The sequence below is a fragment of the Cetorhinus maximus genome, chromosome 18, assembly GCF_964194155.1.
Source record: "Cetorhinus maximus chromosome 18, sCetMax3.hap1.1, whole genome shotgun sequence".
NCBI lineage: Eukaryota > Metazoa > Chordata > Chondrichthyes > Lamniformes > Cetorhinidae > Cetorhinus > Cetorhinus maximus.
The window spans coordinates 79,995,383-80,209,570 of record NC_135896.1 but is presented as its reverse complement, the minus strand read 5'-3'; the positions used below and the strand labels follow the sequence as shown (position 1 = coordinate 80,209,570).

The following is a 214,188-nucleotide window of genomic DNA, read 5'->3' as shown; positions in this document are numbered from 1 at the left end:
GGGACAGCAATAATCATGGGTGATTTTATTCTACACATGAACTGGAAAAATCAGATTGGCAGTAGTAGCCTGGATAAGGAGTTCATAGAATGCTTTTAAGATAGTTTCTTAGAGCAGCATGTTCTAGAACCAACCAGAGAGCAGGTTATATTAGACTTGATATTGTGTAACGTGACAGGATTAATTAATGACCTTAGAGTAAAGGCATTGCTAGGTAGCAGCGACCACAATATGATTGAATTTTACATCCAATTTGAAAGGGAGAAGTAGGTCTAAGACTAGTATCTTAAACTAAAATAAGGGCAACTATGTGGGGATGAAAGCTGAGCTAGCTGAAGTGAACTGGGAAATTAGGCTAGAGGATAGATCAATAGAGAAGCAGTGGCAGATATTTAAGGGGATATTTCAGAGTATTCAGAATAAGTACATTCCTACTATCAAGAAAAATTCTAAGGGGAGGACCCATCCACCATCAGTGGTTAACTAAAGAAGTTAAGGAAAGCATCAAACTTAAGGGAAAAGCATAAAACTCCCCAAAGATGAGTGGCAGGACAGATGATTGGACAGAATATAAAGAACGGCAGAGAATGGCTGAAAGGTTAATCAGGAGAAAGAAATTAGAGTATGAGAGGAAGCTAGCTAGGAATGTAAAAACGGATAGCAAGAGTTTCTACAGGTATTCAAAAAGGAAAAGAGTAAGTAAAGTGAGTGTTGGTCCTCTAGAGAGTGACAATGGGGAGTTAATAGTAGATAATAAGGAAATGGTGAAAGAAATGAACAAATATGTTGCTTCTGTGTTCACTATAGAGGATACAAAAAACATTCCACTAATAGCTGCAAATCAGGAGGTGAACAAGAGAAAGGAACTTGGTGAAATTGAAATCACTAGGAAAATGTTACTGAGCAAATTGATGGAGCTGCAGGCTGGCAAGTCTCCAGGTCCCGATGGACTACATCCTAGGGTCTTAAAAGAGGTGGCTAATGAGGTAGTCGATGCACTGGTGTTAATTTTCCAAAATTCACTAGATTCTGAAAAGGTTCCATCAGATTGGACAGTAACAAATATAACCCCTCTATCCAAGAAGGGAGGGAGGCAGAAAACAGGAAGCTATAGGCCAGTTAGCTTGTCATGGGGAAATTATTAGAATCGATCATTAAGGAGGTTATAGCTGGGCACTTAGAAGAGCTCAAGGCAATCAGGAAGAGGCAGCATGATTTTATGAAAGGAAAATCATGTTTAACCAATTTATTGGAGTTTTTTGAAGGAGTAACATGCGCAGTGGATAAAGGGGAGCCTGTAGACGTACTGTACTTGGATTTCCAGAAGACATTTGATAAGGTGCCACATCAAACATTATTACGGAAAGTAAAAGTGCATGGTGTAGGCGGCAACATATTAGCATGGATAGAAGATTGGCTGGCTGGCCGGCAGAAAGCAGAGAGTATGCATGAATGGGTCTTTTCCTGATCGGCAGGATGTGACCAGTGGAGTCCCACAGGGGTCTGTACTGGGGCCTCAATTTTTTACGATTTACATCAGTGACTTAGATGAGGGGAGTGAAGACACAGTAGCTAAATTTGCAGGTGTCAAAGAGATAGGTAGGAAAGTATGTTGTGAAGAGGATATGAGGTTGCAGATGAATATAGACAGGTTGAGTGAGTGGGCAAAGATCTAGCAAATGGAGTTTAACGTGGGAAAAATGTGAAGTTGTTCACTTTGGCAGGAAGAACATAAAAGCAGAGTACTACTTAAATGGAGAACAGCTGCATAATTCGGAGGTGTAGAGGGATCTAGGTGTTCTAGTACATGAGTCACAAAAAGTTAGTATGCAGGTACAGAAAGTAATTAAGAAGGCAAAAGGAATTCTATCCTTTATTACAACAGGGATTGAACATAAAAGTAAGGATGTTATGCTTCAGGTATACAGGGCATTGGTGAACCCACACCTCGAATACTGTGTGCAGTTTTGGTCTCCTTATTTAAGGAAGGATGTAAGTACATTGGAAGCGGTTCAGAGGAGGTTTACTAGATTGATACCTGGAAAGAGCGGGTTGTCTAAGGAGGAAAGGTTGAACAGGCTGGGCTTGTTTCCACTGGAGTTTAGAAGACTGAGAGGTGATTTGATTGAAGTATACAAGATCCTGAAAGGCTTTGACAAGGCAGACATTGAAAGGATGTTTCCTTCTGTGGGTGAGTCTAGAACTAGGAAGCACTGTTTTAAAATTAGGGGTCGCCCTTTTAGGACAGAAATGAGGAGAATTTTTTTCTCTCAGAGGGTTGTGCAACTTTGGAACTCTCTGCCTCAGAAGGTGGTGGAGGTGGGGATCATTGAATATTTTTAAGGCAGAGGTAGAAAGATTCTTGTCCCACCTGCTTTTAGTTGCTTTAGTCAAGGACCTGAATGATAAATATTATTATTTTGTCCAAGGCCCAACCAACTTCAGCTGCTTCATCAATGACCTTCCTTCCATCATAAGGTCAGAAGTGGGGATGTTCGCTGATGATTACATAATGTTCAGCACCATTCACAACTACTCAGATACTGAAGCAGTCCATGTCCAAATGCAGCAAGACCTGGACAATATCCAGGCTTGGGTTGACAAGTGGCAAGTAACCTTTACGCCACACAAATGCCAGGCAATGACCATCTCCAACAAGAGAGAATCGAACCATCACCCCTTGACATTCAATGGCATTACCATCGCTGAATCCCCCACTATCAAGATCCTGGGAGTTACCATTGACCAGAAACTGAACTGGACTAGCCATATAAATACAATGGCTACAAGAGCAGGTCAGAGGCTAGGGATCCTGCGGTGAGTGACTAACCTCCTGACTCCCCAAAGCCTGTCCACCATCTACAAGGCACAAGTCAGGAATGTGCTGGGATACTCTCCACTTGCCTGGATGTGTGCAGCTCCAACAACACTCAAGAAGCTTGAACCATCCAGGATAAAGCAGCCCACTTGATTGGCACCCCATCCACAAACATTCACTCCCTCCACCACCGACACACAGTGGCAGCAGTGTGTACCACCTACAAGATGCACTCTCGGAACTCACCAAGACTCCTTAGACAGCACCTTCTAAATCTACGACTGCTACCATTTAGAATGCGGCAGACACATGGGAACACCACCACCTGCAAGTTCCCCTCTAAGCCATTCACCACCCTGACTTGGAAATATATCGCCGTTCCTTCACTGTAGCTGGGTCAAAATCCTGGAACTCCCTCCCTTACAGATTCCCTCAATAATAGCACTCTGGGTATACCCACTGCACATGGACTGCAGGGGTTCAAGAAGGCATCTCACCACCACCTGCTCAAGGGCAATTAGGGATGGGCAATAAATGTTGGCCTAGCCAGTGACACCCACATCCCATGAATGATTTTTTTAAAAATTTTGATTTTCAAGATTTTAACCCCTTGCCTGACCATCTCCTGGCCTTTGGGCAGGGTTGGGGGTTGGCTGGGAAGGCATGAGGACCAGTGCTTAAAACTTAGGCCTGTGTTTACCTCCTTGAACATGTTGTAGGCTTCCTGACTGTTATGGTGACCAGCAGTTGGATGTGAGTGTGCACAGATGATGGTAAAGACAAAGGTTTCCCCACCATCCCCAACCCAAACGCCTGGTAACACTCAGCAGGAACGATTTTGCCATCCCACGGAAATCAAAAAGGAGAGGAATATATGTAGGACTCAGTAGGGAACCTGATCAATCTTCGTTTGATGGCTTCATCATATAATGTGATCAGGAGGTGCCTGCGCAAAACACACAAGTAGGCAATTCACCCATCTGAAGTCAGAAATCAGGCAATGTTGCTGAATGTGAAAAGCTTAAAGCCTTGTTTTAAAGGGGAGAGGTAGAAGCATCAAGAGTGAGTACAAGCAGCACTTAGTGCCAAAGGCAACATTTCTGCAGAATCTGGAGGAACAAGTTGAATGAATCTGGAATCCTTAAGGCTGCCATAGAAACGTGTTCCACACATCCGACCAGCTTTTCCTGACTGCAGCTGAGGATCTCTTTAATTTGTGCTGACATGGAAAAGAAAGAACTTAGAGCCTGTTTTGTAACCTCAGGATATCCCAAAGTGCTTTACATCCAATGAAGGGTTTTCACTGTTGTAATGTAGGAAACAGTTTGTGCACAGCAAGATCCCACAAGTAGGAATGCGATAATGACTTGATAATCTGTTGTAATGATGTTGGGAACTTAACAGTAAGCCTGCGCTTGCTGTTTTAGTTCCGTTTTTACACATAAGCACGGCAGTAGAGACAGAAATAGCCTCTCATTGTCAAGACTCATCGCATGGTCAGACTTTCATCTGTGAAAGATGATGGGCCGCAAGAAAAAGATCAATTTCAGGTTGGGTGTCTTCATATGGTGCACCTTCGCTGGCGGTTGAAAATACTAATCCTTGAGAGGCAGGCTCTGCCTCAAATGTTGTGGATTATTGTTTTCGGCATTGGCATCTTTTGCCAAGCCCCTGTAGCCAATAGTCATCACAGGGGTGCACGCCAGCCCACAGGAGGTGTTGCCATTTTCATCTTGTTCAGTTGATTCCCATGTGCGATAATTGATGTCTAGGGCCTTCATGTCACGCTTGCATGCATCCTTGAAATGGAGATATAGGCGCCCTACTGGTTGTTTGGCTCTGGCTACCTCACCATACAGAAAGTCCTTGGTTATGCAACCAACTTCCATCCTGTAGATGTGCCTGAGCCACCGAAGCCGCCTCTGTTTGTTGAGTGCACCCTGTGTTACTAACTGTATCTCTACCAATGATAATCCAGCTTCCTCACACTGTCACTCTGTAACTCCTCCCCTCAGCACCCTGTGTTACTGAATGTATCTCTATTGATGTTAATCCAGCTCCCCTCGAGGGCTTGTGGTTCAGTTGACAGCACTCCTGCCTCTAAAGCAAAAGGTCCTGAGTTCGAGTCTCAATCCAGGATTTGATGGCTGTGGAAGGGATGTTTACATTGTGGTTTAACAGGTTGTTATTCAGCCTGCAAGTCCTTCCAATGGTCCACACCATTCTCCAAGGGAGAAAAGAGTATATGGGAGAAAACAATACTGTATGCAAATCAAATCAAATACTAACCCCCCCCCGCCCCCCCAACCCCCCCCCGCCCCCCCAAACAAACCACCACCGCTCAACACCTTGTGTTACTGACTGTATCTCCACTGATGTTAATGCAGCTCCCTCAGACTGTCACTCAGTAACCCCTCCCTGCAGCACTCTTGTGTTACTGACTGTATCGTGCCTGGTGTTAATCCAGCTTCCTCACACTGTTGAGTTAACTAACTCAGCTCAGACAGTATCAAATTGAAGCCACAACAATCCAATGAAATAAAAAAAACACTTCAAATTAAAATGAATGAATAACAATTAAGCAAAAAAAAAACCTGCTTATCCACAGCTTACACTGAAGTTACCCAAAGGAGCGGCATTTTGACTGGCAGACCATTGCATTTAGTTCAGAGCAGATTCTCCTGTCGGTTTCCAGGCATGCATAGTCAAAAATTACAGTCAAATTTTCAGGTGGTGATTGCATCATGTGCTACTTTGTGCTTTTTTTGTTCAGCGTGGCAGTCAGTTTTTAAAATTAAAACCTGGCAAACAAAAAAAGTTGGAGAAGAGCAACTGAAATAGCAAGTCTGTGACCACAGGGGAGCTCCACAACAGAAGACTGGGGATCTTAGTCAATTCTCCTTCAACGAGGCAATCTCAAGGAGATGTTACAACAACTTGTATTTATATAGCACCTTCATTATAATAAAGACATCCCATGGCACTTCACATGAATGTAATCAAATGAAATTTGCATTAGGAAATGTTAGCAGAGATGACAAAAAGCTTGTTTAATGAGCGTTTTAAAGGAGGAGAGAGGTAGCAAGGTGGAGAGGTGTAGGGAGGGAATTCCGGAGCTTAGCGCCTAGAAAGTGGAAGGCACGGCCACCAAAGGTGGAGTGGTTAAAAATGTGGATGTCCAAGAGCCCAGAAATGAAGGAATCCAGAGGTCTCTGGCAATTGTAGGACTGGTGGAAATTACAGAGATAGGAACGTTTCTCAGAACTTCTCACACGACAATTAATGACACAAAACCACAAGCTAAGACACTCAACTACAGGGCGTACAAACATTGCAATCACATTTGCAAACCAGATGTCACATGAACAGACAAGTATATGTCCAACGAGCAAATGGAGTGCAGATTGCAAGCAGAGTGAGCTGATACGAGTTTGGTGAATAGGGAGTTTTAAGTATCAAATTTTTTCTAAAAATCTGGTCTGCAGTCAGCATTTAACTGGTATTTCCTTAAAATAAGGTTAGAACTAAAGTAAGCTAATAAACTAAAGTAAGTTTCTTCCAGCCTTAGGCAGGGATAAACAAGCTCTACTGAAGAGAGCTGATTAGTTAATTGGCTTGACAGGTTTGAAGGACTTGCAACCTGTGTGGCGAAAGCAAGGTCTGCAGGGTGGATGAGCAGACTGGCCATGGCACCATGGTACAGGAAGCCTTTCAAGCAGGGGGAGCAAAAAGGAATGTAGTGGGAGTAGGGGACTGTACAGTCAGGGGGATAGACACTGTTCTCTGTAGCCGAGAGCAAGAATCTAGAAGGCTGTGTTGCCTGCCCAGTGCCAGGGTTCGGGATATCTGCTCAGGGTGAGAGAGGAACTTGCAGTGGTGGGGGGAGGATCCAGTCATCATAGTTCATGTAGCAACATGGTCCAGGTACCAACGACATAGCTAGAACTAAGAAAGAAGTTCTGCGTAGAGAGCATGAGGAGCTAGGCACTAAATTAAAAAGCAGAACCACAAAAATAATAATCTCTGATTATTACCTCAGTCATGTGCAAATTGGCACAGGGTAAATAAAATTAGAGAGATGAATGCGTGGCTCAAAGACTGGTGTGGGAGACGTGGGTTCTGGTTTACTAGGCACAGGCATCAGTACTGGGGAAAATGGGAGATGTACCGTTGGAACAATCTGCACCTGAACTGTGCTGGGACCAGTGATCTAGCGAGCTGCGTAGCGAGGGATGTAGAGAGGGTTTTAAACTAAATAGTGGGGGTAAGGGATCAAATTTGGGAAGATGTGGTAAATCAAAGAGTAGAGACAAGGCAAGAGAGAAAGATATTAATATGGCAAAGGGTAAACAGACCATGATAGAAAGGGACAGAGAGTACAAATCTATGAGTAAATCAGCAGATCAGGCTAGAGATTACAAAAATAATAAAAGGACAAAGCTAAAGGCTCTGTATCTGAATGCACATAGCATTCAAAACAAAACAGATGAACTAATGACGCAAATAGAAATAAATAAGTATGATCTGATAACCATTACAGAGACATGGCTGCAGGATGACATAGATTGGGACCTGGATATTGATGGGTACATGATATTTAGAAAGGATAGAAAACTTGGAAAAGGTGGAGGGGTGTCTTTATTAATTAACGATGGAACTAGCACAAAAGCAAAGGATGACCTAAGTTCAGGAAATCAGGATGTAGAAGCAGTTTGGATAGAGATAAGAAATGATAAAGGCAGGAAGTCACTTGTGGGAGTGCCCCCTAATAGTAACCACACAGTAGGATAGGGTATAAAGGAAGAAAAGGAGCTTGTCAGAAAGATACAGCAATAATCATTGGAGATTTTAATCTATATATAGACCAGAAAAGTCAGATGGGCAAAAGTAGCCTTGATGAAGCTACTATTCATTGAATGTTTTCAGAATAGTTTCTTAGAATAGCACATTCTGGTGCTAACCAGAGCGCAGGCTATACTAGACCTGGTATTATGCAATGAGATAGGATTAATTAATGACCTTCGAGTGAAGGCATCCCTAGGTAGCAGCGATCATAATATGATTGAATTTTACATTCAGTTTGAGGGAGAGAAGAGTGAGACTGGTATTTTAAACTTAAATAAGGGCAATTATGAGGGCATGAAAGCAGAGCTAGCTGAAATGGACTGACAAATTAGGTTAAGGGATAGGTCAATAGAGATGCAGTGACAGACATTTAAGGGTATATTTCAGAACACACACAATAGGTATATTCCTATGAGAAAGAAAAATTCCAAGGGGAGGACCCACTATCCGTGGTTAACTAAAGAAGTTAAAGAGAGTATCAAACTCAAAGAAAAAGCATATAATTGCACAAAGATGGTTGGCAGGTCAGAGGATTGGACAAAATATAAAGAACAGTAAAGAATAACTAAAAGATTGTAAGGAACATTTTTTTTTATTTCTGTTGGACTGTTGTAAAGAACATATCTTTTTATTTTCTGTTGGACTGTGGATTAGAATTACAATGGCTGCAGGTTGAAAGATATGTCCACTGGAACAGGATGAGAGATATATACAATGTTGCAGTCCTGGAACAGAGTATGCCATGAAAGACAAGATGGTGCCAGAAAGGAGTCCTGGACCAAGGGAGCTGCTTGACAACAGGATTTTATTTGGTTCCTGACCAGGTGACCAGGGTTTTATGTGGTAACAGTGCAGTAGAAAGTTCCTAGCCAGAAAGGAACAATCCCTAAAATGTCTTTCTCCTGTGTGTCAAAGATTCCAGTAATTCCACAGCAGAAAGCTCCTGGCCTGCAAAGAGGAAACATCTAAAAATCTCTCTTCCTCATATCTCTATAACCTTCTCTCTATCTGAGGAAATCCTTGTAAAAAGGAAAAGGGGAAAGCCACTTTTAGAGACATTGAAAAGTAAGTTCTCAACCAATGAGCTAATTACTGAAAGTGCTGGAAGACCACCTTGTGACATCAACAAGAACTGAAAGGAATTTGGAAGGCATCGATCAAAATCAACCTATCAAATCCTGTACTCTGGATTGGTGCTACTGAACTGTTTTATCTCACCCTTAAAATCCATGTTTTATGTATCTTATGTGTCTTGCATGTGTGTGTGTAGAGGGATTTACAAAGGGGGTAGAGTTTAGATTATAGAGTTAGAAGTTAGCAGTTCACATTTCTTTCTTTTGCCACTAGTTAAAGACATTTTGTTCAATAAACAGTTATTTACTTATCAAGTTCACAAACCTGGTGCTTGTATTCTGTTAACCTAAATTAAACAGTTAGGTAGAATTGGGGCAATCTGGTGGTTTGGTCAAACTTTTCACATTTGTCGCAGCTCAGGGAACAGTGGGGCTGATATTACAGAACACTATCCCCACTGAGTCATGACAAGACTAATAAGGAGGGAAAATTCGACTCCAAGAGAAAGCTAGCTAGAAATATAAATACAGATAGTAAGAGGTTCTATAGATATTTAAAAAAGAGAAGAGTTAACAAAATGAGCATTGGTCCTATAGAAAGTGAGTCCGGGGAATTAATAATGGAAAATAAGAAGATGGCAGATGAATTGAACAGGTATTTTGCATCGGTCTTCACTATAGAGGATACAAGTAACATCCCACAAATAGCTGTAAGTCAGGAACTGGAAGGGAGGGAGGAACTCAAGAAAATTATAATCACCAGGGAAGTGGTACTGAGCAAACTGCTGGAAGTGTGGGCTGACAAGACCCCAGGTTTTGATGGACTTCATCCTAGGGTCTTAAAAGAAGTGGCTAGTGAGGTAGTTGATGCATTGGTTTTAATTTTCCAAAATTCCGTGGCTTCGGGGAAGGTTCCATTAGATTGGAAAATAGTAAAACTCCTTTATTCAAAAAAGGAGGGAGACTGAAAGCAGAAAACTACAGGCCTGTTAGCTTAACATCTGCCATAGGGAAAATGTTAGAAGCTATTATTAAAGATGTTATAGCAGGGCAATTAGATAAATTCAAGGTAAGCAGGCAGAGCCAGCATGGTTTTGTGAGAAGGAAATCATGTTTCACCAATTTATTGGAGTTCTTTGAAAAAGTAACATGAGCTGTGGATAAAGGGGAATTGGTGGATGTACTGTACTTAGATTTCCAGAAAGCAGTTGATAAGATACCACATCAAAGGTTATTGCAGAAAATAAAAGTTCATGTTGTAGGGGGTAACATATTGGCATTGATAGAAGATTGGCTAGCTAACAGGAAACAAAGAGTAGGCATAAATGGGTCATTTTCTGGTTGGCGGGATGTAACAAGTGCTGTGCCACAGGGATCAGTACTGGGGCCTCAACTTTTTACAATTTATACAAATGACTTGGTTGGCGGGACCAAAGGTATGATTGCTAAATTTGCTGATGACTCAAAGATGGGTAGGAAAGTAAGTTGTGAAAAGGATGTAAGGAGGATTCAAAGAGATATAGATAGGCTAAGTGAATAGGCAAAGATCTGGCAAATGGAGTATAATCTGGGAAAATGTGAAATTGTCCATTTGGCAGGAAGAATGAAAAAGAAGCATATTATCAAAATCGTGAGAGATTGCAGAGTTCTAAGATGCAGGGGGATCTGGGTGTCCTAGTGAATGAATCGCAAAAGGTTAGTATGCAGGTACAGCAAATAGGGTGGTGCTATTCTCCAGTCCCATGTTAACCCTTGCTCTGCCAAGCACCTTTACATTACAATGGCATGCAGGCACATGCAACATCATACAACACTGTGTACAGTGTTGGTCTCCTTATTTAAGAAAGGATGTAAATGCGTTGGAAGCAGTTCAGAGAAGGTTTACTAGACTAATACCAGGAATGGGTGAGTTGCCTTATAGGAAAGGTTGGACAGGCAAGGCTTGTATCTGCTGGAGTTTTGAAGAATAAGAGGCAACTTGATTGAAACATATAAGATCCTGAGGGCTTGGCAGGGCAGATGTAGAAGTGATGTTTCCTCTTGTGGGAGAATCTAGAACTAGAGGTCACTGTTTAAAAATAAGGGGTTGCCCATTTAAGACAGTGAGGAGAATTTTTTTGCTCAGAACGTTGTGAGTCTTTGGAACTCTCTTCCTCAAAAGGTGGTGGAAGCAGGGCCTTTGAATATTTTTAAGGCAGAGGTAGAAAGATTCTTGATAAGCCGGGGGTGAAAGGTTATCTGGGGGGGAGACAGGAATGTGGAGTTGAGGTTACAATCAGCTCAGCCATGATCTTACTGAATGGCAGAGCAGGATTGAGGGGTCAAATGGCCTACTCCTGCTCCTAATTCTTATGTTTGTATGTAGGAGCTGAGGAGAAAGAGGGGGTGGGGTAGGACAGAAGAGGATTTGTGGATAGGGGTTCATTTTAAGCGAGAGCAGATGGGGAGGTCTGGAAGAAAGTGAGGGATCATAGTGGGGTAGGGAGACTGGAGAATGGGGTGGGCATGGGACCCTGTATTTCTTGCAGAGTTGGGAGCAGTAGTAGCAATGTATTGGGTGGGAGCGGAGCTTAGTGACGAGCAGCCAATAAGGTGAATGAACAAAAGCAAAATACTGTGGATGCTGAAAGTCTGAAGTAAAATCAAAACCTGTTGGGAATACTCCACAGGTCAGGCAGCATCTTTGGGGAGATAGAAACAGAGTTAATGTTTCAGGTTGATGACCTTTCATCAGAACGGATGAGTGAAACCTGGGGTACGATAATACGATGGTGGAAGGGGGTGGATGGCTTGCGCTCAGCACCCTGAGAAACAAAGTCGGTGTGTACCAGGGTTCACCTCTCAACCATAAAATGCCGCATATGGACTAAACAGGGGCAAGGTGGGATTTTCACCCCTCAGTCCCGGCAGCGCCAAAAGCACATTACTGAGCACTGCTAGAACTGCAACAAGGAAGCAGAAAAGGGCCCAATGGATCCCTGGAAACAGTTAAGTCTGGGACTTGGGCAGGATGGATCTGGGCCAGTTAGGGAGGGGGCTGAGGGGTGGGGGTGGTGGTTTTAAGGCAGCAGGCAGGTAGGAAGAAAGTGGGGGGGGGGGGTCTATCTTATGGGGGCCACCCCCAATCCACAAAGGGCAGCCCCCAAAGATAGAACTCCCTCTTCCTTCCTGCCCTTTGAAGAATTTTGTTTAAAAATCTGACTACCCACTCTCGTCTGACTCCCCACGCCAACCATTTTATGGTGTGGACAGCATATTACAGGGATCAATTAGTTTGGTGACAAGTCTAATTGACCCTTGATTATCTATTTAAATATGGTGCCAGGCTGCCAATATTGGTGCCACCCACCCTCCGTATTATGGGGTTGAGCTTGGGGGTGGGCAAGAAGGTGGTGAGGTGGGCACCCACCCTATTTTACGTGCCCAACCCACCCAAAACATGCCCGGCGGTGCCACTTAAAACACACTCCCTGGAGTCCTTACTGTGGGTAAATAGTGAAAGATTATTTTCACTGCTAGGCAAATGGGGAGCTAGGGGAGGAGACTGAAGATTCACACTGGAAAAACCAAAGAGCAAGGGAGAAGGAATGTTCCTGAACTGTTACACCATGGGGTGCATCACCGCAAGTAACTAATGAAGTAGAGATGAGATTATAATTTAAAGGTTAGAGTACAAATACGTGAAAAGGAGCTATACAAATAGATCTGAGGGGTGGGGGTGGGGGTGGTGGAAAACAAGGATACAAGAGAGAATGGCCTCCTCCTGTGCTGTAATTTCTATCATTCTATGAAAACTCTTGTTGGTGCTGTGCTGAGTTTAGGACAATGTGCCCTTTGAGACGTTCCCCAAATAGCAAGCCCACTGCCCTATTTATGATCCCTTGGTTTGACTCAGGTCAGTCTGTGCCAGCTGGTATTGACATGCAAAGTCCAAATGCAGATCAGTTAAAACTGATGTTCTCAGTTCAGAGCTGGCATCTTCACACAGAATCAGAGTCTAACCAGAATCCAGAGAGATAGAGCGATGAGGCTTATTAGAGGTAACATTGACTTGGTAGCCTGACCTCACCTCGTGCAGTGCAGAGGACCTCTGGTTGTAATTACAGGGTGAATACTGTTGTAATGGTGTTGGTTACAAAACATGTCTGTTAAGGAAGTCTTCTTATAGTCCTCTGTGTGTTAATAGCAAGTCTTTATTAACTACCAGCAACTATATACACATGTATAGTAAACGGTACAGGCATGGAGCTATCTCCATCTCTAGGTCTTAACACATCTCTGGCCACCACCACATTGACTCTAGGTCTGGGTCATGTGCCTTCTTACATCACTGTATGAGTGGTACGGTACTCAGTCCCAGATTAACTCTGTATACACCAGACCCTCATACGACATATCAGCAGGTTGCAGGCAGGATATAAGGGCATTACATCTAGCACTACCAGCTATTTACAGACTATCAGTGAGTTATTGTAATACTGTTGGTTGAGAGGAATCTGAGTGTTACCTGCATTACTATTAGTTACCGGTGCAATTTCAGTGAATTATTAGTTATTGTTATAAAAGTTCCTCTCACCTTTCGAAAAGCAGAATATTGCAGATGCTGGAAATCTGAAATAAAAACAGAAAATACTAGAAACAGTCAGCAGTCATGCAGGCAGCATCTGTGGAGATAGAAACAGAGTTAATGCTTTCATCTGATGAAAGGTCCTTGACCTGAAAGGTATATCAGTGGGAAAGCATTTTAGTGCTGGTAGTTATCATAATTTAGTTTAATTTAGAGTAGTTATGGAAAAGGATAAAGAATAAATGTTTTAAGTAGGGGAAAGGCTAATTAAGTAAGATGGATTGGGAGGTAGAAAATCAGAATAGTGAAAGGGAGAGGGGAAATTACATGCATATATTTTTAAAAGGGTTATTTTTGAATAAGTTTGAAATGATAATTACTCATTTCAATTTACGGGGTTTGGGGTGGTACCTCTCCACCTCTGTCATCTCACTTTGCCAATCATCTGAAAACCAGGATTCTTCCAAGTGGTAATGGGCGTCTCTCAAAGTTAATAGGCTGTGAGGCCTGCTGTAGGCCAGAGCAAGAAGCCACTGAACAAGCAGTGTCTCTCATCCAGAAAGCTTCCACAGACAATTTAAAATATATTAGTTCAAATGGAGACACAAATTCCACTTTTCCTTTTTCCTGGCTGCTCTCCCACATTCTACAATATGTAAATTTGAAGTCATCCAAAACTCTGCTGTGTGTGTCTGAACTCACATCAAATCCCTTTCCCCTATCACCGCTGTACTCACTGATCTACATTGGCTCCTGGTCATGATTTTAAAATTCTCATCCTCATTTTCAAATCCATCCATGGCCTCGCCCCTCCCTATCTTTTTAATCTCTTGCAGCCACACAACCCTCCGAGATACCTGTGCTCCTCCAGTTCTGGCCTCTTGTGCGTCCCCTATCATACTCGCTCCACCATTGGTGGACATGCCTTCAGCTGCCCCTGATCCCAAGCTTTGGAATACCCTCCCTACGCCTTTCCGTCTTGCTACCTCGCTTTCAACACACTCCTTAAAACCTACCTCTTTGGCCAAGCTGCCTGACCTAATATCTCCTTAACGTGGCTCTGTGTCATATTTTGTTTTATATTGGTCCTGTGAAGTGTCTTGGGATGTTTTATTACATTAAAGGTGCCGTATAAATATAAGTTGTAGTTATTGTTGTAAGCTCTGGCTGGCTTTCCTTAGAGCTGGTTCAGTTCCAGAGGAGGAAAAGACTACAATTCCCAGAGTGTTGCTCTGTTGCTAGGGCTGTTGCTAGGGACTGGTTGCTAAGCTCTGGTTGCCAGTTAAACAGAGCTTTCCAGTCAATTCCACAGGCCCTGAGCAGCGAAGAAAGAACTTGCAGCTTCAAGGGAAGGTCTTGGAAACCAACAATTTATACTGTCTAAGAAACCACAAAGGTAAAGGATTATTGTTAAAATGATTTAAGTTTATCGCATATTAATTTTATGTACTTTCTCACTCAAGGAGCCAATTGTTAGCCTGTAATTTGGTGTGTGAACCAGTTATTTAAATAATATAACCTAGGAAGGTAGCTCAGTCCTAAAGTGCTTAAAGTCTATAAGCTGCACAGAGTTACATTAATTTGTTTGAAAAAAAAAGCACAAGATTCCACAAGCAGGGAGGAAATGATGATCAGATCATTTGTTTTTTTGCTGTGGAATAAATATTGACCAGGACACTTCCAGCTCTTCTTCAAATAATGCCAGGGCATCTTTTACACCCACCTGAGAGGGAAAACAAAGCCTTGTTTTAACATCTCATCTGTAAGACAGCACCTCTCCCTCAGTACTGTACTTGTCAGCCTAAATTTATGTGTTCAAATCACTGGAATGGGACTTGAACCCACAATCTTCTGTTGCAGAGTCAAGAATGCTACGTACAGAACAGCAGTTGACATCTCCCTCTAAAGGCTGTTGATAGGCACTGATGGAGTTGAATCTGATTGCATGGGCACCAGCTGTGTTCTGCTTCATCACCCTCGAGGCTATTCTTTTCAGTATGAGTCCAAACAGTGAGCTTTAACTTGCTGTTCAACCATGGAAGGAATCATGGTTGAGTCCTCACCTGTTCTTTCCTCATGTTTGCACACGTGTAGGGGGAAACATCAGCAAGAACTATTGAGCCTTGTTTATTTAATTCAGACTTTGGATTTGGATGGCATTTATTGCCCATCCCTAATATGCCTGAGAAGGTGGTGGTGAACTGCTGCAGTCCTTGTAGTGAAGGTACTGCATGATGGTGTTGCAGGGAAGGAATTCCACGCACAAAGTAAGTAGCATGAAGTCAAGCTCGACGGAGTACTGCTAGACAGAGTACTTATTTTACTTAAGGAATTTGATGAATGAGGAAAATCAACCCAGTGAGGAAAGGGGTGTTGTTCTGGTCTTTTACAGAACAAGGAGTTGTTCTAGAGAGGGAATGAGAGACAGCGAGACCTGAGGTCCAGAGGCATTAATTAGGTAAGTGATTGGTTGGTGATTTTTAAGGTTGCTTCTTTTGTCTAAACTGGACCAGTCGTGTAAACTAGTACCAGGGAGAAATAAGTACTGAATTTTTGGCCTTAACTAGTTAAACTTCTTGTATAACTACAAATAATCATTGAGTGGTATTTCTAAATTTTAAACTCGAATTAGTTAAATGAAATACAATAAAGATGATAGGGTAGGTGATGTGTTGCAACTGTGGGCTATGGTGGGCACCAATCTGATCAGGCAATGCATTCCAGATCCTAACCACTTGATGCATAAAGTTTTTCCCCATGATGCCATTACTTTTTTGCCAATTACCTTAAATCCGTGCCCTCTGGTTCCCAATTCTTCCACCAATGTGAACGGTTTCGCTCTATCTACCCTGTCCCCTTCATGATTTTGGACACCTCTATCAAATCTATGCCCGACCTTCTCTTCTCCAAAAAGAACAGTCCCAGATTTTCCAATCTATCGACATCCCTGGAATAATTCTTATGAATCTTTTCTGCATCCTCTCTAATGCCTTCACATCCTTCCTAAAGTGTGGCACCCAGAACTGGACACAATACTCCAGTTGAAGCTGAACCAGTGTTTTATACAGGTTTCTCATCAGTCCCTTGTTTTTGTACTTCATGCCCGTATTTATGAAGCCCAGGGTCCTGTGTGCATTAGTAATCGCTCTCTCAACCTGTCCTCCCACCTTCAATGAGTTAGGCACATATACATCCAGGTTACTCTGCTCCTGCACTCCCTTTAGAATTGTACCCTTTATTTTATATTGTCTCTCTGTGTTTTTCCTACCCAAATGAATCATCTCACACTTCTCCATATTAAATATAATCTGTCACTTGTCCGCCCATTCCACCAGCTGTCTATGTTCTTTTGAAGCTATAAACTATCCTCACAGTTCACAGTACACCCAAGTTTCATATCGCCTGCAAATTTTGAAATCCTGCCCTATACACCAAGGTCTAGGTCGTTAATTTATATCAGGAAGAGAAGTGGTCCTAACACTGACCGCAGGGGAATTCCACTGTAAACCTTCCTCCAGCCCAAAAATAACCATTCATATGGACTCGAAATGTCAACTCTGTTTCTCTCTCCACAGGTGCTGCCAGACCTGCTGAATTTTTCCAGCATTTTTTGTTTTTACATTCACCACTACTCTGTTTCCTGTCATTCAGGCAATTTCTTATCCATGTTACCTACTGTTCCTTATTCTATGAGGTTTATCATTGGTCACATGTCTGTTTTTGCAGCACTTCATCAAATGCCTTTTGGAAATTCATGGAGACCACATTCACAGCATTGCCCTCATCAACCTTCTCTGTCACTTCATCAAAAAACTCCAGCAAGTTAATTAAACTCAATTTGCCCTTAACAAACCTGTGCTGGCATTCCCTGTATTTGGCCATGTGACTATTAATTTTGTCCCAAATTATTGCTTCTAAAAGTTTTCTCACTACTGAGGTTAAACTGACTGGCCTGTGGTTGCTGGGCTTATCCTTACACCCTTTGTTTGAACAAAGGTGTAACATTTGCAATTCTCCAGTCCTCTGGCACAATGCTGAGTCTAAGGAAGATTGGAAAATTACATGCCTCTGCAATTTCCACTCTCACTTCCCTCAGTATCCTTGAATGCATCTCATCTGGTCTTGGTGCCTTATCAACTTCAAGTACAGACAGCCTAGCCAATAGCTCCTCCTTACCAATTTTAAACCCTTCAGGAGTTTGACCGACCTTCTCTTTCACCATGACCTGGGCAGCATTTTCTTTCTTTGTAAAGACAGGTACGAAGTATTCATTTGGTGCAAAAGCAAAATACTGCTGGAACTCTGAAACAAAGACAGAAAATGCTGGAAATACTCAGCAGGTTAGGCAGCATCTGTGAAGAGAAACAGAGTTACCAGATGGAATCTTATGGAGGTGACGGGTGTGTTGGCTGCCTGTCGGAGAGCTGGCGAGACTCCTGTGTTGCCTCTTTTTGAGAAGGCCCACCACATCTTGTGCCACAGGCAATTACCAGGCCAGTGGCACTTAACAGGCCAATCTGAGGCCAGCAGCTCTTCTATACTCAGCAGCCCCACAAGGGAGGCAGTGGCTGCTGCCTCTACCTCACCCACCAGAGGCCTCGGATCCAGGCACAGGTGATTGATGGCAGGAAGGTGTTCGCAGGGAAGGAGAGGGAGGGTGGGGAATCAGTAGCAAGGCCAGGGGATTGGCCCTCAATAGCACACCCCCCCCCCCACCGCGCCCCCCCCCCCCCCCCCCCCCCCCCCGCCCACCGCCCCCTACTTAACAATCCAGTAATCTCAGTCAGGCAGCGAGTGCCTTTGAACAAGCGATCCCCTACCCCCACTGGGCGCCCACTAGCAAACGTGCCAGGTTTTGCTTGTTGTGTTCCCCACGTGGTGAGTCCTTCATCTTCCGCTGGGTTAATACCTGCAGCTGCAGGATGAGGCTCTTAAGGGGGCTTTATTTGCCCATTTAGGGCCCTCAATTAGCCTCATGGTGGGAAAGCTTCCTGTACTGGACTTAATCGACTTGGAGGCAGGTAGATGGTGGGGTCCCCACCCGCCATCGCTCCACCCGATTAAATGCCCCAACCACCAAACTCACCACAGGGGAGGGCACAGATTCCACCCAATGTTTCAGATTGATAACCTTTCATCAGATCTCAGTCATCGACCTGAAACGTTTACTCTGTTTACCTCCACAGATGTTGCCTGACCTACTGAGCAGTTCCAGAATTTTCTGTTTTTAATTCATTTACTAGCTCAGACATGCCCCCTGCCTCCATGCATAAATCCACTTTTTGATCCCTAATCAGCCCCACTCCTCCTCATACCACCTTTTTACTATTTATATGCATATAAAAGACTTTTGGATTTCCTTTTATGTTAGCTGCCGGTCTCTTCTCATACTCTCTCTCTGCTTCTCTTAATTGCTTTATCAATTCCCCTTTGAACCTTCTACATTCAGCCTGGTTCTCAATTGTATTATCCATCTTACATCTTGCATAAGCACACTTCCTAGCTTCATCGTAATCTATTTCTTTCCTCATCCAGGGACCTCTGGATTTGTTTGCTCTACCTATCCTCTTCATGGGAATATACTTCAAGTGCACCTGAACTATCTCTATTTTAAAGACAGCCCATTGTTCAGTTGCAGTTTTGTTGCCAATCTTTGATTCCAGTTTATCTGGGCCAGATCCATTCTTGCCCCATTGAAATTGGTTTTCCCCTAGTTAATTATTCTTGCTCTGGGTTGTTCCTTGTCCTTTTCCAAAGCCAATCTAAACTTTATGATACAATGATCACTGTCCCCTAAATGTTCTCCGACTGACACTTGATCCACTTGACCCACCTCATTTCCAAGAACCAAGTCCAGCAATGCCTCCTTTCTCATTGGACTGGAAACATACTTCTGTCGAAAATCCTCCAGAACACACTCTAGAAACTTTAGTCCCTTTCTGCCCTTCATTCTTTAAAGTCCCCCATTATAAATATAATTCTAGCACTTCTCAATAGTTTCCTTGCAAATTTGTTCCTCAATCTACATCTTTCCTACTAGTTGGTGGCCTATGGCATATACCGAGAAATGTAATGGCACCTTTTATATTCCTTAGCTCTAGCCAGGTAGACTCTGTCCTTGACTCCTCTGCAATGTTCTCCTTAATCAATACTGCCACCCCTCCCACTTTCCTTCCTTCCCTATATTTTCTGAACACTTATCCAGGAATATTTAATACCCAGTCCCGCCCTTCTTTGAACCAGATCTCCATTAGGCTAACACTCCCTAATTTTGGAGAAAGGGAAACAAAGCTAGAATACTCATCGGTCAACCAACTCATGGCCGTCCTGTGATGTCACAGATTGATCTTTTTTAAAATTTTCCTCGCACTTCAGTGATCTTAATCTGCTTCACTCTGCTCCTGATCATAGCATGGTAGAGTTTCACATTCAGTTTGAGAATGAGAAACTTGGGGTCGGAAACTAGTGTCTTAAACTTCAAGGCAATTACAAAGATGTGAAGACAGAATTGGACAGTGGACTGGGAAATAGGTTAATAGGTAAGACAGTAGAGAAGCAGTGACATTTAAGGATATATTTCATAACTCTCGAAAAAGATATATTCCGCATATGTATGGACTGCCCAAGACACACAAAAGTGATGTCCCTTTACGCCCTATCTAATCTATGACTGGTTCTGCATAACATGAATTGGCCAAATGGTTGGGTGGATTATTACAACAAATTTTGAGCAAGCTTTCCACATACACAATGAAAGATTCCTTCACATTTGCAGAGGCCATATAGGACTTGCATATCAATAACAATTCTGTGTCCATGTGCTCATTTGATATTGCTAGCCTATTCACCAATGTCCCACTTAAGGAAGCCATAGACATTTGTGCTGCAGCACTATATCATGGTGATCTAGACCCTCCACCATTGTGTGAATCAGTGTTCATTGAACTTATGAACTCGGCAGTTGAGTTCAGTTTTAATGACACCGTGTATGCCCAAATAGATCGTGTTGCTATGGGATCCCCTCTAAGCTCAGCTCTCACAAACATTTTTGTTGGGTTCCATGAGAAACGTGTCTTCGATGGAATGACACCTAACCTCCTACTCCTTGCATATTTCCGATATGTGGATGAAATGTTCATTTTATTTAGATCCGCAGCTGCACGTAACAATTTCCTTTCATGTCCTGTGCTCAATTTCACCTTTGAAATTTAGCTGTCAAGTGAACTCCCCTTCCTTGACATACTAGTTGAGAAATCTGCCAGGGGGTTCTCTACCACGGTCTACCACAAGCCTACCTTCACTGGTCAATGTATGCGTTGGGAATGTTAGCGTTCCACACACTATAAGACTGGTCTTATCAGCAACCTTGTAAATAGGGCCTGACCTATTTGCTCACTATGCAGGCTTGATGCTGAAATTGGGCGGGATAATGGCTACCCTGATCAGATCATTCCGTGCTGTATATCACACAAACTCATGAACGGGTCTAAGGCTGTTACTTTCAGCCCTGAAAGGTGCCCGGTCTACCTCAGATTACCCTGGAAGGGCAAGGTATCTCTAAAATCTGAGCAATCTGTGTCATGTTGCTACTATGCAATAACAACACGAGTGGTACATGCCGCTAACAGGTTGCTGCCTTCAAGCCAAAAAGATGTTCTGCCTATCACACAGATGAGTAATGTGGTATATGAATTTCAGTGCCAGTATGATGCTAGGTATGTAGGCCGTATGCCCCGAAGACTGGCAAATCATATCAAACAGCATGTCCCAGCCTCAGTTCGCAATGGACAAGGTACAGACCGTACCCAACCAGCCCCTACGTACAAAACTTAAAATACAGTGTCCAACATTACTGTGATTCCATGCAGTGTGCTGAGAATTATGCTGACAACTAATTTAAGATTGTCAGTCAGGCTCACAGTGTGGTGCATTTACATGTACTGGAAGCTACATATAATAGAACACAGGGCCCTGTGCTTTGCAGACAGAAAGAACATGTATATACATTGCGCCTGTTTCAGCTAAACAAACTAAGTGACAGCAATTCGCTGACTCATTCCTCAGCGCAATGCCTTGACCAATCAGGGTCAAGATGCCTGGTTTAAATTTCAACAATGCTTGTCAGTTGCCATCACTGGTGCATTCTCCATGGCAACACCTGTACCAATCAGAGTCCACTTGGCAACCAGTCAGCACTCTTTTCTCGTACAGTATAAGTTGTTGTTCTCCCCTTAGATCGGGATTCTTGTGAAGTGTCCTGATGAGTGCAAGATGAAAAGCTTTGACATGTCTCTTTTTTCAGCAATTCACAAGTTCTGTACTACCAAATGACTATTTATATATTCCATTGAGAAAGAAATTATCTACAAGTAGGATGTGGCTAACTAAGGAAGTTAAGAATGCTATCAAATTGAAAGAAACAAAGTACAGTACTACGAAGATTAGTGTTAGGCCAGAAGATTGGTAAAATTTTAGAAACAGCAACGGATGACTTAAAAAAATTAAGAGTGAAAATTTAAAATAGTAAACTGGCAAGAAATATAAGAACAGACAGTAAGAGTTTCTACAAGTATATTACAAACAACCAAAGGAACATGCTGTTTGAATGGACAAATTACAGACCATACTCAACTAGCCATCACTTACAAAACCCAAACAAAATGTCTACTTTTAGATGTGATTCCATGATTGGACAGCACTTGCTGAACAGTCCTGAGTGCATTAGTAACTACACTAACAACCAATTTAAGATAATCAACTGAGTTCATAACAGGGCTCATTTATGCTTGCTAGAATGGCATACATACATTCATACGCAGGGACCTATTCCCTGCAAATGAAAGGAATATGTTCAAGGCTTGTGCGTTTTTTGGTTTACCCAGGATCTTGGGGAGCCTATAGTTCACTGTTGCTTTCTTCATGGCAAAGCCTTGGCCAATCAGAGTCGACTTGCCAACCAACCAGCGCCCTTTTCTTCTGTCATATAAATTGATGTGATCATTTAAACTTTGGCATTCTTACATTTGTCCTGATGACTGCAGGAAAAAAAGTTTCAACAAAATGTCCCTCTTTTCAGCAAAATAGTTTATTTGGGGAACTTATGGGCACTTGGATGCAATTCAACTCTTTAGTGTGTTTATAAATAATTGATTGTTTACACAGCTGCTCTGAAGAGTCAAATAGTTTATTTGGGGGATTTATGGACTCTTCGATATAGTTCAGCTTTTATAAAAGGACATGTGAGTTCATATGTTTCTAAAATGGATAAGGGATTGGAGTGGGGCTGGGTGGAGGGCGGAGATGGAGGTGGGGCGTGGTGTTTTGTTGAGTGAGATGAATAGGGAATGGGTACAGGGTGGGTGGTGAGGGGGTAGGGTGAAGGGTTGGTGGGTGGGGGGGAAATGGGTGGATGAGAGGTGGGGGAAACATTTAGATTTTAAAATGCATTTAAATATGTTTTAAAGTCTTTCCAGTACATCTCAATGTTCACTTCATTCCATCAGAAGATCTGGGCCAATGTATTTGGGAATGGATGTGGGCTTTTAAACCTGCTTACACTGGAATTTGCCAACTTCATTTGCTGCCTCAGGTCTGCCTAATTGTATGGCAGATACCTATCTCCATGCCTCTGGAAAATTCCGCTTTCCAACAGTCTGGCTACGGAACAATTCCCAACCCAGAATTGAATCCATTTTCCCATTCCCACTTCCGAGGGGAAAATCCAGACCAAAGAGTCTTCATGGGAAATAGATAGGTTAAGTGAGTGGGCAAACATTTGGCAGGTAGAGTATAATGTGGAAAAATGTGAGTTGTCCACTTTGATGGGAAGAATAGAAAAGCTGAATATTTTTTAAATGGAGACTGCAGAATGTTGTGGCACAGAGGGATCTGGGTGTCCTTGTACATGAATCACAAAAAATTAGCATGCAGGTACAGCAAGTAATTAGGAAAGCAAATTGAATTTTTAAGGGCAATGGAGTATAAAAGTCTTGCTACAACTGTACACAGCATTGGTGAGACCACACTTAGAGTACCACATATAGTTTTGGTCTCCTTACTTAAGCAGGGACATACTTGCGTTGGAAGCAGTTCAGAGAAGGTTTGCTGGGTTAATTTCTGGGATGAAGAGGTTGTCTTATGAGGAAAGGTTGGGCAGGTTAGGCCTATACTTATTGAGGTTTAGAATAATAAGAGTTGATCTTATTGGAGCATATAAAATTCTATGGGGCTTGCAGGGCCGAGGATGTTCCTTCTCATAAGGGGCTCTCGAACTAGAGGGCACAGTTTCAAAATAAGGAGTCTCTCATTTAAGTTGGGGATGCAGTGGAATTTCTTCTCTCAGAGGGTTGTTAATCTTCAGAAATCTCTACCCAGATGCATGGTCATTGAATATGTACAAGGCTGATTTAGACAGATTTTTGATCTACAAGGGAGTTAACGAGTTATGGGGGCAGGCAGGAAAGTGGAGGAAAGTAAGGCCACAAATCAGATTAGCCATGATCTTACTGAATTGTAGCTCAATGGGTTGAATGGCATTTTTTTAATTCATTCACGGGATGTGGGCTTTGTTGGCTGGGCCAGCATTTATTGTCCATCCCTAGTTGCCCTTGAGAAGGTGGTGGTGAGCTGCCTTCTTGAACCGCTGTAGTCCATATGGTGTAGGTACACCCACAGTGCTGTTAGGAAGGGAGTTCCAGGATTTTGACCCAGTCACAGTGTAGGAACGGCGATATATTTCCAAGTCAGGGTGGTGAGTTACTTGGAGGGGACCTTCCAGGTGGTGGTGTTCCCATCTATCTGCTGCCCTTGTCCTAGGTGGTAGTGGTCGTGGGCTTGAAGGTGCTGTCTAAGGAGCCTTGATGAAATTCTGCAGTGCATCTTGTAGATAATATACACTGCTGCTACTGTGCATCGGTGATAGAGGGATTGAATGTTTGTGGATATGGTGCCAATCAAGCAGGCTGCTTTGTCCTGGATGGTGTGAAGCTTTTTGAGTGTTGTGGGAGCTGCACTCATCCAGGCAAGTGGGGAGTATTCCATCACACCCCTGACTTGTACCTTGTAGATGATGGACAGGCTTTTGGGGAGTCAGGAGGTGAATTACTCGTTGCACGATTCCTAGGCTCTGACCTGCTCTTGTAGCCACAGTATTTATATGGCTAGTCCAGTTCAGTTTCCGGTCAATGGTAACCCGCAGGATGATCATAGCAGGGGATTCAGTGATGGTAATGCTATTGAACATCAAGGGGTGATAGTTGGATTCTCTCTTGTTGGAGATGATCATTGCCTGACACTTCTGTAGCGCGAATGTTACTTGACACTTGTCAGCTGAAGCTTGGATATTGTCCAGGTCTTTCTGCATTTGGACATGGACTGCTTCAATATCTGAGGAGTCTCGAATGGTGCTGAACATTGTGCAATCATCAGCGAACATCCCCATTTCTGACCTTATGATGGAAGGTAGGTCATTGATGAAGCAGCTGAAGATGTTTGGGCCAAGGACACTACCCTGAGGAACTCCTGCAGTGATGTCCTGGAGCTGAGATGACTGACCTCCAACAACCACAACCATCTTCCTTTGTGCTAGGTATGACTCCAACCAGCGGAGAGTTTTCCCCCTGATTTCCATTGACTCCAGTTTTGCTAGGGCTCCTTGATGCCACACTCAGTCAAATGCTGCCTTGATGTCAAGGGCAGTCACTCTCACCTCACCTCTGGAGTTCAGCTCTTTTGTCCATGTTTGAACCAAGGCTGTAATGAGGTCAGGAGCTGAGTGACCTTGGCGGAACCCAAACTGGGCATCAGTGAGCATGCTATTGCTAAGCAAGTACCGCTTGATAGCACTGTTGATGACCTCTTCCATTACTTTACTGATGATCGAGAGTAGACTGATGAGGCAGTAATTGGCCAGGTTGGATTTGGTCCTGCTTTTTGTGTACAGGACGTACCTGGGTAATTTTCCACATAGCTGGGTAGATGCCAGTGTTGTAGCTGTATTGGAACAGCTTGGCTTTGGACGCAGCAGGAGGAGCACAAGTCTCCAGTACTATTGCTAGAATATTGTCGGGGGCCATAGCCTTTGCAGTATCCAGTATTCAGCCGTTTCTTGATATCACGTGGAGTGAATTGAATTGGATGAAGACTGGCATCTGTGATGCTGGAGACCTCCGGAGCAGGCCGAGTTGAACCATCCACTCGGCACTTCTGGCTGAAAATTGTTGAGAATGATCCAGCCTTGTCTTTTGCACTGCTGTGCTGGGCTCCTCCATCATTGAGGATGGGGATATTTGTGGAGCCTCGTCCTCCAGTGAGTTGTTTAATTGTCCACCACCATTCATGACTGGATGTGGCAGGACTGCAGAGCTTAGATTGATCCATTGGTTGTGGGATTGCTTAGCTCTATCTATAACTTGCTGCTTATGTTGTTTGGCACACAAGTAGTCCTGTGTTATAGCTTCACCAGGTTGACACCTCATCTTTAGGTATGCCTGGTGCTGCTCCTGGCATGCCCTCCTGCACTCTTCATTGATCCAGGGTTGATCCCCTGGCTTGATAGTAATGGTCAAGTGGGGAATATGCCAGGTCATGAGGTTACAGATTGTGTTTGAGTACAATTCTTCTGCTGCTGCCCCACAGCACCTCATGGAGGCCCAGTCTTGAGTTGCTAGATCTGTTCGAAATCTATCCCATTTAACATGATGGTGGTGCCTCACAACACAATGGAGGGTATCCTCAATGTGAAGATTTCATCTCCAAAATGACTGTGCGGTGGTCACTCCTACCGATACTGTCATGGACAGATGCATCTGCAGCAGGCAGGTTGATGAGGACAAGTATGTTTTTCCCTCACCACCTGCCACAGACCCAGTCTAGCAGCTATGTCAATTAGGACTCGGCCAGTAGTGGTGCTACCGAGCCACTCTTGGTGATGAATATTGTAGTCCTCCACCCAGAGTACACTCTGCACCCTCAGATGGAGGGAAAGCTGATTCATCAGCTGAGGGAGGGTGGTGCATGGTAATCAGCAGGAAGTTTGACCTGATGTCATGAGACTTCATGGGATCTGGACTCCCAGGGCAACTCCCTCCCAACTGTATACCACTGTGCCACCACCTCTGTTCTGCCAGTGGCACAGGACATACCCATGGATGGTGATGACAGAGTCTGCAACATTATCTGTCAGGTATGATTCCATGAGGATGACTATGTCAGGCTGTGAGACAGCTCCCAACTAGCCCCCCAGATGTTAGTAAGGAGGACTTTGCAGGGCTGTTGTTGTTTCCAGTGCCTATATTGATGCTGGTTGGTCCATCTGGTTTCATTCCTTTTTTTTGTAACAACTGAGCTTGCTAGGCCATTTAAGAGTCAGCCACAGGGCCTGGAGTCACATGTAGGTAAGGACCTCCATTAGTGGGCCAGATGGGTTTTTACAACAATCTTAGACTTTTAATTCTAGATTTTTTTTATTGGATTCAAATTCCACCATCTGCCATGGCAGGATTTGAACCCAGAGTGTTACCTTGGGTTTCTGGATTACTAGTCCAGCAACAATACCACTATACCATCGCCTCCCTGCTCCTTTGCTAATGTTCTTATGAGTTTGACCTAAGTAGCTGGAGGCACTGGTGGAATGATGAAAATCAGTAATGTACAAGAGGTCAGAAGTGGAGGAGCAGTGAGCTCTCTGAGGGCTATAGAGCTGGAGGAGGTTATGGAGGTAGGGAGGGGCTGAACACGAACCTGAGAGCAAGGATGGATTTCCTCCGTGCATTCAGTGTAATGAGTTCATAATCACATTTAGAAAGAATGATTTTACTAAACTGGCACACTGAGGTAATCTTTAGCTGTGATCATAAAATTATAAAAATTACATAGTATAAAATTGAACCTCATTGCCTCTGTAGAGTGTAATGGATCGGCTGGGGGAATCTGATGAGGAGGCTGAGCCCAGAGGAAATGTGGAAGAAGAAGAAACCGAACACAAGAAGATGCAAGTCATTGTAACGACCCCAAAAGTAGACCAACTGTAAGTAAGTTTTATATCTGTTTTCGTAGCTTGTCATGCACATTTTGGAATACTTTATACCTGGAATATAAATCTAAAGGCGACACAAGAACTTTGTAATAGAAAACATGAGACATAGAATATGGAACCATAGGACGTTTATGGCACAGAAAGAGGCCTCTTGCCCATCGTGTCTGTGTCAGTTGAAGAATGAGCCACCCAGCCTAATCCCACTTTCCAGTATTTGGTCCTTGGCCTGCAGGTTGCGGCACTTGAGGTGCATATCCAGACACCTTTTGAATGAGTTGTGGGTTTCTGCCTCTACTTCCTTTTCAGGTAGTGAGTTCCTGATCCCCACAACCCTCTGGATGAAAACATTTTCCTCATCTCCCCTCAAATCTTTCTACCATTCACTTTAAATCAATGCCCCCTAGTCACTGACCTCTCTGCTAAAGTAAATAGGCCCTTCCCATCCTCTCTATCCAGGCCCCTCACAGTTTTGTACATCTCAATCAAATTTTCCCTCAGCCTTCTCTGTTCTAAGGAGGACAATCCCAGCCTATCCAATCTTTCCTCATAGCTGCAATTTTCCCGTCCTGACAATGTCCTTGTAAATCTCCTCTGTAGCCTCTGTGATGCAATTACATCCTCTCTGTAATGAGGTGACCAAAACTGCACACAGTACTCAAGATGGGGCCGAACTACCCGGAATGAAAAAGCAGTAAAAACTGGGAAATAAGGATACTGGTCCGAACTGGTCTTATAAACCTTAAAATGGAACACAGGTAAAAACTGGGAACTAAGAGTACTGCTCCGAACTGTTTTTTCCTATTGGGAAATGTTTTATATAGTTCCAGCAAAACCTCCCTGCTCTTATATTCTATGCCTTGGCTAATAAATGAAAGGATTCCATATGCCTTCCTAACCACCTTATCAACCTGTCCTGCAAAATATAACAGATGTAACGATGAACCTATATAAAATCTTAATAAGACCTCAGTTAGAGTACTGTGGCTGCACAGTATTGGGCCGCACACTGTAGGAAAGACATATGGCTTCAGAGAAAGTATAACGCAGACTCATTAAGATGCTGCCTCACTGAACTGATCTGCACCATTTCACCTCAGTTCCCATTGCTGAGAAATAAGAGAGACACTCAAACATTGGAACACAAAACTTAGTTCCCCATGATAGGTGCCTGAGTTAGGTGGAAAGACTAGAGAAACTTGGGCTACTCAGTCGGGAAGGTGGGGTCTGAGAGGCCGTCCCAAGTATATCCTATATAATCTTATATTAAGGGTATAGAAAAAGAAAACCCAGAGTATTAAATTAAACTATGTGAGTAGAATTAGGGGGCATTCATTCAAATGTGTAAACAATCATTTTAGGATCATTTCAATAAAATGGCATACGTTTGGGAATGGTAAAGTTGGATAACTCTATGAGATGGTGTTGAGCCCAAGGTAGAATGCAAATGGAAACTACTTAAGAACAAGATAAAAATTGTGGAAGAGACATAAAACAAGATAAAAATTGTGGAAGAGACATATGTAACCAATGTCAAAAGAAGGGAGTGTGGTAAGAAAAGCCAAGGTGGCTGACTATTCATGTAAAAAGACAAAATAAAACATAAACATAAATGTTTCTATAAATTAAAGACATCTAAACAGAGTTGAGTACAAGGATGTTCCAGGACATAAAGTACTCATTGCGTGTTGCAGAAATATTAAATTAGTATTTTTAATCGGTCTTCACTCTTAAAGTTGATGCTCGACTATTATAATTGAATGATTTTTATGATAAAACTAGTAGTATTAAATTGGATGAACATATTATTTTAGAAAGAATTAAGAACTTGATCTAAATAGAAGAGCTGAGAAAGTTGATATCCACTTGAGAGTCCTCAGTGAGACAGAACACATGCTGTTCAAGCCCTTAATTCTGTCGAAAGGTCATCAACCTGAAACATTAACTGTTTTTCTCTCTATAGATGCTACCTAACTTGCTGAGTATTTCCAGCATTTTTGTTTTTATTTCAAATTTGCAGCATTTACAATGTTCTTATTTTGTATAAAACCAAGCATGCTGGTTTGTTCAATGAGAGGGGGTAGTGGGATGTGGTAGGGTGGCAGGTCCAGGGCCATGGTCTCATGGGGAAGCTTCATGGAAACAGACAAAACAGGTGACATGGTTAATGGAAGGGGTCAGGGACAAGGTGGGCATGAGGATGGTAACGAGTGTAGACTTAGAGAGGAGACAAGGTATGTGGTGGGTGATGGTTATAGGCTCAAAGCTAACAAGGGGGTGGTTCAAAGGTAATAGAGGGGAGAGGAATGGTATTATTGGGTGGGTCAAGGGTAATGGAGGAAGGTGGTAGAGCATGTCTACAAAGTTACGTGCACCATTTTCTTAAGGCTCTTTTTCACAGCACAGTTGCTCTGTACATTTTTTTTTATTCATTCATGGCTTGTGGGCTTTGCTGGATGGGCCAGCATTTATTGCCCATCCTTAGTTGCCCTTGAGAAGATGGTGGTGAGTTGCCTTCTTGAACTGCTGCAGTCCATGCGGTGTAGGTACACTGACAGTGCTGTTAGGAAGTGAGTTCCAGAATTTTGACCCAGCGACAGTGAAGGAACGCCCATATATTTCCAAGTCAGGATGGTAAGTTACTTGGAGGGGAACGTCCAGGTGGTGGTATTCCCATGTGCCTGCTGCCCTTGTCCTTCTAGATGGTAGCAGTCATGGGATTTGAAGGTGCTGTCGAAAGAGCCTTGGTGAATCCTTGCAGTGCATCTTGTAGATGGTGCACACTGCTGCTACTGTGCATTGGTGGTGGAGGGAGTGAATGTTTGTGGATGTGGTGCCAATCAAGCGGGCTGCTTTGTCCTGGATGGTGTCTAGCTTCTTGAGTGTTGTGGGAGCTACACTCATCCAGGCAAGTGGAGAGTATTTCATCACACACCTGACTTGTGCCTTGTAGATGGTGGACAGGCTTTGGGGAGTCAGGATCTGCTCTTGTAGCCACAGTATTTATATGGCTAGTCCAGTTCAGTTTCTGGTCAATGGTAACCCCCAGGATGTTGATAGTGGGGGATTCAGTGATGGTAATGCCATTGAACATCAAGGGGTGATAGTTGGATTCTCTCTTGTTGGAGATGATCATTGCCTGACACTTCTGTGGCACGAATGTTACTTGCCACTTGTCAGCCCAAGCCTGGATATTGTCCAGGTCTTGCTGCATTTGGACATGAACGGCTTCATGTAAATCTTCAAAATGGGAGGAGGGTATTTTTGGTGGGTGGAGTTTACGGTGAGCACAATTGGCCAACTAAAGGGATACCCTAATAATCATGAGCCAACTGTATAACAACCATGCTCACGTATGTTCTCCTCTCTATGGTGGAACCCACACAGCAGTAGGTTTGCTCCTTTACTCACAGGTCTCATAACATTGAAATTCCAGCAAGGTCAGAAACTGCAGTAAAGTCTACGCTGAAGGGCAACTCAGGTTGACCAAGGTGGGGTGGTGGGAGGGAACGGAGAGAAGGATGGAGGAAGGCAGGAGTTAGCTGCCCTGGGCCTGGGGGGCAGACAGTGACCACAATGTGCTGGTTTAGAACCTCAAGGGTCCCAGGTGGATGGTCATGGCTGATAATGGGGTGGATGGTATGTCTACGATGGCAAGACAAGGACCTCTCGATTGTGTCTTGAAGGTGATGGAGGGAAGTCCAATAGTATTTGAGGGAGGGTGTGCTGGCACCCCGGTCGATACTACAGTCTCCATGCAGATGATTGTATGAACGAGAGGAGAGCTAGGGACAGCGTTAAAGAATATGCTGACTAGATGGATCACAGCAATTTGTTCACAGATCATAGATGATGCTGACTCCAGCAACCCTGCACTTCTACTAGGTCTGGTGCAGTTGAGGAGGAAGTGGCAGGGGCATCGACATCCTGCCCACCCCCACTGCAAGATTTGCCGTGCTCCTTGTGCATGCATTGCTAATGAGCTGACCACTGCATAATCACGTGAGAAAAGCCATCCTGCCCCTGAATAGGAATGTCACTCACTTCCACACCCGCCACCAAATTCCTAATCCAGGGCAGAAGATTCTACCCATCAACTCTGTTTCTCTCTCCATAGATTCTGCCTGACCAACGTTTTCCATTTTCAAATTTCTAGCACCTGCTGTATTTTGCTTTCTTTTGCTCTACTCTGTTACTGAGAGTACTGCTGCAAGGCCTGAATTTTTCAAATGGCAGGGTCTCCCTTCCTGCCATCCGAAAGTTGGCGGGGAATACATCCCTGCCGACTCCGAGTGCCCGGCAGCCATTTCACACTCGAATGAGCATCCATTGGCTGCAGGCGGGACTTCTGCCACTCACATGGGAGGAAGTCCAACCTTAGACTGGCCAGCAGCTCTCCTGTCCCTGCAGCGACAAGAACCGCAGTGGACTGAAGAGGAACTTCAGGAAGATGCCTGAGCCTAAGTGCCCGGGCTGGAGGACAAGGTAAGTTTAAGGGGTCCCAGAGTGGGGAGGGTAGGGAAGGCCTAGAGGGGCGTAAAGGTGGCAATCGGGGTGTCGGGGGAGAGGCTGGACGTGTCAGGGAGGTCCAGCAGCTACTGGACCTTAAGGGGTGGGTGCCTGCAGTAATAAGGGGGCTTCTGATTGAAGCCCCCCCTCCCTCCCCGGTCCCCCGCCCTTCCCGCCCGAGATCTAAGCCCATTATTTTTTGAGCTTCCCCTACACCAGTAAGTTCTCCCACCAGCCTAAAAATAGAGGTGGATTGGGAAACGGCCCTTAAGTGGCTAATAATTGGCCTCTTAAGAGCTTCAACTGGGACAAGGGCGGGTGTCCCGTCTGAAACCTTGCCCACCCCAGCATAAAATCGCTGTGAGGTTGGGGGAGGCAGGAACCCAGTGGGAATCCTATTTCTTCAATTTCACGCACCCCACTGCCTAAAAACCCACCAGTAGGAGAACGTGAAATTCAGGCCTATATTTCCTGTTTTCTGCTTTATTCCATTTCCTTTTGCCTGATGACTGTCACCTCTGTTTTCTTATATTTTGCAGAAGTGTCAATTTGTTGGCAAAATGCCACTGACGTGAACTTCCTCTTTAATAGTGCATTGAGTGAGCTCACTGAGGGCTCTGTTCCAACAGGCAGTGTATAGGACAGCTGTACAGTCACTAGCTGTGGCTCAGTGGACACACACTTGTCTCTGAGAGTCAGAGTGTTGTGGGTTTAAGTCCCACTCCAGAGCCCTGAACATGTAATTCAAGCTGACAATCCCAGTGCAGTACTGGGGGAGTGATGGATAAGTTCTGAAACTAAGGCCTTATCTACCCTAACAGGTTGACATAAGAGATCCCAAGGAACTATTCTGAAGTACAGCAGAGCAGTTGTCCCCAGTGACCTAGCCAACATTTATGCTTCAACCAACATCACTGAAACAGATCATCTGGTCTTTATCATATTGCTGTTTGTGCAATCCGTCTGTACATAACTGGCTGCCAAGAGTGAAAACACAATAAAAGTGTTTCTTTGGCTGTAAAACACTTTGGGGTGCCCTGAACAATCTAAGGCCTGAATTTTGCGCACGATGGGCGCATGCGATCGGGTGGCCCTGAAGCGGCCGCAATTGCTGCTTCAGCCCACAATCGTCAGAAGAACACAATTTCACGCTGGCTGGCCAGTTAAGGGCCAATTCCCACACACTGGGGAAGGGCTGCTGGCAGGGGTGGGAGGATGGTGGGTGCCGGGTCCAATGGGAACCCAGCGGATTGTTTTTAAAACGGCTGAGGCAGCACCCTGAAGGCTGCCAGGAGTTCTGGAGGAGGCACACGGGGCTGTCCACATATAAACTACAGTTATGACAACAGCACCCACTCGACATGCCAGGTGGGAAGGCAGTGCAGGTGGGCACTCTGCCCCCTGCTTCTTGGACGAGTGCCTGCACACTCTTGTGGAGGCAGTGAGTGCCAGGAGGGACATCCTGATGCTGCGGGATGGCAAGAGGAGGCCACCACACCAAACAAAAAACACCTGGGCAAAGGTGGCAGCCCACATTAGTGGGCAGGATGTGATGCACTGCAGCTGGATTCAGTGCCAAAAACGGTTTAATAATCTTCTGCACTTGGGAAGGGTGAGTACCAATTTGGCATGGTACTGTTTGGAGAAGTCCTGAAGGGTGGCCATCCTTCCTGGCACTCAGGGGTGTAGGACTCAGAGTAAGAGAAAGCACATACACCTGTGCCTGGTTGTGCATTGGGGGAAGGTCACGTCATACTCGCATGAGGTGCTGGCAGACTGCTGGAGACCAGGACGATGCTGAGTCAATGGGCAGATGATGAGCCTCTGGAGTCGTCCATCAGGCGGCAGATGCTGAATGTCCAGCGGGATGCATGGGAAGATCTGGCAAAGATCCCTAAAGGTTTGCATGTCATGGATACCGTGGCATGCCAAATCAGGGATCACCAACAGACCTTCCAGTGCATCCCACTGGACATCCAGCACCTACTGCCTGATGGATGACTCTAGAGGCTCGTCATCTGCCTCGAACTCAGCATGGTCCTGGTCTCCAGCAGTCCATGAGGAGTTTGAGCACTGCGTTGACCCTGAGCACTGAGCACACAGCCTCCTCCATTGAGAGTGTGATGACTCTCATGGAGAGGCAGCTCCAGGAACAGAATCAGGCAGCTCGGACCTGCACTCCCACACACCGGCAGTGACCTCAGGAGGTCACTACCAGTGTGAGAGCTGGATGAGGCACCTAGTCTCTCTGCTAGGTATCTATCTGTCCATCAGTGGTGAACAGAGAGTACAGACTTGCCTCACGCTGGCGAGCGAATTGCTTGTTGTCTCTGTGGGCTCCTCTCACAGCACTCCGGACAAGGGTGGCAGCTCCTTCACCCCTCTGCCAGTGACCGTGGCATCTTTTAAGGCCATGATGACTGATGGTGCCTAACCATGTCATTGGTCATACCCTCCCAGTCAGAGCCTGCTCAGGCCCCACCGGCCAGAGGATGACCGCCAAGGTCACGGGGGCCGACATGACAGCAGAGTCAGCAATCTGCCTCCAATGCTGCTGCCAGCGAGAGGGGGCACCAAGACACAGCACTCACAAGCATAAGTTTAAGGCACTGTGAGCACAGGATGGGTGACATTCTTTAATATCATCAGTGTTATGTATGTTTTTGTGTGAGAGTAGCAACAAAATTATGTTATATGGCTTTTTTACAACTTTGGAAAAGATATAAATCTAGATTTTGTTTCAATGCCCTGAGTGTCCTTCATGTTTTCCATAGGTGCAGGCCTCATCAGTGCCTTATGACAGATGGCAGGGGCAGCAAACTTTATTACAGAGGTTGTGAAGTGACATTGGGGTCATGGGATTTCATCCTCAGAAATATGTGTGAAAGAGGAAGAAATCCCATGAGAGTGAAGCCAAGCCTTGGTAGCCTAGCTGAAGGTGCATTGAATCAAGGTGTCCCTGCCTCCCTGAAGGCTCCTTAAGTCTGCTTCCATGCCCTCACCCTGTGCCTGCCTGGGCCCCTCATCAGATTCATTATAGAGTCTTCCTCTGTGGCCTGCGAAGCTGCGTCACTATCCTCATCCTCTGGTGGGTCCCCCTTACCAGTGCCAGATTGTGCAGAGCACAGCAGACAATGACGATAAGCGACATGTGCTCCAGAGGATATTGCAGTGCACCCCCTGATCAGTCCAGGCAGTGGAACCTCATCTTCAGCAGACCAATGGTCCTCTCAACCTTGTGCCCTTGTGGAGGTATAATTCCTATTGTACCTCTCTTCCACCCCTGTCCTTGGGTGCCGGAGTGGCGTCATGAACCATCTGTTCAAGGGTGTCCTTTTCCCAGCAGCCAACCATCCAGCTGAGCTGGAGCCATGGACAGCCTTGGCACCTGGGAGTGTCGCAGGATATATGCATCATGGGAGCTGCCAGATTAGCAGAATCTGAGTCTTGTCATCGCATGCTATCTACATGTTCATGGAATGGTAACCCTTTCTATCCACGAAGGTGCCCAGTTGATCCACTGGCACCTTCATGGCCACATGAGTGCAGTCTATTGGACCTTGGATGCGGGAGAACCCAGCAATAGCTGCAAAACCTCTGGCTCCCTCAGCCTGGCTGGCTTGGTCCGTCTGGTAATGAATAAATGTGAGGACCCACCTGAACAGAGCGTCAATGACGAGCTTGACACGGCAGTGGAGAGCTGATCGGGACACTACACACAGGTCCCCCAGTGACCTGTGGAAAGATCCAGAAGCAAAAAAACTGAGGGCTACTGTGACCTTCAGAGTCACTGGCATCGGGCGCCCACCCATGCAGTGGGAGGTGATCTCCGGACCAATTGTCTGGCATATTGATGTCACGGTGTCCCTAGAGAGGTGGAGCCTCCTGTGGCACTGGACCCCAGACATGTTGAGGTAGCTGGGTCGCTGCCTGTACACTCTGGCAGCAGGATAGTGGTGTCTTCTGCGGTCCCTTCTGCTTTGCTGTCCCTGCTGGCCTTGCACCCGCTGTGTCAGCCCCTCTCCTCCCACAGGCCTGTCCCTGCGACGCTGCCTGCGGACGTCTGTCCTCCTCTCCCTCCTGCCCCTCTCTTCCACCTCAGAGGACATCCCCCCAGCGGAGTACACAATCCCCATCTGCTGAAATGCAGATGACACTGTCCCATGCACTGAGGCTGCACTTGGCAGAAATGCTGCAACAGAGCTGACAAAACAAAAGAGTCCTCAAAACAAAGTTTAACAAAACAAAAACTTCAGAAGAGACCACAGGAAAAGGTCTGAAATCTTAGCAAACAAGCAGCATCAAACTTTCACCTGAACACCTAACAACACACATAGGCAATGCTCAGCTCCCCTTTTATCCTGCCCTTGGATGAGAAAAGTGAAAAAGCGAGTTGACAGCTTGCCCAAGTTGCACGTCGATGAGCGCAAAATCGGACGGGCAACACAAAAGTTACTTCAATTGAACCTCCAATTGCCTTCAGTGGCTGATTAATTGTTGGCGGGTGTGCTCCCGAGTCCTGCGCTCGCCAGCCAGCCAAAATATCGTGCAAGTGCATGATGACGTCGGGACGCGTGTCCAACATCTTGCAATATTTTACGCTCTTCCGGATCAGGCGCATGCCTGCTACTAGTGTGTAAAATTCTGGCCCAAGGTTTTGTCCCTGGCCTGCATTTAGTCAGTTAATCTCTGCTGGGTAGTGGCAGGAGTGCTGCAAATAGCATTGGAACAAAAAAATCAGTCAGCATTCCTGCTCCTGAACAATTTTCCTTGTCCAGTGACCACACTTTATGTTTGAGATTCAAACTTACAGGAGGCTACAACATGGCTGTAATCCTATTCACAAAGGCTCAGTGGATAGCAGTCAGGGTCAGGAACCCTGTCCAAAGTTTCTCCTCTTTAGACAATGATGCTGAAACAAATTGAAGTATCCCTTCCGTTACCTCAGCTGAGATCAGCTAACTCGGCACAGGTCATCTCTGGTATTTTTTTTATTCATTCGTGGGATGTGGGCATTGCTGGCTAGGCCAGCATTTATTCCCCATCGCCAATTGCGCTTGAGAAAATGGTGGTGAGCTGCCTTCTTGAACTTCTGAAGTCTTATGTGGTGTAGGTAAACCCAGAGTGCTGTTAGGGAAGAAATTCCAGGATTTTGACCCAGCAACAGTGAAGGAAGGTCGATACATCTCCAAGTCAGGATGGTGAGTGGCTTGGAGGGGAACTTCCAGGTGGTGGTGTTCTCATGTGCCTGCTGCCATTGTCCTTCGAGATGATAGTGGTTGTGCGTTTAGAAGGTGCTGTAAAAGGAGGCTTGGTGAGTTCCTGAAGTGCATCTTGTAGAAGGTGCACACAGCTGACACTGTGAATGAATGTTTGTGGGTGGGGTGCTAATCAAGCGGGCTGCTTTGTCCTGGATGGTATCAAGCTTCTTGAGTGTTTTGGAGCTGCACTCATCCAGGCAAGTGAAGAGTATTCGATCACATTCTGACTTGTGCCTTGTAGATGGTGGACAGCTTTGGAGAGTCAGGAGGTGAGTTACTTGCTGCAGGATTCTTAGCCTCTGACCTGCTCTTGTAGCCATAGTATTTATATGGCTAGTCCAGTTCAATTTCTGGTCAATGGTACCCCAGGATGTTGATAGTGGAGGATTCAGCAATGGTAATGCCATTGAATGTCAAGGGGCGATGGTTAGATTCTGTCTTGTTGGAGATGGTCATTGCCTAGCACTTGTGTGGTGTGAATGTTACTTGCCACTTGTCAGCCCAAGCCTGGATATTGCCACAGTCTGCTGCATTTGGGACATGGACTGCTTCAGTATCTAAGGAGTCAATGAATGGTGCTGGACATTGTGCAATCATTAGCGAACACCCCACTGCTGACCTTAAGATGGAAGGAAGGTCATTGATGAAGCAGCTGAAGATGGTTGGGTCTAGGACGTTATCCTGAGGAACTCCTGCAGTGATGTCCTGGAACTGAGATGATTGACTTCCAACAACCACAACCATTTTCCTTTGTGCTAGGTATGACTCCAACCTGCAGAGAGTTTTCCACCTGATTCCCATTGACTCCAGTTTTGCTAGGGCTCCTTGATGCCACACTCGGTCAAATGCATCCTTGATGTCAAGGGCAGTCACTCTCACCTCACCTCTGGAGTTCAGCTCTTTTGTCCATGTTTGAACCAAGGCATGTAATGAGGTCAGGAGCTGAGTGACCCTGGCAGAACCCAAACTGGGCGTCAGTGAGCAGGTTATTGCTAAGCAAGTACCGCTTGTTAGCACTGTTGATGACCCCTTCCATTACTTTACTGATGATCGAGAGTAGACTGATGGGGCAGTAGTCGGCTGGGTTGGATTTGTCCTGCTTTTTGTTACGCGACATACCTGGGCAATTTTCCACATTGCCGAGCAGACGCAGGTTTTGTAGCTGTACTGGAACAGCTTGGCCAGGAGCATGGCAAGTTCTGGAGCACAAGTTTTCAGTACTATTGCCGGAATATTGTCAGGGCCCATAGACTTAGCAATATCCAGTGTCTTCAGCCGTTTCTTGATATTATGTGGAGTGGATCGAATTGGCTGAAGACTGGCATCTGTGCTGCTGGGGACCTCCAGAGGAGGCTGAACTGGATCATTCACAGGGCATTGCCTGTGGACTCCTCAACATCGATGATTCAAACTTACAGGATGATGTACCGGCGGTACAGGATATACCCAGAAATAGTGATGGCGGTGTCTGGAATATTATCTATAAGGTATGATTCCATGAAGATGACTATGTCAGGCTGTTGCTTGATTAGCCTGTGAGACAGTTCCCCCCATTTTGGCACAAGCCCCCAGATGTCAGTAAGGAGGACTTTGTAGGGTCGACAGGGCTGAGTTTGCCATTGTCATTTCCGGTGCCTCGTCGAGGCCAGGTGATCCGTCTAGTTTCATTCCTTATAGACTTTGTAGCAGTTTGATATAACTGATTGGCTTGCTAGACCACTTCAGAGTCAACCACATCGCTGTGAGTCTGGAGTCACATGTAGGCCAGACCAGGTAACAACTGCTGATTTCCTTCCCTAAAGGACGTTAGTGAACCAGATGGGCTTTGACAACAATTGGTTTCATGGTCATCATTAGACTTTTAATTCCCAATTTTTATTGATTGATTTCAAATTCCACCATCTAATGGGGTGGGATTTGAACCTGGTTTTCTAAAGCATTACCCTAGGTCTCTGGATTACTAGTCCAGTGACAGTACCACTACATCACCACCTCACACATCTTCTGGACTGTAGGCCGCAGCCTACTTTATTACGTCTCTTTTCACCATCATTATCCCTCTTGAGCACATCTACCCCTAGAATGCTACTGGCACTAGCAGAACATTACTCCAGTATGAATCACTGCTTTAAGGAGATTAGGGGAGCAGACTGGTAGGAAAAGAACCTTAAATATAGGCCATCTAATGTTATAACCTTTTGATCATCACCAGGTACCGATTGTTGTCTCCCCTTTTACTCTTCTGAAGGCACTGACCTGTGTTGAAATATAATTCCATTGGTGCCATTCAATATCTGATGCTATGCCCAAATTTCCATTCTTCAGGTAAAAGCCTATACAGCAGGTGTTGGCACATTATCCTCCAGTGGAAGCATCAAAACCAAGTTGGCGTCAACCTTGGCCCAGTGGTAGCACAGTGGTATTAGAAGGTTGTGCGTTCAAGCCTCACTGCCAAGTCTTGGGCACATATTCCAGGTTGACATTTCAGCGCAAGCACTGAGGGAATGTTGCAATGTTGGAGGTGCTGTCTTTACCGAGACTCTGTATGCCCTCTTGGGTGGATGTGAAAGATTCCAAGGCATTATTCAAAGAACAGTTTTTCTGGTGTGCAGATCAATATTTATCCCTCAACCAACATTACTAAAACAGGTCAACATGGATGCGAATTTGGCTGAGTGACAGGAAATGGAGAGTAGTGGCGAACGATTGTTTTTCTGACCGAAGCAAGCTATGGATGTGGCAGGCAGTCGTGCTGTCTGTTGACTTCATCCCGATGATGTTGTGGCTGTAGGCCAGGTCCGGTGTGCTTCCACCGAATGGTGGCAGTGGAGGGTCTGAGGTTGTTGCATTTTTCCACACCCAGGGTCATTTGGAATTGGAACAGTTTCAGAGGCTCATGCTAGAAGCAGAGCTTACGCCTTGGGACACAGGGCAGATGTTTGGCTGGCACATGGTTGCTTGTTTTTGGGAGTTGAGCCCTTGGCTATTTTGAATTGTCTCTTTCAGGTAACTTTTTTTTAAGCTTGTGTGCTTAAAAGGCTTGATGTCTGTGGAATGGAGAGTCACTGAGCTGGAATCTTCAAGTATTCAGTGTGCTTTTTCCTGTGTTACATGAAGTGGGGTCCCCAAGGGGTTGGGGCTAGGGCCACTGCTTTTCATGATCTATATTAATGACCTAGACCTGAACGTATAGAACATAATTTCAAAATTTGCTGATGACACAGAGCTTGGAAATATTGTGAAGAATATGGAGGATAGTGATAGACCTCAAGAGGATATAGACAGACTGCTGGAATGGGCAGGCAGATGGCTGATGAAATCTAATGCAGAGAAGTATAAAGTGATACATTTTGGTCAGAAGAATGAGGAGAGGCAATGTATGATGAAAGACACATTTCTAAAAGGGATGCAGGAGCAGGGGGACCTGGGGGTGTATGTGCACTTATCATTGAAGGTGGCAGGGAAGGATGAGAAAGTGGTTAATAAGGTATATGGGAATCCTGAGCGTTATAAATAGAGGCATTGAGTACATAAGCAAGGAAATTATGGTGAACCTTTATAAGACACTGGTTCAGCCTCAACTGCAGTATTGTGTCCAATTCTGGGCATCACACTTGCAGAAGGCTGTGAAGGTTTTAGAGAGGGTGGAAATGAGATTTACAAGAATAGTTCCAAGGATGAGGACTTCAGTTACGTGGATAGAAGCTGGGGCTGTTCTTTAAGAGAAGGTTCAGCAGAGTTTTAATAGAGGTGTTCAAAATCACAAGGGGTCTGGACAGGGTGGCTAGGAAGAAACTGTTCCCATTGGTGGAAGGGTCGAGAACCAGAGGGTACTGATTTAAGGTGAATGGCAAATGAACAAAAGGTAACATGAGAATTTTTTTTAATGCAGCAAATGGTTAAGATCTGGAATACACTGCCTGAGAGTGTGCAGGAGGCAGGTTCAATCATGGCTTGGAAGGAAAACAGATAATTATTTGAAGAGCAAACATTTTTGGAGCTACTGGGAAAGGGTGGGGGACTGGGACTAGCTGAGATGCTCTTGCAGACAGCTAGCACAGACACGAAGGGCTGAACTGCCTTCTTCTGTGCTGTAACTATTCAATGTTCTATGATTCTATAAACTGCTCATTATCTCACTGCTGTTTGCGGGAGCTTGCAGCTGCGTTCATTGTCTAGAAAACTCTTTGTGACATTCTGAGGATGGAAAGGTACTATATGAATGTAAGCTTTTTCTTTCTTATTTTTCCTGATATAGGGAAGTACTCAAGCTAGAAATAGGCATCTTGGATTACCCAACATCTTATCAAGAAAACACTGTCAAAGAACAGATCATGCTGCAATATGCTGAAAATTTCAGACGACAGTACGTTTATCTGTACCCGGACAGAAAGCCTCTGTTTCTTAACCCCCTCAATGAATGTCGAGTTGAGGTATTTATTTTCCTAGTTCTGATGGCAAGAAATAAAGGTTGGAGAGAGTGTGATAGATAATTTTTAAAGAACTTAAAATAAGTTTTGATTTTTTTCTTAACTAGAGAAATGCCAAACCTTTGTATTGTACCAATTTTGTTCCCTCTTCTCCTGAAAGCACTGACTTCTCATTGCACATAGTTCCCTAGGTCCTCACCCAAGTGTCCATGCTTCACATGTGAGTCAATACGGTGAGTGTTATCAGAACATTTGGCTGTGGGGAGCATCACCACAGAGCTGCATCTTGTCCTCAAAATTCATCCGCACGCACACCTTATTCATCAGGTGTCTCTCAATAGAGCTCAAGAATGGAAACTCTAGTTGAGCTTTGTTTCTTTTGCTGGTAGGAGATACTGAGGATTGTAGTGCACCTTCAGAAATTAGGCTGCGATCAAGTAACTCAACACAAAACTTGGATTGAATCAGGGAACATCTATATCACTGAATAACCCAGCCAAAATGTGGGTACTGCATTTACCCATGGTATTATCCTGGGTCAGCCAGCTTACTGTTGCCATCTCTGGGTTTCTCAAAAGGGGAGCAATACAGTCATTCCACGCTTCACTGAAGGCTTGCTGTTGGAGGTGCAAACTTCAGCAGGGTCAATCGAGAATTTGCATGGTGGGTCCACTCCAGGGGAAAGAAAACTTTAGGAAGATAGGAACAGAAGATAAGAACAGCCCTTTGAACCTGTTCTACCATTCAGTTAGATCATGGCTGATCTGCATATCAACTTCATTTACATGTCTTTGATGCGTGTTCCCTGCTACCTTTATCCAAAAAAAAACTATTAAGCTCAGTTTTGAAAATTTTAATTGGCCCAGAATCCACAGACCTTTGGAGTAGAGAGTTCCAGATTTGCACTACTCACTGTGTGAACAAGTGCTTCCTAATTTCACATCTGAATGACCTCGCATTAATTTTAAGATTGTGCCTGCTTTTTCTGGATTCCCCCACCAGAGGAAATAATTTCTCTGTATCCACTCTAACAATTTCTTTAACAATTTTAAACACGTCAGTTAGATCAATCCTCTGTACACCTGATGATACCCAGCTCTACCTTACCACAATCTCTCTCAACTCCTCTACTGCCTTGATATTGTTTAACTGTTTGCCCAAATGGATGAGTAGCAATTTTGTCCAAATAAATAGAGAAAATCAAAGCCATTGCCTTTGGCCCCTTATAACTCTGCTCCCTAGCCACTGACCCCATCCCTCTCCCTGGCAAATCTGAGGCTGAACCAAACTCTTTCGCAACCTTGGTCTCATATTGATCCTGAGCTAAGCTTCTGACCACACATCCATTCTGTCGCTAAGACTGCATATTTTCATCTCTGTAACATTGCCTACCTCCACACCTGCCAATGGTGGAGTGATTAACATTGTGGATGTGCAAGAAGCCAGAGTCGGAGGAGTTCAGATATCTCAAAGGGTTATAGGGCTGGAGGAGGTTGCCAACCTAGGGAGGGGTGAGGCCATGGAGGGTTTTGAAAACAAGGACGAGAATTTTAAAGTCAAGGTGTTGCTTATCCAGTGTCAATATAAGTTAGCAAGTACAGGGGTAAAGCTTGATGGGACTTGGTGTGAGTTAGAAAATGGGCAGCAGAGTTTTGAATGAGCTCAAGTTTATGGCAGGTATTAGTTCAAAGACTGGCCTGGAGTGCTTTGGAATAATCTAGTCTCAAGGTAATAAAGGCATGAATTAAGGTTTTAGCAGCAGAAGAGCTGAGGCCAGGGTGGAGTTGGGCGATGTTATGGAGGTGGAAATAGTCTGCCTTAGTGACTGTGTGGTTTGAAGCTTATCTCAGAGTCAGTTATGACACCAAGGCTGCAAACAATCTGATTCAACCTCAGTTGCCAAGGAGAGAGATGGACTGGTTGGTTAGGGAACGGAGGGAGGGAGAAGCCAAGGAATGATAGGCTTTTCAGTTTAAAAGCAGTTGTAGGGAAGTTATTAGAACCTGGGTATTTGAATAAGTGTGAGTTGGTTGAAGAGTGAGTGTGGATTTGTGAATAGTAGGTCATATCTGAATAATCAAATTAAAATGTTTTGAGGAGGTCACTAACATGTTGGGTATCTATAGATGTTGCCTACATGGATTTGATCACTCCCTATATCCTGCTCAGTTCCCTATTTCCATCCATTTGCCCTCCTATCATCCTGCCCAACCTTGTTATCACCCTTGCCTTTCTTCCATTTCCCCCTCTTTGCATGATTCCCCTATCAGCATGCTCCGTTTAACATACTATCCTGCTCTTTCCAATGGAGCTCAATGCAAACTTGAGGAACAGCAGCTCGTCTTTTCAATTGCCACTTTTATAGCCTTCTGATCTCAACACTGTGTTCAAGAGCTTTTGATAATAACCACCTCTTCCACTTCTTGGACGACAGATGCTGAAAATGATTCTGCTCTTGCCATTTATAGCTTCTCTGGACCCATCTTTTGTTCCTTTATTGTTTCATTACCATCTTCTTTTGCTTTGCACTAACATTCCTCTATCATTAAATCACTCCTATCCTCCACCTTATCACAAACATTCCCTTTTGTTCTTTCCTCACCCCTCCCTCACCACCCTCCCTCCCCCAACGACCCACCTCAATTTTCCTTGGCCCTGTACTTATTTTAAAAATGTAACATCTTTAACCTCTTCTAGTTCAGATGAAAGGTTCTCGATCTGAAAGGTTAACTTGGTTTCTATCTCTGCAGATGCTGCCTGATCTGCTGAGTATTTCCAGTACATTTTATTTCAATTATTTTGTCAGAGAGCTAACAGATATGCAGCACGGAGGGGTAATGCCTTAAGTGGAAGAAAGGTAAATTTTAAGTTATTAGGCATCAGAATGTTTCAAAATAGCAAAGTTCTGAAGTATTTGAATTCACACAGTAGAGAAATTGTGAAATAGTGTTAAACAAGTTGCAGTCAGTGGTAAGACAAAACCGGAAAGTTCTTGCAGCCAAGCAACAGCAAGTGACGTCCAAATATTGTCCTGGACTGAGCTGAGTCAAAAGATAATTAGTTATGCTGTTCTTGAGCATGGTCCCCACTTGGTTACGGAGGCAATCACTTTTCAAAACGTAAATTTGTGGTAAAGAGGAAGTCATTCATGAAAATATTTTATTTGAAGCGAAATTAATTGTTGGTTGGATTTTAAAATTATAATCTTTCTTTCCAATCTCTGGCTTGCTCATCTCTCTCAACGTTCAGCCTCTCATGCTGCACTTGCAGTGCCTGGCCAGCAATAGGGTTTCCAACCATTCAGGATTGTCCTGGGGTTGCTGGAATTGAACATTAAACTCCAGGACATTGCTGCAAACAGCCCAGGAGAATAGGCTTGAGGGCATTGAACAAAATGTTGAGCATCAGTTTGATCAATGATGCTGCGGCAGTTGCACCTGTGGTGCAGGTGTGAGCAAAGTGGCAGTGCTATTGTTGAGCTGTGTGGACGTTCCCCATACACTGGGGAAGGAAAAAGTCCTCGGTTGGAGTTGCACTTCAGCTTCCCGCTACTAAGAATGGCGCTAGCTGTAACCCATATTGCAAAACCTCATTTCAGGAAGCTTTTCTGATCACATGACCAAAGTGTGCCAGCCACAACTTTAACAAGCTGTGCTGAAACTAGTTGTGAGTTGAAATGAAACTTTCACACCACAGCCAAGTGTCAATAAAAGAAACAGGAAATAAAGGTTGTAGAGATATATATCTTTATACGTACCAGTATTTTGTGATGTCAATGTACAATGTAGGAATTGTAAGGCATCTTGAGACTGTGCAACTTTTTTTTAAGCTGGCAAGTTATGCACTTGAATATGACCAAGTATTTATTGTGTTGAAGGGGCAAGTGGGGTGAAGTCTTGCTGTGTGACATTAGCATGTGACATGTATGTACCAAAATCCTTTTTAAACTCTATTTTAACAAAGGCCTTTTAATTTTAAATGAATATGTGAAAATAATTCACAGCGGAATTCCATATCATTGCACAACATTGATTTTACCCCTAAAATGAAACTCCTGCAAAAGACTCCTCCCACTGGATGGGGAGGAGAGGGATCCAATCAAGCTGCAGACCCCGGGAAAGAATAGGGGAGGACAGGGGATGAGATAGTTGTTCGTCTTCTGATGCTTGCTTTACTGCTGAAGAAAATTTACTGAAACCTTAATAATATCTACCTGTCTGCACGTGAAAGTCTTCCATGTGTTGTGTAATTTAGGTAGACATTCATCCTGTCTTATCTATCATGATTTTCAGTATTCCTGCATATCCTTTATTCTTGTCAACCATAAATGTCACACTTTGGTAGTCTAACCATGAAAGATAGCAAGGAATTATACTTATCATTATAGTTATCTTCCAGTCTTCAGTCATCGCAACAATCTCAATTCAGTTATTGCAAAATTCCCCATCTCCCAGATCCGCTTCGCTAAGTGACTCATGTAATTAAACTGAATGTTAAAATGTTGGCTGATCTAGGACATGCTTCACCATTTTAGAAGCTTTGTTCTCTCCTCCAAACATCAAAAATGCCAGCATGTTGGAAAGCCGACATGAACCTACTCACTTCCACATTTGAATAGTGCACGTTTGGGAGTGCATGGGAAACTCCCAAGAGGATGGTGGGTTTATATTTGATATTTTAATATTTAAAAAGGAAATTGAATGGGCGTGTCACCTTATATTCTGCATGTCCAACAACATTCAGGAAGCCTTACACCATCGAGGACTATGCAGCCCGCTAGATTGACACCCCTTCCATAAACATTCACTCCCTCCACCACTGATGAACAGTGGTAGCAGCGTGTACTACCTATAAAGATGCACTGCAGAAACTCACCAAGGCTCCTTGGGCAGCTCCTTCCAAACCCACGATCACTACTATCTAGAAGGATCAGGGCAGCAGATACATGGGAACACCACCACCCGGAAGTTCCCCTCCAAGCCACTCACCATCCTGACTTGAAAATACATCACTGTTCCTTCACCGTCTGGTCAAAATCCTGGAACTCCGCCCTTAACAGCACTGTGGGTATACCTACAAAACAGGGACTGCAGCGGTTCAAGAAGGCAGCTCACCACCACATTCTCAAGGGCAATTAAGGATGGGCAATAAATGCTGGCCTAGCCAGTGACACTCACATCCCGTAAATGAATATAAAAAAACACACAGTCCCACCCCGCCACACTCCCACACACTGAGAAGCCCTCCACCATGTGTGGCACTACCACCGTGTTAAGCGGGATAGATTCAAAACAGATCTAGTAGATCAAGAATTGGGCATCCATGAGGTGCTGTGGGCCAACAGCAACAGTAGAATTGTATTCCACCACAATCTGTAACCTCATGGATCACATCTCATGAATAAACGAAAAAGACTGTTCTCTGAGTCCACAGACAGACTGAACTCACTGACTGGTGACAGATTGCGCTTTCTGGTCAAATGTGGGCTAAATTGTCTGCCTAAATGGCCATGTGTGGACTGAAATCTCTGTGGACACATGTAGGCTGTATTCTCCGTCTAAGGTGACCTCAATTCTCTGGCTGTGAGAAGGCATACTCATTGTCCTTTGCTTTGCTGGCCCAAGACCCAATGTGACTTCAACATACAGTAGCTATTCTTCAGTGTGTACAGTACATGATGTACCCAGTAGAATGGAAGGAACGCAAATCATAAGCCAGCCAGTGTATGTGATAATGAATGAGCACAAGTCTAATTTATTTGTAATAAGAAATGATGCAAATAAGCTGAAAAGTTAATTTTCTTTTTTTGTCAACAGAAATTTGTAAGCACCACTCTCCGTCCAACATTGCTGAAACATGAGGAACTGTACAACTGGGAAGGGTGTGCCCAGTTTGTGGCTGACTTTCTAATAGTGGATTCTTTAGACCCTATCCACGATGTGGTAAGAAATCCCATATTGCAGGAGCAACTTGCTTTCCAGTTGAAAGAGTCATCAGTACAAAACAGCAGATTCCTCAGGGAGCCATAATTTCCAATAATAACATGAAGAATTTACCTTTCCTGTAGTGCTTCTAACAGTTAGAGAGACATTTCTGAATACTTTGAACAGAGAGTGCCTGGCAAACATGAGTTGACTAAGGAAAATAGGGGCACCATAAAATTGTTAAATACAAGTGCCATAAAGGAGAATTTTGATGGTACAAAGGCAGGTGACAAGGCAGATGTGTCAGGGAGTTTTCAAGAGGATACGGGTACAAGGATTAAAAGAGCAGTCGCTGGTGAGAGCTGTCGTGACAGTGAACATGGAATTAGATGAGCAAAGAACGCATACAGAATAGTTCATTACCTTCTGTTTGCTTGCTTTCCTCTCCCAAAGACCTTGAATGTGTTGTTGCCTCTCAGATTTGTGCCCATCTCTCCCCCAACTTCGTAGTTTAACCCCTCAAATCAGATTTCTGCCCTTTCTGTAGCACTGGAACAGCTCTTATTAAAGTCACAAATGACATCTTATGTGAGTGTGACCATGGTAAGTTATCATTCTTCTTTGTTCTCGACATCCAACAAAATACTGAGTAGAGTGAAGCTATTGACTTCACCCCCCTCAACATAATCCATTCCTTAGCCACCAACTCCATCCGTCTCCCTAGCAACTGTTAAGGCTTAACCAAATCATTTGCAACCATGATATTCTATTCAACCGTAAGGTAAACTGCGAATCCAGTGTCGGCTCCATCACTAAGACTGCATACTTTCACCTCCGTAGCATCACCCAACTCCACCTCTGCCTCAACTTATCTGCTTCTGAAAACCTCATCCATGCTTTTGTTACCTTGAGAATCAACTATGTCTATGCTGTCCTGGCTGGCCACCCGCTTCAAAACCTCTGCAAATGTGAGCTTGTCCACAACTCAGCTGCTTGTATCCTAACTCTCACTAAGTCCCATTCACCCATCATCCCAAGTTAGCTGACTTAAGTTGGCTCCTAGTTCGGCAGTGCCTTGATTTTGTCCTTGTTTTCAAATCCTTTCATGGTCTCTCCCTATCTGTAATCTCCTCCAGCCCTACAACTCTCCATGATCTCTGCACTCCTTCAATTATGATCTCTAGTGCATCCTCAATTTTCATGACTTCAGCTATCTAGACCCTAAGCTCTTCTATTCCTCCCTAAACCTCTGCAGTCAGTTTTCCCCTTTAAAATGCTCCCTTGTTGTCAAAGCTTTTAATCCCCTGTTCTAATACCTCCTCAGATGGCAAGGTGTCAAATTTTATTGGGTAACGCTTCTACTTAATGCCTCAGGACATTTTAGTATGTTAAAAGCACTATACAAATACAGGTTGCTGTTTATTTCAATTGCATATTTATTTAATGATTAATTCACAGTTTTCAAAGCATTTACATGCATAATCTTCATCCGCCCATAACATTTTCCTTCATTTTGAATGATAGCTATCCTGAGGATTGTTAGTTTATCAGCCAGTTGGACCAATCACAGCAGTATTTTGAAACCTAGGCTCTAAGATTCTCCAGGGATTCTCTCAGGCCACTGTTGTAACCTACCCGCAGGGTGACAGCAGAGACCTGGTTCTGGTTCTATGAACATAGAGCAGACGTAATGACTCTACGAGCTGAATTTTGAACCCCTGTCTGGGGGTTCTGTCTGGGAGATGGGCAGGAGTTACAAGTAGCCCCGGTGTACCAGTTCTTCAGTTCCTTCCTGCCTCCAGGCCATTTTTGCGGAAACGGAATGGGGAAGCATGGCTACTTGCTCACATGTGGCAGTGAGCCTACACGACTCAATAGGAGCCTATTAAGGCCAATTAAAGGAAGCCAACTGGGATATTCCTGCCTGGGTGCAGGTACAGCCAAAGGCCGTCCTGTAGATGGGCTTCCCCACACTCACAGAGATGGTCTGAGTGCAAGATCCATTTTTAATTTAAGATTTAAAACATGCTGGAGAGAGCGCGCCTCCATTTTGAAGGACTCTTTCCCTTACTTACCCTCCATTTGAGGCTGCTGCTCCTTTAAAGCTGGAAATGCTCTAATGGCTCTCCAGCTTTGGAAACCTTCCCACCATCTTTATTAGACAGTGAGCCTAACTCCAGGCTAATTAAGGTACTTTCCCTGTGAAAATCAAAATCCGTGATAGATCCTCCCAGGGACGGGTTCAGGACTTGGATTCAGTCCTGACGTCTCTTCCCATCCCAGAGGGAAAATCCTGCCAATGATGTTGATCCGAAAAAGATCATAGTTCATCTATTTCACCTTCTACCATCCTGGCAACCTATGTCTAATAAAGATACAATGTTAATGGAGTGGTTATAACAATTATTATAACAATCAATCTCTGTTAATTAATCTATGCCACACCCAGACATGACATGAGGAAAACAACTTTGGCGGCGAGGAGTAGGCTATTTAGCCCCTCAAGCCTGCTCTGTCATTCAATGAGATGATGGCTGATCTTTAAACCTAAATCCATATAAATTCTATCCATAGACATTTCCATCCATTACTTTAGTCACCTCTTTAAAAAAATTCACAAAATTACTTCAGGTTCATCAGACACGGCCTACTCTTTACACGTCCATGCTGGCTCTCACTCCCCTCCAAGCACAGTCCCTGTCCTCTGATGCTACTGTTCTGGACAAAGTGAAACAGTTGGTAATGGTCTACATTATCTTTTGCCTTTAGAATTGTGAAATCAGCAATCACATTACCCCTTAACTTTCTCCTCCAGTGAAAACATGTCCAATTTACATAATTGTTTCTCATAATCCATGCTGGGTCTTGGCTGATTCCCTGGGAGTTCTGCCAGTCCCTGGGGGTGAAGGTGAGAGACTAGGAGAATCACGGCTGAATTTCAGGGCCCTAATCCTTTGTATTTTGAAGGAGCTGTATATTAGCATGTTGCTGTCCCTGTGAATTATGCATTAAGGGTTATTGAAAAGAAATATATCACCCGAAATTTGGGAGCACAGTGAATTTGATGTGCTGGCCTTGGCCATCAACACTCTTGACATACAAACCTAGCTTCTATGTGTCTGAGATATATAAGACCAAAAGAAAAAAGACCATGGATGGAATTTTCCGTGCTCGCTGGTGTCGGGCATATTCGGCAGTGTGAGTGGACAATATGGCGAGAATGCCAAAACTTGGCTTCACGACATTGTGAAACCAGTTTGCAATCGTTCACTCTGCCCATCAATGGTGGGCCGCGTTTTCCACTGTCGGACGTCAGGAACCTCATTGTAATATGTCTGCGTTTCATTATAAGGCCAGCCTGCTGGAACCTTCCCCCAACGCTGGATCGTCCATCCACGTTGGCAGGAAAACATGCTGGTGCAGAACAAGTGTGACGTGCAGAAGCTGAGACTTACCACCAGGGCCTTGCTCACATCGCGGACATCCGAGGAGCAGAAAATACTGGAGCCTGACACCAAGGGAACCTGTTAGGAAATAGAGATAGTTTAACTGAGTTATATTTGTATTTGTGAGTGTTAGGAATGAGTTTAGCTTTAATGTTTACGTTTGATTTGTATTTCCGAATTTGTGTTAAGAAAGGTCAAATTGAGTTTTAGTTTTCCTTTAAATTTCTAATGAGAGTTTTATGACTGATAAGCTAAGTTAAGCAAACAAGAGTAGAAAAAACAGTGCTGTTGCATAGCAAGAGGGGTCCAGAGAGGCAGTCCCCTCCCACAGACACACACAGAAGGAAAACAGCAGTTTGATTTTGTTTGAGTTCAGTTGGTTTTGAAAGTAGCTGCCAGGCATGACTGGAGGAAAGGGGACAGATAGCAAGTCCCAAGCTAAAGAAAAACCCTGAAATCCAGGGGAGTGGAACTGGAAAAAGTCCCAAGAAGACCTTCCAGTCAAAGCAAGGCCAGGATCCTGGAAAAGGTCCTGTTAACAAAATTAAGAGTGAGGGGCAGAGAGAAAGGCTCCAAGCATAAGATTTAAAGAGACAAAAGCTGCAGAAAGTAGATTTAAAGCAAGAACAGTCTGTAAGAGGCAAGAAGGTCCAAAGAGACAACTGAAGATCTGTAACTCTTAGCTACGGGCATGTGAAGCAGTGGTACTGTTGACAGCTGAGTCGGTGAGAGAGAGTGCATGGAAGAAAGCTGGAATGCATGTGGTGACCCAGGGGAGAGGAACATCGGAGGGAGAGTTCGAAACCCTGGAGGTGAACCCTTGCGGATGGAGTCTGAGAGACTAGAGCAAGAAGTAAGGGTGCCTGAAGGAGTCAGGAAGGGGGAAGGAGTAAGGGCAGAGAAAGGGGGAAGGACTAATCGGGGCGGGAAGTCTGGGGTGGGGGGCGGTTCCCCTGGGGGAAGGAGTTCAAGGGGGGAAGGAGTTGGAGGGGGGAGAAGATTCCTAAGTGAGTTCTTGGAGAGTGGAGATTGGAAACCCTCGTGTGAAAGATGGAGTGCAGCGAGACCAGTTGGCTCACAGTGTGACAAGCATCTGGGGGGAGTTGAGGAGAGATCCATAGCATCTGGTTGAGATGGCACTTGTCACTTGGTTTCAGAGTGTGGTGTATCTGATCATAGGTTGCCTACTGGTTTACATGGACTATGTACTTACTGTGAACATTAAAGTATAAAATAGCTTTTGTAACTTGTGTTATCCTTACAAATCTGTATATATCTATAAAGGTATAGTTGAGGGTGAAGGACTATTGTAATATAGTTCATCTTGTTTAATAAATGTTTTAAGCTTTTGTTAAGAGTTTATTAGCTGACTCCGGTGACTTTATTCAATAGCCCCTCTCCACGTTTCTAAACAAACAAGTAAAAGTTAGGATCTATCAAGCTGGATTCCACCCTGGGATCAGGTTTGTCCAGTGGTAACCTCATCTGGGGATCATAACAGATCCTGGGGAATGTCCATGGCATGCTGGGTGGATTCTCATGGACATGGCTCCACTGCAAAGCAGCGCACACAAGTTGGAAAGTCACCGTTGAGGGTCTGCTCACAACGGATGATGGTCGAGGGGGTGGAGAGGAAGGTCCAGCTGTGTTTGGGAGAGGAAGATGTACTGGGTGGGTGGGAGAGGAAGGTTTAGGACCGACTGGGAGAGGAAGAGGTGTTTGGGGGGTGAGGTAGGAGGTGGGGAACAAAGGTATCGGGAGGGATAAGGTAGGCCCGGGGAACGAAGGTGTCAGGTGGTGAGGTTGGGAGAGGGGGAACGAAGATGTCAGGGTGTGAGGTTTGGTGGGGGGAGCAAAGGTGTCCGGGGGGGGTGGTGAGTTGTGATGGGGGGTGCGAATGTGTCAGCGGGAGGTTAGGAAGGGGGAGAGACTACAAGGAGGAGGGGGAAACTGGGGAGGTAGGTGTAAGGGGGTGGAAGGTGTAAGGGAAGGATTTTGGAAGGGGGAAGGAGTGTGGAGAGGGGAAGGATCCAGTGGGAGAAAGGAGTCCAGAGGTGGTGAGGAAGGAGTCAGGGGGGTGAGTAGGAGTCCAGAGGGAGAAAGGAGTCCAGTGGGGAGGAAGGAGTGCAGAGAAGGGAACGAGTAAGGGTAGAGGAAGAAGTAAGCGTGGAGGAAGGAGTCGAGAAGGGGGAAGGAGTAAGGCTGGATGAAGAAGTAAGGCTAGAGCAAGAAGTAAGGGTGCCTGAAGGAGTTAGGAAGGGGAAAGGAGTAAGGGTGGAGGAAGGGGGAAGGACTAATGGGGGGTGCGGAAGTCTGGGGGGAAGCGGATCCCGTGGGGGAAGGGGTTTCAAGTGGGGAAGGAGTTCAAGGGGGAAGGAGTCAGAGCGGGGGATGTCCAGGTGAACGTGCAAGAGAGGGCTCTGATGATTCCATGACTGCCTCCTGGGGATCAAACTGAGCGTGGGAATGGTATAAGAGAATGGTGAGAATGACTGAGGGCAGAGAGAGGTGGTAGGGTGGGAGGGTGAGGGCTTGATGGTATCAGTAGAAGGGATGGTGAGGGTGGTTTGTGGGGACTCGGAGGCAGACATGGACCCTGGGGGTGGAGAGGAGGAGGTCAGCGAGGTTAGTGTGGATGGGGATGGAATTTTCGGGAAGGAAGGTAATGTGCACGTTCACCTGGACATCCACAAAAGAGAAGAGTTGTGGCTGGTAGGTCATGGAGGGGAGGTGGAAGGTGATGCCAGGGGGTCAACAGTGATGGGGGAAAGGAAATAGGTGACTGGGGGAGGAGAGAGGATGGGGGAATGAAAGAAAAACTGTAGCACTACCATGTTGGCTAAATCGATAGTGAAACAAGAGTCCTTGTGGGCGAGATCTGGTGCCGCATGGGAGTGTTATCAGTGGGTGCGGAGATGCAGGTCAGCTCAGATGGTCAACTGAAAGCAAACCCCAGCAGGCAGCATTGAAAATGCTCAAGACATTGAGGTGAGTGTGATCCTGGAAGGATCCACATGTGTGGGAGAGTGTTTGCATGAGGCTCCGAAAAGCCCTGCCACACATACACACTTCTCCCTCCAGAATCACTCATGGGCCAGCTGTGTGCTGCTGAACTGCTAGTGGGGGGGACTCACAAAGCCTGTCAATGAAGCTAAAAATTCATTATTCAGTGAACGTGAAAATTTTTCCAGATTGTAAAGTGACAAAATGTGTTCACCCATGCAACCAACTGTGATCAGCATTTCTTAACTTCTGAACACCTAAGACTTCTAGGTGCTGCCCTGACATCCACAGCAGGGGTGGTGACAGCCTGTGCAATAGTTGGCACTGTTGCCTCTGATGCTTTCAGCATGGGTCCTCTGGAGAGCAGAGGCCTTGCTTTGGCTGTCCTCCTGTGGGCCAGCTGCTCCCTCTGTGGCGACAGAGGACAAGGTTGAAGGGGTCACAGGCAAAGTGGACTTGGAGGGAGTGGACAGCCTCTGAAATTCCTGAGTGGATGACCCAGGGGTGTCCAGCTGCCACTTCTCCTCCCTTCGGATGCCTGAGGGTTCCGGCCTGACTACTTGAGGGAAAGGAGCACCTGGGAGGATGTCGAGGTGCCCTGTTTCTCTCTCACATTGCCACTTCAAGAAATCACCCATGGCTACCGCAATGGAGTGCAGGTCAGCACACATCTCCGCGTTCTGCTGGACCAGGGTCTCCATGACGGCCACCATCCTCCCCATGGAGACTTCCATGTGCACACATGAGGGCACCACTTCACGAGAGGGCAGGCAGACGCACTCCTCCGACTCACGGGCCACTCTGTTAAGGGCTTCCAACAGCTCTGCGTGATTTCCCCCGCCTTCTGCTGACTCTCCAGGATGAGTTGGAAGGCCAAATCCAGAGGTTTGTCATCTGACTTGGATCTGACAGGTGCCTTTTCCCCAGAAGTCCTCCGAGTGCCGGGGAGCTCGCTGAACCTGCCTCATCCTGTTGCGGACACGTGTCCATGTGGTGACCACCAGATTGTGAACCCAAGCTTGCTCTAGATCTAGGTCCCACCAAGGTGTGTGTCTCTGTACTGGTGGAGGGTGTGGGTAAGCAGTGTGATGGGTCTTCCAGGCTATTTATTTCCAGCTCTTCAATGGAGGAGGTGTCTTCTTGGCGAGGTGAGGACCTGGATGCAGCTGAGGGACTGGCTGGCTGAGGGTGTCAGTCGCTTGACCGAGCTCCCTGTGAACCAAAGTAGGGATAATTAGTGTATGGCAGCAGAGTCAAAAGCAGGAGAGAGAGCACTCACATTTACATTGAGAGAGGGATGATGTGTAACAAAAACAGAATTACCTGGAAAAACTCAGCAGGCCTGGCAGCATCGGCGGAGAAGAAAAGAGTTGACGTTTCGAGTCCTCATGACCCTTCAGCAGAACTGAGTATAGTTAGGAGAGGGGTGAAACATAAGCTGGTTTAAGGTGGTGGTGGTGGTGGTGGGGGGGGGGGGGGGTGGAGGTGGGGGTCGGTGGGGGGAGAGAAGTTGGGGGTGGGTGTGGTTGTAAGGACAAGCAAGCAGTGATAGGAACAGATGATCAAAAGATGTCACAGACAAAAGGAACAAAGGGGTGTTGAAGGCGGTGATATTATCTAAGAAAATGTGCTAATTAAGAATGGATGGCAGGACACCCAAGGTACAGGTCTAGTGGGGGTGGGGTGGAAACGCTGACAAGGTATTACAGTTGTACATTTAAAAATAATGGAAATAGGTGGGAAAGAAAAATCTATATAAATTATTGAAAAAAACAAAAGGGAGGGGGAAGAAACGGGGTGGGGATGGAGGGAGGGAGTTTAAGATCTAAAGTTGTTGAATTCAATATTCAGCCCGGAAGGCTGTAAAGTGCCTAGTCGGAAGATGAGGTGCTGTTCCTCCAGTTTGCGTTGGGCTTCACTGGAACAATGCAGCAAGCCAAGGACAGACATGTGGGCAAGAGAGCAGGGTGGAGTGTTAAAATGGCAAGCGACAGGGAGGTTTGGGTCTTTCTTGCGGACAGACCGCAGGTGTTCTGCAAAGCGGTCGCCCAGTTTGCGTTTAGTCTCTCCAATGTTGAGGAGACCGCATTGGGAGCAACGAATACAGTAGACTAAGTTAGGGGAAATGCAAGTGAAATGCTGCTTCACTTGAAAGGAGTGTTTGGGCCCTTGGACAGTGAGGAGAGAGGAAGTGAAGGGGCAGGTGTTGCATCTTCTGCGTGGGCATGGGGAGGTGCCATAGGTGGGGGTTGAGGAGTAGGGGGTGATGGAGGAGTGGACCAGGGTGTCCCAGAGGGAGTGATCCCTACGGAATACCGCCGGGGGGGGTGAAGGGAAGATGTGTTTGGTGGTGGCATCATGCTGGAGTTGGCGGAAATGGCGGAGGATGATCCTTTGAATGCGGAGGCTGGTGGGGTGATAAGTGAGGACAAGGGGGACCCTATCACGTTTCTGGGAGGGAGGAGAAGGCATGAGCAGGCTTCTCCTGCATGAAAACAGATGGAGACAGTGTGAGCAGGACACATGGCACTGCATGGAATGTTTGTGTAGTGAGCGGAGCCATGGATGGGATGAGGACATGAGCTCCAGAGGATATGAGCCTGAAGAAGATGTGACGGTGTGTGTGAGAGTTAGTGGTGTTGTCCCTTGAGGTGTGAGATCCCATGTGTGACGGGTTTGTGAATATGTGAGTTAAGAGTGATGAGAAGAGTGACTTACCCTGGAAGAATAGATGAGAGCATTCATCCTGTTGTGGCACTGGGTGGCTGTCTTCTTTTGCAGGGCATTGACGCTGACCACCACTGCCACTGTCTCCCAAGCCAGATTGGTGATATTGCTGCCCATCCTGTGGCCAGAGCGGTGGCAGAGGACATCACAGTGGGCCTCCACTGCATCCAAAAGACGCTCGAGGGACGCGTAATTAAACCGGGGGGATGCTGCAGTCCTCTTGCCTTTCGGGGCCATGTCTTCTTTGCAGCAGTCATGGGCTGGAAGCACTGAGAGTTGTGCATATGGCTGCACTTCAAATATGGCGCCTGGCGTGATGAAGGAGCGAGGTGATGGCGTGACGGGCGAATGTCAGCCTGCCCGCCATCGAAATGGTGTGTTTCCCAGGAATGCATAATTATCGCAGTGGGATCGGGACGATATGGCATGAGAAGGCGTCACTGCGGCCATCAGATAAAATGTTTTTCCCGCCTGCTACCACATTTCATGCAAATCTAGGACGCTTCCGCCCCATCTCTCAGAACTATCTCAAGCGATGCATGTACAATGAATGAAAATGCCCTCCAAATTTGCAGGCAGCACAAAAATGAATGACTAGTTCATCAGTGCTGATCAGGACACAAGGAGGACGGCCTGCTCTTCTTCAAACATGGGTGTGAGATTGCATCCACCTCAGAGCATCTCCTCAGTACAGCATACTGTGTCCACCTGGATCATATGCTCAGATCTTGGCATATGGCTTGATCTCACAATCTTCTGACTAAGGTAAGTGTGCTGCCAACTGCGTCAAATTGACACAGCTCACCATATCTACAATAACTAAATAAGGTCAGAAATAGCCTGACATTTTCCACTTCCTCCCATTCTTTCTCTTTGCACAGGAAATGGATTTAGGAGACAAATTACAGTCCAATGCTAAAGCCAAGTAACAACTATTCAAAATGAACCTTAGTAGTGAGTTATGGCAAACTATTTGATTGTGCAGGGCAACATAGCCAAGCACAGTCTTCAGCCAACTTTCATTTTTTCTAGCCAAAGCCATTGGATAGCAATCAGAAGATTGATTTCTTCCCTTTCTTGAGTACTGAAACCAATTGCAGCACCCTTGTTTCCAGATCAGGCAACTCAAGACTGACTGAAGATTGGACCTGGTACATTCCTGGCTCTGTTTTACGTTGGGTGGCAAATATACCACTTGAGTTCCTGGGGGAAATTCATCCAGTCATTTTTCCAAATCCAAAAAAGCATTTTCTGCCGAACTATTGCAGAATTTCATTCCGATTGTACAGGTATATTGCCATCACTCTCTCTCTGTATATTGACTGCCAGATACTTGTGAAGTTATCTAAACGTGGATGATGAGAGGCAACAAATAGGTCAGATCAGTGGCCTTTAACCTCTGGGCCAGTTGTCAGACCAGACTGATGGACTGGGTGCCTACTCTGACTGTCGGCAGTTGATTGGGGCAGCCATTATCCCTTTTCCTCATGTCCATAAGTACAGAGCACAAGACAGTCCATTGTTCAAGGCTAATTTGTCTTTTTAATTTAGTTTGTCTTTTGGGTGATAGATTAAACCAAGGCAGTCTCAGATGGATGTACACTATCCAAAGAAAAGCAGGGGAGTTCTCTTGGTGTCCCAGTCAGCAGGTCTTTCAAACAACATCTAAAACAGATGATCTGATCATTAATTTCCTTGCTGTTTGTGGGAGCTTGCAACAGTGACTACATTTCAAAAATACTTCATTGATTACAAAGCACTTTGGCCATCCTGAAGTCTTGAAAGGCGCTATGTAAAGTTTGTTCTTTCTAATTTAGAGATATCACAAGCATGGCCAATGTGGCCAATGGTTATGCTAAAGTATTGCAGTAATAGCCCATAAGTTTGGCAACGCTCACTTAGAATCAAAAGGGAAAAAGGCGCAGTGTGCCAAGCCTGTTCTGAGTTTGGTATTTATTTTGCTGAATGCCTTTAAGTCAGTTCTTGTGTATTGCATATGGCTCAACTTAGAGCTTGCATGTTTTTAATTTTGACTTTTACGCTGAATATTTATTTTCTTGTCTTCTCTGACAGCCAGATTATTTGTTTTCCCCAACCACTGTCCTGAAATGTCAGAAAGGAAACTGCTTTGATTTCAGCAACCTGCTCTGCTCGTTACTGATCGGCACGGGGTATGATGCATATTGTGTCAGTGGATATGCCATCAAAGAAATTTGTCTGGTGGATGAAACAAGGGAGATCTGTCCTCTAGTAAAAGAAAGTGACCAAGTAAGGAGCAAATTTTTGCACAACTAAATAACCCGACCACTGGCCATGTTGTTAGTATGGAAACAGTAAAATGTTACAGTGGGCCAGCAAGCAGGTGGTACTGTGCTCTTCTGAGGTTGGGGCATGTTTTTGCAACAGTGTGGACACAGCTTTCCCCTGTACCTAACCCTTGTTGGGTACCTCACCAGGGAGTGTTTAATGGGACAGTGTAAATAGCTTATGTAGTGCCCAAACTCTGGGGTGAGGAGGAGGGGGGATACTACATGCGTTGCAAAAGTGTAACTATAGCTTTACATTGTGCTAACCCACATTATAGCCACCTTTGGAGTATTTGATGGGACAATGTACAGAGAGCTGTACTGTATTACTAACCTACAATGGGCTTCATTCTACCTAATCTGTGCTGAATCTACACTGGGAGTTTTAGAATATAAGAACATAAGAACTAGGGGCAGGAGTAGGCAATTCAGCCCCTCGAGCCTGCCCCGCCATTCATTACGATCATGGTTGATCTCATTTCAGCCTTAACTCCAATTTCCCACCCTCTCCCCGTAACCTTTCAACCCATTACTAATTAAAAATCTGCCTATCTCCTCCTCAAATTTATTCAGTGTCCCAGCATCCACTGCACTCTGAGGTAATGAATTCCACAGATTCACGACCCCTTGAGAAAAGTAATTCCTCCTCATCTCTGATTTAAATCTACCACCCCTTAGCCTAAAACTATGGCCTCTCGTAAAGAATGCCCCAGAAGGGGAAACACCCGCTCCACGTCTACTTTGTCTATCCCCTTTAGCATCTTATATAGCTCAATTAGATCTCCTCTCATCCTTCTAAACTCTAGCGAGCATAGACCTAAACTGCTCAATCTCTCCTCATAAGACAAGCCCCGCATCTCTGGAATCAATCTAGTGAACCTCCTCTGAATTGCCTCCAGTGCAACTACATCCTTCCTCAAGTAAGGGGACCAAAACTGTGCACAGTACTCCAAGTGCGGTCTCACCAATGCCTTGTACAGTTGCAACAACACTTCCCTATTTTTATACTCTATTCCTTTAGCAATAAATGCCAAAATTCCATCTACCTTCCTTATTACCTGCTGTACCTGCATTCTAGCTTTCAGCGATTCATGCACAAGGATACCCAGATCCCTCTGCACTGAAGCATTCTGAAGTTTCTCTCCATTTAAATAATAAGTTGCCTTTTTATTCTTCCGACCAAAATGGATAACCTCACACTTATCCACATTAAACTCCATCTGCCAAATTTTGGCCCATTCACCTAACCTGCCCATATCCATTTGTAAATTTCTTATTTCATAGTTGCAACTTACTTTCCCACCTATTTTGGTGTCATCTGCAAATTTAGCTATAGTACCTTCTATCCCTGAATCCAAGTCATTAATATAGATTGTAAATAGTTGGGGCCCAAGGTCTGAACCCTGTGGCACCCCACTAGTTACAGCTTGCCATCCAGAAAAAGACCCATTTATCCCGACTCTCTGCTTTCTGTTGGTTAGCCAATCCTCTATCCAAGCTAATATATTACCCGTAACTCCGCGTGATCTTATCTTGTGTATTAATCTTTCGTGAGGCACCTTATCAAAGGCCTTCTGGAAATCCAGATATACTACATCTACAGAATCCCCACTATCCACTTTGCTTGTCACATCCTCAAAGAACTCTAGCAAATTCGTCAAATACAATTTACTCTTCATAAAACCATGCTGACTCTGATGGATTGCATTTTGACTTTCCAAATGCCCCATTACTACTTCCTTAATAATGGATTCCAACAATTTCCCAATGACAAACGTTAAACTAACTGGTCTATAGTTTCCTACTTTCTGTCTCCCCCTCCCCTTTTTGAATAAGGGCGTTATATTAGCATTTTTCCAATCCACTGGAGCCTTTCAAGAATCCAAGGAATTTTGGAATATTATAGCCAATGCATCCACTTTCTCCACTGCCACTTCCTTTAAGACCCTGGAGTGTAGGCCATCAGGTCCTGGGGACTTGTCACCTTTTAATCCTAATAGTTTGCTCAGTACTTTTTCTCTAGTGATGGTGATTGTTCTAAGTTCCTCCTTTTCTATATCCTCTGCAATACCTGTTACTATTGGGGTGATACTAGTGTCCTCCACTGTGAAAACTGAGGCAAAATATTGATTAAGTGTCTCTGCCATTTCTGCGTTCCCCACTATTAACTCCCCAGTCTCATCCTCCAAGGGACCAACATTCACTTTAACTACTCTCTTTCCTTTTATACACTTGTAGAAGCTTTTGCTATCAGTTTTTACATTTTACGCTAGTTTTCTTTCATAATTTACCTTTGTTGTTTTTCTTATTTTTTTAGTAACCCTTTGTTGATCTTTAAAAGTTTCCCAATCTTCCAGCCTGCCACTGACCTTTGCAATTTGGTATGCCTTAGTTTTTGCCTTTATGTTATCTTTAACTTCCTTGCTTAACCATGGATGCTTTTCCCCCCTCTTACCATCTTTCTTCCTCTTTGGAATATATTTTACTTGGGAGGAATTGAATATCTCCTTAAATATCTGCCACTGTTCATCAACTGTCCTACCTTGTAGTCCTCCTGCCCAGTCGACTAGGGCCATATCTGCCCTCATACCTATGTAGTTACCTTTGTTTAACTCCAGAACACTAGTGTGGGACTCAAGTTTCTCGCTCTCAAACTGAACTTGAAATTCTAGCATGCTATGATCACTCTTCCCTAGTGGATCCTTTACTATGAGATCATTAATTAATCCCATCTCATTACACAAAACCAAACCCAGAATAGCCTGCTCCCTGGTTGGTTCCACAACATATTTCTCCAAGAAATAATCTCTAATACACTCTATGAACTCTCCCTCGAGGCAACCCTTGCCAATTTGATTAGCCCAGTCTGTATGCATATTAAAATCACCCATGATTATTGCCATGCCTTCCTTACATGCTCCCAGTAATTCCTGGTTTATACTATTTTTGATGGTATGTTGTAGATGGAGGTTTATATATAATCTGTGCTGAACCTGCCTGGATGTGATTGATGGAACAGTATAGAGGGAACTTTGCTCTGTAACTAACCTATGCTGTATCTCTCCTGGGAGTATTTGATAGGGCAGTGCGGAGAGAACTTTATTACATATATATGTCCAGTATCCGGCCAGGAAGTGTTTGATGGTTCAGTATAGTGGGTTCTTTATTCAATATATAACCCTGCTGTTTGATGTTTAATGGTAGAGTTCAGAGGGGACTTTATTCTGTATCTAACCTATGTGCTACATGTACTAGGAGCATTTTCTCTTGACCCCACTTTGATGTTTCTGTATGAAGGCAAGCTTTTTGCTGGTTGTCACTTGCATTGTTGTTACATTGCCCACTTTGTTGCTAGAGCACAAATATATTTTTAATGCCACATAATTGCCTTGCAAGTGAGGACCAGCTGGCATCCTGGGGCCTTAAGGGTTCTGCAGCTCTTTAAACATTCCAAAAGGTCCTTTTTTAAACTATGCCTGGTGATTTGGTACATTCACCATACCTGGGAATATTGCGCAGGAAGTATGTTCAAATTATTCATTTGAAATGGGCTCACAACACTACCAAAGGTTAGCTAAGAAATTGCAGGTAAGATGTATGCTGCAATCTGACACTGTGTGTCAGAGCGTCATCATCTATGTGCCACGCCGAGTGGTGTAGGCAATCATGGTCTTCCAAACTTTCTGATCATAGCAACGGTGGATGATCTCACCATTGGAGTTCTGGCTCCACCTGGAGTTCATGGACATCAAGCCAGATGTTGACATGAGCGGTGCCAACCCCATTCATGCTGTTGTCTTGAAAAGAACTGTTTGCACTGACCATATTTGATGACTGAAAAGGGAATCATGAGGTGGTTTCCAGTTGTCTTACTTACATATGTTTGAAGGGAACACTGACCCCCTTCCCAGAGGATCCTCCGCCTGGAACCAGCCAGCTGTTATCTCCCAAGACCATAGCTCCCCTGCCTTCAGCGCCTTAGCATCAGCCGGATCCACTGTTGGCCATCACTCATATCCCTGAGCATGGCACCCTTCCTGGTACTACCAGCCAGGTGAGCAGAGTGGTTAAAAGCATATATTTGGATATCTGTCTTCACACATCTCCTGGTACATTATCAAAGATCAGCATTGAGATGTAAACAATTTTTTTTTCAAAGAAAACATTTTCAAACTATTTTCTTTCTTCACTCGTGTGTTTCGACAAACAATTATTTTATTTAATAATTAATTAAAATGATTAATTAATCATTCCTTTAGCGGCTCAAATTCCACACAGCAATCTTAAGTATAAAGTATTATTTGGAGACAGGCATTTCTGTCATCTACCACAGTTTACAATGATAAGGACACAGAGTTTACCTCTTGAAATATTTGCCTATACATTAAAAGCCAAAAATTCTACAGAAGATCCACTCAAACAATTTCACGTGATTTGACTGAAAGGAAATGTTCCTATGGTCTTTCGTCCCTCTTTTCCTGATAACATTGATTCCCTTTTTGGGGTCTGGGCCATAAGACATTGTACCCCTATAGTACCTTGCCCAAGTAGCCATGTGAGCTTGGCTGGGAAATGCCATCAGGCAATTCAACCATGGGGGCTGCTAGCCAAGCATGATGCTGTTCTCAACATTGTCCATGCACTTATGGCTCCAGCAGGCTTGCTGTGTAGTGATCAGGGGTGGGAACCTGTGCTCCCTTTCTGTTCCACAGCCAATTATAGCATAACATCAGAAAATGCTGGAAAACACTCAGCAGATCAGGCAGCATTTGTGGAGAGAGAGAAACAGACAATGGGCTGCATTTTATGGCACACCATGGATGGGTTTTCACTTGGGGGAATGGAGGCTTGTAAACTATGTCAGGTGGTTAGACCACCGCCGTCCTGCTCACCCCTGACCCAATCCCCATAATGGGGGAGTGTTTAAGGTGCCAACTAAGTTGCCTGCTCTTAGGCCCATTGAGGCCCTTAAGTGACCCATTATTGTCCACTTAAGGCCCTCAAACTGCCTCCATTGCCATAAAATGCTGGACAGTGGCAGGCGGATGAGAGTGAGAACTCCATTTATTTAACACAGCTGGTTAAAAGGTAGAAGGAAAAAGGGGTACGTCCTTTGGGGTGTGCCCTGTACGCATCAGGGGCACTCCCTCCAAGGTGTTACCCATCTTTATGCCTCCCCACCCAGTCACCAAAACCCACCGCCCCACTCCACTTGCCCCCTTCCCTAGGGTGCCCAATCACTTTCTGCCTTAAAAGCTTGGGACTTACCTCACTCTGGTCACCATCGTGGAGATGCTTGCAGTCCCTGCAGTGCCCACAAGTGTGCTCTGGCGCTGCTGGGAATGCTGGAGCTGCCAGCCTATCAGATTGTCTGGCAGCTCTTGAGGGCTGGACTTCCTCCCACTGAGGGCTGGAAATCTGACCCTCACCTCTTTGAGGCTGTCCGGAGCACGTTATGGCTGTGGGGTGGCCTCATTTAAAGTGAGTCAGTTCGGCCCTGACTAAATTTAGCCCAATGTTTCAGCACTTTACAATCTTCCAGACTCAAACATTTTATTCAACAATTTCCGATCATAACCACTTTTTCAGATGGTAGGTACTAATACTGATCATTTGCATCGCCTCCCAATCCAAGTTTTGTTTCTTTACTTGTCCCATTACAACCCACTTTTGCCTTGTGCCATCATCCATTTTGTCATTTAAGCTCTCCCGCCTTCCGCCCTATCACAGACCTTTCCCTTTTTCTTTCCCCCTCTCCCTTTCCCTGCCTCTATACTTGCTTAAAACCTGTTACCATCTCTAACTTTTTCCAGCTCTGATGATAGGTCACCAACCTGAAACATTAATTGTTTCTCTCCCTATTGTTGCTACCTGACCTGCTGAGTGTTTCCATCATTTTCTGTTTTTATTTCAAATTTCTAGTGTCTACCATAGCTTGCAACCACTGCAGCATTTAACTGCTGTTCTAGTTGTGATCAGCTAACTTAAGATGTCAGAATTGAGACATTACTGGTTGGTATGATTTAGGGATGGAACTTTTCAACACTGAACCATCGGAGGAATCACTTTTCTCTCCTTCATCATCCTGTGTTCCTGAGGGCTTTGACTCCTTGGCTGATACTCTTTCATGAGCACTGGGCCCCTCTGCACTGTCAGTGAATGTCAGCAGTCTAATCTCTTCATTGGGAACATCACCACTGACCCTATCCCTTTTGTTAGCTGCACTGGAAATAAAGTGCTGACATCATTAAAAGTGATCATGAATCTGTCAGATTGTCTCAGAAACCCAGCTGGTTCACCAATGGCCTTCTGGGAAGGAAACCTGCCACCCTTACTTGGTTTGGCCTATATGTGACTCCATATCCACAGCAATGTGGTTGCCTCTTAACTGCCCACTGAAGTGACCCAACAAATCATTGAGTTGTATCTAACAACCTAAACATTCATTTCCTCCACCGCCAGCACGCTGTGGCTCCAGTACACATTATCTATCAGATGCCCTGCAGCAACTCACCAAGGCTCTTTGACAGGGCACCTGAAACCTGCAACCTCCACCATCTAGAAGGCCAAAGACAGAAGGTGAACCATCTCCTCCAACTTTCTCTCCAAGTCACTCAAAATCCTGACTTGGACCATATTGCCATTACTTCATCATAGCTTGGTCAAAATCCTGAAACTCCCTCACTAACAGCGCCGTGGGAGCATCTTCACCAGATGGGCCACAAAGGCTCAAGAAGAAGGTCAACCACCACCTTCTAAAAGGCAACTAGAGATGGGCACTAAATGCCAACATTGTCAGTAACACTTAGATTCTGTGAATGAGTAAAAATAGAAGTCTTATAGTTGTGTGGATCAATGCACTCACTAGTGTGATAATGAGTCCTATAGATCAGGGAAATGTTAGACTCACTCCCTAGCTCTATGATAATGTCAGCTGCAGGAAAGGTTGGTGTGCTACAATTTGCTTCAACATCTCTTCACTCAAGAGGGGCCAAACAAGCACAGACACTGTTCCCTATCTGAAAATCTTTCCTGCAAATTGTGCATGGTAGACATGGGCAAGAACAGGACTGGGTTCACCTGTGATGCCTCATGTGGCATATAACTTGCCAACATTATTGGTTCAGTTGGATGAGAGACTGGAGCATTGTGTACATCCATGAGCCATCAGCCAACATGAACCAGGAGAGGTAATCACTAACAAAATCATTAAATACATTTTACAGTCAGCACGTTATAATTGGCACTTTAGTTTGAACACACTTTTAACATTTTTTCTTAAGGATAAAAAAGAACAAGAAAAACCACCTGTGAAGAGATACGCAGTGAAACCGGTCCGAGAGTTAAGGAGCAAATTTGAATTGACCCTAGAAGCTCGCAAGCTGGCAAAGGAGAAAGCAGCAGAGGAAAGGGAGCAGAAAGAACATGAGCATTTGGCAGATGTGAGTCCCATCAGCTAATTTTCATGTGCGTGCGTGTGTGGTCCTTTATAAAGACATCCCAGACCAGGGATAGCACTGTTAGAACATAAGAACGTAAGTCATAGGAGCAGGAGTGGATTATACAGTCCATCGAGTCTACTCCCCCATTCAATACGATCATGGCTGAATCTTTGGCTTCAATTTCACTTTCCCACTCTCTCCCCTAATCCACTGATTCCCTGAGAGTCCAAAAATCTGTTTATCTTAGCCTTAATTATATTCAACAGTGGAGCATCCACAGACCTATGGAATACAGGATTCCAAAGATTCATGACCTTTAAAGTGAAAATAATTCTCATCTCAGTACTAAATGATCAGCCCCTTATCCTGAAATTGTGCCCTTATGTTCTAGATTCCCCAGCCGGGGGAAACAACCTCCCAGTATCTACCCTGTCACACTCCTTCAGAATCTTGTGTATTTCAATAAGATCACCTCTCATTTTCCTAAACTCCAGAGAGTATAGGCCCAATACTCAGCCTCTCATCATAGGACAACTCTCTCATTCCAGGAACCAATTTAGTAACCGTTTGCTGTGCCGCTTCCAATTGCAAGTATATCCTTATTAGATAGGAGTAAACCAAAGCTTCCTCAATCATGTACCTCAGCTGCAACCCCAGAAGAGTATCCCCTATTGCACCACTGTGACACTTTCTATTTCTCAGTCATCTCTGAAATGTCTTATTTAATGGCAACTAGAAACTAGAAACTGTACTGGGATTTCCCAGCTGATTTCAAATAGTGCCTTTACAGCCAACACAGGGAAAAATTTCACTGCTTCATTCAGGACTGGATTTGAATCATGGATCACAGAGTTAAAAGCCAGTCGAGACTCAGTACCTTATGCAATACTTCTGTTTAGGCACAAAGAAGTTGCATTTGCACTCTTGATTTCCCACTATTCCTGTTAAGGGAGATTGATTTTTGTGTGTTGCTCCTGTATTTTGTATGTTTCAATGAGATCACCTACCATTCTTCCAAATTCCAGAGAGATAGGCCGAATTTATTCAGCCTCTCATCATAGGATAACTCTCTCACCCCAGGAGCCAATTTGGTGAACATTTGCTGTACAGCCTCCAAGGCACGTATATCCTTTCTCAGATATGGAGCCCAAAATTGCACACGGTGCTCCAGATGTGGTCTCACCAAAGCCTGATACAATTGCAGCAAGCCTTCCTGTACTCCAATCCCCTTGCAGTAAAGGCCAACATGCCAGTTGTCTTACAAAAGCAAAATACTGCAGTTGTTGGAAATACTCAAAATGCTGGAAATGCTCAGCAAATCCTCTCCAAGTACCCTTGGGAGACATCTGGGGCTCTCATGAAAGTTTTGGCAGCTGGCTAGATTTCCATATTGTCTGCCAAAGGAACCCTAGGTGGAATTCTAAGAGTAGTGTAGTTTTCATCACCCTCCATGCCCCACCCCCCACTCAACCTGACAGGCCCTCTTTATATGGGGAAAGGGCAGGTGGAAGATTAAGTTGCAACTCTATGTGACGTGGGGTCAGGTAAATCACTTCACTACCACTGTCGCTGTGCTGGTTGATGAGCTGAAACCTTTTGCAGCTTGACACTGACCTTTTGACATTGTTAACATTGAAGCCTTTTAAGAGAAAAAAAATCAATAGGAAGTAAGGGTTATAAAAGGCAAATCTGAATTCATCATCTTCTCCTCTTATAGCTCAACATAAAGGGAACACATGATTTCATGCATGGTCTGCGGGTGCACTGTTGGGTTCTGGTGCTTGCAGGCAAAAGGGAAGTCCCAGAGAACTTCTTCATCGACCCTTTCACAGGAAACAGCTATAACACTACTAATGAAAAGTTCTTGGGAATCGAGAGCATCTGGAACCATCGTAACTACTGGGTGAACATGCAGGATTGCAAATTTGGTTGCAAGGTATTCTTTTCCTACCCTAGAATCGAGAAACATCAAATTGCTGCTAACCTCCACGGGTTTTCTTCCCCCCGCACCCCAGACATCCGCATAGTGACAGCTGCCTGTTTCTCTTTTATATCCAGTGGCAGTGTCAAGTGGTCCCATGAAAGATATCCTAATTATGCACAGCCACCCCTATTGTGTGCCATCCTTTACTCCCAACCTCCAAACTCCAGAAGAGCACCACCTACTGCAGCCCTGTGGAATTTCCACCTGCTCCACAATCCACAACCTTGTGCATTGTCACCGTAGCAAAGTATAATCAATCAATACTGCACTTGGGTACTCTTGTGTTTATTTGGCACATGAGGGATTGCTTGGATTAATCTTAACTGAATCCATCAGCAGATCTTAGACCACTTGACTTTAATTTTCCCTGAAGGTACTGTGGCTTGTTGTGGTACCACTTCCTCCAGGACCTTGTGCTTCGGCTGGAGGGGGGTTGAGGCACTGTTTTGATAATGGACACACGGTTGGGGTGGGGTTCATTTCCTCTAAATGTTGTCTTTAGCTTTGGTCAATTGTTCATGTTAAATTCATGTTAAATTTAATACACTTTGTTTTAAGTGGGTTAAATTGCTTAAAGATAGCGTACTCGTAAATTTAACATGAATACATTTAGCCAGCATAGTCAAGAGCCCAGATGCCCTGGCACAAGGACTGGCTCATGGTCAAATCCTCCAGGTGCTCTTGAGAGCTCCTCTTAGCCCTAACTCTACCAGGTGTTTGGAGGTGATTCAGGCTCCCGTCCGACCTTACCCCCTGCACTTGGGTAGAATCTCTCATTGACACAAGGTTCTGAAAGTAGTCAGGTGTCATGAGGAAGAGGAGAGAAGTTGTTGCTGAGATTTGTGGAGGAAAGATAGTGAACGGAGCAAGTTAAATTTTTCACTCCCAACAAAAGAGGGAGTGTCAGTGGACATCACAATAGCTAGTTACAAACTGCACAGTAGCAGAAGACTCGCCCTGAGATGTCTCAGGTTGAGAGGAAAGGTAGTTGTGCCCACCAGTGCTCTCCAACATTGACCCCTACTGAAGATTAGGGGTTAGTGAGGGACTACCTAATTTGCATAGATTAAAGAGGCGCACCAATAACAGCTAGTTGCTCCATGCCAGTAGACATCTTCTGACTGACCAGTTGTTTCCCTCCCGTCATTTCACCCCACTCTGTTCCTATCGACCTGTAAGCAAAGTTGCCAATCCAGAATAGAATTTTGGACAAGGCCACTCACCAGGCTGGTGGGACCCACACACGCCCTACTGGAGGTCAGGATGCCTCATCTCTCACTCAATGTTTTGGCTGCCACTGTCATTCCTGGCCTTCAGTGTGCCTCAGGAGTGGAAATTCTGGATTAGGATGTCCCTGCCCCTGTCTTCACTCCCAACCAACCCAAGCTTGACATTTTAGGTTTCTGTCAGTATCCCACCAACATTGCAGTGTTTAACCTCTAAAGCCCCTGACTTGTTTGAGACAAGCAGGATACCGTTTAAGAGTGATAGAAAAGAGAGACCATGAATGCCAATTTTGGGTGAACTGTTCTGCCTGCGAAATTCCTCAGGGCCTCTCCACTTTCATAATTTTGATGGGAACCTGATGTGTAAACAGGGTTTTTGCTGAACTTGTGCCACAGTTACAGCAGTGCAGCCTGAGAGGCCCTGAGGAATGTTCCGGCCAGTGTTGCTTTTTAATGTAATCAATAAGTGATGGTGTTATTCCTTTTTTTCTAGGCTATGGTCTTTGATCTTGGTGACCCTGTGAGATGGGAGTACATGCTGCCTGACACTGAGAATTCCAAAATTGTCATCCCAGATTCGTATGATTACTTTGTAGATGAGGGTGATGATGATGTGAGATCTAATTGATAATCGCGTAATAGATAGCATCAGTTAATTAGATTTCAAAACTTCTTTAACCTAGAGCAAGAGTAAGATCTTCCCTTTCCTGGTTTCCTGAAGGCACTAACTCACATGATTCAGTTCCATGTGGCAACCACATACCAAATAATCATTCTTCCATATGAGCATAGACCTGGAGTCAGCAGGCTGTATGATTCTGGAGTCAAATTCTCTCCTCATTGAACATTTGCAGGTTGGTTGCATTCAGGCAAAGGCAGTCCTCTCATTGAGCTGGACAGCAGAGCAAAGCCACTGGAGGAGGATAGTGAACCATGTAATAAACTGCAGAGGTTGAGGAGGACAAGGATGGAGAATAGATCATAGTCACAGAGGACTTCATTTATAACCTTGGCCATGGCAGTCATGGTTCATAAACAGGCCAGAAAGTCTAACCAGAGGGATTAGAACAGGGAGATTTTAGGGAGAGTTGGATTTGGATTTGAGTGCTGATAACACATTTGAAGATGTTACAGAGGGCAGGGAGGTCAGATATAGCCCATGGTTGGAGAGAATGGAGTGGTCTATGGTGGGTCTTTGAGGAGGGGTTTATGGCAGCAATTTTGAAAGGGAGGGGGATGGTATGTAAACAAAAATGGGAGCCATTCACAATGTCAGTTAGCATAGAGGTCAGAAGAGATAGTTGAGTGGTCAGAGGTTGAGTGGGATAGGGATCAAGGGAGAAGTAATTAGTTCTCTTAGAGATTTACATTGGATATATTGTACAGAAATGGGCCATTCAGTGCAACTAATCTATGTGAGCGTTTTACTCCTCACAAGCCTCCACTCATTCTAATTATCTCTTCACACGCTATACCCCATGTCCTCCCATTCCCTCCTTCCTCATGTAAGCATCAGTCCTCCCCATAAATGCTTAATGTTTCAACTTCAAATACTTCAACCACTCCATGTGGCAGCAAGTGCCACATTCTCACCACTCTCTGTAAAAAAAAACTCCTAGATTCTTTATCTGATCTGTTAATGATTTGTTTATATTTATGCCCATGTTCTAGATTCACCCACATGTGAAAACAGTTTCTCCATGCTCAGCCTCTTGGGGCTGGAGTTTTATGCAGTTGGGTAAACTCCAACAGACCCCATTTTTTCTGGCGGGGAAATAGGGTGGGGTATGAAACACACTTGCGGGAAACCCAAACTCATCAGAGCTATTTGAAGTTCATACTTAGTTCAAACAGACCCAATTTTTGCTGATTGAAGAACCTTAACCCACAGTGGGCCGTAATCTCTGAGCTCCAGGGGCTGTATCGGGGGAGTACTCCAAAGATGCGCTGGGGGAATTACCTTCGGAAGTTCACACATGAAGGTTTGCATGGCAATTGCTCAGAAGTGCAAACTTCTCCTGGACAATTACCCTGCACTGGGAACCATCTGAAAAATGTGCTTTAAATCGCAAACTTCGGAAGGTTCCAACTGGGTTACTTCAGTAGTTACTCAGAAATTAAATTACCATTTATCCACCCACTCTGTAAGTCTTCCTGTATTTTGTGCAATCCTCCACATTTTAGCTATAACCCCCAATTTGGTATTGTCAATGATAATGTTTACATTATACCTCCGAGTTTGACTCCAAATCATTTTGTATCAACATCCTAGAGGTTATCATTGACCAGAACCTGAAATGGACTAGCCAAATATATACTGTGGCTACAAGAGCAGCTCAAAGGCTAAGATTCCTGCGGCGAGTAACTCACCTCCTGATTCCCCAAAGCCTGTCCACCATCTATAAGGCGCTGGTCAGGAGTGTGATAGAATACTCTCCACTTGCCTGGATGAGTGCAGCTACAACACTCAAGAAGTTTGACACCAACCAGGACAAAGTAGCCCACTTGCTTGGCACCCCATCCACAACATTCACTCCCTCCCCCACCAACACAGAGTGGCAGCTGTGTGTACCATCTACAAGATGCACTGCAGGAACTCACCAAGGCTCCTTAGACAACACCTTCCAAACCCACGACCACTGCCATCTAGAAGGACAAGGGCAGCAGACACATGGTAACACCTCCAAGCCACTCACTGTTCTGACTTGGAAATATATCACCATTCCTTCACTGTTACTGGGTCAAAATCCTGGAACCCCCTCCCTAATAGCACTGTGGGTGAAACTACACCACATGGACTGCAGTATTCAAGAAGGCAGCTCACCACCACCTTCTCAAGAGCAATTAGGGATGGGCAATAAATGCTGGCCTCGCCAGTGATGCCCACATCCCATGAGTGAATAAGAAACATTGTTTATGGTGCACTAGAGCGGGTAGGAGATGACAATGTTAGAAATGCAGGTCACTTTAAGAGTAAACCAGGACAAGCTTCAGGGTGAATTGAGAGCAGGCGATGCTCATTGAAGCCCATACTTAAGAGCTGGGTTTTTCCCCAGTAGGGGGCTTTTGCTGCTGGACAGGGAAAGGATCTAGAAGGGAAGAGTGGAAGCTAGTATTTGTACTGAATTATAGTTTAACAATAAAACAGTTGTGATTCACAAAATATCTTTTGCTGCCCGTTTCGGTAAATGGATATCCACCTATTAAACAGATGATGGGGACGGTGGGAGCAGGAGGGAAGGAATTGGCATAGACAGCTGAACATATGATTGTCCCAATGTTAGAGATGTAGTAATGGGCATGAGCTCTTCACATTTGGTGAGGATGAGGTGAGGGTGGACAAAAGATGTGGTGGAGAGGGAAGGGGTTTGAGGAAAAAAAAGAACCTTTTCTCCAATAGACCCCTCTCAACTAGCTGCAGATAGACGTTGGCAGAGAATTGGGAATGCAGTTACCTGCCTCCATTGCAAACGATGTATGATGGAAGACTTAAAAAAAGTGAAGATAAACTTTAGATTTGTGAGAAAGCAATTACAAATTAAAACAAAGGCCCTAGTGGATACAAGTATACTGTGAACAGTGTGCATTGTTATTGTCTCTTCAATAAGTATGTTCTCTTCTGTACCTAGTGGCACATGAACCAACCTATTTCTTCCATAGATCCAGCAGATCATGCTCAGAGACATTTCCATATGTAAACAGTAAACACAACTTCCTGCAGGAGAACTGGCTAGATGTAATGGGGGAGGGTCACTCCACTTCCATCAGACACGAGCATCCCATGAAATGTCAACCCACTATTCAGAGATCAGAACAGAGCAAGTCTCTGCTTACTGGGATGTCAGGAGTGCCATTCAATCCCAAAATTTTGCCAGTAGAAGTGGGAATGCTACTAGTCAGTCAATGCTCACTCCTGACCTAAATACTTTGGATTGACAATATTCACACAGATTAGTTGAATTGACCTAAGGTCTCAGCATTACAACAGTAAGTCTGTTCAAATATTTTCTCTAAATTGGTACAAGTTACTGGTAGAACTTGAAATAAGTTGGCTGATGTTTTCTGACAGTTTGTGTTCTGTTTGTGTTCATACTTTGGTTTTATTTATTAAAGGTATTTTCCATTTCCCCCTGCTCTCCTGAAGCCACTCACTCTTGATGGGGCACAGTTCCCAGTGCTCTCCAGTAGCATATTCATGTGGCTTTTCTCTATTCTTGAGGGTATGTTACTGCTACAGGATTAGTAATCCAGAGAACGTGAGTTTAATTCCACCATGGAAGTTTGAGAATTTGAATTCAGTTTGTCAGAATCTGGAAATAAAAAACTTGCATCAGTAAAAACTAAAGGTGACTACAAAACTATTGGATTGACTTGAAAATTCAGTTGGATCACCAATGTCCTTATCTGGTCTGGCCCATATATGCCTCCAGGCGCATACCAACCTAGTTGACTCTTAACTACCCTCAGTGTGGCCTAGAAAGCCACTTAGTTGTATGAATACACTATTAGGAATGGATTGCAATAATTTAAGCACAGGGCCCACCACCAGCTTCTCAGGGTTATTAGGGATGGGCACTAAATGTAGTATTGCCAGCACTACCAATATTCTGGGAATGAAAAAAAGGACACAGAGTGTTGGTGGAGTATTCAATTATATAAACGCCTAAACTGACATCCACATACTTGCTTTCACAGAAGCATAGGATAAGGTGTAGGCTATTCAGGCCCTTGAGTCTGTTCCACCATTCAATTAGATCATGGCTGATCTGCATCTTAATTCCATCTACCTGCCTTGGTGCCATAATCCTTAATATCCTTATCTAACAAAAACCTATCAGTCAGTTTTGAAATTTTCAATTAGCCTCAGGACTCAGCAGCTTTTTGGGGGAGATAGTTCCAGATTTGCATGACCTTTTGTATAAGGAAGTGTTTCCTGATGTCACCTCTGAACAGCTTAGCTCTAATTTTAAGGTTATGTCACCTTGTTCTGGACTTCCTACCAGAGGAAATAATTTCTATCCATCTTGTCAAATCCTTTAATCATCTTCAATACCTCAGTTACTGTAGTTCAGTATAAATCACTCTAATTGGAGTCACTGGGTTCTGATTAGAAATAGGAGCTCCAGTTGCTTCTTCCCACTCCCAAAGCCAGGGGCACTTAGATTATTTGCAGTATTCCTACTGGCATCAACTATAATTCAACCTTTGGACTTTCTGTTCTTTGTGGATTGGATACACACTTGCTTATTATCTGAACTGCTGGAAGAACTCAATGTAGAGTATTGACACCAGCTAAACTGAGAATTGGAAAATTCAGGCAAAAATATTAAAGTGATTGTGCTTTTACAACACTAACTTTCTGTTTCAGGATGAGAAGGAAATGGAAAAGGTTTTTGACATGCCTCCATCATGGGTACAGCAAATTATTATTCCTTCTAAAGGTAAAAGGGGCTGCCTTAGTATCTACTGTTATGCTCTTATGTGATGTCCCCTCAAAGTAAAGATTAGGGATAAGGAAAGATTAATTAATTATTTAGAAAGTACTCAGCCTAATCTAATTATGGAAACCAGTTTTATAATTATTATTTACTTATTGAATCACAATACACCTGAAATGTGCTGCTCTTGACTTTCTAAGCCTTAAGATGTTGGCAGTACACTTGCATTTACATAGCAACTATGTAAGAAAGAACATGAATTCCAGGAAACAATCTAATGAACTTTCATAGTATCATAGAATGGTTACAGCATAGAAGGAGGCCGTCCGGCCCATTGTTTTCATGCCAGCCCTCTGCAAGAGGAACTCTAGTCACACACTCCTATGAATTTTGACCCCCATTAGGGGGGTTGTGCGGGGGCAGACGGGAGTGAGCGCGAACCCGATCGGTGCCCCCGACCGGGTGCGCGCCACCATTTTATGTGGGTGGACCAATTAAGGCCCACCCAGCGTGACGCTCACCCGGAAGCTCTGAGCTCTCCCTGTGTGGACGGGGGAGGACTCCCTGAGCTGGGAGTCCGCTCTTTCGCACGTATGTGCGCAAAAGAGCGCAGAAATCTCCCTGAGACACAGAGGTGCCTCAGGGAGATTTTTTTAAGTTTAAAATTTCTAAATAAAGTATTTGAAAACTTATAAAACATGTCCTCTCATGTGACAGTGACACTGCCAATGGCAGAGCAGCAGGGAGGCATGGACAGTGTCACATGAGCTGGGATATATAAATGATTTTTAAAAAAAATTTTTTATTGAATTTTTAAACACTTCATGAAACCTCATCCCGCCCATGGATGAGGTTCCATGAAAAATGTGAAGGCTGCTTGGGCTCTTCGCCTGCCCACCAACCTTAAGGTTGGACAGGCAGCTCATTTAATTGTTTAAATTAGTTTTTAACAGGCCGTAATAGGCCTTTGACAGTTCAGCAGGCGTGCAACCGACTCGGCTAAACACCCGCCGAACTGAAAATCTAAATGGCGCGCGGTGACATCGAGACGCCCGCCGAACGTCACCACGCGTCACTTTACATGTCGGCGAGCGGGCCCCGCCCCCACTCGCCAACCAGAGAATTCAGCCCCTAACTTTCCCTGTAGCAGGCAAACCTTTCCTCTTTAGGTAATTATCCAACTCCCTTTTGAAACCTGCATTTGAATCAGCTTCCACCACACTCCCAGGCAGTGCATTCCAGATCCTAACCACTTGCTGCATAAAAAAATTATTTCTCATATTGTTGTTGGTTTTTTTGCCAATTACCTTAAATCGGTGTCCTATGATTCTCGACCCTCCTGCTAACGGGAACAATTTCTCTCTACATCTAGACCCTTCATGATTTTGAACACTTATATCAAACCTTCTCTTAACCTTCTCCTCGAAGGAGAACACTCCCAGATTCTCCAATCTATCCATGTAACTGACCCTTTTTCCTGGAACCATTCTCATAAATCTTCTCTGCATCCTCTCAAATGCCTTTGCATCCTTCCTAAAGTGTGGCGCCCAGAATTGGACACAATACTCCAGTTGAGACTGAACCAAAGTTTTATAAATGTTCATCATATCTGCTTGCTTCTTTACTCTATGCCTCTGATTATAAAACCCAGGATCCCATATTCCTTTTTACCAACTTTCTCAACTTTCCCTGCCACCTTCAACAATTTGTGTACTTTTTACCCCAGGGCTTTCTGTTCCTGCACCCCCTTTAGAATTGCCCCATGTACTTCATATTTCCTTGTTCCTCCTACAAAAATGTATTACTTCATACTTCTCTAATTAAATTTCATCTGCCAGGCGTCCGCCCATTACACCAGCCTGTCTATGTCCCCTTGAATTCTGCACTATCCTCCTTACAGTTCACAATACTTGCAAAGTTTGCGTCATTTGCAAATTTTAAAATTGTACCCTCTACACCTAAATCTGTGTAATTAATATTTATCAGGAAAGGCAGTGATCCCAGTATCAAGCCATGGGGAACCCCACTTTATACCTTCCTCCAGTCCAAGATTCATCCGACCATCGCTACTTTCTGGTCCAGATTTTCGCTATAATGTCGTGGTAAAAATTGTGGAAAGTGTCAAACGGACTAAGTCCCGCCCCTGAACACGGCATGTTCCATTTTCGTGGGGGCAGGTTTGGCGGCCGGCTAAGTTTCGTGCATATATAATTCGGGGCAGAGTGTGGAGCAGCTGGCTATTTAAGTTGTCAGCTGCATCCACTGTTTCCAATTTTTGCATCCCTGCTGTGTGGATCATGAAGTGCAGAGAGCAGATCAGGTCAACGGAGGTCTGTTTTTTGTGCATTTGTTTTGGATAGCCAGGGTACCGCCTTAGAGACGTGGGCTACTCCTGTAGGGTTATATTTCAGTTTGTATTTAGTGACACAGAAGTGTCAAGAATGCTCACTGCCTTCTCGTGACCCAAGGGAGTAGCAGGGTGGGGCTGCTGGTCTGCCAGGGCAATTTTTTGTTGCCCCTCACTGATTGTTGCACCCAGGAGCAAAGAAGAAATTAGTCCTTCAGAAGGGCGCATTGCACTTGGCCCAAGCGAGCATGGATGATGAGCATGGCACCCTCCCACATAGAGCCGGTAGAAGCCAGTCCAAGTGAGCAGCCGGAGTCCAGAGGGAGGGCCAAAGTTCAGGAAGGAGAGGCTGCGGCACAAGCAGCAAGAAGGTGGAAGAGGAGAGTGAGACCAAACAGGTTCTACCCTGTGGGGAAGGTATACAGACCTTGGACATCATACCTCAACATGATGGAAAACCAATGCTGGAGAAGACTCAGGTTGAGCTGTGGTGCTGTGACCGATATTTGTCGCATGGTGCAGCAGCAACTGAAGCCACAGTCCATTGACCCCCATGCCCTGCCAGTGGCTGTGAAAGTACCATCCCACTGAACTTCTATGCCTCAAACTCTTTCCAGGGCTCAACAGGGGACCTGGCTGGTATTTCCCAGTCAGCAGCACACAGATGCCCTGTGACTAATGCCCTGTTTGCTCATGTCGGGGAGTACATTAGTTTCCCCATGGATTTTGAGTCTCAGACTCAGAGGGCCATGGCCTTTGCCCAGATTGCAGGCTTCCCTCAAGTGCAGGCAATCATTGACTGCACTCATGCTACAGTAGAGGCCCCAACTCAGCAAATGGATACCTTTGTGAATCGCAAGTCATTTCATTCAATTAATGTTCAGGTGGTTTGTGACCATAAGGTCTTTCTTCAAGTTTGTGCAAGATTCCTGGACAGCTGCCACAACTCCTTCGTACTAAGAAATTGACAACTCCCCAATCTATTTCAGCCACTATGCAGATCTAGGATAGCCGCTTGGGGACAAGGGCTACTCCTTAAGAACTTAGCTAATGACCCCCTTTAGGAACCCACAATCCGAGGCAGAGCGAAACTGCAATAGCAGCCATGTTGTCATCAGGAACACCATTGAGCAGGTCACTGGCATTTTAAAGATGCAATTCAGATGCCTCGATTGCTCAGGTGGAGTTCTCCAAAATGCCCCTGCAAGGGTTTCAAGAATAGTTGTTGAATGCTGCATGCTGCACAACATTGCTCAACAGAGGGGCATCCAACCAGATGGTGGTGAGGCCAAGGGCAGAGCTGCAACCTCTGAGGATGAAGATGAAGAAGAGGAGGAGGAGGAAACCCATATATATTCAAGCCATTCCAAAACAGATGAGGATGATGAGCCCGCTAATGGCAGAGCAGCAGGGAGGCATGGACATGCATCCAGGGCTGATACTGTGCAGGAGGCGTTCATTGCCAGATGGATCCTTGTTCAGAATAGATTTTCATAAGGACCTCCAAAATAACAACTGTCATCAGACAGTCCCTGGTGACATACCTCCACATAAAGATCCTTGTGCCTGATGCCACAGTCTCTCAAGGGATTAACCATCCCCCACAAGGAAGTGAATTAACATCAATGAGTTTGATTCAGTCACATTCAAACCGCTGCTACCCTCTCCATGATAAACATGGTTGTTAGCATCTTTCAAACACATGTGGCAATAAGTTTCTTTCAACCTGGCTCCCTCACCTTAATGACATTTACAGTGAATGAGGCACCCATGCTGCCAACTCAACCATAATCAAGCCATGCCCACATTGCAAATAATGACACTAATGAAGACGTAAAACCCTGTACACAATGAAATAAGTGTATTTTACATCATGCATGCAGATGTGGCATCTTGCACATGATGATTAGACAACTGTGCTGTAATGGCTCATTGAAATTACTTTTGCAACATCCATTCCAGTCAATGGTCCTGGTTATGAACTGGGCGGCACATGCCCCAGTCCTAGCTTCCATATACCTCTACAAACCGCACAAACCACATCCTGTGACACCAGAAATGGCAATACAGCCACTGTATTGGTGACAGCAAATGACCTATATTAACTAGGCAATACATGGCCTACTGAGCTGCACTGTCCACACCAAGGTCAAAGTGCAACACCACTATGTGGTGAATGTCTAGCACCCAGCACTCATGCTTGAGATGCACTTGCTGACTAGCATATGGTCTTGGTGTCGGATCATTAATCCTCCCTTAAAGGCATGTTTAGATGGAAACTGAAAGATACAAGGAGCATCTTAGTGCTTGAGCCTTTGACCTCTGGAGTCTTATGTGATACAAAAGAGAAGGAAGAAGCTCTCATATGCCTCATCAATCAGGCCACATCATTGCTCCTGGCGAAGACACATCAAGATACAACTCAGCAATTTGGCCTCAATATTACTGGTAAGAAGCATTCTCACATTTTTATCATTCCTTTTGAGCTGTCTTTTGTACACGTACGCACTGAGTCATGTAGGTGAAAAGAAATATATTCAACGTGCTCAAATGTGACGTATACAATGTGTACACAGTAACCGCAGTGAACCCATTAATGCTGTAGGCAAGACAGCATCCTGCGCTCACGCACACTCCTGCGAAGTGCCCCCGCGTTGCCTCGGAGGAAGTGGAGGTAGGCTGCTCACTTATCTGTCTAAAGGGCAAGGAGCATTGGGGCCAGCCTCGTTGTACAGGCACCCATTGGGGACCTCCTTTAGACTGCAGCCTCTGCATTTCTCTATGGGCAACCGTGGTCACTGGCGCATGTGGAGCAAACAAGGACTCTGGCAGAGGGGCCAGGGAAATGGCAGAGGATGCGAGTACTGAGGAGCTCTTGGCATCTTCACCCTTGAAGGAGACCTCTGTAGCCCCAGGTTGGCCTTCAGGTGGGGTTGATGGGGCAGGCTGCAGTTGCGCAGCAGTTGTCCATTCCAGCATCTGCTGGGCCCCAGGATCAGAGGCTTAATACTTCAGCTTCAACTCAGGAGAGAGAGCGAGTTCCAATTGATTTTAAAAAGTGTATTTTGAATCTCTATTCTAACTTGCTTTCAGATTAAAGGTAAATAGGAAAAATATTTTACAGATTGATAAACTAAATACCAGTTGGAAATTTAAAAACAAATTGAAAAACTAATTAAATAAAATAGAGGTGCAGGGCCAGGCGATATATTGTAGCTGCATGATGTGGGAGCTGGTGGACCCCATTATGGTTCCTAGTGACCACATCTGTAGCAAATGTTGGTTGCTCGAGGAACTCCGGCTCAGAGTTGATGAGTCTGAGCTTCGGACACTGTGACACATCAGGGAGGGGGAGAGTTACCTGGACGCTATGTTTCAGGAGACATTCACACCCCTTAGATTAACTACCTTAAATTTGGCTAGTGGTCAGGGACAGGAGGGTGTGACTATGAGTGAGGCAGGTAGAGGGATCCAGGAAGTAACACTGCAGGAGCCTCAGCCCTTACCCTTATCCAAAAGGTTCGAGATTCTTGCTCCCTGTGTGGACTAGAGCGGGGAGTGTAGGGAGGATGAGCAAACTGACCATAGCACCATGGTACAGAGAGCCATTCAAGTGGGGGGGAGAAAAGAGAAATGTAGTTGTTATCGGGGATAGTATAGTTAGGGGAATAGACACTGTTCTCTGTAGCCAGGTTCGAGAGTCCCGAAGGCTGTGTTGCCTACCTGGTGCCAGGGTTAAGGATATCTCATCTGTGCTGCAGAGGAACTTGGAGCGGGAGGGGAAAGATCCAGTTGTCATAGTCCACGTAGGTACCAACAATATAGGCGGAACGAGGAAAGAGGTTCTGCTGAGGGAATACGAGCAGCTAGGGGCTAAATTAAAAAGCAGAACCAAAAAGGTAATAATCTCCAGATCACTACCTGAGCCACGAGCTAATTGGTGCAGGGTCACTAAGATTAAAGAGGTAAATGCATGGCTCAAAGATTGGTGTGGGAGAAATGGGTTCGAATTCATAGGACATTGGCACTAGTACTGGGGAAAGAGGGAGCTATTCCGTTCGGATGGGCTCCACTTGAATCATGCTGGGACCAGTGACCTGGCGAATCGCATAACTAGGGTTGTAGATAGGGCTTTAAACTAAATAGTGGGGGGAGGGGCTCAGATGCATGGAAATATTAAAAAATCAAAGTTTAAGGAGAGGGTAAGAGTGCAGGTTAGTGTCGAGGCTGATTGTTAGCAAAAAGTGAAAGGAAGGGACAGAATGTGTGAACGCCATATTGCACTAAAGAATCATATAAGAGTAGGGAAAATCGACAATAGGGAAAACTTAAAGGCTTTGTATCTGAATGTGCGTAGCATTCAGAATAAAACTAATGAGTTAACAGCGCAAATAGAGATAAATAGGTTTGATTTGGTGGCGATTACTGAGATGTGGTTACAGGGAGAACTGGTTTGGGAGTTGAATATCCAAGGGTACTCAGTGTTTCGAAGGATAGGCAGGAAAGAAAAGGAGGTGGTGTAGCTTTGTTAGTAAAGGAAGAGATTAGTGTTATAGTGAGGAATGATCTAGGCACTGGAGAGCAAGATGTAGAGTCAGTCTGGGTAGAAATAAGAAATAGCAAGGGAAAGAAGTCCCTGGGGGGAGTAATCTATAGGTCCCCAAACAGTAGTTCAGCAGCAGGGCACAGTATAAACCAGGAAATACTGGGAGCATGTAAGAAAGGCACAGCAATAATCATGGGTGATTTTGATATGCAAATAGACTGAACTAATCAAATTGGTAAGGGTAACCTCGAGGGAGAGTTCATAGAGTGTATTAGAGATTGTTTCTTGGAGCAATATGTTGTGGAGCCAACCAGGGAGCAGGCTATTCTGGATTTGGTTTTGTGTAATGAGATGGGATTAATTAATGATCTCATTGTAAAGGATCCACTAGGGAAGAGTGATCATAGCATGCTAGAATTTCAAGTTCAGTTTGAGAGCGAGAAACTTGAGTCCCACACTAGTGTTCTGGAGTTAAACAAAGGTAACTACATAGGTATGAGGGCAGATATGGCCCTAGTCGACTGGGCAGGAAGACTACAAGGTAGGACAGTTGATGAAGAGTGGCAGATATTTAAGGAGATATTCAATTCCTCCCAAGTAAAATATATCCCAATGAGGAAGAAAGATGGTAAGAGGGGGAAAAAGCATCCATGGCTAAGCAAGGAAGTTAAAGATAACATAAAGGCAAAAACTAAGGCATACCAAATTGCAAAGGTCAGTGGCAGGCTGGAAGATTGGGAAACTTTTAAGGATCAACAAAGGGTTACTAAAAAAATAATAAAAAGAACAAAGGTAAATTATGAAAGAAAACTAGCGCAAAATGTAAAAACTGAATGCAAAAGCTTCTACAAGTATATAAAAGGAAAGAGAGTAGCTAAAGTGAATGTTGGTCCCTTGGAGGATAAGACTGGGGAGTTAATAGTGGGGAACGCAGAAATGGCAGAGACACTTAATCAATATTTTGCCTCAGTTTTCACAGTGGAGGACACTAGTACCACCCTAATAGTAACAGGTAGTGCAAAGGGTATAGAGAAGGAGGAACTTAAAACAATCACCATCACTAGAGAAAAAGTACTGAGCAAACTTTTGGGATTAAAAGGTGACAAGTCCCCAGGACCTGATGGCCTACATCCCAGGGTCTTAAAGGAAGTGGCAGTGGAGAAAGTGGATGCATTGGCTATAATATTCCAAAATTCCCTGGATTCTGGAAAGGTTCAGTGGATTGGAAAAATGCTAATATAACTTATTCAAAAAGGGGGGAGGCAGATAGTAGGAAACTATAGACCAGTTAGTTTAACGTCTGTCGAAATTGGGAAATTTCTGGGAAATTGTTGGAATCCATTATTAAGGAAGTAGTAATGGGGCATTTGGAAAGTCAAAATGCAATCCATCAGAATCAGCGTGGTTTTATGAAGCGTAAATTGTATTTGACTAATTTGCTAGAGTTCTTTGAAGATGTGACAAGCAAAGTGGATAGTGAGGATCCTGTAGATGTAGTATATCTGGACTTCCAGATAAGGTGCGGCACAAAAGATTAATACACAAGATAAGATCACGCAGAGTTAGGGGTAATATGTTAGCTTGGATAGAGGATAGAGGATTGGCTAACCAACAGAAAGCAGTGAGTTGGGATAATTGGGTCTTTTTCTGGATGGCAAACTGTAACTAGTGGGGTGCCACAGGGTTCAGTCCTTGGGCCCCAACTATTTACAATCTATATTAATGACTTGGATTCAGGGATAGAAGGTACTATAGCTAAATTTGCAGATGACACCAAAATAGGTGGGAAAGTAAGTTGCAAGGAAGAAATAAGAAATTTACAAATGGATATGGGCAGGTAGGTGAATGGGCCAAAATTTGGCAGATGGAGTTTAACGTGGAAAAGTGTGAGGTTATCCATTTTGGTCAGAAGAATAAAAAGGCGACTTATTATTTAAATGGAGAGAAATTTCAGAATGCTTCAGTGCAGAAGGATCTGGGTGTCCTTGTGCATAAATCGCTGAAAGCTAGTATGCAGGTACAGCAGGTAATAAGGAAAGCAATTGGAATTTTGGCATTTATTGCAAAAGGAATAGAGTATAAAAATAGGGAAGTGTTGTTGATGAGACTGCACCTGGAGTACTGTGCACAGTTTTGGTCCCCTTGAGGAAGGATGTAGTTGTGTTGGAGGCGGTTCAGAGGAGGTTCACTAGATTGATTCCAGAGATGCGGGGCTTGTCTTATGAGGAGAGATTGAGCAGTTTAAGCCTATACTCGCTAGAGTTTAGAAGGATGAGAGGAGATCTAGTTGAGGTATATAAGATGCTAAAGGGCTTAGACAAAGTAGACGTGGAGCGGATGTTTCCCCTTGTGGGGCATTCTAGAATGAGAGGCCATAGTTTTAGGCTAAGGGGTGGTAGAGTTAAATCAGAGATGAGGAGGAATTACTTTTCTCAAAGGGTTGCGAATCTGTGTAATTCATCACCTCAGAGTGCAGTGGAAGCCGGGACATTGAATAAATTTAAGGAGGAGATAGACAGATTTTTAATTAGTAATGGGTTGAAAGGTTATGGGGAGAGGGCGGGAAATTGGAGTTGAGGCTGAAATGAGATCAGCCATGATCGTATTGAATGGCGGGGCAGGATCGAGGGGCTGAATTGCCTACTCCTGCTCCTAGTTCTTATGTTCTTATGACACGTACTCCTGCACCCTAGTGCGGTGACTTTCACCCTGTGCCAACGACTCTAAACACACGCTACATCCCCCCGATGTGCCTGTCTCTGTGTTGGCAGTGTATGTGAGTTAGTATGATGTGATGCTGTGTCCTCAGACATCTCTTCCATCTCTTGATACCCGGGGAATGATATGGACCTGGGGAGAAGAGCGGACAGAGCTGGGACCTGTGTAAGACACAAAATGACGTATTTAAGTGTAGCCCTTCTCATAGTGAATGCACTGCCTGATGCACGCCATTGCCTTAGCCATTCTCGCGCTGCTGGCATAGAATTCTCCCTTCCCTACATACCCGACCAGGGGGCAAAAATCTGGGCCTCTATTTCCTGTCACACAGCCAACTTTGTATCCATGCTGCCACTTTTCCTTTTATTCCATGGGCTTCAACGTTGCTAGCAAGTATATTATGTGGCACTTTATCAAACGTCTTTTGAAAGTCCATATACACCACATCAACTGCATTACCCTCATCAATCATCTCTGGCCTACATCAATAAATTCAATTAAATTAGTTAAGTACGGTTTGTCTTTGACAAATCTATGTTTGCTTTCCCAAATTAATTTACACTTGTCCAGGTGACTGTTAACTTTTTATGCGATTATCATTTCTATAAGCTTTCTCCCCACCGAGTTTAAACTGATTGGCCTGTAATTGCTGGGCTTATCTTTACACTCTTTTTTGAGCAAGGGTGTAACATTTGAAATTTTCCAGTCCTCCGGCAACACGCCTGTCACTAAGGAGGATTGGAAAATTAAGACCAGTGCCTCCACAATTTCCTGCTTTACTTTCCTCAGTATCCTTGGATGCATCTGATGATTTACTAACTTTATGTACAGACAATCTTTCCAATAACCCCTCCTTACCAATTTTAAACCCTTCAAGTGTCAATTGCCTCCTCTTTCACCACCTGGGCAGCATCTTCTTCCTTGGTAAAGACAGATGCAAAGTATTAATTTAGCTCATGCAGTATCACCTCTCTCCTCTTTCACTAAATTGCTGCATTTTCCTGATGACTGATGTTAGGCTAACTGGCCTGTAGTTTCCTGTTTTCTCTCTTCATCCTTTCTTGAATAGCAATGTTACATTTACTAACTTCCAATCCATTGGAACTGTTCTAGAATCTAGGGAATTTTGGAAGTTCATAACCAGTGGATCCGCTATTTCTGCAGCTACCTCTGTTAGAATCCTAGGATGTAGACCATCGGGTTCTGGGGATCTTTCAGCTTTTAGGGCCTTGCATTTCTCTGCTGATATTAATTATAAGTTTTGTTCTTGTTAGTCCCTTAGTTACTCTCTATTTCTGGTTTGTAATTTGCATCTTATACTGTAAAGACAGACTGAAAATATTTATACAACTTCTCTGCTATTTTCTCATTCCCATGATAATTTCTTCTTTCTCAAGCCCCCTTAAGCAATTTCTTCTCACACTCTGCAACATTAATGGTTTGTGTCCAACCGTTAGTACCATCCCCACTTTGTGAGATTTGTGTGTAGATGAATGTACTGTTATTTAATTGGTGATCAGACTAGATTAGTGCACTGTACTAGTACCTGGGTACAGCTACTTTTTGCATTATTCGAACAAAAATAACATATGAATTTCAACAACCCATTTTAAATATGATTCTGCAGCAGACACAGTCTTTCCCCAGCCAACAGCGCAGCAGAGTTTTCAAAGCAGATTTGGTCCGGGCAATGGGTCTCTCCAAAACTCCCCAAGTATGGCGACTGCGTTAAAAGAATGATTTCTCAAAATCACTGTGTGGCCAGAGAACCTTGGCTGCAGTGAACATGTATTGGAAACTCGGGTTTGTGATTTTTCTTTTCAGAATGTTGCATGTCCAAGATCTTAATGGAATATATTCCTTTTAATTGAAAGTTACTTAAGTGAAATTATCCACTCGATCTCTTCTCACCCCAACAGAAAAAACGCTTTGTGAGGTATTTAAATTTGAAATACTGCATAATTTGAAATTTTTTTCCGTGTAATTTTTTCTTATTTAAATCATCCTTGGAGATTTAAACAACGCCGAAGAGTACAAAAGCAAGAAAGTTATGCCAGACCTTCATAAACCACTGGTTAGGCCTCAGCTGTAGTACTGTGGTTAATTTTGAATACCACACTTTAGAAAGAATGTCAGTACCATGGAGAGCATGCAGAGGAATTTATTAGAGTGGTACCAAGGACGTGGGACTCCGATTATTTGGAAAGTCTAGAGATGCTGGATTTGTTCTCTTTACAGCAGAGAAGGTTAAGGGGAGATTTAATAGAGGTATTCAAAATTCTGAAGGGTTGAAGAGTAGATATGGAGAAACTGCTTCCACCGGCAGGAGGGACACTAACCAGAGGATACAGGTTTAATATAATTGACAAAAGAACCAGGGGGAGATGTAGAGAATCCTCATTACTCAGCAATCTATCATGATCTGGAATGCATTGCCTAAAAGGGTGGAAGTAAATTCAATAGTGAATTTCAAATAAAATTGGATAAATGCTTGAAATGGAAAAATATGTAGAGCTGCGGGAATGAGCCGGGAAGTGGGACTAATTGAATACCTATTTCAAAGAGCCTGGAAGCACGATCACATAAAATTGGCCTGGAAATAGGCACAATAACATTAAGATGGTTTTTGTACTTCTTGCAGACATTGAAACACGCTGTCCAAAAGGTGAGAAGATAATTCAGTATAAGAAGGCAAATCTAGAAAAGTATGCTCCATACTTGAACATTGATGGGATGGTGAAGCGACTGATTGAATATGAGGACATCGAATGTAAGTTTTAGTGGTTTTACATGTTTTCATCAGCTTTCTTCACTTTTATTTCCCTCCTCTCTTGAAGATGTTGTGTAATGCCAGGAACAGTTTAATGGATGTTGGCAGTCCAGGTCGGCTAGTCTTGTTGTCTGAGCCTTGGGAATGAGGACAAGCTATTCAAGTGTTATTGGGCTTTCGCAACTGAGGTCTTTCGGTCCTCACCCAGCACCCACACAGTCATGTACTTTTCAGCAAATGAGTGTCGGGGAAGGTTGCTGTGCAACAATCAAGGAGATCAGAAATAGACTGGCAGTGGAACCTGGAAGTTTCCTGGCCTGTATATCTCAGCACTAAACTAGCAAATGCACATTGGGAGCTAAGTTGTTTGGCCTGTTTTAAATTATATTTTAATCCCCTTTTGTCAACCAAGTAGCAACTTTCCACAATAAGACCTCTGTCTGTGTCTGGGTGTTCTATAGGAAAAACTGATCAATAGTTGTGAATACTTGAACGCAGGCTGCCTGTTGGGATCTTCTCACCTGCTTACCACACATGTCAGGAAACCTTAAGCATACAAAACAAAGAGAAATCCAGGAGCAAATTGCACATGGGCTCTCATTCCCACAGGTGAGATTTAGCAAGTTACTGGGGGAAATGTTCTCATAAATCAAATTAGAATATCAGAGAGTTCAGGTCCCTGGAAAATTATGTACAAAACTTTAAGTATGTTTATCATTTAAGCTCAGATCCTACAACTTTGTCCAAATGGGCAAGGGTCATTTTATTGATTTGCCTTGTGATATGTTGAGATGGCTGTCAAAATGGCACACAGGATCCTTGCCTTTGTAATTCGAGGCATAGAGTACAAAAGCAAGGAATTTATGCTAAACCTTTATAAAGCACTGGTTAGGCCCCAGCTGGAATATTGTGTTTAATTCTGGGCACCACACTTAATGAAGGATGTCAAGGCGTCAGGGAGGATGCAGAGGAAGTTTACTAGAATGGTACCAGGGAAAGACTGGAAATTTGCAGAGAATTTTAAGGGGAGACTTGATGGAGATGTTCAAAATTATGAAAGATTTTCTATAGAGTAAATAAGGAGAAGCTGTTACCAGTGGAACACAGGACGCATATTTAAGGTAATTTGTTTTTATCCCACCAGTTGTTATAATTTGGAATGCACTGCCTTTAAGGATTGTTTAAGTAGGTTTTATAAAAACTTTCAAAGGGGAATTAACTATGTATTTGGAGTGTAAAATTTGCATGGCTAAGGGGAAAGGGCAGGAGAGTGGGACTAATTGAATACTGCTTTTAAAGCGCTAGAAAGACATGCTGGGCAGAATGGCCTCCTTCTGTGTTGTATCATTCTATGATTCCCTATGTTCTATCCTTTCATATTTCCACCCTAATAGTTCAGTAGCTTGTGTTGGTGCATCTCATTCTTGCCTCCCTGGGCTCTACAAGCAGATAAACACTAACCGTTATCCATCACATTTCAGAATGTGTAATAGTGGCACTAATAGTCCCCATTCGGCAATGTCAGTGTTTCAAATGTGTTTTGATTTATCTTGTACCTCAATACTCTAAGAATGTCAGTGCTTGAAGTATTGAAAGACAGTTTGAATATGTTGGACTATCAATCTGTCAGCTACTCTTGGCAAACAGTCCATCAAGCCAGGAATCCAACATGCTCTACAGGCAAAAGCAGCCCTCACTGACACCCAGGAAGGTAGTCGTATCATCTGGAGTCCAACAAATGTTCTGCTCTTTCACATTAAAAGGCACAGAAATTACATTGTGCGTCACCAGTGACCATTGTGATTTATGCCCTTGCATTTTCTTTTTCTGCACCATTTCATATATCTTACTAATTCATCTTTGTTCATCAGATTCTGTTACATAGCTTCAGATTCTGCTATCAGATGGACAGATGGCCCCAAAAGCAAAGGAGATAGCAGCCCCCAAATTTAGTGATGTCTTTCTGGGGTGTCTGCTGGATGCAGTGGAAGACCGCCATAGTGTCCTCTACCTCCACTCTGGCCACAAGAAGTCCACCAGAGTCACCAATCCGACCTGGGAGGCAGTGGCAGCGGTGGTCAGTGCCAACCGAGCACAGAGCAGGTCAACTATCCAGTGGAGGAAGAGGATGAATGCTCTCATTTGTTCCGCCAGGCTAAGTCAACCACCTCATCATTCTCAACTCACACTCACAAACCCATCACACATCCACAGGGATTTCACGCCTCAAGGGACAGCACCACTAACTCTCACACACATCCTCACATCTCCATTAGGCTCATAGCCTCTGGAGCTTGTGTCCTTATCTCGTCCATGGCTCCGCTCACCACATAAACATTCCACGCAGTGCCATGCGTCCTGCTCACACTCTCTCCATCTGTTTTCATGCATGAGAAACTGACTCACAACAGCATGGAGAGGTTCCAGGCTGGGGGTGGAGTGGCCCACATTAGGCCCCTCACTCACTTTGAGGAGCGTGCCATAGCGCTGACTGGTGAGGACGTGGACGGTGCCTGTGGCGATGGTGAGGTTGGCGCATGAGGATCCAGCACCCCATCATCCCTCTCTCAACACAACAGCCAATAGGACTCCTCCCCCATTGAAGAGCTAAAAATAAGCAACCTGGAAGACCCGTCACAGTGCTTACCCACACCCTCCACCAGCGCAGAGGGACACACCTCATTGGGACCTAGATCTAGAGCAGGCTCGGGTTCACAACCTGGTGGTCACCGCACTGACATGTGCCCGCAGCAGGAGGAGGCAAGTTCAGCTGAGCTCCCTGGCACTCGGAGGACTGCTAGGGAGGAGGCATCTGTGAGGTCTGCGTCAGATGACAAGCCTCTGGATTTGGCCTTCCAACTCATCATGGAGAGTCAGAAGAAGGCGGAGAGATATCACACAGAGGTGTTGGAAGCCCCCAAAAGAGTGGCACGCAAGTCGGAGGAGTGCGTCCGCCTGCTCTCTAATGAAGTGGTGCCCACATGTGCGTACATGGAGGTCTCCATGATAGATGACGGACACCACGGAGACCCTGGTCCAATAGAACGCGGAGATGTGTGCAGACCTGCTCTCCATCACGGTAGCCATGGGTGAGTTCCTGCAGTGGCAACACGAGAGAGAACTAGGGCACCTCGATGTCCCTCCAGGTGCTCTTTCACCTCAAACAGTCAGGCCGGGGTCCTCAGGCACGCGAAGGGAGGAGGAGCGACAGCTGGACACCGCTGGGTTATCCACTCAGGAATCTCAGAGGCTATCCATTCCCTCCGAGTCCCCTTTGCCTGTGACCCCCTCAACTTCGTCCTCAGTTACCGCAGAGAGAGCAGATGGTCCACAGGAGGACAGCTAAAGCAAGCTGGGGCCCTCAAGGCCTTGGCTTTCCAGAGGACACACGCCGCAATCTTCAGAGGCAGCAGGGCCAACCGTTGCACAGGCTGTCTCCACCCCTGCTGCGGATGTCAGGGCAGCACCTAGAAGAAGTGGTAGGCCTAGAAAAGTTAAGAAATTCTGATCACAAGTGCTTGCATGAGTGAACATATTTTGTCACTTTATAATCAGAAAATATATTCACTTCCACTGAATAATGTGTAATGTTGTCTTTTGGCTTCATTAACAGGTTCCACACAGCCAGATCACGAGTGATTCTGGAGGAAGAATTATGTGTGTGGCAGGGCCTTTCAGAGCCTCATGCAAGCACTCTCCCACACATGCGGAGTCTTCATCCATCACATTCATCACAATGTCCTGAACATTTTCAATGCTGCCTGCTGGGTTTCTCTTTCAGTTGTCCATCTGAGCTGACCTGCATCTCCGTCCACCCACTGACTACACTTCCATGCAGCATCTTTACCCGTCCAACATGAGGCTCTGCTTGCTTTCAATTTCGACAATGATGGTCATAGTCAAGTTTTTGATCTGTTCCCCCATCCTTTCCCCTCCCCAAGTCACCCATGTCCTTTTCCCCATCAATGTCGACCCCTTGGCATCACCTTGCACCTCCCCACCGTCACTTACCAACCTGAACCCTTGTCTTTCCAGGATGTCCAGGTGAACGTGCATGTTCCCTACCTTCCTGAGAATCCCAGCCCCATCCACATTGACCTCCCCGACCTCCTCCTTCTCACCCCCAGGGTTCATGTCTGCCTCCGTGTCCCCACCAACCACCCTCGCCACCCTTCTACCGCTACTAATGCACCCTGACCCTTCCACCCTTCCGGCTCCCTCTACCCCCTCTCACACTCACCATCCCCTCCTACCACTCCCTCAGTTTGCTCCCCAACAGGCAGTCATTAACTCCACAGACCCCTCCCTTGCACGTTCACCTGGACATTCCCCCTTACTCCCTCCTCTCCCCCAAACTCTTTCCTCCCCCCAGACAGTTTTCCCCCCCGAACTCCTTCTCCCCTCTGAACTCCTTCTCCCCTCCAAACTCCTTCCCTTACACTTTCCTCGCCCCTTACGCCGACCTCCCCGCTTGCCACAATCTGCCCCATTACACTCTCCTCCTCCCCGTGCCGTCTCCTCCCCCCTCCCAACCTCAATCCCCGATACATTTGTCCGTCCTCTCCCAAACTCACCCACCCTCAACACCTTCACTCCCCCATGCAACTTGATCCTCCCCACCCCTCCAACCTCACCCACCCAGAACACCTTCCTCACCCAGTCACACCTAGACCTTCCTGGCATGGGGGGATGATTCCAGTCAGGCCTTATTTTGCATCCCATTACCAGGATGCAAATTGGGTTCATGCTGGCCTTAAGCAGGATTCGCATTCCGCCATGCACCATCGGATGATCCCGCTGTACTACCGTGTCAGCATGAAACCGATTTTTGGTCTTCTCACCATATTGTCCCCTCCACCACCCGCCGCAAGGCCAATGGGGCTGGAAAATTCCAGCCTCAGTTTCTTCACTGCCCTATCATGAGTGATCCCACCATCTTGGTAATAATTAAACAGTTCTTACATGTTATATTTGAGGAACAAGATAAGCAGGTCAAGTAAAATAAAGCAACCCTCTGTGGCTTGGATGGTTCAATGATCCCCTCTGTATTGAATAGCAGTTTCTGATATACAGCCCTAGCACCCGTACAGATGAAGCATCTTCTGGACCTATAACATCAGAGGAATCAGGCCTCCCTTGCTTGGTATATATTATTTCTTTTCTCTGGGCATCACATACTGAACTGATTGAACTGTAGTTGTCTCCGTAATATTGGCAACAAAATTTGACTTTACACATGACTCTAAGTTGGTTTGAGACACTTCACTGTAAGAAGCTGACCAATCAAGAACTAACAAAATTTATCACTACAACAGTTTGATGAATTTCATAAGAATATTTCAGGTGAGGAAGGTCATTTGGCCCATCTTAGTTCCTCAACAGGATGCACATTTATAGTGAGTAAAAGAATGGTATTCCAAGAAGAAAACAGATTTAAAAGCCGAGCTTGTTGATGAAGAATGCTTGATAGAAGTCAGGGCCCCTCAGCTCTCGATATACAAATAACCACATAACTAAGAATGAATAGTAAGGAATAGAGCAGAAGGCGGAATAACAAGAGATTCAAAATCTTTTTTTAAATCATCCACAGGTACTTCTTTTGTGAAGGTGACAGAGTGGTACTCGAACAGAAAGGATATGTTGAAGAAAATTGAACGTAACATGAGAACACGGACCATTACAGAGTACTTTAAAAACGGCCGATACATGGCTATCAATAGTAAGGCCAACGAAACTTCAATAAGAGGATACGTGACTGACAGGAGTGGTTTATAGAAAAATTAGATACGGTGAGGCCCACATGGCCCTTTTAGAGTCTCCTGGATTGTAGGAACAACTCGGGTCTGCAAGCAGTGCATGGACTGTGTGATTAAGCACTTCCATGCTGCATGTGTTCTTCACAGGCTACCTGACACTGTTGTGATCCCAAACTATTCTCCTAGGTTGGGCCTGTTTATTCATGCAAGGGTGGGCTCCCCCACCACCCAACCCAACGTCAGGATTCTCACCACTGAAAGGGAACCCATCACAACCAGGAGCAGAAGAGCCTCTAAGAGGATTCCAATAATTTATTTTTGGTCTAAAATACTTAATTGTTGTGGCTGAAGTGGAAGGAGGGAAATGCGCAGTTAGACCCTCCCCCTCCATTTAAGCAGCAGGAAATTGAAGTACCCCATAGTTCTCATCTGTACCTCATTGGACTAGAGTACAGAGGGATTTACTCTGCATCTCATGGTACAATAGCTGAGTTGAGGTTGCTTGATATCAACACTGGGTGCCTGAAATGGTAAAATATTCTATTTCCTAGCAATAATATCCCTTCCGAAAACACCTTGGAGGGAAAAAAGTCATTAGGAGAAATTGGCACTTAGTGCAAGCATAGCAGTTATGGATTAAATATTACCGAGAATGAATTTCCAGTGCTCCTCCTCTTCCTTCCTTTGCCCTCAGTTTTTGTAATCAAGACTCATGTCATTGTCTTCTGCTTTAAACTTACAGCAATCTTTTTTCCCTTCTCCCCTTAAATCATGGGCATTATTTTTGTACTGGTGTTGAGATAGTACTGAAAACCTAAGCTCTCAATTCCTTGCAGTACAGCCCAATGAACGCAAATCACCCTTTGGTGACTCAAGTGGTCAGTATTCAATTGTGAAAATGGCAAAAAGCTATCCAACTTTGAGGGAGGGGAGATGATGTCAACATAGGCATTTTCCAGCACATTGTCAAGATAGAGGTCAAGGGTGCTGAGGTCTGGGGTAGACACCCTTACTGTTGCCCTGCCTGAGTCTAGCTAACTCCACACACACCGGGGAGTTGAGCCACTTCCCCATGCACAATTATTAATCTTGCTTTATTGTATTGGGAATCAAGATGAGAGGCTGATGCCCCCAATTTTATGGGAATCAGCTCCTGATCCCTATCCAGCAGCTACTGCTGGAATATATGGATAAGGGCTGAGGGCAGGGTTGAGCTTGGGCAGCAGTGTCTCCCATGATAGAATAGCCTGTTATCACTCCCTACCTAAGCAGGCACATGAATTGTTGTTTGCGGGGAGATAGTGGAGGTGAGGGCTGTCAGTGGTTATGAAATCACACAAAAAGAAATTCTAGCTACCATGAGAGAAGGGAAGAAAATTGGCCATAAATAGACATTGGATAATGGAGTTGTGAAATGCTTTGGTTCACTTTGATCTTTAACTTGTGGACCAGTCCCACCAGTCTCGTTCACTACACTGCCTCTCCCTGGTGTTTGTATCTTGTAGAGCACGTGTTTCGATCATCTGAACCAGAGACTGACCGGACTTTGAAGTACATTAGCAAGCTGCGTGTGGATGGGCTAGTGAGCAGAATGGAAACCCCTTCAGAGATGACAGAGAAATTCAAGGACAGGCCAGATTTCCTCATTTACAGACAAGCAACATTTATCAAACGAGCAAGGAAAGTGAAGATCTCAGGAATTTTTCAAGTAAACTATCGCACCATTGTGGTAAGTAATCGGTTTATTCCTCCTCTCCATCTTCCCTTTTTCTCCTCTTACTGCACCTCCTGTGCAAACTAGTACTTGGCACTTTGCCAAGTGACAATGGCCTCAAGAGCAAGCCTAAAAAGGTGAGTTGTTCTACCTTGGAGGGCATCATGGGATGATACTATTTGACATCTAGCAAAGGGTCACTGGACAGTGATTCAGGGGCAAGAAGTAGCCCAGGCACACTGAGACCAATCGTACTGCTCACATCATCATCCTCAAAGACCCAAAGACGATTTGTGGAGTCCCCTGCCACCACAAACCCAGGCTATGGATTTCCGCCTGATTGACTGGCGGAAGATTGGCAGAAATCTCTTTTTTTACCCTGAGATTCAGCCTAAGTTATAGTGTCTGTTGACGGAAAACTCCCAAGGAAATTCTCAGCGCGAGAATCAAAGCTGCTACCTTCCTGGTCAATATGGCTCAGTGCCACTTCACACAATGTTACATAGGTAGAGGAGGGGATTGCCCTACAGGAACTGTTAGTCTTTTCACTCCTTTATGATTATTCTAGTTATGTATATTTCCCTGTAATATGCAGCGAAACAGCAGCTGACATGACTGCAGCCTAGAACACTGTCCGGTTTCACTCTAGACAAGCCCATGGCTCGTTCACAGGAGGCCTTTGTCCATGGTACCATTGCCTGAGAAGGTGTCTGAAGACACAATAAAGGTGCTCCTGCATTGTACATTTGCAAACAGATTCTTAAAGGGAATTTAGAATTTTGTTCTTGCCAAGGGGAGTTGATGTCAGTGCCAGGAACTGGAACATTCAGGTACCTAGCATTGCCATCAAGCATGGGCCAGCTGGATACAAAGTGCTTCTTTTCCACGGCCTCAACAAAGTGCCCAGCCTCAACCCCTTACTACCGTATACTGATATTTATTTTACAGTTGATCTCAAGGCTGACCTCTTGATCTAGTGTTGTCTGCCTATAAGTAAATTTGTGGTGAAGTTGTAAGGTTCTCCCAATTGGTTGATAGAGCTTTGGTGGAGATCCATGGAAACTCTGGAGAAACTTTTCTCGGAATTGTCCACTGACAATATCATTGGGAGAAAGTTGGATGATCAGTTCTATTCTTCTTAGGAACAGAGATGCAAAGCAGTCCTTGCTTAACACACACTGGCATAGGACAACATTGGCACACAACTTTAAGCCTGTTTACCTTGGAGGAATGTCAGAGCACACTCTAAGTTTTTCAAAGATTACCTCATCAAAGTAAAGACAAAAATGACAGCCAGAATTAATGGCCAGGATTTTCCCGGGCTGACCGAGGTCTTGCTCAGTGTTCTGGGAACTTGCAGAGAACCCCCATCAGTTCCATGGGGGATGCCCAAAGGAACCAATTGCCCTTCAGACACTTAATTGGCCATCGTCGGGCCTTCCCAATCATTGAGGTCTCGGTGGTAGAAATCCCACCCACCGAGAACTGCCAGCCAATCACAGACCAGCAGCTTGTCATTGCCACCTAGGGGTGGGAATGGTGGCTGCCAGTGGCACTGAATCCACTGAATCAAAGCCGAGAGTCACAGAGGGTGGTGATAGCAGGATGGGGCTTGCAGTATGGGAGTATTGGATGGGGTCATTGGAGGCAATGGCAGGGAGATGAGGGGGATGGCTTTCAGCGGCCACCCCTCTGTGCGATGCTGGATCCCTTGATCGGGCAGAGATAGTGAGACCCCCTCCCCACCAATGGCCGCAGTCAAACCCGACAGATTTTGCTGGTCGGCCTTCCAAGGGCATGGAAGACCCATGAGGCCTCCATTTAAATTCCTGATCCACCATTAAACTGTGGTAGACTCAGGGATAATGGGTGTCAATTAGCTCATTAATGAGCCTAATTCACATCCCACCACCAGTGGTCAGTCCCATCTGTCCCATGACTTATTGGGGGGAGGTTTTCCCACAACTCGGAGACTGACGCAGGGCCTCCCACATGATGGGCTGCATAAAAATCCAGTCCAACTGTTTAAGGAAGCTAGTCAGCTCTAAATGGGGAACTGACCTGAGACTGTAATGGGCAACTGCCCTGCCCTTGTGCTATTCAGCAGCTGAACTTGCCTGCCCAATCTGGGGACACTCTTCCCATGCCAGAGGTTGGACCCCATTCTCAGTGCAGCCTGCAAAGCTATTACTTGCTGTCTAAAACCTGTAGTGGATGACCTATGCCCCTGCTAATGAGAATTGTTCCACCCGCCGTAAGGAGGCAAGTTACATCAAGAGTAGAACTGACGAAGCTGACCCTTGTCATCTTTTCTTCCAGAAAGAGCCAGCAACAAAGCAGCTCACATCAAGGGGCAGCTTCCTACATTATGTCCAGACCCTAGACTGTAATCACCACAGGCTGCTACCTTGTTGATTGTTCAAGATGTCTACAGGTGCAAGCACGCAAATTGTCTGATGATTCAGAGGAACCCCTCCCATCTGGAACCTACAAAACATGGTCTACTTGACTGTGTCTCTGTCACCTCAGGACTGTTGTCAGCTGCTACAACACCTTAATGCTGAAGTGGGGATACAGCCAAACAAATTCTGTCGACTGTGACTGTGAAGAGGCATCCCATACAATGAAATATCTCCTAGTATGTCCTCTACTACCAGAGCCTTGTAGCCCTGAAGACTGGAAATGCTTCAACTCTCGAGCCAGCGCCTGTGTGGAACAGTGGCAAGGGAAGGTGTAACGACATAACGAAAAGGAGTACAATCAGGAGAACAGCTGCGGAAATCAATCCCAGCCCTGTGTTGGAACAGAGTTGGGTCAGGCTATGATACCCCCGATTAGATGAGGCAACAAACAGCTGCTGATATCCAAAATGTTTTCTCAATGGCAGGGCAGAAAAGTTGTAAAACATATTTTTTAAAGAATGTTGTGTGTGGGTTGTGGTAACTTTTTTTATTCCTTCATGGATGTGGGCATCGCTGGCTGGGCGAGCATTTATTGCCCATCGCTAATTGACCTTGAGAAGGTGGTGGTGAGCTGCCTTCTCGAACCGCTACAGTCCATGTGCTATAGATACAGGCACAGTGCTATTAGGGAGGGAGTTCCAGGATTTTGATGCAGCGACAATGAAGGAACAGCGATATATTTCCAGGTCAGGATGGTGAGTGACTTGGAGAACTTCCAGGTGGTGGCGTTCCCGTGGATCTGCTGCCCTTGTCCTTCTGGATGGTAGCGATCATGAGTTTGGAAGGTGCTGTCTAAGGAGCCTTGATAAGTTCCTGCAGTGCACCTTTTAAATGGCACACAATGCTGCCACTGTGCATTGTTGGTGGAGGGAGTGAATGTTTGTGGATGGGGTGTCAACCAAGCGGGCTGCTTTGTCCTGGATGATGTCAAACTTCTTGAGTGTTGTGGCTGCACTCACCTAGGCAAGGGAGAGTATTCTATCACACTCCTGACATATGCCTTGTAGATGGTGGACAGGCTTTGGAAAGTCAGGAGGTGGGTTACTTGCCGCAGGATTCCTAGCCTCTGACCTGCTCTTGTAGCCACAGTATTTATATGGCTAGTCCAGTTCAGTTTCTGATCAATGGTAACCCCCAGGATGTTGATAGTGAGGGATTCAGCGGTGGTAATGCCATTGAATGTCAAGGGGCAATTGTTAGATTCTCTCTTGTTAGAGATGGTCATTGCCTGGCACTTGTGTGGCATGAATGTTACTTGCCACTTGTCAGCCCAAGCCTGGATATTGTCCAGGTCTTTCTGCACTTGGACGTGGACTGCTTCAGTATCTGAGGAGCTGTGAATGGTGCTGAACATTGTGCAATCATCAGCAAACATCCCCGCTTCTGACCTTATGATGGAAGGAAGGTCATTGATGAAGTAGCTGAAGATGTTTGGGTCAAGGACGCTACCCTGAGGAACTTCTGTCCTGGAACTGAGATGATTGACGTCCAACAACCTCAACCATCACACTTTGTGCTAGGTATGACACCAACCAGATGAGAGTTTTTCCCCTGATTCCCACTGTTTCCAATTTCCACACTCGGTCAAATGCTGCCTTAATGTCAAGGGCAGTCACTCTTGCCTCACTTCTGGAGTTCAGCTCTTTTGTCCGTGTTTGAGTCGAGGCTGCAATGAAGTCAGGAGCTGAGTGGCCCTGGCGGAACCCAAACTGAGCATCAGTGAGCAGGTTATTGCTAAGCAAGTACCACTTGATAGCAATATTGATGACCCCTTCCATCACTTTACTGATGATTGAGAGACGACTGATCGGGCCACTAATTGGCTGAGTTGGATTTGTCCTGCATTTTGAGTACAGGACACACTTGGGCAATTTTCCACATTTCCGGGTAGATGCCAGTGTTGTAGCTGTACAGGAACAGCTTGGCTAGGGGCGCGGCAAGTTCTGGAGCACAAATCTTGAGTACTATTGCCGGAATATTGTCAGGGCCCATAGCCTTTGCAGTACCCAGTGATTTCGGCCACTTCTTGATGTCACATGGAGTGAATTGCATTAGCTGAAGACTGACATCTGTGATGCTGGGGACCTCTGGAGGAGGCCAAGATGTATCATCCACTCAGCACTTAAGGTTGAAGATTGTTGCAAATGTTTCAGCCTTATCTGTTGCACTGATGTGCTGGCCTTCCCCATCCTTGAGGACGGGGATATTTGTGGAGCCTCCTCCTCCAGTGTGCTTAATTGTCCACCACTATTCAAGACTGGATGTGGCAGGACTGCAGAGCTTAGATCTGATCCATTGGTTGTGGGATCGCTGTGTCTATCACATGCTGCTTAATCCACTTGGCACGCAAGCAGTCCTGTGTTGTAGCTTCACCAGATTGAAACTTCATTTTTAAGCGTGCCTGGTGATGCTCCGGGCATGTTGTCCTGCACTCTTCATTGAACCAGGGTTGATCCCTGGCTTGGTGGGGGATATGTCGGATCATGAGGTTACAGATTGTAGTTGAGTACAATTCTGCTGCTGCTGATGGCCCATACTGCCACATGGATGCCCAGTCTTGAGTTGCGAGACCTGTTCGAAATCTGTCTCATTTAGCACAGCGGTAGTGCCACACAACACAATAGAGGGTATCCTCAATATGAAGACGCATCTTCGTCTCCACAAGGACTGTGAGGTAGTTACTCCTACTGATACTGTCATGGAAAGATGCACCTGCAGCAGGCAGATTGGTGAAGATGAGGTCAAGTATGTTTATGTATGTGATAATCAGCAGGAGGTTTTCTTGCCCGTGTTTGACCTGATGCCATGAGACTTCATGGGGTCTGGAGTTGATGTTGAGGACTCCCAGGGCACCTCCCTCCTGACTGTATACCGCTGTGCTGCCACCTCTGCTGGGTCTGTCCTGCCGATGGGACAGGACATACCCAGGGATGGTGATGGTGGTGTCTGGGAGATTGTCTGTAAAGTATGATTCTGTGAGTATATGTCAGACTGTTGCTTGAAAATTCTGTGGGACAGCTCTCCCAATTTTGGCACAAGCTCCCAGTTGTTAGTAAGGAGGACCTTGCATGGTTGACAAGGCTGAGTTTGTCATTGTCGTTTCTGGTGCCTAAGTTGATGCCAGGTGATCCATCCGGTTTCATTCCTTATAGGCTTTCTAGCTGTTCTGGTACAACTGTGTGGCTTGCTAGGCTATTTGAGAGGGCATTTAAGAGTCAACCACATTGCTGAGGATCTGGAGTCACATGTAGGCCAGACCAGCTAAGAAGGGCAGATTTCTTTTCCTAAAGGACATCAATGAACTAGATAGGTTTTTACAAAAATCAACAATTGTCATCATCAAACTTTTAATTCCAGATTTTTATAGTCCCCAGAGCATTACCCTGGGTCTCTAGATTACTAGCCTAGTGACAATAGCACTATGTCACTGTCTCCCCTGTTTGCACTCTTGTTGCTAAGTTAGAAGGTGCTCTGTTCAAGTCCCATTCCGGACGCTCCAGTGCAGTACTTTCAGATGAGAAGTTAAACAAAGGCTTTGTCTACCCTCTAAGGTGGACCTAAAGGACCCAAAGGCACTATTTCAGAGAAGAGCAAAGAGTTATTCTCAGTGTTCTGGCCAATATTTACCCCTTAACCAACATCACTAAAACAGATTACCTGGTTAGTTATTTCATTGCTGTTTGTGGGATCTTGTTGTGCACATATTGGTTGCTGAATTTCCTACATTATAACAGTGACCACACTTCAAAAAGTACCCTATTGATTGTAAACCACCTTGGGACACCCTGAGGCCACGAGAGGCGCTATATAATCACATCTTTCTTTGCGTCTCCATTGTTGTCTCAGTTCCTGTGAAACCATTGAAAATAACAAATAATGTATATGTAAAAGAGTTGTTCATTTCTCACTTTGCCTTCCAGAAAATAACAGAACGTTTTGCCAGAAACAGAAAAATTCCAGCTCACCAGGATGTGGCAGAGCAAGTATTTCTGATCACTCAAGAGCACATCCATCTGACCTATCATCGAGAGGATGACAGGATCACAGCATTGAAGCGAGAGTTCGTCCTCCCACCAAACTTGTTGCAAAAGGATGACCAAGAGGTTAACATGGAGCAGATTGTTGTCACCTTTGAGGTACAGCAACACAGTAACTGCACAGAAAAAAGTGCATTGTTTTTATCTTTATTCTCAGAATATGGGCATCACTGCCTAAGCCAGCATTTATTGCCTTCTTTTGAAGGTGGTGGTGAGCCTTCTTCTTGAACCACTGCAGACCATGTGGTGTGGGTACACCCACAGTGCTGTTACGGAGGGAGTTCCAGGATTTTGACCCAGCGACAGTGAGGAATGGATTCATGTCCATGTTGAGATGGTGTGTAACTTTGGATGGAACTTGCAGCAGATGGTGCTCCCAAGCAACCAACTGCCTACATCCTTCTAAAAGTCCCAGGTTTGAAAAGTGCTGCTGAAGAAACCAAGGAGAGTGGCTGCAGTGAATCTTGTAAATTGTACACACTGCGTGCTGGAGAGAGCGGGTGGAGAACTAATCAAGCAGATTGCTTTGTCCTGGATGGTATCAAATATTTTGAATGTTATTAGAGCTACATCCATCCAAACATGTAGAGATTTTTCCACCACACTCCTGACCTGTACCTTGTAGGTGATGGAAAGTGGTGGAAGTAACATTTACATCACACAAGTGCCAGGCAATGATCATCTTCAACAACAGAGAATCTAACCATCTCCCCTTGACATTCAATGGCATTACCATTACTAAAGCCATTGACCAAAAACTGAACTAGACCAACCATATAAATACTGTAGCTACATGAGCAGGTCAGAGGCTGAGAATTCTGTGGCAGGTAACTCACCTTCTGACTCCCCAAAGCCTGTCTACCATCTACAAGGCCCAAGTCAGGAATGTAATGGAATATTCTTCACTTGCCTGGATGAGTGCAGCTCCAACAACATTCAAGAAGTTTGACAACATCCAGGACAAAGCAGCCAGCTTGATTGGCACTCCATCCACCACCTTAAACATTCACTCCCTGCAGCACTGAGGAACAGTGGCAGCAGTGTGTACCATCTACAAGACGCGCTGCAGCAGCTCACCAAGGCTCCTTTCAAACCTGCGACCCTCCACCACCTAGAAGGGCAAGAGCAGCAGACGCATGGGAACACCGCCACTTGCAAGCTCCCCTCTAAGCTACACACCATCTTGATTTGGAACTATAACGCTGTTCCTTCATGGTCACTGGGTCAAAATTGTGGGACTTCCTCCCTAACAGCACTCTGAGTGTATCTGCACAAGATGGACTGCAGCAATTCAACAAGGTCGATCACCACCACCTTCTCAAGTGCAGTTACAGCTGGGCAACAAATGCTGGCCTAGCTGGCGACACCAACATCCTGTGAAAGAATAAAAAAATTTTTTGGAGTGTCAGGAGGTGAGCCAACTGCCTCAGAATTCCTAACCTCTGACCTGCTGTACTAGCTACTGCATTTATGTGGCTGGTTGAGTTGGTAGCCCCCGAGATGTTGATCATGGGGGCTTGATGATGGTGATATGAATGTCAAGGTGAGGTGGTTATTCTCTCACTTGTTGGAGATAACCCTGTAGTGATATCCTGAGGCTGAGATGATTGGCAACAAACACAACCATGTGAATGAGAGAATTGTCTGAATAAAATAAAAACAACTGATCAGCATTTAATGTCTAGGCCTGTATCCTGGTATCATTGGTTAAGCAAGGACAGCTGAGGATCGGATTTTAAATCTCTTGGAAAATAGCACTTGTGATTTGGTGCAGGCACTATTTTATACCAATTCATCATTATCTGCTACTCTCAGCAGAGCTGATGCTCCCATGGGGTGGAATTGTCTGCTCCCATTTGCAGCGGCCATCATGGCGAGCAGGAGCGGAAAATATCGGGAGATTGCAAAAATCGGTTCACGTCATCGTAAAATCAGTTTGCAATTTTGCTATTGTCCACTCCCCCGTTGCACGTTGGAAACCTAATTTCAATACTTCAGCATCAAGTTATAAGCCCTGCTTGTCGGAATCATCCCCTGACGCTGGATCATCCGGGCATGCCGGTGTGATTGCACACCGACGTGTTTCACAACTGTTCATAAGTGACGTGCACCTGGTGAGCTGCAGAAGTCTAAAGGCACTGTATCTGAATGCACGGAGCATTCGCAATAAGGTAGACGAACTAACAGCACAAATAGATGTAAACAGGTATGATATGATTGCGATTACGGAAACATGGCTGCAGGGTGAGCAAGGCTGGGAGCTGAAAATCCAAGGGTACTTGATATTTAGGACGTACAGGCAAAAAGACTGGGCAAACCAAATTAGCAATAATACTGTGGCAAATGAATTCCTGGAGTGTGTACAAGATGGTTTTTTAGACCAACATGTCGAGGAACTGACTAGGGAACAGACTATCCTAGATTTGGTATTGTGCAATGAAAAGTTGTTAATTAATAATCTTGTTGTGCAGGGTCCTTTAGGGAACAGTGACCATAACATGATAGAATTCTTCATTGGGATGAAAAGTAAAGTAGTCTGATCTGAAACTTGGGTCCTTACCTTCGTAATTTCCTTTGTTAAGGTTATGAGGCATGAGTTGGCTAAGATAGATTGGGAACTTTATTAAAAGGCATGACGGTGGATAGGCAATGGCTAATATTTAAGGAATAAATGTATGCATTGCAACAGTTATACATTCCTTTCTGACGCAAAAACACAACAGGAAATACAGCCCAACCATGGCTAACAAAGGAAATTAAGGATAGTATTAGATTCAAACAGGAGTCATATAAAGTTGCTAGCCTGAGGATTGGGAGCAGTTTAGAATTCAGCAAAGGAGGACCAAGAGATTGACTAAGAGGGGAAAATAGGACATGAGAGTTAACTTGAAAGGAACATAAAAGTGGACTGTAAAAGCTTCTATAAGTATGTAAAAAGAAAAAGATTAGTGAAGACAAATGTAGATCCCTTACTTCTGAAACAGGGGAATTTATAATAGAGAACAAGGAAATGGCAGAGCAATTAAATAACTACTTTTGTTCTGTCTTCATGGAGGAAGACACAAATAACTTCCCAGAAATACTAGGGAACAAAGGGTGTAGTGAGAAGGAGGAATTGAAGTAAATTAGTATTACTAAAACAATAGCACTGGAGAAATTAATGGCACTGAAAGCCCGATAAATCCCCAGGACCCGATAATCTATATCCCAGGGTACTAAAGGAGGTGGTCGTGGAAATAGTGGGTGCATTGGTTGTCATCTTCCAAAATTCTGTAGATTCTGGAACAGTCCTGGCAGATTGGAGGCTGGCAAATGTAACCCCACTATTTAAAAAGGATGGAGGGAGAAAACAGTGAATTACACACTGGTTATCCTAACATCAGTAGTTGGGAAAATGCTAGAGTCTATTATAAAGGATGTGATAACAGGACACTTAAAAAATATCAATGGGATTGGACAAAGTCAATATGGATTTATGAAAGGGAAATCATGTTTGACAAACCTACTGGAGTTTTTGGAGGGTTTAGCTAGCAGAATAGATAAGGAAGAACCAGTGGATGTGGTATATTTGGATTTTCAGAAAGCTTTTGATAAAGTCCCACATAAGAGGTTAGTATATAAAATTAAAGCACATGGGGCTGGGGGTAATATATTGGTATAGGTTGAGAATTGGTTGTCAGACAGGAAACAGAGAGTAGGAATCAACGGGTCTTTTTTGGAGTGGCAGATGGTGACTAGTGGGGTACCGTAGGGATCAGTGCTTGGGCTCCAGCTATTCACAATATATATCAATGATTTGGATGAGGGAACCAAATGTAATATTTCCAAGTATGCTGACGACGTGAAATTTGGTGGGAATGTGAGCAAGGAGGAGGGTGTTAAGAGGCTTCAAGGTGATTTAGATAGGTTGACTGAGTGGGCAAATATAATGCAGTTGTAGTATAATGTGGATAAGTGTAAAGTTATCCACTTCGGTAGGAAACAGAATGGTAGATTTAAATGATGATAGATTGGGAGAAGTTGATGTACAAAGGAATCTGTGTGTCTTTGTACACCAATCACTGAAAGCAAGCATGCAGGTGCAGCAAGCTGTTAAGAAGGCAGATGGTATGTTGGCCTTCATTGCGAGAGGATTTGAGTACAGGAGCAAGAATATCTTACAGCAGCTGTACAGGGCCTTGGTGAGACTACACCTGGAGTATTGTGTGCAGTTTTGGTCTCCTTACCTAAGGATATACTTGCCATAGAGGGAGTGCAGCGAAGGTTCACCAGACTGATTCCTGGGGTGGCAGGATTGTTGTATGAGGAGAGATTGGGCCGATTAGGCCTGTACTCACTGGAGTTTAGAAGAATGAGAGGGGAATCTCATTGAAATATTTAAAATTCTGACAGGGCTGGACAGACTGGATGCAGGGATGATATTTCCTCTGGCTCGGGGTCTAGAACAAGGGGTCACAGTCTCAGGGTACAGGGTAGACCATTTAGGACTGAGATGAGGAGAAACTTCTTCACTCAGAGGGTGGTGAACTTGTGGAATTCTCTACCACAGAAGGTTGTAGATGCCAAGTCACTGAATATATTTAAGAAGGAAATAGATAGATTTCTGGACTCTAAAGGTGTCAAGGGGTATGGGGAGAGGAAAGGAATACGGTGTTGAGATAGAGGATCAGCCATGATCATATTGAATGGTACAGCAGGCTTGAAGGGCCGAATGACTTACTCCTGCTCCTATTTTCTCTGTTTTTTTTATTTCATGCCGATGTGTTTCACAACTGTACATAATCAACGTGCACCTGGCAAGCTGCACTTTGCTCCCGACTTTGAGGTTTGTTTGCCTACCTTGCTTCGGGCAGCACTCACAGCCATCAGTGCCAGGCTTCACAGGCAGCATCATATCACTTTTAAGGGGGTTCATGGGCAGGTCTCTACCTACCAGACCGACCGTAAGGCGCAGATGTCTTTTCAACTGCTACAAGGCTAGGGCTTGCTTAGGGAAGGGGGAGAAGTGGCCTCAGGCAAAGGAAGAGATTGCAAGGCGAGGTCTGTACTGGGGAAGGAGGTATCCCAGGATGTGTGTGTGGGAGCACAAATTGATCTGTGCAAGTGGCCTCAAGATGGTGAAGGCTGAGGAGGTAGTCTCCTCAGAGGAGGCCAGATGGAGGTGTGAGGGCATGTGTGAGAGAGTGAGTGGTGATGTCACTTGAGCTGGCAGTGAGTGAGATGCCAGTGAATGTGTGATAGGCTAGGGCTCGCTTGGGGAGGGGGAGAAGTGGCTTCAGGCAAAGCAGGAGGCTGCAGGGGAAGGTCTGTACTGGGGAAGGAGGGGTATCCCAGAGTGTGTGTGGAGCCACATGTTAATCTGTGCAAGTGGCCACAAGATGGTGAGGGCTGAGGAAGCAGTCTCCTTGGATGAGGCCAGGTGGAGATATGAGGATATGTGTAAGAGAGTGAGTGATGGTGTCCCTTGAGCTGGCAGTAAGTGAGATAGCAGTAAATGTTTGATGGGCTTGTGAGTGTGTGAGTTTAGAGTGATGAGATGGTTGCCTTACCCTGGTGGCATGGATGAGATCATTAATCCTCTTTCTGCACTGGATGGCCGACCTCTTCTGTATTGGCACCAACAACCACTGCCACCGCTTCCCAAGCCGGAGTGGTGAGATTGCAGGATTTCCTGCGGCCAGAGAGGGGGCGGAGGACATCACAGTGGGCCAGTGTTGGATCACTGAACTCTTCTTGGCTTTCAGGACCATGCCTTCACTGGACCAGTCCTGGGCTGCAAGCATTGAGAACTGTGTGTGCGGCTGCAGTTTAGATATGGCACCTGGAGTGAGGAAATGGTGAGGTAACAGTGTGGCAGACAATTCAGAGACTGGCCACCAGCAAGGTGTGTGTTTCCTGTGGCTGCATAATTAATGAGGTGGTAAGTGGACGACATGGCACGAAAACCCGCCATTGCAGCCAGCAGGCTAAACACCGTTTTTCACGCCCACTACCGCACTTAGTGCAATTCGGGAATGTTTCTGCCCATAGTGCCTGAGCCTCCTTTCATGGCTTGCATGCCTGTGAGATGGTAACAGCTGGAATTCAGTACTATTCCCTTGCATTGCCTTCCAGTAGCAGTGGAAGCTGTATTCATGCAGCAGTGTCAAAGGGCTCTGTAAACACTTTCGGTCCTGTAAGCCTAGAATTTACTGTTTACAATTTTAATATATGAAAACTTAATGCCCATGCATAACATTCCTTTGTGTTACAAGCTCAAAGAGCACAGTTATTCTAGTATGATGTCTTTATTATAACTGGATATAACGTGGCTGCTTCCAACCTGTCCCTCATGGCAGAGGTCACATGACTACAGAAAGCCAGGTAGGAACTTTAGTACATGATTGCATTTAAATCCAAATCCCCTTTTCATAACAAAGAAAAAGACAAGTTTGCATGCACTATCACGTATAATTGTGAGTTACCCAAGTTTCCTCTTATCCACCCTCAGTTCTCATGCATTAACAAACTGTTCATTATTCTGATCAGTCTCTGCACATGTATTGCATACATTGTTGTTAAATTGTGCAAGTCTCTTTATGGTACACATGCGCGTTGTCGTTGGTTGTTCGTGTGGATGGTGTTCCCTCTCAGGGGAGTGTCACTCCCGTGACACTTATTGTTGCCATGGTAACTGTTGTTGTTGTTCCATTTCTGTTGTTGGGGGACCAGTGGAACTCTGGGACTGATGATCATTCTGTACTCTGTGCAGCTGGTGAGACCCCATCTTCCTGATCAGCCGCCTGTGGTGAAGGAGCAGCTTCTCATGTTCGTCTTGTTCATAAATGGCTGCAGTTTCACCGGTATATTTGGTCATTAACATCCACTACATACAATTGAAGTGACAACTGCTCTACATATGTCCCAAGTTGCTGTGTGGGCTGATGCCTGTTGAGAGCATTGAAAGTTTGTACCCTGACTGGTTCTCCAATGCTCAACTCTGGCAATGGTTTGGCAGTTTTGTCAAAATGAAATTTGGCTTTTTGCTTTTTTACCTTGATTTTTTCACTCACGTCTGTTATTACTCCTGGCTCCAGTAGCTTTTTTGCTATTGGAAGGGTAGTTTGGGTGCGGCGTGACATTCGTTCTTGGACTGGACTACTTTCCATGCCTTCAGTTGATGTGATTCTCCACTTGAAGATTGCCTGGTACACATCTGTGCTAAATTTGTTTGATTTCTCGATGACTCCTTTGGCAATTTTCACAGCCACCCCAGCCTTTCCATTCAGTGTGCCACATATCACCTTTAATTTCAACAGGACCCAGGAGAGGAAAATTCACAGCCATTTTGTGTCTCACCCAGTGATTCACCCAGCCTTTGTTTTGGCGTTTTTAGCAGCTCTGAATATTAGTGTTCCTCTTTTTGTAGCTGTGCTTCAATACAGCTGTTCAAAACTCAATCTCAGCTCCACTCCTGACACCATGGCCAGCATCTTCTGGTCAGCGAGCGGGGGTGGGGCCTGCTTGGCGATGCATAAAATGATGTGGGGTGACGTCAGGCGTGCATCCCGACATCACCCCGCATCATTTAGATTTTCAGTTAGGCGGGCGCGCATCCAAGTCAGATGCCTGCCGACCTGTCAACAGCCTATTAAGGCCATTAAAAAACCAATTGAACTCATTAATGGACCTGCCCATCCAACCTTAAGGTTGGTGGGCAGGCCAGGAGCCCAGGCGGGCTTGTGAAAAAACATGAAACCTCATCCATGGACGGGATGAGGTTTCGTGAGTGATTTTAAAAATGCAGAACATTTTACAATAAAAATTATGGACATGTGACAGTGTCACATGAGGGGACGTGGCAGGGAAATTTTTTTCTAATGTTTATTCAAAGTTTTAAATCGGAGCCGATCTCCCTGAGGCAGCACTTTGCCTCAGGGAGATCTGTGCACTCTATTGCGCGCAAAATCCCCCACCGCCACCCCCCCCACCCCCCCCCCCCCCACCCCGCCCACATAGGGAGCGAATAGCACTTCCTGGTGGATGTCACGCTGGGAGGGCCTTAATTGGCTTAATTGGCCTGCCCACGTAAAATGGCAGCGCGCCCCCAATCGGGGGCACCGATCAGAAGCCCGCCCGCTTGCGCCCACTCCCGCACTTCCCCCCCAAGGGGGGAAAATGTTGCCCCATGTTACAAGCCCAAAGAGTACAGTATCTCTAATACAAAGTCCTTATTATAACTGGATGTAACATAGCTACTCCCAGCCTGTCCCTCATGGCAGGTGTCACATGACTACAGCAAGCCAGGTGATACCTTTAGTACGTGATTGCATTTCAATCCAAACTTTGCTATTTTAGCAAAGAGTTAACACACTGAAAATCAACGAGTTATCTGTGTAGTTATCCAACCTAGAAATATCATAAGAGTGTGCTGGCTTTCATCATAATGTTTTCTAGGCTATCATGTTCAAAGAACTATCAATCCTGGAGTTAAGGGCAGGTATCCACCTCCATTTGGTTACTCTCCACAATCGAACTGATCATGGAAAATTAGGCTAAACTGTCAATGGAAATGCCTTCAGACAAAACTAGTACATACCTCTAAAAGGCAAAAGCTCTATTTGTGTATTTAAATAATTGTGGTCAACAAACAGGGTAAACAGGGTATACCAATGTAATAAAAGGTGGAATTCTGGCTTATTGGGATAGCTATAAAACAAATGGATATGAAGTAAAGTGATAAAAGGTATAAAAAGCTCATATGAAAAAAAATTTGCAAGAGAAATCCAATCCGTTTATAAATATATTAAGAATTTAAAAAAACATATTATGGTAAAGATAGTGGTAAGAGGGAATGTTGGCCCATTAACGACAGATGAAGGTGAGACTTTAATGAATAATAAGGAAATGGTAGATTTGTTAAATTAATACTTTTGTTCCATTTTCAAAGAATACTACTGGTACAAAGGAATCTAAAAATAATTAAGGGGAAGGAGCATATTGATTCAATCTATTCAAAATGGTAACGGAGAAAATAATGGGACTTAAGGTTCACAAATCTCCAGGGCTGCCCTAGGGCATTAAAAGAAACTGGTGAGAAAATTGCATGTGCATTTGTAGTATTGTTCCAATGCACTTTAGATTTGGGAATTGTACCCTTAGTTTAGAATATTGCAAATGTTGCTTGTATTATTTAAAACAGGAAGGAGGGAGATAACATGGATCTATAGGTTTGTCAGTTTAACATCAGTTGTTGGTAAATTACTAAAATCTATCATTAAGGATGGAGTGACTGAATATTCGAACAAGATCATTAATCACTAAAAGCTAGCACACGGGTACAAAATGTACTCACCTTATCGCATGCATACTTCAACTGTGGAAAGCCTCTATCAGACCATCATCAATAGTATTGCATTTAGCTCTGGGTACTGCACATCAGGAAAGATATATTGGCCGTAGAGGAGGTGCAGTACATATTTACAAAAATTATACCAGGGATAAATGGATTAAGTTATGAGAATAGTTGTATAAACCTGACTTATATTCCGTGAATTTAGAAGGCTGAGGAATGACCTAGAATCATAAAAAATAACAGCACAAAAGACACCATTTGGCCATTCATGTCTCTGCTTTCCCAAAAACAGCTATCCAGCCTAATCCCGTTTTCCAGCTCTTGGTCCCATAGCCCTGTAGGTGATGGCACTTCAAGTCCATATCCAAATATTTTTTAGATGCAATGAAGGTTTGAGCCTCTAGCACTCTTTCAGAAGTAAGTTCCAGGCCCCCATTACCCTCTGGGTGAAAAAGAATTCTCATCAACTTCCCTATAATCCTTTTACCGATTACTTTAAATCTTTACCCCTGGTTATTAACATCTCTGCTAAGAGAAATAAGTCCTTCCTATCTGCTCTATCCAGCCCCTCATAATTTTATTTATCTCAGAAATCTCCCATCAGTCTCCCTTGCTTCAAAGGAAACAATTCCAGCCTATGCAATTTTCCTTCATAGCTAAAATTCTCTAGTCCTGACAACATTCTCGTAAATCTTCTTTATATTCTCTCTAGTGTGATCACTCCTTCCTATACTGCGATGAGCAGAACTGTACACAATATTGTAGCTGCACAGCATAACTGGTTTTATACAGTTCAGGCATAATCTGCACGCACATTCTATGCCTCAGCTAATAAAAGATAGTATCCCACATGCTTTCTTAATGGCCTTATTTTCTTGTCCTGCTACCTTGAATCTGTGGACAAGCACACCAAAGTTCCACTGTTCTTCTACATTTCACAGTATCCTACCATTTATTGTGTAATCCCTTGCCTTGTTTATCTTCCCCAAACTCATTACCTCACACTTCTCCAGATTGAATACCACTTGCCACTTATATGCCCACCCTGACCAGTCCATTGATATCACCCTCCAGTCTACAGCTTTCTTCCTCACCATGAACCGCGTGATCATTTTTTGTAACATCTGCAAACTTCTTTTTTAAAATTTTAAAATTTTTTATTCATTCAGGAGATGTGAGCTTCGCTGGCTGGCCCAGCATTTATTGCCCACCCCTAATTGCCCTTGAGAAGGTGGTGGTGAGCTGCCTTCTTGAACCGCTGCAGTCTATTTGGTGTAGGTACACCCACAGTGCTGTTAGGAAGGGAGTTCCAGGATTTTGACCCAACGACAGTGATGGAACGGCGACATATTTCCAAGTCAGGATGGTGAATGACTTGGAGGAGAGCTTCTAGGTTGTGGCGTTCCCATCTATCTGCTGCCTTTGTCCTCCTAGATGGTAGCGGTCGAGGGTTTGGAAGGTGCTGTCTAAGGAGCCTTTGTGAATTCCTGCACTGCATTCTGTAGATGGTACACACTGCTGCTACTGTGCGTCGGTGGTGAAGGGAGCGAATGTTTGCGGAAGTGGTGCCAATCATGCGGGCTGCTTTGTCCTGGACATAATACATAAAACTGGACTATAATGCATAAAATTCTTAATTCATGCCCTGTAAATTTAAGTCTAAGTCATTGATATATACCGTAAAAAGCAAAGGGCCCAGCACAGAACCCTACAGAACCCCACTGGAAACAACTTTCCAGTCATAAAAACACCCATCGACTTTTACTTCCTGACATCTTTGGATCCAACTTGACATGTCACTTGATCCCAGAGCTTTAACTTTTTGAACTAGTCTGCTGTGTGGGACCTTGTCAAACGCCTTGCTGAAATCCATGTAGCCTACATCAAATGCACTACCCTCATGGATATTCTTTGTTACCTCCTCTAAAAGTTACAAGCTGTTAGATTTCCCAAAAATCTGATTGGCCACTGTTAAACCTGCAAAGCAGGTTAACTCAGAGGCTGCCAGCCTCTTTAACATATTTAAATTACCAATCCACCTGCTGAGAATGGGTTGGCTGCCAGCTCTTGTCTCCTGAAGTGGACAAGTTGGGGTTGGATTTTCCGATTTTAAAAAATTTTAGCACCTAACCTGACCCTAGACAACCTTAAAATTAACCACAACTGTAGGTTTAGAAAATGACGGTCAGCTTGCTTCTCCCAACAGCTGGGGATACATTTCATCCTCGACTGACAATTTATCTACAGGTACTGGACCCCGTACCTGGGAAGCTCAGTGTCTTGTTTCTTGTATTTTTTTAATGATGCACACAGGCCGTTGACATTGTAGCTGAGCTAACTTTATTATGGAGTCATAGAGGTATACAGCACAGAAAAAGGCCGTTCGGCCCATCGAGTCTGCGCCGGTCAAACAAGTACCTAATTATTCTAATCCCATTTTCCAGCACTAGGCCCATAGCCTTGTATGTCATGGCATCGCAAGTGCACATCCAAATACTTCTTAAATGTTATGAGGGTTTCTGCCTCTACCACCCTTTCAGGCAGTGAATTCCAGATTCCCACCACCCTCTGGGTGAAAAAATTCTTCCTCACATCCCCTCTAAACCTCCTGCCCCTTACCTTAAATCTATGCCCCCTGGTTATTGATCCCTCCAGCAAGGGGAAAAGTTCCTTCCTGTCTACCCTATCTATGCCCCTCATAATTTTATACACCTCAATCAGGTGCCCCATCAATCTCCTCTGCTCCAGGGTGATAACACATTTTCCTAACATGAGCACATATCTGCAGTGTCTGAACTCTATCAAGACAGGCTCCAACATGTGCTATCTGACCTTCAACCCCCAGGTCAGGTGACCCCATATGTAGTACCGAGTACCGTATAGTATCAAATACTGGAGTCCACAACCATAATCAGCTATTATCATGACATTCAGGACCAGATGTGTGCCAGATTTGGGGATTTTACGGATTTTGGGTCCTGTACTTATAATACATAAAATAAAGTTACAAACAACAGCCTCCACTCATTGTGCTCTCGTCTCGTTATATTTGATGAGCCGCTGAAGCCTCATGCGTCTCCTTCAACATTCAAATTGCTGCACAAAATAACAGCTAATGACCCCCATAACAGCCTGAATTGGATCCCAACTGTCCCTGGGAAATTTGACCAGCGATGGGATGAAGTCAGGGAGCCGAATAGATGCATTCTCCCGGTATTTTCCCAGCATTCCCGATACAGCATCGCCAATTGTAAGAGAAATAACAATCCTGGAGTTCTTTGACAAGGTCATCTGTCAGTTAGGCTTCTTAAGAAGAAGTGGACAGCTGGAGGATGAGATACAGTAGATTCTTTCCTGAAATAAAGATAACAAAATATCACAGAATGAGGAGAATCAAATAAAGAATAAAAAGGTTTGCGTGCCAATTTCAAATTATTGCTTCTCGGGTGCTTCCAAATTTTAGGATGCAGCTAAGAGGTCCAGTACTTGTACTTGTACTTTCAAAGATGCTAAATGCCTGAACATCGTGGAGTCAGGGGAAGCCACTCCTGCTCTGTCTGGCCCACTAATAGTGCTGTAAATGCACTTACCATAGCCCTGAAGCTGTCCTTACCTCCTTTCACCTGTTTGATTTCCTGAAAATCAGGCTGGCCACTGTTAAACCTGCAAAGCAGGTTAAATCAGAGGCTGCCAGCCTCTTTTGCATTTTTAAATTCTCAATCCACCTGCTGAGAATGGGTTGGCTGCCAGCTCTTGTGCCCAGAAGGGGACAGGTTGGGATTGGATTTTTAGATTTTTAAAATTTTAACATCTAACCGGACCCTAAAGTACCTTAAAACTAACCACTTTTGTAGCCACTCTAGTTTCTGTTGTACTTTAGCTTACCAGATATGACTGCTTGTTATTTTCTACCATCGTATGAGGAGTGTTTAAGCCTGTATACATGAGAAGAAACAATTGAGATTCTGACATTAAAGACATTCATCTTCTACTTTTACTGTCCTGCAGGTTGACCCACTGGCAAAGCCTTGTAAAAATGTGGTTCTGTATCAGACCATGATGGAATTGTTGAAGACACAGGCTGTGTCGATGCAAAACATCAGAGATTCAGAGCATGAGGTAATATCTGTGTCAACAATAACTTTCTTACTTTATAAAGAATAAGACGTAGGTTTATTATGTGTAATATCAAGCTTTCAATTTAGAAAAGAGAACCCCTCCCCCAAGATTACTGCTCTACCTGAGAGGAAGCATTCAGTGTGAATCGAAAGCTCCAAATTGGCTTCTCTCTCCACCTTCAATCAAATGGATTGATCAATTAGTAGGCATGCAATGAGTCTGACCCCTCCCTAGACCTGTACAAGTGCTTTTAAAATGCTGTAGGGTTTGAGTTTTGTCCATTTAGAATGCAACCATCATCCTTTACTCTTCCACCAAGCCCTTTCAACTCTGACTTTGGCCAGAGTGCTTTATTGCATACACCTTGGGTCCTCTCCTCATTCCTTTTATTCCCTTCGCACCTATTTTTAATCCTAACTCAAGAATAGGAACCTTTAACAAAATTTGATAATGGAGACTATGCGGTATCTTATTTCGTATTACAACTAGGCTGTTCAGAATTTATACTAGGGAAGTATTTCTTCACCAAATGATGTTGGAGGCCAGTGGCCAGTTAATGTCAGATGGGCTGTTTGGATTTGTGAAATGCACAGGAGATTTTGCCTCATTTGTATGGGCCTGCATATTCAATACCCAGATCACCTAGGCAAATTCTCTTTCCAACAGGGTCATCACCTTCAAGCATAAAGTGGCCCAACAAAACTTTTCACAAGCTAACAAGACAGACATTCAAAGAAAAAAAATGGAAAAACATTTTTAAAATGACCTCGAAATGCTGCAAAGAAATTTCACATGGGATTGCTTAAATCTTCTACTTCCACCTCCATAATATTGTTCATTTCTGCCTCTGCCTCAGCCCATCAGCTACTGAAATTCTATAGGGAAAATGGTTCAGTCTCTCGGAACCCTGAACATCCATTTTAAAATGCTGGGTACATGAATCAACAATATCCAGTACTGGACAAGCAGGATTTCCTCCAATTTAATATTGAGAAACCCGAAACCATTGTCTTAAGTCCCTGCCACAAATTCTATTCCTTGACCACAGACGCCTTTCCTCTCTGTAACTGGTGCCTGATGTAGAATCAGATTGTTTGCAGCCTAAGTATCCTACATTGTGATAGTGACTACACTTCAAATGTACTTTGTTGGCTGTAAACCATCTTAAAATCCTGAGGTCATGAAAGACACCATATAAACACAACTATTTCTTTCTTATTCTGTTTGAGCTAAGCTCCTGATCACATGTCCTGTCCACAACCAAGACCACCTACTTGCACCGCCATAAAATTACCCATCTCTGCCCCTTCCTCAGCCATTGGCCGAGGAAACTTTGATCCATGCCTTTGCTATCTCCAGACTTGACTATTCACATGCTCTCCTATCCGGCCTTCCTTCCTTCGTAAGCTTCAGCTCATTCAAAACTCTGCTGCCCATATCCTAGCTCACATCAAATTCAGTTCACCCTTTACCCCTGCTGACCTACATTGGCCGTCTGAAACTGCTTCAAATTTAAAATTCTCTTTTTTCTGGAACAAATCCTTCCATTGCCTCACCCCCACATCTCACTAACCTCCCTCAGCCCTACAACCCTCCGAGACCTCTGTGCTTCTCCAATTTCCATTGTTCCAACATTGGTGGCTGTGCCTTCAACTGCCAAGGCCCTAAATTCTGGTATCAAATCTTGTTTGATAGTTGTCCTGAAAAGTGCCTTGGGATGGTTTACTGTGTTAAAGGCACTATATAAATGAAAATTGGTTTATTATTGTTGAAATTTCTGCAGGAGAGCTGGAAAATATCTTGAAAGATATTATACATTATTCTGACCTCTTTTCAGACTGACTGCGCTTCTGGCACCAATGTGAAACCCGCCGTTGGTGTGATGGCATCAGTCACCATGATTTCCTGGAGCTTGCTTGATTACCTGTGAATGTTAGAGAGGAAATTCACAGAGTTTCTTTTCATCAAAATTAGCCAGAGATTCCCAAAGTACTTTTTGAAGTGTAATCACTGTTGTAATATTGGAAACATGGCAACCAATTTGCACGCAGCCAGGTTCCACATACAGCAATGTGATAAAGAACATGTGATCTGTTTTAGTGCTATAGTTTTTATTTTATTTATTTTTTCATGGGATGCAGGTGTCGTGGGCAAGGTCAGCATTTTTGCCCATCCCTAATTGCCCTTGAACTGAGTGCCTTGCTAGGCCATGTCAGGAGATAGTTACGAATCAGCCACCTTACTGTGGGTCTGGGTCTGTTAGTTGAGGTACAAGTATTGGCCGGGACACTGGGGAGAACTCAGTTGTTCTTTGAATTTGTGTCATGGGATCATTTACATCCAACTCAGCAGCCTCAGTTTCAATGTCTCATCTGAAAGCCAACAGTGCAGTATTGGAGTGTCAGTTATGTGCTCAAATCTCTAAAAAGAAATGGCTTAAAAACACAACTGAACCACAGCTGACAAGTGAAAGTGAAATCTGCATACTGGGGTCATTCAGACACAAAGAAACTATACAAAGTTCACGCCTGAGTCAGTGCCTTTGTAAAGACAGTGGCACAGGATTGTACAGAACATATTAAGTGTTGGATATGAACTTCACCAATCAGAGGCTCTACCCTAAAGTATATACAGGACAGGATATAAAGTTTTTAAAAATCAATTAAGAGGTGATCATTACTATGTTTAAGGTACGCGAATTTCTCAAGGACAGGGCAGCTGAACGCAAGGCGAATGAGCTGGTGATCTCCGTGTACGATACAGAAAGAAATTATAAAGCTAAAGAACACAGAAAGGAGCAGGTGAGTGTGGAACAAAGAATCTCAAATCTGCTTATGCTCAGGAAATCCAAGCACCTCCCAATATCTGGAATCCAGATGTTAGATGAGTAACGGTGTTGCTATTGGACTCGAGAGTGCGAAAGGATCATATTTATAGCACAAATACAGGATTTGTTCAGTGAATTTCTGTGCTTGTTGAACTGAGGGATGGTAGCACTGGGGAGTGAGATTATTCTTCCCTTTTAGTGCCAGTATCTAAAGTAAAATTAACAAAGCCAATCAGAGGGTCAAAGAGAACTAGATCATTGTGGAAGAAGACAAATGCAACAGTGTTATAAGAGCAAGAGATTCAAATAGGATGCCTACTTATATGGTCAAAACAAGTAGATGTTGAATATGCCATCTAGGGGCAAGGCCAAAATAAACCTGGAAGTGATTCAAGACTCAGCATTGACCACAGCCGGTCATTGCTAAGCAGAAATTAACAAAGCAGATGGAATATTGAGCTATGTCAGCAAATCAGTACAGTTTGAGACTTGCCATCCTGGTCAGGCCTCACCGTGGATACTACATTCAGTTCAGGTGACCGAGTACCAAAGGGAACATCCAAGATAATTCCTTCCTTCTCTTTTTTCAATGATAGATTTGAAAAGCTAGAGATGCTTAACTTCATTAATTATTGTTTCAGAACATTGACCCTAAGATTACCTACAGACCAGTACATGCAGTCCCAACATTTAAAACACATGTAAAGAAGTTCACGGGAATTGTAAGGACTGTTTAAAGCCTGTTCCCGTTACACTGTTTGAAGATAGTTAAAGGTCCTATGAGAGATTTTCTTTGTAGCTGTCATCATACGATTTTCTTTGATTGCCTAATTCTTGCTGGGTTTTTTTGGGTGTTTTATAACCTTTAGATTGTTGAACAGTTTATTGGTCAATCTTGCGGTTGTTGGGGTGGCTGGGGGGTGGATGTGGTGTGGATGGTGGCAAGGGGTGGTGGTTGAGCGGTGGTGGGGCAGGGGGTACTTTATGTCTTCTTTCATGCTGTCTTTGCTTCCTATCTTTGCTCCTCCTGAACTATAGAATTGTGTACAAGCCTTTGATATCTTATCTCTTGCAATCGCAAGTAAAAGGAACATATTTCCTTATTTATAATATAGTAATTTCCTTCTCTGTGTTTCCCCTGATGTGATAAAAGGCCTTTTAAAAGTATTTGGCAGCTAAATTGGGCCATGTAGCATCTATTTTTTAAGGGCTACATAACCACTTAAGGATTGAAAATTGGGTCCAAAAAGTCCGCAGGATGCCATCTTGGTAAAGGAGTTTGTTGCGTATTGAGCCTAACACTAACAACGTGTAGAGCAACGCTGATTTGAAGCCACTGATCAATTTTTGAACTCAACACTCTTGCCAACCCAGTCAATCTTAACTTTCCACAGCTGAACACTATGAGCAGAATCTTCTGTTCGGCGTGCGGCACAATACGTAAAATGACGCATGGTGACATCGAGCGTGCGTCCTGACGTCACTGCACTTTATTCTGATCTTCAGTTTGGCGGGCGCGCACCAGAGTCGGCTGCACACCCACTGAACTGTCAAAGGCCTATTAAGGCCATTGATGAACTAATTAAAGTACTTGTCAGGGCTTCCCGTCCAACGTTAAGGTTGACAGGCAGGCGAAGAGCCCAGGTAGCCTAGGCATTTTTCATGGAACCTCATCCACGGGTGGGATGAGGTTTCATGAAGGGTTTATTAATTAAATAAAATGTTTTATGATAATTCATAAAATGTCCCAGCTCATGTGACAATGTCACATGAGGGGACATGTCTGAATATTTAAAAAAAATTTTTTCCCATCTTTATGACTGAACTTAATCTTGAGTGCCTCAGGGAGATTTCTGCGCTCTTTTGCATGCATGCGCAGGTCCCGACTCTCCTTCCTCCCCCCCCGTCCACACAGATAGTGCTGAGCGCTTCCGGGTGTGCGTCATGTTGGGAGGGCCTTAATTTGCCCGCCCATGTAAAATGACAGCGCGCAGCCGATTGCAGGCAGCAATCGGCTCCGTGCCCGCCCTCTCCCAGCCGGCCTGCCCAATGGGGAGAAAATTCTCCCATATGTTAAATGGAAGGATGGAACCCCAACCAGTACTATTTAAAGGGATCATGAACTCCTTATAGGTCACCACTGGTGCAATTGTACATGTTTTTGGAGCCTTCCCATACTTGCCTGTTTGAATGCTCTACAGGGCGTGGCCTGCTGATGAAGTAGGTTTTTGGACATTTAAAAACTTCTGCTGAAATTAGTTTCTCCCAGTCTTGGGTGGCCTGGTAGGGTCTCCTCTGGCAATGACTGGGAGAAAGAAGCAAGGCCATACAGTGCCGCTGCTAGAAGAGGGAGGAGATGGAGGGAGAGAAGAGCTCACAACAGGAGGCCATATTTGTTGAAGGAAGCAATGCCCCTACCTCAACGTCAGTAACGAGGGCCAATCCATGAGCTATTTCAGTTAAACAAAAGAGGCCCTGAGTGAAATCTATCAACTGCTGCAGCCACAAACTGCAATCTCAAAGCATTGACTGTGGTTGTCACAGACTATGGCTCTTAACAGATTCCTTTCAGGCTGCTGCTGGAAATATTAGCAATGTCTCAGTTCACAGAGCACAGCTGTATACTGGAGGTTATTGAGGTTCTGTATGCACAGAAAAATACTTTCATCTCATTTTCTCTTGCCAGCGACAAGCAAGCAAAGCGAGCCCAAGATTTTGCAGACTGTAGGCTTCCCAATGATGCAGGGTTACATTCTCTGCACGCATTCTGTCTTGCGTGTACCTCATGTGAACTTAGCCATTTTCATGAACTGATTCCTCTGATTCCACTCCCTCAATGTGCAACTGGTGTGAGGCCACAAGCACTGCATCATGCAGGTCAATGCACGTTATCCTTGCAGCAGTCACAATTCTTGCATTCTGTGGCAGTCCTCTGTGCCACTTGTATTTGGCCTGTCATAGGTCAAAGGCTGGCTACTGGTGTTGGCAACTTTCTTTTCTTTAAAGGAAAAAAATAGGATATACTGATGGGGTGAAATTAAGTAAGGTGAGAGGAGGTTCTTGTGGAACTTAAACATTGTTGGCCAAAGGACCTGTTTCAATGCTGTAAATTCTATGCAATTTCCATTTTCTACATTAGCCATGGTCTTGTGATGCAGTGGGTAGTGTCCCTGCCTCTGAGCCAGAAGCTCCGTGTTCAAGTCCCTCTTCAGGACTTGATGGCCAAGGAAGGTACATTCATAATGCGGCCAAATAGTTTGAGTATCAACCTGTAAGTACCTCCAACATACGCCAATGGCAGGTGATAAGGGTGGGAGAGATTTCTGGTCAGCCATGTGATGAAAAGAAAATTGGAGCCTGGACCATCACTATTCATTGCTTCGGTACAGCAACTCGGACTCCTTGGGGCGGGGGTTGTGGGGGGAGGGCAAAGTTGGTTGGCTCAGTTGGCTGGCATGGATCAGATTGGTGCCACCAGCATGGAGTTTGATCTTTGTTCTGGCTGTGGTGGTTCTGAGACCTGCCTCCTTACCCTATCCGTGGTAGAGGCCTTGGCACTGTGGGTCGGACCTGTCTTCGGGCAGAGAACTGAAGAAGATGTTAGCCATCCTTGTGGCCTTTTTGAGTGAGATACAATGTGATGACAATTAGTGGCAAATTAGCAACTGGTTTGTGCTGTGGGCCAGCATCCATGGAACTGTTAAAACTGCCCCCTACCCGCCTCTCACTTGCTCAAGACCCCAAACTCATTCCACATCCAATGTTTTCAGCTGGCAAAGGGATTCAAACCTCGATGTTAGAAAGGAAAGGACTAAGCGGTTGACTTTTGTCTGCTGTCAGGTTTCCCCCAATTGCTGAAATCTCGGAGAAATGGCATACTTGCAAGTACTGCTTTGGAACACTGCTCAGGCCTTATATAATCTCCAGATATGAGTATTTCTGTGCAGTCAATAACTTTATGTCTTCAGTCAACAGCTTAAAAAAAGTATATATGTCCAAAAATGTGTCTTATAAAGGATAAACGTTAGTGAGTGGTGGGCGGCACTCAATATTTACAAACAAGGCAAGCAGGAGTGAGTAATGGCAACAGGTGCCTCTGTGTGACAGATAGGAGAGTTTCTGTCCTGTGTCAAATAAGGACATTTTCTGTATTACATTTTCCCCTGACTTTAGCTATACAGGGTCTTGAAGATTATTAGAACGAGTAATATATTCTAAAGGAAATATTATAAATCCAGATTAGGCTGCAATTAGATTAGCCTCATTGCTCTGGTAACTGTTAAGTGTAGATTAGAGTGACAATTCAATGGTTGGTGAGCATGGGATGTCTCATTAGCATATATGACAGGCTTGTCCAATCTTTCTGCGTGAGCAGCCACATTTCAATTTTTTTGTCACTCAAGGGGCCGATGAACAAATTTTGGGAAGATGAGGTTTGGCACAGCATTAAACATGAATTTTAAAAATGCTGGCATATAAAAAGAAACAACTTGCTGAGCAAAAAAACAATGTCAAAGCAATAAATTGATTTTTTTAAAAATGAGTAATAAATAAAGATGACCATTCGAGTGAGAGTGTGTGTATCCGGCTCACTCGCAGTCTTAGGGTGCTCACTCACTTACCCTCACCCACTGTGAGAGTGGGTGAGAGTGCACGTTGGTGTGTGGGAGTGAGAGTGAATGAAACCCTAAGACTGGAAGTGGGCCAGACACACACACACTCTCCCCTCTCACAGACACACTTGTGTTCTCCTCTCTCAGTCTTAGACTCTTGCCCTCCCACTCACCCTCATGCTCTCCGCTCTCACACTCACATTTCTGCTCTCCCCTCTCACACTCGCAGTCTTCCCTCTCACACACACGCACACTTCCCTCTCACACACGCTCACATTCAAAAAGGAAATGGGGAGGGTACAGGCTCAACATGTTCCCTCTAGGGTGATAGGAAGGAGTAACAAGCCCAGAGAACCATGGATGACTCAAGATATTGAGGATACGATGAGAAGGAAAAGAGAGGCTTTTAGCAGGTACAAGGGAAGCAAATCAGCAGAGGCATTAATGGAGTACAGAAAGTGCAGGGTGGAGCTTAAGAAAGCAATTAGGAGAGCCAAGAGTGGATATGAGAAAGCTCTGGCTGATAAAAGTAGGGAAAATCCCAAGATATTCTATAAGTGTATCAACGGGAAGAGGATAACCAGGGAAAGAGTAGGGCCCATAAAGGACCAAGAGGGCAATCTAAGGGTGGAGCCAGAGGACATCAGTAGAGTGTTGAATGAATACTTCACATCTGTCTTCACCCAAGAGAATGAGGATGAAGGTATCGAACTCGGGGAGAGAGACTGCGAGGTTCTTGAGCAAATTGATATAGGGAGTGACAAGGTATTGGAGGCGTTGGCAGGCTTAAAAGTGGACAAATCTCCAAGTCTGGATGACTTGTTTCCCAGACTGCTGAGGGAGGCAAGGGAGGAGATCGCAGGGGCTCTGACCCAAATTTTTAATTACTCTCTGGCCACAGGGGAGGTGCCAGAGGACTGGAAAACAGCTAATGTGGTTCTGCTATTTTAGAAGGGTTGTAGAGATAAGCCAGGGAACTACAGGCCAGTGAGTCTCACGTCAGTGGTAGGGAAACTATTGAAGAAAATTCTGAAGAAGAGAATCTATCTCCACTTGGAGAGGCAAGGTTTGATCAGGGATAGTCAGCATGGCTTTGTCAGAGGGAGGTCATGCCTAACAAATTTGATTGAATTTTTGGAGGAGGTGACCAGATGTGTAGATGAGGGTAGTGCAGTTGATGTAGTTTATATGGATTTCAGCAAAGCCTTTGACAAGGTCCCACATGGGAGACTTATAAAAAAGGCAAATGCACATGGGATACAGGGTAATTTGATAAGGTGGATTCAAAATTGCTTTAGTTGTAGAAGACAGAGGATGATGACAGAAGGATGCTTTAGTGACTGGAAGCCAGTGTCCAGTGGCGTACCACAGGGATCTGTGCTGGGTCCCCTATTATTTGTCATTTATATAAATGACATAGATGACTATGTGGGGGTGGGATTAGTAAGTTTGCGGATGACAGAATGATTGGCCAGGTGGTTAACAGTGAGGTTGAGTGTCTTGGGCTTTAGGAAGGTATAGACGGGATGGTCAAATGGGCAGATAAATGGCAGATGGAATTTAACCCTGAAAAGTGTGTGGTGATACACTTTGGAAGGAATAATATGACAAGGAAGTATTCAATGAACGGCACGACACTAGGAAGTCCTGAGGAACAAAGGACCTTGGCGTGTGTGTCCATACATCTCTGAAGGTGGAGGGGCATGTTAGTGGGGTGGTGAAAAAGGCATATGGGACACTTGCCTTTATCAATCAAGGCATAGATTACAAAAGTAGGGAGGTCATGTTGGAGTTATATAGAACCTTGGTGAGGCCACAGCTGGAGTACTGTATGCAGCTCTGGTCACCACATTATAGGAAGGATGTGATTGCACTGGAGGGGTGCAGAGGAGATTCACCAGGATGTTGCCTGGGATGAAACATTTAAGTTATGAAGAGAGGTTGGATAGACTTGGGTTGTTTTTGTTGGAGCAGAGAAGACTGAGGGGCGACCTGATCGAGTTGTACAAGATAATGAGGGGCATGGACAGGGTGGATAGGGAGCAGCTGTTCCCCTTAGTTGAAGGATCAGTCACGAGGGGACACAAGTTCAAGGTGAGGGGCAGGAAGTTTAGGGGGGATGCGAGGAGAAACTTTTTTACCCAGAAGGTGGTGACGGTCTGGAATGCACAGCCTGGGAGGGTGGTGGAGGCAGGTTGCCTCACACCCTTTAAAAAGTGCCTGGATGAGCACTTGGCACGTCATAACATTCAAGGCTATGGGCCAAGTGCTGGTAAATGGGATTAGGTAGGTAGGTCAGGTGTTTCTGACATGTCAGTGCAGACTCGATGGGCCGAAGGGCCTCTTCTGCACTGTGTGATTCTGTGATACTGGGGATGCCTTGATTAGTTAATAGCAATCTAATTGTGCCAGGTACATTTGAAAAAATTATTTTTTTTGATTCACTCACGTGATCTGGCCAGGCCAGCATTTATTGCCTATCCCTTGAGAAGGTGGTGGTGAGCTGCCTTCTTGAACCACTGCAGTCCATGTGGTGTTGATACACCCACAGTGCTGTTAGGGAGAGAATCCCAGGATTTTGACCCCAAGAAAGTGAAGGAACGGCAGTATATTTCCAAGTCAGGATGATGTGTGGCTTGAAGGGGAACTTGCAGATGGTGGTGTTCCCATGTGTCTGTTGCTCTTGTCGTTCTAGCTGGTAGCGGTCATGGGTTTGGAAGGTGCAGTCTAAGGAGGCTTGGTAAGTTCTTGCAGTGCATCTTGTAGATGATACACACTGCTACCACTGTGCATCGGTGGTGGACAGAGTGAATGTTTGTGGATGGGGTGCCAATCAAGCAGGCTGCTTTGCCCTGGATGGTGTAAAGCTTCTTGAGTGTTGTTGGAGCTGCACTCATCCAGGCAGGTAGGGAGTATTCCATCACACTCCTGACTTGTGCCTTGTAGATGGTGAAGAGGCTTTCGGGAGTCAGAAGGTGAGTTACTCACCACAGGATTCCTAGCCTCTGACGCGCTCTTATAGCCACAGTATTTATATGGCAAGTCCAGTTCAGTTTCTGGTCAACGGTAACCCCCAGGATGTTGATAGTAAGGGATTCAGCAATGGTAATGCCATTGAATGTCAAGGGGTGATTTTTAGATTCTCTCTTGTTGGAGATGGTCATTCCCTGGCACTTGTGTGGCACGAATGTTACTTGCCACTTGTCAGCCCAAGCCTGGATAGTTCCAGGTCTTGCTGTATTTGGACCTGGACAGCTGCAATACATGTGGAGTCATGAATGGTGCGGAACATTGTGCAATCATCAGTGAACACCTGCACTTTTAACCTTATGATGGAAGGAAGGTCATTGATGAAGCAGCTGAAGATGTTTGGGCCTAGAACACTACCCTGAGGAACTCCTGCAGTGATGTCCTGAACTGAGATGATCGACCTCCAACAACCACAACCATCTTCCTTTGTGCTAAGTATGACTCCAACCAATGGAGAGTTTTCCCCTGATTTCCATTAACTCCAGTTTTGCTCAGGCTCCTTGATGCCACACTCAGTCAAATGCTGCCTTGATGTCAAGGGCAGTCACTCTCACCTCACCTCTGGTGTTGAGCTGTCTTGTTCATATTTGAACCAAGGCTGTAATGATGTCAGGAACTGAATGGCCCTGGCGGAACCCAAACTGAGCATCAGTGAGCAGGTTATTGCAAAGCAAGTACCGCTTGATAACACTGTTGATGACCCCTTCCATCACTTAACTGATGATCGAGAGTAGACTGATGGGGCAGTAATTGGCTGGGTTGGATTTGTCCTCGTTTTAGTGTACAGGACATACCTGGGCAATTTTTCACATTGCTGGGTAGATCCCAGTGCTGTAGCTGTACTGGAACAGCTTGGCTAGGGGAGTGGCAAGTTCTGGAGCACAAATCTTCAGTACTATTGCCAGAATATTGTCAGGGCCCATAGCCTTTGCAGTATCCAGTGCCATCAGTGATTTCTTGATATCACACGGTGTGAATCAAATTGGCTGAAGACTGGCATCTATGATGCTGAGGGCCTCTCGAGAAGGCCAAGATGGATCATTCACTCAGCACTTCTGGCTTAAGATTGTTGTAAATGATTTAACTTTAACTTTTGCACCAATGTGCTAGGCTCTTGATGCCCTGATTAAGGTTGCATAATCCCATTGTTGTGTCGACAGTTAAGCATGGGATATCCAGATTGGAGACCAGTACTCCCTTGTTGTGGTGACAATCGGAGAATTGCTGCATGATAGAATGCTGAGAATTACAGAACATTCTATAAGCTTTTCTACAGTGCTAGGTACAGGGAGAAGCAATGGGATTATGCAATATTAAATTGTTCCTTGGGGAGTGTGTTCCTATGGTTACAGATTGAGCATCCTACCATAATTGTTGTGGAAGGTGGTTCTGTGGAGAGTGTTCTCTTTAATAATGACCTTAAGTGTGGTGATTCTAGGGTGATGAGGTTCTACTGGGAGTCTATTTACAATTGATCCCAACATCCTGAATCCAGGTTTTATCTATGACTTCATAAACTGCTAACAATTCCTTTGGGACTGTTTATGGAAAAGCTGAATTGCTAAGTGTTGATTTGGACCTGTAGTCTGATTGCTATAGTCTTTGCTTGTTGGGCACTAAACATTAAAATTGCTTTATTTGATTCATTTTGTGTTACATTTAAAACACTCAGTGATGCTGTAGATCACATGTTGTCAGTGCACTCTGGTGCTTTACATATAAAACAGATTTTCTAAATGATCCATCCATTTGCAATTCCATTAAAGACAGTTACTAAATATTTAATTTTTAATTTTCCCCAGTCATCTGTTTATTATAAAGATGGGTTGTATATTATGTAGGATTTGCTCCCTAACTTGATCTCCTATTCTCATGTGAGTGGAGTGGTGTATGGTTCCAGAGGCACCAGCAGCAGTCGCTGCCTCAACCGACTATCCACTCCTAATGGCTCAGTGCTAGATGTTGAATTGCATGTCAACACACAATATGGGGGGGCTCCACAGCTGAGCCAATCCTGTCGCTGTCCACTCTTCAAATTTCATGAACAGTGTTTCATACCCATGTTTCAGCAGGAGTCACAGGATCACAATTTAGATTATTCCCCGGGCTCAGAGCTGCGAAACCAATTGTGCCACTCATATCAAAAACAAAAATACCTGGAAAAACTCAGCAGGTTTGACAGCATCTGCGGAGAGGAACACAGTTAACATTTCGAGTCCGTATGACTCTTCAACAGCTCATACGGACTCGAAACGTTAACTGTATTCCTCTCCACAGATGCTGTCAGACCTGCTGAGTTTTTCCAGGTATTTTTGTTTTTGATTTGGATTTCCAGCATCCGCAGTTTTTTGCTTTTATCTTAGTGCCACTCATATCAGTGCTGCTGCTGAGTTCAGCGATCTCAGTGGAGACTGGGGACTGAATCTAGCATCCAAGGTTTAGTACTAAAGAGGGTGATGACTTTCTTCTACCTACATGACTTACTGGGAAGACACACTGGCTGTGAAATGCCCTTAGCGCTTTGGTGGCAGTTGAGCATCTGATGATGGGATTATCAGGCAGATTATCAGTTGGTTACCCATCCACTCGCTGACAGGATTATCTGTCCTCAAAGCTCCTGATCAGGTAATACCCAAAGATCATTAGAAATGCAAGCCTCTGGACAGACATCAATAAATCTTCTGATGGTACTGATCTATTTACGATCTATTTACTGGTCTATTAATCAAAACAAGGGTGGAATATCAAGTGTGTTTTATGTTTCACATTGGTAGCCAATCCTTCTAGCAACTTTAGTCTTCAATCCACCTCTCCACAACAGTTGTTTCTATCTCTCTACTTGCAGTCATTGCCCTTCTCAACTTCCCTTTTTTGTCCTATTAAGCTCCAAATATGCTAAACCACATGCTCTCCCTCCTTCTTACATCCTTCCTGCTGTGGCGAATTATGTCTAGTCATACAATCTCATACATTAACTTCATCCTTTACTGGAAACTCTTTTCCTCCCTTCATTTTTCCACCCAGCAGTTTTCAGGCTTTTAAAACCTATGCTTGCCATTTCTTACTTGCCACTTCCTGATTTGCCCTGCTCTTCCTTGTACTGTTTTTGATTCTTATTGTGCTTAATTTACCTTCACTCAATTACAGTTGATGAAAAGTTGGCTCCAGGGACATAATATTGATTGGTAGTAACCACAGTATGAGATACAGTGGGTAATTGTCAACTTTGGCAATAATCAACCTCTAAAGAACCCATTCTTTTGATTTCAATGCCAGTAGAAATGGGGCGATTTCTACAATGACAGGTTTGGGCACCATGAGCTGCCCAGGCAGTGAAGCTGGAAATTATTCCCAACTGTTTTCAAATTATGTTAACCATTTACACAATTCAAACGTTTTATTCCTCAGATGCGATTAGAGGAGGAACAACGAATGCGGCGTGCTGAGGAGGAGCTTGATTACCTTGCACCCTTCCTTGCCCGGCTTGGACAACCCAGAAGAATTACAAAGAAAGTAGCCTTGACGCTCAGGAACGACTGCCTGACAGACATGAAGCAGAAGCTGATTGATAAAGCCAATCTCATCCAAAATCGGTTTGAGAAGGTATTGGACATCCTTCCACACACAGCATTATTCACTCTCGTCCACCATAATCCCATCTAATGTTTGTTTGACGACCAGTGTTCCACCAAGATTGGGATGCAGGTCTACAGCTGCATATCCTCACACATTGAGCACTGATTTCAATCATGTGAGTCCAAGGGCTTTCACTTGCCCTGTGGAAGCTGCAACAACTTTGACTCCAAATGGCATTCCCTTACTTTCTTTTGCTGGTGATCAGGAGGTGAGAAGGAACACCACTGAATTTAAGTGATAATGTATGGTGATAAGTAGATGGACAGAGTCATATGAAGCTGGCAGTAAATGAAATGAAAGAACTCTGCAAATAGCCTCAGAGCCTGTTGTAACTATCACAACTTGCATTTATATTTGCACTTTTAGGTAGTAAAATGTCCCAGGGGAGTTGCATTAACAAAGGACTTGAAACTGACTCATTCGGCAGGGATCGTACCCTCCGGGACACCCCGGTCCACTCCTCTATCACCTCCTACACCTCAACCCCCTCCCACGGCACCTTCCCATGCAACCGCAGAAGGTGCAACACCTGCCCCTTTACTTCCCCTCTCCTCACCGTCCAATGACCCAAACACTCCTTTCAAGTGAAGCAGCATTTCTCTTGCACTTCCCTCAATTTAGTCTACTGCATTCGTTGCTCCCAATGCGGTTTCCTCTACATTGGAGAGACCAAACGCAGACTGGGTGACCGCTTTGCGGAACACCTTCGGTCTGTCTACAAGCATTACCCAAACCTCCCTGTCGCCGGCCATTTCAACACCCCACCCTGCTCTCATGCCCACATGTCCGTCCTTGGCCTGCTGCAATGTTCCAGTGAAGCTCAACGCAAACTGGAGGAACAGCATCTCATCTTCCGACTAGGCACTTTACAGCCTTCCAGACTGAATATTGAGTTCAACAATTTTAGATCATGAACTCTCTCCTCCATCCTCACCCCCTTTCCGATCCCCCTTTTTTCCAATAATTTATATAGATTTTTCTTTTCCCACCTATTTCCATTATTTTTAAACGTATTTCCATCCATTGTTTTATCTCTACCTTTTAGCCTATTTCGATCCCTTCCCCCCACCCCACCCCCACTAGGGCTATCTGTACCTTGCTCGTCCTGCTTTCTACCCTTAATGTCACCTATTAGCACATTCCTTAGATAATGTCACCGCCGTCAACACCTCTTTGTCCTTTTGTCTATGACATCTTTTGGCTATCTCCACCTGTCACTGGCCCTTTATCCAGCTCTACTTGTCCCACACCCCCTTAAACCAGCTTATATTTCACCTCTTTTCTATTTTTCCTTAGTTCTGTTGAAGAGTCAAGACTCGAAATGTTAACTGTGTTCCTTCCGCAGATGCTGTCAGACCTGCTGAGTTTATCCAGGCATTTTTATTTTTGTTGTGAAGCTCACTATTGCATGAGATCAGCAGTGTCAGGATTTCTTCATTTATTTTTCCATTTAATTTGATCTTTCTTCCAAACTATGCATTATTTTGCAGCTAAAAAGGGCAGGCATTCACTCCAAGCTGGCCAAGACCAGGGACCAGGGACCACCACTTCTCTCAACTCCTCCACTGTTGCTAAGTTATCCAATTGCTTATCATCTGATATCCAAACTGTTCATAACTTTAGATGTCATATTTATCTCCGAGATGAGCTTCTGATCACATTTACACATCATCACTAAGACTGCCTATTTCCAATTCTGTAACACTACCCGACTTCGGCCCTGCCCCAGCTCTTCTGCTGCTGAAATTCATTCATGCCTTTGTTGTATAGATTTGACTATTCAAATGCAATCCTCACTGGTCTCCCTCATTTCACCCTCTGTAAACTTGAGGTCATCCAAAACTCCACTATCTGTGTCCTTACTCGCATAACGTCCCATTCAGCTATTATCCCTGTTATCGCTGACCTAGACTGGTTAACCAACGCCTCAATTTTTAAGTTCTTATCTATGTTTTTCAAATCCCTCCATGACCTCACTCCTTCCTATCTCTGTGATCTACTCCAGTCCCCAGCTCTCAGAAATCTGTACAAAAGCAAAATTCTGTAGATGCTGGAAATCTGAACTGAAACCAGAAAACGCTGGAAATACTCAAATGGTCATCACAACCTGCAATTTTAACTCTATTTCTCTCCACAGATGCTGCGTGAGCTGCAGAGTATTTCCATCTTTTTCTGTTCTTACCTCAGAAATCTGTGCGCTTCTAATTCTGGTCTCTTGAGAATCCCTGATTTTAATCACATCTACCTTCAGTTGCCTAGGCCCTAAGCTCTGGAATCCCCAGTCTGCATCTCTACCTCGCTTTCTTCCTTTAAGACACTCCTTTAGATCTAGTCATCTGACCTAATATCTCCTTATGTGGCTCAGTGTCACATTTTGTTTTACAACGCTCTTGTGAAGTGCCTTGTCATGTTTTATTACGTTGAATATGTTATACAAATATCAGATGTTGTATACGAAGTTATGGGTTACGGGTGCAAATCTATGTTCTATCACCACGTGGCATAGTACACGCGAGCACTAGCATATTGTGTCACAATGAAATGGTAATATTTTCTCTGCTCCCATCCTGAGAGTGCTAACTTTTGCCCATTTCCATGAACATTATCATCCCCATAAACAATGCTAATCTCCATGGACTCTTCCCATTTCTCTTAACATGACTCATTTCCATAAACATGCCCCACCTCTGTGGGCACGCCTCATCTCCATGGGCACGCCCCATCTCTGTGAGCATGCCCCACCTCCCTGAGCATGACCCATCTCCTTGAACACAGCAATATTGATTCAAATATTACAGTGCCAGAGGATCAAGGAAAGAATCTATTCAGTTGGAGTTAAGAAACAATGCTGATACGATTACACTACTGGGTGCATCCTATAGGCCATGGACAAGTGGGAAAGATATAGAGGAGAATATTTGCAGGGAAATTACAGAGAGATGCAAAACCTATAGTGTAGTTATAATGAGGGTCTTTAATTATCCTAATATAGGCTGGGATAGTAATACAGTATAGGACAGCAAGGGGAAGAGTTTCTGAAGTGTATTCAGGAGAATTTTCTTGATCAGTATGTGTCCAGCACAATGAGGAAGAAGACATTGTTTGATCTGGTCTGGGGAATGAAGTGGACCAAATGGATCAAGTGTCAGTAAGGGACCATTTAGGGAACAGTGATTATTGTATCTGTAGGTTTAGGTGAGTCATGGCAAAGGGCAAGCAGCAAGCTAGAGTAGGAATGCATAATTGGAGGAGTGCCAATTTTGTTGGGGTGAGAATGGATCTGTCCCAGAAAATTGGAATCAAAGATTAGCAGGCTAAATAGAACAATAAGCTGCCTTTAAAGAGTAGATAGGTCCCTTCCCACAAGAGGGAAAGGTAGGGCAAACAAAGTCAGAGCTCCCTGGATGACAAAAGAGATAAAGTAAGATGAAGCAGAAAAAGATGTTTATTTCAGATGTCAGGTTGATAATACAAGAGAGAACCAGGCTGAATAAGGTTCAGAGGAGAAGAAAATAATAAAAAAAGAGGCGAAGAGAGATTATGAGAAGAGATTAGCAGCTAACCTAAATGGAAATTCTAAAATCTTCTATAGGCACATAAATAGTAATGGGTAGTAAGTGGCGTTGATTAGGGACCAAAAAGAAGATTTACGCATGGAGGCAGAAGACATGGCTCAAGTTCTAAATAAATACTTTGCATCAGTCTTTACCAAGGAAGAAGTTGCTGCCAACATTACAGTGGATATGAAGGTAGTTGATTGAGATAGGCTAAAAACTGATAATGAGGAGGTATTAGAAAGGTTGGCTATACTTAAAGTTGATAAGTCACCAGGATCAGAAGGGATGCTGAGGGAAGTAGGGGTGGAAATTGCAGAGGCACTGTCTGTAATTTTCCAATCCTCTTTAGATACGGGGGCGGGGGGGTAGTGGGGTCAGTGGGATCATGCCAGAGGATTGGCAAATTGTAAATGTAAATGTAAGCCTTGTTCAAAAATGGGTGTAAGGATAAGCCTAGCAACTAGTAAGGCTAGTAAGTTTAACCTTGGTGGTAAGAGAATTTTTAGAAACAACAATCCCAGACAAAATTAAAAGTCTCTTGGACAAGTGTGGATTAATTAAGGAAAGCCAGTATGGAATTGTTAAAGGAAAATTGTGTTTAACTAACTTGATTGAGTTTTTTGATGAGGTGACAGAAAGGTTTGATTAGGGTGATTCTGTTATGTGGTGTACGTGCACTAGCATTTGATAAAGTGCTACGTAATAGACTTGCCAACAAAATTGAAGCCCATTGAACAGAAGGGACAGTTGGAGAATGAATAAGAAGTTAGGTGAGTGGCAGGAAGCAGAGTAGTAGTGAATGGTTGTTTTTTGAACTGGAGAAAGGTATACAGTGGGGTTCCTCAGGAGTCGGGACTAGGACTTCTGCCTTCCTTGATATGTATTCATGTTTCAAATAGGGTGTACAGGACACCAAACTTGAATAATGATAGACTTCAAGAGGACATGTATAAGTTGATGAAATGGGTGGGCATGTGGCAAATGGAATTAATGCATAGAAGTATAAAGTATATATTTTGGTAAGAGGAACAAAGAGAGGCAATATAAAATAAAAGCTCCAATTCTAAAGTGGGTGCAGCAGCAGAGACCTGGGAGTATTTGTGCACACATCATTGAAAGTGGCTGGTCAGATTGAAAAAGTGATTATAAAAAGGCATACGAAAGGCTCCATAAATAGGGGCATAGAGTACAAGAGCAAGGAAATTATGACGAACCTTTTAAATCCACTGATCCGGCCTCAACTGGAGTCCAATTCTCGGTGTTGCACTTTAGGAATTATAGGAATGCTTTAGAGGGCGTGCAGTAAAGATTTATGAGAACAATTCCAGGGGTGAGGCACTCTAGTTATGTGGATAGATTGGAGAAGCTGAGGTTGTTCTCCTTTGAAAAGAGAAACTCGAGAGGAGATTTGATTAAAAATGTTCAAAATCATGAGTGATCTATACAGAGTAGTTAGAAAGAAACTTCTCTTTGGTGGATGGGTTGAGAACCAGAGGACACTGATTTAAGGTGATTGGCAAATGGACCAATAGCAACATGAGGGAAAGGTTTTTTACACAGCAAGTGGTTAGGATTTGGAATGCGCTTTCTGAGGATCCTATCCGCATCCGATACTCACAAGTAATGAGAAATGACAAGTGCAAATCGAGGTTTACTTCTCAAACTCTATTCCTTGCCCCAGCACAGGGGGACAGAGGCCAGTCCACTGCCACCCTGACTGAGATCAGTTAACTTTGCAGGAGTGAGGGTTTAATACTGGAATCTTTCTGGTCCCACCAGACAGTGGACTTCACAACTGGGCTGTTGGGAGAGCTCCATAATAACTAATAAACCCTTGAAACTAAAATGCACATGTGATTTGCAGCCACCAGCTTGAAATTTATGGGCTTTGTTGAATTTTACTGGCATTATCATCACTAAATCAGAACCTGGAAATCCTTCCAGAATCCAACTTTGGGCTTTTCCCCTCTCGTGTTCCTGCTTGTATCTGTATACTATACAAGGGCATCTTTTTCAGTGCAATATCAGGATTTCTTGCTTTTATTTCTTTAATTTAACTTTCTTCACATAATGCATGTTACAGTAAAGGCTACATCTCCAAGGAGTTACTCTGTGACCTCCTTGCATTTGTGTGTTATCCACAGGTCATCTACCTTGGAGCTTCTAAAATTAAGCCTATCACCCAACTCTTGGTCAGAGAGACATGGAGTCATTATGGCACAGAAGGAGGCCATTTTCCCATCAAGTCCATTACGGCTCTCTGTAGAGCAATCCAGTCAGTCCCATTCCCTTGCTCTATCCCTGTAGCCCTGCAAGTTTATTTTCTCCAAGCACCCATACAATCTCCTTTTGAAATCATTGATCATCTCCACTTCCACCACCTTCATAGGCAGCAAGTTCCAGGCCATTACCACTCACTGTGTAAAAAAAAATTCTCACACCCTCCCTACATCTTTTGCCCAAAACCTTAGACCTGTGTCCCCAAGTCCTTATATGATAAGCTAATGGATACATCTTTTCTGTCTACCTTACCTAAATCTGTCATAATTTTGTCCACCTCTAACCAATTTCCCCTCAATCTCCTTTGCTCCAAGGACAACAAGCCCAGATTCTCCAACCTAACCTTGTAACTAAAATCCCTCATCCCTGGAACCATTCTGGTAAATCTCCTCTGCACCCTCCTAAGGACCCTCAAATCCTTCATAAAATATGGTGACCAAAACAGAACACAATACTTTAGTTGTGTTCTAACGAGAGCTTTACTAAGGTTCAGCATAATCACCCTCCTTTTGTGCTCAATACCTCTATTTATGAAGCCAAAAGATCCCATATGCTTTGCTAACTACTCCCTCAATACTCCCTGTCACCTTCAAGGACCTATGCACATGCACCCCCAGGTCTCTCTGTCCCTGCTACCTCTGCTATCTGTTTCATACGATACAGATGTCTCTAGATCATCAGTGTAGAAATGCTTTTCTAAAACCTCCAGGTGTTAGCCAAGTTTCAGTGAGTGGCATTCTTGCCTCTGAGTCAGAATGTTTAGTTACATATATTCAAGACTGGGATCAATAGATTTTTGGGCATCAAGGGACACGCAGTAGGGTGGGAAAGTGGAGTTGAGGTAGAAATCAGCAAAGCTCTTATTGAATGGTGGGATAGGCTTGAGGGGCTATATGGCCTCCTCCTGTTCGTATTTCTTATGTCCTGGCTCATATTTACCCCTCAACCAACATCACTAAAGTAGATTATCATTCTGTCATCATCGTTGTGAGTCTTAGATGTGGTTGTCCTTAGTCAGGATTTACAGATACTGCTGGAGGCAAGGCTGTTGGTAAACTTGACCTTTTATTGACCATTATGCTAACTATATACAGTGCAAGGCATAGCACGAGGCTCTACATAGAACTATCTCTCAGCATACTGTGTTGTTAGAATGTCAGTATGTAGATGATGTAGACTGTTGATTTTCACACAGAGCATTAACCCTTTGTACTACAATTATCAGATTGCTGTTTGTGGAATCTTGTGTGCAAATTGCTTCTGTGTTTCCCACATTAAAATGGTGACTAATTGGCTACGAAGTGTTTTGGGATATGCAGAGTTTGTGAAAGGTGCTATATAAATGCAGGTCTTTTATTTTTTTTCTCTCCCATTTTCCTCCTACCACCTCGTGCTGCTCCTGCACTCCCACTCTGAGGTGTCATTGATGGGCTGCACGTAAATAAGGAATGAGAGGGAGAAAGAATATATCCATGAAGGACCCCAGAGATTACTCTATGGAGGAGTGAAAATGACACCATTGCTGGAGAAGTACCAGCTGTGTTAGCAAAGGTAGAAAAAGAAATCTGTCAGGGCAGTCCCATAGCACTGGATTAGTAAAAAGAGACATTGGAGAAGGATGGTATAATAAACAATGTTGAATGCTATGCAAAAATTTAGAAAGATAAGGAGGGATATTGCACCATGGTTATAGTCATAATGAATGTCATTCATGACTTTGGCAAGTTTCAGCACTGTATCAAGGGCAGAGAGACAAATAGTGTTTCAGGAGAGCTGGGCTTAAAATTGAGAGGTGATATGTAGGAGGAGCTTAGAGAGGAAAGGAGGTTGTAGTTGGAGCAGCAGTTGGAGGAGATTTTTTTATTTGAAAAAGGGAAGATGATAATGTTAATTTTGAAGTAGAGGAAGGGTGGCTGGAAACCAGTGAGTATCAGCTAGTGGAAGAGGAGCTATATGTAGGTTCAAGTTCTGCTGCAAATTTGAGTAAATAATCTAAATTGACACTTCATTGCAGCAGTTGAGATGTTAAATCGTGGGTCTGTTAGCCTGCACTTAAAAGGTAATCTATTGACAGCAAATTACTTCAGAGCATGTTAACACATCACAAGCTCTCTTAGGTCTGTCTGGATAGGCAGCACCTATTGCCTCCACTTCAGTCACATCACTGCAGTGATATAGAGGCAAGAAGACATGGCAGGCCTCCATGGAGATGGTCCATTTGACTTTTCTTTAAAGTTCAGTAAATATTTTTATGCCTACATTTTAGTTTCAATGGACAAAGAACAATTTGCAGACCAATTAGATTTCTCTTTCCTTTAAATGCTATGCTCAAAATGGCTGCTTAACTGTTTCACGCTCTTTCTTTCTAGGAGGCACAGGAGCTGCAGAATAAGCAGCAATGGTACCAGCAGAACCAGATATCCATGACCAAGGAAGATGAACAGGCCTACTTGGCTTACTGTTCTGAGGCTATGTTCCGCATCCACATCCTTGAAATACGCCTCAACAAGTAAGGATTCATAGGCCAGGTCTTCTGGGGGTATCGCTTGTGTCCAAGGAACCAGCTCTGCAATCGCTGAGGTCCTTCAAAAACCTGTGACACCCGGGAGTGAGTCAGAATGTAGGTGCCATGAGAGCTCCCTGGGAACTGAGCACAAACATAGCAGGATTTGCCTTCTGTCATCAGAAATGAGCTACATGTTCAAAGAGAGGAATTATTTTCTATTGATGAATGTGACTGGCTGTTTTCAGGGAGCTCCAAGGCAGCATGTGTGCAGTCAAAAGTGCCCTGCACTTGCGGGAAACCTGATTTGCTGTAAATCCCAACACTCTTGCAGCTTGGCTTTCAGGATCCAGGCAGAATTGTACAAATTGGTGCACTGTCCTGAACAGGGCATCTGTCTCCTCCCATATGCACTTGTGTCTCGCTGACTGGGAGCTGCAGCACAGGCCCCCACTGGAGCCCTGAAAGGAGCCATTGGCAAAGAAGTTTAAGGCGTTAGTGGCCTTCAATACCAGTGACATGGGAGTCCCTTCAAGTCATTGTGGCTGCAGGTCATTGTGGAGAAGCTAGCAGATGTGTGCAACCAAATCCCATGACATCCAAAGGCATCTCCAGCATTGCCTTTCGTTCATCTGTAGATAGCTGCACCGCCTGTGATATACCTGTGGTCGAGCCACTGCTCGCCGTTGCGTGGACCCTGTTTGTCAGCATCCTGACCTTCTTGAGGCCTCACTGCCTCTTGCTGCTCAGGCTGTTGCTCCTCCTGGCCCTGTGCCAACCTGAGATGAGCCCTCCTTCTCCTCATCTGAATGTGAGCCAGTAGCAAAGCAGGATTGCCTGGAGCCTGCGTCATCTACACCTCAGTGGATCTGTGAACGGATTGAAATAATAAATCTAGTGAGCTTATTCTTTGCATGTTTGCCTCCATCTCAGAGCCACCAAGCCAGTGCTAAGCCCTGTGCCTGGCCACTGTTGAGCCATGTCAACCCTGCCCCACCCTTTCCAGTGTGAAGGACAACCTGGGGGACCAGAGATGGGTGTTCCTCCAATTCATACATGACTGCACATGGAGACATTGCTGTTTGATCAGGGTGATGACAGCTATGTGCAAGAAGTCTCTATCTGATACTATTCAGTTTGCCTTCACTACCCTTGAGATTCTATAGAAAGACCATTGCCTTGGCATCATAGAAAGAGTAACTACATGAGCCCTTGTCAGGCATGACTATTCACCCAAGAAGATGAAGGTTTGGAGTTGAGAGTTGGCTGTCATCCACCAGCCAGTCCACTTGGAGGCATCCACCTCCCTCCCTCCCTTCATCCTTGCCTCTGACAGCAGCAGGTGGTAAATGGCACAGAATGAAAGGCAGTTCCACACCTTGCTGGGACCTCAGTGTTATGAAACCTACGAGTCAAGAACAAACTTGCTGCCATGTGGGCTTCACCATAGAGAGGAGAACACAACTGATCATGGTTATTAGGGTGTCCCTTTAGTTGGCCAATTCTGCTGACTTTGATCTCCACCCACCCAAAAAGACCCTCCCCCCACTTTGAGGTACTGCAGTTTGAAATTGACTGCATTGCATTGTTGTTACTGGAAAATGGTGCATATTAGTTTTGAGACTCGCTCCACTACCTTCTATTCTCCCCCTGTCACCCACCAACTTCACCCCATCACCCTTGACCCACCCAACATCACCATTCTTCTCCCCTCTGTCACGCTTGAACCTTCCCCTGATACCCTGGACCATTTTACCATCCACCTCCACTCCTCTCCTCTCAGAGCCTATACCAGTTACCATCCCCATGCCCACCCTGACCCTGACCCCTCCTGTTATCCGAGCCACCTGTGCAGATTGCTTCTGTGACCACCCCCGCAACCACCACAAAACTTTCACTTACCCGCAAATGACCTTGAACCTGCCACATCCCACTCCCCTCTGCCGACTGTGACAATTCCCTCCTCTACCGAGTACCCTCAGTTCAACTCCAATGGCCCCACCATTGACAGCGCTGACTTCACCTTCTACGACCATCTCTCTTCAACCATCCTAACCCATAAAATCCCCCTTCCCCACCCCGCCACAGGACTCCCAGACCCAACACAAAAGGCCCTTCCCTCCATCCCACGTTGCTACACCCTTGCATTTTCTTGCTGCTTCTCCCTCCTTCCCCGGGAAAGAGTAGGGCCCATAAGGGACCAAGGGGGCAATCTATGGGTGGAGCCAGAGGACATCGCTAGAGTGTTGAAAAAATACTTCACATCCATCTTCACCCAAGAGAATGAGGATGAAGGTATTGAACTCGGGGAGAGAGACTGCGAGGTTCTTGAGCAAATTGATATAGGGAGTGACAAGGTATTGGAGGTGTTGGCAGGCTTAAAAGTGGACAAATCTCCAGGTCCGGATGATTTGTGTCCCAGACTGCTGAGGGAGGCAAGGGAGGAGATCGCAGGGGCTCTGACCCAAATTTTTAATTCCTCTCTGGCCACGGGGGAGGTGCCAGAGGACTGGAAAACAGCTAATGTGGTTCCGCTATTTAAGAAGGGTTGTAGAGATAAGCCAGGGAACTACAAGCCAGTGAGTCTCATGTCAGTGGTAGGGAAACTGTTCGAGAAATTTCTGAAGGAGAGTATCTATCTCCACTTGGAGAGACAAGGTTTGATCAGGGATAGTCAGCGTGGCTTTGTCAGAGGGAGGTCATGCCTAACAAGTTTGATTGAATTTTTGGAGGAGGTGACCAGGTGTGTAGATGAGGGTAGTGCAGTTGATGTAGTTTATATGGATTTCAGCAAAGCCTTTGACAAGGTCCCACATGGGAGACTTATAAAGAAGGCAAAGGCACATGAGATACAGGGTAATTTTATAAGGTGGATTCCAAATTGGCTTAGTTGTAGGAGGCAAAGGGTGATGACAGATGAATGCTTTAGTGACTGGAAGCCAGTGTCCAGTGGCATACCACAGGGATCTGTGCTCGTTCCCCTATTATTTGTCATTTATATAAACGACATAGATGACTATGTGGGGGGTAGGATTAGTAAGTTTGCGGATGACACAAAGATTGGCCAGGTGGTTAACAGTGAGGTTGAGTGTCTTTGGCTACAGGAAGATATAGACGGGATGGTCAAATGGGCAGATAAGTGGCAGATGGAATTTGACCCTGATAAGTGTGAGGTGATACACTTTGGAAGGAGTAATTTGACAAGTATTCAATGAATGGCATGGCACTAGGAAGTTCTGAGGAACAAAGGGACCTTGGCGTGTGTGTCCATAGATCTCTGAAGGCAGAGGGGCATGTTGGTGGGGTGGTGAAAAAGGCATATGGGACACTTGCCTTTATCAATCGAGGCATAGATTACAAAAGTAGGGAGGTCATGTTGGAATTGTCTAGAACCTTGGTGAGGCCACAGCTGGAATACTGTGTACATTTCTGGTCGCCACATTATAGAAAGGATGTGATTGCAATGGAGGGGGTGCAGAGGAGATTCACCAGGATGTTGCCTGGGATGAAACATTTAAGTTATGAAGAGAGGTCGTTCAGTGCTCAGCAAAGGACTTAGTTTCATACCCTTGCGCCCTCATCTCAATGAATTTCGGGCTCGGCACGATGCTGAACTCTCCTTCTGCTGCCTTCATCTCTGTGCTCACTTCTTTGGGCAGGAGTCCTCTTCCCGTTCAAGGGACCCTTTTACCCGCCTCCAACATTCTCCCTCCACCTGGACCCCTCCCTCTGGATTCTTACCTTCTCGATCTTTTCATTGAGAGCTGTCAGCGTGACATTAGTCGTCTCAATTTCTCTGCTTCTCTCACCCACTCTAAACTATCTCTTTCTGAACTTGCTGCACTCTGTTCTCTCAGGTCCAACCCTGACATTGTCATCAAACCTGCTGACAAGGGTGGTGCTGTTGTTGTCTGGCGCACTGACCTCTACCTCGCAGAGGCTGAGCGTCAACTCGCAGACACTTCCTCCTACCTCCCCCAGGACCATGACCCCACCACTGAACACCAAGCCATTGTTTCCAGTACTGTTACTGACCTCATCTCCTCTGGAGATCTTCCTTCCACAGCTTCCAACTTCATAGTCTCCCAACCTCGGACGGCCCGCTTCTACCTCCTATCCAAAATCCACAAACAAGACTGTCCCAGCAGACCGATTGTGTCAGCTTGTTCCCGCCCAAGGAACTCATTTCTTGCTATCTTGACTCCATTCTCTCTCCCCTTGTCCAGTCCCTTCCCACCTACATCCGTGATTCCTCTGACACCCTACATCATATCAACAATTTCCAGTTCCCTGGCCCCAACCGCCTCCTCTTCACTGTGGACGTCCAATCCCTCTACACTTCCATCCCCCACCGAGATCGTCTGACGGCTCTCCGCTTCTTCCTTGAACAGAGGCCCAAACAATCCCCATCCACCACTACTCTCCTCCGTCTGGCTGAACTTGTTCTCACACTGAACAATTTCTCGTTAAACCCCTCTCACTTCCTCCAAATAAAAGGTGTGGCTATGGCTACCCACAGGGGCCCCAGTTATGCCTGTCTCTTTATGGGGTATTTGGAACATTCCTTGTTCCAGTCCTACTCCGGCCCCCTCCCACAACTCTTTCTCCGGTACATCGATGATTACTTCGGTGCTGCTTCATGCTCTCATCTGGACCTGGAAAAATGTATTAATTTTGCTTCCAATTTCCACCCCTCCATCATTTTCACATGGCCCATCTCTGATACTTCCCTTCCCTTCCTTGACCTCCCTGTCTCAACTTCTGGTGATAGACTGTCCACCAATATTCATTACAAGCCTACCAACTCCCACAGCTACCTCGACTACAGCTCCTCACATCCCACTTCCTGTAAGGACTCCGTCCCATTCTCTCAGTTCCTTCGCCTCCGTCGCATCTGTTCTGATGATGCCACTTTCAAAAACAGTTCCTCTGACATGTCTTCCTTCTTCCTTAACCGAGGTTTTTCACCCACGGTGGTTGACAGGGCCCTCAACCGTGTCCAGCCCATCTCCCGCGCATCTGCCCTCACACCTTCCTCACCCTCCCAGAACCATGATAAAGCCCCCCTTGTCCTCACTTATCACCCCACCAGCCTCCGCATTCAAAGGATCATCCTCCGCCATTTCCGCCAATTCCAGCATGATGCCACCACCAAACACATCTTCCCTTCACCCCCCCGGCAGCATTCCGCAGGGATCGTTCCCTCCGGGAGACCCTGGTCCACTCCTCCATCACCCCCTGCACCTCAACCCCCTCCCACGGCACCTTCCCATGCAACCACAGAAGATGCAACACCTGCCCCTTCACTTCCCCTCTCCTCACCGTCCAAGGGCCCACACACTCCTTTCAAGTGAAGCAGCATTTCACTTGCACTTCCCTACTGCATTCGCTGCTACCAATGCGGTTTCCTCTACATTGGAGAGACCAAACGCAGACTGTGTGACCGCTTTACAGAACACTTTCGGTCTGTCCGCAAGCATTACCCAGACCTCCCTGTCGCTTGCCATTTCAACACTCCACCCTGCTCTACTGCCCACATGTCCGTCCTTGGCCTGCTGCATTGTTCCAGTGAAGCTCAACGCAAATTGGAAGAACGGTACCTCATCTTCCGACTAGGCACTTTACAGCCTTCCGGACTGAATATTGAGTTCAACAATTTTAGATCATGAGCTCTCTCCTCCATCCTCACCCCCTTTCCGATCCCCCCCTCTTTTTTTTTTCCCAATAATTTATATAGATTTTTCTTTTCCCACCTATTTCCATTATTTTTAAATGTATTTCCATCCATTGTTTTATCTCTACCTTTTAGCCTATTTCGATCCCTTCCCCCCACCCCACCCCCACTAGGGCTATCTGTACCTTGCTTGTCCTGCTTTCTACCCTTAATTAGCACATTCCTTAGATAATATCACCACCTTCAACACTTCTTTGTCCTTTTGTCTGTGACATCTTTTGGTTATCTCCACCTATCACTGGCCCTCTATCCAGCTCTACTTGTCCCACCCCCCCCTTAAACCAGCTTATATTTCACCTCTCTTCTATTTTTACTCAGTTCTGTTGAAGGGTCATTCGGACTCAAAACGTTAACTGTGCTCCTCTCTGCAGATGCTGCCAGACCTGCTGAGTTTTTCCAGGTATTTTTGTTTTTTGTTTTGGATTTCCAGCATCCGCAGTTTTTTGCTTTTATCTCAGGTTTAGCATAACTTCCCTACTTTTCAATTCTAACCCTCTAGAAATAAAACCTAGTGGTTGGTTTGCTTTTTTTTAAATTGCCTTGCTAACCTGTAGCACAACTTTTAGTAATTGATGCATTTGTACTCCAAGACCCCTTTGTTCCTCTAACTCACGTAGACTTGCACCTTCCAAGTAATAAGTGACCTCCCCATTCTTACCACCAAAATGTACTGCCTCACATTTGTTTGTGTTGAACTTCATTTGCCAATTATTTACCCATTCTGGAAGTTTATTGATGTAATCCTATAATTTGCACGAGTCCTCCTCAGTATTGACGATGCTCCCTTCAATTTAGTATCAACCACAAATTTAGAGATTGTGGGCTGGATTTTCCACCCGGTTGTCGAGTGGGCGGAGCAGACGGCCCTGGGAGCAGCCACGAAATGGTCCACCACCCGCAATTGGGCCCCTACCACGATTTCACGCTGGCTGGTCAATTAACGGCAAACGTGAAATGCGCACTGAGGAGCTCAGCACTGCCGGGGAGGGGGTGGGAGGAGTGCGAGCGCAGAGATCTGCGCATACGCAGGGGAGCGTGTGCGTGCGCACAGAGCTGCCTCAGGGAGCTGAAGAATTGTGGATACAAAAATAAACATTTTAAAAATGAGAGCAACATGTCCCCACATGTGACTCAGTCACATGAAGAGGGACATGTTTAAAATGTTTAAAAACTTTCATTTTTCTTTAATTACTTCTGGAACCCTCACCCTGCCCGTGGGTAAAAAATCCAAAGGCTGCCTGGCCAATTCGCCCATCCGCCAACCAAACGGTTAGACGGGCAGCAAAAAATACAAATAAATTACTGCTTAAGGGCTTTAATAGGTCTCTTAATTTTCGGTGGGCATGCTGCCGACTCTCGGGCAACCACTGACCGAAAGATCGCTGGGTGCGCGATGATGTTGGAACGCTTGCCCGACGTCATTGCGTGCGATTTCACGCCCAATCAGGTCGGGAGCGTGCACGCCCATGGGACATAAAATCCTGCCCTGTGTTTCTGATTCCAAAGTACAAATTGTTAATGTAAATTGTGAACAACTCCTAATAAAGGAGTTAGTGAAAATGAAAAGAGCCGCTGAAAACCAAAAAAAAACACCCCCCAAAAATCAATAAATTGCCCACAAAAATAAAACTATTTTGATCCCTGTCGCACATCCCTGATTTTCATTGCTCCACTCTTAGCGGGCATGCTTTCAGTTGCTTAGGCCCCAAGTTCTGGAATTCCCCCCCTAAACCCCTCCATCTCTCTCCTCGCTAGAGATTCTCCGTCAAACTTCCTCTTTTGATCACCCATCCTAAAATCTCACTATGGCTGCGTATCAAATTTTGTTTGATAATGTTCTTATGGAGTGCCTTGTGACATTTTACTACTGAAAAAAATTCTTTGATGAGACATGGCTGAGCCAGCATTTTTATTGCCCATCCCTAATTGCACTCAGAAAGTGGTGGTGAGTCACCTTCTTGAACCACTGCAGTCTGTGTGGTGTAGGTACACCCACAGTGCTGTTAGGAAGGGAGTTCCAGGATTTTGACCCAGCAATAGTGAAGGAACGGCGATATAGTTCCATGTCAGGATAGGGAACTTGGAGGGGAACTTCCGGGTGGTGGTGTTCCCATCTATCTGCTGCCCTTGTCTTTCTAGGTGTAGAGGTTGTAGGTTTGGAAGGTGCTGTCTAAGGAGCCTTGGTGAATTGCTGCAGTGCATCTTGTTAATGATACATACTACTGCCACTGTGAGTCGGTGGTGGAGGGAGTGAATGTTTGTGGAAGGGGTGTCAGTCAAGCGAGCTGCTTTGTCCTGGATGGTGTCAAGCTTCTTGAGTGTTGTTGGAGCTGCACTCATCTAGGCAAGTGGAGAGTATTCCATCACATCCCTGGCTTGTGCATGTGGATGGTGTTCAGGCTTTGCAGAATCAGGAGGTGGGTTACTCTCCACAGAATTCCCAGCCTCTAACCTGCTTTTGTAGCCACAGTATTTAAATGGTTGGTCCAGTTCAGTTTCCGATCAATGGTAATCCCTAGGATGTTATTAATGGGGGATTCAATGATGGTAGTGCTATTGAATGTCATGGGGAGATGGTTGGATTCTCTGTTGTTGGAGATGGTCATGTCCTGGAACATGTGATAACGAAAGCCTGAATGTTGTCGAAGTCTTGCTGCATATGGTCACAGACTGCATCAGTTCTTGAGGAGCCATGAATGGTGTTGAACCTTGCACAATCATCAGTGAACATCCCCACTTCTGACCTTATGATGGAGGGGAGGTCATTGATAAGCAGCTGAAAATGGTTGGGCCAAGGACGCTACCCTGAAGAACTCTTGTAGTGAAGTCCTGACACTGAGATGATTGATCTCCACAACCACAATCATCTTCCTGTGTGCTAGGTATGACTCCAACCCAGTGGAGAGATTTCCCCTGATTCCCATTGTCTCCAGTTTTGCTAGGGTTCCTTGATGCCACACTCGGTCAAATGCTGTCATGGGCATTCAATCTCACCTCACTTCTTGAGTTCAGCTCTTTTGTGCATGTTTGGACTAAGGCTGCAATGAGGTCAGGAGCTGATTGGCCTTGGTGGAACCATTGATGCCATTATATAAATGCAAATTGTCATTGTCACACCTCCATTTCCCGCACCAATTATGCTTATGTAAGATTGTCAAGTTAGTGTTAATTTGTGCCGCCTTATAAAATGTTTAGTGCTGGGACCTGCATCTACTAGAAACTGGGCTTAAACTGCCCAAACTCATTTCATGTTTGGCTTTTCTAGTTAATGGTGAGAAGAGTCTTCTATCCAATAAATTGGAACTGGATTTTAATCTGCCTGTCAGAGATGATCAGACACTGTGCTAATCCATTACCCATGATTCAAGGGGAGATCGTGGCACAGTGATATTGTCACTGCACTAGTAATCCAGAGACCCAGGGTTCAAATCCCATTATCCCTCATCAGATGGTGAAATTTGAATATCTGGAATTAATGATGACCATGAAACCATTGTCGGTTGTCATAAAAACCCATCTAGTTCACTAATGTCCCATAAAGAAATCTGTCATCCTTACCAGGCCTCCATATGACTCCAGACACAACAATGTGGTTGGCTCTTAAATGGCCTCTGAAATGGCCAAGCAAGCCACTCAGTTGCATCAAACCACTGCCCCTCTAAAAGGAATGGAAGTGGACAGACCACCCAGCATTGACCTAGGCACCAGAAATGGCAAACTCAGCCCTGTCAAACTTGCAAAGTCCTCTTTACTAACATAGACTAGTCAACAGCCTGACATAGTAATACTGATGGAATCATTCCTTGCGCCACCATCACCGTTCCACCGGCAGAGTCTGACCTCAACATTAATTCTGGAAGTCTCATGGCATCTGGGCAAGGAAACCTCCTGCTGATTACCATGTTTCATTCTCCACTGCCCCCCACCACCCCCCAATGCCACCTGATGAATCAGTACTCCTCCATGTTGAGCACCACTTGGAGAAAGCGGTGAGGGAGGAGGGGCAGTGGGCTTCAAAGTCCATCACCAAAACTGGCTTGGTAGCACCACTGTTGGCCAAGTCATAAAGGACATAGCTACTAGACTAGATCTGTGGCAGGTCTAGTCCTTTCCTTCTTGGGAAAAACATAGTTGACCTCATCCTCACTAACCAGCCTGCCGCAGAATCAGTAAGAGTGACCATCCTTAAGGAGACGAAGTCTGTCTTTACATTGAGGATACCCTCCATTGTGTTGTGTGGTACTACCACTGTGCTAAATGGGATAGATTCCGAACAGATCTAGCAACTCAAGACTGGGCAACCATGAGGCGCTGTGGGCCATCAGCAGCAGAATTGTACTCAACTACAATCTGTAACCTCATGGCCCGGCATATCCCCCATTCTACTATTACCATCAAGCCAGGGCATCAACCCTGCATCAATGAAGAGTGCAGGAGGGCATGCCTCAACAGCACCAGTCAGACCTAAAAATGAGGTGTCAGCCTAGTGGAAGCACCAGCACAGGACTACTTACGTGCCAAACAGCATAAGCAGCAAGTGATAGACAGAGCTAAGCGATTCCACAATCAATGAATCAGATCTAAGCTCAGCAATCCTGCCACATCTAGTTGTGAATGTTGGTGCACAATTAAACAACTCACTGGAGGAGGTTCCACAAATATCCTCAATGATAGGAGAGCCAAGCATATCAGCAGAAAAGATAGGGCTGAAGCATTGGCATCAATCTTCAGCCAAAAGTGTCAAGTGGATGATCCATCACGGCCTCCTCCAGAGGTCCTCAGCACCATAGATGCCAGTTTCAGCCAATTCAATTCACTCCATGTGATTTCAAGAAATGGCCGAAGGCACTGGATACTGCAAAGGCTATGGAGCCCTGACAAAATTCTGTCAATAGTACTCAAGATTTGTACTCCAGAATTTGCTGCGCCCCTAGCCAAGCTGTTCCAGTACAGTTACAACATTGGCATCAACCTGGCAATGTGGAAAATTGCTCAGGTATGTCCTGTACACAAAAAGCAGGACAAATCCAACTCGGCCAATTACCGCCCCATCAACTCTTGGCCATCAGTAAAGTGATGGAAGAGGTCATCAACAGTGCTATCAAGTGGCACTTGCTTTGCAATAAACTGCTCACTGACGCCCAGTTTGGGTTCCACCAGGGCCACTCAGCTCCTGACCTCATGACAGCCTTTGTTCAAACATGGACAAAAAAACTGAAGGTGAGGTGAAAATGACTGCCCTGGACATCAAGGCAGCATTTGACTGAGTGTGGCATCAAGGTGCCCTAGCAAAACTGGAGTCAATAGGAATCAGGGGGAAAACTCCCCACTGGTTGGGGTCATACCGAGCACAAAGGAAGATGGTTGTGGTTGTTGGAGGTCAATCATCTCAGTCCCAGGACATCACTGCATGAGTTCCTCAGGGTGGTGTCCTAGGCCTAAACATCTTCGCTGCTTCATCAATGATCGTCCATCATAAGGTCAGAAATGGGGATGTTTGCTGAAAGTGGCACAATGTTCCACACCATTCGCGACTCTTCAGAAACTGAGGCAGTCCATGCACAGATGCAGCAATACCTGGAATATATCCAGCCTTGGGCTGACAATTGGCAAGTAGCATTCAAGCTACACAGGTGCCAGGGAATGACCATCCCTAACAAGAGAGAATCTACCCACCACCCTTTGACATTCAATGGCATCACTGAATCCCCCACCATCAACATCCTGGGGGTTACCTTTGACTAGAACCTGAACTGGATTAGCCATATAAATACTGTGGCTACAAAAGAAAGTCAGATGCTAGGGATCTTGCGATGAGTAACTCACCTCCTGACTCCCCAAAGCCTGTCCACCATCTACAAGATGCAAGTCAGGAGAGTGATGGAATACTTTCCACTTGCCTGGATGGGTGCAGCTCCAACAACACTCAAGAAGCTTGACACCATCTAGGACAAAGCAGCCCACTTGATTGGCACCCCATCCACAAACATTCACTCCCTCCACCACCGATGCACAGTGGCAGCAGTATGTACCATCTACATGATGCACTGCAGGATCTCACCAAGGCTCTTTAATCAGCACCTTCCAAACCCACAGCTGCTGCCATCTAGAAGGACAAGGGCAGCAGACATATGAGAACACCACCACCTGCAAATTCCTCACCAGGCCACTCACCATCATGACTTAGAAATATATTGCCATTCCTTCACTGTTGCTGGGTCAAAAACCTGGAACTCCCTTCCTAACAGCACTGTGGGTGTACCTACACCACATGAACTACAGTGGTTCAAGAAGGCAGCTCACCACCGCCTTCTCAAGGGCAATTAGGGATGGGCGCCCAGCCAGCGAAGCCCACGTCCCGTGAACGAATAAAAAAATTGATTTGAGAATTAAAACCCAATTTTTAATTGGTTTTTTTCCACCTTCAGTACTGAGGTTACACTATAGCTCTTGACTTGTTCACAGGCACAAAGAGACAGCACCAATCAAGTATCTAGCCCTGGAAGAAAAGATTCGCAAGGACCCACGGTTGGCCAAGAAATTAAAGAACTGCTAAACATATTGAACTATCTGTTACAATGGAAACCAGTACACAGAGAAAATTGTTTGATGTGCAGGAATGCTTTTGTTATTCTCCAAGCCCACATTCAAAATCCAAATAAGAAGAAAGGTTTCATATGAATGATTTAACTATGTTTATGTTTTAACTATTGTATTGGCATATTTTTTTGTCACGAAGTTCTGAAAAGCGATCAGCCTGTCTATTGCTCAGGTGAAGGATGCCAACTCTCATATGCAAATATACACAGAGGAGAAACATCACCTTCAGGCACTGTCCCTTTACCAAGTTCGCAGCATAGCCATGTCACATGTAATTTCTCCACTTCTATTGTAGGCATTGTGAAATATACCTCTAGCTGTTTTCCTCCTTGCTGTTGTTAATTGCATCCAGAAATTATTTTATTGTTGTTTATTTAAATTTGGTTTCAACATTCTCTAAATAGTTTTCTAATGGACCATTTTTGAAGGTTTTTACCCTAGCTTTATCAGATATAATTTTCTTCAGCTGATTCTCACTGTTGGCTCACTAGACCTATTTCAGTTACGTCAGTTCTTGTTGACTTAAACATAGCCTCCAACCATAAATCAACTCCCTGTCTGAAATTTGTGTTGAGATTGAGGTTTTGCCATTAACCAATATCCAAATCACTTGCTTACACCATGTTTAGTTAGTGCATGACTCCTAGAAATAAAAAGAAACTGCTTCAAATTCAGGAATGGGGCTTGATGGGACCATGTTAATTCCTGGCACAGCATACGGGCTACAAGATCCAATTTCATGCAAAAGGAACATAAGGTTGGTTCCAGTTCTGGAAAGCACACTTCAGCTCAGACAAGGATTGAATATGTTCCCAGTAAAGAGTTCAACAGTTCAAACCATCCTCTACACATTTTGAATCCACCATGTGTTTCCTCTAACATTAATTACAAGTTGAATCAACCTCAGGGCTTAGCATGAGAGAAACAGGCTGACATCTTTTGATTCAACAGACAAATTGGTAAGATCAAGTAGGTCTTACCCCAAAGGGGTTTTTTAAATATATAAAGAGCAAGAGAATAACTAGAGAAAGAGTAGGTCCAATTAGAGACCATAGAGGTAATCTGTGTGTAGACCCAGAAGACGTGGGCACAGTCCTCAATGAATACTTTGCTCCAGTCTTCACAATGGAAAAGGACAATGCAGGCATAGCATCAGGGTGGAGGACTATGAAATATTAGAGGAAATTAACATAGAGAGAGAGAAGGTGCTGGCAGGTTTAGCGGCCTTAAAAGTGGATAAATCCGCAGGCCCGGATGAGATGTATCCCAGGCTGTTGAGGGAGGCAAGGGAAAAGATATCAGGGGCCCTGGCAGTAATTTTCAAATCCTCTCTGGCCACAGGACTGGAGGATTGCTAACGTTATCCCATTATGAAAAAAGGAGGAAGGGATAGACCAGGGAATTACTGGCCAATCAGTCTAACCTCGGTGGTGGCGGAAGCTACTAGAAAGAATTCTGAAGGACAGAATATATCTGCACTTGGAGAGACACGGATTAATCAGGGATCATCAGCATTGATTTCTTAAGGGAAGGTCATGTTTGACAAATTTGATTGAATTTTTTGAGGAGGTAACCAGGAGTGATGATGAGGGTAATGCATTTGATGTAGTTTATATGGACTTAAGCAAGGCTTTTGTTAAGATTCCTCATGGCAGACTGGTCAAGAAACTAAGAGCCCATGGGATCCAAGGCAAAGTGGCATGTTGGATCCAAAATTGGCTGAGAGGCAGGAAGCAGAGGGTGATGGTAGAGGGATGTTTCTGTGACTGGAAGTCTGTTTCCACTGGGGTTCTGCAGGGCTCAGTGCTGGGGCCTTTGCTGTTTATGGTGTACATAAATTATTTGGACTTAAATGTAGGGGCTATGATCAAGAAGTTTGCGGATGACACGAGAATTGGTAGGGTGGTAATAGTGAGGAGGATAGCCGTAAACTGCAGGAGGATATCAATGGACTTGTCAGGTGGGCAGAGCAATGACAAATGGAATTCAACCCAGAAAAGTGTGAGGTAATGCATTTGGGGAGGGCTAACAAGGCAAGGGATTACTCTATGAATGGTAAGACCCTGGGAAGTACTGAAGATCAGAGGGACCTTGGTGTGCATATCCACAGATCCCTGAAGGTAGCCAGGCAGGTGGTTAAGAAGGCATATGGGATGCTTGCCTTTATTTTCTGAGGCATAGAATACAAGAGCAGGGAGGTTATCCTGGAACTGTATAAAACACGGGGTAGTCACAGCTAGAGTATTGCATGCAGTTCTGGTCACCACATTATAAGAAGGATGTAATTGCACTGGAGAGGTTGCAAAGGAGATTCACCAGGATGTTGCCTTGGCTGGAGGGTCTGAGCTATGAGGAAAGATTGGATAGGCTGGCATTGTTTTCCTTGGAGCAGTGAAGGTTGAGAGGGGACCTGATAGAGGTGTATAAGATTATGAGGGGCATAGATAGGGTGGATAGGAAGGCACTTTTTCTGTTAGTAGAGGGGTCAATAACTAGGGGGCGTAGATTTAAGGTAAGAGGTAGAAGGCTAAGAGAGGAGTTGAGGAGAAATTTTTTCACCCAGAGGGTGGTGGGAGTCTGGAACTCACTGCCTGAAAGGGTGGTTGAGTCAGAAACTTTTGTAACATTTAAAAAGTATTTAGATATTCACTTGTGTTGCCATAGCCTCCAGGACTATGGGCCATGCGCTGGAAAATGGGATTAATGTAGTCAGATCTTTGTTGACTGGCGCGAACATGATGGGCTAAATGGCCTCCTTCTGTGCTGTAAACGTCTATAAGTCTTACTCAACACTTACCTAGATTGCAGAAGAAGCACCAAATACCATCAACAGCACCAAGGTGCTGTTCCAGCTCCTCACACTGCCAACTTCAGAGATTTAATGAGGCTATCCTGCTCTATACAAAAGTCTTGATTTCTAATACTTATACAGAAATGTTTCACATCATAAGGTTTCAAATAATACTTTATCCAATGAATTATTCCTGTGGAAAATCTTCCCATTAAGATCACCACATGTGCTGGAAATACTTCCCTTTAGAATCACATTTGCTGCCAAAGCTTCCCTTTAAGATCACCACATATGTTACCAATATTGGCTCACCAGCCCAAAAAAACCAAAGACTTTAATTTGTATACTCCTTTTTCACGAGCACTGGATGTTTCAAAGCATTTTACAACCAATGAAGTACACTTGAAGTGTAATCACTTTTGTAGTATAGGAAAAATGGTAGCCAATTGCAGATCGCTCTGAAGAAGGGTCATACGGACTCGAAACATTAACTCTGTTTCTCTCTCCGCAGATGAAGTCAGACCTGCTGAGTTTTTCCAGAATTTTCTGTTTCTGTTTCAGTTTTCCAGCATCCGCAGTATTTTGCTTTTAACCTAATATGGAAGCTTGATTAGACAGTTTGGGATAGCAGCCATTTTTGTGTTTTTGAACTGTACAAAGGAGGCTGGAAGAAGCCATATAGTGTGGCAGTATGAGAGACAATACCAACAGACAGCTCTCAGCTGAACCAGCCATGAGCCACATGTCAGAGCTAAGGTTTCCTGCCATCAGGAGTTACAAAGTAAAGCTTCCAGAAGATTATCCCTTGTCTGCTGAGAATAAACCAGGCAATCATCAAGTGATGGCACCTGCAGTTTCCAGTAAGGAAAGGAGCTTTTACTCTCTCCTAGCATCCTATGAAGTCCACCTACAAAGGAAAACTCTGGCTATTCGACTTCAAAAGGCATCACAGATGCTAAACCGAACCTCAAGTTTCAATCCCTTCACTACAGACAGAATGAATTCGAGCAACGGGGCCTGCAACAATATCACAGAATCACAGGGTTGTTACAGTACAAAAGGAGGCCATTTGGCCCATTGCGTCTGCACCGCCTCACAATTGAGCATCATGACTTAGTGCCATTCTCCTGCTTTGTCCCTGTAACCCTGCACATTGTTTCTATTCAAATAATCATCCAATGGTCTCTTGAATTCCTCGATTGCCTCTACCACACTTCCGGGCAGTGCATTCCAGACCTGAACCATTCACTGCGTGAAAAAGTTTTTTGTCACATCACATTTGCTTCTTTTGCAAATTACTTTAAATCTTTGCCCTATTGTTCTCGATCCCTTTACGAGTGGGGAGAGTTTCTCCCTATCTACTCTGTCCAGAGCCCTCATGATTTTGAACGCCTCAATCAAATCTCCTCTTAGCCTTCTCTCCAAGGAGAACAGTCCCAACTTCTCCAGTCTATCTTCATAAGTGAAGTTTCTCATCTCTGTGGGGCCATTCTTGTAAACCTCTTCTGCACTCTCTCCAACGCATTCACATTCTCCCTAAAGTGTGGCACCCAGAACTGTACACGATACTCCAGCTGAGGTCTAGCTAGTGTCTTATACAAGTTCAGCATAACCTCCTTGCTCTTGTACTCTATGTCCATATTAATAAAGCTTAGGATACCGTATGCTTTATTAACTGCTCTCTCCATCTTTAATGACTTATGTACAGGTCCCTCTGCTCCTGCACACTCTTTAGAGTTGTACCCCTTATTTTCTATTGTCCCTCCATGTTCTTCCTAAACAGATTGCCTCACATTTCTCCACATTGAACTTCATCTGCCACCTATCTGCCCACCCCACCAACTTGTCTATGTCCTTTTGAAGTTCTACACTGTCCTCCTCACAGCTTACAATACTTCCAAGTTTTGTGTCATCTGCAAACTTTGAAATTGTCTCCTGCACACCAAGACCTAGATCATTAATATACATAAGGAAAAGCAAGGGTCCCGATACTGACCCATGGGGAACTCCACTACAAACTTTCCTCTAGCCCGAAAAATATCCATTAACCATTACTCGTCGTTTCATATTACTCAGCCAATTTTGTATCCAGGTTGCTACTATTCTTTTATTCGTGAGCTATAACTTTTCTCACAAGTTTGTTGTGTGGCACTGTATCAAATGCCTTTTGGAAGTCCATGTACACCACATCAACAGCATTACCCTCATGAACCCTCTCTGTTACCTCTTCAAAAAACTCCAAGTTAGTTAAACACAATTTTTCCTTAAGAAATCCATGCTGGATCTTCCTAATCAACCCACATTTCTCCAGGTGACTATTAATTTTATCCTAAATAATTGTTTCCAGAAGTTTCCCCACCACCAAAGTTAAACTGACTGGTCCGTAATTCCCGGGCTGATGCTTATAACCTTTTATGAACAGGGGCATAATGTTTGCAATTCTCCAGTCCTCTGGCACCACCCCTGAGTCAAGGAAAGACTGAAAGATTGTGGCCAGTGCCCCTGCAATTTCCACTCTCACATCCTTCAATATCCTTACGTGCATCTCATCCAATCCCGGTGCCTTGTCAACTTTAAGTACTGATAATTTATCCAATACCTTCTCCTTATCAATTTTGAACCCTTCCACTGACTGAATTCCCTCCTCTGTCACTATGGCCTGAGTAGCATCTGCTTCCTTGGTAAAGACAGATGCAAAGTATTCATTTAACACCTCAGCCATATCCCCTGCCTCCATGTGTAAATCCCCTTTTTGGTCCCCAATCGGCCCTACTCCTCTTTTTACTATTAATGTGCCTATAGAAAACTTTGGAATTCCCCTTTATGTTGGCTGCCAATCATTTCTCATAATCCATTTTGTTTCTCTTATTTGCTTCTTCACCTCTGTATTCACTTCTATATGCAACCTGGTTCTCAATTGTATTTTCTACCTGACACTTGTCATAAACATACTTTTTCTTCTTTACCTTAATTTCCATCTCTTTTTTCATCTAGGAGGCTCTGGACTTGTTTGCCCTATGTTTCCCTTTTGAGGGAATACACCTTGACTGCCCAGATGATTTCTTTTTTGAAGGTAGCCCATTGTTTAGCTACAGTTTTTCTTGGCAATCCTTTGGTTCCAGTCTATCTGGCCCAGCTCCGTTCTTGCCCCATTAAAGTTGGCTCTCCCCCAGTTAATTATTCTTACCCTGGATATCCCATTGTCCTTTTCTCCCGCCATCCTAAGCCTTGTGATACAATGATCACTGTCTCCTAAATGTTGCCCCACTGCCACTTGATCTACTTGGCCCACTTCACTTCCAAGAACTACGTCTATCAATGCCTCCTTTCTTGTTGGACTGGACACATACATGTTGCTGTAGGAAATTCTCCTGAACACAATCTAGGAATGCTTTCCCCTCTCTGCCCTTTACAGTACCTCTACCCCAGTCTATATTCGGGTAATTGAAGTCCCAGATTATAACTACTCTCAAATGTTTGCCTTTCTGTAATTTCCCAGCAGATTTTTTCCTCTACACCCTTCCCACTAGTTGGTGGTCTATGGACTACACCGAGCAATGTGATTGCGCCCTTTTTGTTCCTTAGCTCTAGCCAAATTGATTCTGTCCTTGAACCCTCAGGGACATCCTCTTTCTCCAGCACTGCAATGCTCTCCTTAACCAATACTGATACCCCTCCTCCTTTTCTTCCTTTCCTATCTTTTTTGAACACCTTGTACCCAGGAATATTTAGTACCCGGTCCTGCCCTTCCTTGAGCCAGGTATCTGTTATCGCTACAACATCATAATTCCACATGGCAATCTGCACCTGTAACTCACCTATCTTATTTACTATACTCTGTGCATTCACATATATGCAGTATAAAACAAAAACAGAATTACCTGGAAAAACTCAGCAGGTCTGGCAGCATCGGTGGAGAAGAAATCAGTTAACGTTTCGGGTCTTCATGACCCTTCGGCAGAACTGAGTATGGTTAGGAGAAAAGTGAAATATAAGCTGGTCTAAGGTGGGGGGGCGGGGGGAGAGAGAAGTTGAGGGTGTGGTGATTGTGGAGATAAGAAAGCAGTGATAGGAGCAGATAATCAAAAGATGTCACAGACAAAAGGATCAAAGAGGTGTTGAAGGTGGTGATATTGTCTGAGAAAAGTGCTAATTAAGAATGGAAGACAGGATACTCAAGGTACAGCTCTAGTGGGGGTGGGGTGGAAAGACTAACAAAGTTTTAGTTTTAGATTTAAAAATAATGGAAATAGGTGGGAAAAAAAGAATCTATATAAATTATTGAAAAAAAAGGGAGGGGGGAGAAACGGGGTGGGGATGGGGGGAGGGGGAGTTTAAGATCTAAAGTTGTTGAATTCAATATTCAGCCCGGAAGGCTGTAAAGTGCCTAGTCGGAAGATGAGGTGCTGTTCCTCCAGTTTGCGTGGGCTTCACTGGAACAATGCAGCAAGCCAAGGACAGACATGTGGGCAAGAGAACAGGGTGGAGTGTTAAAATGGCAAGCAACAGGGAGGTTTGGGTCTTTCTTGCGGACAGACCGCAGGTGTTCTGCAAAGCGGTCGCCCAGTTTGCGTTTGGTCTCTCCAATGTAGAGGAGACTGCATTGGGAGCAACGAATGCAGTAGACTAAGTTAGGGGAAATGCAAGTGAAATGCTGCTTCACTTGAAAGGAGTGTTTGGGCCCTTGGACAGTGAGGAGAGAGGAAGTGAAGGGGTAGGTGTTGCATCTTCTGCGTGGGCATGGGGAGGTGCCATAGGTGGGGGTTGAGGAGTAGGAGGTGATGGAGGAGTGGACCAGGGTGTCCTGGAGGGAATGATCCCTACGGAATGCCGTCAGTGGGGGTGAAGGGAAGATGTGTTTGGTGGTGGCATCATGCTGGAGTTGGCGGAAATGGCGGCGGATGATCCTTTGAATGCGGAGGCTGGTGGAGTGATAAGTGAGGACAAGGGGGACCCTATCATGTTTCTGGGAAGAAGGAGAAGGCGTGAGGGAGGATGCGCGGGATATGGGCCGGACACGGTTGAGGGCCCTGTCAACCACCGTGGGTGGAAAACCTCGGTTAAGGAAGAAGGAGGACATGCCAGAGGAGCTGTTTTTGAAGGTAGCGTCATCAGAACAGATGCGACGGAGGCGAAGGAACTGAGAGAATGGGATGGAGTGCTTACAGGAAGCGGGGTGTGAGGAGCTGTAGTCGAGGTAGCTGTGGGAGTCGGTAGGCTTGTAGTGGATATTGGTGGACAGTCTATCATCAGAAATTGAGACAGAGAGGTCAAGGAAGGGAAGAGAAGTGTCAGAGATGGACCATGTGAAAATGATAGAGGGGTGGAGATTGGAAGCAAAATTAATAAATTTTTCCAGGTCCCGACGAGAGCATGAAGCAACACCGAAGTAATCATCGATGTACCGGAGAAAGAGTTGTGGGAGGGGGCCGGAGTAGGACTGGAACAAGGAATGTTCCACATACCCCATAAAGAGACAGGCATAACTGGGGCCCATGCGGGTACCCATAGCCACACCTTTTATTTGGAGGAAGTGAAAGGAATTAAAGGAGAAATTGTTCAGTGTGAGAACAAGTTCAGCCAGACGGAGGAGAGTAGTGGTGGATGGGGATTGTTGGGGCCTCTGTTCAAGGAAGAAGCTAAGGGCCCTCAGACCATCCTGGTGGGGGATGGAGGTGTAGAGGGATTGGACATCCATGGTGAAGAGGAAGCGGTTGGGGCCAGGGAACTGGAAATTGTTGATGTGACGTAAGATGTCAGAGGAATCACGGATGTAGGTGGGAAGGGACTGGACAAGGGGAGAGAGAAGGGAGTCAAGATAACGAGAAATGAGTTCCGTGGGGCAGGAACAGGCTGACACGATCGGTCTGCCAGGACAGTTCTGTTTGTGGATTTTGGGTAGGAGGTAGAAGCGGGCCGTCCGAGGTTGGGCGACTATCAGGTTGGAAGCTGTGGGAGGAAGATCTCCAGAGGAGATGAGGTCAGTGACAGTCCTGGAAACAATGGCTTGATGTTCTGTGGTGGGGTCATGGTCCAGGGAGAGGTAGGAGGAAGTGTCTGCGAGTTGACGCTCAGTTTTTATGCAGTATAACCCTGATTTAGACTTCATTAATTTCTCCCTTACTCCGACTCCACCTATTAACTTGCTATTCTCTATTCTAGTGCAATCTGTCAATCCCAGTGTTTTGTGCACCCTTATTACGCTCTAATATTATCTCCTGGTTCTCACGTCCTTGCCGAGTTCGTTTAAACCCTCCCCAACAATACTAACAAAACACCCCGCAATAAACTCAGTCCCAGCTCTGTTCACATGCAACCTATCCGGCCTGTACAGATGCCATCTCCCCCAGAGCCAAAGACTCACAGACCTCACAGAGACTGATTTGAAATCTCATCCTTAAGTATTTTTTTTATCTGCATTTAAATCTTTGCATCTGTGTTTTAGTTAATAACTTTATCACTTTTACTTAAGTAACATTCAGCAGGAGTTTTGTAATAAACTAATATTTATCTTGTTTAAGAATAAAACTTGTCTGCTGAGTTATTTTTAAATTGAACCACTTGCAAATTAAAAGGGGGCTACATATACACACAAATTCTTAGCTCACTGACCACTTTGAGGAAACACCTTTTACGTGGTCATGACAGGAGAGAGAACTACATGACAGAGGATGGGAAATGGGGTATATTTAAAATTGAGGGACTGATTATGGATCTTCTGACCATCTAACCCTTTTGCCTTACAAGATGTTTCGCCAGAAGTATGTAGGAGTGAGTGCTTTTGACTACAAGTCTCTAACAGAGCAGTGGGACTTTTGTGGAGCGGGTTTGTTTGGTATATAGTTTTGAGATTCTCTGGCTGTTCTGCTGTAGGTGGAGGCTGTGGCAATTAGCAATATGACACCAAGATTGTGAACAGGTGGTTCTGCCTTAGGCAGTTGCCAGGGAGAGAAAGAGGAGAGGAACAGCTACAAGGTACATGCAACAAATCACCAAGGCTTCTTCTACAGCACTTCCCAAACCCATGACCTCTACTTGCCTAGAAGGCCAAGGGCAGCAGGTGCATGGGAATGCTGCCACCTCTAAATCCCTCTCCAAGTCACACACCATCCCAATTTGAAAATACATGGTCATTCCTTCATCATCGCTGGGTCAAAATTCTGGAACTCCCTACCTAACAGCACTGTGGGAACACAGAGATGACATAGAGCTGCTCAAGACAGCTCACCAACAACTTATTCTGGGCATTTAAGGAAGGGAAATAAATGCTGCCCTTGCTAGCGATGCCAACCAATGAAAAACAGGAAAATATTATGTACATCCTTGCAAAAAGAAAGCAAGGAATGCTTTGATTTAAATTACTGCTGTAGGTGCTGGGACAATTGAAATTTTCAACAGGTCCAATAGACTTTTATTGGAAAAGGGTATCAAAGGATATATAATAAAAGCAGATTAAAGGGGCTGAGATACAGATCAACCTTGATCTAACTGACAGCAGAACAGGCTCAAAAAGGCTGGATGGCCAGCTTGTGTTCCTATGCAGCAGCAAAGGAAGCTGCTTTAAAGGTGAATAGCTCAATTCTGGTTAACTCAATACTCATAAGTAAATAATTAGGTTGTACAACTAGTGATCTAGAAGAATCTTACAGAATATAGAAATATAATAATAGATTATGAGAGCTTTTATATGTATATAAAAAAGATGAGAGCAGCAAAAGTAAACTTGGGCCAGAATCTTCCGGTCAGCGTGCGTGGGCAGGGCCCGCACGCTGACGCATGAAATGACGCGCGGTGACATCAGGTGTGTGTCCCGACGTCACTGCGTGTCATTCCAATCTTCAGTTTGGCGGGCGTGCAACGGAGTCGGCTGCGCGCCCGCCAAATTGTCAAAGGCCCGTTAAGGCCATTAAGTACTTAATTAAACTGATTGTCTAGGCTGCCTGTTCAACCTTAAGGTTGGCAGGCAGGCGAAAAGCCCAGATGGCCTTTGCACTTTTCATGGAACCTCATCCACGGGTGCGATGAGGTTTCATGAAGGGTTTATAACTTTAATAAAAATTTTTAATTAAATTCATAGACATGTCCCAGCTCATGTGACATGTCCGAATAATTTTTAAAAATCTTTTTTTTCAGTTTTCCACAATCAAATTAATCTCCCTGAGGCAGCACCATGCCTCAGGGAGGTTTCCGTGCTCTTTTGCACACATGTGCGAAAGAGTGCAGGCCCCGACTCTCACTCCTCCCCCCGCCTGCACAGGGAGCGCTGAGCGCCCGTGCTCGCTCCCGCCCAGACTGCACGACGGGGAGAAAATTCTCCCCTTGGGTCCCTTAGAGGCCGAGAGAGGAGAAATTAGAATGCATAATAATAAAAGGGCAGAGACAGTAAACAAATATTTTGTGTCTGCCTTCACTGTAGAAGTCAGAAAGAACATATTGGAAACGTGGGGAAATAAGGGTCTAATGAGAGTGAGGAATTTAAAAGTAATTCATATTAGCAAAGAAAAAAGTAGTGATGAAATTAATGGTACTAGAGGCAGACAAATCTCCTTTGATGGCCTACTTGATACTTGTTAACTTGATATTTGGTAAGATTTCCATCCATAGTCTTGCATCAGGGAATTTTCAAAGGAGGTGCACTGCAAGTTCAGTCAACAGTCACATTAATTAGAAAAATTCAACAGATTTTCCTTAAATGAGTCCTTAGAGGGCATGATTTGTGCAAGATTGTTCCAGTCCTTAATTGTTCTTGGGGAAAAGGAGTTAGCAATCCTACAATCTAGGGTTTATGAAAGAGGTAGCTGCAAGATAGTGGATGCACTGGCTTTAATCTTCCAAGGTTCCTTTGATCCTAAAAAAAGTCCCTGTGGATTGGAAGCCAGAAAATCCAACCCCACTGTTCTAGAAAGAAGGAAGAGAAAAAAAACTTTAGGCCAGTTAGCCTGACATTAGTAGCAGGGAAAATGAAGGATATAACAACTGGACATTTGGAAAAGCACTATATGATTCAGCAGAAACAACAATTTATTTAAAGAGAAATCATGTTTTACAAACCTATTAGTGTTTTTGGAGGGTGTAACTAGCAGGATAGATAAGGGGGAAATACTAGATGTAGTATATCTGGATATTTAGAAGGCATTCTATTACATTGGGGCTGGTGGGATTGGGTTAAAAATTAGTATAGATGGAGGATTGGCTTACATACGTGAAGGAAGGTAGAGATAAAAGGGTACTTTCAAGTTAGTAGGCTGTAACTAGTGTGGCGTCACAAGAGACAGTGCTGGGGCCTCAGCTATTTACAATCTATATTAATGATTTGGGCAAAGAGACTGAGAATAATGTATTTAAGTTTGTGAACAATAAAAAACTCGGTAGAAATGTAAACTGTGAGGACCAAAGAGCCTGCAAAAAAGTATAGACAGATTTAGTGAGTGGACAATGTGGTAGATAGAGTATAATGTGGAGAAATGAGCAGTTATTTGGTAGTAAGAATAAAAAGGCAGAACATTTTTAAAAGGCATGAAACTTACATGTTGAGGTACAGAGAGACTCGGGTGACTCATACAAGGAATACAGAAAGTTAGTATGTAGGTACCGCAAGCAATTTGGAATGCAAATGGCATGTTGGCAAAGGTTCACTAGATTAGTTCCTGCGATGAGAGGGCTGTCCTATGATGAGAGGCTGAGTAAATTGGGCCTATCCTCCCTGGAGTTTAGAAGGATGAGAGATGACCTAATCGAAACAAACAAGATTCTGAAGGGGCTTGATAGGATAGAAACTGAGAGGTTGAGCTGAATTTTTTCAGCCCCCTGGAGATAGGCTGGGAGAAGGTGGGGGATAGTAAAATTGAGAGGAAAAGTGGGGGTTGGAGTGGAGTACCCATCATTTTTCTGCCACCATGCAATCTTGTCAGCAGCAGCAAAGGTGGCAGATGGCCTTCCCACCCAGGGTCAAGGGGGCCACTTACGTGGCCAATTAAGGGCCTCTTCGTGGCGACGCTGGGAAACATCCTATTTGAGCACTGTTTGGCCAGTCGAAGGACTCCACCCACCCCCACCCCCCACACCAAAGCAATGGCCATCCCAGTGGCAACAGCACTGCCTGCCCTAACAGTGCCACCTCTACCCACACCTCCAACATGGCTTGCCTGACTGCCCCAAGACCCTACTTAAATCGTTGGGAGGGTGCCATCCTTCCATACCACAGTCTTCCAGGTGCAGTTCCAGCAGCAGCCACCACTCCCAGTGGCACTGCTGAGATTTCTGAACTGCCAGCACTCCAATTAGACAGCTGTTCGAGGGCAGGCGGCCCTACTTAAGAGGGGCATCTGCCCCAGTAATTAGTTGCCTGACCCTTGTAAAATGTGGATTTTTCTGGATCCAATGCAAGGATATCCTTTAAATATGGAGGCCAAAACTGCACACAGAATCACAGTGCAGAAGAGGCCCTTCGGCCCATCGAGTCTGCACCGACATGTCAGAAACACCTGACCTACCTACATAATCCCATTTACCAGCACTTGGCCCATAGCCTTGAATGTTATGGCGTGCCAAGTGCTCATCCAGGTACTTTTTAAAGGATGTGAGGCAACTCGCCTCCACCACCCTCCCAGGCAGTGCATTCCAGACCGTCACCACCCTCTGGGTAAAAAAGTTTTTCCTCACATCTCCCCTAAACCTCCTGCCCCTCACCTTGAACTTATGTCCCCTTGTGACTGACCCTTCAACCAAGAAGAACAGCTGCTCCCTATCCACCCTATCCATGCCCCTTATAATCTTGTACACCTTGATCAGGTCGCCCCTCAGTCTTCTCTGCTCCAATGAAAACAATCCAAGTCTATCCAAAATAAAAATACCTGGAAAAATTCAGCAGGTCTGGCAGCATCTGCGGACAGGAACACAGTTAACATTTCGAGTCCGTATGACTCTTCAATAGAACTAAGTAAAAAATAGAAAAGAGGTGAAATATAAGCTAGTTTAAGGTGGGGGGGCGGGGTGGTGGGACAGATAGAGCTGGATGGAGGGCCAATGATAGGTGGAGATAACCAAAAGATGTCACAGACAAAAGGACAAAGAAGTGTTGAAGGTGGTGATATTATCTAAGGAATGTGCTAATTAAGGGTAGAAAGCAGGACAAGCAAGGTACAGATAGCCCTAGTGGGAGTGGGGTGGGGGGAAGGGATCGAAATAGGCTAAAAGGTAGAGATAAAACAATGGATGGAAATACATTTAAAAATAATGGAAATAGGTGGGAAAAGAAAAATCTATATAAATTATTGGGAAAAAAAAAGAGGGGGGGATCGGAAAGGGGGTGAGGATGGAGGAGAGAGCTCATGATCTAAAATTGTTGAACTCAATATTCAGTCCGGAAGGCTGTAAAGTGCCTAGTCGGAAGATGAGGTACCGTTCTTCCAATTTGCGTTGAGCTTCACTGGAACAATGCAGCAGGCCAAGGACGGACATGTGGGCAGTAGAGCAGGGTGGAGTGTTGAAATGGCAAGCGACAGGGAGGTCTGGGTAATGCTTGCGGACAGACCGAAAGTGTTCTGCAAAGCGGTCACCCAGTCTGCGTTTGGTCTCTCCAATGTAGAGGAAACCGCATTGGTAGCAGCGAATGCAGTAGACTAAATTGAGGGAAGTGCAAGTGAAATGCTGCTTCACTTGAAAGGAGTGTGTGGGCCCTTGGACGGTGAGGAGAGGGGAAGTGAAGGGGCAGGTGTTGCATCTTCTGTGGTTGCATGGGAAGGTGCCGTGGGAGGGGGTTGAGGTGCAGGGGGTGATGGAGGAGTGGACCAGGGTCTCCCGGAGGGAACGATCCCTGCGGAATGCTGCCGGGGGGGTGAAGGGAAGATGTGTTTGGTGGTGGCATCATGCTGGAATTGGCGGAAATGGCGGAGGATGATCCTTTGAATGCGGAGGCTGGTGGGGTGATAAGTGAGGACAAGAGGGGCTTTATCATGGTTCTGGGAGGGTGAGGAAGGTGTGAGGGCAGATGCGCGGGAGATGGGCTGGACACGGTTGAGGGCCCTGTCAACCACCGTGGGTGAAAAACCTCGGTTAAGGAAGAAGGAAGACATGTCAGAGGAACTGTTTTTGAAAGTGGCATCATCAGAACAGATGCGACGGAGGCGAAGGAACTGAGAGAATGGGACGGAGTCCTTACAGGAAGTGGGATGTGAGGAGCTGTAGTCGAGGTAGCTGTGGGAGTTGGTAGGCTTGTAATGAATATTGGTGGACAGTCTATCACCAGAAATTGAGACAGGGAGGTCAAGGAAGGGAAGGGAAGTGTCAGAGATGGGCCATGTGAAAATGATGGAGGGGTGGAAATTGGAAGCAAAATTAATACATTTTTCCAGGTCCAGATGAGAGCATGAAGCAGCACCGAAGTAATCATCGATGTACCGGAGAAAGAGTTGTGGGAGGGGGCCGGAGTAGGACTGGAACAAGGAATGTTCCAAATACCCCATAAAGAGACAGGCATAACTGGGGCCCCTGTGGGTAGCCATAGCCACACCTTTTATTTGGAGGAAGTGAGAGGGGTTTAACGAGAAATTGTTCAGTGTGAGAACAAGTTCAGCCAGACGGAGGAGAGTAGTGGTGGATGGGGATTGTTCGGGCCTCTGTTCAAGGAAGAAGCGGAGAGCCGTCAGACGATCTCGGTGGGGGATGGAAGTGTAGAGGGATTGGACGTCCACAGTGAAGAGGAGGCGGTTGGGGCCAGGGAACTGGAAATTGTTGATATGATGTAGGGTGTCAGAGGAATCACGGATGTAGGTGGGAAGGGACTGGACAAGGGGAGAGAGAATGGAGTCAAGATAGCAAGAAATGAGTTCCTTGGGCGGGAACAAGCTGACACAATCGGTCTGCTGGGACAGTCTTGTTTGTGGATTTTGGATAGGAGGTAGAAGCGGGCCGTCCGAGGTTGGGAGACTATGAAGTTGGAAGCTGTGGAAGGAAGATCTCCAGAGGAGATGAGGTCAGTAACAGTACTGGAAACAATGGCTTGGTGTTCAGTGGTGGGGTCATGGTCCTGGGGGAGATAGGAGGAAGTGTCTGCGAGTTGACGCTCAGCCTCTGCGAGGTAGAGGTCAGTGCGCCAGACAACAACAGCACCACCCTTGTCAGCAGGTTTGATGACAATGTCAGGGTTGGACCTGAGAGAACAGAGTGCAGCAAGTTCAGAAAGAGATAGTTTAGAGTGGGTGAGAGAAGCAGAGAAATTGAGACGACTAATGTCACGCTGACAGCTCTCAATGAAAAGATCGAGAAGGTAAGAATCCAGAGGGAGGGGTCCAGGTGGAGGGAGAATGTTGGAGGCGGGTAAAAGGGTCCATTGAACGGGAAGAGGACTCCTGCCCAAAGAAGTGAGCACAGAGATGAAGGCGGCAGAAGGAGAGTTCAGCATCGTGCCGAGCCCGAAATTCATTGAGATGAGGGCGCAAGGGTATGAAACTAAGTCCTTTGCTGAGCACTGAACGACCTCTCTTCATAACTTAAATGTTTCATCCCAGGCAACATCCTGGTGAATCTCCTCTGCACCCCCTCCATTGCAATCACATCCTTTCTATAATGTGGCGACCAGAAATGTACACAGTATTCCAGCTGTGGCCTCACCAAGGTTCTAGACAATTCCAACATGACTTCCCTACTTTTGTAATCTATGCCTCGATTGATAAAGGCAAGTGTCCCATATGCCTTTTTCACCACCCCACCAACATGCCCCTCTGCCTTCAGAGATCTATGGACACACACGCCAAGGTCCCTTTGTTCCTCAGAACTTCCTAGTGCCATGCCATTCATTGAATACTTGTCAAATTACTCCTTCCAAAGTGTATCACCTCACACTTATCAGGGTCAAATTCCATCTGCCACTTATCTGCCCATTTGACCATCCCGTCTATATCTTCCTGTAGCCAAAGACACTCAACCTCACTGTTAACCACCTGGCCAATCTTTGTGTCATCCGCAAACTTACTAATCCTACCCCCCACATAGTCATCTATGTCGTTTATATAAATGACAAATAATAGGGGAACGAGCACAGATCCCTGTGGTATGCCACTGGACACTGGCTTCCAGTCACTAAAGCATTCATCTGTCATCACCCTTTGCCTCCTACAACTAAGCCAATTTGGAATCCACCTTATAAAATTACCCTGTATCTCATGTGCCTTTGCCTTCTTTATAAGTCTCCCATGTGGGACCTTGTCAAAGGCTTTGCTGAAATCCATATAAACTACATCAACTGCACTACCCTCATCTACACACCTGGTCACCTCCTCCAAAAATTCAATCAAACTTGTTAGGCATGACCTCCCTCTGACAAAGCCACGCTGACTATCCCTGATCAAACCTTGTCTCTCCAAGTGGAGATAGATACTCTCCTTCAGAAATTTCTCGAACAGTTTCCCTACCACTGACATGAGACTCACTGGCTTGTAGTTCCCTGGCTTATCTCTACAACCCTTCTTAAATCGTGGAACCACATTAGCTGTTTTCCAGTCCTCTGGCACCTCCCCCGTGGCCAGAGAGGAATTAAAAATTTGGGTCAGAGCCCCTGCGATCTCCTCCCTTGCCCCCCTCAGCAGTCTGGGACACAAATCATCCGGACCTGGAGATTTGTCCACTTTTAAGCCTGCCAACACCGCCAATACCTTGTCACTCCCTATATCAATTTGCTCAAGAACCTCGCAGTCTCTCTCCCCGAGTTCAATACCTTCATCCTCATTCTCTTGGGTGAAGATGGATGTGAAGTATTTTTTCAACACTCTAGCGATGTCCTCTGGCTCCACCCATAGATTGCCCCCTTGGTCCCTTATGGGCCCTACTCTTTCCCTGGTTATCCTCTTCCCATTGATATACTTATAGGATATCTTGGGATTTTCCCTACTTTTATCAGCCAGAGCTTTCTCATATCCCCTCTTTGCTCTCCTAATTGCTTTCTTAAGCTCCACCCTGCACTTTCTGTACTCCACTAATGCCTCTGCTGATTTGCTTCCCTTGTACCTGCTGAAAGCCTCTCTTTTCCTTCTCATCGTAACCTGAATAACTCTGGTCATCCATGGTTCTCTGGGCTTTTTACTCCTTCCTATCACCCTAGAGGGAACATGTTGAGCCTGTACCCTCCCCATTTCCTTTTTGAACATCCCCCACTGCTCCTCTGTAGATTTCCCCACAAGTAACTGTTCCCAGTCTACCTTGGCCAGATCCTGCCTTATTTTACTAAAATCTACTCTTCCCCCAATCCAAAAGTTTTTTGCAACTTGTCGATTTCTTTGTCCATAACAAACTTAAACTGTACCATGTTGTGGTCGCTATCGCTAAAATGCTCACCCACCACCACCTCAGCCACCTGTCCGGCTTCATTCCCCAGAATTAGGTCCAGCAATGCACAGTCCCTTGTTGGACCCTCTACATATTGACCTAAATTTTCTTCTGTACACATTTCAAGAAATCCACTCTATCGAAGCCCTTAACACTATGTCTATCCCAATTAATGTTGGGAAAGTTGAAATCACCTAATATAATTACCCTATTGTTATTGTTTTTACACACCTCTGCAAATTGTGCACATATTTGCTCCTCAATTTCCTGCTGACTATCTGGGGGTTTATAATAAACACCTAATAATGTGGTTGCCCCATTTTTATTCCTAAACTCTACCCATAAGGCTTCATTCAATGCCCCCTCCAAGATATCATCTCTCCTTACTGCAGTAACTGACTCCTTAACTAATAATGCAACGCCTCCTCCTCTTTTACCCCCTCCCCTGAAGATTCTATATCCCGGAATGTTGATCTGCCAATCCTCCCCTTCCCTCAACCACGCCTCAGTGATGGCTACTATATCAGAATTCCACATGTCAATCCTCACCCTTAACTCATGTTTTACCTGTAATACTCCTGGCATTAAAGTAGAGGCCATCCAGCCTTGCCTTACTCCCTTGAAGCTTATTGCAGTTGTACTCCCTCTGACTTGATTGTTTTACTGTATTATGATGTGTCCCTATTCTGCTCACATACACAGTATTCCAGGTATGATCTGACCGAAGCTCCATAAAATTGTAGCAAAGTTTCTTTATTCTCTTACTACAATCTCTCTTGCAACAAAGGCCAACATGCAATTTGCATGCCTAATTGCTTGCTGTACATGCATACTACCTTTCTCTATTCTTTGTATGAGTCATTTAAGTCTACAGACCACCAAAGTGGATTCACCTACCCCACTTTTGGGCCTGTCAGTGGGACCACTGCCACAAGAACAACATTATAGCCATTGTTTGCCCTAGCTGGGGCATCTAGGATACAGAGCACAGTCTTAGGATAAGGGGTTGATCAGTTAGGACTGAGATGAGGGAAAATTTCTTCACTCAGATGGCTGTGAATCTTTGGAATTGTCTACCCCAGAGGGTTGCAGATGCTCCTTTGTTGAATATATTTAAGGCTGAGATAGGTAGATTTTTGGACCCTCTGGGAATCAAAGGATATGGGAAAGAGACAAGAAAGTGGAGTTGATGCAGAAAAACAGCTATGATCTGTTGAAGGGCAGAGCGGGCACAAGAAGTTTTCACCTGTTATTTCTTATGGTCTTATGGCAGCACCATTCTGGATCGAATTCACATTTAAACAAACTAGAGCTGGTGTTCAATGTGTAGTCATTCATTAGAGGTCTGTGAACCCTCATTTTAGAGTCCCTAGTGTAATCCACCCAATCTGAGTTACATGGGGATAGTGATGGCAAGCTACATAATCTACAAATAAGTCCTCAATATCAAATGGTCAAATTGGCCAGTCACATACATCATATCCTGTTTTTTTATTAAGTCCCTCATGAAGCTAGCAGGGTTTGAATGCTCTTCCACCAACACGAATCAGAACTTCAATCTCAGCAAGTAGTACTGTTAGGAAGGCTCTCACCCTACTTCCTGTAAGGATTCCATCCCATTCTCTCAGTTCCTTCACCTCCAGATGATGATGCCACCTTCCAAAACTGCACTTCTGACACGTCTTCCTTCTTTCTTAAATAGAGGTCCCCCCCCCTCCCCCCACTGTGGTTGACAGGGACTTCAACAATGTCCGACCCATCTCCCATGCCTCTGCCCTCACCCCTTCCCCCTCACTTTTCACCCCACTAGCCTCTGCATTCAAAGGGTCATCCTCTGCCATTTCCACCAACTCCAGCTTGATGCCATGGCCAAACACATCTCCTCACCTTCATCAGCATTTCGTAGGGACTGTTCCCTCCATCATCCCCAACACCTCATCCAATCACAGAACGTACAACACCTGCCCCTTTACCTCCACACTGTCCAAGGGCCCAAACACTCTTATCAGGCGAAGCAGTGCTTCGCTTGCACCTCCTTCAATTTGATCTACTGCATTCTCTGCTCCCAATGTGGTCTCCGCTACATTGGGGAGGCCAAACACAGACTAGGTGACCAGTTCGCAGAATACCTTCGGTCTGTCCGTAAGCATGACCCAGACCTTCCAGTTGCTTTCTATTTCAACTCACCATTCTGCTCTCATGACCAAATGTCCATCCTTGGCCTGCTGCAATGTTCCAGTGAAGCCCAACTCATCTTTCGCTTAGGCACTTTAGAGCCCTCCAGTCTTAGCATCGAGTCCAACTTCAGACCATGAGCTCTCTCTTCCATCTTCACTACTTTTTAAAATTTATTTTGAATTCACTTAATTTTATATTTATTCATGTTTCAAAAATCCCTTTTTCTATCCTTTTCCCCCCAACCACCAACCGTCCCCCAAAAGGGCCAACTGTCACTTGTTCTATGTTGTTCTTTCAGAGTGCTAACCCTTCTTGTTATTAACACATTCTGCTTTCCTACCTTAATGCTATCAGCACCTTCTTTAGCCCTTACCACTACCATTAACACTCCCTGTCTTGTGTCCATAACAATTTAGTCAATCTCTCCTTAGCCCCCACCTATTGCCAACCTGCTATCCTTCATTAAACAGCATAAATTCCATCACATCTACTTCTCTTTAGCTCTGAATAAGAGTCATACGGACTCGAAATGTTAACTCTGTTTCTCTCTCCACAGATGCTGTCAGACCTGAGTTTTTCCAGCATTTTCTGTTTTTATTACTAGAGACAATTGCCGCTGGCAGGAGCCAAACAGTACCAATGAGGTTTTGCAGAGTATGCTGCTCAATAGCACTGCCAATAACTTAATTATCAGCAGAGTGATGGAAGGTGAGTAGATTGATGGTGTGATAATCCAATTTTCCACTTTGTTTGGCAGATGCCAGTGTTGTAGCGAACAGAACTTACTACTGCAGTTTCACTAACATATACATACAATTACACATTAGAGAAGTAGATTAATTGCAGTATGAAACATAAAAACCAATTACTCCAAAATCTGGTTAATATATCACTCCTCCCAGTCTAGTTTTTGTAACAGCAAGGCCTTGAATACTGCATTCTTTTTCTACTTATTTTCCTAATCAAAACCCCCGAATTTTGAACACCTCTATCAAATCCCCTCATGACCTCAGTGGTTTCTACAGGAGGTAGTACTTACATAATTTACATGCAAACATCCCACCTGAAATTTAAGTCATGGATTCCCAAGATCACCTTGGGGATAGTTTCTAAATAAAAAGCAGCCATATTAATTTTTCATAACCTGTGGATACTGATATAATATAATCATGGGGGATATTTGATTTCCCTTGTTCCACTTAAACTTCAAGGAGTTGCAGGCATAGCACAGGCACAGTTGCTTCAGTTTAGCAGTTTGAAACTGCAATAAGAGGAAACTCCAGGGTAGGGATGAAGATTACCTAGCAAACTCCAGAGTTATTGGAAAGGGAGATAATGAGGTTCAGCTTTACTCTGCGTTTAATACAAGAGGGTAGGTGGTTGTAGGTTTGTTGTATAATTATCAAACTGCTGCTCTACACTGATTAGAATGAAAGCAAGAATATGCTTTCAGGTGAGGGCAGGAATATATACAAAGCGAGTTGAAAGCATGAAAGAGTTTCCATTTTGACCTTGGAGTTAGTTAGTTATCCAAGTTCAAAGGCATAACACACATCTGCATAGCACCATTTAAGAGGGAAAGAGTAGTGTTGGGCTTTCAGGCAAGTAAGTGATACAGCTTGGTTTATCTACCATTATTAGTATTTGTGCAACAACCAGGCACAAGTTGCCAGTTTGGATTGATTAGGCAAAATAGTCAGTTTTTTATGCTATATATAGAATCATATGGATGCTGAAGAATTCCAATACCTCTTGCAGCAGCAGTATACATTGTTGATAGCTGCTATGTGCAGTATCTATCAGGCATTGTTCAACAGCAGCTCAAGTTTCAGTTGGTTAAATGGTTCAACAGAAAACATTTATATACAAAAGATACCTACAGGTCAACAGCACATAGAACAGAATGATGAAACACCCATTTTATTTTACCTAGGAGATAGGCTTTCAGGACTTGTCTGGTGAGTAGTAGCAGGATCTTTATTTCACATCCAATTCCACCATTTCCTTTGTGCAACTCCTTTAAACATATACATTTTATATACAGCGTAACATGATTCATTTTAATTGCAAGGTTCAGAACATTCAAAGTCCTAATCTAAAAGTTGTGTGGATTGATTTAAAGTTATTCTCCATTCCTCCAGCTCCTTCAGGATCAAGTCTGTCTCCTCTACAATTTTATTACTTTCCTCTTTTGTATTCTGCAACTTCAGCCTCATCTCCTATTCACAAGAAAAAAAGTGTAAATGTTTTGAATTCCAAGTGATGCCATTGAATAGATCAAGTAGAATCAAACAACCATGAATATTTCTGAATTTATTTTTAAGAGATGCTCCTGGGTGCCCTGAGGGTTCAGTCAGTTTGCCCAAAGAAAAGTAGAGCACACACATCAGCAAGCTCTCACTCTCAATCCCCGCGCTGAGTTCAACTTCAAGTATGGTCACAGTAGAATTGGTTATATCGGTGTAGGACTTACCGTGGTGGTAGGGGGCAGCAAGATGAATACTCGACTGCCCCTCCTGCTTATGCTATCTAGTGAGCCCTGATGACAGTCCAATCGTCAAAATCAGATAGGGGCAAGACTCGGTTCATCTAGTATTTCCTGCAGTCAAAATGCCTACTTGTTGCTGAAGCTTATACATAATGGCTATTCTGGTCAGGAGTTGGAGGGAGACAGGCAACAGTAGACACTTTTAGAAATGTGAGGAATAGGAAAGATTGGCCCCAAAAAAATGTTTTGGTAAAAACATACATTGGCTGTAGCGAATCCTCAACTGAGCAAAATTATTTTAAAAAATGTATTGGGGTAAATTTTCAAAGTTTATTTTTGTGAAAAGCTAGATTTTTAGCTTGTGAAACCAAAGAATGAGTAATAATTTTTAACACAACAGCAAGATTAAAAATAACTTAATATACCCAGAAGGTTTTGGTAGCAAAGTGGTTATGTTACTGCACTAATAATCCAGAAGCCTGGACCAATGATCCAGAGATAAATTCAAATCCACCACTGTGTCTAAGGAAATAATTATTTTTTTTTTTAAAGTAATAGTATTAGTAATCTTCCCACAAAAATACCAGATTGTCGTAAAAACCCATCTGATTCGCTAATATCATTTAGGGAAGGAAATCTGTTCTCACCTGGTATGGCCTGTGACTCCAGATATACAAAATTGCTTAGTAAGCCATTCAAGCATATCAAAACCGCGACAAAAAACATAATAGAACATAAACAACCACCTTACATCAACCTAGGTGCTGGGTTTAGACACAACAAATGCATTCCCAGTCCAGCAAAGTCCTTATTAACATTTGGGAACATGTGCCAAGATTGGGAGAGCTGTTTCACTAGACAGGCCGCAGCCTAACAGGCAAAGGTTTCTTCGACAGCACCTCCCAAATCCACAATCTCTAGCACCAGGAAGGGGAAGGGCAGAAGGCATCTAGGGACTCCACCAACTCCAAGTCACACACCATTCCAACTTGGAAGCTTATCACCACTCCATCATTGCTGGGTCAAAATCCTGAACTCCCTGCCTTAAGAACACTGGGTGTATCTACACAACACTGCCTGCAGTGGTTCAAGGCAGCAGCTGCTACCATTTTCTCAAGTGCAATTAGGGAGGAAAAGCTTTGTAACATTTTATGAATTAGGAGCACAAGTAGGCCATTCAGCCTCTCAAGTCTGCTCCACATTTGATAAGATCATGGCTGATCCGAACGTGGCCACAACTCAAGTTTCCTGCCTGCCCCCATAACATTCAACTCCCTTGTCAATCAAGAACTCAGCCTTGAATATATTCAATGATCCAGCCTCCACTGCTCTCTGAGGAAGTAATATCCACAGGCTAACGATGCTCAGAAAAATATTTTCCTCATCTCTGTCCTAAATGAGAGACCTCTTATTTTTAAACTGTCCCCCCAAGTTCTCAACTTGCAGAATCTTTTGCAATACACATGCTCAACACCATGAGAATTCCACTCAATCTATTATTTTCTCACAGCATTGTAGGCCAATCTTATAAACCTCAATTATAACACATTACAGACACAGAATAAACCAAGTTATGCAGTACTTTGGACATAAAATTAGTCTCAAGGATGGTGCATACTTCACTGATGTAGACTTATCTTGTGATTGGCAACCTGAAATCTATAGTAAAATGAAAAAAAACTTTCGCCCAATTGCAAATCGACAAAGTTTTGAAGTTAGGCAATGGTTAATCAGACCATTACCTTAGTGGAAGGCCCCAACATAAATGGCCTCTGGTTTAACATTGTTCCTTGTCAGAAGCAGCCAAAGAGCTACATATGTATGTCTCCTCTTCTATGAAACTATGTACTGCAGTCCAACCTGATTCATGCCATTGCTGACAGGCCCCGAACACCTGAACCCATGCAGCGCTGATGCACAGAACCACAGAAAAAGTTATGGCACAGAAAAAGGCCATTCAGCCCATTGTGTCTGTCACAGGACTGAAATAGGATCCTTCCTTTGATAATTTAGAATAATATCGAAATTCTGATGAACAGTAGTTACATGAGTGAGAAATAAAGTTTGCTGTTCACTCAGATGCTGCTGTACACTACAGTTGCAGACAAGAGTAGTAACCTCAGTGAAAACAATTTCTACGCATGCATTCATTCCAGTGTGCCCCCAACCCCAACTTTTAGTAGCTAAATGCATCATTCCGTCAGTTACAGGTTATCAGATCTCGTGGATTTGCATACCTTTAAAATGGACCAATTGGCCAGTTCAACTTTCCTTGCAATATTAGCTTCAATGCACGTGCATCAGGATTTTCATTTCAATGCAAAATTATTTATACAGTACATGTTATTTGCAGCATGCCCTCAATTAATGCTGGTCAGAGAGGACTCTTAGAAATTCGCTAAAGCAAAGCAAAGGATAACCTTTTACTGGAGAAACTCTGCAATGTAGTCTTACAGCATCTAGAAGCAGATTCTCACCTGGAGCTTCTCTTTCTTCTCTGCTGTATATTTTCCCCATGTTTCTAGTTCTGCCTGGAGATTCTCCACATGTACCTGAAACAGACAGATTGCAAATCAATACTTCATTGTATAACTTAGCACAAAGGACAATAAAAAAGGAAGAGGGTGGGTGAATTGGCAAGTGCTTTGAGTTGCAATAACGTGAAAACAGTGGGCTGGGGAAAAGCAAAAAAAAAAAATGATAAAATGGTCCAATTTTGGAGCAGAAAGGTGTTTCAAAATTACTGCTTTTCTTTGCACTCTATGGAGGTCAATAACTCAATTCCTAAGTGAAAAAGTCTGAAGTTTTAGTTCAGGTGTGTAACTTATTAAAAAAAAATTCATACAAAAAGGTTTGGTTCACTGGGGAAATAGGGAATCATTTACTACCTTTAAACTGAAACACAATCTGGCCATAAAGCCTGTGTGGCATATGTTCTGACAATTATGTTTCCAGACTTACTAGCATTTATTTTTCGATATTCTCCTTCCAAAATCCCTTCCTGGGATACAGTTCCACAAATGGCAAATTGCCCTCAAACTGTATCCAAATGGACAGAGAGCATCAGCAAACTCTGCAATTGTGAAGGAGGTCAAAGTCAATCCTACCTCCCCCCAACTTTTGCTATGGGCTCATTTCCAAGTTATGTTGCCTACAAACTAAAACTCAAGCACAGAAAAAAAATCCATCATACCATTGTGTCCTTTTGGCATGCATTCTTCAGCTCACGGTCTTCAATTATTTTATTGGCTGAAACTGAGAAACAAAAATAATCAAAGATGAGAACAGATGTATGGCACATTCGGAATTGGAACCCAAAATCCTAGGTCTCTTGCGTCAACATAAAATTTGTACATGTCTCAGTTGGAAAAAAAAATTGATACAGCAAAACGTAAGTAGCAGTCTCACTCTGGAGGGGATCGATTCAATGGGTGGAATTTTCCGAGCCCACTGGCGCGATAGGTGGCGTGCATGGAAAATATGTCATGAGCTGCTTTGCGACGGTATGAAGGGAGGTCGCGATTGTCTGCTCAGCCTGCCAATGGTGGGCTGCATTTCCTGCCATCGGTTGGCGGGGAGCCAATTGTAACACATCAGTATATAATTAAAAGGCCATCCCACCAGGCTCTTGGAGCACTGCAGTGTTGTCCGTCCACGTCGGCGGGAAAGCACGCAGGCAACGTGCACTCGTTGGCCTTCACTTTGGGGGAATGGAGGTGAGTGAGCAGCAGTGTTCTCCAATCTCCTTGCCAATGCTGGCCATGTAAGCATTGCTGGAGGTGCTCACAGCCCCTTGCAATCTCAGCATTCCAGTTTGGGCTAGTGTCCCCCATGGCGCAGGTTGACAGGGCAGCCACGCAGCGCACTCATCTCTGGCTATCCAAGGGGTGACCAGCACTCTCCGGGAAGCATTAAGGGGCAGTCACACAGGGCCAGGAAAGGTGAAATACAGCCATGATAACCACACCTCTCTCTCTTTCATGTTGCAGGAGGACCACATCAGGATCATGGATCCTGGTGACCTAGCTGTATGCTTGATGGCCTAAAGAGACCATAGAAGCCAGAGGAGAGAGCGACTGAGGTGCCTGGCCGCACAAAGGCAAGAGCAGCAACCTCATGAAGGGGCAACAGGAGCACCCGCACACGCTGCCCAGGAGCGACAATGAGGTGCGGTTGGTTGGCACCTAGCAACACCCAGGGTCTATAGACACTGCCTGCCATTCCTGCAGATGATTGAGAACCAGTGTTGCCGACGACTGCGCATGTCTAGCGACCTGGTAGCTCACATCTACCACTTACTGCAGGACTTGGTGCCAAGGGGACATGGAGGGCATTCACAGCCAGTGATTGTGAAAGTGACCTCAGCACTCAATTTCTATGCCAGTGGCTCCTTTCAGGGCTCCACAGGTGACCTCTGTGGGATTTCACAATCCGCCACCCACAAATGCATCCATGAGGTCATGGATGCTATCTTCTCCACGGCACACAACTTTCTGCATTTCGCCTGGGATTGGGACAGCCAGGATGCAAGGGCTATTGGATTCGCCCTGATCTCTGGATTCCCACCAGGTGCAAGGTGCGATTGACTGCACTCATGTGGTGCTCAGGTCTCCGTCGCTACACTTGGTGGACTTCATCAATCGCAAGAGCTTCCATTCACCGAACGTGCAGCTGGTATGTGACCACCAGAAAAAGGCATCCTGCGGGTGTGCACACAGTTACCAGGGAGTGTGCACGACGCCTACATCCAGAGTCGCTCACAGATCCCTGCAGTCTTCCAGGGTCCACAGAGGCTGCAGGGTTGCTCCTTGGGGATAAGGGCTACCTGCAGAAGCCATGGCTGATGACACCTGTGCGGCGGCCTCAGACTGCAGCAGAGCGACACTATAATGAGGCTAATGCAGCAGCTTGCAACTTGGTGGAGCAGACCATCAGGATGCTGAAGATGTGGTGCCTGACCTGGTCTGGTGGAGCCCTGCAATACAGTCTGCAGAGGGTGTCACGCATCGTTATCGTCTGCTGCATCCTTTACAACCTGGCACTACAATGGGGTGAGGAGCTGGCTGAGGAGGAGATGGAGGAGCTGCATGGCTCCTCCGATGAAGAGGAAGCCAATAGGGATGAGAGTGAGGGGGTCTTCGGTAGAACGATGAAGGGGATGAGGTTCTTGCACTGGCTAGGTGAGCCAGGTGCTTGGTAGGCCCTCATATCGCTGCCAGATTGTGGAGGATGATGATGACGACATGCTGTGAGGTGTCCCCATAGATCCTCCCATCGCAGTTGTGAACGTTTGACACCAGTCTGGTTAACGGCAGTGCCAATACCCTATGTGAGAATGCTCCTGTCATGGAGATGTAGTGGAGGCCCTAATAGTCGCTCGATTGCAGGAGGATGACGACAACATGCAATGAGGACACTCCGTAGATCTTCACATAGTCTCTGAGAATGTCTGACTCCTGTCTGGCCGAAGGCAGCTTGCTTGCACTCCATGATCAAGGCCATCTCAGAGATGCAGCCATGAAACTGCACAGCATCATTGGTCGCAAATGCTGGTGAGATGGGGGCCAGACCCACCTTAAAAATGGTGCTGAGAGCACACAGAGAATGAAAGAACTCTGTGGTGCCTGCCCACTACATTCTGACAGCAGTGACTAGCACCACCGAGGTGTAGGCATCAGTAATGTTTCCACGGAGTGAGAGGCTGGACCATCACTGAGGTCAGAAGGCTGCACAGAGCACAGGGAAGACAAGACACCCTGGACTGAGACACCTGCCTTTTATCTTGTGCAGAAAGGTTTCATCATCTGAGTGACAAAAACATTGCTCATCAGAACAAGGACCCTCAGGCAGAGTGACATTCTTAAGAGTTTATTGACAATAGTGAACAGTATGTAAAAGTAATCAACACCTGTGCCCAGGCTGTTCAACTACTTTTACCTAACTTGCCTAACCCTGCCGCTATGTCTTAGTGCTCCCCGGACATTCACAGCAGAGGTGGAGGCAGCCTGCTGACTGTGACGCCTAGTCTGTAATAACTTTGGCAGGCATCCTCTGGAGGGCCCCAGCCTGCTTTCGGGGTCCTGCTTTGTGGTACCCTCCTCGGCCTGTGAAGCTGGAAATCACAAGAAGATGGGGTTCGGATGGGCCAGTCACTCCCAGAGTCACCTGGGTGGAAGGCCCATGAGTGAGCACCTGCTGATCCTCCTCCCTATGGGTGCCCGAGGGCCCCTGGCTGACTCCGTGAGCCGAAGGGGTAGTCGGAGTGAGATCGAGCTGCCCAGCACCGCTCTTGCGTACACACTGTTGGAGGCCAACCATGGCATCAGCGATGGAGTTAAGCCCGCACAGCAGTGACACCCTGGACAAAGGTCCCCACAGCGGCTGCCATCCTGCCAGTGTTGACCTCAGTGCGTTGCAATGCCGGCACTATCACTTCAGCCTGAAGATGGACGGACTCCTCCATCGTGCCTTGCAATCTGAGGTGTGCAGCGGACATCCCTTCCTGTTGTTCCCTAGCTTGCCATTACAGCTCCAACAACTGTGACATGACTGAGTCCAGAGGCTCGTCATCTGACTCGAACTCAACAACGTTCTGGCCTCCAGCTATCCTCCGAGTGCCGGGAACATGGGAAGTCCCTGCCTCCGCCTGTTGTGGATCAGAAAGTGCGATGTGCTCACCAGATTGTGATCCCGAGGCTACTCTAAAGCTTGGTCCCACTGAGGTGTGCGTCACCGTGCTGGTGAAGGGTGTGGGTGAGCCCTGTGACAGGACCACAGGGAGGGTGCCTTCAGGTTCCCCTTCAGAGGTTTCTTAGGAGCTTGATTGGAGGCCCTGGGTCATGGACTCTGTCGGCTGTTTGGCAGACGTGCCTGCGAAAGCAAGGGGAGATAATTAGTGCATGGCAGTGGCCTGTGAAAGAGGACACATCACTCACGACATGGCTGCTTCACGGATGTTGCACTGCTGGATCCTCACTTGGTACAGCAGCGCCGACCTCACCGTCAGCACAGGACCGGTCTCGATTATTGCCGGACAGCTGGATGGCTCTGTTTTCAAATTCTGTCAGAACTTTGATCTCAGGGATTCATCTACCTGTCTGTGACCTTTCCCTCCTGTTGTGTGCCAGTTCGTCTTGCATGGATAGAGATGGGGAGAGTGTATCAGGACGCCTGCCGGGCCAGATGATAAGTATGCCTGGCCTGTGTGGGTGGTGAGTGGTCCCATGGATGGGATGAGGACAGTGACAGTGTGTGTGAAAGGGTGAATGGTGATGTCCCTTGCACTGGCAGTGAGTGAGGGCCCTGTGAATGTGATGGGAGTGAGTGAGTGAGAGATGAAAAGAGTGACTTACTCTGCTGGAATGGAGGACATCATTGATCCTTTTGCGGCACTGGGTGGCTGTCCTCTTCCGCAGGGCATTTGCGCTGCTTTCCGTCGCCACCACCTCCCTAGCCAGGTTGGTGACTTTGCTGCCCATCCTGCATCCAGACTGGAGGTAGAGCACATCCCGGCGGGCCTCCACTGCATCCAGCAGTCGCTCGACGGACCCGTCATTGAAGCGGGGGGCTGCAGTCTTTTTTCCTTTGCTGGCCATGTCTCCCAGGCAGTGGTGGTGAGCTGGCGGCGATGAGCGCTTTGCTGGCAGCTGCCTTTTAAAGATGGCAGCCGGCGTGACGCAACAGCAGGGTGCTGGCGGGCGGGCCTCGAGAGTCTGCTCACCATGGAAACGGCATGCTTTGCAGGAGTGAATAAATAATGAGGCAGGCTTGGGATGATATGGCGTGAAAACCCACCATTTTTGTCGCCCCATTTTATCCACCCACTACTGAACTTAGTGCAATTCTGGGAAAATTCCGCCCAATGACAGCCATCTGTTGAACGTGTGCGTTGGTAGAGATTTTTGCCTAATCCTGCCCTGTCTGAAGGTCCATGCACAGAGGGATAGTAATAACAACAACACTGTGCTTAAGTGGCCAACAAAACTAGCTCTGATATAAATCCACAATGGCTACATTCAGGAAAAGGAAGCAGACTTGAGATTTACACTTAACCGGTATAACTTTGTGATACTCCAGCACCGAGGTAAAATCAAACAAATTTCCAACAGATTAAACCACAGCCCATCACCAAAGAACTACTGATCAGATATCAGATTGGCTGGTCTTATCCTTAATTTTGTCCCTCTGTATTCAGTGATCCTGTACTGGAATCTTACACTACTCAGCAACCAAGCAATTTTATTGAAGTGTACAAATGCCTGCAAAATCAGAAGTTATAAAACAAAATCATAGATTTTGGACACATCTGTATTTCAGGCTGAACAGTAAATTATGGTTGTGCAATACTTTTAACAGAAACAAAAAAATACACGTGATCATTTTTTTTTCCTTTATTCATTCCTGGATGCGGGCATTACTGATTTTATTGCCCAGTTCTCATTACCCTTGAAGTGAGTGGCTTGCTAGGCCATTTCAGAGGGCAGTTAAGAGTCAACCACATCGCTGTGGGTCTGGATTCACATGTAGGCCAGACCAGGTAAGGACTGCAGAATTCCTTCATTAAAAGAATATTGGTGAGCCAGATGGGTTTTTTAAAAAACGACAATGATGATAGCTTCATGGTCACCATTACTGACGTTAGTTGAGATTGTGATAGTACATATATGGTTACACTGCACAATGTGAAAACAAATTCACGTTACGTGCTAGGTTCTGAAGTCCAACCTAAGCAGCAATCAATTTGAGCACACACATTTCAAAATGAATTATAACTTTTTAAAAAAAATGTCCTTGTAGTGGCAACTTCAGGCCTGGTCAGACTTACCAGGATCGATCAGGTTGCTCTCCAGTATGATTATGCAGTTCTGTAGCCTCTTGCTCATTCCTTCCTTCTCAGATTGCAAGCTCTCAGACTCAACCATTAACTTATTTGTCTGGTCCTATTAATGAAAAGTGGGACAACAGTTAAATAGAAATAGTCCAGCAGATGATAGGAGAAATGGGTAATAGGACAATTTGGCACTTCAGTCACATATTTTCTGTTAAACAAAGCTAAAATTTAACCAAACTATTTACTACAGTACAGAAGCAAAATACTGCACATGCTGGAAATTTGAAATAAAAACAGACAATTTTTGTCAGGCAGCATTTGTGGAGAGCGAAACAAGTTATTCAGAACTGGTTGAAGTGAGAGGTTTAACAGGTTTTAAAACTAACAGAAGCAGAGAAAGGTAGGGAAGAGGGAAGAACAAGGGGTCAGTCTGCGATAGGGTAGAGTCTTTTCAGCATTTTCTGTTTTTATTTACTATATTGTCTCGAGCAAGAAAGCTCCAAATAGAACCATGGGAAGGATTTTTCTCAGATAAGCACCATTATCTTCTTGAATGTATTGTCACTTAACTGAAACTTATTTTGTTCTGCAGTTCCATGTTTGATACAATCTAATTTAAGTTTCTATCCCTGTCATAACACAATGCCCCTAATCAGTCACAAATAACATCCTACATGGCTGTGATCTCTGCCCCATCTCATCCCCCTTTAAAACCTATAATATGGTCAACTACGCTATTTTTGGTCACTGTTACAAACTCTTCACTCTTTCCACTTGTTCTATTCACCTCCCAGGATCTCGTCTCAGGTTGGACCAGATGGTTCCCAACTGTGGCATTCTATCAGGCACCAAGCTAAATTTCTGATCTTGTATATCCTCTCAATCACAAAGGCTGCCTATTTCTCACCTGCTGCTGAAACCCTCAACCATTTTTTTTTGCACCTTCTGATTAACTATTCCAATGATCTCCTGGCAAGTCTCTGATCTGGAAATTTCAACACATCCAAAACCATACTGCCCATATTCTATAACACCAAGTTGCACTTATTCACCAGTCAATTCTCACTGACTGATATTGGCAACTGTGCCACACTCTCGCCACTCAATACATTAAATTTAAAGTTCTTAGCCTCATTTAAATATCACTTTAGGGGTGAGGTGATGGCGTAGTGGTATTGTCGCTGGATTACTAATCCAGAGACCCTGCGTTATGCTCTGCGAACCTGGGTTCGAATCCCACCACGGCAGATGGTGGGATTTGAATTCAATATTAAAAACAAACCTGGAATTAAAAGTCCAATAATGACCATGAAATCATTGTTGATTGTTGTAAAAACCCATTTGGTTCACTAATGTCCTTCAGGGAAGGAAATCTGTCGTCCTTACCTGGTCTGGCTTACATGTGACTCCAGACCCACAGTAATGTGGTTGACTCTTAAATGCCCTCTGAAACGGCCTAGCAAGCCACTCAGTTGTAACAACCCGCTACAAAGACACAAAAGAGAAATGCAACTGGACAGACCACCTGGCATCGACCTAGGCCACGGAAACAACAACGGCAATGGCAGCCCTGTTGACCCTAAAAGTCCTTCTTACTAACATCTGGGGACTAGTGCCAAAATTGGGAGAGCTGTCTCACAGGCTAGTCAAGCAACAGCCAATATAGTCATCCTCACGGAATCATACCTTACAGATAATGTCCCAGACTCCACCGTCACTGGATATGTCCTGTCCCACCAGAAGGACAGAACCAGCAGAGGTGGTGGCACAGTGGTATACAGTCGGCAGGGAGTTGCCCTGGGAGTCCTCAACATCGACTCCAGACCCCATGAAGTCTCATGGCATCAGGTCAAACATGGGCAAGGAAACCTCCTGCTAATTACCATGAATTGCCCTCCCTCAGCTGATGAATCAATGCTCCTCCATGTTGAACATCACTTGGAGGAAGCACTGAGGGTGGCAAGGGCACAGAATGTTCTCTGGGTGAGGGACTTCAATGTCCATCATCAGAATGGCTCAGTAGCACCACTACTGACCGAGCTGGCCGAGTCCTAAATGACCTAGCTGCTAGACTGGGTCTACGGCAGGTGGTGAGGGAACCAACAAGAGCGGAAAACATACTTGACCTCATCCTCACCAACCTGCCTGCTGCAGATGCATCTGTCCATGGCGGTATCGGTCGGAGTGACCACCGCACAGTCATTGTGGAGATGAAGTCCTGCCTTTACATTGAGGATACCCTCCATCGTGTTGTGTGGTGAGTGTGATTGCTCATGACATCAAGGCAGCATTTGACCGAGTGTGGCATCAAGGAGCCCTAGCAAAACTGGAGTCAATGGGAATCAGCGGTAAAACTCTCCGTTAGTTGGAGTCATACCTAGAACAAAAAAGGATGGTTGTGGTTGTTGGAGGTCAGTCACCCCAGCTCCAGGTTATCACTGCAGGAGTTCCTCAGGGTAGTGTCCTAGGCTCAAACATCATCAGCTGCTTCATCAATGACCTTCCTTCCATTATAACGTCAGAAGTGGGGGTGTTCACTGATGATTGCACAATGTTCAGCACCATTCGGAGCTCCTCAGATACTGAAGCAGTCCATATCCAAATGCAGCAAGACCTGGACAATATCCAGGCTTGGGCTGACAAGTAACTCGCCTCCTGACTCCCCAAAGCCTGTCCACCATCTAACAAGGTACAAGTCAGGAATGTGATGGAATACTCCCCACTTGCCTGGATGAGTGCAGCTCCTAAAACACTCAAGAAGCTGGACACTGTCCAGGACAAAGCAGTCCATTTGATCGGTACCACATCCACAATCATTCACTCCCTCCACCACTGATGCACAGTAGCGGCAGTGTGCAACATCTACAAGATGTATTGCAGGAATTCGCCAAGGCTCCTTAGACAGCATCTTCCAAACCCACGACCACTACCACCTAGAATGACAAGGGCAGCAGATAGATGGGAACACCACCACCTGGAAGTTCCCCTCCAAGTTGCTCACCATCTTGACTTGGAAATATATCGCCGATCCTTCACTGTCGCTGGGTCAAAATCCTGGAACTCCCTTCCTAACAGCATTGTGGGTATACCTACACCACATGGACTGCAGCGGTTCAAGGTGGCAGCTCACCACCACCTTCTCAAGGGCAACTAGGGATGGGCAATAAATGCTGGCCCAGCCAGTGAAGCCCACATCCTGTGAATGAATAAAAAAAAAAACTTTATGGACTTGCACCTGTAGCCTCCTGCAGCCTGCCCACCAGAACTTTGTGATACTAATTCTGGTCTCTTGCAAATTCTCTCTTTCCCTTTGAGGAGATATAAAGCCTGGTGACCGGTGTACCAATCAAACTGCGGTGTCCTGGTTAACGTTGAACTTCCAGACGAGCATGGGGTATTCCCTCACATTCCAGATTTGAGTCTTGTGAATGGTGCATAGGCTTTGAGGGGTAAGGAAGTGAGCTAGTAATTGCATAGTGCTAGAGAAAGTGTACTCTGTTGTAGTTATGGTGTTGATATGACTGGTGCAGTTAAGCTTCTAGTCAATGCTGACCTTCCAGATGTTGGCAGTGAGAACTTAGCAATGGTAATGCCTTCCATTGAAGGAAAGGAGATGGCTGGGCTCTTCTTGGTTAGAGATAAACATTATTTGACACCAGCTTTTTATGCCACATCCAGAAATCAGTCATTAGAGAATCCAAACATCATTTCAGGAAGTGGAGGCTCTGCATTATTAAGCTGTATTTTTGATGTGAAAGCTTGTTGGATGAGGGTAGTTCACCTGATTTGCAGAATGACTTTAATAAAGGTGTCACATAGTAAGCTATTAGGTGAAGTTTCCGAGAGGGAGAAATACATTTCTAGAATGTAGGTGCAGTGCTTCTGCAGCTGGCGACTTGCTTCAGGCTCCAATGAATTTCCTAAATTAGCTTTGCGGGTCTCTTTCTACTCCCCAACCCCTGACCATTCTTTGCCTTTTCCAGGCGATTGCATGCCTGTTCGGCTAATAGGTCAGATGGTGCGGGCTGAACTGGTCAGTTGGTAGTGTTCCTCTTTAATCTTTGCATCCTTCTATTTTTCATCCATGAAGTGTTTTCCTGTACCGGTAGCTCCCCACATTATTTTCTCCTTGGAGGCTCAACTGTCGTACTGAAAACCGTGTAGAACTTATATAGAAACTAGGAGCAGGAGTAGGCCATTTGGCCCTTCGAGCCTTCTCCACCATTCATTATGATCATGGCTGATCATCCAACTCAATAGCCTGCTGCCGCTTTCTCCCCATACCCTTTGATCCCTTTCGCCTTAAGAGCTATATCTAACTTCTTCTTGAAAACATACAATGTTTTGGTCTCAACTACTTTCTGTGGTAACGAATTCCACAGGCTCACCACTCTCTGGGTGAAGAAATTTCTCCTCATCTCAGTCCTAAATGGTCTACCCCATATCCTCAGACTGTGACCCCTGGTTCTGGACTCCACCACCATCAGGAACATCCTTCCTGCATCTACCCTGTCTAGTCTTGTTAGAATTTTATAGGTTTCTATGAGATCCCCCCTCATTCTTCTGAACTCCAGAGAATATAATCCTAATCGACTCAATCTCTCCTCATATGTCAGTCCTGCCATCCCAGGAATCAGCCGGGTAAACCTTCGTTGCACTGCCTCTATAGCAAGTGCATCCTTCCTCAGATAAGGAGACCAAAACTGCACACAATATTCCAGGTATGGTCTCATGTGCTTGTTGAAAGTTGCAAGCTTTTTTTTGTTGTATTATTAAAAGGTGTAATTTCGACAATGACCTTTATAAAACACAACTGGTGTATAAATAAAGGACTAGAAATGTACAGTCAGATTCCAGCTAAAAGTGGGATAATTTTATACAATGATCATATCCTCCTCATGTATCCCTTTAAGAGAAACAATTTGAAGATTTGACCACCATGTTGCTGCATTCCTTTTAGCTTTAATTTCGCTTTTAGCGCAGAATTTAGTGCAACAGCTGATAGGAATGCACTGACTAAAAATTTGAAACCAATCAAGAAATGCATTTGTGGATGTCAGTGATAGAGAGAATTTCATAATATTGATAGGTGTCTTACAGTAAATACAGGTACATATGGTAAATACTTGAATGAGATGCAGCTCTGACTAGCAAGATAGTACCTCAGAACTATAGTTTTAAAGGTCAACTCAATGTCACGACTTTACGTACATTTGGTCATTGGCAGCATTAGAAAGTGATCAAACGCAAAACATCACGTTGTTGCCAAAGGGAACAACTTCCCTCATAAATTCAGGTTATTTTTCATAAGTGCTTCAGAATTAAATTGGCAGTAAATATACTCAACTAGGTGGAAATCTTACCTTCGCCATCTTCAGTTCCTGCTTTAACTGCTGCTTTGCAACTTCCAAAAGCTGATTTTGGTCTCGAAGCTCTGCTTCAACCACTTTCAGAACCATGTATCTAAAGAGAGGTCATAGTGAGGAATGGAGAAGTCTCTTGAACATACATCAACAAAATCTTAAAGGCCAAGGAGTCAGGCCGACTGCTCCATTTTAGTACAGCTCTCTTTTTCAGCTTTTAACAAAGAAATTTTGTAATGACTCTCAGTACTGTTGCTTATACACAACTGAATTGCTTTTGTCAACCCCATTCTCCCGCCTTCTCCCCGTAACCTTTGATCCCCTTACCAATCAAGAACCTATCTATCTCGGTCTTAAATACACTCAATGACCTGGCCTCCACAGCCTTCTGTGGCAATGAATTCTATAGATTCACCACTCTCTGGCTAGAGAAGTTTCTCCTCATCTCTGTTCTAAAAGGTCTTCCCTTTACTCCGAGGCTGTGCCCTCGGGTCCTAGTCTTTCCTACTAATGGAAACATCTTCTCCATGTCCACTCTATCCAGGCCTTTCAGTATTCTGTAAGTTTCAATCAGATCCCCCCTCATCCTTCTAAACTCTATTGAGTAGAGACCTAGAGTCCTCAAACGTTCCTCATATGTTAAGCCTTTCATTCCCGGGATCGTTCTCGTGAACCTCCTCTGGACCCTCTGCAGGGCCAGCACATCCTTCCTGAGATACGGGGCCCAAAATTGCTCACAATATTCTAAATGTGGTTTGACCAGAGCATTATAAAACTTCAGCAGCACATCCCTGCTTTTATATTCTAGTCCTCTCAAAATAAATGCCAACATTGCATTTGCCTTCCTAACTACCGACTCAACCTGCAAATTAACCTTAAGAGAATCCTGGACTAGGACTCCCAAGTCCCTTTGCACTCCAGATTTCTGAATTCTCTCCCCATTTAGAAAATAGTCTATGCCTCTATTCTTCCTACCAAAGTGCATGACCTCACACTTCCCCATGTTATATTCCATCTGCCACTTCTTTGCCCATCCTCCTAGCCTGTCCAAATCCTTCTGCAGCCTCCCCAATACTACCTGTCCCTCCACCTATCTTTGTATCATCTGTAAACTTAGCCAGGATGCCCTCAGTTCCTTCATCTAGATCATTAATGTATAAAGTGAAAAGTTGTGGTCCCAACACTGACTCCTGCGGAACTCCACTAGTTACCGGCTGCCATCCTGAGAAGGACCCCCTTATCCCCACTCTCTGCCTCCTGCCAGACAGCCAATCTTCTATCCATGCTAGTACCTTGCCCCGAACACCATGGGCTCTTATCTTACTGAGCAGCCTCCTGTGCGGCACCTTGTCAAAGGCCTTCTGGAAGTCCAAGTAGATAACATCCATTGGCTCTCCTTTGTCTAACCTACTCGTTACCTCCTCAAAGAATTCTAACAGATTTGTCAGGCATGACCTCCCCTTGATGAAACCATGCTGACTTTGCCCTATTTTATCATGCACTTCCAAGTATTCTGAAATCTCATCCTTAATAATGGACCCTAAAATCTTACCAACAACTGAGGTCAGGCTAATCAGCCTGTAATTTCCTGTCTTTTGCCTCACTCCCTTAAACAGGGGGGTTACATTAGCGATTTTCCAGTCCTCTGGGACCCTCCCTGACTCCAGTGATTCCTGAAAGATCACCACTAACACCTCCACTATCTCTTCAGCTATCTCCTTCAGAACTCTGGGGTGTAATCCATCTGGCCCAGGTGATTTATCCACCTTCAGACCTTTCAGTCTTCCTAGCTCAAAGAACAGCAAGGGAGTTACCCTAGTGAACTAGCTAATATTTACTCCTCAAATCAACAACACAAAAAAGTTATCTGGATATTACCAGATTTCTGTACCTTACACTTCAATAGTACTTCATTGGCTGTAAAATGCTTTGCGACGTCCTGTGGTCATGAAAGATGCTATATAAATGCAAGCTTTTTTAAATTGAAAAGGAAGGGTGGAGGAACAGCACGAGGTCTTACTCAAATTGTCCACAAATAATTGGTATAAACCCAAACCAAACCATTGTTCTCATCATAGCCTCTTCAAACAAGAATCAGTTGCACTGCCAGTAGCCCTACAAACTTTTAACCCATCTAATTTTTCTGTAACAACAGTTTCTCAACTGGAGGGTGCCAAGTATTACATGCATTAAATGCACACAGTTCAAGTGCATCAATAGCCAAAGACTTACTTTTCCATGTCAGCACGAGTCATCCTAGATAATGGGGGCATTTTCTTTCTGAAAAAGGAAAAAGGTATTAAAACCCCATCCAAAACTCCATGATATATTGTTCACTATACTAGGAACATATGTTTTAGTCAGAAGAATTTACTTCTGGAACAACTGCGAGAGAGAGAGACAGACAGACAAATATACTACAGCACATCAGTAAATCACTTTCAAAAATGCTAAGGCTTACCCAATCCACAACTATGCCAGCATTTAGCCAAAAAAAAAGGGTTGGCCAAAATTATTATGGCAACAGTGACTTTAAAGTGTGCAACTGCACCAGGGCCAAGCAAGCAACACACAATGCATGAATAAAGAATGTACAAAATACAATAATCAAAAGGTATTTGTAATCAGACAGTAATCGTATGACCACGTAATTCCTTTAAAATAAAATATGCAGTACAGATGTTTTAGGAGAGTAAGGAAATAAAAGAAGTGCATCTGCATTAGAATTCTTGCTTTAAGGCATCAAGAGCAAGTGAGGAATTCATTTCGCCCCAAGGTTAAAAATGTGTAGAATTGTCTGATTTCTGAAGAGTGTACTTTCAACAAACAGCCTGATCAAGGTTAAACACACAAATATATTTAGATATGAACCTTCTTGATTCACTTACGCTTAAAGATTTTTATGTAATATAGCCATAATGGGTACATTCCACGTTTTGCTTAACCTCAATATCCATAGCTTCTGCTGGGCCATGGGGCCATGAATAAAGTCATTTAAAGAGTCTGACAAAGGTTGGTAAGGGTTAGTGTAAAGTGTGTGAAGCAACAGATAGAAAGATATCAAAAGGGCGAGATGGTAACACAAGGCTAGAAGATGAAGAACAAGGAGATCATCTAAAAACTTGAGCTCAATGATTGTTACGTGTGATTGTCTACAGCAAAAAATTGCAGTGTATTTCAGGGCACTAACTGTTAATGTTGGAATCCTGTTACAAACTAAAGCATGCACTTCATTGTAAGTGAGAGCAGCTGTTGCTAATTGGGGAAAGATATACTTAAGAATAATTGCCTAATAAGAACTGGATTACACCAGGGAAAAGGGAGTGGGGGAGAAAGAGAGGAAACTCTTTCGAGTTATCAACAGTCACAGATTGCAACTCTTTCGAATACAATCACAGTTCTTGGTTTCCGGGAGTGGGACATGAACCCACAACCCTCTGATTCAAAGGCGAGGGTGCTATGAACTGAGCCACAGCTGACACCTCTAATATTGAAAGGGACTGGGGAAACTCTTTCGAGTTATCAACAGTCACAGATTGCAACTCTTTCGAGTACAATCACAGTTCTTGGTTTCCGGGAGTGGGACATGAACCCACAACCCTCTGATTCAAAGGCGAGGGTGCTATGAACTGAGCCACAGCTGACACCTCGAAAGAGATGAAGGGGAGTCTGTGACTATGCCCTGTGATTTTATGACTAAACCTGTTAAGGAAAAGACTGGCTCCAGATTTGTTCTTTACTCAAAGTATAAACAGTGACTTGGCTTTAACACTAACTTCAAGTATGCTCCTTTAACTCTAAACTTGGAAGTGTTTGACTCCCGCATCCAGAAACCTCATTTCTGGTACATAAACAAAAACTACAGCATCTGTCAATCCCCATATCTGAACTGGCTCAAACTAGTGAAAGTAGGGCAAAGAAAACTTATCTATACAGGCCAGATGACCACAATTTCAATTCACAATTTGTGCCAAGTTAACTTTCTGCAAAAATGGTGATGCAATTGGCCAGCATTCCTTGGCATAAAGAAAATAGAGTCAATTAGAACAGCAGTAATGATCATCTCCTGCTACAAGTGTGCATGAACGTAAAACTAGGGCAGACACAGGCATTGCAGCAGAGCCTAACTTGTTGCAGCAGAACCTAACTTGTTGCAGCAGAACCTAACTTGCCAACACTCACGGTCTGGACTTACATGAAAAATGACCAGTTGGGCAAAGAGCATCAGTGAAAACACCGGAAGATAAGGTGGTTAAGAAGGCACATGGGATACTTGCCTTTATTAGCCGAGGCATAGAATTTAAGAGCAGGGAGGTTATGCTGGAGCTCTATAAAACGCTGGTTAGGCCACAGCTAGAGTATTGCGTGCAATTCTGGAATCCGCATTATATGAAGGATGTGATTGCACTGGAGAGAGTGCAGAGGAAATTTACCAGGATGTTGCCTGGGTTAGAGAGTTTTAGTTATGAGGAGAGATTGGAAAAATTGGGAGTTATTTTTCCTGGAGCAGAGGAGATTGAGGGGGGGTGCATGATTGAGGTGTATAAAATTATGAGGGGCTTAGATAGGGTAGACAGGAAGGAACTTTTCCCTTTGGTGGAGAGATCAATAACCAGGGGGCATAGATTTAAGGTAAGGGGCAGGAGGTTTAGAGGGGATGTGAGGAAGAATTTTTTCACCCAGAGGGTGGTGGGAATCTGGAACTCACTGCCTGAAAGGGTGGTAGAGGCAGAAATCCTCATAACATTTAATAAGTATTTGGATGTGCACTTGCGATGCCATTGCATACAAGACTATGACAAGACTATGGGCCTAGTGTTGGAAAATAGGATTAGAATAGTTAGGTACTTGTTTGATCTGCGTAGACTCGATGGGCCGAAGGGCCTTTTTCTGTGCTGTAGACCTCTATGACCTCAATGATCAAGACCTTTAGGAGAAAAAAAATTGTCCTTTTCCAAAGAAATGGGAATTTATGTGTAATACATTTTAATCTGTTTAGCGAAGGCCTGCAGATCTTTTAGTTGATATTGGGAAATCTATTGATGCCACATTGTGATTTAAAAAAAAGAGTAAGCTAAACTGGAATCTCTACTTTTTTAACAAAGATGAATTCCTTCAGTTTATGGGCTTCACAGCAAGGAGGGCAGAGGGATGTGTTCCTGAAGGAGGATGTAATAAGTGTTATTGGCCAGCATTTTGGGAGATACTCAGCAATCTGTCATTTTCTCTTCTCCTTATACAAGAATGTGACTTCTGCTCAACCATTCCCACATGAGGTCATGTAGTTAATTGAGACAGTAAATCAAAGCTAGTTCCTCCTACTCTTTTAAGATGTCATTCATAAAATAACATTTTCATGGGCTCTCAGATATTATTGTGGATAACAGTATTTTCAACAGCCAGAAGTTCATAGTCTTGCTGTTAGGTGATCTTAGGTAGTGTGGTATAAAATATTTATGGTTCTGGTTCAACCTCTAATCAGTGATGCTGGATGAGGAGGTAAGGAGAGGGAGGGTCCATGTGTCATGATCTAAACTAAGTTAAAGACCACATCAGAAATGTTAGAATCATAGAATGGTTACAGCACAGGAGGTCGTCATTTGGCCCAGTATGTCAGTGCCAAATCTAAGAGCAATTCACTCCCCTGCCTTTTCCCCATTGCCCTGGAAATTATTCCTCTTCAGATAACAATCCTGTTGTATTTTGAAAGCCCATCACAGAATTGTTACAATGCAAGATGCCATTTGACCCGTGTCTGCACTGGCTCTCCGAATGAGCATTATGACTCAGCGCCTTTCTCCTGCCTTCCACCCATAACCCTGCACATTGTTTCTATTCAAATAATCATCTCATGCCTTCTTGAACGCCACGATTGAACCTGCCTCCGCCACACTTCCAGGCAACATATTTCAGACCCAAACCACTCGCTGTGTGAAAATGTTTTTTTCTCACAACCGCATTTGCTTCTTTTGCAAATCACACTAAATCTGTGCCCTCTCGTGCATGATCCTTTTATGAGTGGAAACAGTTTCTCCCTATCTAGCCTGTCCATCCCCTCATGATTTTGAACTCCTCTATCAAATCTCCTCTTAGCCTTCTCCTCTCCAAGGAGGACAGTCCCAATTTCTCCAATCTATTTTCATAACTGAAGTTTCTCATCCCATTTTGGCACTATTTTTTGTAAAGGTCTTCTGCACTCTCTCCAATGTGTTCACATCCCTCCCAAAGTTTGGCAACCAGAACTGTACACAATACTCAGCTGAGGTCTAACTCATGTCCTATACAAATTCAGCATAATCTCCTTATACTCTATGCCTCTATTAAAGTCTAGGGTACCGTATGCTTTATTAACTGCTCTCTCCACCTGCCCTGCCACCTTGAATGACCTATGCATATATACATCCAGGTCCCTCGGCTCCTGCACAGCTTTTAGAGTTGTACCCCTAATTTTATATTGTCTTTCCATGTTCTTCCTACCAAAATGAATCGCCTAAAAATTCTCTGCATTGAAACTTCATCTGCCATCTATCAGCCCACTCCCCCAACTTGTCTATGTCCTTTTGAAGTTCTACACTGTCGTCCTCACAGTTTACAATGCTTCCAATTTTGCATCATCTGCAAACTTTAAAATGGTCCCCTGCACACCAAGATCTAGATCATTAATATATATCAGGAAAAGCAAGGGTCCCAATACTGATCTCTGGGGAACTCCACTACAAACCTTCCACCAGCCAAAAACATATCCATTAACCATTACTTGGTGTTTCTCAGCCAATTTTATACCCAGATTGATACTGTCCCTTTTATTCCATGAGCTATAACTTTTCCCTTTAGAAATCCATTCTGGCTCTTCCTAATCAACCCACATTTTTCCATGTGACTAGCAGTTCTATCCTGAAAAACTGTTTCAAAAAGCTTCCCCACCAAAGTTAAACTATCTGGTCTGTAATTGCTGGGTTTATCCTTACCACCTTTTTTGAACAAGGGCGTAATGTTTGCAATTCTCCAGACCTCTGGCACCTCCCCCGAGTCTTGGGAAGATTGAAAGATTCTGGCCACTGTAATTTCCACTCTCACTTCTTTCAATATCCTTGGATGCATCTCATCCAGTCCCAGTGCCTTGTCAACTTTAAGTACTGACAGTTTATCCAATACCTTCTCCTTACCAATTTTGAACCCTTCTAGTGACAGAGTTTCCTCCTTTGTCACCATGGCCTGGGTAGCATCTGCTTCCTTGGTAAAGACAAGTGCAAAGTATTCAACACCTCAGCCATATCCCCTGCCTCCATGTGTAAATCCCCCCTTTGGTCCCTCATCAGCCCTACTCTTCCTTTTACCACCTTTTTAGTATTAATGTGCCTATAGAAGACTCTGGGATCCCCCTTTATGTTGGCTTTTCTCATAATCCTTCTTTGCTTCTTCACCTCTCCTCTGAACCTTCTTTATTCAGCTTGGTTTTCAATTGTATTTCCTACCTGACACCTCTCAAGCACACTTTTTCTTCTTTATCTTAATTTTTATCACCTTTTTCATCCAGGAAGGTCTGGATTTGTTTACCCTATCTTTCTGTTTTGAGGGAATATACCTTGTCCATGCCCGAATCATTTCTTCTTTGAAGGTAGCCTATTGTTCAAAATCAGATTTTCCTGCCCATCTATGGTTCCAGTCTATCCAGGCCAGCTTCGTTCTTGCCCCATTGAAGTCAGCTCTCCCCCAGTTAATTATTCTTACTCTGGATTGCCCATTGTCCTTTTCTATCATCATCCTAAACTTTATGATACAATGATCACTGTCTCCTAAATGTTCCCCTGCTGACTTTTGATCTACTTGGCCCACCTCATTTCCAAGCCTCCTTTCTTGTTGTAACTAGACACATACTGCTGTAGAAAATTCTCCCGAATACACCCTAGGAACTCTTACCCCACTTTACCCCTTTACATTACCAGTCTATATTCAAATAATTGTCACCCATTATACCGACACTCTAATGTTTGCACCTCTCTAATTTCCCTGCAGATGTGTTCCTCTGTATCCTTCCTACTAGTTGGTGACCTATAGACTACACGAAGGAATGTGATTGCACCCTTTTTGTTCCTTAGCTCTAGCCAAAGAGGATTCTGATTCTGTCCTTGAACCCTCTAGGATATCCTCTTCTTCAGCACTGCAATGCTCTCCTTAACCAATAAAGCCAGCCCTCCTCCTTTTTCTTCCTGCCCTATCTTTTTTGAATACCTTGTACCCAGGAATATCTAATGGCCAGTCCTGTCTTTCCTTGAGCCAGGTCCGTTATCGCCACAACATCATAATTCCGCATGGCAATCTGCGCCTGTAACTCACTCGTCTTATTTACTATACTCCATGCATTCACATGCATGCAGTATAACCCTGATTTAGACTTCACTTCTCTCTCCCCATTAACTTACTATTCTCTATTCTAGTGCCATCTGTCTCTCAGTATTTTGCAGACCTTCATATTACTCTAATATTCTCTCCTGGTTCCCACACGCCTGCCAAGTTAACTTAAAGCACCCCAATAGCACTAGCATAACACCCCACAAGGAACTCAGTCCCAGCTCTGTTCAGGTGCCATCTTCTCCAGATGGAGTCCCAGAAATCTAAAGCCCTCCCTCCTGCGCCATCTTTCTAGCCACGCATTCATCTGCCTTTCCTCCCTATTTCTGTACTCACTTGCACGTGGCACTGGGAGTAATCCACAGATTGCTAATTTAGAGATCCTGCTTGCTAATTTTCTACCTAGCTCCCTAAATTCTGGTCTGCAGGGCCACATCCCCCTTCCTGCCCAAGTCATTGGTACCAATGTGGACCACGACCTCTGTTCTCCCACCTCCAGAAGAAAGTTCTGCAGCCGGTTGGTGACATCCCTGACTCTGGCACCATGGATGCAACATACCATCGTGGAATCACGTCTACAGTTGCAGAAACGCCTGTCTGTTCTCCTAACTAACAAATCCGCTATCTCTATGGCTCTTCCTTTCTTTTTCCTCCCCATCCATACACCTGCCTCGTGGTGCCACAAACTTGGCTCTGACTGCACTCCTCTGAGGAACCAGAAACAGAAAACTGATTAGCGAGCAGGACCCCAGAGGACTCTTGCACTACCTGCCTGGTTCTCTTGGACTACCTGGCTGACACCCATTCCCTTTCTGCCTCCATGCTCCTACCCTGTGCTATCCACGTAGCTCTCAGCCTTGTGGATGTGCCATAGTGACTCCAGCCACCGCTAGAGCTCCGGAACCCAGAGCTCAAGTTTCTGCAGCTGGCAACACTTGCCGTCATCAAGGTTACCAGTAGTGTCCATGGCTTCCCACATATTACAGGACTCGCATTCCACACAACTGAGCTGCCCTCCAATGCCTTAACTTTACTTCCCTTACGTTGTTATATAAGTAAACCAAAGAAAATAAAGTTAATGTTACTGGCCCTGACTTCCCCTTATTCCTTGTGTTTCTTACTTAAATCCAAGTAAAAATAATACGCTTTTCTAATTTACAGCTATTTAAAGACACTCCCCAACAGCAGTTTCTTACCAACCAATGAACTTAACGGCTTTCCTGTGATGTCACTTCTTTTTTTCCAAACTCCACTCGGAAGGTGCGGCTTACACCCAAGTCCGTTTCTACTCAGCTGCTTCAGTTCCTGACTTAAGAATTATTCTTGTGCAGCAGCACCACTTTCCCCCGTGCACCAAATTCCCCTGTGAGCCCAATTCCCTACTCACTCCGGCGTAGTTGCCTGTCTCATGTGCCCCTGACCTCAAAAGCCACAACTGAATCTGCCCCCAAACTCTCAAGCAGTGCACTCCTCATGATTTTGTGCATCTTTATCAAATTTCCTCTCAACCATATCTTCTCCAAGGAGAGGATCCCCAGCTTCTTCAATTTATCCACATAACTGAAGTTCCTCATCACTGGAACCATTCTCGTGAATCTTAGCTGCACCCACTCTAAAGCCTTCACATCCTTCCTAAAGTGTGGTGCCAGAACTGGATGCAATACTGCAGTTGAGGCCAAACCAGTGTTTTACACAAGTTTATCACAACTTCCTTACCTTTGTATTTCATGTTCCCATTCATAAAGCTCAAGATTCCCTATGCTTTTTTAGCCATGCTCTCAATTTGCACTGCAATGATTTGTATCCACAAAATTCCAGAGATCCCCCTTCTGCTCCTGCAACACCTTTAGAATTGTATCCTTAATTTTTATATTGCCTCACCCTGTTCTTTCCAACAAAATGAATTACTTCACACTTGAGCAATTCACAATGAGTAAGTGGTTTCCCATTGCCCTCTTCATGGATTTTATCTGCAGAATATTGTCTCATGGGCTGTAATAAGGCTGAAGATCCCCAACTACCCGTATAATGACAGAATGCCACCCTAAAACGCTGAAAACAAATACCCACAATGTGAATCAATCCAACAATCAGAGCCAGGGCTTTAATCTCAATTTGCCAGGAGTGCTTGGAGTGGGGTCTAAACCCAACCCTTCCTACTCAGAAAAATGAATTGTACGACGAAGCCAGTGGTCAAATCAGCCAGGAAGAGAGTACCCCGCCAGCTGCCAACTCACTATTTGAGACTATATTCTAGTCTATTTACTGGGATTTGAACCCCTCAGCTTTTGACTCAGAAGTGGGAATACTAACACTAAAATCAAAGGCTCATTCCCAAGGAGGCATATGGATGAATTAAAACAAAAGTTTGGGCTCCCATTTCTTGTAACCAGTGATTTTTGTTGCAAAACACATGTCTGTCAAACGTACATCTGCACCATCAGGTAAAGGCAAGATCAGGGTCAGCTGTGGTATTCCTCCAACTCATCTCTCAGTAAACTGCCAACACTCACTCTCTATGCTCACAGACAAAGTAAGATTGGCACACATTGAAGTGTACTGTTATGATCCCCATAAATCCAATAACATTTAAAAAGAAATTCGAATTTCCAGTTTATAGCTGGAAAGGATAAAAGCTGGACATGACAAAATTTCACATTTTAAAACTTTTGCTGTAACAAGTGACTAAAAAAAAGCACTACTGACTAAAACTCATTTTCTCTCTGTAGGCAACTTATACTTTTAAAGGAGTACTGTTTGAACTGTTCTGAAGAAGTGTCATATTGAACTTGAAACTTTAACTCGGTTTCTCTCTCCACAGATGCTGCCAGAACTGCTGAGTTTTTCCAGCACTTTGTTTGTATTTCAGATCCCCAGGATCTGTAGCATTTTGCTTTTAAAATGCCATTGAAAGCTGCTTGATTAGCTGAATAGCTGTGACAATACTGTTGGCCAGCATAGAGCACCCTCTAGTGACTTGAATGAATAAAACACCACATTACCATAGCTGTATTTTAGTGCAATGTATTCAATAGAATAATAGGCACTGTTACACAGGCATATAAGTAACTGCACTACAAAACACAAACTTTTAAAAGAGCTGTATAAAATTCAGTAAACGTGAAGCTGGGCATGAATTAGTGCTGGAAAATGCTTTAAAAAGAATTGAATCAAAGTGAATTCCCTGCTGTTAGAGAAAGAGTAATTCTGCATGCATAATTACACTTTTCTTCCCCAATCTTCACTTTTCCCTTTTGGATTTAGGATATCTAGAAGGAAACAGGTGGAAGTAAAAAATTGTCATTGCAAACAAATGGAGACCATTGGAATAGCAGCATCCATCCCATTTATAAAGTCACCGTTAGCACAAAGGCACCAGTTTATAAGACCTCATTTAACTTGCCAAGTTGAAAACTCAGACTTGGATACTCAGTATGTATGCAAAGATCATGTAATTAACACTACTCGCCTTAGATGATAGGATGAACTTTACCTTTTGTTTAAAGCCACTTTACTTGGCTTTGAAGTTGCCTCAAACGTGACAGCACTAGACACTTTCTGTGAAAAATTAAATGCCTGAGGCAAATCTTTATCAAATTCTGGGAGCTTTAGGTTCACAGGGAGATTTCTCAATGAAGGCTGCAAGATTTTATCTACATTGGGAAAGAAATGGTGTATTAGATAAACATGAAAATCACTGTTATTGGTATGTGCTAGCAACGTGACAAATGAGTCAATTAAACCGCTCACTAATCCACTTATCCATCACCTGTGCTTACTGACCAACATCGACTTCTGGTTCACCAGCGCCTCATGTTCAAACTCTCCATGGTTTTGCACCTCCCCATCTCCGACTTCCTCTGACCCTAAAACCAGCTGAAAAGTTTTCCTTTGTTCCGCCACTGGCAGTCATGCCTTCATCTGCCTAGGTTCCAGGCTTGGGAACTCTCTTACTAAGCCTCTCCATCCCAGCTTATATTTCCTTTTTTGATTCCATGTCACTTTATGTCAAGTGCATTGCGGAATGTTTTCTTACATTAAAAAGGACGGGACGGGACGGATTGAGTTGCATATAAACAAAATGTAGAAATGTGCTTAATGTAATGCAATATCCATCTGGTGTTCCATGCTCAATCAGAACATCTCACTGTCTTTGCCTTACAAACTTCTTATATACTGAATCAGGTGATGGGTAAAATGGCTTCTGCCTCAATCCTTTGTTTTACCAAGATGACCTCAAAGCTCATAACTATGGCAAACCACAGAACTCAAAAGGAAACAGTGCACAATGCACTTCTCCAAACATTCCCCTTTTCACAAAAAGGGAAAAAAAAACAAGTCTAGGCAAAGTCATTTGCAGTTACAAGTTATCCATATATACATGGTTTGTAAAGAAGGTCATACATGCATGAAAAAAACTATTTCTAATCTGTTCTGGGATGTCATGCAGCGCGAGTGGTTCTTTAGCTTGATATTCATTACAAGCACTACATTGGCTGGTGCAGTCCTTGATCTCATTGCTCATGGTTGGCTCGTAAAGCACTTCTCTTACCCTCCTCAGAGTCAATACCTTGATGGCTTGCATGGATACGCTTCAGCATCTCTTTCCTCATCCCCTTAGGGATGATGACTCTAGTTCCCCGGTACAAGATGCCATCTTGAGTAATCACTTTATCCCTGTATGCCCAGTACTCTCTTATAGCCACACGTGTGTCCTTGATGGTTTCCGGCTATCCTTTCATCACTACTTCCTGTAGCACGAGGAGAGTTGTATCTTGTTGCACAGTTTGCATGATCTGAGCAAGACACATGCTTGTTATATTCAATGTCTCTGCTGGGTGCCAGAGCATATCATGCTATTGCTTCTCATTAAATATGGAAGATTTCACACTCTGTACTAGCATCAACTTCCTTCAAACAGAAGGAGTGAGTACAGCTCTTGACAGCATGCTGCCAATGTACATCCGCTTCCCGTGCTTGTACTTCACTTCCAAATAATATCTCTGCAAACGAATTAACATACTTTGCAGGAGTTTGAGCAGAAAGAAGTGGTTTGAGAAAGATGCCTTGAAGTGGCTTTGTCTCTCCCAAACAGATACTGATTAAAATGCTCACAAGCAAAGACAATAACCAGGCACTCTTTCCTGATCTGTGCGTAGGGTCAGTTTACATTAAACACTGGGTGAAAACATTCTGGATGAAAATGCAACTGGTTGTCCTTGCTGCATGAGGCTTGCTTCAAGCCAATATAGCTGGCATCACACTGCAGATGATCCCATCATTGAAATCATAGCATTTCAGTGCTGGCATTGTTGTCACTAGTTGTTTGATGGAAGTGAAAGCTGCCTTTTGTTCTGTGCCCCAATACCACTGAACATTCCTTGCAGTGAACTTGCGTAGAGGTTCACACTGATGACAAATTGGGGAAGAATTTGGCTAAGTTGTTCAAAAATCCTACAAACCATTGAACTGCCTTCACATCTCTTGGTTGCTGCATCTCTGCTACAGCTTGTACCTCATCAGGATAAAGGCGAAGTCCTTTTGCTGTCATCAGATGACTTGTGCATCTGACTTCAGTAATCTTCAGGTTCATCTGGTGAGTTCTCGCTAGCAGTCTTACTATATTCTGATCATGGTCTGCGATGTCTTCCTCCATGGTATCTCCACATTCACAGTCCAGCAGATGATCCACGATGGCTTCCACTTCTGGAAGATTATTGACTATCTCATTCTGTCTGCATTGATACTGTTCCCGAGCAGTAGAAATGCCAAATGGCACACGTACTATCTGTACCTGCCAAATAGCATCCATAATGTAGTCAGAAAACTGCTGTTTTCACCCAACTTTACTTGTCAGTATCCATCCTTCACATCGAGGGTGCAAAAGACCTTTGCAATGGCAAGTTGCAGCAAAATTTCTTCAATAGTTGGCAGAGGTAGTGAGATCTTCAAAGCTTTGAGGTCCTTTGGATCTATGCACACTCTCAGCTTTCCAGGATTTTTCACTGCTACCACGTTGCTAATCTAGTCTGTAGCAGTTGTCACTTTCTTGATTACGCCCATCTTTTCATACTCCTCTATCTTGTCTTTCATGTTGGACTTGAAGGCAGCTGGAACTCTCCTTGGAAAATGCTGGGTTGGTCTCACACTCATCTACTTCAAGATTATATTCACCAGGAAGGCCTTCAAGACCTGTGAAAACATCTTTGTAATTTGACAGGATCTGTTCAGAAGTTAATGGCGCTATGCAAAACACTGCAAATCTCTTCTGGTACATGGAGGTCTACCAATCCAAACTTTTGACTTGTTTCAGCCGAGATGAGGGAACTTTGCTTTGTGTCTACTATCTGGAACTGCAAATTTTTTCTTCCCATTGCATTGGGCTCAGCTTAGTTTGTCCTCTTGGGGTGAGCATTGTTCCATCATATAGCCTCAGCTTTACCTTCAACGGCATCATTTTTGGGTCACCATCTTCAGTGACTTCACGTAGGTCTGCGAAATCCGATGTTGCATGTCACACCAGTGTCTATCGGACAATTCACCTTAACTTGATGCTGTCCTTCTGCAGTCATTCTTTCCACAGTCACAAACCATTTTTTACCTTGAGACTTGACAGTGCCAACCTGTTCTTGAGTATCGAGTGATTCATCAGAATAGTCACCTGACATCTCCAGCAACTTTTGTTTTAGGCTTGCTTTTCTTCTTTCCAGCAAAACATATGCATGCAAAGTGAACCAACTTATTGCAGTTAGACCATTGCTTTCCCACACTGGACATCCTTCCTTTTCTTGCGTGGTGTCATCCACAATATTTACATCCAGTACTCTGATCTTTCTGCTGCCTCTTTTGTAAATAGTTCTTCCTTTTCTCCATTGTCGTGTGCTTGGAAGGCCTGAACTGCCCCTCAGGATAGTGTAAAGCTTCGTTGTTTCTCCCATCAATACTCTTCACCTTATGATTAACAACTTCAGAGCTTCTGCCCATGTCAAAGCTCTTTTGAGAGCAAATTTTTATTTTCTCAGCAGGATCTCTTGTTCCTAAGAGAATCCTATCTCTGATCAGATCATCCTTCAGTTGCTCAAACTCAGGATTCAGCTAGACATCTCAGTAGTCACATACTGATCAATATTCTAACCCTCTTCTTGAGCACTGGTATTGTTCATGTAGCGTTCATAAATAACATTAGTAGAGGGTTCAAAGTGGGTCTTCATGGGCTCCAAGATCTCACAAGACTGGTTTTTCTGCTCCTCAGCAGAGGTCCCCAGCACTGATAACAGAGTGGCTACTCTTACTTGTTCAGATTTCTTGTTTAACTCTGAGGCAATTTCATAGTTCTGCCATTGAGGTGGAAGAATTTCCAATACATTCTCAAATCTGCCCTCATCTCCATAGAAGCCAGTACTAGAATATTCAAAGCCATACTGACTTACCCAGCAGTTGATGTCCGGTACAAAGTTGCAGACTGAAGTTTTAATTATTCTCCGCTGTTTCATAGAGCGACTGACTCTCCTACAACTATCAAAATCCACTCAATTTTAGCTGCACATGCCTGACAGCACGTTTCATGTGGCGGGCAAAATGGCTTCTGCCTCAATCCTTTGTTTTAATCAAAGATTACTTCAGAGGTCATGACTATGGCAAGCCACAGAACTCAAAAAGCAACAGTGCACAAAGCCATTTCTCCAAATATATACACTGAGTTTACCTGTTCTGAACATCTTGGCAATCGGGGCTTCCAATGGAGGCACTACAGTATGTGCACGCCATGGTTGGTAAATAGGTAATCTGGACCGCTGCATCTCTTCAGGCAGACAATACTGTAGAAATATAAGATAGTGAGGGAGGAGGACAGATAGAACAAAGGCCCAAACAATTTTGTTGTATATTCATTTCCAATTTTAAACCTGATCTGCTTCCACATTGCGGGGCACAGGTTGCACCACTTCACTAGCTGATTTACTGATTTACATTTTCTGTGGCTGAGGAGAGGTCAGCTGCAGCCCCACACTCGAGAAGCCATGTTTGCAGGGAATACAGGTGACAGATGGTGCTACAAGACAATTTATTTTATTCCCACACATGCTGCAGACAGGATATCTGAACTACCTCAGAAATTTTATTAATCCAAAATCCACACAGAATGCCAACCACAAAACTTTGCACCACTGATCCTGCCTGTGAAGCACTCCTTCCCCCAGACATATAATCATGTGCTGCAGAAGCAGAACCCATATTGGGGTATGATTCCCGCTGTCCTCCAGTAACTTGCTCAAGCAACACTCCACATGCAAGCATTAAGAGTGAACCTTGACATAGGGATCACCGTGCAATTCAGTTCCATAATCAGGCAACTGAACATGAGGAGGAGTGAGAAATGTGGTCCCTCCCTCTATGTGAAGTCAATTTTAGTACCCCAACTCACCAGCTAACACACTGCATGTATTGAACCTGGGACATGTGTGAATGAATAACAGCACCACACTTGGCAGTATTCCCTGGGCCAGGGCCTCCCTAAAAATGAACCACACAAATATAAGTGCACAAATTCAATGAAACCTGTGGCATGGTGCCATACTGACCTACTCACTCAATTTGAACTTCTTTCAAGCCCCATCAATTTAGGTGCACGCACAGATACACAAGTGGTAAGATTTTCTGAATGGTTTATCCAAAAACTGTGAAAAAAAAACTGTAAATAATACAACTCCAGGTCTATTCCTAAAGAAGCACATGTTTCTAAAACTTCCCACCTCCTGAGACATCAATTACAGCAGAATTGCCCGATCCAGCTTCCTGTCAGGTTTCCAATCTTAACCGAACAATTTTAACTATAAACTCCACCACCCATATTCACAGCCACCTCCTTGACCTTGCCATCTCACATATTCTCACTGGTCCCTTTGTATCAATCGCAGATAAGGCTATCAGTGATCACTTGCATTACTCTCCATCCACATTCCCCTTTTCATGCCCCAACCCTAGCTCCATTAATATCCCTGCTGGAATAAAAAAAAATCACCCAATTTACTTAACTGCACATTGAAAATTATTGAACTATTTCACCTTTGGTCCTCTATTCGCCATAACATCGCTGCAGTGACCACTTCGCTCAACTGCACCCTAAAACTCCACATTTGATGTCCTCACCCCCAATGAAGCCATTACACTCTCTCACCCTGGCTCTTCCCCTAGCAAGTCCAAGGCAGCCCTGAAAGGATATGGTGGACAACAAAATCATCTTGGAATGCAAAGATAAACCCCAATTTATTTCCTCTGCTGCAAACCATCTTAAACCTGTTTCCCCTCCACCAATAAGTGTGAGAAGCTTATGGACTTCTTTGTTGCTAAGTTCGAGACCAGACAATCAGCTGCCTCTGTGGCATTCCTCCCTTTTATTAGGCCAAACTCCCTCAAGTTCCCTCTTCGTCCTAGCCCTGAGCTTAGATCTTTCCCATCTCCCCTCGTGTGCACTCCAAATCTGCCTCATCACCCCACTCCTCAAACATTAAACAATCCTTGACCTCACCGTCCTCACAAACTACAACCCCATCTCCAACCTCCCTTTCCTGTACAAATTCCTTGAACATGCTCCCAAATCTGTGCCCATCTTTCCAGATCAGGTTTTCACCCCTGCCAGTATGAAAACAGCTCTTTTCAAAAGTCAAAGGTAAACTATCCCTTCTCATCCTTCTTGACCTATCTGCAGCCAACATCATGGCTGATCAAACCATCCTTTTTCAACGTCTCTGCTTGTCATTGAGCTGAGTGGGACTGCTCTCACTTAGTTCCATGCTTATCTATCTAATTGCACCCAGAGTATCACTTTTTTCATTCTTTCATAGGATGTGGGCATCACTGGCAAGGCCAACATTTGATACCCATCCCTAGCTGCCCTCAAGATGATGGTGTTGCACCACCTTCTTGTATAGCTGCAGCTCATCTGGTGCAGGTAAACCCATAGTGCTGTTAGGAAAGGAGTTCCAGGATTTTGATCCGGTGACAGTGAAGGAACGGCAATACAGTTCCAAGTCAGAATAGTGTATAGCTTGCATGGGAACTTGCAGGTGGTGGTGCTCCCATACATCTGCTACCTTGTCCTTCTAGGTGGTAAGATTTGCAGGTTTGGAAGTTGCAGTCGAAAAAGACTTGCCAAGTTGTTTGTAATGGCTTCACGGCCAATAGACCTCCTTATACAGTGTCACTAATACCCCTTCATGGCTGATAAACCTCCATTATCAGCTAACACAAATTCACCCAAGTTCAATGATATCTCTTTACCTGGTATAACCAGCATCCCAATCACACAAGACAGGCAAACCAGTTACTTAAATCACCAACTCTTCCATTGCAGCTGATAATTCCCATTTGCCTGTAACTAATTTGAACTCCCACTTTCAGAGCTCATAAACCCCTTTTACATGCAGCAACTAATCATCCCTCACAGCCAATACCCCTCATTATCAAGACATTAATTCTCCAGCTGATATACCCCACTACCTTGTCACTGAACAGCCAACAAACCCCATTTACATGCATCATGAGCCACTCTTGTTGAAAAGCCCCATTACCTGCTAAACCATAATTACTCTGGTCACTAATGCCCCACCACTGACAATAACTCACCAGGAGGTGGTGATGTGGTGGTATTGTCACTGGACTGGTAATGCTCTGGGGACCCTGGTTTGAATCCCGCCACGGCAGATGGTGAAATTTTAATTCAATAAAAATCTGGATGATGACCATGAAACCATTGCCGATTGTCGTAAAAACAAATGCCTCTTTAGAGAAGGGAATTTGCTGTCCTTACCTGGTCTGGCCTACATGTGACTCCAGACCCACAGCAATGTGGTTGACTCTTAAATGGCCTCTGAAAGGCATCAGTTTTTAGGGATGGGCGATAAATGCTGGCCTAGCCATCAACACCCACATCCCATGAAAAAAATACCTGTACTCACTGATGCCCCCACACACAATAAACCACCATTACCTCTGGTCACTAATGTCCCATCCACTGACAACAACCCACCATTCCCTGCACTCTAACGCCCCCACACACGATAACCAATCATTACCTCTGGTCACTAAAGCCCCATCAACCAGCAATAACTCATAATTTATCTGCGCTCACTAACACCCCATAGAGTATTGACTCCCAGCATTAATTGCAGTCACTAACGACCCCATCCAAACCCAATAATTTACCATCACTTGCAGTCACTAATGCCCCTCACAACCAACTACCCACCATTACCTATGCCGCAAAGTTCCCACACCCAAAAATCCGCTATTAGTGGCTGCACTCACTCCCCCTGTTAATAACCTGCAGTCATTGACAACCCACCCCACCCCAACAGCCCCCGTTACCCCACGCTCTGAAATACCTCCATTAAATCCAACATTACCTCCTCTCATTACCACCTCAACTCCAATGAACCTGAAGAAGATACATAAAAAAATAGCCGCCTCGTAATTCAAATTCCGTCCTCCCTCCACCGTGACGTCACTTCCAGCTCGTGATCCGCAGTTAAATTCTTTTTTTCTGAAACGACTCCATATTCGCTTTCGAACATGTTCCCCCTCTTAATTATTATTGTTATTATTATTCAACATTTCAGTTTGGAAAAGAAGGCTGGGCTGGTTAAAAATCTTGAAGCAGTGGGCTGGCGTCAAACCGTTAGCACGCATGCGCGGAGGCTCCAGCAGGCAAAGGCGGTTGAATTTAAAATTCTCGGATCAGGAGTCGCGCGAGGTGATTGGTCGGCGGCGGCCTTCGGGGGTTCAAATCCACTTAGAACCCAGGTAAGGAATGGGTTTGTGATCAATGTAGTGTTAATGGTGGTTGGGGGGGAGAGAGAGATGTTGGTGAGTGGGATTGTTCGCCTCTGTTATAATAAGTTATTGTCGGGCGGTGGCTCGGTCTCCTGTAGCAGAAGACTTATAAAATGCCCAAGCCTTTGTTTTTTTTTTGGCGGGGCGGCTAATTCCAAGCTGGAAGGCGACTGACTGAGGGGACCGAGTATCAAACCACTCGCCTCCGTTTAAACGACACCTGAGGTGTCTTTTTTTTTCTTTCCTGTTATGTTTTGTCCTGAGAGACTTTCAAACCTTCTCGGTCGCTTTAATCTTGACTGATCCGACCCCTCCACCTACATAGTGGCTGTCGGATTGGTGTCAGCCTTGGCTTGGGTGTAAATTTAGTTATCTTCTTTCCTATGTTGCCACAGTGGCTACATTTCAAAGGTACTTCAATGGCCCGAGATTGTGAAAGGTGCTACGGAAATACAAGTCTTTCTAAGATTCCTACAGCAAATTTTTAATCCCCGCTTCTTTTTCCAATGTTTCATTTTATGAATTGTCTGGCACGCTACCTTAAATATAAGGTCATAAGAAATAGGAGTAGGGCATTTGATCCCTGGAGCCTGCCTCGCCATTCAATTAGATCTTGGCTGATCTGATTGTGGCCTTAACTCCACTTTCCTGCCTGCCCCCATGTCCCTTGACTCCCTTGTTGATCAAAAATCTGCCTTAACTCATCCTTGAGTACATTCAATGACCTTCGTTCTCTGGGATATGGAATTCCAAAGATTAATGACTTTGAGAGAAGGAATTTCTTGTCATTCATCTAAATTCACCTTACTATGAAACGGATCTCCCCCCCCCCCCCCCCCCCCCGCCAGTTCTAGATTCTGCTATGAGGGGAAATATTCTCTCAGCATTTACCATGTCAATCCCCATAGAATCTTATGTTTCAATACGATCACCTTTCATTCTTCTAAACTCCAATGAGTATAGGCCCAAACTTCCTCAAGATAACTCTTTCATCCCAGGAATCAGCCTAGTGAACCTTCTCTGAATCACCTGCAATGCATGTATATACCTCCTTGAGTAAGAAGACCAAAAGTATACAATACCCTGTACAGTTGTAACAAGACTCTCTACTTTTATGCTCCCCTTGCAATAAAGGCCAACATTTCATCTGTCTTCCTAATTACTTGCTGGAGCTGAATGCTAACATTTTGTGATTCTTATGAGGACACTCAGATCCCTCTTTACCACAGCATTCTGCTGTCTCTCCCTATTTAAATGATATTCTGCTTTTCTATTCAACCATCGAAATGGACAATCTGACATTTCCCTACATTATGCTCCATCTACCAAATTTTTGCCCACTTATTTAACCTTTCTATATCCCTTTTCAGATTCTTTGTATCCTCCTTGTAACTATTTTTCCTACTGCTTCCCTGCCTGCCTTTGTATTGTCAGCAAATTTGGCTACAGTACACTCAGTCCCTTCATCCAAGTCATTCATATAGATTATAAATAGTTGAGGCCCAGCACTGATTCCTGATCAATCTACTAGTTATTGTTTGCCAACCTGAAAACAAGGAAGTCAAAGGTTATAGTGGCTAGACAGAAAAGTAGAGTTAATGCCACAGTCAGATCAGCTATGATCTTATCAAATGGTGGAGAAGGCTTGAGGGGCTGAATGGCCTACTCATGCTCCTAGTTCATATCCTTGTACATATGTTTTTTCTGAATCCCTAAAACCTGTCAGTTAGCCAATTCTATGTCATGCTAATATATCCCCTTCCCTCTCCCCCCAATACCATGAGTTCTTATCTTGTGTAGTCATTTTTTATGTGGCACCTTATTGAATGCCTTTTGAAAATACATCTACAAAAGAAAATTCTGGAAACACACAGTAGATCAGGTACCATTTGTGGTGAGGGAAACAGTTAACATTTCAGATTGATGACCTTTCATCTGAATTTAGAGGGCTTTGAATACACTCTGTTGAAAACACCACCCCCAGGGTACTTTTCAGATAGGAGGGAATAAGTGTTAGCAATGGCACAGTTGGTAGCATTTGTGCCTCTGCATTGGAAGGTCACAGGTTCAAATTCCACTCCAGAGACTTGAGCATAAATACCCAGATTGACACTTGAGTGCAGTACTGAGAGTGCCAGTCAGAGGTACACCCACATTGCTGTTAGTTATCCTGTGTCCTGGCCAATATTTATTTCTCAATCCACATCACTAGAGGAAAAAACGGATCTGGTCATTATCACATTGCTGTTTGGAGGACCTTGCTATGTGCAAATTGGCTGTGCATTTCCTACATAACAATAGTGACTCTGTTTCAAAATTACTTCATGCCTGTGAAGCATCCTTTGAAAGGTGCCACATAAATGTATCTGAGTGTATGTCTTTTTATGTATGATTGGTTGAAGAGATGTATCTTGAGAAGATTTTTAAAAGTGGAATGAGAAGTAGGAAGTTCGAGAGTGGGATTAATGCAATTGAAAGCTCCACCACCATGCTAGGGCTAAGGAGGCATGAAAAGAAGGTTAGAATAAGAGGAATGGGGCATTTGAGAATAGCTGGAGAATATTTTAGAGAGAGTGTGGGGCAATGCTGTGAGGTATTTATAAACAAGGATTTTAAATTTACTGTATTGTTAGACAGAAGTCTACTGATGGTCAAAAGGTGACTGGGTTGATAGAACCAATGAGATTTAATGTAGGGGGAGGGGCACTTCTAAGCAGAATTTTGAACCAATTGGAATTTGATGGGAGGCAGTTAGTTTTCTCTCATACTGATGACAACTAACTCTACCTTGTCACCAGTCCCCCTCTCTATCACGTCTGTGGAAGGATAGTATTGAAGTATTTACGTTCAGCAGAGGTATAGGTGGAAATGGGAATTGTTGTGGAAGTGAGGGGAAGCAGTCTATGATATAGATATGATATGGGGTTTGATGCTCAGCTTATTGTGTTGGGTTGGAGTAGTTTCAATAACTCCTGAAGATTGTCGGCTGTAAACACTCTAATTTTATTGTAACATATTTACAGATATGAGAACACTCCTTACACTAGCTTCTTTCCATGCTGCTTTCTCCTAGAATCTCCGATCACTTGATTTTGTCACTTCCTTCTATGACATCACAGACTATTAAAATTAACCCTTTATGAGACTTAGATAAAAGCAAAAAACTGTGGATGCTGGAAATCCAAAACAAAAACAAAAATACCTGGAAAAACTCAGCAGGTCCAGCAGCATCTGCGGAGAGGAGCACAGCCAACGTTTCGAGTCCGAATGACCCTTCAACAGAACTCAAAACGTTGGCTGTGTTCCTCTCCGCAGATGCTGCCGGACCTGCTGAGTTTTTCCAGGTCTTTTTTGTTTTTTGTTTTGCCTTTATGAGACATAATCTAGCATATTCCATTGTACTAATCTCCTCCCAAGTCTCTATTCTGACTTTAACGTTCTCTGACTTTCCTGGAAACCCAAACTTCAGTCTCCTGGTGGTTCTGAATGTTTCAGTTTTTTTGAAGTCTCATAGGAAATGTAGCCTCTTTTTTTGCTTACTTAGGTAAATGTCGTTTTCCTTTCTCTCTGCATGATTTCTTCTTGCTCTCTTCTCTCTCTCCTTCCTTCAGTTTTTTTTAGATTCTCACCTTCTCTTGCACCGCTAAGCATTGTGGTGCCTTCTCCAGTCTACCGTACCTTGTTCTCCTCTCAGTTGTAGGGACTAAGGCCTTCTCGTCCTGCTGTTGGTCCTCTGGATGCTGTTAAACAGAAATCTAACTTGAAGATGGTTTGGGATCAGCTGCTTTGATGTCTTCTTTAATTTCTGATGATTGTGACCTCTCTGGCCTCTGATTTTCACTCTGTTGCTCAATTGCAATCAAAGCTCTTCTGTTTCTTCTTACTACGCCCTGTTCCCTCTGGGCAACGTAAGATCTCGAGTATGGTGATTTTACCACTATTTTTCCAAATCTTGATTGATCTCTGATCCAACCCTGTTCACCCTTTCAAAGATCTGATAATGTTCTTGCTCCCTGTGACGGTAATAGTGTTTCATCTGTTTATATCAGTAAGTTTCCTCTCCCTTTCTTGTACTTTTCTAAGTCTGTGTCTTTGACCTGTGGCTGTGTCTTTGACCTGTGGCATCAATGATTCCTACCCTTCCACATACAATGTCTGCAACCTTCTTCCCATGAGTAACTCACATAAAGCCAATCTATTCTGCAAGCTTGAGCCCTACTTGAAAATCCTCATTTGTTTTCAGTAATGCCTTTACAGTTGTGATACCTCTCAGCTTCTCCATTTGCCTTGGTGAACTAAATGTGTGAACAAATCCAAATAATTCTGTGAACTCTTAACTCAATGTTTGCGAATTGTGAACGGTTATCAGATACCACAATATCAGGAACCCCATGGACTGGAAAAAATTTCTTTGGATGGGATTATCATCTTCTGATAGATGATCTCAAATCTCATGCTTCTGATCCGTGACCATGCTCCTGTTTCACTTCAATCCATCTCGAGTTGTAATACTGCTATTATGAACATTTTCCATTTTATCCTCAAATAAATCTAATCCTGGGTGTTCCTGTCGCCTTGCAGGAAAAGAAGATGACTTAGTTGTTTTTTTTGATTCCTGTCTGTGAATTGAACATTCTATATAATTTCTTCCAATGACTTTGAGAGACCCCACTATCAAACCGAATACCGTGCTCTGGCCATGCGCTTGTGATAACTAAATTACCTTGGTGTAAGCGTTGTAAGATCTCAAATCTCAATGCTCTTTGGATTACTATTTTATCATCGTATACCAGTAATTCCTTAATCACTGTCAGACATGGTCTCTCCTTGAAATATAGTCTGATAGTACGATATGGTGTATATGTTGGCTATCCTTGACTGCAAAATTCTCTGATTTGCTTATGTTCCTCGTCTGATTTTTGAACCTTTTTGATTTGGTGCGGCGAGAGTGACTGCCCTTGACATCAAGGCAGCAATTGACCGAGTGTGGATTTAGGGAGCCCGAGCAAAACTGGAGTCAATGGGAATCAGCGGGAAAACTCTCTGCTGGTTGGAGTCATACCGAGCACAAAGGAAGATTGTTGTGGTTGTTGGAGGTCAATCATCTCAGTTCTAGGGCATCACTGCAGGAGTTCCTCGGTAGTGTCCGAGGCCCAACCATCTTCAGCTCCTTCATCAATGACCTTCCTTCCATCATAAGGTCAGAAGTGGGGATGTTCGCTGATGATTGTACAATGTTCAGCACCATTCGTGACTCCTCAGATACTGAAGCAGTCCATGTCCAAATGCAGCAAGACCTGGAATATATCCAGGCTTGGGCTGACCACTGGCAAGTAACATATGCACCACACAAGTGCCAGGCAATGACCATCTCCAGCAAGAGAGAATCCAACCATCGCCCCATGACATTCAATGGCATTACCATCACTGAATACCCCACTATCAAATTCCTGGGGCTACCATTGACTATAAACTGATCTGGATTGGCCATATAAATACTGTGGCTATAAGAGCAGGTCATAGGCTAGCAATCCAACCGTGAGTAACTCGCCACCTGACTCCCCAAAGCCTGTCAACCATCTATAAGGCACAAGTCAGGAATGTGATGGAATACTCCCCACTTGCCTGGATGAGTGCAGCTCCCACAACTCTCGAGTAGCTTGACACCATCAGGACAAAGCAACCTGTTTGATTAGTACCCCCATCCACAAACATTGACTCGCTCCACCACCGATGCACAGTGGTAGCAGTGTGTACTGTCTACAAGATGCACTGTAGGAACTCACCAAGCCTCCATAAACAGCACCTTCTAAACCCATGGCCACTACTATCTAGAAGGACAAGGGCAGTAGAGAAATAGGCACACCCACCACCACCTGGAAGTTCCCCTCCAAGCCACTCACCATCCTGACTTGGAAATACATTGCCGATCCTTCACTGTTGCTGGGTCAAAATTCTGGAACTCCCTGCTTAACAGCACTGTGGGTGTACCTACAGCACATGGACTGCTGTGCTTCAAGAAGACAGCTCACCACCGTCTACTCGAGGGCAATTAGGGATGGGCAATAAATGCTTGCCTAGCCAGTGACGCCCACATCCCACAAATGAATCTTAAAAAAATTCACCCAATCTTTGTGTAGCTGCCTAACATATGAACTGTCATTATAGAAAAGTCCTCAACCTCAGCTACAAGTAACATTTTTCTGGATTCTGTTTCAGTGCATGATAATGCATCTATTGTGCTTTGTTGTTTCCTTTGAGCATATACCTTATGAGTATAAAATCTCATCAATCTTAATTTAAGTCTTTTGACCTCTTGATGGCATTGCTGCAAGCCCTTTCCAATTCAATAGCGTGGCTAAAAATTTGTGGTCCGTTTCTATCGTAGTGTTTCTCACATTTCGGTGCAGACTTGATGGGCTGAAGGGCCTCTTCTGCACTGTGTGATTCTGTAATGTGACGACTTGAGACATAGCAAATTTTTCGCATCTCCCACATGCCTATTAATGCTTCCTTTTCGATTACTATGTATCGCTTCACTGTATCTATTACTGAATGTGATGAGTAATAAATTGGCCTGCACTTTCCATCCCTTTTTACCTGAAAAAGTATAGCGCCTAATCCTGTAGAGGATGCGAACGCTGCTGTTATTGCAGGTAATTCCAGATCATAATATATTTATATAGTAAGTTGTCACTTAACGTCGACTCACTAAACGTTGTTTCACTTTAACAGTTTTAATAAAGTAGTGTCAATATACCCATCTAATGTTACCAGTTTCACTTTAATGTTTGCCACAGACTCCTCTTCTGTGGCCTGTCAGTTCACAACTTTTCCTGCAATATTCCACCCTCTCTCTCAGTCCCTCTTCCTCCCACTGCCAGCATTGCTGGCTCCCAGCCGCTTTTCTTGCCTTAGTCCTCGGAGTGCCTTGTTCGGTGGCTCCTGACTTCTGGCTCCTGTTGCTGGCTTCACTTCTGAACTCGCATTGAAGTCCTGAGCTCCACCTAGAGGCAGTGATTGGTAAGTCAAATTGTCAGGACTTCAGCTGCTACCTGCACTGACCAACTTCTGCCACTAGATAGAGCCTGGTCAATCTGAAAGTACTGTACTCAAGTGAATGCTATAATTAAAAAAAATAATTTGTATTTCTTTTATGTTTAGTGATGTATTTTTAAAATTATTTCAGCTAGGAATGTACAGTTCTGCACACGTATTGTACAGTATTTCAACTTGTACATTGTTTTTTCTGGGTGAGAAATGTCCGAAGGAACCTAACTTTGGCTTTAACATTGATTCCTGTGGGAATCTATGATTCGCTTAGTCGTTTCACTTAAAGTCATGATTTTCAGCAATGTTACAACTTTGAGTGAAGACTCGCACTTTTTTTTGGAATGATTTCTGATGCATTTCTTCCCAACA

The 214,188-nt window shown here is 44.5% G+C and overlaps 2 protein-coding genes across 2 annotated transcripts; one reads left to right on the top strand and one right to left on the bottom strand.

The window, feature by feature from the left end:
* Nucleotides 1-27,213: 27,213 nt before the first annotated feature.
* ccdc135 (coiled-coil domain containing 135) lies at nucleotides 27,214-149,936 on the top strand. The gene is made up of 18 exons (XM_078563386.1): nucleotides 27,214-27,329; nucleotides 31,746-31,820; nucleotides 41,364-41,538; nucleotides 47,352-47,477; nucleotides 58,709-58,903; nucleotides 66,225-66,383; nucleotides 68,101-68,319; nucleotides 70,087-70,206; nucleotides 74,962-75,034; nucleotides 87,284-87,412; nucleotides 93,003-93,131; nucleotides 94,674-94,897; nucleotides 101,265-101,480; nucleotides 114,724-114,834; nucleotides 117,525-117,635; nucleotides 128,713-128,907; nucleotides 137,147-137,286; nucleotides 149,480-149,936. The coding sequence occupies exons 1-18, from the start codon at nucleotides 27,214-27,216 to the stop codon at nucleotides 149,568-149,570; spliced, it is 2,604 nt and encodes an 867-aa protein (XP_078419512.1). The 3' UTR covers nucleotides 149,571-149,936.
* A 21,919-nt stretch (nucleotides 149,937-171,855) lies between these two features.
* On the bottom strand, nucleotides 171,856-210,502 carry knstrn (kinetochore localized astrin (SPAG5) binding protein). Its single transcript, XM_078563038.1, has 9 exons — nucleotides 210,396-210,502; nucleotides 202,643-202,754; nucleotides 198,431-198,590; nucleotides 188,818-188,865; nucleotides 186,586-186,685; nucleotides 181,217-181,331; nucleotides 175,586-175,647; nucleotides 174,870-174,944; nucleotides 171,856-172,123 (listed from the first exon to the last, which is right to left on the bottom strand). The coding sequence occupies exons 2-9, from the start codon at nucleotides 202,734-202,736 to the stop codon at nucleotides 171,995-171,997; spliced, it is 783 nt and encodes a 260-aa protein (XP_078419164.1). The 5' UTR covers nucleotides 202,737-202,754; nucleotides 210,396-210,502; the 3' UTR covers nucleotides 171,856-171,994.
* Between the last annotated feature and the right edge of the window lie 3,686 nt (nucleotides 210,503-214,188).

What these genes read in the sequence shown, in the direction of transcription:
- ccdc135 (XM_078563386.1), top strand. Translation starts at nt 27,214, where the DNA reads ATGGATCGGCTGGGGGAATCTGATGAGGAGGCTGAGCCCAGAGGAAAT. An exon ending in ACCCCAAAAGTAGACCAACT is followed by an intron (nt 27,330 to 31,745) that starts GTAAGTAAGTTT and finishes CTGTCCCTGCAG; the next exon opens with CGACAAGAACCGCAGTGGAC. An exon ending in ATTGCAAATTTGGTTGCAAG is followed by an intron (nt 68,320 to 70,086) that starts GTATTCTTTTCC and finishes CTTTTTTTCTAG; the next exon opens with GCTATGGTCTTTGATCTTGG.
- knstrn (XM_078563038.1), bottom strand. Translation starts at nt 202,736, where the DNA reads ATGCAGCGGTCCAGATTACCTATTTACCAACCATGGCGTGCACATACT. An exon ending in CATGCCAAAAGGACACAATG is followed by an intron (nt 174,945 to 175,585) that starts GTATGATGGATT and finishes TGTCTGTTTCAG; the next exon opens with GTACATGTGGAGAATCTCCA. An exon ending in AGAAGAAAGAGAAGCTCCAG is followed by an intron (nt 172,124 to 174,869) that starts GTGAGAATCTGC and finishes TCTTGTGAATAG; the next exon opens with GAGATGAGGCTGAAGTTGCA.